This window comes from Ambystoma mexicanum, chromosome 3p, assembly GCF_040938575.1.
Source record: "Ambystoma mexicanum isolate Mex_15411 chromosome 3p, UKY_AmexF1_1, whole genome shotgun sequence".
NCBI lineage: Eukaryota > Metazoa > Chordata > Amphibia > Caudata > Ambystomatidae > Ambystoma > Ambystoma mexicanum.
The window spans coordinates 752,971,448-753,258,914 of record NC_090925.1 but is presented as its reverse complement, the minus strand read 5'-3'; positions in this window follow the sequence as shown (position 1 = coordinate 753,258,914).

The following is a 287,467-nucleotide window of genomic DNA, read 5'->3' as shown; positions in this document are numbered from 1 at the left end:
TTAGGTGGTCTAGGATGCCTGTAAACCCCTTTTTTGGGCCTCCAAAGTTTTCAACATTTTTGCAGGCCTAAGGTGTATTTTAAGTCCTTTTTTTGAGCTTCCAACATTTTCTGAACTTTCAGGGTTGTAGGATGGATTTTTCGTGCCAAAAATATTTTGGGTAATTTCAGTGTTCTAGGATGCGGGTTAATGCCCCTTTCACTCTGCAAATGCTTTTGGGACATTCAGAGCTCTCTGACCCTCTTTTTGGGCCACCAACATTTTCTGGACTTTAGGGGGTCTAGGATGGCTGTAAACCCCTTTTTTGGTCCTCCAAAGTTTTCAACATTTTTACAGGCCTAACATGCATTTTAAGGCATTTTTTGGGCTGCTAACATATTCTGAGCTTTCAGGGGTGTAGGATGAATTTTTCGTTCCAAAAATATTTTGGGGAATTTCAGTGGTCTAGGATGCGACTTAATGCCCCTTTCGGGCTACAAATCTTTTGGAGACATTCAGAGTTCTCTGACACTGTTTTTGGTCCACCAACATTTTCTGGACTTTAGGGTGTCTAGGATGCCTGTAAACCCCTTTTTTGGTCTTTCAAAGTTTTCAACATTTTTGCATGCCTAAAATGCATTTTAAGGCCATTTTTGGGCTGCTAACATATTCTGAGCTTCTGGGGTGTAGGATGCATTTTTTGTGCCAAAAATATTTTTGGGAATTTCAATGGTCTAGGATGTGGGTTAATGCCCCTTTGAGGCTTCAAATGTTTTTGGGACATTCAGAGCTCTCTGACACAGATTTTGGCCCACCAACATTTTCTGGACTTTAGGGGGTCTAGGATGCCTGTTAACCCCTTTTTACAGCCTCCAAAGTTTTCAACATTTGTGCAGGCCTAAGAAGCATTTTAAGTCCTTTTTTTGAGCTGCCAACATTTTCTGATCTTTCAGGGTTGTAGGATGCATTTTTTGTGGCAAAAATATTTTGGGGAATTTCAGTGGTCTAGGATGCGACGTAATGCCCCTTTCAGGCTGCAAATCGTTTTGGGACATTCAGAGCTCTCTGACACTGTTTTTGGGCCACCAACATTTTCTGGACTTTAGGGGGTCTAGGATGCCTGTAAACCCCTTTTTTTCGGCCTCCAAAGTTTTCAACATTTTCGCGGGCCTAAAATGCATTTTAAGGCCTTTTTTGGGCTGCTAACATATTCTGAGCTTCAGGGGTATAGGTTGCATTTTTCATGCCAAAAATATTTTGGAATATTTCAGTGATCTAGGATGCGGCTTAATGCCCCTTTCAGGCTGCACATGTTTTTGGGACATTCAGAGCTCTCTGACACCGATTGTGTCCCACCAACATTTTCTGAACTTTAGGGGGATGCCTGTAAACCCCTTTTTTGGGCCTCCAAAGTTTTCAACATTTTTGCAGGCCTAACATGCATTTTAAGGCCTTTTTTGGGCTGCTAACATATTCTGAGCTTTCAGGAGTGTAGGATGAATTTTTCATGCCAAAAATATTTTGGGGAATTTCAGTGGTCTAGGATGCAGGTGAATGCCCCTTTCACTCTGCAAATGTTTTTGGGGTATTCAGAGCTCTCTGACACAGATTTTGGGCCACCAACATTTTCTGGACTTTAGGGGGTCTAGAATGCCTGTAAACCCCTTTTTTGGGCCTCCAAAGTTTTCAACATTTTTGCAGGCCTAAAATGAATTTTAAGGCCTTTTTTGGGCTGCTAACATATTCTGAGCTTCAGGGGTATAGGTTGCATTTTTCGTGCCAAAAATATTTTGGGGAATTTCAGTGATCTAGGATGCGGCTTAATGCCCCTTTCGGGCTGCACATGTTTTTGGGATATTCAGAGCTCTCTGACACCGATTTTGGCACACCAACATTTTCTGAACTTTAGGGGGTCTAGGATGCCTGTAAACCCCTTTTTTGGGCCTCCAAAGTTTTCAACATTTTTGCAGGCTTAAGATGCATTTTAAGTCCTTTTTTTGAGCTGCCAACATTTTCTGAACTTTCAAGGTTTGTTGGATGCATTTTTTGTGGCAAAAATATTTTTGGGAATTTCAGTGGTGTGGGATGTGGTTAGTGCTCTTTTCAGGCTGCAAATGTTTTTGGGACATTCAGAGCTCTCTGACACTGTTTTTGGGCCACCAACATTTTCTGGACTTTAGGGGGTCTAGATTGCCTGTAAACCCCTTTTTTGGGCCTCCAAAGTTTTCAAAAACTTTGCAGGCCTAAAATGTATTTTAAGGCCGTTTTTGGGCTGCTAAAATATTCGAGCTTTCAGGGGTGTAGGATGCATTTTTCGTGCCAAAAATATTTTTGGGAATTTCACAGGCTGCAAATGTTTTTGGGACATTCAGAGCTCTCTGACACTGTTTTTGGGCCACCAACATTTTCTGGACTTTAGGGGGTCTAGATTGCATGTAAACCCCTTTTTTGGGCCTCCAAAGTTTTCAACATTTTTGCAGGCCTAAAATGTATTTTAAGGCTGTTTTTGGGCTGCTAAAATATTCGAGCTTTCAGGGGTGTAGGATGCATTTTTCGTGCCAAAAATAGTTTTGGGAATTTCAGTGGTCTAGGATGCAGGTTAATGCCCCTTTGAGGCTGCAAATGTTTTGGGACATTCAGAGCTCTCTGACACAGATTTTGGCCCACCAACATTTTCTGGACTTTAGGGGGTCTAGGATGCCAGTAAACCCCTTTTTTCGGCCTCTGAAGTTTTCAACATTTGTGCAGGCCTAGGAAGCATTTTAAGTCCTTTTTTTGAGCTGGCAACATTTTCTGATCTTTCAGGGTTGTAGGATGCATTTTTTGTACCAAAAAATATTTTGGGGAATTTCAGTGGTCCAGGATGCGACTTAATGCCCCTTTCAGGCTGCAAATCGTTTTGGGACATTCAGAGCTCTCTGACACTGTTTTTGGGCCACCAACATTTTCTGGACTTTAGGGGGTCTAGGATGCCTGTAAACCCCTTTATTGGGCCTCCAAAGTTTTCAACATTTTTGCAGGCCTAAAATGTATTTTAAGGCCATTTTTGGGCTGCTAAAATATTCGAGCTTTCAGGGGTGTAGGATGCATTTTTCGTGCCAAAAATATTTTTGGGAATTTCAGTGGTCTAGGATGCAGGTTAATGCCCCTTTGAGGCTGCAAATGTTTTTGGGACATTCAGAGCTCCCTGACACAGATTTTGGCCCACCAACATTTTCTGGACTTTAGGGGGGCTAAGGTGCCTGTAAACCCCTTTTTTCCACCTCCAAAGTTTTCTACATTTTTGCAGGCCTAAGATGCATTTTAAGGCATTTTTGGGCTGCTAACATTTTCAGAATTTTCAGGGGTGTAGTATGCATTTTTTATGCCAAAAATATTTTTGGGAATTTCAGTGGTCTAGGATGCAGGTGAATGCCCCTTTCACTCTGCAAATGTTTTTGGGGTATTCAGAGCTCTCTGACACAGATTTTTGCCCACCAACATTTTCTGGACTTTAGGGGGTCTAGGATGCCTGTAAACCCCTTTTTTTTGGTCCTCCAAACTTTTCAACATTTTTGCAGGCCTGAAATGCATTTTAAGGCCTTTTTTGGGCTGCTAACATATTCTGAGCTTCAGGGGTATAGGTTGCATTTTTCGTGCCAAAAATATTTTGGGGAATTTCAGTGATCTAGGATGCGGCTTAATGCCCTTTTCAGGCTGCACATGTTTTTGGGACATTCAGAGCTCTCTGACACCGATTTTGGCCCACCAACATTTTTTGGACTTTAGGGGGTCTAGGATGCCTGTAAACCCCTTTTTTGGGCCGCCAAAGTTTTCAACATTTTCGCAGGTTTAAGATGCATTTTAAGTCCTTTTTTTGATCTGCCAACATTTTCTGAACTTTCAGGGTTGTAGGATGCATTTTTTGTGCCAAAAATATTTTTGGGAATTTCAGTGGTCTGGGATGTGGGTTAGTGCCCTTTTCAGGCTGCAAATGTTTTTGGGACATTCAGAGCTCTCTGACACTGTTTTTGGGCCACCAACATTTTCTGGACTTTAGGGGGTCTAGGATGCCTGTAAACGCCTTTTTTGGTCCTCCAAAGTTTTCAACATTTTTACAGGCCTAACATGCATTTTAAGGCATTTTTTGGGCTGCTAACATATTCTGAGCTTCAGGGGTGTAGGTTGCATTTTTCGTGCCAAATATATTTTGGGGAAAATGTCAGTGGTCTAGGATGCGACTTAATGCCCCTTTCGGGCTACAAATCTTTTTGAGACAATCAGAGTTCTCTGACACTGTTTTTGGCCCACCGACATTTTCTGGACTTTAGGGTGTCTAGAATGCCTGAAAACCCCTTTTTTGGTCCTCCAAAGTTTTCAACATTTTTACAGGCCTAACATGCATTTTAAGGCATTTTCTGGGCTGCTAACATATTCTGAGCTTCAGGGGTGTAGGTTGCATTTTTTGTGCCAAAAATATTTTGGGGAATTTCAGTGATCTAGGATGCGGCTTAATGCCCCTTTCAGGCTGCACATGTTTTTGGGACATTCCGAGCTCTCTGACACAGATTTTGGCCCACCAATATTTTCTAAACTTTAGGTGGTCTAGGATGCCTAAACCCATTTTTGGGCCTCCAAAGTTTTCTACATTTTTGCATGCCTACGATGCATTTTAAGGTACTTTTTGGCTGCTAACATTTTCAGAACTTTCAGGGTGTAGTATGCATTTTTCTGGCCAAAAATATTTTTGGACATTTCTGTGGTCTAGGGTGTGGGTTAATGCCCCTTTCAGGCTGCAAATGTTTTTGGGACATTCAGAGCTCTCTGACACAGATTTTGGCCCACCAACATTTTCTGGACTTTAGGGGGTCTAGGATGCCTGTAAACCCCTTTTTTGGGCCTCCAAAGTTTTCAACATTTTTGCAGGCCTAAGATGCATTTTAAGTCCTTTTTTTGAGCTTCCAACATTTTCTGAACTTTCAGGGTTGTAGGATGGATTTTTTGTGCCAAAAATATTTTGGGGAATTTCAGTGTTCTAGGATGCGGGTTAATGCCCCTTTCACTCTGCAAATGTTTTTGGGACATTCAGAGCTCTCTGACCCTCTTTTTGGGCCACCAACATTTTCCGAACTTTAGGGGGTCTAGGATGCCTGTAAACCCCTTTTTTGGTCCTCCAAAGTTTTGAACATTTTTACAGGCCTAAAATGCATTTTAAGGCCGTTTTTGGGCTGCTAACATATTCTGAGCTTCAGGGGTGTAGGATGCATTTTTCGTGCCAAAAATATGTTTGGGAATTTCAATGGTCTAGGGTGCGGGTTAATGCCCCTTTGAGGCTTCAAATGTTTTTGGGACATTCAGAGCTCTCTGACACAGATTTTAGCCCACCAACATTTTCTGGACTTTAGGGGGACTAGGATGCCTGTTAACCCCTTTTTTCAGCCTCCAAAGTTTTCAACATTTGTGTAGGCCTAAGAAGCATTTTAAGTCCTTTTTTTGAGCTTCCAACATTTTCTGAACTTTCAGGGGTGTAGTATGCATTTTTTGTGCCAAAAATATTTTGGGGAATTTCAGTGTTCTAGGATGCAGGTTAATGCCCCTTTCACTCGCAAATGTTTTTGGGACATTCAGAGCTCTCTGACCCTCTTTTTGGGCCACCAACATTTTCCGAACTTTAGGGGGTCTAGGATGCCTGTAAACCCCTTTTTAGGTCCTCCAAAGTTTTCAACATTTTTACAGGCCTAACATGCATTTTAAGGCATTTTTTGGGCTGCCAACATATTCTGAGCTTTCAGGGGTGTAGGATGAATTTTTCGTGCCAAAAATATTTTGGGAAAAATGTCAGTGATCTAGGATGCGGCTTAATGCCCCTTTCAGGCTGCACATGTTTTTGGGACATTCAGAGCTCTCTGACACCGATTTTGCCCCACCAACATTTTCTGGACTTTAGGGGGTCTAGGATGCCTGTAAACCCCTTTTTTCGGCCTCTGAAGTTTTCAACATTTGTGCAGGCCTAGGAAGCCTTTTAAGTCCTTTTTATGACCTGCCAACATTTTCTGATCTTTCAGGGTTGTAGGATGCAATTTTTGTGCCAAAAAATATTTTGGGGAATTTCAGTGGTCCAGGATGCGACTTAATGCCCCTTTCAGGCTGCCAATCGTTTTGGGACATTCAGAGCTCTCTGACACTGTTTTTGGGCCACCAACATTTTCTGGACTTTAGGGGGTCTAGGATGCCTGTAAACCCCTTTTTTGGGCCTCCAAAGTTTTCAACATTTTTGCAGGCCTAAAATGTATTTTAAGGCCATTTTTTGGGCTGCTAAAATATTCGAGCTTTCAGGGGTGTAGGATGCATTTTTCGTGCCAAAAATATTTTTGGGAATTTCAGTGGTCTAGGATGCAGGTTAATGCCCCTTTGAGGCTGCCAATGTTTTTAGGACATTCAGAGCTCCCTGACACAGATTTTGGCCCACCAACATTTTCTGGACTTAAGGGGGTCTAGGATGCCTGTAAACCCCTTTTTTCGGCATCCGAAGTTTTCAACATTTGTGCAGGCCTAAGAAGCACTTTAAGTCCTTTTTTTGAGCTGCCAACATTTTCTGATCTTTCAGGGTTGTAGGATGCATTTTTTGTGCCAAAAATATTTTGGGGAATTTCAGTGGTCTAGGATGCGACTTAATGCCCCTTTCGGGCTACAAATCTTTTTGAGACATTCAGAGTTCTCTGACACTGTTTTTGGTCCACCAACATTTTCTGGACTTTAGGGTGTCTAGGATGCCTGTAAACCCCTTTTTTGGTCTTTCAAAGTTTTCAACATTTTTGCATGCCTAAAATGCATTTTAAGGCCATTTTTGGGCTGCTAACATATTCTGAGCTTCAGGGGTGTAGGATGCATTTTTTGTGCCAAAAATATTTTTGGGAATTTCAATGGTCTAGGATGTGGGTTAATGCCCCTTTGAGGCTTCAAATGTTTTTGGGACATTCAGAGCTCTCTGACACAGATTTTGGCCCACCAACATTTTCTGGACTTTAGGGGGTCTAGGATGCCTGTTAACCCCTTTTTACAGCCTCCAAAGTTTTCAACATTTGTGCAGGCCTAAGAAGCATTTTAAGTCCTTTTTTTGAGCTGCCAACATTGTCTGATCTTTCAGGGTTGTAGGATGCATTTTTTGTGCCAAAAATATTTTGGGGAATTTCAGTGGTCTAGGATGCGACGTAATGCCCCCTTCAGGCTGCAAATCGTTTTGGGACATTCAGAGCTCTCTGACACTGTTTTTGGGCCACCAACATTTTCTGAACTTTAGGGGGTCTAGGATGCCTGTAAACCCCTTTTTTGGGCCTCCAAAGTTTTCAACATTTTTGCAGGCCTAACATGCATTTTAAGGCCTTTTTTGGGCTGCTAACATATTCTGAGCTTTCAGGAGTGTAGGATGAATTTTTCATGCCAAAAATATTTTGGGGAATTTTAGTGGTCTAGGATGCAGGTGAATGCCCCTTTCACTCTGTAAATGTTTTTGGGGTATTCAGAGCTCTCTGACACAGATTTTGGCCCACCAACATTTTCTGGACTTTAGGGGGTCTAGGATGCCTTTAAACCCCTTTTTTGGGCCTCCAAACTTTTCAACATTTTTGCAGGCCTGAAATGCATTTTAAGGCCTTTTTTGGGCTGCTAACATATTCTGAGCTTCAGGGGTATAGGTTGCATTTTTCGTGCCAAAAATATTTTGGGGAATTTCAGTGATCTAGGATGCGGCTTAATGCCCTTTTCAGGCTGCACATGTTTTTGGGACATTCAGAGCTCTCTGACACCGATTTTGGCCCACCAACATTTTTTGGACTTTAGGGGGTCTAGGATGCCTGTAAACCCCTTTATTGGGCCGCCAAAGTTTTCAACATTTTTGCAGGTTTAAGATGCATTTTAAGTCCTTTTTTTGATCTGCCAACATTTTCTGAACTTTCAGGGTTGTAGGATGCATTTTTTGTGGCAAAAATATTTTTGGGAATTTCAGTGGTCTGGGATGTGGGTTAGTGCCCTTTTCAGGCTGCAAATGTTTTTGGGACATTCAGAGCTCTCTGACACTGTTTTTGGGCCACCAACATTTTCTGGACTTTAGGGGGTCTAGGATGCCTGTAAACCCCTTTTCTGGGCCTCCAAAGTTTTCAACATTTTTGCAGGCCTAACATGCATTTTAAGGCCTTTTTTGGGCTGCTAACATATTCTGAGCTTTCAGGGGTGTAGGATGAATTTTTCGTGCCAAAAATATTTTGGGAAAAATGTCAGTGGTCTAGGATGCGACTTAATGCCCCTTTCGGGCTACAAATCTTTTTGAGACAATCAGAGTTCTCTGACACTGTTTTGGCCCACCGACATTTTCTGGACTTTAGGGTGTCTAGGATGCCTGCAAACCCCTTTTTTGGTCCTCCAAACTTTTCAACATTTTTGCAGGCCTGAAATGCATTTTAAGGCCTTTTTTGGGCTGCTAACATATTCTGAGCTTCAGGGGTATAGGTTGCATTTTTCGTGCCAAAAATATTTTGGGGAATTTCAGTGATCTAGGATGCGGCTTAATGCCCCTTTGAGGCTGCACATGTTTTTGGGACATTCAGAGCTCTCTGACACCGATTTTGGCCCACCAACATTTTTTGGACTTTAGGGGGTCTAGGATGCCTGTAAACCCCTTTATTGGGCCGCCAAAGTTTTCAACATTTTTGCAGGTTTAAGATGCATTTTAAGTCCCTTTTTTGATCTGCCAACATTTTCTGAACTTTCAGGGTTGTAGGATGCATTTTTTGTGGCAAAAATATTTTTGGGAATTTCAGTGGTCTGGGATGTGGGTTAGTGCCCTTTTCAGGCTGCAAATGTTTTTGGGACATTCAGAGCTCTCTGACACTGTTTTTGGGCCACCAACATTTTCTGGACTTTAGGGGGTCTAGGATGCCTGTAAACCCCTTTTTTGGGCCTCCAAAGTTTTCAACATTTTTGCAGGCCTAACATGCATTTTAAGGCCTTTTTTGGGCTGCTAACATATTCTGAGCTTTCAGGGGTCTAGGATGAATTTTTCGTGCCAAAAATATTTTGGGAAAAATGTCAGTGGTCTAGGATGCGACTTAATGCCCCTTTCGGGCTACAAATCTTTTTGAGACAATCAGAGTTCTCTGACACTGTTTTTGGCCCACCGACATTTTCTGGACTTTAGGGTGTCTAGGATGCCTGCAAACCCCTTTTTTGGTCCTCCAAAGTTTTCAACATTTTTACAGGCCTAACATGCATTTTAAGGCATTTTCTGGGCTGCTAACATATTCTGAGCTTCAGGGGTGTAGGTTGCATTTTTTGTGCCAAAAATATTTTGGGGAATTTCAGTGATCTAGGATGCGGCTTAATGCCCCTTTCAGGCTGCACATGTTTTTGGGACATTCAGAGCTCTCTGACACCGATTTTGTCCCACCAACATTTTCTGAACTTTAGGGGGTCTAGGATGCCTGTAAATCCCTTTTTTGGGCCTCCAAAGTTTTCAACATTTTTGCAGGCCTAAGTTGCACATTAAGTCCTTTTTTGAGCTTCCAACATTTTCTGAACTTTCAGGGGTGTAGTATGCATTTTTTGTGCCAAAAATATTTTGGGGAATTTCAGTGGTCTAGGATGCGGGTTAATGCCCCTTTCAGGCTGCACATGTTTTTGGGACATTCAGAGCTCTCTGACACAGATTTTGGCCCACCAACATTTTCTAAACTTTAGGTGGTCTAGGATGCCTGTAAACCCCTTTTTGGGCCTCCAAAGTTTTCTACATTTTTGCATGCCTACGATGCATTTTAAGGCACTTTTGGGCTGCTAACATTTTCAGAACTTTCAGGGGTGTAGTATGCATTTTTCTGGCCAAAAATATTTTTGGACATTTCTGTGGTCTAGGGCGTGGGTTAATGCCCCTTTCAGGCTGCAAATGTTTTTGGGACATTCAGAGCTCTCTGACACAGATTCTGGCCCACCAACATTTTCTGGACTTTAGGGGGTCTAGGATGCCTGTAAACCCCTTTTTTGGGCCTCCAAAGTTTTCAACATTTTTGCAGGCCTAAGATGCATTTTAAGTCCTTTTATTGCGCTTCCAACATTTTCTGAACTTTCAGGGTTGTAGGATGGATTTTTAGTGCCAAAAATATTTTGGGGAATTTCAGTGTTCTAGGATGCGGGTTAATGCCCCTTTCACTCTGCAAATGTTTTTGGGACATTCAGAGCTCTCTGACCCTCTTTTTGGGCCACCAACATTTTCCGAACTTTAGGGGGTCTAGGATGCCTGTAAACCCCTTTTTTTGGTCCTTCAAAGTTTTCAACATTTTTGCAGGCCTAAAATGCATTTTAAGGCCGTTTTTGGGCTGCTAACATATTCTGAGCTTCAGGGGTGTAGGATGCATTTTTCGTGCCAAAAATATTTTTGGGAATTTCAATGGTCTAGGATGCGGGTTAATGCCCCTTTCAGGCTGCAAATCGTTTTGGGACATTCAGAGCTCTCTGACACAGATTTTGGCCCACCAACATTTTCTGGACTTTAGGGGGTCTAGGATGCCTGTAAACCCCTTTTTTGGGCCTCCAAAGTTTTCAACATTTTTGCAGGCTTAAGATGCATTTTAAGTCCTTTTTTTGAGCTGCCAACATTTTCTGAACTTTCAAGGTTTGTTGGATGCATTTTTTGTGGCAAAAATATTTTTGGGAATTTCAGTGGTCTGGGATGTGGTTAGTGCCCTTTTCTGGCTGCAAATGTTTTTGGGACATTCAGAGCTCTCTGTTACTGTTTTTGGGCCACCAACATTTTCTGGACTTTAGGGGGTCTAGGATGCCTGTAAACCCCTTTTTTGGGCCTCCAAAGTTTTCAACATTTTTGCAGGCCTAACATGCATTTTAAGGCCTTTTTTGGGCTGCTAACATATTCTGAGCTTTCAGGGGTGTAGGATGAATTTTTTGTGCCAAAAATATTTTGGGGAATTTCAGTGGTCCAGGGTGCGACTTAATGCCCCTTTCAGGCTGCAAATGTTTTGGGACATTCAGAGCTCTCTGACACTGTTTTTGGGCCACCAACATTTTCTGGACTTTAGGGGGTCTAGGATGCCTGTAAACCCCTTTTTTGGGCCTCCAAAGTTTTCAACATTTTTGCAGGCCTAAAATACATTTTAAGGCCTTTTTTGGGCTGCTAACATATTCAGAACTTTCAGGGGTGTAGTATGCATTTTTTATGCCAAAAATTTTTTGGGGAATTTCAGTGGTCTAGGATGCAGGTGAATGCCCCTTTCACTCTGCAAATCGTTTTGGGACATTCAGAGCTCTCTGACACTGTTTTTGGTCCACCAACATTTTCTGGACTTTAGGGGGTCTAGGATGCCTGTAAACCCCTTTTTTGGGGCTCCAAAGTTTTCAACATTTTTTCAGGCCTAAAATACATTTTAAGGCCTTTTTTGGGCTGCTAACATATTCTGAGCTTCAGGGGTATAGGTTGCATTTTTCGTGCCAAAAATATTTTGGGGAATTTCAGTGGTCTAGGATGCGGCTTAATGCCCCTTTCATTCTGCAAATGTTTTTCGGACATTCAGGGCTCTCTGACACCATTTTTTGGCCACCAACATTTTCTGGACTTTAGGGTGTCTAGGATGCCTGTAAACCCCTTTTTTTATGCATTTTAAGGCTGTTTTTGGGCTGCTAACTTATTCTGAGCTTCAGTGGTGTAGGATGCATTTTTCGTGCCAAAAATAGTCTGGGGAATTTCAGTGATCTAGGATGCGGCTTAATGCCCCTTTCAGGCTGCACATGTTTTTGGGACATTCAGAGCTCTCTGACACCGATTTTGTCCCACCAACATTTTCTGAACTTTAGGGGGTCTAGGATGCCTGTAAACCCCTTTTTTGGGCCTCCAAAGTTTTCAACATTTTTGCAGGCCTAAAATGCATTTTAAGGCCTTTTTTGGGCTGCTAACATATTCTGAGCTTTCAGGGGTGTAGGATGAATTTTTCGTCCCAAAAATATTTTGTGGAATTTCAGTGGTCTAGGATGCGGGTTAATGCCCCTTTGAGGCTGCAAATGTTGTTGGGACATTCAGAGCTCTCTGACACAGATTTTGGCTCACCAACATTTTCTGGACTTTAGGGGGTCTAGGATGCCTGTAAACCCCTTTTTTCGGCCTCTGAATTTTTCAACATTTGTGCAAGCCTAAGAAGCATTTTAAGTCCTTTTTTTGAGCTGCCAACATTTTCTGAACTTTCAGGGTTGTAGGATGCATTTTTTGTGCCAAAAATATTTTGGGGAATTTCAGTGGTCCAGGATGCGACTTAATGCCCCTTTCACTCTGCAAATGTTTTTGGGGTATTCAGAGCTCTCTGACACAGATTTTGGCCCACCAACATTTTCTGGACTTTAGGGGGTCTAGGATGCCTGTAAACCCCTTTTTTTGCCCTCCAAAGTTTTCAACATTTTTGCAGGCCTAAGTAGCACATTAAGTCCTTTTTTGAGCTTCCAACATTTTCTGAACTTTCAGGGGTGTAGTATGCATTTTTTGTGCCAAAAATATTTTGGGGAATTTCAGTGTTCTAGGATGCGGGTTAATGCCCCTTTCACTCGCAAATGTTTTTGGGACATTCAGAGCTCTCTGGCCCTCTTTTTGGGCCACCAACATTTTCTGGACTTTAGGGGGTCTAGGATGCCTGTAAACCCCTTTTTTCGGCCTCTGAATTTTTCAACATTTGTGCAAGCCTAAGAAGCATTTTAAGTCCTTTTTTTGAGCTGCCAACATTTTCTGAACTTTCAGGGTTGTAGGATGCATTTTTGTGCCAAAAATATTTTGGGGAATTTCAGTGGTCTAGGATGCAGATGAATGCCCCTTTCACTCTGCAAATGTTTTTGGGGTATTCAGAGCTCTCTGACACAGATTTTGGCCCACCAACATTTTCTGGACTTTAGGGGGTCCAGGATGCCTGTAAACCCCTTTTTTTGCCCTCCAAAGTTTTCAACATTTTTGCAGGCCTAAGTTGCACATTAAGTCCTTTTTTGAGCTTCCAACATTTTCTGAACTTTCAGGGGTGTAGTATGCATTTTTTGTGCCAAAAATAATTTGGGGAATTTCAGTGTTCTAGGATGCGGGTTAATGCCCCTTTCACTCGCAAATGTTTTTGGGACATTCAGAGCTCTCTGGCCCTCTTTTTGGGCCACCAACATTTTCTGGACTTTAGGGGGTCTAGGATGCCTGTAAACCCCTTTTTTGGTCCTCCAAAGTTTTCAACATTTTTACAGGCCTAACATGCATTTTAAGGCATTTTTTGGGCTGCCAACATATTCTGAGCTTTCAGGGGTGTAGGATGAATTTTTCGTGCCAAAAATATTTTGGGAAAAATGTCAGTGGTCTAGGATGCGACTTAATGCCCCTTTCGGGCTGCAAATCTTTTTGAGACAATCAGAGTTCTCTGACACTGTTTTTGGCCCACCGACATTTTCTGGACTTTAGGGTGTCTAGGATGCCTGAAAACCCCTTTTTTGGTCCTCCAAAGTTTTCAACATTTTTACAGGCCTAACATGCATTTTAAGGCATTTTCTGGGCTGCTAACATATTCTGAGCTTCAGGGGTGTAGGTTGCATTTTTTGTGCCAAAAATATTTTGGGGAATTTCAGTGATCTAGGATGCGGCTTAATGCCACTTTCAGGCTGCACATGTTTTTGGGACATTCAGAGCTCTCTGACACCGATTTTGTCCCACCAACATTTTCTGAACTTTAGGGGATCTAGGATGCCTGTAAACCCCTTTTTTGGGCCTCCAAAGTTTTCAACATTTTTGCAGGCCTAAAATGTATTTTAAGGCCGTTTTTGGGCTGCTAAAATATTCGAGCTTTCAGGGGTGTAGGATGAATTTTTCGTGCCAAAAACATTTTTGGGAATTTCAGTGGTCTGGGATGCGGGTTAATGCCCCTTTCAGGCTGCAAATGTTTTTGGGACATTCAGGACTCTATGACACCATTTTTGGGCCACAAACATTTTCTGGACTTTAGGGGGTCTAGATGCCTCTAAACCCCTTTTTTTCCACCTCCAAAGTTTTCTACATTTTTGCAGGCCTAAGATGCATTTTAAGGCATTTTTGGGCTGCTAACATTTTCAGAACTATCAGGGGTGTAGTATGCATTTTTTATGCCAAAAATATTTTTGGGAATTTCAGTGGTCTAGGATGCAGATGAATGCCCCTTTCACTCTGCAAATGTTTTTGGGGTATTCAGAGCTCTCTGACACAGATTTTGGCCCACCAACATTTTCTGGACTTTAGGGGGTCTAGGATGCCTGTAAACCCCTTTTTTGGGCCTCCAAAGTTTTCAACATTTTTGCAGGCCTAACATGCATTTTAAGGCCTTTTTTGGGCTGCTAACATATTCTGAGCTTTCAGGGGTGTAGGATGAATTTTTCGTGCCAAAAATATTTTGGGGAATTTCAGTGATCTAGGATGCGGCTTAATGCCCCTTTCAGGCTGCACATGTTTTTGGGACATTCAGAGCTCTCTGACACCGATTTTGTCCCACCAACATTTTCTGAACTTTAGGGGGTCTAGGATGCCTGTAAACCCCTTTTTTGGGCCTCCAAAGTTTTCAACATTTTTGCAGGCCTAAGTTGCACATTAAGTCCTTTTTTGAGCTTCCAACATTTTCTGAACTTTCAGGGGTGTAGTATGCATTTTTTGTGCCAAAAATATTTTGGGGAATTTCAGTGTTCTAGGATGCGGGTTAATGCCCCTTTCACTCGCAAATGTTTTTGGGACATTCAGAGATCTCTGGCCCTCTTTTTGGGCCACCAACATTTTCTGGACTTTAGGGGGTCTAGGATGCCTGTAAACCCCTTTTTTGGTCCTCCAAAGTTTTCAACATTTTTACAGGCCTAACATGCATTTTAAGGCATTTTTTGGGCTGCCAACATATTCTGAGCTTTCAGGGGTGTAGGATGAATTTTTCGTGCCAAAAATATTTTGGGAAAAATGTCAGTGGTCTAGGATGCGGGTTAATTCCCCTTTCACTCTGCAAATGTTTTTGGGACATTCAGAGCTCTCTGACACAGATTTTGGCCCACCAACATTTTCTAGACTTTAGGTGGTCTAGGATGCCTGTAAACCCCTTTTTGGGCCTCCAAAGTTTTCTACATTTTTGCATGCCTACGATGCATTTTAAGGCACTTTTGGGCTGCTAACATTTTCAGAACTTTCAGGGGTGTAGTATGCATTTTTCTGGCCAAAAATATTTTTGGACATTTCTGTGGTCTAGGGCGTGGGTTAATGCCCCTTTCAGGCTGCAAATGTTTTTGGGACATTCAGAGCTCTCTGACACAGATTCTGGCCCACCAACATTTTCTGGACTTTAGGGGGTCTAGGATGCCTGTAAACCCCTTTTTTGGGCCTCCAAAGTTTTCAACATTTTTGCAGGCCTAAGATGCATTTTAAGTCCTTTTTTTGAGCTTCCAACATTTTCTGAACTTTCAGGGTTGTAGGATGGATTTTTAGTGCCAAAAATATTTTGGGGAATTTCAGTGTTCTAGGATGCGGGTTAATGCCCCTTTCACTCTGCAAATGTTTTTGGGACATTCAGAGCTCTCTGACCCTCTTTTTGGGCCACCAACATTTTCCGAACTTTAGGGGGTCTAGGATGCCTGTAAACCCCTTTTTTTGGTCCTTCAAAGTTTTCAACATTTTTGCAGGCCTAAAATGCATTTTAAGGCCGTTTTTGGGCTGCTAACATATTCTGAGCTTCAGGGGTGTAGGATGCATTTTTCGTGCCAAAAATATTTTTGGGAATTTCAATGGTCTAGGATGCGGGTTAATGCCCCTTTCAGGCTGCAAATCGTTTTGGGACATTCAGAGCTCTCTGACACAGATTTTGGCCCACCAACATTTTCTGGACTTTAGGGGGTCTAGGATGCCTGTAAACCCCTTTTTGGGCCTCCAAAGTTTTCAACATTTTTGCAGGCTTAAGTTGCATTTTAAGTCCTTTTTTTGAGCTGCCAACATTTTCTGAACTTTCAAGGTTTGTTGGATGCATTTTTTGTGGCAAAAATATTTTTGGGAATTTCAGTGGTCTGGGATGTGGTTAGTGCCCTTTTCTGGCTGCAAATGTTTTTGGGACATTCAGAGCTCTCTGTTACTGTTTTTGGGCCACCAACATTTTCTGGACTTTAGGGGGTCTAGGATGCCTGTAAACCCCTTTTTTGGGCCTCCAAAGTTTTCAACATTTTTGCAGGCCTAACATGCATTTTAAGGCCTTTTTTGGGCTGCTAACATATTCTGAGCTTTCAGGGGTGTAGGATGAATTTTTTGTGCCAAAAATATTTTGGGGAATTTCAGTGGTCCAGGGTGCGACTTAATGCCCCTTTCAGGCTGCAAATGTTTTGGGACATTCAGAGCTCTCTGACACTATTTTTGGGCCACCAACATTTTCTGGACTTTAGGGGGTCTAGGATGCCTGTAAACCCCTTTTTTGGGCCTCCAAAGTTTTCAACATTTTTGCAGGCCTAAAATACATTTTAAGGCCTTTTTTGGGCTGCTAACATATTCAAAACTTTCAGGGGTGTAGTATGCATTTTTTATGCCAAAAATTTTTTGGGGAATTTCAGTGGTCTAGGATGCAGGTGAATGCCCCTTTCACTCTGCAAATCGTTTTGGGACATTCAGAGCTCTCTGACACTGTTTTTGGTCCACCAACATTTTCTGGACTTTAGGGGGTCTAGGATGCCTGTAAACCCCTTTTTTGGGGCTCCAAAGTTTTCAACATTTTTTCAGGCCTAAAATACATTTTAAGGCCTTTTTTGGGCTGCTAACATATTCTGAGCTTCAGGGGTATAGGTTGCATTTTTCGTGCCAAAAATATTTTGGGGAATTTCAGTGGTCTAGGATGCGGCTTAATGCCCCTTTCATTCTGCAAATGTTTTTCGGACATTCAGGGCTCTCTGACACCATTTTTTGGCCACCAACATTTTCTGGACTTTAGGGTGTCTAGGATGCCTGTAAACCCCTTTTTTGGTCCTTCAAAGTTTTCAACATTTTTGCAGGCCTAAAATGCATTTTAAGGCTGTTTTTGGGCTGCTAACTTATTCTGAGCTTCAGTGGTGTAGGATGCATTTTTCGTGCCAAAAATAGTCTGGGGAATTTCAGTGATCTAGGATGCGGCTTAATGCCCCTTTCAGGCTGCACATGTTTTTGGGACATTCAGAGCTCTCTGACACCGATTTTGTCCCACCAACATTTTCTGAACTTTAGGGGGTCTAGGATGCCTGTAAACCCCTTTTTTGGGCCTCCAAAGTTTTCAACATTTTTGCAGGCCTAAAATGCATTTTAAGGCCTTTTTTGGGCTGCTAACATATTCTGAGCTTTCAGGGGTGTAGGATGAATTTTTCGTCCCAAAAATATTTTGTGGAATTTCAGTGGTCTAGGATGCGGGTTAATGCCCCTTTGAGGCTGCAAATGTTGTTGGGACATTCAGAGCTCTCTGACACAGATTTTGGCCCACCAACATTTTCTGGACTTTAGGGGGTCTAGGATGCCTGTAAACCCCTTTTTTCGGCCTCTGAATTTTTCAACATTTGTGCAAGCCTAAGAAGCATTTTAAGTCCTTTTTTTGAGCTGCCAACATTTTCTGAACTTTCAGGGTTGTAGGATGCATTTTTTGTGCCAAAAATATTTTGGGGAATTTCAGTGGTCCAGGATGCGACTTAATGCCCCTTTCACTCTGCAAATGTTTTTGGGGTATTCAGAGCTCTCTGACACAGATTTTGGCCCACCAACATTTTCTGGACTTTAGGGGGTCTAGGATGCCTGTAAACCCCTTTTTTTGCCCTCCAAAGTTTTCAACATTTTTGCAGGCCTAAGTAGCACATTAAGTCCTTTTTTGAGCTTCCAACATTTTCTGAACTTTCAGGGGTGTAGTATGCATTTTTTGTGCCAAAAATATTTTGGGGAATTTCAGTGTTCTAGGATGCGGGTTAATGCCCCTTTCACTCGCAAATGTTTTTGGGACATTCAGAGCTCTCTGGCCCTCTTTTTGGGCCACCAACATTTTCTGGACTTTAGGGGGTCTAGGATGCCTGTAAACCCCTTTTTTCGGCCTCTGAATTTTTCAACATTTGTGCAAGCCTAAGAAGCATTTTAAGTCCTTTTTTTGAGCTGCCAACATTTTCTGAACTTTCAGGGTTGTAGGATGCATTTTTGTGCCAAAAATATTTTGGGGAATTTCAGTGGTCTAGGATGCAGATGAATGCCCCTTTCACTCTGCAAATGTTTTTGGGGTATTCAGAGCTCTCTGACACAGATTTTGGCCCACCAACATTTTCTGGACTTTAGGGGGTCTAGGATGCCTGTAAACCCCTTTTTTTGCCCTCCAAAGTTTTCAACATTTTTGCAGGCCTAAGTTGCACATTAAGTCCTTTTTTGAGCTTCCAACATTTTCTGAACTTTCAGGGGTGTAGTATGCATTTTTTGTGCCAAAAATAATTTGGGGAATTTCAGTGTTCTAGGATGCGGGTTAATGCCCCTTTCACTCGCAAATGTTTTTGGGACATTCAGAGCTCTCTGGCCCTCTTTTTGGGCCACCAACATTTTCTGGACTTTAGGGGGTCTAGGATGCCTGTAAACCCCTTTTTTGGTCCTCCAAAGTTTTCAACATTTTTACAGGCCTAACATGCATTTTAAGGCATTTTTTGGGCTGCCAACATATTCTGAGCTTTCAGGGGTGTAGGATGAATTTTTCGTGCCAAAAATATTTTGGGAAAAATGTCAGTGGTCTAGGATGCGACTTAATGCCCCTTTCGGGCTGCAAATCTTTTTGAGACAATCAGAGTTCTCTGACACTGTTTTTGGCCCACCGACATTTTCTGGACTTTAGGGTGTCTAGGATGCCTGAAAACCCCTTTTTTGGTCCTCCAAAGTTTTCAACATTTTTACAGGCCTAACATGCATTTTAAGGCATTTTCTGGGCTGCTAACATATTCTGAGCTTCAGGGGTGTAGGTTGCATTTTTTGTGCGAAAAATATTTTGGGGAATTTCAGTGATCTAGGATGCGGCTTAATGCCCCTTTCAGGCTGCACATGTTTTTGGGACATTCAGAGCTCTCTGACACCGATTTTGTCCCACCAACATTTTCTGAACTTTAGGGGATCTAGGATGCCTGTAAACCCCTTTTTTGGGCCTCCAAAGTTTTCAGCATTTTTGCAGGCCTAAAATGTATTTTAAGGCCGTTTTTGGGCTGCTAAAATATTCGAGCTTTCAGGGGTGTAGGATGAATTTTTCGTGCCAAAAATATTTTTGGGAATTTCAGTGGTCTGGGATGCGGGTTAATGCCCCTTTCAGGCTGCAAATGTTTTTGGGACATTCAGGACTCTATGACACCATTTTTGGGCCACAAACATTTTCTGGACTTTAGGGGGTCTAGATGCCTCTAAACCCCTTTTTTTCCACCTCCAAAGTTTTCTACATTTTTGCAGGCCTAAGATGCATTTTAAGGCATTTTTGGGCTGCTAACATTTTCAGAACTATCAGGGGTGTAGTATGCATTTTTTATGCCAAAAATATTTTTTGGAATTTCAGTGGTCTAGGATGCAGATGAATGCCCCTTTCACTCTGCAAATGTTTTTGGGGTATTCAGAGCTCTCTGACACAGATTTTGGCCCACCAACATTTTCTGGACTTTAGGGGGTCTAGGATGCCTGTAAACCCCTTTTTTGGGCCTCCAAAGTTTTCAACATTTTTGCAGGCCTAACATGCATTTTAAGGCCTTTTTTGGGCTGCTAACATATTCTGAGCTTTCAGGGGTGTAGGATGAATTTTTCGTGCCAAAAATATTTTGGGGAATTTCAGTGATCTAGGATGCGGCTTAATGCCCCTTTCAGGCTGCACATGTTTTTGGGACATTCAGAGCTCTCTGACACCGATTTTGTCCCACCAACATTTTCTGAACTTTAGGGGGTCTAGGATGCCTGTAAACCCCTTTTTTGGGCCTCAAAAGTTTTCAACATTTTTGCAGGCCTAAGTTGCACATTAAGTCCTTTTTTGAGCTTCCAACATTTTCTGAACTTTCAGGGGTGTAGTATGCATTTTTTGTGCCAAAAATATTTTGGGGAATTTCAGTGTTCTAGGATGCGGGTTAATGCCCCTTTCACTCGCAAATGTTTTTGGGACATTCAGAGCTCTCTGGCCCTCTTTTTGGGCCACCAACATTTTCTGGACTTTAGGGGGTCTAGGATGCCTGTAAACCCCTTTTTTGGTCCTCCAAAGTTTTCAACATTTTTACAGGCCTAACATGCATTTTAAGGCATTTTTTGGGCTGCCAACATATTCTGAGCTTTCAGGGGTGTAGGATGAATTTTTCGTGCCAAAAATATTTTGGGAAAAATGTCAGTGGTCTAGGATGCGGGTTAATTCCCCTTTCACTCTGCAAATGTTTTTGGGACATTCAGAGCTCTCTGACACAGATTTTGGCCCACCAACATTTTCTAGACTTTAGGTGGTCTAGGATGCCTGTAAACCCCTTTTTGGGCCTCCAAAGTTTTCTACATTTTTGCATGCCTACGATGCATTTTAAGGCACTTTTGGGCTGCTAACATTTTCAGAACTTTCAGGGGTGTAGTATGCATTTTTCCGGCCAAAAATATTTTTGGACATTTCTGTGGTCTAGGGTGTGGGTTAATGCCCCTTTCAGGCTGCAAATGTTTTTGGGACATTCAGAGCTCTTTGACACTGTTTTTGGCCCACCAACATTTTCTGGACTTTAGGGGGTCTAGATTGCCTGTAAACCCCTTTTTTGGGCCTCCAAAGTTTTCAACATTTTTGCAGGCCTAAAATGTATTTTAAGGCCGTTTTTGGGCTGCTAAAATATTCGAGCTTTCAGGGGTGTAGGATGCATTTTTCGTGCCAAAAATATTTTTGGGAATTTCAGTGGACTAGGATGCAGGTTAATGCCCCTTTGAGGCTGCAAATGTTTTGGGACATTCAGAGCTCTCTGACACAGATTTTGGCCCACCAACATTTTCTGGACTTTAGGGGGTCTAGGATGCCTGTAAACCCCTTTTTTCGGCCTCCGAAGTTTTCAACATTTGTGCAGGCCTAGGAAGCATTTTAAGTCCTTTTTTTGAGCTGCCAACATTTTCTGATCTTTCAGGGTTGTAGGATGCATTTTTTGTGCCAAAAAATATTTTGGGGAATTTCAGTGGTCCAGGATGCGACTTAATGCCCCTTTCAGGCTGCAAATCGTTTTGGGACATTCAGAGCTCTCTGACAGTTTTTGGGCCACCAACATTTTCTGGACTTTAGGGGGTCTAGGATGCCTGTAAACCCCTTTTTTGGGCCTCCAAAGTTTTCAACATTTTTGCAGGCCTAAAATGTATTTTAAGGCCGTTTTTGGGCTGCTAAAATATTCAAGCTTTCAGGGGTGTAGGATGCATTTTTCGTGCCAAAAATATTTTTGGGAATTTCAGTGGTCTAGGATGCAGGTTAATGCCCCTTTGAGGCTGCAAATGTTTTTGGGACATTCAGAGCTCTCTGACACAGATTTTGGCCCAACAATATTTTCTGGACTTTAGGGGGTCTAGATGCCTCTAAACCCCTTTTTTCCACCTCCAAAGTTTTCTACATTTTTGCAGGCCTAAGATGCATTTTAAGGCATTTTTGGGCTGCTAACATTTTCAGAACTTTCAGGGGTGTAGTATGCATTTTTTATGCCAAAAATATTTTTGGGAATTTCAGTGGTCTAGGATGCAGGTGAATGCCCCTTTCACTCTGCAAATGTTTTTGGGGTATTCAGAGCTCTCTGACACAGATTTTGGCCCACCAACATTTTCTGGACTTTAGGGGGTCTAGGATGCCTGTAAACCCCTTTTTTCGGCCTCTGAATTTTTCAACATTTGTGCAAGCCTAAGAAGCATTTTAAGTCCTTTTTTTGAGCTGCCAACATTTTCTGAACTTTCAGGGTTGTAGGATGCATTTTTCGTGCCAAAAATATTTTGGGGAATTTCAGTGATCTAGGATGCGGCTTAATGCCCTTTTCAGGCTGCACATGTTTTTGGGACATTCAGAGCTCTCTGACACCGATTTTGGCCCACCAACATTTTTTGGACTTTAGGGGGTCTAGGATGCCTGTAAACCCCTTTTTTGGGCCTCCAAAGTTTTCAACATTTTTGCAGGCCTAAAATACATTTTAAGGCCTTTTTTGGGCTGCTAACATATTCAGAACTTTCAGGGGTGTAGTATGCATTTTTTATGCCAAAAATTTTTTGGGGAATTTCAGTGGTCTAGGATGCAGGTGAATGCCCCTTTCACTCTGCAAATCGTTTTGGGACATTCAGAGCTCTCTGACACTGTTTTTGGTCCACCAACATTTTCTGGACTTTAGGGGGTCTAGGATGCCTGTAAACCCCTTTTTTGGGGCTCCAAAGTTTTCAACATTTTTTCAGGCCTAAAATACATTTTAAGGCCTTTTTTGGGCTGCTAACATATTCTGAGCTTCAGGGGTATAGGTTGCATTTTTCGTGCCAAAAATATTTTGGGGAATTTCAGTGGTCTAGGATGCGGCTTAATGCCCCTTTCATTCTGCAAATGTTTTTCGGACATTCAGGGCTCTCTGACACCATTTTTTGGCCACCAACATTTTCTGGACTTTAGGGTGTCTAGGATGCCTGTAAACCCCTTTTTTGGTCTTTCAAAGTTTTCAACATTTTTGCAGGCCTAAAATGCATTTTAAGGCTGTTTTTGGGCTGCTAACTTATTCTGAGCTTCAGTGGTGTAGGATGCATTTTTCGTGCCAAAAATAGTCTGGGGAATTTCAGTGATCTAGGATGCGGCTTAATGCCCCTTTCAGGCTGCACATGTTTTTGGGACATTCAGAGCTCTCTGACACCGATTTTGTCCCACCAACATTTTCTGAACTTTAGGGGTTCTAGGATGCCTGTAAACCCCTTTTTTGGGCCTCCAAAGTTTTCAACATTTTTGCAGGCCTAAAATGCATTTTAAGGCCTTTTTTGGGCTGCTAACATATTCTGAGCTTTCAGGGGTGTAGGATGAATTTTTCGTCCCAAAAATATTTTGTGGAATTTCAGTGGTCTAGGATGCGGGTTAATGCCCCTTTGAGGCTGCAAATGTTGTTGGGACATTCAGAGCTCTCTGACACAGATTTTGGCCCACCAACATTTTCTGGACTTTAGGGGGTCTAGGATGCCTGTAAACCCCTTTTTTCGGCCTCTGAATTTTTCAACATTTGTGCAAGCCTAAGAAGCATTTTAAGTCCTTTTTTTGAGCTGCCAACATTTTCTGAACTTTCAGGGTTGTAGGATGCATTTTTTGTGCCAAAAATATTTTGGGGAATTTCAGTGGTCCAGGATGCGACTTAATGCCCCTTTCACTCTGCAAATGTTTTTGGGGTATTCAGAGCTCTCTGACACAGATTTTGGCCCACCAACATTTTCTGGACTTTAGGGGGTCTAGGATGCCTGTAAACCCCTTTTTTTGCCCTCCAAAGTTTTCAACATTTTTGCAGGCCTAAGTAGCACATTAAGTCCTTTTTTGAGCTTCCAACATTTTCTGAACTTTCAGGGGTGTAGTATGCATTTTTTGTGCCAAAAATATTTTGGGGAATTTCAGTGTTCTAGGATGCGGGTTAATGCCCCTTTCACTCGCAAATGTTTTTGGGACATTCAGAGCTCTCTGGCCCTCTTTTTGGGCCACCAACATTTTCTGGACTTTAGGGGGTCTAGGATGCCTGTAAACCCCTTTTTTCGGCCTCTGAATTTTTCAACATTTGTGCAAGCCTAAGAAGCATTTTAAGTCCTTTTTTTGAGCTGCCAACATTTTCTGAACTTTCAGGGTTGTAGGATGCATTTTTGTGCCAAAAATATTTTGGGGAATTTCAGTGGTCTAGGATGCAGATGAATGCCCCTTTCACTCTGCAAATGTTTTTGGGGTATTCAGAGCTCTCTGACACAGATTTTGGCCCACCAACATTTTCTGGACTTTAGGGGGTCTAGGATGCCTGTAAACCCCTTTTTTTGCCCTCCAAAGTTTTCAACATTTTTGCAGGCCTAAGTTGCACATTAAGTCCTTTTTTGAGCTTCCAACATTTTCTGAACTTTCAGGGGTGTAGTATGCATTTTTTGTGCCAAAAATAATTTGGGGAATTTCAGTGTTCTAGGATGCGGGTTAATGCCCCTTTCACTCGCAAATGTTTTTGGGACATTCAGAGCTCTCTGGCCCTCTTTTTGGGCCACCAACATTTTCTGGACTTTAGGGGGTCTAGGATGCCTGTAAACCCCTTTTTTGGTCCTCCAAAGTTTTCAACATTTTTACAGGCCTAACATGCATTTTAAGGCATTTTTTGGGCTGCCAACATATTCTGAGCTTTCAGGGGTGTAGGATGAATTTTTCGTGCCAAAAATATTTTGGGAAAAATGTCAGTGGTCTACGATGCGACTTAATGCCCCTTTCGGGCTGCAAATCTTTTTGAGACAATCAGAGTTCTCTGACACTGTTTTTGGCCCACCGACATTTTCTGGACTTTAGGGTGTCTAGGATGCCTGAAAACCCCTTTTTTGGTCCTCCAAAGTTTTCAACATTTTTACAGGCCTAACATGCATTTTAAGGCATTTTCTGGGCTGCTAACATATTCTGAGCTTCAGGGGTGTAGGTTGCATTTTTTGTGCCAAAAATATTTTGGGGAATTTCAGTGATCTAGGATGCGGCTTAATGCCCCTTTCAGGCTGCACATGTTTTTGGGACATTCAGAGCTCTCTGACACCGATTTTGTCCCACCAACATTTTCTGAACTTTAGGGGATCTAGGATGCCTGTAAACCCCTTTTTTGGGCCTCCAAAGTTTTCAACATTTTTGCAGGCCTAAAATGTATTTTAAGGCCGTTTTTGGGCTGCTAAAATATTCGAGCTTTCAGGGGTGTAGGATGAATTTTTCGTGCCAAAAATATTTTTGGGAATTTCAGTGGTCTGGGATGCGGGTTAATGCCCCTTTCAGGCTGCAAATGTTTTTGGGACATTCAGGACTCTATGACACCATTTTTGGGCCACAAACATTTTCTGGACTTTAGGGGGTCTAGATGCCTCTAAACCCCTTTTTTTCCACCTCCAAAGTTTTCTACATTTTTGCAGGCCTAAGATGCATTTTAAGGCATTTTTGGGCTGCTAACATTTTCAGAACTATCAGGGGTGTAGTATGCATTTTTTATGCCAAAAATATTTTTGGGAATTTCAGTGGTCTAGGATGCAGATGAATGCCCCTTTCACTCTGCAAATGTTTTTGGGGTATTCAGAGCTCTCTGACACAGATTTTGGCCCACCAACATTTTCTGGACTTTAGGGGGTCTAGGATGCCTGTAAACCCCTTTTTTGGGCCTCCAAAGTTTTCAACATTTTTGCAGGCCTAACATGCATTTTAAGGCCTTTTTTGGGCTGCTAACATATTCTGAGCTTTCAGGGGTGTAGGATGAATTTTTCGTGCCAAAAATATTTTGGGGAATTTCAGTGATCTAGGATGCGGCTTAATGCCCCTTTCAGGCTGCACATGTTTTTGGGACATTCAGAGCTCTCTGACACCGATTTTGTCCCACCAACATTTTCTGAACTTTAGGGGGTCTAGGATGCCTGTAAACCCCTTTTTTGGGCCTCCAAAGTTTTCAACATTTTTGCAGGCCTAAGTTGCACATTAAGTCCTTTTTTGAGCTTCCAACATTTTCTGAACTTTCAGGGGTGTAGTATGCATTTTTTGTGCCAAAAATATTTTGGGGAATTTCAGTGTTCTAGGATGCGGGTTAATGCCCCTTTCACTCGCAAATGTTTTTGGGACATTCAGAGCTCTCTGGCCCTCTTTTTGGGCCACCAACATTTTCTGGACTTTAGGGGGTCTAGGATGCCTGTAAACCCCTTTTTTGGTCCTCCAAAGTTTTCAACATTTTTACAGGCCTAACATGCATTTTAAGGCATTTTTTGGGCTGCCAACATATTCTGAGCTTTCAGGGGTGTAGGATGAATTTTTCGTGCCAAAAATATTTTGGGAAAAATGTCAGTGGTCTAGGATGCGGGTTAATTCCCCTTTCACTCTGCAAATGTTTTTGGGACATTCAGAGCTCTCTGACACAGATTTTGGCCCACCAACATTTTCTAGACTTTAGGTGGTCTAGGATGCCTGTAAACCCCTTTTTGGGCCACCAAAGTTTTCTACATTTTTGCATGCCTACGATGCATTTTAAGGCACTTTTGGGCTGCTAACATTTTCAGAACTTTCATGGGTGTAGTATGCATTTTTCTGGCCAAAAATATTTTTGGACATTTCTGTGGTCTAGGGTGTGGGTTAATGCCCCTTTCAGGCTGCAAATGTTTTTGGGACATTCAGAGCTCTCTGACACAGATTTTGGCCCACCAACATTTTCTGGACTTTAGGGGGTCTAGGATGCCTGTAAACCCCTTTTTTCGGCCTCCGAAGTTTTCAACATTTGTGCAGGCCTAGGAAGCATTTTAAGTCCTTTTTTTGAGCTGCCAACATTTTCTGATCTTTCAGGGTTGTAGGATGCATTTTTTGTGCCAAAAAATATTTTGGGGAATTTCAGTGGTCCAGGATGCGACTTAATGCCCCTTTCAGGCTGCAAATCGTTTTGGGACATTCAGAGCTCTCTGACAGTTTTTGGGCCACCAACATTTTCTGGACTTTAGGGGGTCTAGGATGCCTGTAAACCCCTTTTTTGGGCCTCCAAAGTTTTCAACATTTTTGCAGGCCTAAAATGTATTTTAAGGCCGTTTTTGGGCTGTTAAACTATTCGAGCTTTCAGGGGTGTAGGATGCATTTTTCGTGCCAAAAATATTTTTGGGAATTTCAGTGGTCTAGGATGCAGGTTAATGCCCCTTTGAGGCTGCAAATGTTTTTGGGACATTCAGAGCTCTCTGACACAGATTTTGGCCCAACAATATTTTCTGGACTTTAGGGGGTCTAGATGCCTCTAAACCCCTTTTTTCCACCTCCAAAGTTTTCTACATTTTTGCAGGCCTAAGATGCATTTTAAGGCATTTTTGGGCTGCTAACATTTTCAGAACTTTCAGGGGTGTAGTATGCATTTTTTATGCCAAAAATATTTTTGGGAATTTCAGTGGTCTAGGATGCAGGTGAATGCCCCTTTCACTCTGCAAATGTTTTTGGGGTATTCAGAGCTCTCTGACACAGATTTTGGCCCACCAACATTTTCTGGACTTTAGGGGGTCTAGGATGCCTGTAAACCCCTTTTTTGGGCCTCCAAACTTTTCAACATTTTTGCAGGCCTGAAATGCATTTTAAGGCCTTTTTTGGGCTGCTAACATATTCTGAGCTTCAGGGGTATAGGTTGCATTTTTCGTGCCAAAAATATTTTGGGGAATTTCAGTGATCTAGGATGCGGCTTAATGCCCTTTTCAGGCTGCACATGTTTTTGGGACATTCAGAGCTCTCTGACACCGATTTTGGCCCACCAACATTTTTTGGACTTTAGGGGGTCTAGGATGCCTGTAAACCCCTTTATTGGGCCGCCAAAGTTTTCAACATTTTTGCAGGTTTAAGATGCATTTTAAGTCCTTTTTTTGATCTGCCAACATTTTCTGAACTTTCAGGATTGTAGGATGCATTTTTTGTGGCAAAAATATTTTTGGGAATTTCAGTGGTCTGGGTTGTGGGTTAGTGCCCTTTTCAGGCTGCAAATGTTTTTGGGACATTCAGAGCTCTCTGACACTGTTTTTGGGCCAACAACATTTTCTGGACTTTAGGGGGTCTAGGATGCCTGTAAACCCCTTTTTTGGGCCTCCAAAGTTTTCAACATTTTTGCAGGCCTAACATGCATTTTAAGGCCTTTTTTGGGCTGCTAACATATTCTGAGCTTTCAGGGGTGTAGGATGAATTTTTCGTGCCAAAAATATTTTGGGAAAAATGTCAGTGGTCTAGGATGCGACTTAATGCCCCTTTCGGGCTACAAATCTTTTTGAGACAATCAGAGTTCTCTGACACTGTTTTTGGCCCACCGACATTTTCTGGACTTTAGGGTGTCTAGGATGCCTGCAAACCCCTTTTTTGGTCCTCCAAAATTTTCAACATTTTTACAGGCCTAACATGCATTTTAAGGCATTTTCTGGGCTGCTAACATATTCTGAGCTTCAGGGGTGTAGGTTGCATTTTTTGAGCCAAAAATATTTTGGGGAATTTCAGTGATCTAGGATGCGGCTTAATGCCCCTTTCAGGCTGCACATGTTTTTGGGACATTCAGAGCTCTCTGACACCGATTTTGTCCCACCAACATTTTCTGAACTTTAGGGGGTCTAGGATGCCTGTAAATCCCTTTTTTGGGCCTCCAAAGTTTTCAACATTTTTGCAGGCCTAAGTTGCACATTAAGTCCTTTTTTGAGCTTCCAACATTTTCTGAACTTTCAGGGGTGTAGTATGCATTTTTTGTGCCAAAAATATTTTTGGGAATTTCAGTGGTCTAGGATGCGGGTTAATGCCCCTTTCAGGCTGCACATGTTTTTGGGACATTCAGAGCTCTCTGACACAGATTTTGGCCCACCAACATTTTCTAAACTTTAGGTGGTCTAGGATGCCTGTAAACCCCTTTTTGGGCCTCCAAAGTTTTCTACATTTTTGCATGCCTACGATGCATTTTAAGGCACTTTTGGGCTGCTAACATTTTCAGAACTTTCAGGGGTGTAGTATGCATTTTTCTGGCCAAAAATATTTTTGGACATTTCTGTGGTCTAGGGCGTGGGTTAATGCCCCTTTCAGGCTGCAAATGTTTTTGGGACATTCAGAGCTCTCTGACACAGATTCTGGCCCACCAACATTTTCTGGACTTTAGGGGGTCTAGGATGCCTGTAAACCCCTTTTTTGGGCCTCCAAAGTTTTCAACATTTTTGCAGGCCTAAGATGCATTTTAAGTCCTTTTTTTGAGCTTCCAACATTTTCTGAACTTTCAGGGTTGTAGGATGGATTTTTAGTGCCAAAAATATTTTGGGGAATTTCAGTGTTCTAGGATGCGGGTTAATGCCCCTTTCACTCTGCAAATGTTTTTGGGACATTCTGAGCTCTCTGACCCTCTTTTTGGGCCACCAACATTTTCCGAAATTTAGGGGGTCTAGGATGCCTGTAAAACCCTTTTTTGGTCCTCCAAAGTTTTCAACATTTTTACAGGCCTAAAATGCATTTTAAGGCCGTTTTTGGGCTGCTAACATATTCTGAGCTTCAGGGGTGTAGGATGCATTTTTCGTGCCAAAAATATGTTTGGGAATTTCAATGGTCTAGGGTGCGGGTTAATGCCCCTTTGAGGCTTCAAATGTTTTTGGGACATTCAGAGCTCTCTGACACAGATTTTAGCCCACCAACATTTTCTGGACTTTAGGGGGTCTAGGATGCCTGTAAACCCCTTTTTTGGGCCTCCAAAGTTTTCAACATTTTTGCAGGCTTAAGATGCATTTTAAGTCCTTTTATTGAGCTGCCAACATTTTCTGAACTTTCAGGGTTGTAGGATGCATTTTTTGTGGAAAAAATATTTTGGGGAATTTCTGTGGTCTGGGATGTGGGTTAGTGCCACTTTCAGGCTGCACATGTTTTTGGGACATTCAGAGCTCTCTGACACTGTTTTTGGGCCACCAACATTTTCTGGACTTTAGGGTGTCTAGGATGCCTGTAAACCCCTTTTTTTGCCCTCCAAGGTTTTCAACATTTTTGCAGGCCTAAAATGCATTTTAAGGCCGTTTTTGGGCTGCTAACATATTCTGAGCTTCAGGGGTGTAGGATGCATTTTTCGTGCCAAAAATATTTTGGGTAATTTCAATGGTATAGGATGCGGGTTAATGCCCCTTTGAGGCTTCAAATGTTTTTGGGACATTCAGAGCTCTCTGACACAGATTTTGGCCCACCAACATTTTCTGGACTTTAGGGGGTCTAGGATGCCTGTTAACCCCTTTTTTCAGCCTCCAAAGTTTTCAACATTTGTGCAGGCCTAAGAAGCATTTTAAGTCCTTTTTTTGAGCTGCCAACATTTTCTGATCTTTCAGGGTTGTAGGATGCATTTTTTGTGCCAAAAATATTTTGGGGAATTTCAGTGGTCTAGGATGCGACTTAATGCCCCTTTCAGGCTGCACATGTTTTTGGGACATTCAGAGCTCTCTGACACCGATTTTGGCCCACCAACATTTTTTGGACTTTAGGGGGTCTAGGATGCCTGTAAACCCCTTTTTTGGTCCTCCAAAGTTTTTAACATTTTTACAGGCCTAACATGCATTTTAAGGCATTTTTTGGGCTGCCAACATATTCTGAGCTTTCAGGGGTGTAGGATGAATTTTTCGTGCCAAAAATATTTTGGGAAAAATGTCAGTGGTCTAGGATGCGACTTAATGCCCCTTTCGGGCTACAAATCTTTTTGAGACAATCAGAGTTCTCTGACACTGTTTTTGGCCCACCGACATTTTCTGGACTTTAGGGTGTCTAGGATGCCTGAAAACCCCTTTTTTGGTCCTCCAAAGTTTTCAACATTTTTACAGGCCTAACATGCATTTTGAGGCATTTTCTGGGCTGCTAACATATTCTGATCTTTCAGGGTTGTAGGATGCATTTTTTGTGCCAAAAATATTTTGGGGAATTTCAGTGGTCTGGGATGCGGGTTAATGCCCCTTTCAGGCTGCAAATGTTTTTGGGACAGTCAGGACTCTATGACACCATTTTTGGGCCACAAACATTTTCTGGACTTTAGGGGGTCTAGATGCCTCTAAACCCCTTTTTTCCACCTCCAAAGTTTTCTACATTTTTGCAGGCCTAAGATGCATTTTAAGGCATTTTTGGGCTGCTAACATTTTCAGAACTTTCAGGGGTGTAGTATGCATTTTTTATGCCAAAAATATTTTTGGGAATTTCAGTGGTCTAGGATGCAGGTGAATGCCCCTTTCACTCTGAAAATGTTTTTGGGGTATTCAGAGCTCTCTGACACAGATTTTGGCCCACCAACATTTTCTGGAATTTAGGGGGTCTAGGATGCCTGTAAACCCCTTTTTTGGGCCTCCAAACTTTTCAACATTTTTGCAGGCCTGAAATGCGTTTTAAGGCCTTTTTTGGGCTTCTAACATATTCTGAGCTTCAGGGGTATAGGTTGCATTTTTCGTGCCAAAAATATTTTGGGGAATTTCAGTGATCTAGGATGCGGCTTAATGCCCTTTTCAGGCTGCACATGTTTTTGGGACATTCAGAGCTCTCTGACACCGATTTTGGCCCACCAACATTTTTTGGACTTTAGGGGGTCTAGGATGCCTGTAAACCCCTTTTTTGGGCCGCCAAAGTTTTCAACATTTTTGCAGGTTTAAGATGCATTTTAGGTCCTTTTTTTGATCTGCCAACATTTTCTGAACTTTCAGGGTTGTAGGATGCATTTTTTGTGGCAAAAATATTTTTGGGAATTTCAGTGGTCTGGGATGTGGGTTAGTGCCCTTTTCAGGCTGAAAATGTTTTTGGGACATTCAGAGCTCTCTGACACCGATTTTGTCCCACCAACATTTTCTGAACTTTAGGGGGTCTAGGATGCCTGTAAACCCCTTTTTTGGGCCTCCAAAGTTTTCAACATTTTTGCAGGCCTAAGTTGCACATTAAGTCCTTTTTTGAGCTTCCAACATTTTCTGAACTTTCAGGGGTGTAGTATGCATTTTTTGTGCCAAAAATATTTTGGGGAATTTCATTGTTCTAGGATGCGGGTTAATGCCCCTTTCACTCGCAAATGTTTTTGGGACATTCAGAGCTCTCTGGCCCTCTTTTTGGGCCACCAACATTTTCTGGACTTTAGGGGGTCTAGGATGCCTGTAAACCCCTTTTTTGGGCCTCCAAAGTTTTCAACATTTTTGCAGGCCTAACATGCATTTTAAGGCCTTTTTTGGGCTGCTAACATATTCTGAGCTTTCAGGGGTGTAGGATGAATTTTTCGTGCCAAAAATATTTTGGGGAATTTCAGTGATCTAGGATGCGGCTTAATGCTCCTTTCAGGCTGCACATGTTTTTGGGACATTCAGAGCTCTCTGACACCGATTTTGTCCCACCAACATTTTCTGAACTTTAGGAGGTCTAGGATGCCTGTAAACCCCTTTTTTGGGCCTCCAAAGTTTTCAACATTTTTGCATGCCTAAAATACATTTTAAGGCCTTTTTTGGGCTGCTAACATATTCTGAGCTTCAGGGGTATAGGTTGCATTTTTCGTGCCAAAAATATTTTGGGGAATTTCAGTGGTCTAGGATGCGGCTTAATGCCCCTTTCATTCTGCAAATGTTTTTCGGACATTCAGGGCTCTCTGACACCATTTTTTGGCCACCAACATTTTCTGGACGTTAGGGTGTCTAGGATGCCTGTAAACCCCTTTTTTGGTCCTTCAAAGTTTTCAACATTTTTGCAGGCCTAAAATGCATTTTAAGGCTGTTTTTGGGCTGCTAACTTATTCTGAGCTTCAGTGGTGTAGGATGCATTTTTCGTGCCAAAAATAGTCTGGGGAATTTCAGTGATCTAGGATCCGGCTTAATGCCCCTTTCAGGCTGCACATGTTTTTGGGACATTCAGAGCTCTCTGACACCGATTTTGTCCCACCAACATTTTCTGAACTTTAGGGGGTCTAGGATGCCTGTAAACCCCTTTTTTGGGCCTCCAAAGTTTTCAACATTTTTGCAGGCCTAAAATGCATTTTAAGGCCTTTTTTGGGCTGCTAACATATTCTGAGCTTTCAGGGGTGTAGGATGAATTTTTCGTCCCAAAAATATTTTGTGGAATTTCAGTGGTCTAGGATGCGGCTTAATGCCCCTTTCATTCTGCAAATGTTTTTCGGACATTCAGGGCTCTCTGACACAGATTTTGGCCCACTAACATTTTCTGGACTTTAGGGGGTCTAGGATGCCTGTAAACCCCTTTTTTCGGCCTCTGAATTTTTCAACATTTGTGCAAGCCTAAGAAGCATTTTAAGTCCTTTTTTTGAGCTGCCAACATTTTCTGAACTTTCAGGGTTGTAGGATGCATTTTTTGTGCCAAAAATATTTTGGGGAATTTCAGTGGTCCAGGATGCGACTTAATGCCCCTTTCAGGCTGCAAATCGTTTTGGGACATTCAGAGCTCTCTGACACTATTTTTGGGCCACCAACATTTTCTGGAATTAGGGGGTCTAGGATGCCTGTAAACCCCTTTTTTGGGCCTCCAAAGTTTTCAACATTTTTGCAGGCCTAAAATGCATTTTAAGGCCTTTTTTGGGCTGCTAACATATTCAGAACTTTCAGGGGTGTAGTATGCATTTTTTATGCCAAAAATATTTTGGGAATTTCAGTGGTCTAGGATGCAGGTGAATGCCCCTTTCACTCTGCAAATCGTTTTGGGACATTCAGAGCTCTCTGACACTGTTTTTGGGCCACCAACATTTTCTGGACTTTAGGGGGTCTAGGATGCCTGTAAACCCATTTTTTGTGCCTCCAAAGTTTTCAACATTTTTGAAGGCCTAAAATTCATTTTAAGGCCTTTTTTGGGCTGCTAACATATTCTGAGCTTTCAGGGGTGTAGGATGCATTTTTCATACCAAAAATATTTTTGGGAATTTCAGTGGTCTGGGATGTGGGTAGTGCCACTTTCAGGCTGCATGTGTTTTTGGGACATTCAGAGCTCTCTGACACCGATTTTGTCCCACCAACATTTTCTGAACTTTAGGGGGTCTAGGATGCCTGTAAACCCCTTTTTTGGGCCTCCAAAGTTTTCAACATTTTTGCAGGCTTAAGATGCATTTTAAGTCCTTTTATTGAGCTGCCAACATTTTCTGAACTTTCAGGGTTGTAGGATGCATTTTTTGTGGAAAAAATATTTTTGGGAATTTCAGTGGTCTGGGATGTGGGTTAGTGCCCTTTTTCAGGCTGCAAATCTTTTTGGGACATTCAGAGCTCTCTGACACTGTTTTTGGGCCACCAACATTTCCTGGACTTTAGGGGGTCTAGGATCCCTGTAAACCCCTTTTTTGGCCCTCCAAAGTTTTCAACATTTTCGCAGGCCTAAAATGCATTTTAAGGCCTTTTTTGGGCTGCTAACATATTCTGAGCTTCAGGGGTATAGGTTGCATTTTTCGTGCCAAAAATATTTTGGGGAATTTCAGTGATCTAGGATGCGGCTTAATGCCCCTTTCAGGCTGCATGTGTTTTTGGGACATTCAGAGCTCTCTGACACCGATTTTGTCCCACCAACATTTTCTGAACTTTAGGGGGTCTAGGATGCCTGTAAACCCCTTTTTTGGGCCTCCAAAGTTTTCAACATTTTTGCAGGCTTAAGATGCATTTTAAGTCCTTTTATTGAGCTGCCAACATTTTCTGAACTTTCAGGGTTGTAGGATGCATTTTTTGTGGAAAAAATATTTTTGGGAATTTCAGTGGTCTGGGATGTGGGTTAGTGCCACTTTCAGGCTGCACATGTTTTTGGGACATTCAGAGCTCTCTGACACTGTTTTTGGGCCACCAACATTTTCTGGACTTTAGGGGGTCTAGGATGCCTGTAAACCCCTTTTTTTGCCCTCCAAGGTTTTCAACATTTTTGCAGGCCTAAAATGCATTTTAAGGCCGTTTTTGGGCTGCTAACATAGTCTGAGCTTTCAGGGGTGTAGGATGCATTTTTCATACCAAAAATATTTTTGGGAATTTCAGTGGTCTGGGATGTGGGTAGTGCCACTTTCAGGCTGCATGTGTTTTTGGGACATTCAGAGCTCTCTGACACCGATTTTGTCCCACCAACATTTTCTGAACTTTAGGGGGTCTAGGATGCCTGTAAACCCCTTTTTTGGGCCTCCAAAGTTTTCAACATTTTTGCAGGCTTAAGATGCATTTTAAGTCCTTTTATTGAGCTGCCAACATTTTCTGAACTTTCAGGGTTGTAGGATGCATTTTTTGTGGAAAAAATATTTTTGGGAATTTCAGTGGTCTGGGATGTGGGTTAGTGCCCTTTTTCAGGCTGCAAATCTTTTTGGGACATTCAGAGCTCTCTGACACTGTTTTTGGGCCACCAACATTTCCTGGACTTTAGGGGGTCTAGGATCCCTGTAAACCCCTTTTTTGGCCCTCCAAAGTTTTCAACATTTTCGCAGGCCTAAAATGCATTTTAAGGCCTTTTTTGGGCTGCTAACATATTCTGAGCTTCAGGGGTATAGGTTGCATTTTTCGTGCCAAAAATATTTTGGGGAATTTCAGTGATCTAGGATGCGGCTTAATGCCCCTTTCAGGCTGCACATGTTTTTGGGACATTCAGAGCTCTCTGACACTGTTTTTGGGCCACCAACATTTTCTGGACTTTAGGGGGTCTAGGATGCCTGTAAACCCCTTTTTTTGCCCTCCAAGGTTTTCAACATTTTTGCAGGCCTAAAATGCATTTTAAGGCCGTTTTTGGGTTGCTAACATAGTCTGAGCTTCAGGGGTGTAGGATGCATTTTTCGTGCCAAAAATATTTTTGGTAATTTCAATGGTATAGGATGCGGGTTAATGCCCCTTTGAGGCTTCAAATGTTTTTGGGACATTCAGAACTCTCTGACACAGATTTTGGCCCACCAACATTTTCTGGACTTTAGGGGGTCTAGGATGCCTGTTAACCCCTTTTTTCAGCCTCCAAAGTTTTCAACATTTGTGCAGGCCTAAGAAGCATTTTAAGTCCTTTTTTTGAGCTGCCAACATTTTCTGATCTTTCAGGGTTGTAGGATGCATTTTTTGTGCCAAAAATATTTTTGGGAATTTCAGTGGTCTAGGATGCGACTTAATGTCCCTTTCGGCTACAAATCTTTTTGAGACATTCAGAGCTCTCTGACACTGTTTTTGGGCCACCAACATTTTCTGGAGTTTAGGGTGTCTAGGATGCCTGTAAACCCCTTTTTTGGTCCTTCAAAGTTTTCAACATTTTTGGAGGCCTAAAATGTATTTTAAGGCCATTTTTGGGCTGCTAACATATTCTGAGCTTCAGGGGTATAGGTTGCATTTTTCGTGCCAAAAATATTTTGGGGAATTTCAGTGATCTAGGATGCGGCTTAATGCCCCTTTCAGGCTGCATGTGTTTTTGGGACATTCAGAGCTCTCTGACACCGATTTTGTCCCACCAACATTTTCTGAACTTTAGGGGGTCTAGGATGCCTGTAAACCCCTTTTTTGGGCCTCCAAAGTTTTCAACATTTTTGCAGGCTTAAGATGCATTTTAAGTCCTTTTATTGAGCTGCCAACATTTTCTGAACTTTCAGGGTTGTAGGATGCATTTTTTGTGGAAAAAATATTTTTGGGAATTTCAGTGGTCTGGGATGTGGGTTAGTGCCACTTTCAGGCTGCACATGTTTTTGGGACATTCAGAGCTCTCTGACACTGTTTTTGGGCCACCAACATTTTCTGGACATTAGGGGGTCTAGGATGCCTGTAAACCCCTTTTTTTGCCCTCCAAGGTTTTCAACATTTTTGCAGGCCTAAAATGCATTTTAAGGCCGTTTTTGGGCTGCTAACATAGTCTGAGCTTCAGGGGTGTAGGATGCATTTTTCGTGCCAAAAATATTTTTGGTAATTTCAATGGTATAGGATGCGGGTTAATGCCCCTTTGAGGCTTCAAATGTTTTTGGGACATTCAGAGCTCTCTGACACAGATTTTGGCCCACCAACATTTTCTGGACTTTAGGGGGTCTAGGATGCCTGTTAACCCCTTTTTTCAGCCTCCAAAGTTTTCAACATTTGTGCAGGCCTAAGAAGCATTTTAAGTCCTTTTTTTGAGCTGCCAACATTTTCTGATCTTTCAGGGTTGTAGGATGCATTTTTTGTGCCAAAAATATTTTGGGGAATTTCAGTGGTCTAGGATGCGACTTAATGTCCCTTTCGGCTACAAATCTTTTTGAGACATTCAGAGCTCTCTGACACTGTTTTTGGGCCACCAACATTTTCTAGACTTTAGGGTGTCTAGGATGCCTGTAAACCCCTTTTTTGGTCCTTCAAAGTTTTCAACATTTTTGGAGGCCTAAAATGTATTTTAAGGCCATTTTTGTGCTGCTAACATATTCTGAGCTTCAGGGGTGTAGGATGCATTTTTCGTACCAAAAATATTTTTGGGAATTTCAGTGGTCTAGGATGCGAGTTAATGCCCCTTTGAGGTTGCAAATGTTTTTGGGACATTCAGAGCTCTCTGACACAGATTTTGGCCCACCAACATTTTCTGGACTTTAGGGGGTCTAGGATGCCTGTTAACCTCTTTTTTCAGCTTCCAAAGTTTTCAACATTTGTGCAGGCCTAAGAAGTATTTTAAGTCCTTTTTTTGAGCTGCCAACATTTTCTGACGTTTCAGGGTTGTAGGATGCATTTTTTGTGCCAAAAATATTTTGGGGAATTTCAGTGGTCTAAGATGCGACTTAATGCCCCTTTCAGGCTGCAAATCGTTTTGGGACATTCAGAGCTCTCTGACACTGTTTTTGGGCCACCAACATTTTCTGGACTTTAGGGGGTGTAGGATGCCTGTAAACCCCTTTTTTGGGCCTCCAAAGTTTTCAACATTTTTGCAGGCCTAACATGCATTTTAAGGCCTTTTTTGGGCTGCTAACATATTCTGAGCTTTCAGGGGTGTAGGATGAATTTTTTGTGCCAAAAATATTTTGGGGAATTTCAGTGGTCCAGGGTGCGACTTAATGCCCCTTTCAGGCTGCAAATGTTTTGGGACATTCAGAGCTCTATGACACTGTTTTTGGGCCACCAACATTTTCTAGACTTTAGGGTGTCTAGGATGCCTGTAAACCCCTTTTTTGGTCCTTCAAAGTTTAAAACATTTTTGCAGGCCTAAAATGTATTTTAAGGCCGTTTTTGGGCTGCTAACATATTCTGAGCTTCAGGGGTGTAGGATGCATTTTTCGTGCCAAAAATATTTTTGGGAATTTCAGTGGTCTAGGATACGAGTTAATGCCCCTTTGAGGCTGCAAATGTTTTTGGGACATTCAGAGCTCTCTGACACAGATTTTGGCCCACCAACATTTTCTGGACTTTAGGGGGTCTAGGATGCCTGTAAACCCCTTTTTTCGGCCTCCGAAGTTTTCAACATTTGTGCAGGCCTAAGAAGCATTTTAAGTCCTTTTTTTGAGCTGCCAACATTTTCTGAATTTTCAGGGTTGTAGGATGCATTTTTTGTGCCAAAAATATTTTGGGGAATTTCAGTGGTCCAGGATGCGACTTAATGCCCCTTTCAGGCTGCAAATCGTTTTGGGACATTCAGAGCTCTCTGACACTGTTTTTGGGCCACCAATATTTTCTGGACTTTAGGGGGTCTAGGATGCCTGTAAACCCCTTTTTTGGGCCTCCAAAGTTTTCAACATTTTTGCAGGCCTAAAATGAATTTTAAGGACTTTTTTGGCTGCTAACATATTCTGAGCTTCAGGGGTATAGGTTGCATTTTTCGTGCCAGAAATATTTTGGGGAATTTCAGTGATCTAGGATGCGGCTTAATGCCCCTTTCGGGCTGCACATGTTTTTGGGACATTCAGAGCTCTCTGACACTGTTTTTGGGCCACCAACATTTTCTGGACTTTAGGGGGTCTAGGATGCCTGTAAACCCCTTTTTTGGGCCTCCAAAGTTTTCAACATTTTTGCAGGCCTAACATGCATTTTAAGGCCTTTTTTGGGCTGCTAACATATTCTGAGCTTTCAGGGGTGTAGGATGAATTTTTTGTGCCAAAAATATTTTGGGGAATTTCAGTGGTCCAGGGTGCGACTTAATGCCCCTTTCAGGCTGCAAATGTTTTGGGACATTCAGAGCTCTCTGACACTGTTTTTGGGCCACCAAAATTTTCTGGACTTTAGGGGGTCTAGGATGCCTGTAAACCCCTTTTTTGGGCCTCCAAAGTTTTCAACATTTTTGCAGGCCTAAAATACATTTTAAGGCCTTTTTTGGGCTGCTAACATATTCAGAACTTTCAGGGGTGTAGTATGCATTTTTTATGCCAAAAATATTTTTGGGAATTTCAGTGGTCTAGGATGCAGGTGAATGCCCCTTTCACTCTGCAAATCGTTTTGGGACATTCAGAGCTCTCTGACTCTGTTTTTGGTCCACCAACATTTTCTGGACTTTAGGGGGTCTAGGATGCCTGTAAACCCCTTTTTTGGGGCTCCAAAGTTTTCAACATTTTTTCAGGCCTAAAATACATTTTAAGGCCTTTTTTGGGCTGCTAACATATTCTGAGCTTCAGGGGTATAGGTTACATTTTTCGTGCCAAAAATATTTTGGGGAATTTCAGTGGTCTAGGATGCGGCTTAATGCCCCTTTCATTCTGCAAATGTTTTTCGGACATTCAGGGCTCTCTGACACCATTTTTTGGCCACCAACATTTTCTGGACTTTAGGGTGTCTAGGATGCCTGTAAACCCCTTTTTTGGTCCTTCAAAGTTTTCAACATTTTTGCAGGCCTAAAATGCATTTTAAGGCTGTTTTTGGGCTGCTAACTTATTCTGAGCTTCAGTGGTGTAGGATGCATTTTTCGTGCCAAAAATAGTCTGGGGAATTTCAGTGGTCCAGGATGCGACTTAATGCCCCTTTCAGGCTGCAAATCGTTTTGGGACATTCAGAGCTCTCTGACACTATTTTTGGGCCACCAACATTTTCTGGACTTTAGGGGGTCTAGGATGCCTGTAAACCCCTTTTTTGGGCCTCCAAAGTTTTCAACATTTTTGCAGGCCTAAAATGCATTTTAAGGCCTTTTTTGGGCTGCTAACATATTCAGAACTTTCAGGGGTGTAGTATGCATTTTTTATGCCAAAAATATTTTTGGGAATTTCAGTGGTCTAGGATGCAGGTGAATGCCCCTTTCACTCTGCAAATCGTTTTGGGACATTCAAAGCTCTCTGACACTGTTTTTGGGCCACCAACATTTTCTGGACTTTAGGGGGTCTAGGATGCCTGTAAACCCCTTTTTTGTGCCTCCAAAGTTTTCAACATTTTTGAAGGCCTAAAATTCATTTTAAGGCCTTTTTTGGGCTGCTAACATATTCTGAGCTTTCAGGGGTGTAGGATGCATTTTTCATACCAAAAATATTTTTGGGAATTTCAGTGGTCTGGGATGTGGGTAGTGCCACTTTCAGGCTGCATGTGTTTTTGGGACATTCAGAGCTCTCTGACACCGATTTTGTCCCACCAACATTTTCTGAACTTTAGGGGGTCTAGGATGCCTGTAAACCCCTTTTTTGGGCCTCCAAAGTTTTCAACATTTTTGCAGGCTTAAGATGCATTTTAAGTCCTTTTATTGAGCTGCCAACATTTTCTGAACTTTCAGGGTTGTAGGATGCATTTTTTGTGGAAAAAATATTTTTGGGAATTTCAGTGGTCTGGGATGTGGGTTAGTGCCCTTTTTCAGGCTGCAAATCTTTTTGGGACATTCAGAGCTCTCTGACACTGTTTTTGGGCCACCAACATTTCCTGGACTTTAGGGGGTCTAGGATCCCTGTAAACCCCTTTTTTGGGCCTCCAAAGTTTTCAACATTTTCGCAGGCCTAAAATGCATTTTAAGGCCTTTTTTGGGCTGCTAACATATTCTGAGCTTCAGGGGTATAGGTTGCATTTTTCGTGCCAAAAATATTTTGGGGAATTTCAGTGATCTAGGATGCGGCTTAATGCCCCTTTCAGGCTGCATGTGTTTTTGGGACATTCAGAGCTCTCTGACACCGATTTTGTCCCACCAACATTTTCTGAACTTTAGGGGGTCTAGGATGCCTGTAAACCCCTTTTTTGGGCCTCCAAAGTTTTCAACATTTTTGCAGGCTTAAGATGCATTTTAAGTCCTTTTATTGAGCTGCCAACATTTTCTGAACTTTCAGGGTTGTAGGATGCATTTTTTGTGGAAAAAATATTTTTGGGAATTTCAGTGGTCTGGGATGTGGGTTAGTGCCACTTTCAGGCTGCACATGTTTTTGGGACATTCAGAGCTCTCTGACACTGTTTTTGGGCCACCAACATTTTCTGGACTTTAGGGGGTCTAGGATGCCTGTAAACCCCTTTTTTTGCCCTCCAAGGTTTTCAACATTTTTGCAGGCCTAAAATGCATTTTAAGGCCGTTTTTGGGCTGCTAACATAGTCTGAGCTTTCAGGGGTGTAGGATGCATTTTTCATACCAAAAATATTTTTGGGAATTTCAGTGGTCTGGGATGTGGGTAGTGCCACTTTCAGGCTGCATGTGTTTTTGGGACATTCAGAGCTCTCTGACACCGATTTTGTCCCACCAACATTTTCTGAACTTTAGGGGGTCTAGGATGCCTGTAAACCCCTTTTTTGGGCCTCCAAAGTTTTCAACATTTTTGCAGGCTTAAGATGCATTTTAAGTCCTTTTATTGAGCTGCCAACATTTTCTGAACTTTCAGGGTTGTAGGATGCATTTTTTGTGGAAAAAATATTTTTGGGAATTTCAGTGGTCTGGGATGTGGGTTAGTGCCCTTTTTCAGGCTGCAAATCTTTTTGGGACATTCAGAGCTCTCTGACACTGTTTTTGGGCCACCAACATTTCCTGGACTTTAGGGGGTCTAGGATCCCTGTAAACCCCTTTTTTGGCCCTCCAAAGTTTTCAACATTTTCGCAGGCCTAAAATGCATTTTAAGGCCTTTTTTGGGCTGCTAACATATTCTGAGCTTCAGGGGTATAGGTTGCATTTTTCGTGCCAAAAATATTTTGGGGAATTTCAGTGATCTAGGATGCGGCTTAATGCCCCTTTCAGGCTGCACATGTTTTTGGGACATTCAGAGCTCTCTGACACTGTTTTTGGGCCACCAACATTTTCTGGACTTTAGGGGGTCTAGGATGCCTGTAAACCCCTTTTTTTGCCCTCCAAGGTTTTCAACATTTTTGCAGGCCTAAAATGCATTTTAAGGCCGTTTTTGGGTTGCTAACATAGTCTGAGCTTCAGGGGTGTAGGATGCATTTTTCGTGCCAAAAATATTTTTGGTAATTTCAATGGTATAGGATGCGGGTTAATGCCCCTTTGAGGCTTCAAATGTTTTTGGGACATTCAGAACTCTCTGACACAGATTTTGGCCCACCAACATTTTCTGGACTTTAGGGGGTCTAGGATGCCTGTTAACCCCTTTTTTCAGCCTCCAAAGTTTTCAACATTTGTGCAGGCCTAAGAAGCATTTTAAGTCCTTTTTTTGAGCTGCCAACATTTTCTGATCTTTCAGGGTTGTAGGATGCATTTTTTGTGCCAAAAATATTTTTGGGAATTTCAGTGGTCTAGGATGCGACTTAATGTCCCTTTCGGCTACAAATCTTTTTGAGACATTCAGAGCTCTCTGACACTGTTTTTGGGCCACCAACATTTTCTGGAGTTTAGGGTGTCTAGGATGCCTGTAAACCCCTTTTTTGGTCCTTCAAAGTTTTCAACATTTTTGGAGGCCTAAAATGTATTTTAAGGCCATTTTTGGGCTGCTAACATATTCTGAGCTTCAGGGGTATAGGTTGCATTTTTCGTGCCAAAAATATTTTGGGGAATTTCAGTGATCTAGGATGCGGCTTAATGCCCCTTTCAGGCTGCATGTGTTTTTGGGACATTCAGAGCTCTCTGACACCGATTTTGTCCCACCAACATTTTCTGAACTTTAGGGGGTCTAGGATGCCTGTAAACCCCTTTTTTGGGCCTCCAAAGTTTTCAACATTTTTGCAGGCTTAAGATGCATTTTAAGTCCTTTTATTGAGCTGCCAACATTTTCTGAACTTTCAGGGTTGTAGGATGCATTTTTTGTGGAAAAAATATTTTTGGGAATTTCAGTGGTCTGGGATGTGGGTTAGTGCCACTTTCAGGCTGCACATGTTTTTGGGACATTCAGAGCTCTCTGACACTGTTTTTGGGCCACCAACATTTTCTGGACATTAGGGGGTCTAGGATGCCTGTAAACCCCTTTTTTTGCCCTCCAAGGTTTTCAACATTTTTGCAGGCCTAAAATGCATTTTAAGGCCGTTTTTGGGCTGCTAACATAGTCTGAGCTTCAGGGGTGTAGGATGCATTTTTCGTGCCAAAAATATTTTTGGTAATTTCAATGGTATAGGATGCGGGTTAATGCCCCTTTGAGGCTTCAAATGTTTTTGGGACATTCAGAGCTCTCTGACACAGATTTTGGCCCACCAACATTTTCTGGACTTTAGGGGGTCTAGGATGCCTGTTAACCCCTTTTTTCAGCCTCCAAAGTTTTCAACATTTGTGCAGGCCTAAGAAGCATTTTAAGTCCTTTTTTTGAGCTGCCAACATTTTCTGATCTTTCAGGGTTGTAGGATGCATTTTTTGTGCCAAAAATATTTTGGGGAATTTCAGTGGTCTAGGATGCGACTTAATGTCCCTTTCGGCTACAAATCTTTTTGAGACATTCAGAGCTCTCTGACACTGTTTTTGGGCCACCAACATTTTCTAGACTTTAGGGTGTCTAGGATGCCTGTAAACCCCTTTTTTGGTCCTTCAAAGTTTTCAACATTTTTGGAGGCCTAAAATGTATTTTAAGGCCATTTTTGTGCTGCTAACATATTCTGAGCTTCAGGGGTGTAGGATGCATTTTTCGTACCAAAAATATTTTTGGGAATTTCAGTGGTCTAGGATGCGAGTTAATGCCCCTTTGAGGTTGCAAATGTTTTTGGGACATTCAGAGCTCTCTGACACAGATTTTGGCCCACCAACATTTTCTGGACTTTAGGGGGTCTAGGATGCCTGTTAACCTCTTTTTTCAGCTTCCAAAGTTTTCAACATTTGTGCAGGCCTAAGAAGTATTTTAAGTCCTTTTTTTGAGCTGCCAACATTTTCTGACGTTTCAGGGTTGTAGGATGCATTTTTTGTGCCAAAAATATTTTGGGGAATTTCAGTGGTCTAAGATGCGACTTAATGCCCCTTTCAGGCTGCAAATCGTTTTGGGACATTCAGAGCTCTCTGACACTGTTTTTGGGCCACCAACATTTTCTGGACTTTAGGGGGTGTAGGATGCCTGTAAACCCCTTTTTTGGGCCTCCAAAGTTTTCAACATTTTTGCAGGCCTAACATGCATTTTAAGGCCTTTTTTGGGCTGCTAACATATTCTGAGCTTTCAGGGGTGTAGGATGAATTTTTTGTGCCAAAAATATTTTGGGGAATTTCAGTGGTCCAGGGTGCGACTTAATGCCCCTTTCAGGCTGCAAATGTTTTGGGACATTCAGAGCTCTATGACACTGTTTTTGGGCCACCAACATTTTCTAGACTTTAGGGTGTCTAGGATGCCTGTAAACCCCTTTTTTGGTCCTTCAAAGTTTAAAACATTTTTGCAGGCCTAAAATGTATTTTAAGGCCGTTTTTGGGCTGCTAACATATTCTGAGCTTCAGGGGTGTAGGATGCATTTTTCGTGCCAAAAATATTTTTGGGAATTTCAGTGGTCTAGGATACGAGTTAATGCCCCTTTGAGGCTGCAAATGTTTTTGGGACATTCAGAGCTCTCTGACACAGATTTTGGCCCACCAACATTTTCTGGACTTTAGGGGGTCTAGGATGCCTGTAAACCCCTTTTTTCGGCCTCCGAAGTTTTCAACATTTGTGCAGGCCTAAGAAGCATTTTAAGTCCTTTTTTTGAGCTGCCAACATTTTCTGAATTTTCAGGGTTGTAGGATGCATTTTTTGTGCCAAAAATATTTTGGGGAATTTCAGTGGTCCAGGATGCGACTTAATGCCCCTTTCAGGCTGCAAATCGTTTTGGGACATTCAGAGCTCTCTGACACTGTTTTTGGGCCACCAATATTTTCTGGACTTTAGGGGGTCTAGGATGCCTGTAAACCCCTTTTTTGGGCCTCCAAAGTTTTCAACATTTTTGCAGGCCTAAAATGAATTTTAAGGACTTTTTTGGCTGCTAACATATTCTGAGCTTCAGGGGTATAGGTTGCATTTTTCGTGCCAGAAATATTTTGGGGAATTTCAGTGATCTAGGATGCGGCTTAATGCCCCTTTCGGGCTGCACATGTTTTTGGGACATTCAGAGCTCTCTGACACTGTTTTTGGGCCACCAACATTTTCTGGACTTTAGGGGGTCTAGGATGCCTGTAAACCCCTTTTTTGGGCCTCCAAAGTTTTCAACATTTTTGCAGGCCTAACATGCATTTTAAGGCCTTTTTTGGGCTGCTAACATATTCTGAGCTTTCAGGGGTGTAGGATGAATTTTTTGTGCCAAAAATATTTTGGGGAATTTCAGTGGTCCAGGGTGCGACTTAATGCCCCTTTCAGGCTGCAAATGTTTTGGGACATTCAGAGCTCTCTGACACTGTTTTTGGGCCACCAAAATTTTCTGGACTTTAGGGGGTCTAGGATGCCTGTAAACCCCTTTTTTGGGCCTCCAAAGTTTTCAACATTTTTGCAGGCCTAAAATACATTTTAAGGCCTTTTTTGGGCTGCTAACATATTCAGAACTTTCAGGGGTGTAGTATGCATTTTTTATGCCAAAAATATTTTTGGGAATTTCAGTGGTCTAGGATGCAGGTGAATGCCCCTTTCACTCTGCAAATCGTTTTGGGACATTCAGAGCTCTCTGACTCTGTTTTTGGTCCACCAACATTTTCTGGACTTTAGGGGGTCTAGGATGCCTGTAAACCCCTTTTTTGGGGCTCCAAAGTTTTCAACATTTTTTCAGGCCTAAAATACATTTTAAGGCCTTTTTTGGGCTGCTAACATATTCTGAGCTTCAGGGGTATAGGTTACATTTTTCGTGCCAAAAATATTTTGGGGAATTTCAGTGGTCTAGGATGCGGCTTAATGCCCCTTTCATTCTGCAAATGTTTTTCGGACATTCAGGGCTCTCTGACACCATTTTTTGGCCACCAACATTTTCTGGACTTTAGGGTGTCTAGGATGCCTGTAAACCCCTTTTTTGGTCCTTCAAAGTTTTCAACATTTTTGCAGGCCTAAAATGCATTTTAAGGCTGTTTTTGGGCTGCTAACTTATTCTGAGCTTCAGTGGTGTAGGATGCATTTTTCGTGCCAAAAATAGTCTGGGGAATTTCAGTGGTCCAGGATGCGACTTAATGCCCCTTTCAGGCTGCAAATCGTTTTGGGACATTCAGAGCTCTCTGACACTATTTTTGGGCCACCAACATTTTCTGGACTTTAGGGGGTCTAGGATGCCTGTAAACCCCTTTTTTGGGCCTCCAAAGTTTTCAACATTTTTGCAGGCCTAAAATGCATTTTAAGGCCTTTTTTGGGCTGCTAACATATTCAGAACTTTCAGGGGTGTAGTATGCATTTTTTATGCCAAAAATATTTTTGGGAATTTCAGTGGTCTAGGATGCAGGTGAATGCCCCTTTCACTCTGCAAATCGTTTTGGGACATTCAAAGCTCTCTGACACTGTTTTTGGGCCACCAACATTTTCTGGACTTTAGGGGGTCTAGGATGCCTGTAAACCCCTTTTTTGTGCCTCCAAAGTTTTCAACATTTTTGAAGGCCTAAAATTCATTTTAAGGCCTTTTTTGGGCTGCTAACATATTCTGAGCTTTCAGGGGTGTAGGATGCATTTTTCATACCAAAAATATTTTTGGGAATTTCAGTGGTCTGGGATGTGGGTAGTGCCACTTTCAGGCTGCATGTGTTTTTGGGACATTCAGAGCTCTCTGACACCGATTTTGTCCCACCAACATTTTCTGAACTTTAGGGGGTCTAGGATGCCTGTAAACCCCTTTTTTGGGCCTCCAAAGTTTTCAACATTTTTGCAGGCTTAAGATGCATTTTAAGTCCTTTTATTGAGCTGCCAACATTTTCTGAACTTTCAGGGTTGTAGGATGCATTTTTTGTGGAAAAAATATTTTTGGGAATTTCAGTGGTCTGGGATGTGGGTTAGTGCCCTTTTTCAGGCTGCAAATCTTTTTGGGACATTCAGAGCTCTCTGACACTGTTTTTGGGCCACCAACATTTCCTGGACTTTAGGGGGTCTAGGATCCCTGTAAACCCCTTTTTTGGGCCTCCAAAGTTTTCAACATTTTCGCAGGCCTAAAATGCATTTTAAGGCCTTTTTTGGGCTGCTAACATATTCTGAGCTTCAGGGGTATAGGTTGCATTTTTCGTGCCAAAAATATTTTGGGGAATTTCAGTGATCTAGGATGCGGCTTAATGCCCCTTTCAGGCTGCATGTGTTTTTGGGACATTCAGAGCTCTCTGACACCGATTTTGTCCCACCAACATTTTCTGAACTTTAGGGGGTCTAGGATGCCTGTAAACCGCTTTTTTGGGCCTCCAAAGTTTTCAACATTTTTGCAGGCTTAAGATGCATTTTAAGTCCTTTTATTGAGCTGCCAACATTTTCTGAACTTTCAGGGTTGTAGGATGCATTTTTTGTGGAAAAAATATTTTTGGGAATTTCAGTGGTCTGGGATGTGGGTTAGTGCCACTTTCAGGCTGCACATGTTTTTGGGACATTCAGAGCTCTCTGACACTGTTTTTGGGCCACCAACATTTTCTGGACTTTAGGGTGTCTAGGATGCCTGTAAACCCCTTTTTTGGTCCTTCAAAGTTTTCAACATTTTTGGAGGCCTAAAATGTATTTTAAGGCCATTTTTGGGCTGCTAACATATTCTGAGCTTCAGGGGTGTAGGATGCATTTTTCGTACCAAAAATATTTTTGGGAATTTCAGTGGTCTAGGATGCGAGTTAATGCCCCTTTGAGGCTGCAAATGTTTTTGGGACATTCAGAGCTCTCTGACACAGATTTTGGCCCACCAACATTTTCTGGACTTTAGGGGGTCTAGGATGCCTGTTAACCTCTTTTTTCAGCTTCCAAAGTTTTCAACATTTGTGCAGGCCTAAGAAGTATTTTAAGTCCTTTTTTTGAGCTGCCAACATTTTCTGACGTTTCAGGGTTGTAGGATGCATTTTTTGTGCCAAAAATATTTTGGGGAATTTCAGTGGTCTAGGATGCGACTTAATGCCCCTTTCAGGCTGCAAATCGTTTTGGGACATTCAGAGCTCTCTGACACTGTTTTTGGGCCACCAACATTTTCTGGACTTTAGGGGGTCTAGGATGCCTGTAAACCCCTTTTTTGGGCCTCCAAAGTTTTCAACATTTTTGCAGGCCTAACATGCATTTTAAGGCCTTTTTTGGGCTGCTAACATATTCTGAGCTTTCAGGGGTGTAGGATGAATTTTTTGTGCCAAAAATACTTTGGGGAATTTCAGTGGTCCAGGGTGCGACTTAATGCCCCTTTCAGGCTGCAAATGTTTTGGGACATTCAGAGCTCTATGACACTCTTTTTGGGCCACCAACATTTTCTAGACTTTAGGGTGTCTAGCATGCCTGTAAACCCCTTTTTTGGTCCTTCAAAGTTTAAAACAATTTTGCAGGCCTAAAATGTATTTTAAGGCCGTTTTTGGGCTGCTAACATATTCTGAGCTTCAGGGGTGTAGGATGCATTTTTCGTCCCAAAAATATTTTTGGGAATTTCAGTGGTCTAGGACACGAGTTAATGCCCCTTTGAGGCTGCAAATGTTTTTGGGACATTCAGAGCTCTCTGACACAGATTTTGGCCCACCAACATTTTCTGGACTTTAGGGGGTCTAGGATGCCTGTAAACCCCTTTTTTCGGCCTCCGAAGTTTTCAACATTTGTGCAGGCCTAAGAAGCATTTTAAGTCCTTTTTTTGAGCTGCCAACATTTTCTGATCTTTCAGGGTTGTAGGATGCATTTTTTGTGCCAAAAATATTTTGGGGAATTTCAGTGGTCCAGGATGCGACTTAATGCCCCTTTCAGGCTGCAAATCGTTTTGGGACATTCAGAGCTCTCTGACACTGTTTTTGGGCCACCAACATTTTCTGGACTTTAGGGGGTCTAGGATGCCTGTAAACCCCTTTTTTGGGCCTCCAAAGTTTTCAACATTTTTGCAGGCCTAAAATGAATTTTAAGGACTTTTTTGGCTGCTAACATATTCTGAGCTTCAGGGGTATAGGTTGCATTTTTCGTGCCAGAAATATTTTGGGGAATTTCAGTGATCTAGGATGCGGCTTAATGCCCCTTTCGGGCTGCACATGTTTTTGGGACATTCAGAGCTCTCTGACACCGATTTTGTCCCACCAACATTTTCTGGACTTTAGGGGGTCTAGGATGCCTGTAATCCCCTTTTTTGGGCCTCCAAAGTTTTCAACATTTTTGCAGGCTTAAGATGCATTTTAAGTCCTTTTATTGAGCTGCCAACATTTTCTGAACTTTCAGGGTTGTAGGATGCATTTTTTGTGGAAAAAATATTTTTGGGAATTTCAGTGGTCTGGGATGTGGGTTAGTGCCACTTTCAGGCTGCACATGTTTTTGGGACATTCAGAGCTCTCTGACACTGTTTTTGGGCCACCAACATTTTCTGGACTTTAGGGGGTCTAGGATGCCTGTAAACCCCTTTTTTTGCCCTCCAAGGTCATTTTTGCAGGCCTAAAATGCATTTTAAGGCCGTTTTTGGGCTGCTAACATAGTCTGAGCTTCAGGGTTGTAGGATGCATTTTTTGTGCCAAAAATATTTTGGGGAATTTCAGTGGTCTAGGATGCGACTTAATGTCCCTTTCTGCTACAAATCTTTTTGAGACATTCAGAGCTCTCTGACACTGTTTTTGGGCCACCAATATTTTCTGGACTTTAGGGTGTCTAGGATGCCTGTAAACCCCTTTTTTGGTCCTTCAAAGTTTTCAACATTTTTGGAGGCCTAAAATGTATTTTAAGGCCATTTTTGGGCTGCTAACATATTCTGAGCTTCAGGGGTGTAGGATGCATTTTTCGTACCAAAAATATTTTTGGGAATTTCAGTGGTCTAGGATGCGAGTTAATGCCCCTTTGAGGCTGCAAATGTTTTTGAGACATTCAGAGCTCTCTGACACAGATTTTGGCCCACCAACATTTTCTGGACTTTAGGGGGTCTAGGATGCCTGTTAACCTCTTTTTTCAGCTTCCAAAGTTTTCAACATTTGTGCAGGCCTAAGAAGTATTTTAAGTCCTTTTTTTGAGCTGCCAACATTTTCTGACGTTTCAGGGTTGTAGGATGCATTTTTTGTGCCAAAAATATTTTGGGGAATTTCAGTGGTCTAGGATGCGACTTAATGCCCCTTTCAGGCTGCAAATCGTTTTGGGACATTCAGAGCTCTCTGACACTGTTTTTGGGCCACCAACATTTTCTGGACTTTAGGTGTCTAGGATGCCTGTAAACCCCTTTTTTGGGCCTCCAAAGTTTTCAACATTTTTGCAGGCCTAAAATGCATTTTAAGGCCTTTTTTGGGCTGCTAACATATTCTGAGCTTTCAGGGGTGTAGGATGAATTTTTCGTCCCAAAAATATTTTGTGGAATTTCAGTGGTCTAGGATGCGGGTTAATGCCCCTTTGAGGCTGCAAATGTTGTTGGGACATTCAGAGCTCTCTGACACAGATTTTGGCCCACCAACATTTTCTGGACTTTAGGGGGTCTAGGATGCCTGTAAACCCCTTTTTTTGGCCTCTGAATTTTTCAACATTTGTGCAAGCCTAAGAAGCATTTTAAGTCCTTTTTTTGAGCTGCCAACATTTTCTGAACTTTCAGGGTTGTAGGATGCATTTTTTGTGCCAAAAATATTTTGGGGAATTTCAGTGGTCCAGGATGCGACTTAATGCCCCTTTCAGGCTGCAAATCGTTTTGGGACATTCAGAGCTCTCTGACACTGTTTTTGGGCCACCAACATTTTCTGGACTTTAGGGGGTCTAGGATGCCTGTAAACCCCTTTTTTTGCCCTCCAAGGTTTTCAACATTTTTGCAGGCCTAAAATGCATTTTAAGGCCGTTTTTGGGCTGCTAACATATTCTGAGCTTCAGGGGTGTAGGATGCATTTTTCGTGCCAAAAATATTTTTGGTAATTTCAATGGTATAGGATGCGGGTTAATGCCCCTTTGAGGCTTCAAATGTTTTTGGGACATTCAGAGCTCTCTGACACAGATTTTGGCCCACCAACATTTTCTGGACTTTAGGGGGTCTAGGATGCCTGTTAACCCCTTTTTTCAGCCTCCAAAGTTTTCAACATTTGTGCAGGCCTAAGAAGCATTTTAAGTCCTTTTTTTGAGCTGCCAACATTTTCTGATCTTTCAGGGTTGTAGGATGCATTTTTTGTGCCAAAAATATTTTGGGGAATTTCAGTGGTCTAGGATGCGACTTAATGTCCCTTTCGGCTACAAATCTTTTTGAGACATTCAGAGCTCTCTGACACTGTTTTTGGGCCACCAACATTTTCTGGACTTTAGGGTGTCTAGGATGCCTGTAAACCCCTTTTTTGGTCCTTCAAAGTTTTCAACATTTTTGGAGGCCTAAAATGTATTTTAAGGCCATTTTTGGGCTGCTAACATATTCTGAGCTTCAGGGGTGTAGGATGCATTTTTCGTACCAAAAATATTTTTGGGAATTTCAGTGGTCTAGGATGCGAGTTAATGCCCCTTTGAGGCTGCAAATGTTTTTGGGACATTCAGAGCTCTCTGACACAGATTTTGGCCCACCAACATTTTCTGGACTTTAGGGGGTCTAGGATGCCTGTTAACCTCTTTTTTCAGCTTCCAAAGTTTTCAACATTTGTGCAGGCCTAAGAAGTATTTTAAGTCCTTTTTTTGAGCTGCCAACATTTTCTGACGTTTCAGGGTTGTAGGATGCATTTTTTGTGCCAAAAATATTTTGGGGAATTTCAGTGGTCTAGGATGCGACTTAATGCCCCTTTCAGGCTGCAAATCGTTTTGGGACATTCAGAGCTCTCTGACACTGTTTTTGGGCCACCAACATTTTCTGGACTTTAGGGGGTCTAGGATGCCTGTAAACCCCTTTTTTGGGCCTCCAAAGTTTTCAACATTTTTGCAGGCCTAACATGCATTTTAAGGCCTTTTTTGGGCTGCTAACATATTCTGAGCTTTCAGGGGTGTAGGATGAATTTTTTGTGCCAAAAATATTTTGGGGAATTTCAGTGGTCCAGGGTGCGACTTAATGCCCCTTTCAGGCTGCAAATGTTTTGGGACATTCAGAGCTCTATGACACTGTTTTTGGGCCACCAACATTTTCTAGACTTTAGGGTGTCTAGGATGCCTGTAAACCCCTTTTTTGGTCCTTCAAAGTTTAAAACATTTTTGCAGGCCTAAAATGTATTTTAAGGCCGTTTTTGGGCTGCTAACATATTCTGAGCTTCAGGGGTGTAGGATGCATTTTTCGTGCCAAAAATATTTTTGGGAATTTCAGTGGTCTAGGATACGAGTTAATGCCCCTTTGAGGCTGCAAATGTTTTTGGGACATTCAGAGCTCTCTGACACAGATTTTGGCCCACCAACATTTTCTGCACTTTAGGGGGTCTAGGATGCCTGTAAACCCCTTTTTTCGGCCTCCGAAGTTTTCAACATTTGTGCAGGCCTAAGAAGCATTTTAAGTCCTTTTTTTGAGCTGCCAACATTTTCTGATCTTTCAGGGTTGTAGGATGCATTTTTTGTGCCAAAAATATTTTGGGGAATTTCAGTGGTCCAGGATGCGACTTAATGCCCCTTTCAGGCTGCAAATCGTTTTGGGACATTCAGAGCTCTCTGACACTGTTTTTGGGCCACCAACATTTTCTGGACTTTAGGGGGTCTAGGATGCCTGTAAACCCCTTTTTTGGGCCTCCAAAGTTTTCAACATTTTTGCAGGCCTAAAATGAATTTTAAGGACTTTTTTGGCTGCTAACATATTCTGAGCTTCAGGGGTATAGGTTGCATTTTTCGTGCCAGAAATATTTTGGGGAATTTCAGTGATCTAGGATGCGGCTTAATGCCCCTTTCGGGCTGCACATGTTTTTGGGACATTCAGAGCTCTCTGACACAGATTTTGGCCCACCAACATTTTCTGGACTTTAGGGGGTCTAGGATGCCTGTAAACCCCTTTTTTGGGCCTCCAAAGTTTTCAACATTTTTGCAGGCCTAAAATGCATTTTAAAGCCTTTTTTGGGCTGCTAACATATTCTGAGCTTTCAGGGGTGTAGGATGAATTTTTCGTCCCAAAAATATTTTGTGGAATTTCAGTGGTCTAGGATGCGGGTTAATGCCCCTTTGAGGCTGCAAATGTTGTTGGGACATTCAGAGCTCTCTGACACAGATTTTGGCCCACCAACATTTTCTGGACTTTAGGGGGTCTAGGATGCCTGTAAACCCCTTTTTTCGGCCTCTGAATTTTTCAACATTTGTGCAAGCCTAAGAAGCATTTTAAGTCCTTTTTTTGAGCTGCCAACATTTTCTGAACTTTCTGGGTTGTAGGATGCATTTTTTGTGCCAAAAATATTTTGGGGAATTACAGTGGTCCAGGATGCGACTTAATGCCCCTTTCAGGCTGCAAATCGTTTTGGGACATTCAGAGCTCTCTGACACTGTTTTTGGGCCACCAACATTTTCTGGACTTTAGGGGGTCTAGGATGCCTGTAAACTCCTTTTTTGGGCCTCCAAAGTTTTCAACATTTTTGCAGGCCTAAAATGCATTTTAAGGCCTTTTTTGGGCTGCTAACATATTCAGAACTTTCCGGGGTGTAGTATGCATTTTTTATGCCAAAAATATTTTTGGGAATTTCAGTGGTCTAGGATGCGAGTTAATGCCCCTTTGAGGCTGCAAATGTTTTTGGGACATTCAGAGCTCTCTGACACAGATTTTGGCCCACCAACATTTTCTGGACTTTAGGGGGTCTAGGATGCCTGTTAACCTCTTTTTTCAGCTTCCAAAGTTTTCAACATTTGTGCAGGCCTAAGAAGTATTTTAAGTCCTTTTTTTGAGCTGCCAACATTTTCTGACGTTTCAGGGTTGTAGGATGCATTTTTTGTGCCAAAAATATTTTGGGGAATTTCAGTGGTCTAGGATGCGACTTAATGCCCCTTTCAGGCTGCAAATCGTTTTGGGACATTCAGAGCTCTCTGACACTGTTTTTGGGCCACCAACATTTTCTGGACTTTAGGGGGTCTAGGATGCCTGTAAACCCCTTTTTTGGGCCTCCAAAGTTTTCAACATTTTTGCAGGCCTAAAATGCATTTTAAGGCCTTTTTGGGCTGCTAACATATTCTGAGCTTTCAGGGGTGTAGGATGAATTTTTCGTCCCAAAAATATTTTGTGGAATTTCAGTGGTCTAGGATGCGGGTTAATGCCCCTTTGAGGCTGCAAATGTTGTTGGGACATTCAGAGCTCTCTGACACAGATTTTGGCCCACCAACATTTTCTGGACTTTAGGGGGTCTAGGATGCCTGTAAACCCCTTTTTTCGGCCTCTGAATTTTTCAACATTTGTGCAAGCCTAAGAAGCATTTTAAGTCCTTTTTTTGAGCTGCCAACATTTTCTGAACTTTCAGGGTTGTAGGATGCATTTTTTGTGCCAAAAATATTTTGGGGAATTTCAGTGGTCCAGGATGCGACTTAATGCCCCTTTCAGGCTGCAAATCGTTTTGGGACATTCAGAGCTCTCTGACACTGTTTTTGGGCCACCAACATTTTCTGGACTTTAGGGGGTCTAGGATGCCTGTAAACCCCTTTTTTTGCCCTCCAAGGTTTTCAACATTTTTGCAGGCCTAAAATGCATTTTAAGGCCGTTTTTGGGCTGCTAACATATTCTGAGCTTCAGGGGTGTAGGATGCATTTTTCGTGCCAAAAATATTTTTGGTAATTTCAATGGTATAGGATGCGGGTTAATGCCCCTTTGAGGCTTCAAATGTTTTTGGGACATTCAGAGCTCTCTGACACAGATTTTGGCCCACCAACATTTTCTGGACTTTAGGGGGTCTAGGATGCCTGTTAACCCCTTTTTTCAGCCTCCAAAGTTTTCAACATTTGTGCAGGCCTAAGAAGCATTTTAAGTCCTTTTTTTGAGCTGCCAACATTTTCTGATCTTTCAGGGTTGTAGGATGCATTTTTTGTGCCAAAAATATTTTGGGGAATTTCAGTGGTCTAGGATGCGACTTAATGTCCCTTTCGGCTACAAATCTTTTTGAGACATTCAGAGCTCTCTGACACTGTTTTTGGGCCACCAACATTTTCTGGACTTTAGGGTGTCTAGGATGCCTGTAAACCCCTTTTTTGGTCCTTCAAAGTTTTCAACATTTTTGGAGGCCTAAAATGTATTTTAAGGCCATTTTTGGGCTGCTAACATATTCTGAGCTTCAGGGGTGTAGGATGCATTTTTCGTACCAAAAATATTTTTGGGAATTTCAGTGGTCTAGGATGCGAGTTAATGCCCCTTTGAGGCTGCAAATGTTTTTGGGACATTCAGAGCTCTCTGACACAGATTTTGGCCCACCAACATTTTCTGGACTTTAGGGGGTCTAGGATGCCTGTTAACCTCTTTTTTCAGCTTCCAAAGTTTTCAACATTTGTGCAGGCCTAAGAAGTATTTTAAGTCCTTTTTTTGAGCTGCCAACATTTTCTGACGTTTCAGGGTTGTAGGATGCATTTTTTGTGCCAAAAATATTTTGGGGAATTTCAGTGGTCTAGGATGCGACTTAATGCCCCTTTCAGGCTGCAAATCGTTTTGGGACATTCAGAGCTCTCTGACACTGTTTTTGGGCCACCAACATTTTCTGGACTTTAGGGGGTCTAGGATGCCTGTAAACCCCTTTTTTGGGCCTCCAAAGTTTTCAACATTTTTGCAGGCCTAACATGCATTTTAAGGCCTTTTTTGGGCTGCTAACATATTCTGAGCTTTCAGGGGTGTAGGATGAATTTTTTGTGCCAAAAATATTTTGGGGAATTTCAGTGGTCCAGGGTGCGACTTAATGCCCCTTTCAGGCTGCAAATGTTTTGGGACATTCAGAGCTCTATGACACTGTTTTTGGGCCACCAACATTTTCTAGACTTTAGGGTGTCTAGGATGCCTGTAAACCCCTTTTTTGGTCCTTCAAAGTTTAAAACATTTTTGCAGGCCTAAAATGTATTTTAAGGCCGTTTTTGGGCTGCTAACATATTCTGAGCTTCAGGGGTGTAGGATGCATTTTTCGTGCCAAAAATATTTTTGGGAATTTCAGTGGTCTAGGATACGAGTTAATGCCCCTTTGAGGCTGCAAATGTTTTTGGGACATTCAGAGCTCTCTGACACAGATTTTGGCCCACCAACATTTTCTGGACTTTAGGGGGTCTAGGATGCCTGTAAACCCCTTTTTTCGGCCTCCGAAGTTTTCAACATTTGTGCAGGCCTAAGAAGCATTTTAAGTCCTTTTTTTGAGCTGCCAACATTTTCTGATCTTTCAGGGTTGTAGGATGCATTTTTTGTGCCAAAAATATTTTGGGGAATTTCAGTGGTCCAGGATGCGACTTAATGCCCCTTTCAGGCTGCAAATCGTTTTGGGACATTCAGAGCTCTCTGACACTGTTTTTGGGCCACCAACATTTTCTGGACTTTAGGGGGTCTAGGATGCCTGTAAACCCCTTTTTTGGGCCTCCAAAGTTTTCAACATTTTTGCAGGCCTAAAATGAATTTTAAGGACTTTTTTGGCTGCTAACATATTCTGAGCTTCAGGGGTATAGGTTGCATTTTTCGTGCCAGAAATATTTTGGGGAATTTCAGTGATCTAGGATGCGGCTTAATGCCCCTTTCGGGCTGCACATGTTTTTGGGACATTCAGAGCTCTCTGACACAGATTTTGGCCCACCAACATTTTCTGGACTTTAGGGGGTCTAGGATGCCTGTAAACCCCTTTTTTGGGCCTCCAAAGTTTTCAACATTTTTGCAGGCCTAAAATGCATTTTAAAGCCTTTTTTGGGCTGCTAACATATTCTGAGCTTTCAGGGGTGTAGGATGAATTTTTCGTCCCAAAAATATTTTGTGGAATTTCAGTGGTCTAGGATGCGGGTTAATGCCCCTTTGAGGCTGCAAATGTTGTTGGGACATTCAGAGCTCTCTGACACAGATTTTGGCCCACCAACATTTTCTGGACTTTAGGGGGTCTAGGATGCCTGTAAACCCCTTTTTTCGGCCTCTGAATTTTTCAACATTTGTGCAAGCCTAAGAAGCATTTTAAGTCCTTTTTTTGAGCTGCCAACATTTTCTGAACTTTCTGGGTTGTAGGATGCATTTTTTGTGCCAAAAATATTTTGGGGAATTACAGTGGTCCAGGATGCGACTTAATGCCCCTTTCAGGCTGCAAATCGTTTTGGGACATTCAGAGCTCTCTGACACTGTTTTTGGGCCACCAACATTTTCTGGACTTTAGGGGGTCTAGGATGCCTGTAAACTCCTTTTTTGGGCCTCCAAAGTTTTCAACATTTTTGCAGGCCTAAAATGCATTTTAAGGCCTTTTTTGGGCTGCTAACATATTCAGAACTTTCCGGGGTGTAGTATGCATTTTTTATGCCAAAAATATTTTTGGGAATTTCAGTGGTCTAGGATGCGAGTTAATGCCCCTTTGAGGCTGCAAATGTTTTTGGGACATTCAGAGCTCTCTGACACAGATTTTGGCCCACCAACATTTTCTGGACTTTAGGGGGTCTAGGATGCCTGTTAACCTCTTTTTTCAGCTTCCAAAGTTTTCAACATTTGTGCAGGCCTAAGAAGTATTTTAAGTCCTTTTTTTGAGCTGCCAACATTTTCTGACGTTTCAGGGTTGTAGGATGCATTTTTTGTGCCAAAAATATTTTGGGGAATTTCAGTGGTCTAGGATGCGACTTAATGCCCCTTTCAGGCTGCAAATCGTTTTGGGACATTCAGAGCTCTCTGACACTGTTTTTGGGCCACCAACATTTTCTGGACTTTAGGGGGTCTAGGATGCCTGTAAACCCCTTTTTTGGGCCTCCAAAGTTTTCAACATTTTTGCAGGCCTAAAATGCATTTTAAGGCCTTTTTGGGCTGCTAACATATTCTGAGCTTTCAGGGGTGTAGGATGAATTTTTCGTCCCAAAAATATTTTGTGGAATTTCAGTGGTCTAGGATGCGGGTTAATGCCCCTTTGAGGCTGCAAATGTTGTTGGGACATTCAGAGCTCTCTGACACAGATTTTGGCCCACCAACATTTTCTGGACTTTAGGGGGTCTAGGATGCCTGTAAACCCCTTTTTTCGGCCTCTGAATTTTTCAACATTTGTGCAAGCCTAAGAAGCATTTTAAGTCCTTTTTTTGAGCTGCCAACATTTTCTGAACTTTCAGGGTTGTAGGATGCATTTTTTGTGCCAAAAATATTTTGGGGAATTTCAGTGGTCCAGGATGCGACTTAATGCCCCTTTCAGGCTGCAAATCGTTTTGGGACATTCAGAGCTCTCTGACACTGTTTTTGGGCCACCAACATTTTCTGGACTTTAGGGGGTCTAGGATGCCTGTAAACCCCTTTTTTGGGCCTCCAAAGTTTTCAACATTTTTGCAGGCCTAAAATGCATTTTAAGGCCTTTTTTGGGCTGCTAACATATTCAGAACTTTCCGGGGTGTAGTATGCATTTTTTATGCCAAAAATATTTTTGGGAATTTCAGTGGTCTAGGATGCAGGTGAATGCCCCTTTCACTCTGCAAATCGTTTTGGGACATTCAGAGCTCTCTGACACTGTTTTTGGGCCACCAACATTTTCTGGACTTTAGGGGGTCTAGGATGCCTGTAAACCCCTTTTTTGTGCCTCCAAAGTTTTCAACATTTTTGAAGGCCTAAAATTCATTTTAAGGCCTTTTTTGGGCTGCTAACATATTCTGAGCTTTCAGGGGTGTAGGATGCATTTTTCATACCAAAAATATTTTTGGGAATTTCAGTGGTCTGGGATGTGGGTAGTGCCACTTTCAGGCTGCATGTGTTTTTGGGACATTCAGAGCTCTCTGACACCGATTTTGTCCCATCAACATTTTCTGAACTTTAGGGGGTCTAGGATGCCTGTAAACCCCTTTTTTGGGCCTCCAAAGTTTTCAACATTTTTGCAGGCTTAAGATGCATTTTAAGTCCTTTTATTGAGCTGCCAACATTTTCTGAACTTTCAGGGTTGTAGGATGCATTTTTTGTGGAAAAAATATTTTTGGGAATTTCAGTGGTCTGGGATGTGGGTTAGTGCCCTTTTTCAGGCTGCAAATCTTTTTGGGACATTCAGAGCTCTCTGACACTGTTTTTGGGCCACCAACATTTCCTGGACTTTAGGGGGTCTAGGATCCCTGTAAACCCCTTTTTTGGGCCTCCAAAGTTTTTAACATTTTCGCAGGCCTAAAATGCATTTTAAGGCCTTTTTTGGGCTGCTAACATATTCTGAGCTTCAGGGGTATAGGTTGCATTTTTCGTGCCAAAAATATTTTGGGGAATTTCAGTGATCTAGGATGCGGCTTAATGCCCCTTTCAGGCTGCATGTGTTTTTGGGACATTCAGAGCTCTCTGACACCGATTTTGTCCCACCAACATTTTCTGAACTTTAGGGGGTCTAGGATGCCTGTAAACCCCTTTTTTGGGCCTCCAAAGTTTTCAACATTTTTGCAGGCTTAAGATGCATTTTAAGTCCTTTTATTGAGCTGCCAACATTTTCTGAACTTTCAGGGTTGTAGGATGCATTTTTTGTGGAAAAAATATTTTTGGGAATTTCTGTGGTCTGGGATGTGGGTTAGTGCCACTTTCAGGCTGCACATGTTTTTGAGACATTCAGAGCTCTCTGACACTGTTTTTGGGCCACCAACATTTTCTGGACTTTAGGGGGTCTAGGATGCCTGTAAACCCCTTTTTTTGCCCTCCAAGGTTTTCAACATTTTTGCAGGCCTAAAATGCATTTTAAGGCCGTTTTTGGGCTGCTAACATATTCTGAGCTTCAGGGGTGTAGGATGCATTTTTCGTGCCAAAAATATTTTGGGTAATTTCAATGGTATAGGATGCGGGTTAATGCCCCTTTGAGGCTTCAAATGTTTTTGGGACATTCAGAGCTCTCTGACACTGTTTTTGGGCCACCAACATTTTCTGGACTTTAGGGGGTCTAGGATGCCTGTAAACCCCTTTTTTGGGCCTCCAAAGTTTTCAACATTTTTGCAGGCCTAAAATGCATTTTAAGGCCTTTTTTGGGCTGCTAACAACATCTGAGCTTTCAGGGGTGTAGGATGAATTTTTCGTCCCAAATATATTTTGTGGAATTTCAGTGGTCTAGGATGCGGGTTAATGCCCCTTTGAGGCTGCAAATGTTGTTGGGACATTCAGAGCTCTCTGACACAGATTTTGGCCCACCAACATTTTCTGGACTTTAGGGGGTCTAGGATGCCTGTAAACCCCTTTTTTCGGCCTCCAAAGTTTTCAACATTTTTGCAGGCTTAAGATGCATTTTAAGTCCTTTTATTGAGCTGCCAACATTTTCTGATTTCAGGGTTGTAGGATGCATTTTTTGTGGAAAAAATATTTTTGGGGGAATTTCAGTGGTCTGGGATGTGGGTTAGTGCCCTTTTTCAGGCTGCAAATCTTTTTGGGACATTCAGAGCTCTCTGACACTGTTTTTGGGCCACCAACATTTCCTGGACTTTAGGGGGTCTAGGATCCCTGTAAACCCCTTTTTTGGGCCTCCAAAGTTTTTAACATTTTCGCAGGCCTAAAATGCATTTTAAGGCCTTTTTTGGGCTGCTAACATATTCTGAGCTTCAGGGGTATAGGTTGCATTTTTCGTGCCAAAAATATTTTGGGGAATTTCAGTGATCTAGGATGCGGCTTAATGCCCCTTTCAGGCTGCATGTGTTTTTGGGACATTCAGAGCTCTCTGACACCGATTTTGTCCCACCAACATTTTCTGAACTTTAGGGGGTCTAGGATGCCTGTAAACCCCTTTTTTGGGCCTCCAAAGTTTTCAACATTTTTGCAGGCTTAAGATGCATTTTAAGTCCTTTTATTGAGCTGCCAACATTTTCTGATCTTTCAGGGTTGTAGGATGCATTTTTTGTGCCAAAAATATTTTGGGGAATTTCAGTGGTCTAGGATGCGACTTAATGTCCCTTTCGGCTACAAATCTTTTTGAGACATTCAGAGCTCTCTGACACTGTTTTTGGGCCACCAACATTTTCTGGACTTTAGGGTGTCTAGGATGCCTGTAAACCCCTTTTTTGGTCCTTCAAAGTTTTCAACATTTTTGGAGGCCTAAAATGTATTTTAAGGCCATTTTTGGGCTGCTAACATATTCTGAGCTTCAGGGGTCTAGGATGCATTTTTCGTGCCAAAAATATTTTGGGTAATTTCAATGGTATAGGATGCGGGTTAATGCCCCTTTGAGGCTTCAAATGTTTTTGGGACATTCAGAGCTCTCTGACACAGATTTTGGCCCACCAACATTTTCTGGACTTTAGGGGGTCTAGGATGCCTGTTAACCCCTTTTTTCAGCCTCCAAAGTTTTCAACATTTGTGCAGGCCTAAGAAGCATTTTAAGTCCTTTTTTTGAGCTGCCAACATTTTCTGATCTTTCAGCGTTGTAGGATGCATTTTTTGTGCCAAAAATATTTTTGGGAATTTCAGTGGTCTAGGATGCGAGTTAATGCCCCTTTGAGGCTGCAAATGTTTTTGGGACATTCAGAGCTCTCTGACACAGATTTTGGCCCACCAACATTTTCTGGACTTTAGGGGGTCTAGGATGCCTGTTAACCTCTTTTTTCAGCTTCCAAAGTTTTCAACATTTGTGCAGGCCTAAGAAGTATTTTAAGTCCTTTTTTTGAGCTGCCAACATTTTCTGACGTTTCAGGGTTGTAGGATGCATTTTTTGTGCCAAAAATATTTTGGGGAATTTCAGTGGTCTAGGATGCGACTCAATGCCCCTTTCAGGCTGCAAATCGTTTTGGGACATTCAGAGCTCTCTGACACTGTTTTTGGGCCACCAACATTTTCTGGACTTTAGGGGGTCTAGGATGCCTGTAAACCCCTTTTTTGGGCCTCCAAAGTTTTCAACATTTTTGCAGGCCTAAAATGCATTTTAAGGCCTTTTTTGGGCTGCTAACATATTCTGAGCTTTCAGGGGTGTAGGATGAATTTTTCGACCCAAAAATATTTTGTGGAATTTCAGTGGTCTAGGATGCGGGTTAATGCCCCTTTGAGGCTGCAAATGTTGTTGGGACATTCAGAGCTCTCTGACACAGATTTTGGCCCACCAACATTTTCTGGACTTTAGGGGGTCTAGGATGCCTGTAAACCCCTTTTTTCGGCCTCTGAATTTTTCAACATTTGTGCAAGCCTAAGAAGCATTTTAAGTCCTTTTTTTGAGCTGCCAACATTTTCTGAACTTTCAGGGTTGTAGGATGCATTTTTTGTGCCAAAAATATTTTGGGGAATTTCAGTGGTCCAGGATGCGACTTAATGCCCCTTTCAGGCTGCAAATCGTTTTGGGACATTCAGAGCTCTCTGACACTGTTTTTGGGCCACCAACATTTTCTGGACTTTAGGGGGTCTAGGATGACTGTAAACCCCTTTTTTGGGCCTCCAAAGTTTTCAACATTTTTGCAGGCCTAAAATGCATTTTAAGGCCTTTTTTGGGCTGCTAACATATTCAGAACTTTCCGGGGTGTAGTATGCATTTTTTATGCCAAAAATATTTTTGGGAATTTCAGTGGTCTAGGATGCAGGTGAATGCCCCTTTCACTCTGCAAATCGTTTTGGGACATTCAGAGCTCTCTGACACTGTTTTTGGGCCACCAACATTTTCTGGACTTTAGGGGGTCTAGGATGCCTGTAAACCCCTTTTTTGTGCCTCCAAAGTTTTCAACATTTTTGCAGGCTTAAGATGCATTTTAAGTCCTTTTATTGAGCTGCCAACATTTTCTGAACTTTCAGGGTTGTAGGATGCATTTTTTGTGGAAAAAATATTTTTGGGAATTTCAGTGGTCTGGGATGTGGGTAGTGCCACTTTCAGGCTGCATGTGTTTTTGGGACATTCAGAGCTCTCTGACACCGATTTTGTCCCACCAACATTTTCTGAACTTTAGGGGGTCTAGGATGCCTGTAAACCCCTTTTTTGGGCCTCCAAAGTTTTCAACATTTTTGCAGGCTTAAGATGCATTTTGAGTCCTTTTATTGAGCTGCCAACATTTTCTGAACTTTCAGGGTTGTAGGATGCATTTTTTGTGGAAAAAATATTTTTGGGAATTTCAGTGGTCTGGGATGTGGGTTAGTGCCCTTTTTCAGGCTGCAAATCTTTTTGGGACATTCAGAGCTCTCTGACACTGTTTTTGGGCCACCAACATTTCCTGGACTTTAGGGGGTCTAGGATCCCTGTAAACCCCTTTTTTGGGCCTCCAAAGTTTTTAACATTTTCGCAGGCCTAAAATGCATTTTAAGGCCTTTTTTGGGCTGCTAACATATTCTGAGCTTCAGGGGTATAGGTTGCATTTTTCGTGCCAAAAATATTTTGGGGAATTTCAGTGATCTAGGATGCGGCTTAATGCCCCTTTCAGGCTGCATGTGTTTTTGGGACATTCAGAGCTCTCTGACACCGATTTTGTCCCACCAACATTTTCTGAACTTTAGGGGGTCTAGGATGCCTGTAAACCCCTTTTTTGGGCCTCCAAAGTTTTCAACATTTTTGCAGGCTTAAGATGCATTTTAAGTCCTTTTATTGAGCTGCCAACATTTTCTGAACTTTCAGGGTTGTAGGATGCATTTTTTGTGGAAAAAATATTTTTGGGAATTTCTGTGGTCTGGGATGTGGGTTAGTGCCACTTTCAGGCTGCACATGTTTTTGGGACATTCAGAGCTCTCTGACACTGTTTTTGGGCCACCAACATTTTCTGGACTTTAGGGGGTCTAGGATGCCTGTAAACCCCTTTTTTTGCCCTCCAAGGTTTTCAACATTTTTGCAGGCCTAAAATGCATTTTAAGGCCGTTTTTGGGCTGCTAACATATTCTGAGCTTCAGGGGTGTAGGATGCATTTTTCGTGCCAAAAATATTTTGGGTAATTTCAATGGTATAGGATGCGGGTTAATGCCCCTTTGAGGCTTCAAATGTTTTTGGGACATTCAGAGCTCTCTGACACAGATTTTGGCCCACCAACATTTTCTGGACTTTAGGGGGTCTAGGATGCCTGTTAACCCCTTTTTTCAGCCTCCAAAGTTTTCAACTTTTGTGCAGGCCTAAGAAGCATTTTAAGTCCTTTTTTTGAGCTGCCAACATTTTCTGATCTTTCAGGGTTGTAGGATGCATTTTTTGTGCCAAAAATATTTTGGGGAATTTCAGTGGTCTAGGATGCGACTTAATGTCCCTTTCGGCTACAAATCTTTTTGAGACATTCAGAGCTCTCTGACACTGTTTTTGGGCCACCAACATTTTCTGGACTTTAGGGTGTCTAGGATGCCTGTAAACCCCTTTTTTGGTCCTTCAAAGTTTTCAACATTTTTGGAGGCCTAAAATGTATTTTAAGGCCATTTTTGGGCTGCTAACATATTCTGAGCTTCAGGGGTCTAGGATGCATTTTTCGTACCAAAAATATTTTTGGGAATTTCAGTGGTCTAGGATGCGAGTTAATGCCCCTTTGAGGCTGCAAATGTTTTTGGGACATTCAGAGCTCTCTGACACAGATTTTGGCCCACCAACATTTTCTGGACTTTAGGGGGTCTAGGATGCCTGTTAACCTCTTTTTTCAGCTTCCAAAGTTTTCAACATTTGTGCAGGCCTAAGAAGTATTTTAAGTCCTTTTTTTGAGCTGCCAACATTTTCTGACGTTTCAGGGTTGTAGGATGCATTTTTTGTGCCAAAAATATTTTGGGGAATTTCAGTGGTCTAGGATGCGACTTAATGCCCCTTTCAGGCTGCAAATCGTTTTGGGACATTCAGAGCTCTCTGACACTGTTTTTGGGCCACCAACATTTTGTGGACTTTAGGGGGTCTAGGATGCCTGTAAACCCCTTTTTTGGGCCTCCAAAGTTTTCAACATTTTTGCAGGCCTAAAATGCATTTTAAGGCCTTTTTTGGGCTGCTAACATATTCTGAGCTTTCAGGGGTGTAGGATGAATTTTTCGTCCCAAAAATATTTTGTGGAATTTCAGTGGTCTAGGATGCGGGTTAATGCCCCTTTGCGGCTGCAATTGTTGTTGGGACATTCAGAGCTCTCTGACACAGATTTTGGCCCACCAACATTTTCTGGACTTTAGGGGGTCTAGGATGCCTGTTAACCCCTTTTTTCAGCCTCCAAAGTTTTCAACTTTTGTGCAGGCCTAAGAAGCATTTTAAGTCCTTTTTTTGAGCTGCCAACATTTTCTGATCTTTCAGGGTTGTAGGATGCATTTTTTGTGCCAAAAATATTTTGGGGAATTTCAGTGGTCTAGGATGCGACTTAATGTCCCTTTCGGCTACAAATCTTTTTGAGACATTCAGAGCTCTCTGACACTGTTTTTGGGCCACCAACATTTTCTGGACTTTAGGGTGTCTAGGATGCCTGTAAACCCCTTTTTTGGTCCTTCAAAGTTTTCAACATTTTTGGAGGCCTAAAATGTATTTTAAGGCCATTTTTGGGCTGCTAACATATTCTGAGCTTCAGGGGTCTAGGATGCATTTTTCGTACCAAAAATATTTTTGGGAATTTCAGTGGTCTAGGATGCGAGTTAATGCCCCTTTGAGGCTGCAAATGTTTTTGGGACATTCAGAGCTCTCTGACACAGATTTTGGCCCACCAACATTTTCTGGACTTTAGGGGGTCTAGGATGCCTGTTAACCTCTTTTTTCAGCTTCCAAAGTTTTCAACATTTGTGCAGGCCTAAGAAGTATTTTAAGTCCTTTTTTTGAGCTGCCAACATTTTCTGACGTTTCAGGGTTGTAGGATGCATTTTTTGTGCCAAAAATATTTTGGGGAATTTCAGTGGTCTAGGATGCGACTTAATGCCCCTTTCAGGCTGCAAATCGTTTTGGGACATTCAGAGCTCTCTGACACTGTTTTTGGGCCACCAACATTTTCTGGACTTTAGGGGGTCTAGGATGCCTGTAAACCCCTTTTTTGGGCCTCCAAAGTTTTCAACATTTTTGCAGGCCTAAAATGCATTTTAAGGCCTTTTTTGGGCTGCTAACATATTCTGAGCTTTCAGGGGTGTAGGATGAATTTTTCGTCCCAAAAATATTTTGTGGAATTTCAGTGGTCTAGGATGCGGGTTAATGCCCCTTTGAGGCTGCAATTGTTGTTGGGACATTCAGAGCTCTCTGACACAGATTTTGGCCCACCAACATTTTCTGGACTTTAGGGGGTCTAGGATGCCTGTAAACCCCTTTTTTCGGCCTCTGAATTTTTCAACATTTGTGCAAGCCTAAGAAGCATTTTAAGTCCTTTTTTTGAGCTGCCAACATTTTCTGAACTTTCAGGGTTGTAGGATGCATTTTTTGTGCCAAAAATATTTGGGGAATTTCAGTGGTCCAGGATGCGACTTAATGCCCCTTTCAGGCTGCAAATCGTTTTGGGACATTCAGAGCTCTCTGACACTGTTTTTGGGCCACCAACATTTTCTGGACTTTAGGGGGTCTAGGATGCCTGTAAACCCCTTTTTTGGGCCTCCAAAGTTTTCAACATTTTTGCAGGCCTAAAATGCATTTTAAGGCCTTTTTTGGGCTGCTAACATATTCAGAACTTTCCGGGGTGTAGTATGCATTTTTATGCCAAAAATATTTTTGGGAATTTCAGTGGTCTAGGATGCAGGTGAATGCCCCTTTCACTCTGCAAATCGTTTTGGGACATTCAGAGCTCTCTGACACTGTTTTTGGGCCACCAACATTTTCTGGACTTTAGGGGGTCTAGGATGCCTGTAAACCCCTTTTTTGTGCCTCCAAAGTTTTCAACATTTTTGAAGGCCTAAAATTCATTTTAAGGCCTTTTTTGGGCTGCTAACATATTCTGAGCTTTCAGGGGTGTAGGATGCATTTTTCATACCAAAAATATTTTTGGGAATTTCAGTGGTCTGGGATGTGGGTAGTGCCACTTTCAGGCTGCATGTGTTTTTGGGACATTCAGAGCTCTCTGACACCGATTTTGTCCCACCAACATTTTCTGAACTTTAGGGGGTCTAGGATGCCTGTAAACCCCTTTTTTGGGCCTCCAAAGTTTTCAACATTTTTGCAGGCTTAAGATGCATTTTAAGTCCTTTTATTGAGCTGCCAACATTTTCTGAACTTTCAGGGTTGTAGGATGCATTTTTTGTGGAAAAAATATTTTTGGGAATTTCTGTGGTCTGGGATGTGGGTTAGTGCCACTTTCAGGCTGCACATGTTTTTGGGACATTCAGAGCTCTCTGACACTGTTTTTGGGCCACCAACATTTTCTGGACTTTAGGGGGTCTAGGATGCCTGTAAACCCCTTTTTTTGCCCTCCAAGGTTTTCAACATTTTTGCAGGCCTAAAATGCATTTTAAGGCCGTTTTTGGGCTGCTAACATATTCTGAGCTTCAGGGGTGTAGGATGCATTTTTCGTGCCAAAAATATTTTGGGTAATTTCAATGGTATAGGATGCGGGTTAATGCCCCTTTGAGGCTTCAAATGTTTTTGGGACATTCAGAGCTCTCTGACACTGTTTTTGGGCCACCAACATTTTCTGGACTTTAGGGTGTCTAGGATGCCTGTAAACCCCTTTTTTGGTCCTTCAAAGTTTTCAACATTTTTGGAGGCCTAAAATGTATTTTAAGGCCATTTTTGGGCTGCTAACATATTCTGAGCTTCAGGGGTCTAGGATGCATTTTTCGTACCAAAAATATTTTTGGGAATTTCAGTGGTCTAGGATGCGAGTTAATGCCCCTTTGAGGCTGCAAATGTTTTTGGGACATTCAGAGCTCTCTGACACAGATTTTGGCCCACCAACATTTTCTGGACTTTAGGGGGTCTAGGATGCCTGTTAACCTCTTTTTTCAGCTTCCAAAGTTTTCAACATTTGTGCAGGCCTAAGAAGTATTTTAAGTCCTTTTTTTGAGCTGCCAACATTTTCTGACGTTTCAGGGTTGTAGGATGCATTTTTTGTGCCAAAAATATTTTGGGGAATTTCAGTGGTCTAGGATGCGACTTAATGCCCCTTTCAGGCTGCAAATCGTTTTGGGACATTCAGAGCTCTCTGACACTGTTTTTGGGCCACCAACATTTTCTGGACTTTAGGGGGTCTAGGATGCCTGTAAACCCCTTTTTTGGGCCTCCAAAGTTTTCAACATTTTTGCAGGCCTAAAATGCATTTTAAGGCCTTTTTTGGGCTGCTAACATATTCTGAGCTTTCAGGGGTGTAGGATGAATTTTTCGTCCCAAAAATATTTTGTGGAATTTCAGTGGTCTAGGATGCGGGTTAATGCCCCTTTGAGGCTGCAAATGTTGTTGGGACATTCAGAGCTCTCTGACACAGATTTTGGCCCACCAACATTTTCTGGACTTTAGGGGGTCTAGGATGCCTGTAAACCCCTTTTTTCGGCCTCTGAATTTTTCAACATTTGTGCAAGCCTAAGAAGCATTTTAAGTCCTTTTTTTGAGCTGCCAACATTTTCTGAACTTTCAGGGTTGTAGGATGCATTTTTTGTGCCAAAAATATTTTGGGGAATTTCAGTGGTCCAGGATGCGACTTAATGCCCCTTTCAGGCTGCAAATCGTTTTGGGACATTCAGAGCTCTCTGACACTGTTTTTGGGCCACCAACATTTTCTGGACTTTAGGGGGTCTAGGATGCCTGTAAACACCTTTTTTGGGCCTCCAAAGTTTTCAACATTTTTGCAGGCCTAAAATGCATTTTAAGGCCTTTTTTGGGCTGCTAACATATTCAGAACTTTCCGGGGTGTAGTATGCATTTTTTATGGCAAAAATATTTTTGGGAATTTCAGTGGTCTAGGATGCAGGTGAATGCCCCTTTCACTCTGCAAATCGTTTTGGGACATTCAGAGCTCTCTGACACTGTTTTTGGGCCACCAACATTTTCTGGACTTTAGGGGGTCTAGGATGCATGTAAACCCCTTTTTTGTGCCTCCAAAGTTTTCAACATTTTTGAAGGCCTAAAATTCATTTTAAGGCCTTTTTTTGGGCTGCTAACATATTCTGAGCTTTCAGGGGTGTAGGATGCATTTTTCATACCAAAAATATTTTTGGGAATTTCAGTGGTCTGGGATGTGGGTAGTGCCACTTTCAGGCTGCATGTGTTTTTGGGACATTCAGAGCTCTCTGACACCGATTTTGTCCCACCAACATTTTCTGTGCTTTAGGGGGTCTAGGATGCCTGTAAACCCCTTTTTTGGGCCTCCAAAGTTTTCAACATTTTTGCAGGCCTAAAATGCATTTTAAGGCCTTTTTTGGGCTGCTAACATATTCTGAGCTTTCAGGGGTGTAGGATGAATTTTTCGACCCAAAAATATTTTGTGGAATTTCAGTGGTCTAGGATGCGGGTTAATGCCCCTTTGAGGCTGCAAATGTTGTTGGGACATTCAGAGCTCTCTGACACAGATTTTGGCCCACCAACATTTTCTGGACTTTAGGGGGTCTAGGATGCCTGTAAACCCCTTTTTTCGGCCTCTGAATTTTTCAATATTTGTGCAAGCCTAAGAAGCATTTTAAGTCCTTTTTTTGAGCTGCCAACATTTTCTGAACTTTCAGGGTTGTAGGATGCATTTTTTGTGCCAAAAATATTTTGGGGAATTTCAGTGGTCCAGGATGCGACTTAATGCCCCTTTCAGGCTGCAAATCGTTTTGGGACATTCAGAGCTCTCTGACACTGTTTTTGGGCCACCAACATTTTCTGGACTTTAGGGGGTCTAGGATGCCTGTAAACCCCTTTTTTGGGCCTCCAAAGTTTTCAACATTTTTGCAGGCCTAAAATGCATTTTAAGGCCTTTTTTGGGCTGCTAACATATTCAGAACTTTCCGGGGTGTAGTATGCATTTTTTATGCCAAAAATATTTTTGGGAATTTCAGTGGTCTAGGATGCAGGTGAATGCCCCTTTCACTCTGCAAATCGTTTTGGGACATTCAGAGCTCTCTGACACTGTTTTTGGGCCACCAACATTTTCTGGACTTTAGGGGGTCTAGGATGCCTGTAAACCCCTTTTTTGTGCCTCCAAAGTTTTCAACATTTTTGAAGGCCTAAAATGCATTTTAAGGCCGTTTTTGGGCTGCTAACATATTCTGAGCTTCAGGGGTGTAGGATGCATTTTTCGTGCCAAAAATATTTTGGGTAATTTCAATGGTATAGGATGCGGGTTAATGCCCCTTTGAGGCTTCAAATGTTTTTGGGACATTCAGAGCTCTCTGACACTGTTTTTGGGCCACCAACATTTTCTGGACTTTAGGGTGTCTAGGATGCCTGCAAACCCCTTTTTTGGTCCTTCAAAGTTTTCAACATTTTTGGAGGCCTAAAATGTATTTTAAGGCCATTTTTGGGCTGCTAACATATTCTGAGCTTCAGGGGTCTAGGATGCATTTTTCGTACCAAAAATATTTTTGGGAATTTCAGTGGTCTAGGATGCGAGTTAATGCCCCTTTGAGGCTGCAAATGTTTTTGGGACATTCAGAGCTCTCTGACACAGATTTTGGCCCACCAACATTTTCTGGACTTTAGGGGGTCTAGGATGCCTGTTAACCTCTTTTTTCAGCTTCCAAAGTTTTCAACATTTGTGCAGGCCTAAGAAGTATTTTAAGTCCTTTTTTTGAGCTGCCAACATTTTCTGACGTTTCAGGGTTGTAGGATGCATTTTTTGTGCCAAAAATATTTTGGGGAATTTCAGTGGTCTAGGATGCGACTTAATGCCCCTTTCAGGCTGCAAATCGTTTTGGGACATTCAGAGCTCTCTGACACTGTTTTTAGGCCACCAACATTTTCTGGACTTTAGGGGGTCTAGGATGCCTGTAAACCCCTTTTTTCGGCCTCTGAATTTTTCAACATTTGTGCAAGCCTAAGAAGCATTTTAAGTCCTTTTTTTGAGCTGCCAACATTTTCTGAACTTTCAGGGTTGTAGGATGCATTTTTTGTGCCAAAAATATTTTGGGGAATTTCAGTGGTCCAGGATGCGACTTAATGCCCCTTTCAGGCTGCAAATCGTTTTGGGACATTCAGAGCTCTCTGACACTGTTTTTAGGCCACCAACATTTTCTGGACTTTAGGGGGTCTAGGATGCCTGTAAACACCTTTTTTGGGCCTCCAAAGTTTTCAACATTTTTGCAGGCCTAAAATGCATTTTAAGGCCTTTTTTGGGCTGCTAACATATTCAGAACTTTCCGGGGTGTAGTATGCATTTTTTATGGCAAAAATATTTTTGGGAATTTCAGTGGTCTAGGATGCAGGTGAATGCCCCTTTCACTCTGCAAATCGTTTTGGGACATTCAGAGCTCTCTGACACTGTTTTTGGGCCACCAACATTTTCTGGACTTTAGGGGGTCTAGGATGCCTGTAAACCCCTTTTTTGTGCCTCCAAAGTTTTCAACATTTTTGAAGGCCTAAAATTCATTTTAAGGCCTTTTTTTGGGCTGCTAACATATTCTGAGCTTTCAGGGGTGTAGGATGCATTTTTCATACCAAAAATATTTTTGGGAATTTCAGTGGTCTGGGATGTGGGTAGTGCCACTTTCAGGCTGCATGTGTTTTTGGGACATTCAGAGCTCTCTGACACCGATTTTGTCCCACCAACATTTTCTGTGCTTTAGGGGGTCTAGGATGCCTGTAAACCCCTTTTTTGGGCCTCCAAAGTTTTCAACATTTTTGCAGGCCTAAAATGCATTTTAAGGCCTTTTTTGGGCTGCTAACATATTCTGAGCTTTCAGGGGTGTAGGATGAATTTTTCGACCCAAAAATATTTTGTGGAATTTCAGTGGTCTAGGATGCGGGTTAATGCCCCTTTGAGGCTGCAAATGTTGTTGGGACATTCAGAGCTCTCTGACACAGATTTTGGCCCACCAACATTTTCTGGACTTTAGGGGGTCTAGGATGCCTGTAAACCCCTTTTTTCGGCCTCTGAATTTTTCAACATTTGTGCAAGCCTAAGAAGCATTTTAAGTCCTTTTTTTGAGCTGCCAACATTTTCTGAACTTTCAGGGTTGTAGGATGCATTTTTTGTGCCAAAAATATTTTGGGGAATTTCAGTGGTCCAGGATGCGACTTAATGCCCCTTTCAGGCTGCAAATCGTTTTGGGACATTCAGAGCTCTCTGACACTGTTTTTGGGCCACCAACATTTTCTGGACTTTAGGGGGTCTAGGATGCCTGTAAACCCCTTTTTTGGGCCTCCAAAGTTTTCAACATTTTTGCAGGCCTAAAATGCATTTTAAGGCCTTTTTTGGGCTGCTAACATATTCAGAACTTTCCGGGGTGTAGTATGCATTTTTTATGCCAAAAATATTTTTGGGAATTTCAGTGGTCTAGGATGCAGGTGAATGCCCCTTTCACTCTGCAAATCGTTTTGGGACATTCAGAGCTCTCTGACACTGTTTTTGGGCCACCAACATTTTCTGGACTTTAGGGGGTCTAGGATGCCTGTAAACCCCTTTTTTGTGCCTCCAAAGTTTTCAACATTTTTGAAGGCCTAAAATTCATTTTAAGGCCTTTTTTGGGCTGCTAACATATTCTGAGCTTTCAGGGGTGTAGGATGCATTTTTCATACCAAAAATATTTTTGGGAATTTCAGTGGTCTGGGATGTGGGTAGTGCCACTTTCAGGCTGCATGTGTTTTTGGGACATTCAGAGCTCTCTGACACCGATTTTGTCCCACCAACATTTTCTGAACTTTAGGGGGTCTAGGATGCCTGTAAACCCCTTTTTTGGGCCTCCAAAGTTTTCAACATTTTTGCAGGCTTAAGATGCATTTTAAGTCCTTTTATTGAGCTGCCAACATTTTCTGAACTTTCAGGGTTGTAGGATGCATTTTTTGTGGAAAAAATATTTTTGGGAATTTCAGTGGTCTGGGATGTGGGTTAGTGCCCTTTTTCAGGCTGCAAATCTTTTTGGGACATTCAGAGCTCTCTGACACTGTTTTTGGGCCACCAACATTTCCTGGACTTTAGGGGGTCTAGGATCCCTGTAAACCCCTTTTTTGGGCCTCCAAAGTTTTTAACATTTTCGCAGGCCTAAAATGCATTTTAAGGCCTTTTTTGGGCTGCTAACATATTCTGAGCTTCAGGGGTATAGGTTGCATTTTTCGTGCCAAAAATATTTTGGGGAATTTCAGTGATCTAGGATGCGGCTTAATGCCCCTTTCAGGCTGCATGTGTTTTTGGGACATTCAGAGCTCTCTGACACCGATTTTGTCCCACCAACATTTTCTGAACTTTAGGGGGTCTAGGATGCCTGTAAACCCCTTTTTTGGGCCTCCAAAGTTTTCAACATTTTTGCAGGCTTAAGATGCATTTTAAGTCCTTTTATTGAGCTGCCAACATTTTCTGAACTTTCAGGGTTGTAGGATGCATTTTTTGTGGAAAAAATATTTTTGGGAATTTCTGTGGTCTGGGATGTGGGTTAGTGCCACTTTCAGGCTGCACATGTTTTTGGGACATTCAGAGCTCTCTGACACTGTTTTTGGGCCACCAACATTTTCTGGACTTTAGGGGGTCTAGGATGCCTGTAAACCCCTTTTTTTGCCCTCCAAGGTTTTCAACATTTTTGCAGGCCTAAAATGCATTTTAAGGCCGTTTTTGGGCTGCTAACATATTCTGAGCTTCAGGGGTGTAGGATGCATTTTTCGTGCCAAAAATATTTTGGGTAATTTCAATGGTATAGGATGCGGGTTAATGCCCCTTTGAGGCTTCAAATGTTTTTGGGACATTCAGAGCTCTCTGACACAGATTTTGGCCCACCAACACTTTCTGGACTTTAGGGGGTCTAGGATGCCTGTTAACCCCTTTTTTGGGCCTCCAAAGTTTTCAACATTTTTGCAGGCTTAAGATGCATTTTAAGTCCTTTTATTGAGCTGCCAACATTTTCTGAACTTTCAGGGTTGTAGGATGCATTTTTTGTGGAAAAAATATTTTTGGGAATTTCAGTGGTCTGGGATGTGGGTTAGTGCCCTTTTTCAGGCTGCAAATCTTTTTGGGACATTCAGAGCTCTCTGACACTGTTTTTGGGCCACCAACATTTCCTGGACTTTAGGGGGTCTAGGATCCCTGTAAACCCCTTTTTTTGCCCTCCAAAGTTTTCAACATTTTTGAAGGCCTAAAATTCATTTTAAGGCCTTTTTTGGGCTGCTAACATATTCTGAGCTTTCAGGGGTGTAGGATGCATTTTTCATACCAAAAATATTTTTGGGAATTTCAGTGGTCTGGGATGTGGGTAGTGCCACTTTCAGGCTGCATGTGTTTTTGGGACATTCAGAGCTCTCTGACACCGATTTTGTCCCACCAACATTTTCTGAACTTTAGGGGGTCTAGGATGCCTGTAAACCCCTTTTTTGGGCCTCCAAAGTTTTCAACATTTTTGCAGGCTTAAGATGCATTTTAAGTCCTTTTATTGAGCTGCCAACATTTTCTGAACTTTCAGGGTTGTAGGATGCATTTTTTGTGGAAAAAATATTTTTGGGAATTTCAGTGGTCTGGGATGTGGGTTAGTGCCCTTTTTCAGGCTGCAAATCTTTTTGGGACATTCAGAGCTCTCTGACACTGTTTTTGGGCCACCAACATTTCCTGGACTTTAGGGGGTCTAGGATCCCTGTAAACCCCTTTTTTGGGCCTCCAAAGTTTTTAACATTTTCGCAGGCCTAAAATGCATTTTAAGGCCTTTTTTGGGCTGCTAACATATTCTGAGCTTCAGGGGTATAGGTTGCATTTTTCGTGCCAAAAATATTTTGGGGAATTTCAGTGATCTAGGATGCGGCTTAATGCCCCTTTCAGGCTGCATGTGTTTTTGGGACATTCAGAGCTCTCTGACACCGATTTTGTCCCACCAACATTTTCTGAACTTTAGGGGGTCTAGGATGCCTGTAAACCCCTTTTTTGGGCCTCCAAAGTTTTCAACATTTTTGCAGGCTTAAGATGCATTTTAAGTCCTTTTATTGAGCTGCCAACATTTTCTGAACTTTCAGGGTTGTAGGATGCATTTTTTGTGGAAAAAATATTTTTGGGAATTTCTGTGGTCTGGGATGTGGGTTAGTGCCACTTTCAGGCTGCACATGTTTTTGGGACATTCAGAGCTCTCTGACACTGTTTTTGGGCCACCAACATTTTCTGGACTTTAGGGGGTCTAGGATGCCTGTAAACCCCTTTTTTTGCCCTCCAAGGTTTTCAACATTTTTGCAGGCCTAAAATGCATTTTAAGGCCGTTTTTGGGCTGCTAACATATTCTGAGCTTCAGGGGTGTAGGATGCATTTTTCGTGCCAAAAATATTTTGGGTAATTTCAATGGTATAGGATGCGGGTTAATGCCCCTTTGAGGCTTCAAATGTTTTTGGGACATTCAGAGCTCTCTGACACAGATTTTGGCCCACCAACACTTTCTGGACTTTAGGGGGTCTAGGATGCCTGTTAACCCCTTTTTTCAGCCTCCAAAGTTTTCAACATTTGTGCAGGCCTAAGAAGCATTTTAAGTCCTTTTTTTGAGCTGCCAACATTTTCTGATCTTTCAGGGTTGTAGGATGCATTTTTTGTGCCAAAAATATTTTGGGGAATTTCAGTGGTCTAGGATGCGACTTAATGTCCCTTTCGGCTACAAATCTTTTTGAGACATTCAGAGCTCTCTGACACTGTTTTTGGGCCACCAACATTTTCTGGACTTTAGGGGGTCTAGGATGCCTGTAAACCCCTTTTTTGGGCCTCCAAAGTTTTCAACATTTTTGCAGGCCTAAAATGCATTTTAAGGCCTTTTTTGGGCTGCTAACATATTCTGAGCTTTCAGGGGTCTAGGATGCATTTTTCGTACCAAAAATATTTTTGGGAATTTCAGTGGTCTAGGATGCGAGTTAATGCCCCTTTGAGGCTGCAAATGTTTTTGGGACATTCAGAGCTCTCTGACACAGATTTTGGCCCACCAACATTTTCTGGACTTTAGGGGGTCTAGGATGCCTGTTAACCTCTTTTTTCAGCTTCCAAAGTTTTCAACATTTGTGCAGGCCTAAGAAGTATTTTAAGTCCTTTTTGTTGAGCTGCCAACATTTTCTGACGTTTCAGGGTTGTAGGATGCATTTTTTGTGCCAAAAATATTTTGGGGAATTTCAGTGGTCTAGGATGCGACTTAATGCCCCTTTCAGGCTGCAAATCGTTTTGGGACATTCAGAGCTCTCTGACACTGTTTTTGGGCCACCAACATTTTCTGGACTTTAGGGGGTCTAGGATGCCTGTAAACCCCTTTTTTGGGCCTCCAAAGTTTTCAACATTTTTGCAGGCCTAAAATGCATTTTAAGGCCTTTTTTGGGCTGCTAACATATTCTGAGCTTTCAGGGGTGTAGGATGAATTTTTCGTCCCAAAAATATTTTGTGGAATTTCAGTGGTCTAGGATGCGGGTCAATGCCCCTTTGAGGCTGCAAATGTTGTTGGGACATTCAGAGCTCTCTGACACAGATTTTGGCCCACCAACATTTTCTGGACTTTAGGGGGTCTAGGATGCCTGTAAACCCCTTTTTTCGGCCTCTGAATTTTTCAACATTTGTGCAAGCCTAAGAAGCATTTTAAGTCCTTTTTTTGAGCTGCCAACATTTTCTGAACTTTCAGGGTTGTAGGATGCATTTTTTGTGCCAAAAATATTTTGGGGAATTTCAGTGGTCCAGGATGCGACTTAATGCCCCTTTCAGGCTGCAAATCGTTTTGGGACATTCAGAGCTCTCTGACACTGTTTTTGGGCCACCAACATTTTCTGGACTTTAGGGGGTCTAGGATGCCTGTAAACCCCTTTTTTGGGCCTCCAAAGTTTTCAACATTTTTGCAGGCCTAAAATGCATTTTAAGGCCTTTTTTGGGCTGCTAACATATTCAGAACTTTCCGGGGTGTAGTATGCATTTTTTATGCCAAAAATATTTTTGGGAATTTCAGTGGTCTAGGATGCAGGTGAATGCCCCTTTCACTCTGCAAATCGTTTTGGGACATTCAGAGCTCTCTGACACTGTTTTTGGGCCACCAACATTTTCTGGACTTTAGGGGGTCTAGGATGCCTGTAAACCCCTTTTTTGTGCCTCCAAAGTTTTCAACATTTTTGAAGGCCTAAAATTCATTTTAAGGCCTTTTTTGGGCTGCTAACATATTCTGAGCTTTCAGGGGTGTAGGATGCATTTTTCATACCAAAAATATTTTTGGGAATTTCAGTGGTCTGGGATGTGGGTAGTGCCACTTTCAGGCTGCATGTGTTTTTGGGACATTCAGAGCTCTCTGACACCGATTTTGTCCCACCAACATTTTCTGAACTTTAGGGGGTCTAGGATGCCTGTAAACCCCTTTTTTGGGCCTCCAAAGTTTTCAACATTTTTGCAGGCTTAAGATGCATTTTAAGTCCTTTTATTGAGCTGCCAACATTTTCTGAGCTTTCAGGGGTGTAGGATGCATTTTTCATACCAAAAATATTTTTGGGAATTTCAGTGGTCTGGGATGTGGGTAGTGCCACTTTCAGGCTGCATGTGTTTTTGGGACATTCAGAGCTCTCTGACACCGATTTTGTCCCACCAACATTTTCTGAACTTTAGGGGGTCTAGGATGCCTGTAAACCCCTTTTTTGGGCCTCCAAAGTTTTCAACATTTTTGCAGGCTTAAGATGCATTTTAAGTCCTTTTATTGAGCTGCCAACATTTTCTGAACTTTCAGGGTTGTAGGATGCATTTTTTGTGGAAAAAATATTTTTGGGAATTTCAGTGGTCTGGGATGTGGGTTAGTGCCCTTTTTCAGGCTGCAAATCTTTTTGGGACATTCAGAGCTCTCTGACACTGTTTTTGGGCCACCAACATTTCCTGGACTTTAGGGGGTCTAGGATCCCTGTAAACCCCTTTTTTGGGCCTCCAAAGTTTTTAACATTTTCGCAGGCCTAAAATGCATTTTAAGGCCTTTTTTGGGCTGCTAACATATTCTGAGCTTCAGGGGTATAGGTTGCATTTTTCGTGCCAAAAATATTTTGGGGAATTTCAGTGATCTAGGATGCGGCTTAATGCCCCTTTCAGGCTGCATGTGTTTTTGGGACATTCAGAGCTCTCTGACACCGATTTTGTCCCACCAACATTTTCTGAACTTTAGGGGGTCTAGGATGCCTGTAAACCCCTTTTTTGGGCCTCCAAAGTTTTCAACATTTTTGCAGGCTTAAGATGCATTTTAAGTCCTTTTATTGAGCTGCCAACATTTTCTGAACTTTCAGGGTTGTAGGATGCATTTTTTGTGGAAAAAATATTTTTGGGAATTTCTGTGGTCTGGGATGTGGGTTAGTGCCACTTTCAGGCTGCACATGTTTTTGGGACATTCAGAGCTCTCTGACACTGTTTTTGGGCCACCAACATTTTCTGGACTTTAGGGGGTCTAGGATGCCTGTAAACCCCTTTTTTTGCCCTCCAAGGTTTTCAACATTTTTGCAGGCCTAAAATGCATTTTAAGGCCGTTTTTGGGCTGCTAACATATTCTGAGCTTCAGGGGTGTAGGATGCATTTTTCGTGCCAAAAATATTTTGGGTAATTTCAATGGTATAGGATGCGGGTTAATGCCCCTTTGAGGCTTCAAATGTTTTTGGGACATTCAGAGCTCTCTGACACAGATTTTGGCCCACCAACATTTTCTGGACTTTAGGGGGTCTAGGATGCCTGTTAACCCCTTTTTTCAGCCTCCAAAGTTTTCAACATTTGTGCAGGCCTAAGAAGCATTTTAAGTCCTTTTTTTGAGCTGCCAACATTTTCTGATCTTTCAGGGTTGTAGGATGCATTTTTTGTGCCAAAAATATTTTGGGGAATTTCAGTGGTCTAGGATGCGACTTAATGTCCCTTTCGGCTACAAATCTTTTTGAGACATTCAGAGCTCTCTGACACTGTTTTTGGGCCACCAACATTTTCTGGACTTTAGGGGGTCTAGGATGCCTGTAAACCCCTTTTTTGGGCCTCCAAAGTTTTCAACATTTTTGCAGGCCTAAAATGCATTTTAAGGCCTTTTTTGGGCTGCTAACATATTCTGAGCTTTCAGGGGTCTAGGATGCATTTTTCGTACCAAAAATATTTTTGGGAATTTCAGTGGTCTAGGATGCGAGTTAATGCCCCTTTGAGGCTGCAAATGTTTTTGGGACATTCAGAGCTCTCTGACACAGATTTTGGCCCACCAACATTTTCTGGACTTTAGGGGGTCTAGGATGCCTGTTAACCTCTTTTTTCAGCTTCCAAAGTTTTCAACATTTGTGCAGGCCTAAGAAGTATTTTAAGTCCTTTTTGTTGAGCTGCCAACATTTTCTGACGTTTCAGGGTTGTAGGATGCATTTTTTGTGCCAAAAATATTTTGGGGAATTTCAGTGGTCTAGGATGCGACTTAATGCCCCTTTCAGGCTGCAAATCGTTTTGGGACATTCAGAGCTCTCTGACACTGTTTTTGGGCCACCAACATTTTCTGGACTTTAGGGGGTCTAGGATGCCTGTAAACCCCTTTTTTGGGCCTCCAAAGTTTTCAACATTTTTGCAGGCCTAAAATGCATTTTAAGGCCTTTTTTGGGCTGCTAACATATTCTGAGCTTTCAGGGGTGTAGGATGAATTTTTCGTCCCAAAAATATTTTGTGGAATTTCAGTGGTCTAGGATGCGGGTCAATGCCCCTTTGAGGCTGCAAATGTTGTTGGGACATTCAGAGCTCTCTGACACAGATTTTGGCCCACCAACATTTTCTGGACTTTAGGGGGTCTAGGATGCCTGTAAACCCCTTTTTTCGGCCTCTGAATTTTTCAACATTTGTGCAAGCCTAAGAAGCATTTTAAGTCCTTTTTTTGAGCTGCCAACATTTTCTGAACTTTCAGGGTTGTAGGATGCATTTTTTGTGCCAAAAATATTTTGGGGAATTTCAGTGGTCCAGGATGCGACTTAATGCCCCTTTCAGGCTGCAAATCGTTTTGGGACATTCAGAGCTCTCTGACACTGTTTTTGGGCCACCAACATTTTCTGGACTTTAGGGGGTCTAGGATGCCTGTAAACCCCTTTTTTGGGCCTCCAAAGTTTTCAACATTTTTGCAGGCCTAAAATGCATTTTAAGGCCTTTTTTGGGCTGCTAACATATTCAGAACTTTCCGGGGTGTAGTATGCATTTTTTATGCCAAAAATATTTTTGGGAATTTCAGTGGTCTAGGATGCAGGTGAATGCCCCTTTCACTCTGCAAATCGTTTTGGGACATTCAGAGCTCTCTGACACTGTTTTTGGGCCACCGACATTTTCTGGACTTTAGGGGGTCTAGGATGCCTGTAAACCCCTTTTTTGTGCCTCCAAAGTTTTCAACATTTTTGAAGGCCTAAAATTCATTTTAAGGCCTTTTTTGGGCTGCTAACATATTCTGAGCTTTCAGGGGTGTAGGATGCATTTTTCATACCAAAAATATTTTTGGGAATTTCAGTGGTCTGGGATGTGGGTAGTGCCACTTTCAGGCTGCATGTGTTTTTGGGACATTCAGAGCTCTCTGACACCGATTTTGTCCCACCAACATTTTCTGAACTTTAGGGGGTCTAGGATGCCTGTAAACCCCTTTTTTGGGCCTCCAAAGTTTTCAACATTTTTGCAGGCTTAAGATGCATTTTAAGTCCTTTTATTGAGCTGCCAACATTTTCTGAGCTTTCAGGGGTGTAGGATGCATTTTTCATACCAAAAATATTTTTGGGAATTTCAGTGGTCTGGGATGTGGGTAGTGCCACTTTCAGGCTGCATGTGTTTTTGGGACATTCAGAGCTCTCTGACACCGATTTTGTCCCACCAACATTTTCTGAACTTTAGGGGGTCTAGGATGCCTGTAAACCCCTTTTTTGGGCCTCCAAAGTTTTCAACATTTTTGCAGGCTTAAGATGCATTTTAAGTCCTTTTATTGAGCTGCCAACATTTTCTGAACTTTCAGGGTTGTAGGATGCATTTTTTGTGGAAAAAATATTTTTGGGAATTTCAGTGGTCTGGGATGTGGGTTAGTGCCCTTTTTCAGGCTGCAAATCTTTTTGGGACATTCAGAGCTCTCTGACACTGTTTTTGGGCCACCAACATTTCCTGGACTTTAGGGGGTCTAGGATCCCTGTAAACCCCTTTTTTGGGCCTCCAAAGTTTTTAACATTTTCGCAGGCCTAAAATGCATTTTAAGGCCTTTTTTGGGCTGCTAACATATTCTGAGCTTCAGGGGTATAGGTTGCATTTTTCGTGCCAAAAATATTTTGGGAAATTTCAGTGATCTAGGATGCGGCTTAATGCCCCTTTCAGGCTGCATGTGTTTTTGGGACATTCAGAGCTCTCTGACACCGATTTTGTCCCACCAACATTTTCTGAACTTTAGGGGGTCTAGGATGCCTGTAAACCCCTTTTTTGGGCCTCCAAAGTTTTCAACATTTTTGCAGGCTTAAGATGCATTTTAAGTCCTTTTATTGAGCTGCCAACATTTTCTGAACTTTCAGGGTTGTAGGTTGCATTTTTTGTGGAAAAAATATTTTTGGGAATTTCTGTGGTCTGGGATGTGGGTTAGTGCCACTTTCAGGCTGCACATGTTTTTGGGACATTCAGAGCTCTCTGACACTGTTTTTGGGCCACCAACATTTTCTGGACTTTAGGGGGTCTAGGATGCCTGTTAACCCCTTTTTTCAGCCTCCAAAGTTTTCAACATTTGTGCAGGCCTAAGAAGCATTTTAAGTCCTTTTTTTGAGCTGCCAACATTTTCTGATCTTTCAGGGTTGTAGGATGCATTTTTTGTGCCAAAAATATTTTGGGGAATTTCAGTGGTCTAGGATGCGACTTAATGTCCCTTTCGGCTACAAATCTTTTTGAGACATTCAGAGCTCTCTGACACTGTTTTTGGGCCACCAACATTTTCTGGACTTTAGGGTGTCTAGGATGCCTGTAAACCCCTTTTTTGGTCCTTCAAAGTTTTCAACATTTTTGGAGGCCTAAAATGTATTTTAAGGCCATTTTTGGGCTGCTAACATATTCTGAGCTTCAGGGGTCTAGGATGCATTTTTCGTACCAAAAATATTTTTGGGAATTTCAGTGGTCTAGGATGCGAGTTAATGCCCGTTTGAGGCTGCAAATGTTTTTGGGACATTCAGAGCTCTCTGACACAGATTTTGGCCCACCAACATTTTCTGGACTTTAGGGGGTCTAGGATGCCTGTTAACCTCTTTTTTCAGCTTCCAAAGTTTTCAACATTTGTGCAGGCCTAAGAAGTATTTTAAGTCCTTTTTTTGAGCTGCCAACATTTTCTGACGTTTCAGGGTTGTAGGATGCATTTTTTGTGCCAAAAATATTTTGGGGAATTTCAGTGGTCTAGGATGCGACTTAATGCCCCTTTCAGGCTGCAAATCGTTTTGGGACATTCAGAGCTCTCTGACACTGTTTTTGGGCCACCAACATTTTCTGGACTTTAGGGGGTCTAGGATGCCTGTAAACCCCTTTTTTGTGCCTCCAAAGTTTTCAACGTTTTTGAAGGCCTAAAATTCATTTTAAGGCCTTTTTTGGGCTGCTAACATATTCTGAGCTTTCAGGGGTGTAGGATGTATTTTTCATACCAAAAATATTTTTGGGAATTTCAGTGGTCTGGGATGTGGGTTAGTGCCCTTTTTCAGGCTGCAAATCTTTTTGGGACATTCAGAGCTCTCTGACACTGTTTTTGGGCCACCAACATTTCCTGGACTTTAGGGGGTCTAGGATCCCTGTAAACCCCTTTTTTGGGCCTCCAAAGTTTTTAACATTTTCGCAGGCCTAAAATGCATTTTAAGGCCTTTTTTGGGCTGCTAACATATTCTGAGCTTCAGGGGTATAGGTTGCATTTTTCGTGCCAAAAATATTTTGGGGAATTTCAGTGATCTAGGATGCGGCTTAATGCCCCTTTCAGGCTGCATGTGTTTTTGGGACATTCAGAGCTCTCTGACACCGATTTTGTCCCACCAACATTTTCTGAACTTTAGGGGGTCTAGGATGCCTGTAAACCCCTTTTTTGGGCCTCCAAAGTTTTCAACATTTTTGCAGGCTTAAGATGCATTTTAAGTCCTTTTATTGAGCTGCCAACATTTTCTGAACTTTCAGGGTTGTAGGATGCATTTTTTGTGGAAAAAATATTTTTGGGAATTTCTGTGGTCTGGGATGTGGGTTAGTGCCACTTTCAGGCTGCACATGTTTTTGGGACATTCAGAGCTCTCTGACACTGTTTTTGGGCCACCAACATTTTCTGGACTTTAGGGGGTCTAGGATGCCTGTAAACCCCTTTTTTTGCCCTCCAAGGTTTTCAACATTTTTGCAGGCCTAAAATGCATTTTAAGGCCGTTTTTGGGCTGCTAACATATTCTGAGCTTTAGGGGTGTAGGATGCATTTTTCGTGCCAAAAATATTTTGGGTAATTTCAATGGTATAGGATGCGGGTTAATGCCCCTTTGAGGCTTCAAATGTTTTTGGGACATTCAGAGCTCTCTGACACAGATTTTGGCCCACCAACATTTTCTGGACTTTAGGGGGTCTAGGATGCCTGTTAACCCCTTTTTTCAGCCTCCAAAGTTTTCAACATTTGTGCAGGCCTAAGAAGCATTTTAAGTCCTTTTTTTGAGCTGCCAACATTTTCTGATCTTTCAGGGTTGTAGGATGCATTTTTTGTGCCAAAAATATTTTGGGGAATTTCAGTGGTCTAGGATGCGACTTAATGTCCCTTTCGGCTACAAATCTTTTTGAGACATTCAGAGCTCTCTGACACTGTTTTTGGGCCACCAAAATTTTATGGACTTTAGGGGGTCTAGGATGCCTGTAAACCCCTTTTTTGGGCCTCCAAAGTTTTCAACATTTTTGCAGGCCTAAAATGCATTTTAAGGCCTTTTTTGGGCTGCTAACATATTCTGAGCTTTCAGGGGTGTAGGATGAATTTTTCGTCCCAAAAATATTTTGTGGAATTTCAGTGGTCTAGGATGCGGGTTAATGCCCCTTTGAGGCTGCAAATGTTGTTGGGACATTCAGAGCTCTCTGACACAGATTTTGGCCCACCAACATTTTCTGGACTTTAGGGGGTCTAGGATGCCTGTAAACCCCTTTTTTCGGCCTCTGAATTTTTCAACATTTGTGCAAGCCTAAGAAGCATTTTAAGTCCTTTTTTTGAGCTGCCAACATTTTCTGAACTTTCAGGGTTGTAGGATGCATTTTTTGTGCCATAAATATTTTGGGGAATTTCAGTGGTCCAGGATGCGACTTAATGCCCCTTTCAGGCTGCAAATCGTTTTGGGACATTCAGAGCTCTCTGACACTGTTTTTGGGCCACCAACATTTTCTGGACTTTAGGGGGTCTAGGATGCCTGTAAACCCCTTTTTTGGGCCTCCAAAGTTTTCAACATTTTTGCAGGCCTAAAATGCATTTTAAGGCCTTTTTTGGGCTGCTAACATATTCAGAACTTTCCGGGGTGTAGTATGCATTTTTCATGGCAAAAATATTTTTGGGAATTTCAGTGGTCTAGGATGCAGGTGAATGCCCCTTTCACTCTGCAAATCGTTTTGGGACATTCAGAGCTCTCTGACACTGTTTTTGGGCCACCAACATTTTCTGGACTTTAGGGGGTCTAGGATGCCTGTAAACCCCTTTTTCGTGCCTCCAAAGTTTTCAACATTTTTGAAGGCCTAAAATTCATTTTAAGGCCTTTTTTGGGCTGCTAACATATTCTGAGCTTTCAGGGGTGTAGGATGCATTTTTCATACCAAAAATATTTTTGGGAATTTCAGTGGTCTGGGATGTGGGTAGTGCCACTTTCAGGCTGCATGTGTTTTTGGGACATTCAGAGCTCTCTGACACCGATTTTGTCCCACCAACATTTTCTGAACTTTAGGGGGTCTAGGATGCCTGTAAACCCCTTTTTTGGGCCTCCAAAGTTTTCAACATTTTTGCAGGCTTAAGATGCATTTTAAGTCCTTTTATTGAGCTGCCAAAATTTTCTGAACTTTCAGGGTTGTAGGATGCATTTTTTGTGGAAAAAATATTTTTGGGAATTTCAGTGGTCTGGGATGTGGGTTAGTGCCCTTTTTCAGGCTGCAAATCTTTTTGGGACATTCAGAGCTCTCTGACACTGTTTTTGGGCCACCAACATTTCCTGGACTTTAGGGGGTCTAGGATCCCTGTAAACCCCTTTTTTGGGCCTCCAAAGTTTTTAACATTTTTGCAGGCCTAAAATGCATTTTAAGGCCTTTTTTGGGCTGCTAACATATTCTGAGCTTCAGGGGTATAGGTTGCATTTTTCGTGCCAAAAATATTTTGGGGAATTTCAGTGATCTAGGATGCGGCTTAATGCCCCTTTCAGGCTGCATGTGTTTTTGGGACATTCAGAGCTCTCTGACACCGATTTTGTCCCACCAACATTTTCTGAACTTTAGGGGGTCTAGGATGCCTGTAAACCCCTTTTTTGGGCCTCCAAAGTTTTCAACATTTTTGCAGGCTTAAGATGCATTTTAAGTCCTTTTATTGAGCTGCCAACATTTTCTGAACTTTCAGGGTTGTAGGATGCATTTTTTGTGGAAAAAATATTTTTGGGAATTTCTGTGGTCTGGGATGTGGGTTAGTGCCACTTTCAGGCTGCACATGTTTTTGGGACATTCAGAGCTCTCTGACACTGTTTTTGGGCCACCAACATTTTCTGGACTTTAGGGGGTCTAGGATGCCTGTAAACCCCTTTTTTTGCCCTCCAAGGTTTTCAACATTTTTGCAGGCCTAAAATGCATTTTAAGGCCGTTTTTGGGCTGCTAACATATTCTGAGCTTCAGGGGTGTAGGATGCATTTTTCGTGCCAAAAATATTTTGGGTAATTTCAATGGTATAGGATGCGGGTTAATGCCCCTTTGAGGCTTCAAATGTTTTTGGGACATTCAGAGCTCTCTGACACAGATTTTGGCCCACCAACATTTTCTGGACTTTAGGGGGTCTAGGATGCCTGTTAACCCCTTTTTTCAGCCTCCAAAGTTTTCAACATTTGTGCAGGCCTAAGAAGCATTTTAAGTCCTTTTTTTGAGCTGCCAACATTTTCTGATCTTTCAGGGTTGTAGGATGCATTTTTTGTGCCAAAAATATTTTGGGGAATTTCAGTGGTCTAGGATGCGACTTAATGTCCCTTTCGGCTACAAATCTTTTTGAGACATTCAGAGCTCTCTGACACTGTTTTTGGGCCACCAACATTTTCTGGACTTTAGGGTGTCTAGGATGCCTGTAAACCCCTTTTTTGGTCCTTCAAAGTTTTCAACATTTTTGGAGGCCTAAAATGTATTTTAAGGCCATTTTTGGGCTGCTAACATATTCTGAGCTTCAGGGGTCTAGGATGCATTTTTCGTACCAAAAATATTTTTGGGAATTTCAGTGGTCTAGGATGCGAGTTAATGCCCCTTTGAGGCTGCAAATGTTTTTGGGACATTCAGAGCTCTCTGACACAGATTTTGGCCCACCAACATTTTCTGGACTTTAGGCGGTCTAGGATGCCTGTTAACCTCTTTTTTCAGCTTCCAAAGTTTTCAACATTTGTGCAGGCCTAAGAAGTATTTTAAGTCCTTTTTTTGAGCTGCCAACATTTTCTGACGTTTCAGGGTTGTAGGATGCATTTTTTGTGCCAAAAATATTTTGGGGAATTTCAGTGGTCTAGGATGCGACTTAATGCCCCTTTCAGGCTGCAAATCGTTTTGGGACATTCAGAGCTCTCTGACACTGTTTTTGGGCCACCAACATTTTCTGGACTTTAGGGGGTCTAGGATGCCTGTAAACCCCTTTTTTGGGCCTCCAAAGTTTTCAACATTTTTGCAGGCCTAAAATGCATTTTAAGGCCTTTTTTGGGCTGCTAACATATTCTGAGCTTTCAGGGGTGTAGGATGAATTTTTCGTCCCAAAAATATTTTGTGGAATTTCAGTGGTCTAGGATGCGGGTTAATGCCCCTTTGAGGCTGCAAATGTTGTTGGGACATTCAGAGCTCTCTGACACAGATTTTGGCCCACCAACATTTTCTGGACTTTAGGGGGTCTAGGATGCCTGTAAACCCCTTTTTTCGGCCTCTGAATTTTTCAACATTTGTGCAAGCCTAAGAAGCATTTTAAGTCCTTTTTTTGAGCTGCCAACATTTTCTGAACTTTCAGGGTTGTAGGATGCATTTTTTGTGCCAAAAATATTTTGGGGAATTTCAGTGGTCCAGGATGCGACTTAATGCCCCTTTCAGGCTGCAAATCGTTTTGGGACATTCAGAGCTCTCTGACACTGTTTTTGGGCCACCAACATTTTCTGGACTTTAGGGGGTCTAGGATGCCTGTAAACCCCTTTTTTGGGCCTCCAAAGTTTTCAACATTTTTGCAGGCCTAAAATGCATTTTAAGGCCTTTTTTGGGCTGCTAACATATTCAGAACTTTCCGGGGTGTAGTATGCATTTTTTATGCCAAAAATATTTTTGGGAATTTCAGTGGTCTAGGATGCAGGTGAATGCCCCTTTCACTCTGCAAATCGTTTTGGGACATTCAGAGCTCTCTGACACTGTTTTTGGGCCACCAACATTTTCTGGACTTTAGGGGGTCTAGGATGCCTGTAAACCCCTTTTTTGTGCCTCCAAAGTTTTCAACATTTTTGAAGGCCTAAAATTCATTTTAAGGCCTTTTTTGGGCTGCTAACATATTCTGAGCTTTCAGGGGTGTAGGATGCATTTTTCATACCAAAAATATTATTGGGAATTTCAGTGGTCTGGGATGTGGGTAGTGCCACTTTCAGGCTGCATGTGTTTTTGGGACATTCAGAGCTCTCTGACACCGATTTTGTCCCACCAACATTTTCTGAACTTTAGGGGGTCTAGGATGCCTGTAAACCCCTTTTTTGGGCCTCCAAAGTTTTCAACATTTTTGCAGGCTTAAGATGCATTTTAAGTCCTTTTATTGAGCTGCCAACATTTTCTGAACTTTCAGGGTTGTAGGATGCATTTTTTGTGGAAAAAATATTTTTGGGAATTTCAGTGGTCTGGGATGTGGGTTAGTGCCCTTTTTCAGGCTGCAAATCTTTTTGGGACATTCAGAGCTCTCTGACACTGTTTTTGGGCCACGAACATTTCCTGGACTTTAGGGGGTCTAGGATCCCTGTAAACCCCTTTTTTGGGCCTCCAAAGTTTTTAACATTTTCGCAGGCCTAAAATGCATTTTAAGGCCTTTTTTGGGCTGCTAACATATTCTGAGCTTCAGGGGTATAGGTTGCATTTTTCGTGCCAAAAATATTTTGGGGAATTTCAGTGATCTAGGATGCGGCTTAATGCCCCTTTCAGGCTGCATGTGTTTTTGGGACATTCAGAGCTCTCTGACACCGATTTTGTCCCACCAACATTTTCTGAACTTTAGGGGGTCTAGGATGCCTGTAAACCCCTTTTTTGGGCCTCCAAAGTTTTCAACATTTTTGCAGGCTTAAGATGCATTTTAAGTCCTTTTATTGAGCTGCCAACATTTTCTGAACTTTCAGGGTTGTAGGATGCATTTTTTGTGGAAAAAATATTTTTGGGAATTTCAGTGGTCTGGGATGTGGGTTAGTGCCCTTTTTCAGGCTGCAAATCTTTTTGGGACATTCAGAGCTCTCTGACACTGTTTTTGGGCCACCAACATTTCCTGGACTTTAGGGGGTCTAGGATCCCTGTAAACCCCTTTTTTGGGCCTCCAAAGTTTTTAACATTTTCGCAGGCCTAAAATGCATTTTAAGGCCTTTTTTGGGCTGCTAACATATTCTGAGCTTCAGGGGTATAGGTTGCATTTTTCGTGCCAAAAATATTTTGGGGAATTTCAGTGATCTAGGATGCGGCTTAATGCCCCTTTCAGGCTGCATGTGTTTTTGGGACATTCAGAGCTCTCTGACACCGATTTTGTCCCACCAACATTTTCTGAACTTTAGGGGGTCTAGGATGCCTGTAAACCCCTTTTTTGGGCCTCCAAAGTTTTCAACATTTTTGCAGGCTTAAGATGCATTTTAAGTCCTTTTATTGAGCTGCCAACATTTTCTGAACTTTCAGGGTTGTAGGATGCATTTTTTGTGGAAAAAATATTTTTGGGAATTTCTGTGGTCTGGGATGTGGGTTAGTGCCACTTTCAGGCTGCACATGTTTTTGGGACATTCAGAGCTCTCTGACACTGTTTTTGGGCCACCAACATTTTCTGGACTTTAGGGGGTCTAGGATGCCTGTAAACCCCTTTTTTTGCCCTCCAAGGTTTTCAACATTTTTGCAGGCCTAAAATGCATTTTAAGGCCGTTTTTGGGCTGCTAACATATTCTGAGCTTCAGGGGTGTAGGATGCATTTTTCGTGCCAAAAATATTTTGGGTAATTTCAATGGTATAGGATGCGGGTTAATGCCCCTTTGAGGCTTCAAATGTTTTTGGGACATTCAGAGCTCTCTGACACAGATTTTGGCCCACCAACATTTTCTGGACTTTAGGGGGTCTAGGATGCCTGTTAACCCCTTTTTTCAGCCTCCAAAGTTTTCAACATTTGTGCAGGCCTAAGAAGCATTTTAAGTCCTTTTTTTGAGCTGCCAACATTTTCTGATCTTTCAGGGTTGTAGGATGCATTTTTTGTGCCAAAAATATTTTGGGGAATTTCAGTGGTCTAGGATGCGACTTAATGTCCCTTTCGGCTACAAATCTTTTTGAGACATTCAGAGCTCTCTGACACTGTTTTTGGGCCACCAACATTTTCTGGACTTTAGGGTGTCTAGGATGCCTGTAAACCCCTTTTTTGGTCCTTCAAAGTTTTCAACATTTTTGGAGGCCTAAAATGTATTTTAAGGCCATTTTTGGGCTGCTAACATATTCTGAGCTTCAGGGGTCTAGGATGCATTTTTCGTACCAAAAATATTTTTGGGAATTTCAGTGGTCTAGGATGCGAGTTAATGCCCCTTTGAGGCTGCAAATGTTTTTGGGACATTCAGAGCTCTCTGACACAGATTTTGGCCCACCAACATTTTCTGGACTTTAGGCGGTCTAGGATGCCTGTTAACCTCTTTTTTCAGCTTCCAAAGTTTTCAACATTTGTGCAGGCCTAAGAAGTATTTTAAGTCCTTTTTTGAGCTGCCAACATTTTCTGACGTTTCAGGGTTGTAGGATGCATTTTTTGTGCCAAAAATATTTTGGGGAATTTCAGTGGTCTAGGATGCGACTTAATGCCCCTTTCAGGCTGCAAATCGTTTTGGGACATTCAGAGCTCTCTGACACTGTTTTTGGGCCACCAACATTTTCTGGACTTTAGGGGGTCTAGGATGCCTGTAAACCCCTTTTTTGGGCCTCCAAAGTTTTCAACATTTTTGCAGGCCTAAAATGCATTTTAAGGCCTTTTTTGGGCTGCTAACATATTCTGAGCTTTCAGGGGTGTAGGATGAATTTTTCGTCCCAAAAATATTTTGTGGAATTTCAGTGGTCTAGGATGCGGGTTAATGCCCCTTTGAGGCTGCAAATGTTGTTGGGACATTCAGAGCTCTCTGACACAGATTTTGGCCCACCAACATTTTCTGGACTTTAGGGGGTCTAGGATGCCTGTAAACCCCTTTTTTCGGCCTCTGAATTTTTCAACATTTGTGCAAGCCTAAGAAGCATTTTAAGTCCTTTTTTTGAGCTGCCAACATTTTCTGAACTTTCAGGGTTGTAGGATGCATTTTTTGTGCCAAAAATATTTTGGGGAATTTCAGTGGTCCAGGATGCGACTTAATGCCCCTTTCAGGCTGCAAATCGTTTTGGGACATTCAGAGCTCTCTGACACTGTTTTTGGGCCACCAACATTTTCTGGACTTTAGGGGGTCTAGGATGCCTGTAAACCCCTTTTTTGGGCCTCCAAAGTTTTCAACATTTTTGCAGGCCTAAAATGCATTTTAAGGCCTTTTTTGGGCTGCTAACATATTCAGAACTTTCCGGGGTGTAGTATGCATTTTTTATGCCAAAAATATTTTTGGGAATTTCAGTGGTCTAGGATGCAGGTGAATGCCCCTTTCACTCTGCAAATCGTTTTGGGACATTCAGAGCTCTCTGACACTGTTTTTGGGCCACCAACATTTTCTGGACTTTAGGGGGTCTAGGATGCCTGTAAACCCCTTTTTTGTGCCTCCAAAGTTTTCAACATTTTTGAAGGCCTAAAATTCATTTTAAGGCCTTTTTTGGGCTGCTAACATATTCTGAGCTTTCAGGGGTGTAGGATGCATTTTTCATACCAAAAATATTATTGGGAATTTCAGTGGTCTGGGATGTGGGTAGTGCCACTTTCAGGCTGCATGTGTTTTTGGGACATTCAGAGCTCTCTGACACCGATTTTGTCCCACCAACATTTTCTGAACTTTAGGGGGTCTAGGATGCCTGTAAACCCCTTTTTTGGGCCTCCAAAGTTTTCAACATTTTTGCAGGCTTAAGATGCATTTTAAGTCCTTTTATTGAGCTGCCAACATTTTCTGAACTTTCAGGGTTGTAGGATGCATTTTTTGTGGAAAAAATATTTTTGGGAATTTCAGTGGTCTGGGATGTGGGTTAGTGCCCTTTTTCAGGCTGCAAATCTTTTTGGGACATTCAGAGCTCTCTGACACTGTTTTTGGGCCACGAACATTTCCTGGACTTTAGGGGGTCTAGGATCCCTGTAAACCCCTTTTTTGGGCCTCCAAAGTTTTTAACATTTTCGCAGGCCTAAAATGCATTTTAAGGCCTTTTTTGGGCTGCTAACATATTCTGAGCTTCAGGGGTATAGGTTGCATTTTTCGTGCCAAAAATATTTTGGGGAATTTCAGTGATCTAGGATGCGGCTTAATGCCCCTTTCAGGCTGCATGTGTTTTTGGGACATTCAGAGCTCTCTGACACCGATTTTGTCCCACCAACATTTTCTGAACTTTAGGGGGTCTAGGATGCCTGTAAACCCCTTTTTTGGGCCTCCAAAGTTTTCAACATTTTTGCAGGCTTAAGATGCATTTTAAGTCCTTTTATTGAGCTGCCAACATTTTCTGAACTTTCAGGGTTGTAGGATGCATTTTTTGTGGAAAAAATATTTTTGGGAATTTCTGTGGTCTGGGATGTGGGTTAGTGCCACTTTCAGGCTGCACATGTTTTTGGGACATTCAGAGCTCTCTGACACTGTTTTTGGGCCACCAACATTTTCTGGACTTTAGGGGGTCTAGGATGCCTGTAAACCCCTTTTTTTGCCCTCCAAGGTTTTCAACATTTTTGCAGGCCTAAAATGCATTTTAAGGCCGTTTTTGGGCTGCTAACATATTCTGAGCTTCAGGGGTGTAGGATGCATTTTTCGTGCCAAAAATATTTTGGGTAATTTCAATGGTATAGGATGCGGGTTAATGCCCCTTTGAGGCTTCAAATGTTTTTGGGACATTCAGAGCTCTCTGACACAGATTTTGGCCCACCAACATTTTCTGGACTTTAGGGGGTCTAGGATGCCTGTTAACCCCTTTTTTCAGCCTCCAAAGTTTTCAACATTTGTGCAGGCCTAAGAAGCATTTTAAGTCCTTTTTTTGAGCTGCCAACATTTTCTGATCTTTCAGGGTTGTAGGATGCATTTTTTGTGCCAAAAATATTTTGGGGAATTTCAGTGGTCTAGGATGCGACTTAATGTCCCTTTCGGCTACAAATCTTTTTGAGACATTCAGAGCTCTCTGACACTGTTTTTGGGCCACCAACATTTTCTGGACTTTAGGGGGTCTAGGATGCCTGTAAACCCCTTTTTTTGCCCTCCAAGGTTTTCAACATTTTTGCAGGCCTAAAATGCATTTTAAGGCCGTTTTTGGGCTGCTAACATATTCTGAGCTTCAGGGGTGTAGGATGCATTTTTCGTGCCAAAAATATTTTGGGTAATTTCAATGGTATAGGATGCGGGTTAATGCCCCTTTGAGGCTTCAAATGTTTTTGGGACATTCAGAGCTCTCTGACACAGATTTTGGCCCACCAACATTTTCTGGACTTTAGGGGGTCTAGGATGCCTGTTAACCCCTTTTTTCAGCCTCCAAAGTTTTCAACATTTGTGCAGGCCTAAGAAGCATTTTAAGTCCTTTTTTTGAGCTGCCAACATTTTCTGATCTTTCAGGGTTGTAGGATGCATTTTTTGTGCCAAAAATATTTTGGGGAATTTCAGTGGTCTAGGATGCGACTTAATGTCCCTTTCGGCTACAAATCTTTTTGAGACATTCAGAGCTCTCTGACACTGTTTTTGGGCCACCAACATTTTCTGGACTTTAGGGTGTCTAGGATGCCTGTAAACCCCTTTTTTGGTCCTTCAAAGTTTTCAACATTTTTGGAGGCCTAAAATGTATTTTAAGGCCATTTTTGGGCTGCTAACATATTCTGAGCTTCAGGGGTCTAGGATGCATTTTTCGTACCAAAAATATTTTTGCGAATTTCAGTGGTCTAGGATGCGAGTTAATGCCCCTTTGAGGCTGCAAATGTTTTTGGGACATTCAGAGCTCTCTGACACAGATTTTGGCCCACCAACATTTTCTGGACTTTAGGCGGTCTAGGATGCCTGTTAACCTCTTTTTTCAGCTTCCAAAGTTTTCAACATTTGTGCAGGCCTAAGAAGTATTTTAAGTCCTTTTTTTGAGCTGCCAACATTTTCTGACGTTTCAGGGTTGTAGGATGCATTTTTTGTGCCAAAAATATTTTGGGGAATTTCAGTGGTCTAGGATGCGACTTAATGCCCCTTTCAGGCTGCAAATCGTTTTGGGACATTCAGAGCTCTCTGACACTGTTTTTGGGCCACCAACATTTTCTGGACTTTAGGGGGTCTAGGATGCCTGTAAACCCCTTTTTTGGGCCTCCAAAGTTTTCAACATTTTTGCAGGCCTAAAATGCATTTTAAGGCCTTTTTTGGGCTGCTAACATATTCTGAGCTTTCAGGGGTGTAGGATGAATTTTTCGTCCCAAAAATATTTTGTGGAATTTCAGTGGTCTAGGATGCGGGTTAATGCCCCTTTGAGGCTGCAAATGTTGTTGGGACATTCAGAGCTCTCTGACACAGATTTTGGCCCACCAACATTTTCTGGACTTTAGGGGGTCTAGGATGCCTGTAAACCCCTTTTTTCGGCCTCTGAATTTTTCAACATTTGTGCAAGCCTAAGAAGCATTTTAAGTCCTTTTTTTGAGCTGCCAACATTTTCTGAACTTTCAGGGTTGTAGGATGCATTTTTTGTGCCAAAAATATTTTGGGGAATTTCAGTGGTCCAGGATGCGACTTAATGCCCCTTTCAGGCTGCAAATCGTTTTGGGACATTCAGAGCTCTCTGACACTGTTTTTGGGCCACCAACATTTTCTGGACTTTAGGGGGTCTAGGATGCCTGTAAACCCCTTTTTTGGGCCTCCAAAGTTTTCAACATTTTTGCAGGCCTAAAATGCATTTTAAGGCCTTTTTTGGGCTGCTAACATATTCAGAACTTTCCGGGGTGTAGTATGCATTTTTTATGCCAAAAATATTTTTGGGAATTTCAGTGGTCTAGGATGCAGGTGAATGCCCCTTTCACTCTGCAAATCGTTTTGGGACATTCAGAGCTCTCTGACACTGTTTTTGGGCCACCAACATTTTCTGGACTTTAGGGGGTCTAGGATGCCTGTAAACCCCTTTTTTGTGCCTCCAAAGTTTTCAACATTTTTGAAGGCCTAAAATTCATTTTAAGGCCTTTTTTGGGCTGCTAACATATTCTGAGCTTTCAGGGGTGTAGGATGCATTTTTCATACCAAAAATATTATTGGGAATTTCAGTGGTCTGGGATGTGGGTAGTGCCACTTTCAGGCTGCATGTGTTTTTGGGACATTCAGAGCTCTCTGACACCGATTTTGTCCCACCAACATTTTCTGAACTTTAGGGGGTCTAGGATGCCTGTAAACCCCTTTTTTGGGCCTCCAAAGTTTTCAACATTTTTGCAGGCTTAAGATGCATTTTAAGTCCTTTTATTGAGCTGCCAACATTTTCTGAACTTTCAGGGTTGTAGGATGCATTTTTTGTGGAAAAAATATTTTTGGGAATTTCAGTGGTCTGGGATGTGGGTTAGTGCCCTTTTTCAGGCTGCAAATCTTTTTGGGACATTCAGAGCTCTCTGACACTGTTTTTGGGCCACGAACATTTCCTGGACTTTAGGGGGTCTAGGATCCCTGTAAACCCCTTTTTTGGGCCTCCAAAGTTTTTAACATTTTCGCAGGCCTAAAATGCATTTTAAGGCCTTTTTTGGGCTGCTAACATATTCTGAGCTTCAGGGGTATAGGTTGCATTTTTCGTGCCAAAAATATTTTGGGGAATTTCAGTGATCTAGGATGCGGCTTAATGCCCCTTTCAGGCTGCATGTGTTTTTGGGACATTCAGAGCTCTCTGACACCGATTTTGTCCCACCAACATTTTCTGAACTTTAGGGGGTCTAGGATGCCTGTAAACCCCTTTTTTGGGCCTCCAAAGTTTTCAACATTTTTGCAGGCTTAAGATGCATTTTAAGTCCTTTTATTGAGCTGCCAACATTTTCTGAACTTTCAGGGTTGTAGGATGCATTTTTTGTGGAAAAAATATTTTTGGGAATTTCAGTGGTCTGGGATGTGGGTTAGTGCCCTTTTTCAGGCTGCAAATCTTTTTGGGACATTCAGAGCTCTCTGACACTGTTTTTGGGCCACCAACATTTCCTGGACTTTAGGGGGTCTAGGATCCCTGTAAACCCCTTTTTTGGGCCTCCAAAGTTTTTAACATTTTCGCAGGCCTAAAATGCATTTTAAGGCCTTTTTTGGGCTGCTAACATATTCTGAGCTTCAGGGGTATAGGTTGCATTTTTCGTGCCAAAAATATTTTGGGGAATTTCAGTGATCTAGGATGCGGCTTAATGCCCCTTTCAGGCTGCATGTGTTTTTGGGACATTCAGAGCTCTCTGACACCGATTTTGTCCCACCAACATTTTCTGAACTTTAGGGGGTCTAGGATGCCTGTAAACCCCTTTTTTGGGCCTCCAAAGTTTTCAACATTTTTGCAGGCTTAAGATGCATTTTAAGTCCTTTTATTGAGCTGCCAACATTTTCTGAACTTTCAGGGTTGTAGGATGCATTTTTTGTGGAAAAAATATTTTTGGGAATTTCTGTGGTCTGGGATGTGGGTTAGTGCCACTTTCAGGCTGCACATGTTTTTGGGACATTCAGAGCTCTCTGACACTGTTTTTGGGCCACCAACATTTTCTGGACTTTAGGGGGTCTAGGATGCCTGTAAACCCCTTTTTTTGCCCTCCAAGGTTTTCAACATTTTTGCAGGCCTAAAATGCATTTTAAGGCCGTTTTTGGGCTGCTAACATATTCTGAGCTTCAGGGGTGTAGGATGCATTTTTCGTGCCAAAAATATTTTGGGTAATTTCAATGGTATAGGATGCGGGTTAATGCCCCTTTGAGGCTTCAAATGTTTTTGGGACATTCAGAGCTCTCTGACACAGATTTTGGCCCACCAACATTTTCTGGACTTTAGGGGGTCTAGGATGCCTGTTAACCCCTTTTTTCAGCCTCCAAAGTTTTCAACATTTGTGCAGGCCTAAGAAGCATTTTAAGTCCTTTTTTTGAGCTGCCAACATTTTCTGATCTTTCAGGGTTGTAGGATGCATTTTTTGTGCCAAAAATATTTTGGGGAATTTCAGTGGTCTAGGATGCGACTTAATGTCCCTTTCGGCTACAAATCTTTTTGAGACATTCAGAGCTCTCTGACACTGTTTTTGGGCCACCAACATTTTCTGGACTTTAGGGTGTCTAGGATGCCTGTAAACCCCTTTTTTGGTCCTTCAAAGTTTTCAACATTTTTGGAGGCCTAAAATGTATTTTAAGGCCATTTTTGGGCTGCTAACATATTCTGAGCTTCAGGGGTCTAGGATGCATTTTTCGTACCAAAAATATTTTTGGGAATTTCAGTGGTCTAGGATGCGAGTTAATGCCCCTTTGAGGCTGCAAATGTTTTTGGGACATTCAGAGCTCTCTGACACAGATTTTGGCCCACCAACATTTTCTGGACTTTAGGCGGTCTAGGATGCCTGTTAACCTCTTTTTTCAGCTTCCAAAGTTTTCAACATTTGTGCAGGCCTAAGAAGTATTTTAAGTCCTTTTTTGAGCTGCCAACATTTTCTGACGTTTCAGGGTTGTAGGATGCATTTTTTGTGCCAAAAATATTTTGGGGAATTTCAGTGGTCTAGGATGCGACTTAATGCCCCTTTCAGGCTGCAAATCGTTTTGGGACATTCAGAGCTCTCTGACACTGTTTTTGGGCCACCAACATTTTCTGGACTTTAGGGGGTCTAGGATGCCTGTAAACCCCTTTTTTGGGCCTCCAAAGTTTTCAACATTTTTGCAGGCCTAAAATGCATTTTAAGGCCTTTTTTGGGCTGCTAACATATTCTGAGCTTTCAGGGGTGTAGGATGAATTTTTCGTCCCAAAAATATTTTGTGGAATTTCAGTGGTCTAGGATGCGGGTTAATGCCCCTTTGAGGCTGCAAATGTTGTTGGGACATTCAGAGCTCTCTGACACAGATTTTGGCCCACCAACATTTTCTGGACTTTAGGGGGTCTAGGATGCCTGTAAACCCCTTTTTTCGGCCTCTGAATTTTTCAACATTTGTGCAAGCCTAAGAAGCATTTTAAGTCCTTTTTTTGAGCTGCCAACATTTTCTGAACTTTCAGGGTTGTAGGATGCATTTTTTGTGCCAAAAATATTTTGGGGAATTTCAGTGGTCCAGGATGCGACTTAATGCCCCTTTCAGGCTGCAAATCGTTTTGGGACATTCAGAGCTCTCTGACACTGTTTTTGGGCCACCAACATTTTCTGGACTTTAGGGGGTCTAGGATGCCTGTAAACCCCTTTTTTGGGCCTCCAAAGTTTTCAACATTTTTGCAGGCCTAAAATGCATTTTAAGGCCTTTTTTGGGCTGCTAACATATTCAGAACTTTCCGGGGTGTAGTATGCATTTTTTATGCCAAAAATATTTTTGGGAATTTCAGTGGTCTAGGATGCAGGTGAATGCCCCTTTCACTCTGCAAATCGTTTTGGGACATTCAGAGCTCTCTGACACTGTTTTTGGGCCACCAACATTTTCTGGACTTTAGGGGGTCTAGGATGCCTGTAAACCCCTTTTTTGTGCCTCCAAAGTTTTCAACATTTTTGAAGGCCTAAAATTCATTTTAAGGCCTTTTTTGGGCTGCTAACATATTCTGAGCTTTCAGGGGTGTAGGATGCATTTTTCATACCAAAAATATTATTGGGAATTTCAGTGGTCTGGGATGTGGGTAGTGCCACTTTCAGGCTGCATGTGTTTTTGGGACATTCAGAGCTCTCTGACACCGATTTTGTCCCACCAACATTTTCTGAACTTTAGGGGGTCTAGGATGCCTGTAAACCCCTTTTTTGGGCCTCCAAAGTTTTCAACATTTTTGCAGGCTTAAGATGCATTTTAAGTCCTTTTATTGAGCTGCCAACATTTTCTGAACTTTCAGGGTTGTAGGATGCATTTTTTGTGGAAAAAATATTTTTGGGAATTTCAGTGGTCTGGGATGTGGGTTAGTGCCCTTTTTCAGGCTGCAAATCTTTTTGGGACATTCAGAGCTCTCTGACACTGTTTTTGGGCCACGAACATTTCCTGGACTTTAGGGGGTCTAGGATCCCTGTAAACCCCTTTTTTGGGCCTCCAAAGTTTTTAACATTTTCGCAGGCCTAAAATGCATTTTAAGGCCTTTTTTGGGCTGCTAACATATTCTGAGCTTCAGGGGTATAGGTTGCATTTTTCGTGCCAAAAATATTTTGGGGAATTTCAGTGATCTAGGATGCGGCTTAATGCCCCTTTCAGGCTGCATGTGTTTTTGGGACATTCAGAGCTCTCTGACACCGATTTTGTCCCACCAACATTTTCTGAACTTTAGGGGGTCTAGGATGCCTGTAAACCCCTTTTTTGGGCCTCCAAAGTTTTCAACATTTTTGCAGGCTTAAGATGCATTTTAAGTCCTTTTATTGAGCTGCCAACATTTTCTGAACTTTCAGGGTTGTAGGATGCATTTTTTGTGGAAAAAATATTTTTGGGAATTTCTGTGGTCTGGGATGTGGGTTAGTGCCACTTTCAGGCTGCACATGTTTTTGGGACATTCAGAGCTCTCTGACACTGTTTTTGGGCCACCAACATTTTCTGGACTTTAGGGGGTCTAGGATGCCTGTAAACCCCTTTTTTTGCCCTCCAAGGTTTTCAACATTTTTGCAGGCCTAAAATGCATTTTAAGGCCGTTTTTGGGCTGCTAACATATTCTGAGCTTCAGGGGTGTAGGATGCATTTTTCGTGCCAAAAATATTTTGGGTAATTTCAATGGTATAGGATGCGGGTTAATGCCCCTTTGAGGCTTCAAATGTTTTTGGGACATTCAGAGCTCTCTGACACAGATTTTGGCCCACCAACATTTTCTGGACTTTAGGGGGTCTAGGATGCCTGTTAACCCCTTTTTTCAGCCTCCAAAGTTTTCAACATTTGTGCAGGCCTAAGAAGCATTTTAAGTCCTTTTTTTGAGCTGCCAACATTTTCTGATCTTTCAGGGTTGTAGGATGCATTTTTTGTGCCAAAAATATTTTGGGGAATTTCAGTGGTCTAGGATGCGACTTAATGTCCCTTTCGGCTACAAATCTTTTTGAGACATTCAGAGCTCTCTGACACTGTTTTTGGGCCACCAACATTTTCTGGACTTTAGGGGGTCTAGGATGCCTGTAAACCCCTTTTTTTGCCCTCCAAGGTTTTCAACATTTTTGCAGGCCTAAAATGCATTTTAAGGCCGTTTTTGGGCTGCTAACATATTCTGAGCTTCAGGGGTGTAGGATGCATTTTTCGTGCCAAAAATATTTTGGGTAATTTCAATGGTATAGGATGCGGGTTAATGCCCCTTTGAGGCTTCAAATGTTTTTGGGACATTCAGAGCTCTCTGACACAGATTTTGGCCCACCAACATTTTCTGGACTTTAGGGGGTCTAGGATGCCTGTTAACCCCTTTTTTCAGCCTCCAAAGTTTTCAACATTTGTGCAGGCCTAAGAAGCATTTTAAGTCCTTTTTTTGAGCTGCCAACATTTTCTGATCTTTCAGGGTTGTAGGATGCATTTTTTGTGCCAAAAATATTTTGGGGAATTTCAGTGGTCTAGGATGCGACTTAATGTCCCTTTCGGCTACAAATCTTTTTGAGACATTCAGAGCTCTCTGACACTGTTTTTGGGCCACCAACATTTTCTGGACTTTAGGGTGTCTAGGATGCCTGTAAACCCCTTTTTTGGTCCTTCAAAGTTTTCAACATTTTTGGAGGCCTAAAATGTATTTTAAGGCCATTTTTGGGCTGCTAACATATTCTGAGCTTCAGGGGTCTAGGATGCATTTTTCGTACCAAAAATATTTTTGCGAATTTCAGTGGTCTAGGATGCGAGTTAATGCCCCTTTGAGGCTGCAAATGTTTTTGGGACATTCAGAGCTCTCTGACACAGATTTTGGCCCACCAACATTTTCTGGACTTTAGGCGGTCTAGGATGCCTGTTAACCTCTTTTTTCAGCTTCCAAAGTTTTCAACATTTGTGCAGGCCTAAGAAGTATTTTAAGTCCTTTTTTTGAGCTGCCAACATTTTCTGACGTTTCAGGGTTGTAGGATGCATTTTTTGTGCCAAAAATATTTTGGGGAATTTCAGTGGTCTAGGATGCGACTTAATGCCCCTTTCAGGCTGCAAATCGTTTTGGGACATTCAGAGCTCTCTGACACTGTTTTTGGGCCACCAACATTTTCTGGACTTTAGGGGGTCTAGGATGCCTGTAAACCCCTTTTTTGGGCCTCCAAAGTTTTCAACATTTTTGCAGGCCTAAAATGCATTTTAAGGCCTTTTTTGGGCTGCTAACATATTCTGAGCTTTCAGGGGTGTAGGATGAATTTTTCGTCCCAAAAATATTTTGTGGAATTTCAGTGGTCTAGGATGCGGGTTAATGCCCCTTTGAGGCTGCAAATGTTGTTGGGACATTCAGAGCTCTCTGACACAGATTTTGGCCCACCAACATTTTCTGGACTTTAGGGGGTCTAGGATGCCTGTAAACCCCTTTTTTCGGCCTCTGAATTTTTCAACATTTGTGCAAGCCTAAGAAGCATTTTAAGTCCTTTTTTTGAGCTGCCAACATTTTCTGAACTTTCAGGGTTGTAGGATGCATTTTTTGTGCCAAAAATATTTTGGGGAATTTCAGTGGTCCAGGATGCGACTTAATGCCCCTTTCAGGCTGCAAATCGTTTTGGGACATTCAGAGCTCTCTGACACTGTTTTTGGGCCACCAACATTTTCTGGACTTTAGGGGGTCTAGGATGCCTGTAAACCCCTTTTTTGGGCCTCCAAAGTTTTCAACATTTTTGCAGGCCTAAAATGCATTTTAAGGCCTTTTTTGGGCTGCTAACATATTCAGAACTTTCCGGGGTGTAGTATGCATTTTTTATGCCAAAAATATTTTTGGGAATTTCAGTGGTCTAGGATGCAGGTGAATGCCCCTTTCACTCTGCAAATCGTTTTGGGACATTCAGAGCTCTCTGACACTGTTTTTGGGCCACCAACATTTTCTGGACTTTAGGGGGTCTAGGATGCCTGTAAACCCCTTTTTTGTGCCTCCAAAGTTTTCAACATTTTTGAAGGCCTAAAATTCATTTTAAGGCCTTTTTTGGGCTGCTAACATATTCTGAGCTTTCAGGGGTGTAGGATGCATTTTTCATACCAAAAATATTATTGGGAATTTCAGTGGTCTGGGATGTGGGTAGTGCCACTTTCAGGCTGCATGTGTTTTTGGGACATTCAGAGCTCTCTGACACCGATTTTGTCCCACCAACATTTTCTGAACTTTAGGGGGTCTAGGATGCCTGTAAACCCCTTTTTTGGGCCTCCAAAGTTTTCAACATTTTTGCAGGCTTAAGATGCATTTTAAGTCCTTTTATTGAGCTGCCAACATTTTCTGAACTTTCAGGGTTGTAGGATGCATTTTTTGTGGAAAAAATATTTTTGGGAATTTCAGTGGTCTGGGATGTGGGTTAGTGCCCTTTTTCAGGCTGCAAATCTTTTTGGGACATTCAGAGCTCTCTGACACTGTTTTTGGGCCACGAACATTTCCTGGACTTTAGGGGGTCTAGGATCCCTGTAAACCCCTTTTTTGGGCCTCCAAAGTTTTTAACATTTTCGCAGGCCTAAAATGCATTTTAAGGCCTTTTTTGGGCTGCTAACATATTCTGAGCTTCAGGGGTATAGGTTGCATTTTTCGTGCCAAAAATATTTTGGGGAATTTCAGTGATCTAGGATGCGGCTTAATGCCCCTTTCAGGCTGCATGTGTTTTTGGGACATTCAGAGCTCTCTGACACCGATTTTGTCCCACCAACATTTTCTGAACTTTAGGGGGTCTAGGATGCCTGTAAACCCCTTTTTTGGGCCTCCAAAGTTTTCAACATTTTTGCAGGCTTAAGATGCATTTTAAGTCCTTTTATTGAGCTGCCAACATTTTCTGAACTTTCAGGGTTGTAGGATGCATTTTTTGTGGAAAAAATATTTTTGGGAATTTCAGTGGTCTGGGATGTGGGTTAGTGCCCTTTTTCAGGCTGCAAATCTTTTTGGGACATTCAGAGCTCTCTGACACTGTTTTTGGGCCACCAACATTTCCTGGACTTTAGGGGGTCTAGGATCCCTGTAAACCCCTTTTTTGGGCCTCCAAAGTTTTTAACATTTTCGCAGGCCTAAAATGCATTTTAAGGCCTTTTTTGGGCTGCTAACATATTCTGAGCTTCAGGGGTATAGGTTGCATTTTTCGTGCCAAAAATATTTTGGGGAATTTCAGTGATCTAGGATGCGGCTTAATGCCCCTTTCAGGCTGCATGTGTTTTTGGGACATTCAGAGCTCTCTGACACCGATTTTGTCCCACCAACATTTTCTGAACTTTAGGGGGTCTAGGATGCCTGTAAACCCCTTTTTTGGGCCTCCAAAGTTTTCAACATTTTTGCAGGCTTAAGATGCATTTTAAGTCCTTTTATTGAGCTGCCAACATTTTCTGAACTTTCAGGGTTGTAGGATGCATTTTTTGTGGAAAAAATATTTTTGGGAATTTCTGTGGTCTGGGATGTGGGTTAGTGCCACTTTCAGGCTGCACATGTTTTTGGGACATTCAGAGCTCTCTGACACTGTTTTTGGGCCACCAACATTTTCTGGACTTTAGGGGGTCTAGGATGCCTGTAAACCCCTTTTTTTGCCCTCCAAGGTTTTCAACATTTTTGCAGGCCTAAAATGCATTTTAAGGCCGTTTTTGGGCTGCTAACATATTCTGAGCTTCAGGGGTGTAGGATGCATTTTTCGTGCCAAAAATATTTTGGGTAATTTCAATGGTATAGGATGCGGGTTAATGCCCCTTTGAGGCTTCAAATGTTTTTGGGACATTCAGAGCTCTCTGACACAGATTTTGGCCCACCAACATTTTCTGGACTTTAGGGGGTCTAGGATGCCTGTTAACCCCTTTTTTCAGCCTCCAAAGTTTTCAACATTTGTGCAGGCCTAAGAAGCATTTTAAGTCCTTTTTTTGAGCTGCCAACATTTTCTGATCTTTCAGGGTTGTAGGATGCATTTTTTGTGCCAAAAATATTTTGGGGAATTTCAGTGGTCTAGGATGCGACTTAATGTCCCTTTCGGCTACAAATCTTTTTGAGACATTCAGAGCTCTCTGACACTGTTTTTGGGCCACCAACATTTTCTGGACTTTAGGGTGTCTAGGATGCCTGTAAACCCCTTTTTTGGTCCTTCAAAGTTTTCAACATTTTTGGAGGCCTAAAATGTATTTTAAGGCCATTTTTGGGCTGCTAACATATTCTGAGCTTCAGGGGTCTAGGATGCATTTTTCGTACCAAAAATATTTTTGGGAATTTCAGTGGTCTAGGATGCGAGTTAATGCCCCTTTGAGGCTGCAAATGTTTTTGGGACATTCAGAGCTCTCTGACACAGATTTTGGCCCACCAACATTTTCTGGACTTTAGGCGGTCTAGGATGCCTGTTAACCTCTTTTTTCAGCTTCCAAAGTTTTCAACATTTGTGCAGGCCTAAGAAGTATTTTAAGTCCTTTTTTGAGCTGCCAACATTTTCTGACGTTTCAGGGTTGTAGGATGCATTTTTTGTGCCAAAAATATTTTGGGGAATTTCAGTGGTCTAGGATGCGACTTAATGCCCCTTTCAGGCTGCAAATCGTTTTGGGACATTCAGAGCTCTCTGACACTGTTTTTGGGCCACCAACATTTTCTGGACTTTAGGGGGTCTAGGATGCCTGTAAACCCCTTTTTTGGGCCTCCAAAGTTTTCAACATTTTTGCAGGCCTAAAATGCATTTTAAGGCCTTTTTTGGGCTGCTAACATATTCTGAGCTTTCAGGGGTGTAGGATGAATTTTTCGTCCCAAAAATATTTTGTGGAATTTCAGTGGTCTAGGATGCGGGTTAATGCCCCTTTGAGGCTGCAAATGTTGTTGGGACATTCAGAGCTCTCTGACACAGATTTTGGCCCACCAACATTTTCTGGACTTTAGGGGGTCTAGGATGCCTGTAAACCCCTTTTTTCGGCCTCTGAATTTTTCAACATTTGTGCAAGCCTAAGAAGCATTTTAAGTCCTTTTTTTGAGCTGCCAACATTTTCTGAACTTTCAGGGTTGTAGGATGCATTTTTTGTGCCAAAAATATTTTGGGGAATTTCAGTGGTCCAGGATGCGACTTAATGCCCCTTTCAGGCTGCAAATCGTTTTGGGACATTCAGAGCTCTCTGACACTGTTTTTGGGCCACCAACATTTTCTGGACTTTAGGGGGTCTAGGATGCCTGTAAACCCCTTTTTTGGGCCTCCAAAGTTTTCAACATTTTTGCAGGCCTAAAATGCATTTTAAGGCCTTTTTTGGGCTGCTAACATATTCAGAACTTTCCGGGGTGTAGTATGCATTTTTTATGCCAAAAATATTTTTGGGAATTTCAGTGGTCTAGGATGCAGGTGAATGCCCCTTTCACTCTGCAAATCGTTTTGGGACATTCAGAGCTCTCTGACACTGTTTTTGGGCCACCAACATTTTCTGGACTTTAGGGGGTCTAGGATGCCTGTAAACCCCTTTTTTGTGCCTCCAAAGTTTTCAACATTTTTGAAGGCCTAAAATTCATTTTAAGGCCTTTTTTGGGCTGCTAACATATTCTGAGCTTTCAGGGGTGTAGGATGCATTTTTCATACCAAAAATATTATTGGGAATTTCAGTGGTCTGGGATGTGGGTAGTGCCACTTTCAGGCTGCATGTGTTTTTGGGACATTCAGAGCTCTCTGACACCGATTTTGTCCCACCAACATTTTCTGAACTTTAGGGGGTCTAGGATGCCTGTAAACCCCTTTTTTGGGCCTCCAAAGTTTTCAACATTTTTGCAGGCTTAAGATGCATTTTAAGTCCTTTTATTGAGCTGCCAACATTTTCTGAACTTTCAGGGTTGTAGGATGCATTTTTTGTGGAAAAAATATTTTTGGGAATTTCAGTGGTCTGGGATGTGGGTTAGTGCCCTTTTTCAGGCTGCAAATCTTTTTGGGACATTCAGAGCTCTCTGACACTGTTTTTGGGCCACGAACATTTCCTGGACTTTAGGGGGTCTAGGATCCCTGTAAACCCCTTTTTTGGGCCTCCAAAGTTTTTAACATTTTCGCAGGCCTAAAATGCATTTTAAGGCCTTTTTTGGGCTGCTAACATATTCTGAGCTTCAGGGGTATAGGTTGCATTTTTCGTGCCAAAAATATTTTGGGGAATTTCAGTGATCTAGGATGCGGCTTAATGCCCCTTTCAGGCTGCATGTGTTTTTGGGACATTCAGAGCTCTCTGACACCGATTTTGTCCCACCAACATTTTCTGAACTTTAGGGGGTCTAGGATGCCTGTAAACCCCTTTTTTGGGCCTCCAAAGTTTTCAACATTTTTGCAGGCTTAAGATGCATTTTAAGTCCTTTTATTGAGCTGCCAACATTTTCTGAACTTTCAGGGTTGTAGGATGCATTTTTTGTGGAAAAAATATTTTTGGGAATTTCTGTGGTCTGGGATGTGGGTTAGTGCCACTTTCAGGCTGCACATGTTTTTGGGACATTCAGAGCTCTCTGACACTGTTTTTGGGCCACCAACATTTTCTGGACTTTAGGGGGTCTAGGATGCCTGTAAACCCCTTTTTTTGCCCTCCAAGGTTTTCAACATTTTTGCAGGCCTAAAATGCATTTTAAGGCCGTTTTTGGGCTGCTAACATATTCTGAGCTTCAGGGGTGTAGGATGCATTTTTCGTGCCAAAAATATTTTGGGTAATTTCAATGGTATAGGATGCGGGTTAATGCCCCTTTGAGGCTTCAAATGTTTTTGGGACATTCAGAGCTCTCTGACACAGATTTTGGCCCACCAACATTTTCTGGACTTTAGGGGGTCTAGGATGCCTGTTAACCCCTTTTTTCAGCCTCCAAAGTTTTCAACATTTGTGCAGGCCTAAGAAGCATTTTAAGTCCTTTTTTTGAGCTGCCAACATTTTCTGATCTTTCAGGGTTGTAGGATGCATTTTTTGTGCCAAAAATATTTTGGGGAATTTCAGTGGTCTAGGATGCGACTTAATGTCCCTTTCGGCTACAAATCTTTTTGAGACATTCAGAGCTCTCTGACACTGTTTTTGGGCCACCAACATTTTCTGGACTTTAGGGTGTCTAGGATGCCTGTAAACCCCTTTTTTGGTCCTTCAAAGTTTTCAACATTTTTGGAGGCCTAAAATGTATTTTAAGGCCATTTTTGGGCTGCTAACATATTCTGAGCTTCAGGGGTCTAGGATGCATTTTTCGTACCAAAAATATTTTTGGGAATTTCAGTGGTCTAGGATGCGAGTTAATGCCCCTTTGAGGCTGCAAATGTTTTTGGGACATTCAGAGCTCTCTGACACAGATTTTGGCCCACCAACATTTTCTGGACTTTAGGCGGTCTAGGATGCCTGTTAACCTCTTTTTTCAGCTTCCAAAGTTTTCAACATTTGTGCAGGCCTAAGAAGTATTTTAAGTCCTTTTTTTGAGCTGCCAACATTTTCTGACGTTTCAGGGTTGTAGGATGCATTTTTTGTGCCAAAAATATTTTGGGGAATTTCAGTGGTCTAGGATGCGACTTAATGCCCCTTTCAGGCTGCAAATCGTTTTGGGACATTCAGAGCTCTCTGACACTGTTTTTGGGCCACCAACATTTTCTGGACTTTAGGGGGTCTAGGATGCCTGTAAACCCCTTTTTTGGGCCTCCAAAGTTTTCAACATTTTTGCAGGCCTAAAATGCATTTTAAGGCCTTTTTTGGGCTGCTAACATATTCTGAGCTTTCAGGGGTGTAGGATGAATTTTTCGTCCCAAAAATATTTTGTGGAATTTCAGTGGTCTAGGATGCGGGTTAATGCCCCTTTGAGGCTGCAAATGTTGTTGGGACATTCAGAGCTCTCTGACACAGATTTTGGCCCACCAACATTTTCTGGACTTTAGGGGGTCTAGGATGCCTGTAAACCCCTTTTTTCGGCCTCTGAATTTTTCAACATTTGTGCAAGCCTAAGAAGCATTTTAAGTCCTTTTTTTGAGCTGCCAACATTTTCTGAACTTTCAGGGTTGTAGGATGCATTTTTTGTGCCAAAAATATTTTGGGGAATTTCAGTGGTCCAGGATGCGACTTAATGCCCCTTTCAGGCTGCAAATCGTTTTGGGACATTCAGAGCTCTCTGACACTGTTTTTGGGCCACCAACATTTTCTGGACTTTAGGGGGTCTAGGATGCCTGTAAACCCCTTTTTTGGGCCTCCAAAGTTTTCAACATTTTTGCAGGCCTAAAATGCATTTTAAGGCCTTTTTTGGGCTGCTAACATATTCAGAACTTTCCGGGGTGTAGTATGCATTTTTTATGCCAAAAATATTTTTGGGAATTTCAGTGGTCTAGGATGCAGGTGAATGCCCCTTTCACTCTGCAAATCGTTTTGGGACATTCAGAGCTCTCTGACACTGTTTTTGGGCCACCAACATTTTCTGGACTTTAGGGGGTCTAGGATGCCTGTAAACCCCTTTTTTGTGCCTCCAAAGTTTTCAACATTTTTGAAGGCCTAAAATTCATTTTAAGGCCTTTTTTGGGCTGCTAACATATTCTGAGCTTTCAGGGATGTAGGATGCATTTTTCATACCAAAAATATTATTGGGAATTTCAGTGGTCTGGGATGTGGGTAGTGCCACTTTCAGGCTGCATGTGTTTTTGGGACATTCAGAGCTCTCTGACACCGATTTTGTCCCACCAACATTTTCTGAACTTTAGGGGGTCTAGGAGGCCTGTAAACCCCTTTTTTGGGCCTCCAAAGTTTTCAACATTTTTGCAGGCTTAAGATGCATTTTAAGTCCTTTTATTGAGCTGCCAACATTTTCTGAACTTTCAGGGTTGTAGGATGCATTTTTTGTGGAAAAAATATTTTTGGGAATTTCAGTGGTCTGGGATGTGGGTTAGTGCCCTTTTTCAGGCTGCAAATCTTTTTGGGACATTCAGAGCTCTCTGACACTGTTTTTGGGCCACGAACATTTCCTGGACTTTAGGGGGTCTAGGATCCCTGTAAACCCCTTTTTTGGGCCTCCAAAGTTTTTAACATTTTCGCAGGCCTAAAATGCATTTTAAGGCCTTTTTTGGGCTGCTAACATATTCTGAGCTTCAGGGGTATAGGTTGCATTTTTCGTGCCAAAAATATTTTGGGGAATTTCAGTGATCTAGGATGCGGCTTAATGCCCCTTTCAGGCTGCATGTGTTTTTGGGACATTCAGAGCTCTCTGACACCGATTTTGTCCCACCAACATTTTCTGAACTTTAGGGGGTCTAGGATGCCTGTAAACCCCTTTTTTGGGCCTCCAAAGTTTTCAACATTTTTGCAGGCTTAAGATGCATTTTAAGTCCTTTTATTGAGCTGCCAACATTTTCTGAACTTTCAGGGTTGTAGGATGCATTTTTTGTGGAAAAAATATTTTTGGGAATTTCAGTGGTCTGGGATGTGGGTTAGTGCCCTTTTTCAGGCTGCAAATCTTTTTGGGACATTCAGAGCTCTCTGACACTGTTTTTGGGCCACCAACATTTCCTGGACTTTAGGGGGTCTAGGATCCCTGTAAACCCCTTTTTTGGGCCTCCAAAGTTTTTAACATTTTCGCAGGCCTAAAATGCATTTTAAGGCCTTTTTTGGGCTGCTAACATATTCTGAGCTTCAGGGGTATAGGTTGCATTTTTCGTGCCAAAAATATTTTGGGGAATTTCAGTGATCTAGGATGCGGCTTAATGCCCCTTTCAGGCTGCATGTGTTTTTGGGACATTCAGAGCTCTCTGACACCGATTTTGTCCCACCAACATTTTCTGAACTTTAGGGGGTCTAGGATGCCTGTAAACCCCTTTTTTGGGCCTCCAAAGTTTTCAACATTTTTGCAGGCTTAAGATGCATTTTAAGTCCTTTTATTGAGCTGCCAACATTTTCTGAACTTTCAGGGTTGTAGGATGCATTTTTTGTGGAAAAAATATTTTTGGGAATTTCTGTGGTCTGGGATGTGGGTTAGTGCCACTTTCAGGCTGCACATGTTTTTGGGACATTCAGAGCTCTCTGACACTGTTTTTGGGCCACCAACATTTTCTGGACTTTAGGGGGTCTAGGATGCCTGTAAACCCCTTTTTTTGCCCTCCAAGGTTTTCAACATTTTTGCAGGCCTAAAATGCATTTTAAGGCCGTTTTTGGGCTGCTAACATATTCTGAGCTTCAGGGGTGTAGGATGCATTTTTCGTGCCAAAAATATTTTGGGTAATTTCAATGGTATAGGATGCGGGTTAATGCCCCTTTGAGGCTTCAAATGTTTTTGGGACATTCAGAGCTCTCTGACACAGATTTTGGCCCACCAACATTTTCTGGACTTTAGGGGGTCTAGGATGCCTGTTAACCCCTTTTTTCAGCCTCCAAAGTTTTCAACATTTGTGCAGGCCTAAGAAGCATTTTAAGTTCTTTTTTTGAGCTGCCAACATTTTCTGATCTTTCAGGGTTGTAGGATGCATTTTTTGTGCCAAAAATATTTTGGGGAATTTCAGTGGTCTAGGATGCGACTTAATGTCCCTTTCGGCTACAAATCTTTTTGAGACATTCAGAGCTCTCTGACACTGTTTTTGGGCCACCAACATTTTCTGGACTTTAGGGTGTCTAGGATGCCTGTAAACCCCTTTTTTGGTCCTTCAAAGTTTTCAACATTTTTGGAGGCCTAAAATGTATTTTAAGGCCATTTTTGGGCTGCTAACATATTCTGAGCTTCAGGGGTCTAGGATGCATTTTTCGTACCAAAAATATTTTTGGGAATTTCAGTGGTCTAGGATGCGAGTTAATGCCCCTTTGAGGCTGCAAATGTTTTTGGGACATTCAGAGCTCTCTGACACAGATTTTGGCCCACCAACATTTTCTGGACTTTAGGGGGTCTAGGATGCCTGTAAACCCCTTTTTTGGGCCTCCAAAGTTTTCAACATTTTTGCAGGCCTAAAATGCATTTTAAGGCCTTTTTTGGGCTGCTAACATATTCTGAGCTTTCAGGGGTGTAGGATGAATTTTTCGTCCCAAAAATATTTTGTGGAATTTCAGTGGTCTAGGATGCGGGTTAATGCCCCTTTGAGGCTGCAAATGTTGTTGGGACATTCAGAGCTCTCTGACACAGATTTTGGCCCACCAACATTTTCTGGACTTTAGGGGGTCTAGGATGCCTGTAAACCCCTTTTTTCGGCCTCTGAATTTTTCAACATTTGTGCAAGCCTAAGAAGCATTTTAAGTCCTTTTTTTGAGCTGCCAACATTTTCTGAACTTTCAGGGTTGTAGGATGCATTTTTTGTGCCAAAAATATTTTGGGGAATTTCAGTGGTCCAGGATGCGACTTAATGCCCCTTTCAGGCTGCAAATCGTTTTGGGACATTCAGAGCTCTCTGACACTGTTTTTGGGCCACCAACATTTTCTGGACTTTAGGGGGTCTAGGATGCCTGTAAACCCCTTTTTTGGGCCTCCAAAGTTTTCAACATTTTTGCAGGCCTAAAATGCATTTTAAGGCCTTTTTTGGGCTGCTAACATATTCAGAACTTTCCGGGGTGTAGTATGCATTTTTTATGCCAAAAATATTTTTGGGAATTTCAGTGGTCTAGGATGCAGGTGAATGCCCCTTTCACTCTGCAAATCGTTTTGGGACATTCAGAGCTCTCTGACACTGTTTTTGGGCCACCAACATTTTCTGGACTTTAGGGGGTCTAGGATGCCTGTAAACCCCTTTTTTGTGCCTCCAAAGTTTTCAACATTTTTGAAGGCCTAAAATTCATTTTAAGGCCTTTTTTGGGCTGCTAACATATTCTGAGCTTTCAGGGGTGTAGGATGCATTTTTCATACCAAAAATATTTTTGGGAATTTCAGTGGTCTGGGATGTGGGTAGTGCCACTTTCAGGCTGCATGTGTTTTTGGGACATTCAGAGCTCTCTGACACCGATTTTGTCCCACCAACATTTTCTGAACTTTAGGGGGTCTAGGATGCCTGTAAACCCCTTTTTTGGGCCTCCAAAGTTTTCAACATTTTTGCAGGCTTAAGATGCATTTTAAGTCCTTTTATTGAGCTGCCAACATTTTCTGAACTTTCAGGGTTGTAGGATGCATTTTTTGTGGAAAAAATATTTTTGGGAATTTCAGTGGTCTGGGATGTGGGTTAGTGCCCTTTTTCAGGCTGCAAATCTTTTTGGGACATTCAGAGCTCTCTGACACTGTTTTTGGGCCACCAACATTTCCTGGACTTTAGGGGGTCTAGGATCCCTGTAAACCCCTTTTTTGGGCCTCCAAAGTTTTTAACATTTTTCGCAGGCCTAAAATGCATTTTAAGGCCTTTTTTGGGCTGCTAACATATTCTGAGCTTCAGGGGTATAGGTTGCATTTTTCGTGCCAAAAATATTTTGGGGAATTTCAGTGATCTAGGATGCGGCTTAATGCCCCTTTCAGGCTGCATGTGTTTTTGGGACATTCAGAGCTCTCTGACACCGATTTTGTCCCACCAACATTTTCTGAACTTTAGGGGGTCTAGGATGCCTGTAAACCCCTTTTTTGGGCCTCCAAAGTTTTCAACATTTTTGCAGGCTTAAGATGCATTTTAAGTCCTTTTATTGAGCTGCCAACATTTTCTGAACTTTCAGGGTTGTAGGATGCATTTTTTGTGGAAAAAATATTTTGGGGAATTTCTGTGGTCTGGGATGTGGGTTAGTGCCACTTTCAGGCTGCACATGTTTTTGGGACATTCAGAGCTCTCTGACACTGTTTTTGGGCCACCAACATTTTCTGGACTTTAGGGGGTCTAGGATGCCTGTAACCCCTTTTTTTGCCCTCCAAGGTTTTCAACATTTTTGCAGGCCTAAAATGCATTTTAAGGCCGTTTTTGGGCTGCTAACATATTCTGAGCTTCAGGGGTGTAGGATGCATTTTTCGTGCCATAAATATTTTGGGTAATTTCAATGGTATAGGATGCGGGTTAATGCCCCTTTGAGGCTTCAAATGTTTTTGGGACATTCAGAGCTCTCTGACACAGATTTTGGCCCACCAACATTTTCTGGACTTTAGGGGGTCTAGGATGCCTGTTAACCCCTTTTTTCAGCCTCCAAAGTTTTCAACATTTGTGCAGGCCTAAGAAGCATTTTAAGTCCTTTTTTTGAGCTGCCAACATTTTCTGATCTTTCAGGGTTGTAGGATGCATTTTTTGTGCCAAAAATATTTTGGGGAATTTCAGTGGTCTAGGATGCGACTTAATGTCCCTTTCGGCTACAAATCCTTTTGAGACATTCAGAGCTCTCTGACACTGTTTTTGGGCCACCAACAATTTCTGGACTTTAGGGTGTCTAGGATGCCTGTAAACCCCTTTTTTGGTCCTTCAAAGTTTTCAACATTTTTGGAGGCCTAAAATGTATTTTAAGGCCATTTTTGGGCTGCTAACATATTCTGAGCTTCAGGGGTCTAGGATGCATTTTTCGTACCAAAAATATTTTTGGGAATTTCAGTGGTCTAGGATGCAAGTTAATGCCCCTTTGAGGCTGCAAATGTTTTTGGGACATTCAGAGCTCTCTGACACAGATTTTGGCCCACCAACATTTTCTGGACTTTAGGGGGTCTAGGATGCCTGTTAACCTCTTTTTTCAGCTTCCAAAGTTTTCAACATTTGTGCAGGCCTAAGAAGTATTTTAAGTCCTTTTTTTGAGCTGCCAACATTTTCTGACGTTTCAGGGTTGTAGGATGCATTTTTTGTGCCAAAAATATTTTGGGTAATTTCAGTGGTCTAGGATGCGACTTAATGCCCCTTTCAGGCTGCAAATCGTTTTGGGACATTCAGAGCTCTCTGACACTGTTTTTGGGCCACCAACATTTTCTGGACTTTAGGGGGTCTAGGATGCCTGTAAACCCCTTTTTTGGGCCTCCAAAGTTTTCAACATTTTTGCAGGCCTAAAATGCATTTTAAGGCCTTTTTTGGGCTGCTAACATATTCTGAGCTTTCAGGGGTGTAGGATGAATTTTTCGTCCCAAAAATATTTTGTGGAATTTCAGTGGTCTAGGATGCGGGTTAATGCCCCTTTGAGGCTGCAAATGTTGTTGGGACATTCAGAGCTCTCTGACACAGATTTTGGCCCACCAACATTTTCTGGACTTTAGGGGGTCTAGGATGCCTGTAAACCCCTTTTTTGTGCCTCCAAAGTTTTCAACATTTTTGAAGGCCTAAAATTCATTTTAAGGCCTTTTTTGGGCTGCTAACATATTCTGAGCTTTCAGGGGTGTAGGATGCATTTTTCATACCAAAAATATTTTTGGGAATTTCAGTGGTCTGGGATGTGGGTAGTGCCACTTTCAGGCTGCATGTGTTTTTGGGACATTCAGAGCTCTCTGACACCGATTTTGTCCCACCAACATTTTCTGAACTTTAGGGGGTCTAGGATGCCTGTAAACCCCTTTTTTGGGCCTCCAAAGTTTTCAACATTTTTGCAGGCTTAAGATGCATTTTAAGTCCTTTTATTGAGCTGCCAACATTTTCTGAACTTTCAGGGTTGTAGGATGCATTTTTTGTGGAAAAAATATTTTTGGGAATTTCAGTGGTCTGGGATGTGGGTTAGTGCCCTTTTTCAGGCTGCAAATCTTTTTGGGACATTCAGAGCTCTCTGACACTGTTTTTGGGCCACCAACATTTCCTGGACTTTAGGGGGTCTAGGATCCCTGTAAACCCCTTTTTTGGGCCTCCAAAGTTTTTAACATTTTCGCAGGCCTAAAATGCATTTTAAGGCCTTTTTTGGGCTGCTAACATATTCTGAGCTTCAGGGGTATAGGTTGCATTTTTCGTGCCAAAAATATTTTGGGGAATTTCAGTGATCTAGGATGCGGCTTAATGCCCCTTTCAGGCTGCATGTGTTTTTGGGACATTCAGAGCTCTCTGACACCGATTTTGTCCCACCAACATTTTCTGAACTTTAGGGGGTCTAGGATGCCTGTAAACCCCTTTTTTGGGCCTCCAAAGTTTTCAACATTTTTGCAGGCTTAAGATGCATTTTAAGTCCTTTTATTGAGCTGCCAACATTTTCTGAACTTTCAGGGTTGTAGGATGCATTTTTTGTGGAAAAAATATTTTTGGGAATTTCTGTGGTCTGGGATGTGGGTTAGTGCCACTTTCAGGCTGCACATGTTTTTGGGACATTCAGAGCTCTCTGACACTGTTTTTGGGCCACCAACATTTTCTGGACTTTAGGGGGTCTAGGATGCCTGTTAACCCCTTTTTTCAGCCTCCAAAGTTTTCAACATTTGTGCAGGCCTAAGAAGCATTTTAAGTCCTTTTTTTGAGCTGCCAACATTTTCTGATCTTTCAGGGTTGTAGGATGCATTTTTTGTGCCAAAAATATTTTGGGGGATTTCAGTGGTCTAGGATGCGACTTAATGTCCCTTTCGGCTACAAATCTTTTTGAGACATTCAGAGCTCTCTGACACTGTTTTTGGGCCACCAACATTTTCTGGACTTTAGGGTGTCTAGGATGCCTGTAAACCCCTTTTTTGGTCCTTCAAAGTTTTCAACATTTTTGGAGGCCTAAAATGTATTTTAAGGCCATTTTTGGGCTGCTAACATATTCTGAGCTTCAGGGGTCTAGGATGCATTTTTCGTACCAAAAATATTTTTGGGAATTTCAGTGGTCTAGGATGCAAGTTAATGCCCCTTTGAGGCTGCAAATGTTTTTGGGACATTCAGAGCTCTCTGACACAGATTTTGGCCCACCAACATTTTCTGGACTTTAGGGGGTCTAGGATGCCTGTTAACCTCTTTTTTCAGCTTCCAAAGTTTTCAACATTTGTGCAGGCCTAAGAAGTATTTTAAGTCCTTTTTTTGAGCTGCCAACATTTTCTGACGTTTCAGGGTTGTAGGATGCATTTTTTGTGCCAAAAATATTTTGGGTAATTTCAGTGGTCTAGGATGCGACTTAATGCCCCTTTCAGGCTGCAAATCGTTTTGGGACATTCAGAGCTCTCTGACACTGTTTTTGGGCCACCAACATTTTCTGGACTTTAGGGGGTCTAGGATGCCTGTAAACCCCTTTTTTGGGCCTCCAAAGTTTTCAACATTTTTGCAGGCCTAAAATGCATTTTAAGGCCTTTTTTGGGCTGCTAACATATTCTGAGCTTTCAGGGGTGTAGGATGAATTTTTCGTCCCAAAAATATTTTGTGGAATTTCAGTGGTCTAGGATGCGGGTTAATGCCCCTTTGAGGCTGCAAATGTTGTTGGGACATTCAGAGCTCTCTGACACAGATTTTGGCCCACCAACATTTTCTGGACTTTAGGGGGTCTAGGATGCCTGTAAACCCCTTTTTTGTGCCTCCAAAGTTTTCAACATTTTTGAAGGCCTAAAATTCATTTTAAGGCCTTTTTTGGGCTGCTAACATATTCTGAGCTTTCAGGGGTGTAGGATGCATTTTTCATACCAAAAATATTTTTGGGAATTTCAGTGGTCTGGGATGTGGGTAGTGCCACTTTCAGGCTGCATGTGTTTTTGGGACATTCAGAGCTCTCTGACACCGATTTTGTCCCACCAACATTTTCTGAACTTTAGGGGGTCTAGGATGCCTGTAAACCCCTTTTTTGGGCCTCCAAAGTTTTCAACATTTTTGCAGGCTTAAGATGCATTTTAAGTCCTTTTATTGAGCTGCCAACATTTTCTGAACTTTCAGGGTTGTAGGATGCATTTTTTGTGGAAAAAATATTTTTGGGAATTTCTGTGGTCTGGGATGTGGGTTAGTGCCACTTTCAGGCTGCACATGTTTTTGGGACATTCAGAGCTCTCTGACACTGTTTTTGGGCCACAAACATTTTCTGGACTTTAGGGGGTCTAGGATGCCTGTAAACCCCTTTTTTTGCCCTCCAAGGTTTTCAACATTTTTGCAGACCTAAAATGCATTTTAAGGCCGTTTTTGGGCTGCTAACATATTCTGAGCTTCAGGGGTGTAGGATGCATTTTTCGTGCCAAAAATATTTTGGGTAATTTCAATGGTATAGGATGCGGGTTAATGCCCCTTTGAGGCTTCAAATGTTTTTGGGACATTCAGAGCTCTCTGACACAGATTTTGGCCCACCAACATTTTCTGGACTTTAGGGGGTCTAGGATGCCTGTTAACCCCTTTTTTCAGCCTCCAAAGTTTTCAACATTTGTGCAGGCCTAAGAAGCATTTTAAGTACTTTTTTTGAGCTGCCAACATTTTCTGATCTTTCAGGGTTGTAGGATGCATTTTTTGTGCCAAAAATATTTTGGGGAATTTCAGTGGTCTAGGATGCGACTTAATGTCCCTTTCGGCTACAAATCTTTTTGAGACATTCAGAGCTCTCTGACACTGTTTTTGGGCCACCAACATTTTCTGGACTTTAGGGGGTCTAGGATGCCTGTAAACCCCTTTTTTGGGCCTCCAAAGTTTTCAACATTTTTGCAGGCCTAAAATGCATTTTAAGGCCTTTTTTGGGCTGCTAACATATTCTGAGCTTTCAGGGGTGTAGGATGAATTTTTCGTCCCAAAAATATTTTGTGGAATTTCAGTGGTCTAGGATGCGGGTTAATGCCCCTTTGAGGCTGCAAATGTTGTTGGGACATTCAGAGCTCTCTGACACAGATTTTGGCCCACCAACATTTTCTGGACTTTAGGGGGTCTAGGATGCCTGTAAACCCCTTTTTTGGGCCTCCAAAGTTTTCAACATTTTTGCAGGCCTAAAATGCATTTTAAGGCCTTTTTTGGGCTGCTAACATATTCAGAACTTTCCGGGGTGTAGTATGCATTTTTCATGGCAAAAATATTTTTGGGAATTTCAGTGGTCTAGGATGCAGGTGAATGCCCCTTTCACTCTGCAAATCGTTTTGGGACATTCAGAGCTCTCTGACACTGTTTTTGGGCCACCAACATTTTCTGGACTTTAGGGGGTCTAGGATGCCTGTAAACCCCTTTTTTGTGCCTCCAAAGTTTTCAACATTTTTGAAGGCCTAAAATTCATTTTAAGGCCTTTTTTGGGCTGCTAACATATTCTGAGCTTTCAGGGGTGTAGGATGCATTTTTCATACCAAAAATATTTTTGGGAATTTCAGTGGTCTGGGATGTGGGTAGTGCCACTTTCAGGCTGCATGTGTTTTTGGGACATTCAGAGCTCTCTGACACCGATTTTGTCCCACCAACATTTTCTGAACTTTAGGGGGTCTAGGATGCCGGTAAACCCCTTTTTTGGGCCTCCAAAGTTTTCAACATTTTTGCAGGCTTAAGATGCATTTTAAGACCTTTTATTGAGCTGCCAACATTTTCTGAACTTTCAGGGTTGTAGGATGCATTTTTTGTGGAAAAAATATTTTTGGGAATTTCAGTGGTCTGGGATGTGGGTTAGTGCCCTTTTTCAGGCTGCAAATCTTTTTGGGACATTCAGAGCTCTCTGACACTGTTTTTGGGCCACCAACATTTCCTGGACTTTAGGGGGTCTAGGATCCCTGTAAACCCCTTTTTTGGGCCTCCAAAGTTTTTAACATTTTCGCAGGCCTAAAATGCATTTTAAGGCCTTTTTTGGGCTGCTAACATATTCTGAGCTTCAGGGGTATAGGTTGCATTTTTCGTGCCAAAAATATTTTGGGGAATTTCAGTGATCTAGGATGCGGCTTAATGCCCCTTTCAGGCTGCATGTGTTTTTGGGACATTCAGAGCTCTCTGACACCGATTTTGTCCCACCAACATTTTCTGAACTTTAGGGGGTCTAGGATGCCTGTAAACCCCTTTTTTGGGCCTCCAAAGTTTTCAACATTTTTGCAGGCTTAAGATGCATTTTAAGTCCTTTTATTGAGCTGCCAACATTTTCTGAACTTTCAGGGTTGTAGGATGCATTTTTTGTGGAAAAAATATTTTTGGGAATTTCTGTGGTCTGGGATGTGGGTTAGTGCCACTTTCAGGCTGCACATGTTTTTGGGACATTCAGAGCTCTCTGACACTGTTTTTGGGCCACCAACATTTTCTGGACTTTAGGGGGTCTAGGATGCCTGTAAACCCCTTTTTTTGCCCTCCAAGGTTTTCAACATTTTTGCAGGCCTAAAATGCATTTTAAGGCCGTTTTTGGGCTGCTAACATATTCTGAGCTTCAGGGGTGTAGGATGCATTTTTCGTGCCAAAAATATTTTGGGTAATTTCAATGGTATAGGATGCGGGTTAATGCCCCTTTGAGGCTTCAAATGTTTTTGGGACATTCAGAGCTCTCTGACACAGATTTTGGCCCACCAACATTTTCTGGACTTTAGGGGGTCTAGGATGCCTGTTAACCCCTTTTTTCAGCCTCCAAAGTTTTCAACATTTGTGCAGGCCTAAGAAGCATTTTAAGTCCTTTTTTTGAGCTGCCAACATTTTCTGATCTTTCAGGGTTGTAGGATGCATTTTTTGTGCCAAAAATATTTTGGGGAATTTCAGTGGTCTAGGATGCGACTTAATGTCCCTTTCGGCTACAAATCTTTTTGAGACATTCAGAGCTCTCTGACACTGTTTTTGGGCCACCAACATTTTCTGGACTTTAGGGTGTCTAGGATGCCTGTAAACCCCTTTTTTGGTCCTTCAAAGTTTTCAACATTTTTGGAGGCCTAAAATGTATTTTAAGGCCATTTTTGGGCTGCTAACATATTCTGAGCTTCAGGGGTCTAGGATGCATTTTTCGTACCAAAAATATTTTTGGGAATTTCAGTGGTCTAGGATGCGAGTTAATGCCCCTTTGAGGCTGCAAATGTTTTTGGGACATTCAGAGCTCTCTGACACAGATTTTGGCCCACCAACATTTTCTGGACTTTAGGCGGTCTAGGATGCCTGTTAACCTCTTTTTTCAGCTTCCAAAGTTTTCAACATTTGTGCAGGCCTAAGAAGTATTTTAAGTCCTTTTTTTGAGCTGCCAACATTTTCTGACGTTTCAGGGTTGTAGGATGCATTTTTTGTGCCAAAAATATTTTGGGGAATTTCAGTGGTCTAGGATGCGACTTAATGCCCCTTTCAGGCTGCAAATCGTTTTGGGACATTCAGAGCTCTCTGACACTGTTTTTGGGCCACCAACATTTTCTGGACTTTAGGGGGTCTAGGATGCCTGTAAACCCCTTTTTTGGGCCTCCAAAGTTTTCAACATTTTTGCAGGCCTAAAATGCATTTTAAGGCCTTTTTTGGGCTGCTAACATATTCTGAGCTTTCAGGGGTGTAGGATGAATTTTTCGTCCCAAAAATATTTTGTGGAATTTCAGTGGTCTAGGATGCGGGTTAATGCCCCTTTGAGGCTGCAAATGTTGTTGGGACATTCAGAGCTCTCTGACACAGATTTTGGCCCACCAACATTTTCTGGACTTTAGGGGGTCTAGGATGCCTGTAAACCCCTTTTTTCGGCCTCTGAATTTTTCAACATTTGTGCAAGCCTAAGAAGCATTTTAAGTCCTTTTTTTGAGCTGCCAACATTTTCTGAACTTTCAGGGTTGTAGGATGCATTTTTTGTGCCAAAAATATTTTGGGGAATTTCAGTGGTCCAGGATGCGACTTAATGCCCCTTTCAGGCTGCAAATCGTTTTGGGACATTCAGAGCTCTCTGACACTGTTTTTGGGCCACCAACATTTTCTGGACTTTAGGGGGTCTAGGATGCCTGTAAACCCCTTTTTTGGGCCTCCAAAGTTTTCAACATTTTTGCAGGCCTAAAATGCATTTTAAGGCCTTTTTTGGGCTGCTAACATATTCAGAACTTTCCGGGGTGTAGTATGCATTTTTTATGCCAAAAATATTTTTGGGAATTTCAGTGGTCTAGGATGCAGGTGAATGCCCCTTTCACTCTGCAAATCGTTTTGGGACATTCAGAGCTCTCTGACACTGTTTTTGGGCCACCAACATTTTCTGGACTTTAGGGGGTCTAGGATGCCTGTAAACCCCTTTTTTGTGCCTCCAAAGTTTTCAACATTTTTGAAGGCCTAAAATTCATTTTAAGGCCTTTTTTGGGCTGCTAACATATTCTGAGCTTCAGGGGTGTAGGATGCATTTTTCATACCAAAAATATTTTTGGGAATTTCAGTGGTCTGGGATGTGGGTAGTGCCACTTTCAGGCTGCATGTGTTTTTGGGACATTCAGAGCTCTCTGACACCGATTTTGTCCCACCAACATTTTCTGAACTTTAGGGGGTCTAGGATGCCTGTAAACCCCTTTTTTGGGCCTCCAAAGTTTTCAACATTTTTGCAGGCTTAAGATGCATTTTAAGTCCTTTTATTGAGCTGCCAACATTTTCTGAACTTTCAGGGTTGTAGGATGCATTTTTTGTGGAAAAAATATTTTTGGGAATTTCAGTGGTCTGGGATGTGGGTTAGTGCCCTTTTTCAGGCTGCAAATCTTTTTGGGACATTCAGAGCTCTCTGACACTGTTTTTGGGCCACAAACATTTCCTGGACTTTAGGGGGTCTAGGATCCCTGTAAACCACTTTTTTGGGCCTCCAAAATTTTTAACATTTTCGCAGGCCTAAAATGCATTTTAAGGCCTTTTTTGGGCTGCTAACATATTCTGAGCTTCAGGGGTATAGGTTGCATTTTTCGTGCCAAAAATATTTTGGGGAATTTCAGTGATCTAGGATGCGGCTTAATGCCCCTTTCAGGCTGCATGTGTTTTTGGGACATTCAGAGCTCTCTGACACCGATTTTGTCCCACCAACATTTTCTGAACTTTAGGGGGTCTAGGATGCCTGTAAACCCCTTTTTTGGGCCTCCAAAGTTTTCAACATTTTTGCAGGCTTAAGATGCATTTTAAGTCCTTTTATTGAGCTGCCAACATTTTCTGAACTTTCAGGGTTGTAGGATGCATTTTTTGTGGAAAAATATTTTTGGGAATTTCTGTGGTCTGGGATGTGGGTTAGTGCCACTTTCAGGCTGCACATGTTTTTGGGACATTCAGAGCTCTCTGACACTGTTTTTGGGCCACCAACATTTTCTGGACTTTAGGGGGTCTAGGATGCCTGTAAACCCCTTTTTTTGCCCTCCAAGGTTTTCAACATTTTTGCAGGCCTAAAATGCATTTTAAGGCCGTTTTTGGGCTGCTAACATATTCTGAGCTTCAGGGGTGTAGGATGCATTTTTCGTGCCAAAAATATTTTGGGTAATTTCAATGGTATAGGATGCGGGTTTATGCCCCTTTGAGGCTTCAAATGTTTTTGGGACATTCAGAGCTCTCTGACACAGATTTTGGCACACCAACATTTTCTGGACTTTAGGGGGTCTAGGATGCCTGTTAACCCCTTTTTTCAGCCTCCAAAGTTTTCAACATTTGTGCAGGCCTAAGAAGCATTTTAAGTCCTTTTTTTGAGCTGCCAACATTTTCTGATCTTTCAGGGTTGTAGGATGCATTTTTTGTGCCAAAAATATTTTGGGGAATTTCAGTGGTCTAGGATGCGACTTAATGCCCCTTTCAGGCTGCAAATCGTTTTGGGACATTCAGAGCTCTCTGACACTGTTTTTGGGCCACCAACATTTTCTGGACTTTAGGGGGTCTAGGATGCCTGTAAACCCCTTTTTTGGGCCTCCAAAGTTTTCAACATTTTTGCAGGCCTAAAATGCATTTTAAGGCCTTTTTTGGGCTGCTAACATATTCTGAGCTTTCAGGGGTGTAGGATGAATTTTTCGTCCCAAAAATATTTTGTGGAATTTCAGTGGTCTAGGATGCGGGTTAATGCCCCTTTGAGGCTGCAAATGTTGTTGGGACATTCAGAGCTCTCTGACACAGATTTTGGCCCACCAACATTTTCTGGACTTTAGGGGGTCTAGGATGCCTGTAAACCCCTTTTTTCGGCCTCTGAATTTTTCAACATTTGTGCAAGCCTAAGAAGCATTTTAAGTCCTTTTTTTGAGCTGCCAACATTTTCTGAACTTTCAGGGTTGTAGGATGCATTTTTTGTGCCAAAAATATTTTGGGGAATTTCAGTGGTCCAGGATGCGACTTAATGCCCCTTTCAGGCTGCAAATCGTTTTGGGACATTCAGAGCTCTCTGACACTGTTTTTGGGCCACCAACATTTTCTGGACTTTAGGGGGTCTAGCATGCCTGTAAACCCCTTTTTTGGGCCTCCAAAGTTTTCAACATTTTTGCAGGCCTAAAATGCATTTTAAGGCCTTTTTTGGGCTGCTAACATATTCAGAACTTTCCGGGGTGTAGTATGCATTTTTTATGCCAAAAACATTTTTGGGAATTTCAGTGGTCTAGGATGCAGGTGAATGCCCCTTTCACTCTGCAAATCGTTTTGGGACATTCAGAGCTCTCTGACACTGTTTTTGGGCCACCAACATTTTCTGGACTTTAGGGGGTCTAGGATGCCTGTAAACCCCTTTTTTGTGCCTCCAAAGTTTTCAACATTTTTGAAGGCCTAAAATTCATTTTAAGGCCTTTTTTGGGCTGCTAACATATTCTGAGCTTTCAGGGGTGTAGGATGCATTTTTCATACCAAAAATATTTTTGGGAATTTCAGTGGTCTGGGATGTGGGTAGTGCCACTTTCAGGCTGCATGTGTTTTTGGGACATTCAGAGCTCTCTGACACCGATTTTGTCCCACCAACATTTTCTGTGCTTTAGGGGGTCTAGGATGCCTGTAAACCCCTTTTTTGGGCCTCCAAAGTTTTCAACATTTTTGCAGGCCTAAAATGCATTTTAAGGCCTTTTTTGGGCTGCTAACATATTCTGAGCTTTCAGGGGTGTAGGATGAATTTTTCGACCCAAAAATATTTTGTGGAATTTCAGTGGTCTAGGATGCGGGTTAATGCCCCTTTGAGGCTGCAAATGTTGTTGGGACATTCAGAGCTCTCTGACACAGATTTTGGCCCACCAACATTTTCTGGACTTTAGGGGGTCTAGGATGCCTGTAAACCCCTTTTTTCGGCCTCTGAATTTTTCAACATTTGTGCAAGCCTAAGAAGCATTTTAAGTCCTTTTTTTGAGCTGCCAACATTTTCTGAACTTTCAGGGTTGTAGGATGCATTTTTTGTGCCAAAAATATTTTGGGGAATTTCAGTGGTCCAGGATGCGACTTAATGCCCCTTTCAGGCTGCAAATCGTTTTGGGACATTCAGAGCTCTCTGACACTGTTTTTGGGCCACCAACATTTTCTGGACTTTAGGGGGTCTAGGATGCCTGTAAACCCCTTTTTTGGGCCTCCAAAGTTTTCAACATTTTTGCAGGCCTAAAATGCATTTTAAGGCCTTTTTTGGGCTGCTAACATATTCAGAACTTTCCGGGGTGTAGTATGCATTTTTTATGCCAAAAATATTTTTGGGAATTTCAGTGGTCTATGATGCAGGTGAATGCCCCTTTCACTCTGCAAATCGTTTTGGGACATTCAGAGCTCTCTGACACTGTTTTTGGGCCACCAACATTTTCAGGACTTTAGGGGGTCTAGGATGCCTGTAAACCCCTTTTTTGTGCCTCCAAAGTTTTCAACATTTTTGAAGGCCTAAAATTCATTTTAAGGCCTTTTTTGGGCTGCTAACATATTCTGAGCTTTCAGGGGTGTAGGATGCATTTTTCATACCAAAAATATTTTTGGGAATTTCAGTGGTCTGGGATGTGGGTAGTGCCACTTTCAGGCTGCATGTGTTTTTGGGACATTCAGAGCTCTCTGACACCGATTTTGTCCCACCAACATTTTCTGAACTTTAGGGGGTCTAGGATGCCTGTAAACCCCTTTTTTGGGCCTCCAAAGTTTTCAACATTTTTGCAGGCTTAAGATGCATTTTAAGTCCTTTTATTGAGCTGCCAACATTTTCTGAACTTTCAGGGTTGTAGGATGCATTTTTTGTGGAAAAAATATTTTTGGGAATTTCAGTGGTCTGGGATGTGGGATGGTGCCCTTTTTCAGGCTGCAAATCTTTTTGGGACATTCAGAGCTCTCTGACACTGTTTTTGGGCCACCAACATTTCCTGGACTTTAGGGGGTCTAGGATCCCTGTAAACCCCTTTTTTGGGCCTCCAAAGTTTTTAACATTTTCGCAGGCCTAAAATGCATTTTAAGGCCTTTTTTGGGCTGCTAACATATTCTGAGCTTCAGGGGTATAGGTTGCATTTTTCGTGCCAAAAATATTTTGGGGAATTTCAGTGATCTAGGATGCGGCTTAATGCCCCTTTCAGGCTGCATGTGTTTTTGGGACATTCAGAGCTCTCTGACACCGATTTTGTCCCACCAACATTTTCTGAACTTTAGGGGGTCTAGGATGCCTGTAAACCCCTTTTTTGGGCCTCCAAAGTTTTCAACATTTTTGCAGGCTTAAGATGCATTTTAAGTCCTTTTATTGAGCTGCCAACATTTTCTGAACTTTCAGGGTTGTAGGATGCATTTTTTGTGGAAAAAATATTTTTGGGAATTTCTGTGGTCTGGGATGTGGCTTAGTGCCACTTTCAGGCTGCACATGTTTTTGGGACATTCAGAGCTCTCTGACACTGTTTTTGGGCCACCAACATTTTCTGGACTTTAGGGGGTCTAGGATGCCTGTTAACCCCTTTTTTCAGCCTCCAAAGTTTTCAACATTTTTGCAGGCCTAAGAAGCATTTTAAGTCCTTTTTTTGAGCTGCCAACATTTTCTGATCTTTCAGGGTTGTAGGATGCATTTTTTGTGCCAAAAATATTTTGGGGAATTTCAGTGGTCTAGGATGCGACTTAATGTCCCTTTCGGCTACAAATCTTTTTGAGACATTCAGAGCTCTCTGACACTGTTTTTGGGCCACCAACATTTTCTGGACTTTAGGGTGTCTAGGATGCCTGTAAACCCCTTTTTTGGTCCTTCAAAGTTTTCAACATTTTTGGAGGCCTAAAATGTATTTTAAGGCCATTTTTGGGCTGCTAACATATTCTGAGCTTCAGGGGTCTAGGATGCATTTTTCGTACCAAAAATATTTTTGGGAATTTCAGTGGTCTAGGATGCGAGTTAATGCCCCTTTGAGGCTGCAAATGTTTTTGGGACATTCAGAGCTCTCTGACACTGTTTTTGGGCCACCAACATTTTCTGGACTTTAGGGGGTCTAGGATGCCTGTAAACCCCTTTTTTGTGCCTCCAAAGTTTTCAACATTTTTGAAGGCCTAAAATTCATTTTAAGGCCTTTTTTGGGCTGCTAACATATTCTGAGCTTTCAGGGGTGTAGGATGTATTTTTCATACCAAAAATATTTTTGGGAATTTCAGTGGTCTGGGATGTGGGTTAGTGCCCTTTTTCAGGCTGCAAATCTTTTTGGGACATTCAGAGCTCTCTGACACTGTTTTTGGGCCACCAACATTTCCTGGACTTTAGGGGGTCTAGGATCCCTGTAAACCCCTTTTTTGGGCCTCCAAAGTTTTAAACATTTTCGCAGACCTAAAATGCATTTTAAGGCCTTTTTTGGGCTGCTAACATATTCTGAGCTTCAGGGGTATAGGTTGCATTTTTCGTGCCAAAAATATTTTGGGGAATTTCAGTGATCTAGGATGCGGCTTAATGCCCCTTTCAGGCTGCATGTGTTTTTGGGACATTCAGAGCTCTCTGACACCGATTTTGTCCCACCAACATTTTCTGAACTTTAGGGGGTCTAGGATGCCTGTAAACCCCTTTTTTGGGCCTCCAAAGTTTTCAACATTTTTGCAGGCTTAAGATGCATTTTAAGTCCTTTTATTGAGCTGCCAACATTTTCTGAACTTTCAGGGTTGTAGGATGCATTTTTTGTGGAAAAAATATTTTTGGGAATTTCTGTGGTCTGGGATGTGGGTTAGTGCCACTTTCAGGCTGCACATGTTTTTGGGACATTCAGAGCTCTCTGACACTGTTTTTGGGCCACCAACATTTTCTGGACTTTAGGGGGTCTAGGATGCCTGTAAACCCCTTTTTTTGCCCTCCAAGGTTTTCAACATTTTTGCAGGCCTAAAATGCATTTTAAGGCCGTTTTTGGGCTGCTAACATATTCTGAGCTTCAGGGGTGTAGGATGCATTTTTCGTGCCAAAAATATTTTGGGTAATTTCAATGGTATAGGATGCGGGTTAATGCCCCTTTGAGGCTTCAAATGTTTTTGGGACATTCAGAGCTCTCTGACACAGATTTTGGCCCACCAACATTTTCTGGACTTTAGGGGGTCTAGGATGCCTGTTAACCCCTTTTTTCAGCCTCCAAAGTTTTCAACATTTGTGCAGGCCTAAGAAGCATTTTAAGTCCTTTTTTTGAGCTGCCAACATTTTCTGATCTTTCAGGGTTGTAGGATGCATTTTTTGTGCCAAAAATATTTTGGGGAATTTCAGTGGTCTAGGATGCGACTTAATGTCCCTTTCGGCTACAAATCTTTTTGAGACATTCAGAGCTCTCTGACACTGTTTTTGGGCCACCAACATTTTCTGGACTTTAGGGGGTCTAGGATGCCTGTAAACCCCTTTTTTGGTCCTTCAAAGTTTTCAACATTTTTGGAGGCCTAAAATGTATTTTAAGGCCATTTTTGGGCTGCTAACATATTCTGAGCTTCAGGGGTCTAGGATGCATTTTTCGTACCAAAAATATTTTTGGGAATTTCAGTGGTCTAGGATGCGAGTTAATGCCCCTTTGAGGCTGCAAATGTTTTTGGGACATTCAGAGCTCTCTGACACAGATTTTGGCCCACCAACATTTTCTGGACTTTAGGCGGTCTAGGATGCCTGTTAACCTCTTTTTTCAGCTTCCAAAGTTTTCAACATTTGTGCAGGCCTAAGAAGTATTTTAAGTCCTTTTTTTGAGCTGCCAACATTTTCTGACGTTTCAGGGTTGTAGGATGCATTTTTTGTGCCAAAAATATTTTGGGGAATTTCAGTGGTCTAGGATGCGACTTAATGCCCCTTTCAGGCTGCAAATCGTTTTGGGACATTCAGAGCTCTCTGACACTGTTTTTGGGCCACCAACATTTTCTGGACTTTAGGGGGTCTAGGATGCCTGTAAACCCCTTTTTTGGGCCTCCAAAGTTTTCAACATTTTTGCAGGCCTAAAATGCATTTTAAGGCCTTTTTTGGGCTGCTAACATATTCTGAGCTTTCAGGGGTGTAGGATGAATTTTTCGTCCCAAAAATATTTTGTGGAATTTCAGTGGTCTAGGATGCGGGTTAATGCCCCTTTGAGGCTGCAAATGTTGTTGGGACATTCAGAGCTCTCTGACACAGATTTTGGCCCACCAACATTTTCTGGACTTTAGGGGGTCTAGGATGCCTGTAAACCCCTTTTTTCGGCCTCTGAATTTTTCAACATTTGTGCAAGCCTAAGAAGCATTTTAAGTCCTTTTTTTGAGCTGCCAACATTTTCTGAACTTTCAGGGTTGTAGGATGCATTTTTTGTGCCAAAAATATTTTGGGGAATTTCAGTGGTCCAGGATGCGACTTAATGCCCCTTTCAGGCTGCAAATCGTTTTGGGACATTCAGAGCTCTCTGACACTGTTTTTGGGCCACCAACATTTTCTGGACTTTAGGGGGTCTAGGATGCCTGTAAACCCCTTTTTTGGGCCTCCAAAGTTTTCAACATTTTTGCAGGCCTAAAATGCATTTTAAGGCCTTTTTTGGGCTGCTAACATATTCAGAACTTTCCGGGGTGTAGTATGCATTTTTTATGCCAAAAATATTTTTGGGAATTTCAGTGGTCTAGGATGCAGGTGAATGCCCCTTTCACTCTGCAAATCGTTTTGGGAAATTCAACGCTCTCTGACACTGTTTTTGGGCCACCAACATTTTCTGGACTTTAGGGGGTCTAGGATGCCTGTAAACCCCTTTTTTGTGCCTCCAAAGTTTTCAACATTTTTGAAGGCCTAAAATTCATTTTAAGGCCTTTTTTGGGCTGCTAACATATTCTGAGCTTTCAGGGGTGTAGGATGCATTTTTCATACCAAAAATATTTTTGGGAATTTCAGTGGTCTGGGATGTGGGTAGTGCCACTTTCAGGCTGCATGTGTTTTTGGGACATTCAGAGCTCTCTGACACCGATTTTGTCCCACCAACATTTTCTGAACTTTAGGGGGTCTAGGATGCCTGTAAACCCCTTTTTTGGGCCTCCAAAGTTTTCAACATTTTTGCAGGCTTAAGATGCATTTTAAGTCCTTTTATTGAGCTGCCAACATTTTCTGAACTTTCAGGGTTGTAGGATGCATTTTTTGTGGAAAAAATATTTTTGGGAATTTCAGTGGTCTGGGATGTGGGTTAGTGCCCTTTTTCAGGCTGCAAATCTTTTTGGGACATTCAGAGCTCTCTGACACTGTTTTTGGGCCACCAACATTTCCTGGACTTTAGGGGGTCTAGGATCCCTGTAAACCCCTTTTTTGGGCCTCCAAAGTTTTTAACATTTTCGCAGGCCTAAAATGCATTTTAAGGCCTTTTTTGGGCTGCTAACATATTCTGAGCTTCAGGGGTATAGGTTGCATTTTTCGTGCCAAAAATATTTTGGGGAATTTCAGTGATCTAGGATGCGGCTTAATGCCCCTTTCAGGCTGCATGTGTTTTTGGGACATTCAGAGCTCTCTGACACCGATTTTGTCCCACCAACATTTTCTGAACTTTAGGGGGTCTAGGATGCCTGTAAACCCCTTTTTTGGGCCTCCAAAGTTTTCAACATTTTTGCAGGCTTAAGATGCATTTTAAGTCCTTTTATTGAGCTGCCAACATTTTCTGAACTTTCAGGGTTGTAGGATGCATTTTTTGTGGAAAAAATATTTTGGGGAATTTCTGTGGTCTGGGATGTGGGTTAGTGCCACTTTCAGGCTGCACATGTTTTTGGGACATTCAGAGCTCTCTGACACTGTTTTTGGGCCACCAACATTTTCTGGACTTTAGGGTGTCTAGGATGCCTGTAAACCCCTTTTTTTGCCCTCCAAGGTTTTCAACATTTTTGCAGGCCTAAAATGCATTTTAAGGCCGTTTTTGGGCTGCTAACATATTCTGAGCTTCAGGGGTGTAGGATGCATTTTTCGTGCCAAAAATATTTTGGGTAATTTCAATGGTATAGGATGCGGGTTAATGCCCCTTTGAGGCTTCAAATGTTTTTGGGACATTCAGAGCTCTCTGACACAGATTTTGGCCCACCAACATTTTCTGGACTTTAGGGGGTCTAGGATGCCTGTTAACCCCTTTTTTCAGCCTCCAAAGTTTTCAACATTTGGGCAGGCCTAAGAAGCATTTTAAGTCCTTTTTTTGAGCTGCCAACATTTTCTGATCTTTCAGGGTTGTAGGATGCATTTTTTGTGCCAAAAATATTTTGGGGAATTTCAGTGGTCTAGGATGCGACTTAATGTCCCTTTCGGCTACAAATCTTTTTGAGACATTCAGAGCTCTCTGACACTGTTTTTGGGCCACCAACATTTTCTGGACTTTAGGGGGTCTAGGATGCCTGTAAACCCCTTTTTTGGTCCTTCAAAGTTTTCAACATTTTTGGAGGCCTAAAATGTATTTTAAGGCCATTTTTGGGCTGCTAACATATTCTGAGCTTCAGGGGTCTAGGATGCATTTTTCGTACCAAAAATATTTTTGGGAATTTCAGTGGTCTAGGATGCGAGTTAATGCCCCTTTGAGGCTGCAAATGTTTTTTGGGACATTCAGAGCTCTCTGACACAGATTTTGGCCCACCAACATTTTCTGGACTTTAGGCGGTCTAGGATGCCTGTTAACCTCTTTTTTCAGCTTCCAAAGTTTTCAACATTTGTGCAGGCCTAAGAAGTATTTTAAGTCCTTTTTTTGAGCTGCCAACATTTTCTGACGTTTCAGGGTTGTAGGATGCATTTTTTGTGCCAAAAATATTTTGGGGAATTTCAGTGGTCTAGGATGCGACTTAATGCCCCTTTCAGGCTGCAAATCGTTTTGGGACATTCAGAGCTCTCTGACACTGTTTTTGGGCCACCAACATTTTCTGGACTTTAGGGGGTCTAGGATGCCTGTAAACCCCTTTTTTGGGCCTCCAAAGTTTTAAACATTTTTGCAGGCCTAAAATGCATTTTAAGGCCTTTTTTGGGCTGCTAACATATTCTGAGCTTTCAGGGGTGTAGGATGAATTTTTCGTCCCAAAAATATTTTGTGGAATTTCAGTGGTCTAGGATGCGGGTTAATGCCCCTTTGAGGCTCCAAATGTTGTTGGGACATTCAGAGCTCTCTGACACAGATTTTGGCCCACCAACATTTTCTGGACTTTAGGGGGTCTAGGATGCCTGTAAACCCCTTTTTTCGGCCTCTGAATTTTTCAACATTTGTGCAAGCCTAAGAAGCATTTTAAGTCCTTTTTTTGAGCTGCCAACATTTTCTGAACTTTCAGGGTTGTAGGATGCATTTTTTGTGCCAAAAATATTTTGGGGAATTTCAGTGGTCCAGGATGCGACTTAATGCCCCTTTCAGGCTGCAAATCGTTTTGGGACATTCAGAGCTCTCTGACACTGTTTTTGGGCCACCAACATTTTCTGGACTTTAGGGGGTCTAGGATGCCTGTAAACCCCTTTTTTGGGCCTCCAAAGTTTTCAACATTTTTGCAGGCCTAAAATGCATTTTAAGGCCTTTTTTGGGCTGCTAACATATTCAGAACTTTCCGGGGTGTAGTATGCATTTTTTATGCCAAAAATATTTTTGGGAATTTCAGTGGTCTAGGATGCAGGTGAATGCCCCTTTCACTCTGCAAATCGTTTTGGGACATTCAGAGCTCTCTGACACTGTTTTTGGGCCACCAACATTTTCTGGACTTTAGGGGGTCTAGGATGCCTGTAAACCCCTTTTTTGTGCCTCCAAAGTTTTCAACATTTTTGAAGGCCTAAAATTCATTTTAAGGCCTTTTTTGGGCTGCTAACATATTCTGAGCTTCAGGGGTGTAGGATGCATTTTTCATACCAAAAATATTTTTGGGAATTTCAGTGGTCTGGGATGTGGGTAGTGCCACTTTCAGGCTGCATGTGTTTTTGGGACATTCAGAGCTCTCTGACACCGATTTTGTCCCACCAACATTTTCTGAACTTTAGGGGGTCTAGGATGCCTGTAAACCCCTTTTTTGGGCCTCCAAAGTTTTCAACATTTTTGCAGGCTTAAGATGCATTTTAAGTCCTTTTATTGAGCTGCCAACATTTTCTGAACTTTCAGGGTTGTAGGATGCATTTTTTGTGGAAAAAATATTTTTGGGAATTTCAGTGGTCTGGGATGTGGGTTAGTGCCCTTTTTCAGGCTGCAAATCTTTTTGGGACATTCAGAGCTCTCTGACACTGTTTTTGGGCCACAAACATTTCCTGGACTTTAGGGGGTCTAGGATCCCTGTAAACCCCTTTTTTGGGCCTCCAAAGTTTTTAACATTTTCGCAGGCCTAAAATGCATTTTAAGGCCTTTTTTGGGCTGCTAACATATTCTGAGCTTCAGGGGTATAGGTTGCATTTTTCGTGCCAAAAATATTTTGGGGAATTTCAGTGATCTAGGATGCGGCTTAATGCCCCTTTCAGGCTGCATGTGTTTTTGGGACATTCAGAGCTCTCTGACACCGATTTTGTCCCACCAACATTTTCTGAACTTTAGGGGGTCTAGGATGCCTGTAAACCCCTTTTTTGGGCCTCCAAAGTTTTCAACATTTTTGCAGGCTTAAGATGCATTTTAAGTCCTTTTATTGAGCTGCCAACATTTTCTGAACTTTCAGGGTTGTAGGATGCATTTTTTGTGGAAAAATATTTTTGGGAATTTCTGTGGTCTGGGATGTGGGTTAGTGCCACTTTCAGGCTGCACATGTTTTTGGGACATTCAGAGCTCTCTGACACTGTTTTTGGGCCACCAACATTTTCTGGACTTTAGGGGGTCTAGGATGCCTGTAAACCCCTTTTTTTGCCCTCCAAGGTTTTCAACATTTTTGCAGGCCTAAAATGCATTTTAAGGCCGTTTTTGGGCTGCTAACATATTCTGAGCTTCAGGGGTGTAGGATGCATTTTTCGTGCCAAAAATATTTTGGGTAATTTCAATGGTATAGGATGCGGGTTTATGCCCCTTTGAGGCTTCAAATGTTTTTGGGACATTCAGAGCTCTCTGACACAGATTTTGGCACACCAACATTTTCTGGACTTTAGGGGGTCTAGGATGCCTGTTAACCCCTTTTTTCAGCCTCCAAAGTTTTCAACATTTGTGCAGGCCTAAGAAGCATTTTAAGTCCTTTTTTTGAGCTGCCAACATTTTCTGATCTTTCAGGGTTGTAGGATGCATTTTTTGTGCCAAAAATATTTTGGGGAATTTCAGTGGTCTAGGATGCGACTTAATGCCCCTTTCAGGCTGCAAATCGTTTTGGGACATTCAGAGCTCTCTGACACTGTTTTTGGGCCACCAACATTTTCTGGACTTTAGGGGGTCTAGGATGCCTGTAAACCCCTTTTTTGGGCCTCCAAAGTTTTCAACATTTTTGCAGGCCTAAAATGCATTTTAAGGCCTTTTTTGGGCTGCTAACATATTCTGAGCTTTCAGGGGTGTAGGATGAATTTTTCGTCCCAAAAATATTTTGTGGAATTTCAGTGGTCTAGGATGCGGGTTAATGCCCCTTTGAGGCTGCAAATGTTGTTGGGACATTCAGAGCTCTCTGACACAGATTTTGGCCCACCAACATTTTCTGGACTTTAGGGGGTCTAGGATGCCTGTAAACCCCTTTTTTCGGCCTCTGAATTTTTCAACATTTGTGCAAGCCTAAGAAGCATTTTAAGTCCTTTTTTTGAGCTGCCAACATTTTCTGAACTTTCAGGGTTGTAGGATGCATTTTTTGTGCCAAAAATATTTTGGGGAATTTCAGTGGTCCAGGATGCGACTTAATGCCCCTTTCAGGCTGCAAATCGTTTTGGGACATTCAGAGCTCTCTGACACTGTTTTTGGGCCACCAACATTTTCTGGACTTTAGGGGGTCTAGCATGCCTGTAAACCCCTTTTTTGGGCCTCCAAAGTTTTCAACATTTTTGCAGGCCTAAAATGCATTTTAAGGCCTTTTTTGGGCTGCTAACATATTCAGAACTTTCCGGGGTGTAGTATGCATTTTTTATGCCAAAAACATTTTTGGGAATTTCAGTGGTCTAGGATGCAGGTGAATGCCCCTTTCACTCTGCAAATCGTTTTGGGACATTCAGAGCTCTCTGACACTGTTTTTGGGCCACCAACATTTTCTGGACTTTAGGGGGTCTAGGATGCCTGTAAACCCCTTTTTTGTGCCTCCAAAGTTTTCAACATTTTTGAAGGCCTAAAATTCATTTTAAGGCCTTTTTTGGGCTGCTAACATATTCTGAGCTTTCAGGGGTGTAGGATGCATTTTTCATACCAAAAATATTTTTGGGAATTTCAGTGGTCTGGGATGTGGGTAGTGCCACTTTCAGGCTGCATGTGTTTTTGGGACATTCAGAGCTCTCTGACACCGATTTTGTCCCACCAACATTTTCTGTGCTTTAGGGGGTCTAGGATGCCTGTAAACCCCTTTTTTGGGCCTCCAAAGTTTTCAACATTTTTGCAGGCCTAAAATGCATTTTAAGGCCTTTTTTGGGCTGCTAACATATTCTGAGCTTTCAGGGGTGTAGGATGAATTTTTCGACCCAAAAATATTTTGTGGAATTTCAGTGGTCTAGGATGCGGGTTAATGCCCCTTTGAGGCTGCAAATGTTGTTGGGACATTCAGAGCTCTCTGACACAGATTTTGGCCCACCAACATTTTCTGGACTTTAGGGGGTCTAGGATGCCTGTAAACCCCTTTTTTCGGCCTCTGAATTTTTCAACATTTGTGCAAGCCTAAGAAGCATTTTAAGTCCTTTTTTTGAGCTGCCAACATTTTCTGAACTTTCAGGGTTGTAGGATGCATTTTTTGTGCCAAAAATATTTTGGGGAATTTCAGTGGTCCAGGATGCGACTTAATGCCCCTTTCAGGCTGCAAATCGTTTTGGGACATTCAGAGCTCTCTGACACTGTTTTTGGGCCACCAACATTTTCTGGACTTTAGGGGGTCTAGGATGCCTGTAAACCCCTTTTTTGGGCCTCCAAAGTTTTCAACATTTTTGCAGGCCTAAAATGCATTTTAAGGCCTTTTTTGGGCTGCTAACATATTCAGAACTTTCCGGGGTGTAGTATGCATTTTTTATGCCAAAAATATTTTTGGGAATTTCAGTGGTCTATGATGCAGGTGAATGCCCCTTTCACTCTGCAAATCGTTTTGGGACATTCAGAGCTCTCTGACACTGTTTTTGGGCCACCAACATTTTCAGGACTTTAGGGGGTCTAGGATGCCTGTAAACCCCTTTTTTGTGCCTCCAAAGTTTTCAACATTTTTGAAGGCCTAAAATTCATTTTAAGGCCTTTTTTGGGCTGCTAACATATTCTGAGCTTTCAGGGGTGTAGGATGCATTTTTCATACCAAAAATATTTTTGGGAATTTCAGTGGTCTGGGATGTGGGTAGTGCCACTTTCAGGCTGCATGTGTTTTTGGGACATTCAGAGCTCTCTGACACCGATTTTGTCCCACCAACATTTTCTGAACTTTAGGGGGTCTAGGATGCCTGTAAACCCCTTTTTTGGGCCTCCAAAGTTTTCAACATTTTTGCAGGCTTAAGATGCATTTTAAGTCCTTTTATTGAGCTGCCAACATTTTCTGAACTTTCAGGGTTGTAGGATGCATTTTTTGTGGAAAAAATATTTTTGGGAATTTCAGTGGTCTGGGATGTGGGATGGTGCCCTTTTTCAGGCTGCAAATCTTTTTGGGACATTCAGAGCTCTCTGACACTGTTTTTGGGCCACCAACATTTCCTGGACTTTAGGGGGTCTAGGATCCCTGTAAACCCCTTTTTTGGGCCTCCAAAGTTTTTAACATTTTCGCAGGCCTAAAATGCATTTTAAGGCCTTTTTTGGGCTGCTAACATATTCTGAGCTTCAGGGGTATAGGTTGCATTTTTCGTGCCAAAAATATTTTGGGGAATTTCAGTGATCTAGGATGCGGCTTAATGCCCCTTTCAGGCTGCATGTGTTTTTGGGACATTCAGAGCTCTCTGACACCGATTTTGTCCCACCAACATTTTCTGAACTTTAGGGGGTCTAGGATGCCTGTAAACCCCTTTTTTGGGCCTCCAAAGTTTTCAACATTTTTGCAGGCTTAAGATGCATTTTAAGTCCTTTTATTGAGCTGCCAACATTTTCTGAACTTTCAGGGTTGTAGGATGCATTTTTTGTGGAAAAAATATTTTTGGGAATTTCTGTGGTCTGGGATGTGGCTTAGTGCCACTTTCAGGCTGCACATGTTTTTGGGACATTCAGAGCTCTCTGACACTGTTTTTGGGCCACCAACATTTTCTGGACTTTAGGGGGTCTAGGATGCCTGTTAACCCCTTTTTTCAGCCTCCAAAGTTTTCAACATTTGTGCAGGCCTAAGAAGCATTTTAAGTCCTTTTTTTGAGCTGCCAACATTTTCTGATCTTTCAGGGTTGTAGGATGCATTTTTTGTGCCAAAAATATTTTGGGGAATTTCAGTGGTCTAGGATGCGACTTAATGTCCCTTTCGGCTACAAATCTTTTTGAGACATTCAGAGCTCTCTGACACTGTTTTTGGGCCACCAACATTTTCTGGACTTTAGGGTGTCTAGGATGCCTGTAAACCCCTTTTTTGGTCCTTCAAAGTTTTCAACATTTTTGGAGGCCTAAAATGTATTTTAAGGCCATTTTTGGGCTGCTAACATATTCTGAGCTTCAGGGGTCTAGGATGCATTTTTCGTACCAAAAATATTTTTGGGAATTTCAGTGGTCTAGGATGCGAGTTAATGCCCCTTTGAGGCTGCAAATGTTTTTGGGACATTCAGAGCTCTCTGACACTGTTTTTGGGCCACCAACATTTTCTGGACTTTAGGGGGTCTAGGATGCCTGTAAACCCCTTTTTTGTGCCTCCAAAGTTTTCAACATTTTTGAAGGCCTAAAATTCATTTTAAGGCCTTTTTTGGGCTGCTAACATATTCTGAGCTTTCAGGGGTGTAGGATGTATTTTTCATACCAAAAATATTTTTGGGAATTTCAGTGGTCTGGGATGTGGGTTAGTGCCCTTTTTCAGGCTGCAAATCTTTTTGGGACATTCAGAGCTCTCTGACACTGTTTTTGGGCCACCAACATTTCCTGGACTTTAGGGGGTCTAGGATCCCTGTAAACCCCTTTTTTGGGCCTCCAAAGTTTTAAACATTTTCGCAGACCTAAAATGCATTTTAAGGCCTTTTTTGGGCTGCTAACATATTCTGAGCTTCAGGGGTATAGGTTGCATTTTTCGTGCCAAAAATATTTTGGGGAATTTCAGTGATCTAGGATGCGGCTTAATGCCCCTTTCAGGCTGCATGTGTTTTTGGGACATTCAGAGCTCTCTGACACCGATTTTGTCCCACCAACATTTTCTGAACTTTAGGGGGTCTAGGATGCCTGTAAACCCCTTTTTTGGGCCTCCAAAGTTTTCAACATTTTTGCAGGCTTAAGATGCATTTTAAGTCCTTTTATTGAGCTGCCAACATTTTCTGAACTTTCAGGGTTGTAGGATGCATTTTTTGTGGAAAAAATATTTTTGGGAATTTCTGTGGTCTGGGATGTGGGTTAGTGCCACTTTCAGGCTGCACATGTTTTTGGGACATTCAGAGCTCTCTGACACTGTTTTTGGGCCACCAACATTTTCTGGACTTTAGGGGGTCTAGGATGCCTGTAAACCCCTTTTTTTGCCCTCCAAGGTTTTCAACATTTTTGCAGGCCTAAAATGCATTTTAAGGCCGTTTTTGGGCTGCTAACATATTCTGAGCTTCAGGGGTGTAGGATGCATTTTTCGTGCCAAAAATATTTTGGGTAATTTCAATGGTATAGGATGCGGGTTAATGCCCCTTTGAGGCTTCAAATGTTTTTGGGACATTCAGAGCTCTCTGACACAGATTTTGGCCCACCAACATTTTCTGGACTTTAGGGGGTCTAGGATGCCTGTTAACCCCTTTTTTCAGCCTCCAAAGTTTTCAACATTTGTGCAGGCCTAAGAAGCATTTTAAGTCCTTTTTTTGAGCTGCCAACATTTTCTGATCTTTCAGGGTTGTAGGATGCATTTTTTGTGCCAAAAATATTTTGGGGAATTTCAGTGGTCTAGGATGCGACTTAATGTCCCTTTCGGCTACAAATCTTTTTGAGACATTCAGAGCTCTCTGACACTGTTTTTGGGCCACCAACATTTTCTGGACTTTAGGGGGTCTAGGATGCCTGTAAACCCCTTTTTTGGTCCTTCAAAGTTTTCAACATTTTTGGAGGCCTAAAATGTATTTTAAGGCCATTTTTGGGCTGCTAACATATTCTGAGCTTCAGGGGTCTAGGATGCATTTTTCGTACCAAAAATATTTTTGGGAATTTCAGTGGTCTAGGATGCGAGTTAATGCCCCTTTGAGGCTGCAAATGTTTTTGGGACATTCAGAGCTCTCTGACACAGATTTTGGCCCACCAACATTTTCTGGACTTTAGGCGGTCTAGGATGCCTGTTAACCTCTTTTTTCAGCTTCCAAAGTTTTCAACATTTGTGCAGGCCTAAGAAGTATTTTAAGTCCTTTTTTTGAGCTGCCAACATTTTCTGACGTTTCAGGGTTGTAGGATGCATTTTTTGTGCCAAAAATATTTTGGGGAATTTCAGTGGTCTAGGATGCGACTTAATGCCCCTTTCAGGCTGCAAATCGTTTTGGGACATTCAGAGCTCTCTGACACTGTTTTTGGGCCACCAACATTTTCTGGACTTTAGGGGGTCTAGGATGCCTGTAAACCCCTTTTTTGGGCCTCCAAAGTTTTCAACATTTTTGCAGGCCTAAAATGCATTTTAAGGCCTTTTTTGGGCTGCTAACATATTCTGAGCTTTCAGGGGTGTAGGATGAATTTTTCGTCCCAAAAATATTTTGTGGAATTTCAGTGGTCTAGGATGCGGGTTAATGCCCCTTTGAGGCTGCAAATGTTGTTGGGACATTCAGAGCTCTCTGACACAGATTTTGGCCCACCAACATTTTCTGGACTTTAGGGGGTCTAGGATGCCTGTAAACCCCTTTTTTCGGCCTCTGAATTTTTCAACATTTGTGCAAGCCTAAGAAGCATTTTAAGTCCTTTTTTTGAGCTGCCAACATTTTCTGAACTTTCAGGGTTGTAGGATGCATTTTTTGTGCCAAAAATATTTTGGGGAATTTCAGTGGTCCAGGATGCGACTTAATGCCCCTTTCAGGCTGCAAATCGTTTTGGGACATTCAGAGCTCTCTGACACTGTTTTTGGGCCACCAACATTTTCTGGACTTTAGGGGGTCTAGGATGCCTGTAAACCCCTTTTTTGGGCCTCCAAAGTTTTCAACATTTTTGCAGGCCTAAAATGCATTTTAAGGCCTTTTTTGGGCTGCTAACATATTCAGAACTTTCCGGGGTGTAGTATGCATTTTTTATGCCAAAAATATTTTTGGGAATTTCAGTGGTCTAGGATGCAGGTGAATGCCCCTTTCACTCTGCAAATCGTTTTGGGAAATTCAACGCTCTCTGACACTGTTTTTGGGCCACCAACATTTTCTGGACTTTAGGGGGTCTAGGATGCCTGTAAACCCCTTTTTTGTGCCTCCAAAGTTTTCAACATTTTTGAAGGCCTAAAATTCATTTTAAGGCCTTTTTTGGGCTGCTAACATATTCTGAGCTTTCAGGGGTGTAGGATGCATTTTTCATACCAAAAATATTTTTGGGAATTTCAGTGGTCTGGGATGTGGGTAGTGCCACTTTCAGGCTGCATGTGTTTTTGGGACATTCAGAGCTCTCTGACACCGATTTTGTCCCACCAACATTTTCTGAACTTTAGGGGGTCTAGGATGCCTGTAAACCCCTTTTTTGGGCCTCCAAAGTTTTCAACATTTTTGCAGGCTTAAGATGCATTTTAAGTCCTTTTATTGAGCTGCCAACATTTTCTGAACTTTCAGGGTTGTAGGATGCATTTTTTGTGGAAAAAATATTTTTGGGAATTTCAGTGGTCTGGGATGTGGGTTAGTGCCCTTTTTCAGGCTGCAAATCTTTTTGGGACATTCAGAGCTCTCTGACACTGTTTTTGGGCCACCAACATTTCCTGGACTTTAGGGGGTCTAGGATCCCTGTAAACCCCTTTTTTGGGCCTCCAAAGTTTTTAACATTTTCGCAGGCCTAAAATGCATTTTAAGGCCTTTTTTGGGCTGCTAACATATTCTGAGCTTCAGGGGTATAGGTTGCATTTTTCGTGCCAAAAATATTTTGGGGAATTTCAGTGATCTAGGATGCGGCTTAATGCCCCTTTCAGGCTGCATGTGTTTTTGGGACATTCAGAGCTCTCTGACACCGATTTTGTCCCACCAACATTTTCTGAACTTTAGGGGGTCTAGGATGCCTGTAAACCCCTTTTTTGGGCCTCCAAAGTTTTCAACATTTTTGCAGGCTTAAGATGCATTTTAAGTCCTTTTATTGAGCTGCCAACATTTTCTGAACTTTCAGGGTTGTAGGATGCATTTTTTGTGGAAAAAATATTTTGGGGAATTTCTGTGGTCTGGGATGTGGGTTAGTGCCACTTTCAGGCTGCACATGTTTTTGGGACATTCAGAGCTCTCTGACACTGTTTTTGGGCCACCAACATTTTCTGGACTTTAGGGTGTCTAGGATGCCTGTAAACCCCTTTTTTTGCCCTCCAAGGTTTTCAACATTTTTGCAGGCCTAAAATGCATTTTAAGGCCGTTTTTGGGCTGCTAACATATTCTGAGCTTCAGGGGTGTAGGATGCATTTTTCGTGCCAAAAATATTTTGGGTAATTTCAATGGTATAGGATGCGGGTTAATGCCCCTTTGAGGCTTCAAATGTTTTTGGGACATTCAGAGCTCTCTGACACAGATTTTGGCCCACCAACATTTTCTGGACTTTAGGGGGTCTAGGATGCCTGTTAACCCCTTTTTTCAGCCTCCAAAGTTTTCAACATTTGGGCAGGCCTAAGAAGCATTTTAAGTCCTTTTTTTGAGCTGCCAACATTTTCTGATCTTTCAGGGTTGTAGGATGCATTTTTTGTGCCAAAAATATTTTGGGGAATTTCAGTGGTCTAGGATGCGACTTAATGTCCCTTTCGGCTACAAATCTTTTTGAGACATTCAGAGCTCTCTGACACTGTTTTTGGGCCACCAACATTTTCTGGACTTTAGGGGGTCTAGGATGCCTGTAAACCCCTTTTTTGGTCCTTCAAAGTTTTCAACATTTTTGGAGGCCTAAAATGTATTTTAAGGCCATTTTTGGGCTGCTAACATATTCTGAGCTTCAGGGGTCTAGGATGCATTTTTCGTACCAAAAATATTTTTGGGAATTTCAGTGGTCTAGGATGCGAGTTAATGCCCCTTTGAGGCTGCAAATGTTTTTTGGGACATTCAGAGCTCTCTGACACAGATTTTGGCCCACCAACATTTTCTGGACTTTAGGCGGTCTAGGATGCCTGTTAACCTCTTTTTTCAGCTTCCAAAGTTTTCAACATTTGTGCAGGCCTAAGAAGTATTTTAAGTCCTTTTTTTGAGCTGCCAACATTTTCTGACGTTTCAGGGTTGTAGGATGCATTTTTTGTGCCAAAAATATTTTGGGGAATTTCAGTGGTCTAGGATGCGACTTAATGCCCCTTTCAGGCTGCAAATCGTTTTGGGACATTCAGAGCTCTCTGACACTGTTTTTGGGCCACCAACATTTTCTGGACTTTAGGGGGTCTAGGATGCCTGTAAACCCCTTTTTTGGGCCTCCAAAGTTTTAAACATTTTTGCAGGCCTAAAATGCATTTTAAGGCCTTTTTTGGGCTGCTAACATATTCTGAGCTTTCAGGGGTGTAGGATGAATTTTTCGTCCCAAAAATATTTTGTGGAATTTCAGTGGTCTAGGATGCGGGTTAATGCCCCTTTGAGGCTGCAAATGTTGTTGGGACATTCAGAGCTCTCTGACACAGATTTTGGCCCACCAACATTTTCTGGACTTTAGGGGGTCTAGGATGCCTGTAAACCCATTTTTTCGGCCTCTGAATTTTTCAACATTTGTGCAAGCCTAAGAAGCATTTTAAGTCCTTTTTTTGAGCTGCCAACATTTTCTGAACTTTCAGGGTTGTAGGATGCATTTTTTGTGCCAAAAATATTTTGGGGAATTTCAGTGGTCCAGGATGCGACTTAATGCCCCTTTCAGGCTGCAAATCGTTTTGGGACATTCAGAGCTCTCTGACACTGTTTTTGGGCCACCAACATTTTCTGGACTTTAGGGGGTCTAGGATGCCTGTAAACCCCTTTTTTGGGCCTCCAAAGTTTTCAACATTTTTGCAGGCCTAAAATGCATTTTAAGGCCTTTTTTGGGCTGCTAACATATTCAGAACTTTCCGGGGTGTAGTATGCATTTTTTATGCCAAAAATATTTTTGGGAATTTCAGTGGTCTAGGATGCAGGTGAATGCCCCTTTCACTCTGCAAATCGTTTTGGGACATTCAGAGCTCTCTGACACTGTTTTTGGGCCACCAACATTTTCTGGACTTTAGGGGGTCTAGGATGCCTGTAAACCCCTTTTTTGTGCCTCCAAAGTTTTCAACATTTTTGAAGGCCTAAAATTCATTTTAAGGCCTTTTTTGGGCTGCTAACATATTCTGAGCTTTCAGGGGTGTAGGATGCATTTTTCATACCAAAAATATTTTTGGGAATTTCAGTGGTCTGGGATGTGGGTAGTGCCACTTTCAGGCTGCATGTGTTTTTGGGACATTCAGAGCTCTCTGACACCGATTTTGTCCCACCAACATTTTCTGAACTTTAGGGGGTCTAGGATGCCTGTAAACCCCTTTTTTGGGCCTCCAAAGTTTTCAACATTTTTGCAGGCTTAAGATGCATTTTAAGTCCTTTTATTGAGCTGCCAACATTTTCTGAACTTTCAGGGTTGTAGGATGCATTTTTTGTGGAAAAAATATTTTTGGGAATTTCAGTGGTCTGGGATGTGGGTTAGTGCCCTTTTTCAGGCTGCAAATCTTTTTGGGACATTCAGAGCTCTCTGACACTGTTTTTGGGCCACGAACATTTCCTGGACTTTAGGGGGTCTAGGATCCCTGTAAACCCCTTTTTTGGGCCTCCAAAGTTTTTAACATTTTCGCAGTCCTAAAATGCATTTTAAGGCCTTTTTTGGGCTGCTAACATATTCTGAGCTTCAGGGGTATAGGTTGCATTTTTCGTGCCAAAAATATTTTGGGGAATTTCAGTGATCTAGGATGCGGCTTAATGCCCCTTTCAGGCTGCATGTGTTTTTGGGACATTCAGAGCTCTCTGACACCGATTTTGTCCCACCAACATTTTCTGAACTTTAGGGGGTCTAGGATGCCTGTAAACCCCTTTTTTGGGCCTCCAAAGTTTTCAACATTTTTGCAGGCTTAAGATGCATTTTAAGTCCTTTTATTGAGCTGCCAACATTTTCTGAACTTTCAGGGTTGTAGGATGCATTTTTTGTGGAAAAATATTTTTGGGAATTTCTGTGGTCTGGGATGTGGGTTAGTGCCACTTTCAGGCTGCACATGTTTTTGGGACATTCAGAGCTCTCTGACACTGTTTTTGGGCCACCAACATTTTCTGGACTTTAGGGGGTCTAGGATGCCTGTAAACCCCTTTTTTTGCCCTCCAAGGTTTTCAACATTTTTGCAGGCCTAAAATGCATTTTAAGGCCGTTTTTGGGCTGCTAACATATTCTGAGCTTCAGGGGTGTAGGATGCATTTTTCGTGCCAAAAATATTTTGGGTAATTTCAATGGTATAGGATGCGGGTTTATGCCCCTTTGAGGCTTCAAATGTTTTTGGGACATTCAGAGCTCTCTGACACAGATTTTGGCCCACCAACATTTTCTGGACTTTAGGGGGTCTAGGATGCCTGTTAACCCCTTTTTTCAGCCTCCAAAGTTTTCAACATTTGTGCAGGCCTAAGAAGCATTTTAAGTCCTTTTTTTGAGCTGCCAACATTTTCTGATCTTTCAGGGTTGTAGGATGCATTTTTTGTGCCAAAAATATTTTGGGGAATTTCAGTGGTCTAGGATGCGACTTAATGCCCCTTTCAGGCTGCAAATCGTTTTGGGACATTCAGAGCTCTCTGACACTGTTTTTGGGCCACCAACATTTTCTGGACTTTAGGGGGTCTAGGATGCCTGTAAACCCCTTTTTTGGGCCTCCAAAGTTTTCAACATTTTTGCAGGCCTAAAATGCATTTTAAGGCCTTTTTTGGGCTGCTAACATATTCTGAGCTTTCAGGGGTGTAGGATGAATTTTTCGTCCCAAAAATATTTTGTGGAATTTCAGTGGTCTAGGATGCGGGTTAATGCCCCTTTGAGGCTGCAAATGTTGTTGGGACATTCAGAGCTCTCTGACACAGATTTTGGCCCACCAACATTTTCTGGACTTTAGGGGGTCTAGGATGCCTGTAAACCCCTTTTTTCGGCCTCTGAATTTTTCAACATTTGTGCAAGCCTAAGAAGCATTTTAAGTCCTTTTTTTGAGCTGCCAACATTTTCTGAACTTTCAGGGTTGTAGGATGCATTTTTTGTGCCAAAAATATTTTGGGGAATTTCAGTGGTCCAGGATGCGACTTAATGCCCCTTTCAGGCTGCAAATCGTTTTGGGACATTCAGAGCTCTCTGACACTGTTTTTGGGCCACCAACATTTTCTGGACTTTAGGGGGTCTAGCATGCCTGTAAACCCCTTTTTTGGGCCTCCAAAGTTTTCAACATTTTTGCAGGCCTAAAATGCATTTTAAGGCCTTTTTTGGGCTGCTAACATATTCAGAACTTTCCGGGGTGTAGTATGCATTTTTTATGCCAAAAACATTTTTGGGAATTTCAGTGGTCTAGGATGCAGGTGAATGCCCCTTTCACTCTGCAAATCGTTTTGGGACATTCAGAGCTCTCTGACACTGTTTTTGGGCCACCAACATTTTCTGGACTTTAGGGGGTCTAGGATGCCTGTAAACCCCTTTTTTGTGCCTCCAAAGTTTTCAACATTTTTGAAGGCCTAAAATTCATTTTAAGGCCTTTTTTGGGCTGCTAACATATTCTGAGCTTTCAGGGGTGTAGGATGCATTTTTCATACCAAAAATATTTTTGGGAATTTCAGTGGTCTGGGATGTGGGTAGTGCCACTTTCAGGCTGCATGTGTTTTTGGGACATTCAGAGCTCTCTGACACCGATTTTGTCCCACCAACATTTTCTGTGCTTTAGGGGGTCTAGGATGCCTGTAAACCCCTTTTTTGGGCCTCCAAAGTTTTCAACATTTTTGCAGGCCTAAAATGCATTTTAAGGGCTTTTTTGGGCTGCTAACATATTCTGAGCTTTCAGGGGTGTAGGATGAATTTTTCGACCCAAAAATATTTTGTGGAATTTCAGTGGTCTAGGATGCGGGTTAATGCCCCTTTGAGGCTGCAAATGTTGTTGGGACATTCAGAGCTCTCTGACACAGATTTTGGCCCACCAACATTTTCTGGACTTTAGGGGGTCTAGGATGCCTGTAAACCCCTTTTTTCGGCCTCTGAATTTTTCAACATTTGTGCAAGCCTAAGAAGCATTTTAAGTCCTTTTTTTGAGCTGCCAACATTTTCTGAACTTTCAGGGTTGTAGGATGCATTTTTTGTGCCAAAAATATTTTTTGGGAATTTCAGTGGTCCAGGATGCGACTTAATGCCCCTTTCAGGCTGCAAATCGTTTTGGGACATTCAGAGCTCTCTGACACTGTTTATGGGCCACCAACATTTTCTGGACTTTAGGGGGTCTAGGATGCCTGTAAACCCCTTTTTTGGGCCTCCAAAGTTTTCAACATTTTTGCAGGCCTAAAATGCATTTTAAGGCCTTTTTTGGGCTGCTAACATATTCAGAACTTTCCGGGGTGTAGTATGCATTTTTTATGCCAAAAATATTTTTGGGAATTTCAGTGGTCTATGATGCAGGTGAATGCCCCTTTCACTCTGCAAATCGTTTTGGGACATTCAGAGCTCTCTGACACTGTTTTTGGGCCACCAACATTTTCAGGACTTTAGGGGGTCTAGGATGCCTGTAAACCCCTTTTTTGTGCCTCCAAAGTTTTCAACATTTTTGAAGGCCTAAAATTCATTTTAAGGCCTTTTTTGGGCTGCTAACATATTCTGAGCTTTCAGGGGTGTAGGATGCATTTTTCATACCAAAAATATTTTTGGGAATTTCAGTGGTCTGGGATGTGGGTAGTGCCACTTTCAGGCTGCATGTGTTTTTGGGACATTCAGAGCTCTCTGACACCGATTTTGTCCCACCAACATTTTCTGAACTTTAGGGGGTCTAGGATGCCTGTAAACCCCTTTTTTGGGCCTCCAAAGTTTTCAACATTTTTGCAGGCTTAAGATGCATTTTAAGTCCTTTTATTGAGCTGCCAACATTTTCTGAACTTTCAGGGTTGTAGGATGCATTTTTTGTGGAAAAAATATTTTTGGGAATTTCAGTGGTCTGGGATGTGGGATGGTGCCCTTTTTCAGGCTGCAAATCTTTTTGGGACATTCAGAGCTCTCTGACACTGTTTTTGGGCCACCAACATTTCCTGGACTTTAGGGGGTCTAGGATCCCTGTAAACCCCTTTTTTGGGCCTCCAAAGTTTTTAACATTTTCGCAGGCCTAAAATGCATTTTAAGGCCTTTTTTGGGCTGCTAACATATTCTGAGCTTCAGGGGTATAGGTTGCATTTTTCGTGCCAAAAATATTTTGGGGAATTTCAGTGATCTAGGATGCGGCTTAATGCCCCTTTCAGGCTGCATGTGTTTTTGGGACATTCAGAGCTCTCTGACACCGATTTTGTCCCACCAACATTTTCTGAACTTTAGGGGGTCTAGGATGCCTGTAAACCCCTTTTTTGGGCCTCCAAAGTTTTCAACATTTTTGCAGGCTTAAGATGCATTTTAAGTCCTTTTATTGAGCTGCCAACATTTTCTGAACTTTCAGGGTTGTAGGATGCATTTTTTGTGGAAAAAATATTTTTGGGAATTTCTGTGGTCTGGGATGTGGGTTAGTGCCACTTTCAGGCTGCACATGTTTTTGGGACATTCAGAGCTCTCTGACACTGTTTTTGGGCCACCAACATTTTCTGGACTTTAGGGGGTCTAGGATGCCTGTTAACCCCTTTTTTCAGCCTCCAAAGTTTTCAACATTTGTGCAGGCCTAAGAAGCATTTTAAGTCCTTTTTTTGAGCTGCCAACATTTTCTGATCTTTCAGGGTTGTAGGATGCATTTTTTGTGCCAAAAATATTTTGGGGAATTTCAGTGGTCTAGGATGCGACTTAATGTCCCTTTCGGCTACAAATCTTTTTGAGACATTCAGAGCTCTCTGACACTGTTTTTGGGCCACCAACATTTTCTGGACTTTAGGGTGTCTAGGATGCCTGTAAACCCCTTTTTTGGTCCTTCAAAGTTTTCAACATTTTTGGAGGCCTAAAATGTATTTTAAGGCCATTTTTGGGCTGCTAACATATTCTGAGCTTCAGGGGTCTAGGATGCATTTTTCGTACCAAAAATATTTTTGGGAATTTCAGTGGTCTAGGATGCGAGTTAATGCCCCTTTGAGGCTGCAAATGTTTTTGGGACATTCAGAGCTCTCTGACACTGTTTTTGGGCCACCAACATTTTCTGGACTTTAGGGGGTCTAGGATGCCTGTAAACCCCTTTTTTGTGCCTCCAAAGTTTTCAACATTTTTGAAGGCCTAAAATTCATTTTAAGGCCTTTTTTGGGCTGCTAACATATTCTGAGCTTTCAGGGGTGTAGGATGTATTTTTCATACCAAAAATATTTTTGGGAATTTCAGTGGTCTGGGATGTGGGTTAGTGCCCTTTTTCAGGCTGCAAATCTTTTTGGGACATTCAGAGCTCTCTGACACTGTTTTTGGGCCACCAACATTTCCTGGACTTTAGGGGGTCTAGGATCCCTGTAAACCCCTTTTTTGGGCCTCCAAAGTTTTAAACATTTTCGCAGACCTAAAATGCATTTTAAGGCCTTTTTTGGGCTGCTAACATATTCTGAGCTTCAGGGGTATAGGTTGCATTTTTCGTGCCAAAAATATTTTGGGGAATTTCAGTGATCTAGGATGCGGCTTAATGCCCCTTTCAGGCTGCATGTGTTTTTGGGACATTCAGAGCTCTCTGACACCGATTTTGTCCCACCAACATTTTCTGAACTTTAGGGGGTCTAGGATGCCTGTAAACCCCTTTTTTGGGCCTCCAAAGTTTTCAACATTTTTGCAGGCTTAAGATGCATTTTAAGTCCTTTTATTGAGCTGCCAACATTTTCTGAACTTTCAGGGTTGTAGGATGCATTTTTTGTGGAAAAAATATTTTTGGGAATTTCTGTGGTCTGGGATGTGGGTTAGTGCCACTTTCAGGCTGCACATGTTTTTGGGACATTCAGAGCTCTCTGACACTGTTTTTGGGCCACCAACATTTTCTGGACTTTAGGGGGTCTAGGATGCCTGTAAACCCCTTTTTTTGCCCTCCAAGGTTTTCAACATTTTTGCAGGCCTAAAATGCATTTTAAGGCCGTTTTTGGGCTGCTAACATATTCTGAGCTTCAGGGGTGTAGGATGCATTTTTCGTGCCAAAAATATTTTGGGTAATTTCAATGGTATAGGATGCGGGTTAATGCCCCTTTGAGGCTTCAAATGTTTTTGGGACATTCAGAGCTCTCTGACACAGATTTTGGCCCACCAACATTTTCTGGACTTTAGGGGGTCTAGGATGCCTGTTAACCCCTTTTTTCAGCCTCCAAAGTTTTCAACATTTGTGCAGGCCTAAGAAGCATTTTAAGTCCTTTTTTTGAGCTGCCAACATTTTCTGATCTTTCAGGGTTGTAGGATGCATTTTTTGTGCCAAAAATATTTTGGGGAATTTCAGTGGTCTAGGATGCGACTTAATGTCCCTTTCGGCTACAAATCTTTTTGAGACATTCAGAGCTCTCTGACACTGTTTTTGGGCCACCAACATTTTCTGGACTTTAGGGGGTCTAGGATGCCTGTAAACCCCTTTTTTGGTCCTTCAAAGTTTTCAACATTTTTGGAGGCCTAAAATGTATTTTAAGGCCATTTTTGGGCTGCTAACATATTCTGAGCTTCAGGGGTCTAGGATGCATTTTTCGTACCAAAAATATTTTTGGGAATTTCAGTGGTCTAGGATGCGAGTTAATGCCCCTTTGAGGCTGCAAATGTTTTTGGGACATTCAGAGCTCTCTGACACAGATTTTGGCCCACCAACATTTTCTGGACTTTAGGCGGTCTAGGATGCCTGTTAACCTCTTTTTTCAGCTTCCAAAGTTTTCAACATTTGTGCAGGCCTAAGAAGTATTTTAAGTCCTTTTTTTGAGCTGCCAACATTTTCTGACGTTTCAGGGTTGTAGGATGCATTTTTTGTGCCAAAAATATTTTGGGGAATTTCAGTGGTCTAGGATGCGACTTAATGCCCCTTTCAGGCTGCAAATCGTTTTGGGACATTCAGAGCTCTCTGACACTGTTTTTGGGCCACCAACATTTTCTGGACTTTAGGGGGTCTAGGATGCCTGTAAACCCCTTTTTTGGGCCTCCAAAGTTTTCAACATTTTTGCAGGCCTAAAATGCATTTTAAGGCCTTTTTTGGGCTGCTAACATATTCTGAGCTTTCAGGGGTGTAGGATGAATTTTTCGTCCCAAAAATATTTTGTGGAATTTCAGTGGTCTAGGATGCGGGTTAATGCCCCTTTGAGGCTGCAAATGTTGTTGGGACATTCAGAGCTCTCTGACACAGATTTTGGCCCACCAACATTTTCTGGACTTTAGGGGGTCTAGGATGCCTGTAAACCCCTTTTTTCGGCCTCTGAATTTTTCAACATTTGTGCAAGCCTAAGAAGCATTTTAAGTCCTTTTTTTGAGCTGCCAACATTTTCTGAACTTTCAGGGTTGTAGGATGCATTTTTTGTGCCAAAAATATTTTGGGGAATTTCAGTGGTCCAGGATGCGACTTAATGCCCCTTTCAGGCTGCAAATCGTTTTGGGACATTCAGAGCTCTCTGACACTGTTTTTGGGCCACCAACATTTTCTGGACTTTAGGGGGTCTAGGATGCCTGTAAACCCCTTTTTTGGGCCTCCAAAGTTTTCAACATTTTTGCAGGCCTAAAATGCATTTTAAGGCCTTTTTTGGGCTGCTAACATATTCAGAACTTTCCGGGGTGTAGTATGCATTTTTTATGCCAAAAATATTTTTGGGAATTTCAGTGGTCTAGGATGCAGGTGAATGCCCCTTTCACTCTGCAAATCGTTTTGGGAAATTCAGAGCTCTCTGACACTGTTTTTGGGCCACCAACATTTTCTGGACTTTAGGGGGTCTAGGATGCCTGTAAACCCCTTTTTTGTGCCTCCAAAGTTTTCAACATTTTTGAAGGCCTAAAATTCATTTTAAGGCCTTTTTTGGGCTGCTAACATATTCTGAGCTTTCAGGGGTGTAGGATGCATTTTTCATACCAAAAATATTTTTGGGAATTTCAGTGGTCTGGGATGTGGGTAGTGCCACTTTCAGGCTGCATGTGTTTTTGGGACATTCAGAGCTCTCTGACACCGATTTTGTCCCACCAACATTTTCTGAACTTTAGGGGGTCTAGGATGCCTGTAAACCCCTTTTTTGGGCCTCCAAAGTTTTCAACATTTTTGCAGGCTTAAGATGCATTTTAAGTCCTTTTATTGAGCTGCCAACATTTTCTGAACTTTCAGGGTTGTAGGATGCATTTTTTGTGGAAAAAATATTTTTGGGAATTTCAGTGGTCTGGGATGTGGGTTAGTGCCCTTTTTCAGGCTGCAAATCTTTTTGGGACATTCAGAGCTCTCTGACACTGTTTTTGGGCCACCAACATTTCCTGGACTTTAGGGGGTCTAGGATCCCTGTAAACCCCTTTTTTGGGCCTCCAAAGTTTTTAACATTTTCGCAGGCCTAAAATGCATTTTAAGGCCTTTTTTGGGCTGCTAACATATTCTGAGCTTCAGGGGTATAGGTTGCATTTTTCGTGCCAAAAATATTTTGGGGAATTTCAGTGATCTAGGATGCGGCTTAATGCCCCTTTCAGGCTGCATGTGTTTTTGGGACATTCAGAGCTCTCTGACACCGATTTTGTCCCACCAACATTTTCTGAACTTTAGGGGGTCTAGGATGCCTGTAAACCCCTTTTTTGGGCCTCCAAAGTTTTCAACATTTTTGCAGGCTTAAGATGCATTTTAAGTCCTTTTATTGAGCTGCCAACATTTTCTGAACTTTCAGGGTTGTAGGATGCATTTTTTGTGGAAAAAATATTTTGGGGAATTTCTGTGGTCTGGGATGTGGGTTAGTGCCACTTTCAGGCTGCACATGTTTTTGGGACATTCAGAGCTCTCTGACACTGTTTTTGGGCCACCAACATTTTCTGGACTTTAGGGTGTCTAGGATGCCTGTAAACCCCTTTTTTTGCCCTCCAAGGTTTTCAACATTTTTGCAGGCCTAAAATGCATTTTAAGGCCGTTTTTGGGCTGCTAACATATTCTGAGCTTCAGGGGTGTAGGATGCATTTTTCGTGCCAAAAATATTTTGGGTAATTTCAATGGTATAGGATGCGGGTTAATGCCCCTTTGAGGCTTCAAATGTTTTTGGGACATTCAGAGCTCTCTGACACAGATTTTGGCCCACCAACATTTTCTGGACTTTAGGGGGTCTAGGATGCCTGTTAACCCCTTTTTTCAGCCTCCAAAGTTTTCAACATTTGGGCAGGCCTAAGAAGCATTTTAAGTCCTTTTTTTGAGCTGCCAACATTTTCTGATCTTTCAGGGTTGTAGGATGCATTTTTTGTGCCAAAAATATTTTGGGGAATTTCAGTGGTCTAGGATGCGACTTAATGTCCCTTTCGGCTACAAATCTTTTTGAGACATTCAGAGCTCTCTGACACTGTTTTTGGGCCACCAACATTTTCTGGACTTTAGGGGGTCTAGGATGCCTGTAAACCCCTTTTTTGGTCCTTCAAAGTTTTCAACATTTTTGGAGGCCTAAAATGTATTTTAAGGCCATTTTTGGGCTGCTAACATATTCTGAGCTTCAGGGGTCTAGGATGCATTTTTCGTACCAAAAATATTTTTGGGAATTTCAGTGGTCTAGGATGCGAGTTAATGCCCCTTTGAGGCTGCAAATGTTTTTTGGGACATTCAGAGCTCTCTGACACAGATTTTGGCCCACCAACATTTTCTGGACTTTAGGCGGTCTAGGATGCCTGTTAACCTCTTTTTTCAGCTTCCAAAGTTTTCAACATTTGTGCAGGCCTAAGAAGTATTTTAAGTCCTTTTTTTGAGCTGCCAACATTTTCTGACGTTTCAGGGTTGTAGGATGCATTTTTTGTGCCAAAAATATTTTGGGGAATTTCAGTGGTCTAGGATGCGACTTAATGCCCCTTTCAGGCTGCAAATCGTTTTGGGACATTCAGAGCTCTCTGACACTGTTTTTGGGCCACCAACATTTTCTGGACTTTAGGGGGTCTAGGATGCCTGTAAACCCCTTTTTTGGGCCTCCAAAGTTTTAAACATTTTTGCAGGCCTAAAATGCATTTTAAGGCCTTTTTTGGGCTGCTAACATATTCTGAGCTTTCAGGGGTGTAGGATGAATTTTTCGTCCCAAAAATATTTTGTGGAATTTCAGTGGTCTAGGATGCGGGTTAATGCCCCTTTGATGCTGCAAATGTTGTTGGGACATTCAGAGCTCTCTGACACAGATTTTGGCCCACCAACATTTTCTGGACTTTAGGGGGTCTAGGATGCCTGTAAACCCATTTTTTCGGCCTCTGAATTTTTCAACATTTGTGCAAGCCTAAGAAGCATTTTAAGTCCTTTTTTTGAGCTGCCAACATTTTCTGAACTTTCAGGGTTGTAGGATGCATTTTTTGTGCCAAAAATATTTTGGGGAATTTCAGTGGTCCAGGATGCGACTTAATGCCCCTTTCAGGCTGCAAATCGTTTTGGGACATTCAGAGCTCTCTGACACTGTTTTTGGGCCACCAACATTTTCTGGACTTTAGGGGGTCTAGGATGCCTGTAAACCCCTTTTTTGGGCCTCCAAAGTTTTCAACATTTTTGCAGGCCTAAAATGCATTTTAAGGCCTTTTTTGGGCTGCTAACATATTCAGAACTTTCCGGGGTGTAGTATGCATTTTTTATGCCAAAAATATTTTTGGGAATTTCAGTGGTCTAGGATGCAGGTGAATGCCCCTTTCACTCTGCAAATCGTTTTGGGACATTCAGAGCTCTCTGACACTGTTTTTGGGCCACCAACATTTTCTGGACTTTAGGGGTCTAGGATGCCTGTAAACCCCTTTTTTGTGCCTCCAAAGTTTTCAACATTTTTGAAGGCCTAAAATTCATTTTAAGGCCTTTTTTGGGCTGCTAACATATTCTGAGCTTTCAGGGGTGTAGGATGCATTTTTCATACCAAAAATATTTTTGGGAATTTCAGTGGTCTGGGATGTGGGTAGTGCCACTTTCAGGCTGCATGTGTTTTTGGGACATTCAGAGCTCTCTGACACCGATTTTGTCCCACCAACATTTTCTGAACTTTAGGGGGTCTAGGATGCCTGTAAACCCCTTTTTTGGGCCTCCAAAGTTTTCAACATTTTTGCAGGCTTAAGATGCATTTTAAGTCCTTTTATTGAGCTGCCAACATTTTCTGAACTTTCAGGGTTGTAGGATGCATTTTTTGTGGGAAAAATATTTTTGGGAATTTCAGTGGTCTGGGATGTGGGTTAGTGCCCTTTTTCAGGCTGCAAATCTTTTTGGGACATTCAGAACTCTCTGACACTGTTTTTGGGCCACGAACATTTCCTGGACTTTAGGGGGTCTAGGATCCCTGTAAACCCCTTTTTTGGGCCTCCAAAGTTTTTAACATTTTCGCAGGCCTAAAATGCATTTTAAGGCCTTTTTTGGGCTGCTAACATATTCTGAGCTTCAGGGGTATAGGTTGCATTTTTCGTGCCAAAAATATTTTGGGGAATTTCAGTGATCTAGGATGCGGCTTAATGCCCCTTTCAGGCTGCATGTGTTTTTGGGACATTCAGAGCTCTCTGACACCGATTTTGTCCCACCAACATTTTCTGAACTTTAGGGGGTCTAGGATGCCTGTAAACCCCTTTTTTGGGCCTCCAAAGTTTTCAACATTTTTGCAGGCTTAAGATGCATTTTAAGTCCTTTTATTGAGCTGCCAACATTTTCTGAACTTTCAGGGTTGTAGGATGCATTTTTTGTGGAAAAATATTTTTGGGAATTTCTGTGGTCTGGGATGTGGGTTAGTGCCACTTTCAGGCTGCACATGTTTTTGGGACATTCAGAGCTCTCTGACACTGTTTTTGGGCCACCAACATTTTCTGGACTTTAGGGGGTCTAGGATGCCTGTAAACCCCTTTTTTTGCCCTCCAAGGTTTTCAACATTTTTGCAGGCCTAAAATGCATTTTAAGGCCGTTTTTGGGCTGCTAACATATTCTGAGCTTCAGGGGTGTAGGATGCATTTTTCGTGCCAAAAATATTTTGGGTAATTTCAATGGTATAGGATGCGGGTTTATGCCCCTTTGAGGCTTCAAATGTTTTTGGGACATTCAGAGCTCTCTGACACAGATTTTGGCCCACCAACATTTTCTGGACTTTAGGGGGTCTAGGATGCCTGTTAACCCCTTTTTTCAGCCTCCAAAGTTTTCAACATTTGTGCAGGCCTAAGAAGCATTTTAAGTCCTTTTTTTGAGCTGCCAACATTTTCTGATCTTTCAGGGTTGTAGGATGCATTTTTTGTGCCAAAAATATTTTGGGGAATTTCAGTGGTCTAGGATGCGACTTAATGTCCCTTTCGGCTACAAATCTTTTTGAGACATTCAGAGCTCTCTGACACTGTTTTTGGGCCACCAACAATTTCTGGACTTTAGGGTGTCTAGGATGCCTGTAAACCCCTTTTTTGGTCCTTCAAAGTTTTCAACATTTTTGGAGGCCTAAAATGTATTTTAAGGCTATTTTTGGGCTGCTAACATATTCTGAGCTTCAGGGGTCTAGGATGCATTTTTCGTACCAAAAATATTTTTGGGAATTTCAGTGGTCCAGGATGCGACTTAATGCCCCTTTCAGGCTGCAAATGTTTTTGGGACATTCAGAGCTCTCTGACACAGATTTTGGCCCACCAACATTTTCTGAACTTTAGGGGGTCTAGGATGCCTGTAAACCCCTTTTTTGGGCCTCCAAAGTTTTCAACATTTTTGCAGGCTTAAGATGCATTTTAAGTCCTTTTATTGAGCTGCCAACATTTTCTGAACTTTCAGGGTTGTAGGATGCATTTTTTGTGGAAAAAATATTTTGGGGAATTTCTGTGGTCTGGGATGTGGGTTAGTGCCACTTTCAGGCTGCACATGTTTTTGGGACATTCAGAGCTCTCTGACACTGTTTTTGGGCCACCAACATTTTCTGGACTTTAGGGTGTCTAGGATGCCTGTAAACCCCTTTTTTTGCCCTCCAAGGTTTTCAACATTTTTGCAGGCCTAAAATGCATTTTAAGGCCGTTTTTGGGCTGCTAACATATTCTGAGCTTCAGGGGTGTAGGATGCATTTTTCGTGCCAAAAATATTTTGGGTAATTTCAATGGTATAGGATGCGGGTTAATGCCCCTTTGAGGCTTCAAATGTTTTTGGGACATTCAGAGCTCTCTGACACAGATTTTGGCCCACCAACATTTTCTGGACTTTAGGGGGTCTAGGATGCCTGTTAACCCCTTTTTTCAGCCTCCAAAGTTTTCAACATTTGGGCAGGCCTAAGAAGCATTTTAAGTCCTTTTTTTGAGCTGCCAACATTTTCTGATCTTTCAGGGTTGTAGGATGCATTTTTTGTGCCAAAAATATTTTGGGGAATTTCAGTGGTCTAGGATGCGACTTAATGTCCCTTTCGGCTACAAATCTTTTTGAGACATTCAGAGCTCTCTGACACTGTTTTTGGGCCACCAACATTTTCTGGACTTTAGGGGGTCTAGGATGCCTGTAAACCCCTTTTTTGGTCCTTCAAAGTTTTCAACATTTTTGGAGGCCTAAAATGTATTTTAAGGCCATTTTTGGGCTGCTAACATATTCTGAGCTTCAGGGGTCTAGGATGCATTTTTCGTACCAAAAATATTTTTGGGAATTTCAGTGGTCTAGGATGCGAGTTAATGCCCCTTTGAGGCTGCAAATGTTTTTTGGGACATTCAGAGCTCTCTGACACAGATTTTGGCCCACCAACATTTTCTGGACTTTAGGCGGTCTAGGATGCCTGTTAACCTCTTTTTTCAGCTTCCAAAGTTTTCAACATTTGTGCAGGCCTAAGAAGTATTTTAAGTCCTTTTTTTGAGCTGCCAACATTTTCTGACGTTTCAGGGTTGTAGGATGCATTTTTTGTGCCAAAAATATTTTGGGGAATTTCAGTGGTCTAGGATGCGACTTAATGCCCCTTTCAGGCTGCAAATCGTTTTGGGACATTCAGAGCTCTCTGACACTGTTTTTGGGCCACCAACATTTTCTGGACTTTAGGGGGTCTAGGATGCCTGTAAACCCCTTTTTTGGGCCTCCAAAGTTTTAAACATTTTTGCAGGCCTAAAATGCATTTTAAGGCCTTTTTTGGGCTGCTAACATATTCTGAGCTTTCAGGGGTGTAGGATGAATTTTTCGTCCCAAAAATATTTTGTGGAATTTCAGTGGTCTAGGATGCGGGTTAATGCCCCTTTGATGCTGCAAATGTTGTTGGGACATTCAGAGCTCTCTGACACAGATTTTGGCCCACCAACATTTTCTGGACTTTAGGGGGTCTAGGATGCCTGTAAACCCATTTTTTCGGCCTCTGAATTTTTCAACATTTGTGCAAGCCTAAGAAGCATTTTAAGTCCTTTTTTTGAGCTGCCAACATTTTCTGAACTTTCAGGGTTGTAGGATGCATTTTTTGTGCCAAAAATATTTTGGGGAATTTCAGTGGTCCAGGATGCGACTTAATGCCCCTTTCAGGCTGCAAATCGTTTTGGGACATTCAGAGCTCTCTGACACTGTTTTTGGGCCACCAACATTTTCTGGACTTTAGGGGGTCTAGGATGCCTGTAAACCCCTTTTTTGGGCCTCCAAAGTTTTCAACATTTTTGCAGGCCTAAAATGCATTTTAAGGCCTTTTTTGGGCTGCTAACATATTCAGAACTTTCCGGGGTGTAGTATGCATTTTTTATGCCAAAAATATTTTTGGGAATTTCAGTGGTCTAGGATGCAGGTGAATGCCCCTTTCACTCTGCAAATCGTTTTGGGACATTCAGAGCTCTCTGACACTGTTTTTGGGCCACCAACATTTTCTGGACTTTAGGGGTCTAGGATGCCTGTAAACCCCTTTTTTGTGCCTCCAAAGTTTTCAACATTTTTGAAGGCCTAAAATTCATTTTAAGGCCTTTTTTGGGCTGCTAACATATTCTGAGCTTTCAGGGGTGTAGGATGCATTTTTCATACCAAAAATATTTTTGGGAATTTCAGTGGTCTGGGATGTGGGTAGTGCCACTTTCAGGCTGCATGTGTTTTTGGGACATTCAGAGCTCTCTGACACCGATTTTGTCCCACCAACATTTTCTGAACTTTAGGGGGTCTAGGATGCCTGTAAACCCCTTTTTTGGGCCTCCAAAGTTTTCAACATTTTTGCAGGCTTAAGATGCATTTTAAGTCCTTTTATTGAGCTGCCAACATTTTCTGAACTTTCAGGGTTGTAGGATGCATTTTTTGTGGGAAAAATATTTTTGGGAATTTCAGTGGTCTGGGATGTGGGTTAGTGCCCTTTTTCAGGCTGCAAATCTTTTTGGGACATTCAGAACTCTCTGACACTGTTTTTGGGCCACGAACATTTCCTGGACTTTAGGGGGTCTAGGATCCCTGTAAACCCCTTTTTTGGGCCTCCAAAGTTTTTAACATTTTCGCAGGCCTAAAATGCATTTTAAGGCCTTTTTTGGGCTGCTAACATATTCTGAGCTTCAGGGGTATAGGTTGCATTTTTCGTGCCAAAAATATTTTGGGGAATTTCAGTGATCTAGGATGCGGCTTAATGCCCCTTTCAGGCTGCATGTGTTTTTGGGACATTCAGAGCTCTCTGACACCGATTTTGTCCCACCAACATTTTCTGAACTTTAGGGGGTCTAGGATGCCTGTAAACCCCTTTTTTGGGCCTCCAAAGTTTTCAACATTTTTGCAGGCTTAAGATGCATTTTAAGTCCTTTTATTGAGCTGCCAACATTTTCTGAACTTTCAGGGTTGTAGGATGCATTTTTTGTGGAAAAATATTTTTGGGAATTTCTGTGGTCTGGGATGTGGGTTAGTGCCACTTTCAGGCTGCACATGTTTTTGGGACATTCAGAGCTCTCTGACACTGTTTTTGGGCCACCAACATTTTCTGGACTTTAGGGGGTCTAGGATGCCTGTAAACCCCTTTTTTTGCCCTCCAAGGTTTTCAACATTTTTGCAGGCCTAAAATGCATTTTAAGGCCGTTTTTGGGCTGCTAACATATTCTGAGCTTCAGGGGTGTAGGATGCATTTTTCGTGCCAAAAATATTTTGGGTAATTTCAATGGTATAGGATGCGGGTTTATGCCCCTTTGAGGCTTCAAATGTTTTTGGGACATTCAGAGCTCTCTGACACAGATTTTGGCCCACCAACATTTTCTGGACTTTAGGGGGTCTAGGATGCCTGTTAACCCCTTTTTTCAGCCTCCAAAGTTTTCAACATTTGTGCAGGCCTAAGAAGCATTTTAAGTCCTTTTTTTGAGCTGCCAACATTTTCTGATCTTTCAGGGTTGTAGGATGCATTTTTTGTGCCAAAAATATTTTGGGGAATTTCAGTGGTCTAGGATGCGACTTAATGTCCCTTTCGGCTACAAATCTTTTTGAGACATTCAGAGCTCTCTGACACTGTTTTTGGGCCACCAACAATTTCTGGACTTTAGGGTGTCTAGGATGCCTGTAAACCCCTTTTTTGGTCCTTCAAAGTTTTCAACATTTTTGGAGGCCTAAAATGTATTTTAAGGCTATTTTTGGGCTGCTAACATATTCTGAGCTTCAGGGGTCTAGGATGCATTTTTCGTACCAAAAATATTTTTGGGAATTTCAGTGGTCCAGGATGCGACTTAATGCCCCTTTCAGGCTGCAAATGTTTTTGGGACATTCAGAGCTCTCTGACACAGATTTTGGCCCACCAACATTTTCTGGACTTTAGGGGGTCTAGGATGCCTGTTAACCTCTTTTTTCAGCTTCCAAAGTTTTCAACATTTGTGCAGGCCTAAGAAGTATTTTAAGTCCTTTTTTTGAGCTGCCAACATTTTCTGACGTTTCAGGGTTGTAGGATGCATTTTTTGTGCCAAAAATATTTTGGGGAATTTCAGTGGTCTAGGATGCGACTTAATGCCCCTTTCAGGCTGCAAATCGTTTTGGGACATTCAGAGCTCTCTGACACTGTTTTTGGGCCACCAACATTTTCTGGACTTTAGGGGGTCTAGGATGCCTGTAAACCCCTTTTTTGTGCCTCCAAAGTTTTCAACATTTTTGAAGGCCTAAAATTCATTTTAAGGCCTTTTTTGGGCTGCTAACATATTCTGAGCTTTCAGGGGTGTAGGATGCATTTTTCATACCAAAAATATTTTTGGGAATTTCAGTGGTCTGGGATGTGGGTAGTGCCACTTTCAGGCTGCATGTGTTTTTGGGACATTCAGAGCTCTCTGACACCGATTTTGTCCCACCAACATTTTCTGAACTTTAGGGGGTCTAGGATGCCTGTAAACCCCTTTTTTGGGCCTCCAAAGTTTTCAACATTTTTGCAGGCTTAAGATGCATTTTAAGTCCTTTTATTGAGCTGCCAACATTTTCTGAACTTTCAGGGTTGTAGGATGCATTTTTTGTGGAAAAAATATTTTTGGGAATTTCAGTGGTCTGGGATGTGGGTTAGTGCCCTTTTTCAGGCTGCACATCTTTTTGGGACATTCAGAGCTCTCTGACACTGTTTTTGGGCCACCAACATTTTCTGGACTTTAGGGGGTCTAGGATGCCTGTAAACCCCTTTTTTGGGCCTCCAAAGTTTTCAACATTTTTGCAGGCCTAAAATGCATTTTAAGGCCTTTTTTGGGCTGCTAACATATTCTGAGCTTTCAGGGGTGTAGGATGAATTTTTCGTCCCAAAAATATTTTGTGGAATTTCAGTGGTCTAGGATGCGGGTTAATGCCCCTTTGAGGCTGCAAATGTTGTTGGGACATTCAGAGCTCTCTGACACAGATTTTGGCCCACCAACATTTTCTGGACTTTAGGGGGTCTAGGATGCCTGTAAACCCCTTTTTTCGGCCTCTGAATTTTTCAACATTTGTGCAAGCCTAAGAAGCATTTTAAGTCCTTTTTTTGAGCTGCCAACATTTTCTGAACTTTCAGGGTTGTAGGATGCATTTTTTGTGCCAAAAATATTTTGGGGAATTTCAGTGGTCCAGGATGCGACTTAATGCCCCTTTCAGGCTGCAAATCGTTTTGGGACATTCAGAGCTCTCTGACACTGTTTTTGGGCCACCAACATTTTCTGGACTTTAGGGGGTCTAGGATGCCTGTAAACCCCTTTTTTGGGCCTCCAAAGTTTTCAACATTTTTGCAGGCCTAAAATGCATTTTAAGGCCTTTTTTGGGCTGCTAACATATTCAGAACTTTCCGGGGTGTAGTATGCATTTTTTATGCCAAAAATATTTTTGGGAATTTCAGTGGTCTAGGATGCAGGTGAATGCCCCTTTCACTCTGCAAATCGTTTTGGGAAATTCAGAGCTCTCTGACACTGTTTTTGGGCCACCAACATTTTCTGGACTTTAGGGGGTCTAGGATGCCTGTAAACCCCTTTTTTGTGCCTCCAAAGTTTTCAACATTTTTGAAGGCCTAAAATTCATTTTAAGGCCTTTTTTGGGCTGCTAACATATTCTGAGCTTTCAGGGGTGTAGGATGCATTTTTCATACCAAAAATATTTTTGGGAATTTCAGTGGTCTGGGATGTGGGTAGTGCCACTTTCAGGCTGCATGTGTTTTTGGGACATTCAGAGCTCTCTGACACCGATTTTGTCCCACCAACATTTTCTGAACTTTAGGGGGTCTAGGATGCCTGTAAACCCCTTTTTTGGGCCTCCAAAGTTTTCAACATTTTTGCAGGCTTAAGATGCATTTTAAGTCCTTTTATTGAGCTGCCAACATTTTCTGAACTTTCAGGGTTGTAGGATGCATTTTTTGTGGAAAAAATATTTTTGGGAATTTCAGTGGTCTGGGATGTGGGTTAGTGCCCTTTTTCAGGCTGCAAATCTTTTTGGGACATTCAGAGCTCTCTGACACTGTTTTTGGGCCACCAACATTTCCTGGACTTTAGGGGGTCTAGGATCCCTGTAAACCCCTTTTTTGGGCCTCCAAAGTTTTTAACATTTTCGCAGGCCTAAAATGCATTTTAAGGCCTTTTTTGGGCTGCTAACATATTCTGAGCTTCAGGGGTATAGGTTGCATTTTTCGTGCCAAAAATATTTTGGGGAATTTCAGTGATCTAGGATGCGGCTTAATGCCCCTTTCAGGCTGCATGTGTTTTTGGGACATTCAGAGCTCTCTGACACCGATTTTGTCCCACCAACATTTTCTGAACTTTAGGGGGTCTAGGATGCCTGTAAACCCCTTTTTTGGGCCTCCAAAGTTTTCAACATTTTTGCAGGCTTAAGATGCATTTTAAGTCCTTTTATTGAGCTGCCAACATTTTCTGAACTTTCAGGGTTGTAGGATGCATTTTTTGTGGAAAAAATATTTTGGGGAATTTCTGTGGTCTGGGATGTGGGTTAGTGCCACTTTCAGGCTGCACATGTTTTTGGGACATTCAGAGCTCTCTGACACTGTTTTTGGGCCACCAACATTTTCTGGACTTTAGGGTGTCTAGGATGCCTGTAAACCCCTTTTTTTGCCCTCCAAGGTTTTCAACATTTTTGCAGGCCTAAAATGCATTTTAAGGCCGTTTTTGGGCTGCTAACATATTCTGAGCTTCAGGGGTGTAGGATGCATTTTTCGTGCCAAAAATATTTTGGGTAATTTCAATGGTATAGGATGCGGGTTAATGCCCCTTTGAGGCTTCAAATGTTTTTGGGACATTCAGAGCTCTCTGACACAGATTTTGGCCCACCAACATTTTCTGGACTTTAGGGGGTCTAGGATGCCTGTTAACCCCTTTTTTCAGCCTCCAAAGTTTTCAACATTTGGGCAGGCCTAAGAAGCATTTTAAGTCCTTTTTTTGAGCTGCCAACATTTTCTGATCTTTCAGGGTTGTAGGATGCATTTTTTGTGCCAAAAATATTTTGGGGAATTTCAGTGGTCTAGGATGCGACTTAATGTCCCTTTCGGCTACAAATCTTTTTGAGACATTCAGAGCTCTCTGACACTGTTTTTGGGCCACCAACATTTTCTGGACTTTAGGGGGTCTAGGATGCCTGTAAACCCCTTTTTTGGTCCTTCAAAGTTTTCAACATTTTTGGAGGCCTAAAATGTATTTTAAGGCCATTTTTGGGCTGCTAACATATTCTGAGCTTCAGGGGTCTAGGATGCATTTTTCGTACCAAAAATATTTTTGGGAATTTCAGTGGTCTAGGATGCGAGTTAATGCCCCTTTGAGGCTGCAAATGTTTTTTGGGACATTCAGAGCTCTCTGACACAGATTTTGGCCCACCAACATTTTCTGGACTTTAGGCGGTCTAGGATGCCTGTTAACCTCTTTTTTCAGCTTCCAAAGTTTTCAACATTTGTGCAGGCCTAAGAAGTATTTTAAGTCCTTTTTTTGAGCTGCCAACATTTTCTGACGTTTCAGGGTTGTAGGATGCATTTTTTGTGCCAAAAATATTTTGGGGAATTTCAGTGGTCTAGGATGCGACTTAATGCCCCTTTCAGGCTGCAAATCGTTTTGGGACATTCAGAGCTCTCTGACACTGTTTTTGGGCCACCAACATTTTCTGGACTTTAGGGGGTCTAGGATGCCTGTAAACCCCTTTTTTGGGCCTCCAAAGTTTTAAACATTTTTGCAGGCCTAAAATGCATTTTAAGGCCTTTTTTGGGCTGCTAACATATTCTGAGCTTTCAGGGGTGTAGGATGAATTTTTCGTCCCAAAAATATTTTGTGGAATTTCAGTGGTCTAGGATGCGGGTTAATGCCCCTTTGATGCTGCAAATGTTGTTGGGACATTCAGAGCTCTCTGACACAGATTTTGGCCCACCAACATTTTCTGGACTTTAGGGGGTCTAGGATGCCTGTAAACCCATTTTTTCGGCCTCTGAATTTTTCAACATTTGTGCAAGCCTAAGAAGCATTTTAAGTCCTTTTTTTGAGCTGCCAACATTTTCTGAACTTTCAGGGTTGTAGGATGCATTTTTTGTGCCAAAAATATTTTGGGGAATTTCAGTGGTCCAGGATGCGACTTAATGCCCCTTTCAGGCTGCAAATCGTTTTGGGACATTCAGAGCTCTCTGACACTGTTTTTGGGCCACCAACATTTTCTGGACTTTAGGGGGTCTAGGATGCCTGTAAACCCCTTTTTTGGGCCTCCAAAGTTTTCAACATTTTTGCAGGCCTAAAATGCATTTTAAGGCCTTTTTTGGGCTGCTAACATATTCAGAACTTTCCGGGGTGTAGTATGCATTTTTTATGCCAAAAATATTTTTGGGAATTTCAGTGGTCTAGGATGCAGGTGAATGCCCCTTTCACTCTGCAAATCGTTTTGGGACATTCAGAGCTCTCTGACACTGTTTTTGGGCCACCAACATTTTCTGGACTTTAGGGGTCTAGGATGCCTGTAAACCCCTTTTTTGTGCCTCCAAAGTTTTCAACATTTTTGAAGGCCTAAAATTCATTTTAAGGCCTTTTTTGGGCTGCTAACATATTCTGAGCTTTCAGGGGTGTAGGATGCATTTTTCATACCAAAAATATTTTTGGGAATTTCAGTGGTCTGGGATGTGGGTAGTGCCACTTTCAGGCTGCATGTGTTTTTGGGACATTCAGAGCTCTCTGACACCGATTTTGTCCCACCAACATTTTCTGAACTTTAGGGGGTCTAGGATGCCTGTAAACCCCTTTTTTGGGCCTCCAAAGTTTTCAACATTTTTGCAGGCTTAAGATGCATTTTAAGTCCTTTTATTGAGCTGCCAACATTTTCTGAACTTTCAGGGTTGTAGGATGCATTTTTTGTGGGAAAAATATTTTTGGGAATTTCAGTGGTCTGGGATGTGGGTTAGTGCCCTTTTTCAGGCTGCAAATCTTTTTGGGACATTCAGAACTCTCTGACACTGTTTTTGGGCCACGAACATTTCCTGGACTTTAGGGGGTCTAGGATCCCTGTAAACCCCTTTTTTGGGCCTCCAAAGTTTTTAACATTTTCGCAGGCCTAAAATGCATTTTAAGGCCTTTTTTGGGCTGCTAACATATTCTGAGCTTCAGGGGTATAGGTTGCATTTTTCGTGCCAAAAATATTTTGGGGAATTTCAGTGATCTAGGATGCGGCTTAATGCCCCTTTCAGGCTGCATGTGTTTTTGGGACATTCAGAGCTCTCTGACACCGATTTTGTCCCACCAACATTTTCTGAACTTTAGGGGGTCTAGGATGCCTGTAAACCCCTTTTTTGGGCCTCCAAAGTTTTCAACATTTTTGCAGGCTTAAGATGCATTTTAAGTCCTTTTATTGAGCTGCCAACATTTTCTGAACTTTCAGGGTTGTAGGATGCATTTTTTGTGGAAAAATATTTTTGGGAATTTCTGTGGTCTGGGATGTGGGTTAGTGCCACTTTCAGGCTGCACATGTTTTTGGGACATTCAGAGCTCTCTGACACTGTTTTTGGGCCACCAACATTTTCTGGACTTTAGGGGGTCTAGGATGCCTGTAAACCCCTTTTTTTGCCCTCCAAGGTTTTCAACATTTTTGCAGGCCTAAAATGCATTTTAAGGCCGTTTTTGGGCTGCTAACATATTCTGAGCTTCAGGGGTGTAGGATGCATTTTTCGTGCCAAAAATATTTTGGGTAATTTCAATGGTATAGGATGCGGGTTTATGCCCCTTTGAGGCTTCAAATGTTTTTGGGACATTCAGAGCTCTCTGACACAGATTTTGGCCCACCAACATTTTCTGGACTTTAGGGGGTCTAGGATGCCTGTTAACCCCTTTTTTCAGCCTCCAAAGTTTTCAACATTTGTGCAGGCCTAAGAAGCATTTTAAGTCCTTTTTTTGAGCTGCCAACATTTTCTGATCTTTCAGGGTTGTAGGATGCATTTTTTGTGCCAAAAATATTTTGGGGAATTTCAGTGGTCTAGGATGCGACTTAATGTCCCTTTCGGCTACAAATCTTTTTGAGACATTCAGAGCTCTCTGACACTGTTTTTGGGCCACCAACAATTTCTGGACTTTAGGGTGTCTAGGATGTCTGTAAACCCCTTTTTTGGTCCTTCAAAGTTTTCAACATTTTTGGAGGCCTAAAATGTATTTTAAGGCTATTTTTGGGCTGCTAACATATTCTGAGCTTCAGGGGTCTAGGATGCATTTTTCGTACCAAAAATATTTTTGGGAATTTCAGTGGTCCAGGATGCGACTTAATGCCCCTTTCAGGCTGCAAATGTTTTTGGGACATTCAGAGCTCTCTGACACAGATTTTGGCCCACCAACATTTTCTGGACTTTAGGGGGTCTAGGATGCCTGTTAACCTCTTTTTTCAGCTTCCAAAGTTTTCAACATTTGTGCAGGCCTAAGAAGTATTTTAAGTCCTTTTTTTGAGCTGCCAACATTTTCTGACGTTTCAGGGTTGTAGGATGCATTTTTTGTGCCAAAAATATTTTGGGGAATTTCAGTGGTCTAGGATGCGACTTAATGCCCCTTTCAGGCTGCAAATCGTTTTGGGACATTCAGAGCTCTCTGACACTGTTTTTGGGCCACCAACATTTTCTGGACTTTAGGGGGTCTAGGATGCCTGTAAACCCCTTTTTTGTGCCTCCAAAGTTTTCAACATTTTTGAAGGCCTAAAATTCATTTTAAGGCCTTTTTTGGGCTGCTAACATATTCTGAGCTTTCAGGGGTGTAGGATGCATTTTTCATACCAAAAATATTTTTGGGAATTTCAGTGGTCTGGGATGTGGGTAGTGCCACTTTCAGGCTGCATGTGTTTTTGGGACATTCAGAGCTCTCTGACACCGATTTTGTCCCACCAACATTTTCTGAACTTTAGGGGGTCTAGGATGCCTGTAAACCCCTTTTTTGGGCCTCCAAAGTTTTCAACATTTTTGCAGGCTTAAGATGCATTTTAAGTCCTTTTATTGAGCTGCCAACATTTTCTGAACTTTCAGGGTTGTAGGATGCATTTTTTGTGGAAAAAATATTTTTGGGAATTTCAGTGGTCTGGGATGTGGGTTAGTGCCCTTTTTCAGGCTGCACATCTTTTTGGGACATTCAGAGCTCTCTGACACTGTTTTTGGGCCACCAACATTTCCTGGACTTTAGGGGGTCTAGGATCCCTGTAAACCCCTTTTTTGGGCCTCCAAAGTTTTTAACATTTTCGCAGGCCTAAAATGCATTTTAAGGCCTTTTTTGGGCTGCTAACATATTCTGAGCTTCAGGGGTATAGGTTGCATTTTTCGTGCCAAAAATATTTTGGGGAATTTCAGTGATCTAGGATGCGGCTTAGTGCCCCTTTCAGGCTGCATGTGTTTTTGGGACATTCAGAGCTCTCTGACACCGATTTTGTCCCACCAACATTTTCTGAACTTTAGGGGGTCTAGGATGCCTGTAAACCCCTTTTTTGGGCCTCCAAAGTTTTCAACATTTTTGCAGGCTTAAGATGCATTTTAAGTCCTTTTATTGAGCTGCCAACATTTTCTGAACTTTCAGGGTTGTAGGATGCATTTTTTGTGGAAAAAATATTTTTGGGAATTTCTGTGGTCTGGGATGTGGGTTAGTGCCACTTTCAGGCTGCACATGTTTTTGGGACATTCAGAGCTCTCTGACACTGTTTTTGGGCCACCAACATTTTCTGGACTTTAGGGGGTCTAGGATGCCTGTAAACCCTTTTTTTTGCCCTCCAAGGTTTTCAACATTTTTGCAGGCCTAAAATGCATTTTAAGGCCGTTTTTGGGCTGCTAACATATTCTGAGCTTCAGGGGTGTAGGATGCATTTTTCGTGCCAAAAATATTTTGGGGAATTTCAATGGTATAGGATGCGGGTTAATGCCCCTTTGAGGCTTCAAATGTTTTTGGGACATTCAGAGCTCTCTGACACAGATTTTGGCCCACCAACATTTTCTGGACTTTAGGGGGTCTAGGATGCCTGTTAACCCCTTTTTTCAGCCTCCAAAGTTTTCAACATTTGTGCAGGCCTAAGAAGCATTTTAAGTCCTTTTTTTGAGCTGCCAACATTTTCTGATCTTTCAGGGTTGTAGGATGCATTTTTTGTGCCAAAAATATTTTGGGGAATTTCAGTGGTCTAGGATGCGACTTAATGTCCCTTTCGGCTACAAATCTTTTTGAGACATTCAGAGCTCTCTGACACTGTTTTTGGACGACCAACATTTTCTGGACTTTAGGGGGTCTAGGATGCCTGTAAACCCCTTTTTTGGGCCTCCAAAGTTTTCAACATTTTTGCAGGCCTAAAATGCATTTTAAGGCCTTTTTTGGGCTGCTAACATATTCTGAGCTTTCAGGGGTGTAGGATGAATTTTTCGTCCCAAAAATATTTTGTGGAATTTCAGTGGTCTAGGATGCGGGTTAATGCCCCTTTGAGGCTGCAAATGTTGTTGGGACATTCAGAGCTCTCTGACACAGATTTTGGCCCACCAACATTTTCTGGACTTTAGGGGGTCTAGGATGCCTGTAAACCCCTTTTTTCGGCCTCTGAATTTTTCAACATTTGTGCAAGCCTAAGAAGCATTTTAAGTCCTTTTTTTGAGCTGCCAACATTTTCTGAACTTTCAGGGTTGTAGGATGCATTTTATGTGCCAAAAATATTTTGGGGAATTTCAGTGGTCCAGGATGCGACTTAATGCCCCTTTCAGGCTGCAAATCGTTTTGGGACATTCAGAGCTCTCTGACACTGTTTTTGGGCCACCAACATTTTCTGGACTTTAGGGGGTCTAGGATGCCTGTAAACCCCTTTTTTGGGCCTCCAAAGTTTTCAACATTTTTGCAGGCCTAAAATGCATTTTAAGGCCTTTTTTGGGCTGCTAACATATTCAGAACTTTCCGGGGTGTAGTATGCATTTTTTATGGCAAAAATATTTTTGGGAATTTCAGTGGTCTAGGATGCAGGTGAATGCCCCTTTCACTCTGCAAATCGTTTTGGGACATTCAGAGCTCTCTGACACTGTTTTTGTGCCACCAACATTTTCTGGACTTTAGGGGGTCTAGGATGCCTGTAAACCCCTTTTTTGTGCCTCCAAAGTTTTCAACATTTTTGAAGGCCTAAAATTCATTTTAAGGCCTTTTTTGGGCTGCTAACATATTCTGAGCTTTCAGGGGTGTAGGATGCATTTTTCATACCAAAAATATTTTTGGGAATTTCAGTGGTCTGGGATGTGGGTAGTGCCACTTTCAGGCTGCATGTGTTTTTGGGACATTCAGAGCTCTCTGACACCGATTTTGTCCCACCAACATTTTCTGAACTTTAGGGGGTCTAGGATGCCTGTAAACCCCTTTTTTGGGCCTCCAAAGTTTTCAACATTTTTGCAGGCTTAAGATGCATTTTAAGTCCTTTTATTGAGCTGCCAACATTTTCTGAACTTTCAGGGTTGTAGGATGCATTTTTTGTGGAAAAAATATTTTTGGGAATTTCAGTGGTCTGGGATGTGGGTTAGTGCCCTTTTTCAGGCTGCAAATCTTTTTGGGACATTCAGAGCTCTCTGACACTGTTTTTGGGCCACCAACATTTCCTGGACTTTAGGGGGTCTAGGATCCCTGTAAACCCCTTTTTTGGGCCTCCAAAGTTTTTAACATTTTCGCAGGCCTAAAATGCATTTTAAGGCCTTTTTTGGGCTGCTAACATATTCTGAGCTTCAGGGGTATAGGTTGCATTTTTCGTGCCAAAAATATTTTGGGGAATTTCAGTGATCTAGGATGCGGCTTAATGCCCCTTTCAGGCTGCATGTGTTTTTGGGACATTCAGAGCTCTCTGACACCGATTTTGTCCCACCAATATTTTCTGAACTTTAGGGGGTCTAGGATGCCTGTAAACCCCTTTTTTGGGCCTCCAAAGTTTTCAACATTTTTGCAGGCTTAAGATGCATTTTAAGTCCTTTTATTGAGCTGCCAACATTTTCTGAACTTTCAGGGTTGTAGGATGCATTTTTTGTGGAAAAAATATTTTTGGGAATTTCAGTGGTCTGGGATGTGGGTTAGTGCCCTTTTTCAGGCTGCAAATCTTTTTGGGACTTTCAGAGCTCTCTGACACTGTTTTTGGGCCACCAACATTTTCTGGACTTTAGGGGGTCTAGGATGCCTGTAAACCCCTTTTTTTGCCCTCCAAGGTTTTCAACATTTTTGCAGGCCTAAAATGCATTTTAAGGCCGTTTTTGGGCTGCTAACATATTCTGAGCTTCAGGGGTGTAGGATGCATTTTTCGTGCCAAAAATATTTTGGGTAATTTCAATGGTATAGGATGCGGGTTAATGCCCCTTTGAGGCTTCAAATGTTTTTGGGACATTCAGAGCTCTCTGACACAGATTTTGGCCCACCAACATTTTCTGGACTTTAGGGGGTCTAGGATGCCTGTTAACCCCTTTTTTCAGCCTCCAAAGTTTTCAACATTTGTGCAGGCCTAAGAAGCATTTTAAGTCCTTTTTTTGAGCTGCCAACATTTTCTGATCTTTCAGGGTTGTAGGATGCATTTTTTGTGCCAAAAATATTTTGGGGAATTTCAGTGGTCTAGGATGCGACTTAATGTCCCTTTCGGCTACAAATCTTTTTGAGACATTCAGAGCTCTCTGACACTGTTTTTGGGCCACCAACATTTTCTGGACTTTAGGGTGTCTAGGATGCCTGTAAACCCCTTTTTTGGTCCTTCAAAGTTTTCAACATTTTTGGAGGCCTAAAATGTATTTTAAGGCCATTTTTGGGCTGCTAACATATTCTGAGCTTCAGGGGTCTAGGATGCATTTTTCGTACCAAAAATATTTTTGGGAATTTCAGTGGTCTAGGATGCGAGTTAATGCCCCTTTGAGGCTGCAAATGTTTTTGGGACATTCAGAGCTCTCTGACACAGATTTTGGCCCACCAACATTTTCTGGACTTTAGTGGGTCTAGGATGCCTGTTAACCTCTTTTTTCAGCTTCCAAAGTTTTCAACATTTGTGCAGGCCTAAGAAGTATTTTAAGTCCTTTTTTTGAGCTGCCAACATTTTCTGACGTTTCAGGGTTGTAGGATGCATTTTTTGTGCCAAAAATATTTTGGGGAATTTCAGTGGTCTAGGATGCGACTTAATGCCCCTTTCAGGCTGCAAATCGTTTTGGGACATTCAGAGCTCTCTGACACTGTTTTTGGGCCACCAACATTTTCTGGACTTTAGGGGGTCTAGGATGCCTGTAAACCCCTTTTTTGTGCCTCCAAAGTTTTCAACATTTTTGAAGGCCTAAAATTCATTTTAAGGCCTTTTTTGGGCTGCTAACATATTCTGAGCTTTCAGGGGTGTAGGATGCATTTTTCATACCAAAAATATTTTTGGGAATTTCAGTGGTCTGGGATGTGGGTAGTGCCACTTTCAGGCTGCATGTGTTTTTGGGACATTCAGAGCTCTCTGACACCGATTTTGTCCCACCAACATTTTCTGAACTTTAGGGGGTCTAGGATGCCTGTAAACCCCTTTTTTGGGCCTCCAAAGTTTTCAACATTTTTGCAGGCTTAAGATGCATTTTAAGTCCTTTTATTGAGCTGCCAACATTTTCTGAACTTTCAGGGTTGTAGGATGCATTTTTTGTGGAAAAAATATTTTTGGGAATTTCAGTGGTCTGGGATGTGGGTTAGTGCCCTTTTTCAGGCTGCAAATCTTTTTGGGACATTCAGAGCTCTCTGACACTGTTTTTGGGCCACCAACATTTCCTGGACTTTAGGGGGTCTAGGATCCCTGTAAACCCCTTTTTTGGGCCTCCAAAGTTTTTAACATTTTCGCAGGCCTAAAATGCATTTTAAGGCCTTTTTTGGGCTGCTAACATATTCTGAGCTTCAGGGGTATAGGTTGCATTTTTCGTGCCAAAAATATTTTGGGGAATTTCAGTGATCTAGGATGCGGCTTAATGCCCCTTTCAGGCTGCATGTGTTTTTGGGACATTCAGAGCTCTCTGACACCGATTTTGTCCCACCAACATTTTCTGAACTTTAGGGGGGTCTAGGATGCCTGTAAACCCCTTTTTTGGGCCTCCAAAGTTTTCAACATTTTTGCAGGCTTAAGATGCATTTTAAGTCCTTTTATTGAGCTGCCAACATTTTCTGAACTTTCAGGGTTGTAGGATGCATTTTTTGTGGGAAAAATATTTTTGGGAATTTCTGTGGTCTGGGATGTGGGTTAGTGCCACTTTCAGGCTGCACATGTTTTTGGGACATTCAGAGCTCTCTGACACTGTTTTTGGGCCACCAACATTTTCTGGACTTTAGGGGGTCTAGGATGCCTGTAAACCCCTTTTTTTGCCCTCCAAGGTTTTCAACATTTTTGCAGGCCTAAAATGCATTTTAAGGCCGTTTTTGGGCTGCTAACATATTCTGAGCTTCAGGGGTGTAGGATGCATTTTTCGTGCCAAAAATATTTTGGGTAATTTCAATGGTATAGGATGCGGGTTAATGCCCCTTTGAGGCTTCAAATGTTTTTGGGACATTCAGAGCTCTCTGACACAGATTTTGGCCCACCAACATTTTCTGGACTTTAGGGGGTCTAGGATATCTGTTAACCCCTTTTTTCAGCCTCCAAAGTTTTCAACATTTGTGCAGGCCTAAGAAGCATTTTAAGTCCTTTTTTTGAGCTGCCAACATTTTCTGATCTTTCAGGGTTGTAGGATGCATTTTTTGTGCCAAAAATATTTTGGGGAATTTCAGTGGTCTAGGATGCGACTTAATGTCCCTTTCGGCTACAAATCTTTTTGAGACATTCAGAGCTCTCTGACACTGTTTTTGGGCCACCAACATTTTCTGGACTTTAGGGTGTCTAGGATGCCTGTAAACCCCTTTTTTGGTCCTTCAAAGTTTTCAACATTTTTGGAGGCCTAAAATGTATTTTAAGGCCATTTTTGGGCTGCTAACATATTCTGAGCTTCAGGGGTCTAGGATGCATTTTTCGTACCAAAAATATTTTTGGGAATTTCAGTGGTCTAGGATGCGAGTTAATGCCCCTTTGAGGCTGCAAATGTTTTTGGGACATTCAGAGCTCTCTGACACAGATTTTGGCCCACCAACATTTTCTGGACTTTAGGGGGTCTAGGATGCCTGTTAACCTCTTTTTTCAGCTTCCAAAGTTTTCAACATTTGTGCAGGCCTAAGAAGTATTTTAAGTCCTTTTTTTGAGCTGCCAACATTTTCTGACGTTTCAGGGTTGTAGGATGCATTTTTTGTGCCAAAAATATTTTGGGGAATTTCAGTGGTCTAGGATGCGACTTAATGCCACTTTCAGGCTGCAAATCGTTTTGGGACATTCAGAGCTCTCTGACACTGTTTTTGGGCCACCAACATTTTCTGGACTTTAGGGGGTCTAGGATGCCTGTAAACCCCTTTTTTGGGCCTCCAAAGTTTTCAACATTTTTGCAGGCCCAAAATGCATTTTAAGGCCTTTTTTGGGCTGCTAACATATTCTGAGCTTTCAGGGGTGTAGGATGAATTTTTCGTCCCAAAAATATTTTGTGGAATTTCAGTGGTCTAGGATGCGGGTTAATGCCCCTTTGAGGCTGCAAATGTTGTTGGGACATTCAGAGCTCTCTGACACAGATTTTGGCCCACCAACATTTTCTGGACTTTAGGGGGTCTAGGATGCCTGTAAACCCCTTTTTTCGGCCTCTGAATTTTTCAACATTTGTGCAAGCCTAAGAAGCATTTTAAGTCCTTTTTTTGAGCTGCCAACATTTTCTGAACTTTCAGGGTTGTAGGATGCATTTTTTGTGCCAAAAATATTTTGGGGAATTTCAGTGGTCCAGGATGCGACTTAATGCCCCTTTCAGGCTGCAAATCGTTTTGGGACATTCAGAGCTCTCTGACACTGTTTTTGGGCCACCAACATTTTCTGGACTTTAGGGGGTCTAGGATGCCTGTAAACCCCTTTTTTGGGCCTCCAAAGTTTTCAACATTTTTGCAGACCTAAAATGCATTTTAAGGCCTTTTTTGGGCTGCTAACATATTCAGAACTTTCCGGGGTGTAGTATGCATTTTTTATGCCAAAAATATTTTTGGGAATTTCAGTGGTCTAGGATGCAGGTGAATGCCCCTTTCACTCTGCAAATCGTTTTGGGACATTCAGAGCTCTCTGACACTGTTTTTGGGCCACCAACATTTTCTGGACTTTAGGGGGTCTAGGATGCCTGTAAACCCCTTTTTTGTGCCTCCAAAGTTTTCAACATTTTTGAAGGCCTAAAATTCATTTTAAGGCCTTTTTTGGGCTGCTAACATATTCTGAGCTTTCAGGGGTGTAGGATGCATTTTTCATACCAAAAATATTTTTGGGAATTTCAGTGGTCTGGGATGTGGGTAGTGCCACTTTCAGGCTGCATGTGTTTTTGGGACATTCAGAGCTCTCTGACACCGATTTTGTCCCACCAACATTTTCTGAACTTTAGGGGGTCTAGGATGCCTGTAAACCCCTTTTTTGGGCCTCCAAAGTTTTCAACATTTTTGCAGGCTTAAGATGCATTTTAAGTCCTTTTATTGAGCTGCCAACATTTTCTGAACTTTCAGGTTTGTAGGATGCATTTTTTGTGGAAAAAATATTTTTGGGAATTTCAGTGGTCTGGGATGTGGGTTAGTGCCCTTTTTCAGGCTGCAAATCTTTTTGGGACATTCAGAGCTCTCTGACACTGTTTTTGGGCCACCAACATTTCCTGGACTTTAGGGGGTCTAGGATCCCTGTAAACCCCTTTTTTGGGCCTCCAAAGTTTTTAACATTTTCGCAGGCCTAAAATGCATTTTAAGGCCTTTTTTGGGCTGCTAACATATTCTGAGCTTCAGGGGTATAGGTTGCATTTTTCGTGCCAAAAATATTTTGGGTAATTTCAATGGTATAGGATGCGGGTTAATGCCCCTTTGAGGCTTCAAATGTTTTTGGGACATTCAGAGCTCTCTGACACAGATTTTGGCCCACCAACATTTTCTGGACTTTAGGGGGTCTAGGATGCCTGTTAACCCCTTTTTTCAGCCTCCAAAGTTTTCAACATTTGTGCAGGCCTAAGAAGCATTTTAAGTCCTTTTTTTGAGCTGCCAACATTTTCTGATCTTTCAGGGTTGTAGGATGCATTTTTTGTGCCAAAAATATTTTGGGGAATTTCAGTGGTCTAGGATGCGACTTAATGTCCCTTTCGGCTACAAATCTTTTTGAGACATTCAGAGCTATCTGACACTGTTTTTGGGCCACCAACATTTTCTGGACTTTAGGGTGTCTAGGATGCCTGTAAACCCCTTTTTTGGTCCTTCAAAGTTTTCAACATTTTTGGAGGCCTAAAATGTATTTTAAGGCCATTTTTGGGCTGCTAACATATTCTGAGCTTCAGGGGTGTAGGATGCATTTTTCGTACCAAAAATATTTTTGGGAATTTCAGTGGTCTAGGATGCGAGTTAATGCCCCTTTGAGGCTGCAAATGTTTTTGGGACATTCAGAGCTCTCTGACACAGATTTTGGCCCACCAACATTTTCTGGACTTTAGGGGGTCTAGGATGCCTGTTAACCTCTTTTTTCAGCTTCCAAAGTTTTCAACATTTGTGCAGGCCTAAGAAGCATTTTAAGTCCTTTTTTTGAGCTGCCAACATTTTCTGATCTTTCAGGGTTGTAGGATGCATTTTTTGTGCCAAAAATATTTTGGGGAATTTCAGTGGTCTAGGATGCGACTTAATGTCCCTTTCGGCTACAAATCTTTTTGAGACATTCAGAGCTCTCTGACACTGTTTTTGGGCCACCAACATTTTCTGGACTTTAGGGTGTCTAGGATGCCTGTAAACCCCTTTTTTGGTCCTTCAAAGTTTTCAACATTTTTGGAGGCCTAAAATGTATTTTAAGGCCATTTTTGGGCTGCTAACATATTCTGAGCTTCAGGGGTCTAGGATGCATTTTTCGTACCAAAAATATTTTTGGGAATTTCAGTGGTCTAGGATGCGAGTTAATGCTCCTTTGAGGCTGCAAATGTTTTTGGGACATTCAGAGCTCTCTGACACAGATTTTGGCCCACCAACATTTTCTGGACTTTAGAGGGTCTAGGATGCCTGTTAACCTCTTTTTTCAGCTTCCAAAGTTTTCAACATTTGTGCAGGCCTAAGAAGTATTTTAAGTCCTTTTTTTGAGCTGCCAACATTTTCTGACGTTTCAGGGTTGTAGGATGCATTTTTTGTGCCAAAAATATTTTGGGGAATTTCAGTGGTCTAGGATGCGACTTAATGCCCCTTTTAGGCTGCAAATCGTTTTGGGACATTCAGAGCTCTCTGACACTGTTTTTGGGCCACCAACATTTTCTGGACTTTAGGGGGTCTAGGATGCCTGTAAACACCTTTTTTGGGCCTCCAAAGTTTTCAACATTTTTGCAGGCCTAAAATGCATTTTAAGGCCTTTTTTGGGCTGCTAACATATTCTGAGCTTTCAGGGGTGTAGGATGAATTTTTTGTCCCAAAAATATTTTGTGGAATTTCAGTGGTCTAGGATGCGGGTTAATGCCCCTTTGAGGCTGCAAATGTTGTTGGGACATTCAGAGCTCTCTGACACAGATTTTGGCCCACCAACATTTTCTGGACTTTAGGCGGTCTAGGATGCCTGTAAACCCCTTTTTTCGGCCTCTGAATTTTTCAACATTTGTGCAAGCCTAAGAAGCATTTTAAGTCCTTTTTTTGAGCTGCCAACATTTTCTGAACTTTCAGGGTTGTAGGATGCATTTTTTGTGCCAAAAATATTTTGGGGAATTTCAGTGGTCCAGGATGCGACTTAATGCCCCTTTCAGGCTGCAAATCGTTTTGGGACATTCAGAGCTCTCTGACACTGTTTTTGGGCCACCAACATTTTCTGGACTTTAGGGGGTCTAGGATGCCTGTAAACCCCTTTTTTGGGCCTCCAAAGTTTTCAACATTTTTGCAGGCCTAAAATGCATTTTAAGGCCTTTTTTGGGCTGCTAACATATTCAGAACTTTCCGGGGTGTAGTATGCATTTTTTATGCCAAAAATATTTTTGGGAATTTCAGTGGTCTAGGATGCAGGTGAATGCCCCTTTCACTCTGCAAATCGTTTTGGGACATTCAGAGCTCTCTGACACTGTTTTTGGGCCACCAACATTTTCTGGACTTTAGGGGGTCTAGGATGCCTGTAAACCCCTTTTTTGTGCCTCCAAAGTTTTCAACAATTTTGAAGGCCTAAAATTCATTTTAAGGCCTTTTTTGGGCTGCTAACATATTCTGAGCTTTCAGGGGTGTAGGATGCATTTTTCATACCAAAAATATTTTTGGGAATTTCAGTGGTCTGGGATGTGGGTAGTGCCACTTTCAGGCTGCATGTGTTTTTGGGACATTCAGAGCTCTCTGACACCGATTTTGTCCCACCAACATTTTCTGAACTTTAGGGGGTCTAGGATGCCTGTAAACCCCTTTTTTGGGCCTCCAAAGTTTTCAACATTTTTGCAGGCTTAAGATGCATTTTAAGTCCTTTTATTGAGCTGCCAACATTTTCTGAACTTTCAGGGTTGTAGGATGCATTTTTTGTGGAAAAAATATTTTTGGGAATTTCAGTGGTCTGGGATGTGGGTTAGTGCCCTTTTTCAGGCTGCAAATCTTTTTGGGACATTCAGAGCTCTCTGACACTGTTTTTGGGCCACCAACATTTCCTGGACTTTAGGGGGTCTAGGATCCCTGTAAACCCCTTTTTTGGGCCTCCAAAGTTTTTAACATTTTCGCAGGCCTAAAATGCATTTTAAGGCCTTTTTTGGGCTGCTAACATATTCTGAGCTTCAGGGGTATAGGTTGCATTTTTCGTGCCAAAAATATTTTGGGTAATTTCAATGGTATAGGATGCGGGTTAATGCCCCTTTGAGGCTTCAAATGTTTTTGGGACATTCAGAGCTCTCTGACACAGATTTTGGCCCACCAACATTTTCTGGACTTTAGGGGGTCTAGGATGCCTGTTAACCCCTTTTTTCAGCCTCCAAAGTTTTCAACATTTGTGCAGGCATAAGAAGCATTTTAAGTCCTTTTTTTGAGCTGCCAACATTTTCTGATCTTTCAGGGTTGTAGGATGCATTTTTTGTGCCAAAAATATTTTGGGGAATTTCAGTGGTCTAGGATGCGACTTAATGTCCCTTTCGGCTACAAATCTTTTTGAGACATTCAGAGCTATCTGACACTGTTTTTGGGCCACCAACATTTTCTGGACTTTAGGGTGTCTAGGATGCCTGTAAACCCCTTTTTTGGTCCTTCAAAGTTTTCAACATTTTTGGAGGCCTAAAATGTATTTTAAGGCCATTTTTGGGCTGCTAACATATTCTGAGCTTCAGGGGTGTAGGATGCATTTTTCGTACCAAAAATATTTTTGGGAATTTCAGTGGTCTAGGATGCGAGTTAATGCCCCTTTGAGGCTGCAAATGTTTTTGGGACATTCAGAGCTCTCTGACACAGATTTTGGCCCACCAACATTTTCTGGACTTTAGGGGGTCTAGGATGCCTGTTAACCTCTTTTTTCAGCTTCCAAAGTTTTCAACATTTGTGCAGGCCTAAGAAGCATTTTAAGTCCTTTTTTTGAGCTGCCAACATTTTCTGATCTTTCAGGGTTGTAGGATGCATTTTTTGTGCCAAAAATATTTTGGGGAATTTCAGTGGTCTAGGATGCGACTTAATGTCCCTTTCGGCTACAAATCTTTTTGAGACATTCAGAGCTCTCTGACACTGTTTTTGGGCCACCAACATTTTCTGGACTTTAGGGTGTCTAGGATGCCTGTAAACCCCTTTTTTGGTCCTTCAAAGTTTTCAACATTTTTGGAGGCCTAAAATGTATTTTAAGGCCATTTTTGGGCTGCTAACATATTCTGAGCTTCAGGGGTCTAGGATGCATTTTTCGTACCAAAAATATTTTTGGGAATTTCAGTGGTCTAGGATGCGAGTTAATGCCCCTTTGAGGCTGCAAATGTTTTTGGGACATTCAGAGCTCTCTGACACAGATTTTGGCCCACCAACATTTTCTGGACTTTAGAGGGTCTAGGATGCCTGTTAACCTCTTTTTTCAGCTTCCAAAGTTTTCAACATTTGTGCAGGCCTAAGAAGTATTTTAAGTCCTTTTTTTGAGCTGCCAACATTTTCTGACGTTTCAGGGTTGTAGGATGCATTTTTTGTGCCAAAAATATTTTGGGGAATTTCAGTGGTCTAGGATGCGACTTAATGCCCCTTTCAGGCTGCAAATCGTTTTGGGACATTCAGAGCTCTCTGACACTGTTTTTGGGCCACCAACATTTTCTGGACTTTAGGGGGTCTAGGATGCCTGTAAACCCCTTTTTTGGGCCTCCAAAGTTTTCAACATTTTTGCAGGCCTAAAATGCATTTTAAGGCCTTTTTTGGGCTGCTAACATATTCTGAGCTTTCAGGGGTGTAGGATGAATTTTTTGTCCCAAAAATATTTTGTGGAATTTCAGTGGTCTAGGATGCGGGTTAATGCCCCTTTGAGGCTGCAAATGTTGTTGGGACATTCAGAGCTCTCTGACACAGATTTTGGCCCACCAACATTTTCTGGACTTTAGGCGGTCTAGGATGCCTGTAAACCCCTTTTTTCGGCCTCTGAATTTTTCAACATTTGTGCAAGCCTAAGAAGCATTTTAAGTCCTTTTTTTGAGCTGCCAACATTTTCTGAACTTTCAGGGTTGTAGGATGCATTTTTTGTGCCAAAAATATTTTGGGGAATTTCAGTGGTCCAGGATGCGACTTAATGCCCCTTTCAGGCTGCAAATCGTTTTGGGACATTCAGAGCTCTCTGACACTGTTTTTGGGCCACCAACATTTTCTGGACTTTAGGGGGTCTAGGATGCCTGTAAACCCCTTTTTTGGGCCTCCAAAGTTTTCAACATTTTTGCAGGCCTAAAATGCATTTTAAGGCCTTTTTTGGGCTGCTAACATATTCAGAACTTTCCGGGGTGTAGTATGCATTTTTTATGCCAAAAATATTTTTGGGAATTTCAGTGGTCTAGGATGCAGGTGAATGCCCCTTTCACTCTGCAAATCGTTTTGGGACATTCAGAGCTCTCTGACACTGTTTTTGGGCCACCAACATTTTCTGGACTTTAGGGGGTCTAGGATGCCTGTAAACCCCTTTTTTGTGCCTCCAAAGTTTTCAACAATTTTGAAGGCCTAAAATTCATTTTAAGGCCTTTTTTGGGCTGCTAACATATTCTGAGCTTTCAGGGGTGTAGGATGCATTTTTCATACCAAAAATATTTTTGGGAATTTCAGTGGTCTGGGATGTGGGTAGTGCCACTTTCAGGCTGCATGTGTTTTTGGGACATTCAGAGCTCTCTGACACCGATTTTGTCCCACCAACATTTTCTGAACTTTAGGGGGTCTAGGATGCCTGTAAACCCCTTTTTTGGGCCTCCAAAGTTTTCAACATTTTTGCAGGCTTAAGATGCATTTTAAGTCCTTTTATTGAGCTGCCAACATTTTCTGAACTTTCAGGGTTGTAGGATGCATTTTTTGTGGAAAAAATATTTTTGGGAATTTCAGTGGTCTGGGATGTGGGTTAGTGCCCTTTTTCAGGCTGCAAATCTTTTTGGGACATTCAGAGCTCTCTGACACTGTTTTTGGGCCACCAACATTTCCTGGACTTTAGGGGGTCTAGGATCCCTGTAAACCCCTTTTTTGGGCCTCCAAAGTTTTTAACATTTTCGCAGGCCTAAAATGCATTTTAAGGCCTTTTTTGGGCTGCTAACATATTCTGAGCTTCAGGGGTATAGGTTGCATTTTTCGTGCCAAAAATATTTTGGGGAATTTCAGTGATCTCGGATGCGGCTTAATGCCCCTTTCAGGCTGCATGTGTTTTTGGGACATTCAGAGCTCTCTGACACCGATTTTGTCCCACCAACATTTTCTGAACTTTAGGGGGTCTAGGATGCCTGTAAACCCCTTTTTTGGGCCTCCAAAGTTTTCAACATTTTTGCAGGCTTAAGATGCATTTTAAGTCCTTTTATTGAGCTGCCAACATTTTCTGAACTTTCAGGGTTGTAGGATGCATTTTTTGTGGAAAAAATATTTTTGGGAATTTCTGTGGTCTGGGATGTGGGTTAGTGCCACTTTCAGGCTGCACATGTTTTTGGGACATTCAGAGCTCTCTGACGCTGTTTTTGGGCCACCAACATTTTCTGGACTTTAGGGGGTCTAGGATGCCTGTAAACCCCTTTTTTTGCCCTCCAAGGTTTTCAACATTTTTGCAGGCCTAAAATGCATTTTAAGGCCGTTTTTGGGCTGCTAACATATTCTGAGCTTCAGGGGTGTAGGATGCATTTTTCGTGCCAAAAATATTTTGGGTAATTTCAATGGTATAGGATGCGGGTTAATGCCCCTTTGAGGCTTCAAATGATTTTGGGACATTCAGAGCTCTCTGACACAGATTTTGGCCCACCAACATTTTCTGGACTTTAGGGGGTCTAGGATGCCTGTTAACCCCTTTTTTCAGCCTCCAAAGTTTTCAACATTTGTGCAGGCCTAAGAAGCATTTTAAGTCCTTTTTTTGAGCTGCCAACATTTTCTGATCTTTCAGGGTTGTAGGATGCATTTTTCGTGCCAAAAATATTTTGGGGAATTTCAGTGGTCTAGGATGCGACTTAATGTCCCTTTCGGCTACAAATCTTTTTGAGACATTCAGAGCTCTCTGACACTGTTTTTGGGCCACCAACATTTTCTGGACTTTAGGGTGTCTAGGATGCCTGTAAACCCCTTTTTTGGTCCTTCAAAGTTTTCAACATTTTTGGAGGCCTAAAATGTATTTTAAGGCCATTTTTGGGCTGCTAACATATTCTGAGCTTCAGGGGTCTAGGATGCATTTTTCGTACCAAAAATATTTTTGGGAATTTCAGTGGTCTAGGATGCGAGTTAATGCCCCTTTGAGGCTGCAAATGTTTTTGGGACATTCAGAGCTCTCTGACACAGATTTTGGCCCACCAACATTTTCTGGACTTTAGGGGGTCTAGGATGCCTGTTAACCTCTTTTTTCAGCTTCCAAAGTTTTCAACATTTGTGCAGGCCTAAGAAGTATGTTAAGTCCTTTTTTTGAGCTGCCAACATTTTCTGACGTTTCAGGGTTGTAGGATGCATTTTTTGTGCCAAAAATATTTTGGGGAATTTCAGTGGTCTAGGATGCGACTTAATGCCCCTTTCAGGCTGCAAATCGTTTTGGGACATTCAGAGCTCTCTGACACTGTTTTTGGGCCACCAACATTTTCTGGACTTTAGGGGGTCTAGGATGCCTGTAAACCCCTTTTTTGGGCCTCCAAAGTTTTCAACATTTTTGCAGGCCTAAAATGCATTTTAAGGCCTTTTTTGGGCTGCTAACATATTCTGAGCTTCAGGGGTCTAGGATGCATTTTTCGTACCAAAAATATTTTTGGGAATTTCAGTGGTCTAGGATGCGAGTTAATGCCCCTTTGAGGCTGCAAATGTTTTTGGGACATTCAGAGCTCTCTGACACAGATTTTGGCCCACCAACATTTTCTGGACTTTAGGGGGTCTAGGATGCCTGTTAACCTCTTTTTTCAGCTTCCAAAGTTTTCAACATTTGTGCAGGCCTAAGAAGTATTTTAAGTCCTTTTTTTGAGCTGCCAACATTTTCTGACGTTTCAGGGTTGTAGGATGCATTTTTTGTGCCAAAAATATTTTGGGGAATTTCAGTGGTCTAGGATGCGACTTAATGCCCCTTTCAGGCTGCAAATCGTTTTGGGACATTCAGAGCACTCTGACACTGTTTTTGGGCCACCAACATTTTCTGGACTTTAGGGGGTCTAGGATGCCTGTAAACACCTTTTTTGGGCCTCCAAAGTTTTCAACATTTTTGCAGGCCTAAAATGCATTTTAAGGCCTTTTTTGGGCTGCTAACATATTCTGAGCTTTCAGGGGTGTAGGATGAATTTTTCGTCCCAAAAATATTTTGTGGAATTTCAGTGGTCTAGGATGCGGGTTAATGCCCCTTTGAGGCTGCAAATGTTGTTGGGACATTCAGAGCTCTCTGACACAGATTTTGGCCCACCAACATTTTCTGGACTTTAGGCGGTCTAGGATGCCTGTAAACCCCTTTTTTCAGCCTCTGAATTTTTCAACATTTGTGCAAGCCTAAGAAACATTTTAAGTCCTTTTTTTGAGCTGCCAACATTTTCTGAACTTTCAGGGTTGTAGGATGCATTTTTTGTGCCAAAAATATTTTGGGGAATTTCAGTGGTCCAGGATGCGACTTAATGCCCCTTTCAGGCTGCAAATCGTTTTGGGACATTCAGAGCTCTCTGACACTGTTTTTGGGCCACCAACATTTTCTGGACTTTAGGGGGTCTAGGATGCCTGTAAACCCCTTTTTTGGGCCACCAAAGTTTTCAACATTTTTGCAGGCCTAAAATGCATTTTAAGGCCTTTTTTGGGCTGCTAACATATTCAGAACTTTCCGGGGTGTAGTATGCATTTTTTATGCCAAAAATATTTTTGGGAATTTCAGTGGTCTAGGATGCAGGTGAATGCCCCTTTCACTCTGCAAATCGTTTTGGGACATTCAGAGCTCTCTGACACTGTTTTTGGGCCACCAACATTTTCTGGACTTTAGGGGGTCTAGGATGCCTGTAAACCCCTTTTTTGTGCCTCCAAAGTTTTCAACATTTTTGAAGGCCTAAAATTCATTTTAAGGCCTTTTTTGGGCTGCTAACATATTCTGAGCTTCAGGGGTATAGGTTGCATTTTTCGTGCCAAAAATATTTTGGGGAATTTCAGTGATCTAGGATGCGGCTTAATGCCCCTTTCAGGCTGCATGTGTTTTTGGGACATTCAGAGCTCTCTGACACCGATTTTGTCCCACCAACATTTTCTGAACTTTAGGGGGTCTAGGATGCCTGTAAACCCCTTTTTTGGGCCTCCAAAGTTTTCAACATTTTTGCAGGCTTAAGATGCATTTTAAGTCCTTTTATTGAGCTGCCAACATTTTCTGAACTTTCAGGGTTGTAGGATGCATTTTTTGTGGAAAAAATATTTTTGGGAATTTCAGTGGTCTGGGATGTGGGTTAGTGCCCTTTTTCAGGCTGCAAATCTTTTTGGGACATTCAGAGCTCTCTGACACTGTTTTTGGGCCACCAACATTTCCTGGACTTTAGGGGGTCTAGGATCCCTGTAAACCCCTTTTTTGGGCCTCCAAAGTTTTTAAAATTTTCGCAGGCCTAAAATGCATTTTAAGGCCTTTTTTGGGCTGCTAACATATTCTGAGTTTCAGGGGTATAGGTTGCATTTTTCGTGCCAAAAATATTTTGGGGAATTTCAGTGATCTAGGATGCGGCTTAATGCCCCTTTCAGGCTGCATGTGTTTTTGGGACATTCAGAGCTCTCTGACACCGATTTTGTCCCACCAACATTTTCTGAACTTTAGGGGGTCTAGGATGCCTGTAAACCCCTTTTTTGGGCCTCCAAAGTTTTCAACATTTTTGCAGGCTTAAGATGCATTTTAAGTCCTTTTATTGAGCTGCCAACATTTTCTGAACTTTCAGGGTTGTAGGATGCATTTTTTGTGGAAAAAATATTTTTGGGAATTTCTGTGGTCTGGGATGTGGGTTAGTGCCACTTTCAGGCTGCACATGTTTTTGGGACATTCAGAGCTCTCTGACACTGTTTTTGGGCCACCAACATTTTCTGGACTTTAGGGGGTCTAGGATGCCTGTAAACCCCTTTTTTTGCCCTCCAAGGTTTTCAACATTTTTGCAGGCCTAAAATGCATTTTAAGGCCGTTTTTGGGCTGCTAACATATTCTGAGCTTCAGGGGTGTAGGATGCATTTTTCGTGCCAAAAATATTTTGGGTAATTTCAATGGTATAGGATGCGGGTTAATGCCCCTTTGAGGCTTCAAATGTTTTTGGGACATTCAGAGCTCTCTGACACAGATTTTGGCCCACCAACATTTTCTGGACTTTAGGGGGTCTAGGATGCCTGTTAACCCCTTTTTTCAGCCTCCAAAGTTTTCAACATTTGTGCAGGCCTAAGAAGCATTTTAAGTCCTTTTTTTGAGCTGCCAACATTTTCTGATCTTTCAGGGTTGTAGGATGCATTTTTTGTGCCAAAAATATTTTGGGGAATTTCAGTGGTCTAGGATGCGACTTAATGTCCCTTTCGGCTACAAATCTTTTTGAGACATTCAGAGCTCTCTGACACTGTTTTTGGGCCACCAACATTTTCTGGACTTTAGGGTGTCTAGGATGCCTGTAAACCCCTTTTTTGGTCCTTCAAAGTTTTCAACATTTTTGGAGGCCTAAAATGTATTTTAAGGCCATTTTTGGGCTGCTAACATATTCTGAGCTTCAGGGGTCTAGGATGCATTTTTCGTACCAAAAATATTTTTGGGAATTTCAGTGGTCTAGGATGCGAGTTAATGCCCCTTTGAGGCTGCAAATGTTTTTGGGACATTCAGAGCTCTCTGACACAGATTTTGGCCCACCAACATTTTCTGGACTTTAGGGGGTCTAGGATGCCTGTTAACCTCTTTTTTCAGCTTCCAAAGTTTTCAACATTTGTGCAGGCCTAAGAAGTATTTTAAGTCCTTTTTTTGAGCTGCCAACATTTTCTGACGTTTCAGGGTTGTAGGATGCATTTTTTGTGCCAAAAATATTTTGGGGAATTTCAGTGGTCTAGGATGCGACTTAATGCCACTTTCAGGCTGCAAATCGTTTTGGGACATTCAGAGCTCTCTGACACTGTTTTTGGGCCACCAACATTTTCTGGACTTTAGGGGGTCTAGGATGCCTGTAAACCCCTTTTTTGGGCCTCCAAAGTTTTCAACATTTTTGCAGGCCCAAAATGCATTTTAAGGCCTTTTTTGGGCTGCTAACATATTCTGAGCTTTCAGGGGTGTAGGATGAATTTTTCGTCCCAAAAATATTTTGTGGAATTTCAGTGGTCTAGGATGCGGGTTAATGCCCCTTTGAGGCTGCAAATGTTGTTGGGACATTCAGAGCTCTCTGACACCGATTTTGTCCCACCAACATTTTCTGGACTTTAGGGGGTCTAGGATGCCTGTAAACCCCTTTTTTGGGCCTCCAAAGTTTTCAACATTTTTGCAGGCTTAAGATGCATTTTAAGTCCTTTTATTGAGCTGCCAACATTTTCTGAACTTTCAGGTTTGTAGGATGCATTTTTTGTGGAAAAAATATTTTTGGGAATTTCAGTGGTCTGGGATGTGGGTTAGTGCCCTTTTTCAGGCTGCAAATCTTTTTGGGACATTCAGAGCTCTCTGACACTGTTTTTGGGCCACCAACATTTCCTGGACTTTAGGGGGTCTAGGATCCCTGTAAACCCCTTTTTTGGGCCTCCAAAGTTTTTAACATTTTCGCAGGCCTAAAATGCATTTTAAGGCCTTTTTTGGGCTGCTAACATATTCTGAGCTTCAGGGGTATAGGTTGCATTTTTCGTGCCAAAAATATTTTGGGTAATTTCAATGGTATAGGATGCGGGTTAATGCCCCTTTGAGGCTTCAAATGTTTTTGGGACATTCAGAGCTCTCTGACACAGATTTTGGCCCACCAACATTTTCTGGACTTTAGGGGGTCTAGGATGCCTGTTAACCCCTTTTTTCAGCCTCCAAAGTTTTCAACATTTGTGCAGGCCTAAGAAGCATTTTAAGTCCTTTTTTTGAGCTGCCAACATTTTCTGATCTTTCAGGGTTGTAGGATGCATTTTTTGTGCCAAAAATATTTTGGGGAATTTCAGTGGTCTAGGATGCGACTTAATGTCCCTTTCGGCTAGAAATCTTTTTGAGACATTCAGAGCTCTCTGACACTGTTTTTGGGCCACCAACATTTTCTGGACTTTAGGGTGTCTAGGATGCCTGTAAACCCCTTTTTTGGTCCTTCAAAGTTTTCAACATTTTTGGAGGCCTAAAATGTATTTTAAGGCCATTTTTGGGCTGCTAACATATTCTGAGCTTCAGGGGTCTAGGATGCATTTTTCGTACCAAAAATATTTTTGGGAATTTCAGTGGTCTAGGATGCGAGTTAATGCCCCTTTGAGGCTGCAAATGTTTTTGGGACATTCAGAGCTCTCTGACACAGATTTTGGCCCACCAACATTTTCTGGACTTTAGGGGGTTTAGGATGCCTGTTAACCTCTTTTTTCAGCTTCCAAAGTTTTCAACATTTGTGCAGGCCTAAGAAGTATTTTAAGTCCTTTTTTTGAGCTGCCAACATTTTCTGACGTTTCAGGGTTGTAGGATGCATTTTTTGTGCCAAAAATATTTTGGGGAATTTCAGTGGTCTAGGATGCGACTTAATGCCCCTTTCAGGCTGCAAATCGTTTTGGGACATTCAGAGCTCTCTGACACTGTTTTTGGGCCACCAACATTTTCTGGACTTTAGGGGGTCTAGGATGCCTGTAAACCCCTTTTTTGGGCCTCCAAAGTTTTCAACATTTTTGCAGGCCTAAAATGCATTTTAAGGCCTTTTTTGGGCTGCTAACATATTCTGAGCTTTCAGGGGTGTAGGATGAATTTTTTGTCCCAAAAATATTTTGTGGAATTTCAGTGGTCTAGGATGCGGGTTAATGCCCCTTTGAGGCTGCAAATGTTGTTGGGACATTCAGAGCTCTCTGACACAGATTTTGGCCCACCAACATTTTCTGGACTTTAGGCGGTCTAGGATGCCTGTAAACCCCTTTTTTCGGCCTCTGAATTTTTCAACATTTGTGCAAGCCTAAGAAGCATTTTAAGTCCTTTTTTTGAGCTGCCAACATTTTCTGAACTTTCAGGGTTGTAGGATGCATTTTTTGTGCCAAAAATATTTTGGGGAATTTCAGTGGTCCAGGATGTGACTTAATGCCCCTTTCAGGCTGCAAATCGTTTTGGGACATTCAGAGCTCTCTGACACTGTTTTTGGGCCACCAACATTTTCTGGACTTTAGGGGGTCTAGGATGCCTGTAAACCCCTTTTTTGGGCCTCCAAAGTTTTCAACATTTTTGCAGGCCTAAAATGCATTTTAAGGCCTTTTTTGGGCTGCTAACATATTCAGAACTTTCCGGGGTGTAGTATGCATTTTTTATGCCAAAAATATTTTTGGGAATTTCAGTGGTCTAGGATGCAGGTGAATGCCCCTTTCACTCTGCAAATCGTTTTGGGACATTCAGAGCTCTCTGACACTGTTTTTGGGCCACCAACATTTTCTGGACTTTAGGGGGTCTAGGATGCCTGTAAACCCCTTTTTTGTGCCTCCAAAGTTTTCAACATTTTTGAAGGCCTAAAATTCATTTTAAGGCCTTTTTTGGGCTGCTAACATATTCTGAGCTTTCAGGGGTGTAGGATGCATTTTTCATACCAAAAATATTTTTGGGAATTTCAGTGGTCTGGGATGTGGGTAGTGCCACTTTCAGGCTGCATGTGTTTTTGGGACATTCAGAGCTCTCTGACACCGATTTTGTCCCACCAACATTTTCTGAACTTTAGGGGGTCTAGGATGCCTGTAAACCCCTTTTTTGGGCCTCCAAAGTTTTCAACATTTTTGCAGGCTTAAGATGCATTTTAAGTCCTTTTATTGAGCTGCCAACATTTTCTGAACTTTCAGGGTTGTAGGATGCATTTTTTGTGGAAAAAATATTTTTGGGAATTTCAGTGGTCTGGGATGTGGGTTAGTGCCCTTTTTCAGGCTGCAAATCTTTTTGGGACATTCAGAGCTCTCTGACACTGTTTTTGGGCCACCAACATTTCCTGGACTTTAGGGGGTCTAGGATCCCTGTAAACCCCTTTTTTGGGCCTCCAAAGTTTTTAACATTTTCGCAGGCCTAAAATGCATTTTAAGGCCTTTTTTGGGCTGCTAACATATTCTGAGCTTCAGGGGTATAGGTTGCATTTTTCGTGCCAAAAATATTTTGGGGAATTTCAGTGATCTCGGATGCGGCTTAATGCCCCTTTCAGGCTGCATGTGTTTTTGGGACATTCAGAGCTCTCTGACACCGATTTTGTCCCACCAACATTTTCTGAACTTTAGGGGGTCTAGGATGCCTGTAAACCCCTTTTTTGGGCCTCCAAAGTTTTCAACATTTTTGCAGGCTTAAGATGCATTTTAAGTCCTTTTATTGAGCTGCCAACATTTTCTGAACTTTCAGGGTTGTAGGATGCATTTTTTGTGGAAAAAATATTTTTGGGAATTTCTGTGGTCTGGGATGTGGGTTAGTGCCACTTTCAGGCTGCACATGTTTTTGGGACATTCAGAGCTCTCTGACGCTGTTTTTGGGCCACCAACATTTTCTGGACTTTAGGGGGTCTAGGATGCCTGTAAACCCCTTTTTTTGCCCTCCAAGGTTTTCAACATTTTTGCAGGCCTAAAATGCATTTTAAGGCCGTTTTTGGGCTGCTAACATATTCTGAGCTTCAGGGGTGTAGGATGCATTTTTCGTGCCAAAAATATTTTGGGTAATTTCAATGGTATAGGATGCGGGTTAATGCCCCTTTGAGGCTTCAAATGATTTTGGGACATTCAGAGCTCTCTGACACAGATTTTGGCCCACCAACATTTTCTGGACTTTAGGGGGTCTAGGATGCCTGTTAACCCCTTTTTTCAGCCTCCAAAGTTTTCAACATTTGTGCAGGCCTAAGAAGCATTTTAAGTCCTTTTTTTGAGCTGCCAACATTTTCTGATCTTTCAGGGTTGTAGGATGCATTTTTCGTGCCAAAAATATTTTGGGGAATTTCAGTGGTCTAGGATGCGACTTAATGTCCCTTTCGGCTACAAATCTTTTTGAGACATTCAGAGCTCTCTGACACTGTTTTTGGGCCACCAACATTTTCTGGACTTTAGGGTGTCTAGGATGCCTGTAAACCCCTTTTTTGGTCCTTCAAAGTTTTCAACATTTTTGGAGGCCTAAAATGTATTTTAAGGCCATTTTTGGGCTGCTAACATATTCTGAGCTTCAGGGGTCTAGGATGCATTTTTCGTACCAAAAATATTTTTGGGAATTTCAGTGGTCTAGGATGCGAGTTAATGCCCCTTTGAGGCTGCAAATGTTTTTGGGAAATTCAGAGCTCTCTGACACAGATTTTGGCCCACCAACATTTTCTGGACTTTAGGGGGTCTAGGATGCCTGTTAACCTCTTTTTTCAGCTTCCAAAGTTTTCAACATTTGTGCAGGCCTAAGAAGTATGTTAAGTCCTTTTTTTGAGCTGCCAACATTTTCTGACGTTTCAGGGTTGTAGGATGCATTTTTTGTGCCAAAAATATTTTGGGGAATTTCAGTGGTCTAGGATGCGACTTAATGCCCCTTTCAGGCTGCAAATCGTTTTGGGACATTCAGAGCTCTCTGACACTGTTTTTGGGCCACCAACATTTTCTGGACTTTAGGGGGTCTAGGATGCCTGTAAACCCCTTTTTTGGGCCTCCAAAGTTTTCAACATTTTTGCAGGCCTAAAATGCATTTTAAGGCCTTTTTTGGGCTGCTAACATATTCTGAGCTTCAGGGGTCTAGGATGCATTTTTCGTACCAAAAATATTTTTGGGAATTTCAGTGGTCTAGGATGCGAGTTAATGCCCCTTTGAGGCTGCAAATGTTTTTGGGACATTCAGAGCTCTCTGACACAGATTTTGGCCCACCAACATTTTCTGGACTTTAGGGGGTCTAGGATGCCTGTTAACCTCTTTTTTCAGCTTCCAAAGTTTTCAACATTTGTGCAGGCCTAAGAAGTATTTTAAGTCCTTTTTTTGAGCTGCCAACATTTTCTGACGTTTCAGGGTTGTAGGATGCATTTTTTGTGCCAAAAATATTTTGGGGAATTTCAGTGGTCTAGGATGCGACTTAATGCCCCTTTCAGGCTGCAAATCGTTTTGGGACATTCAGAGCACTCTGACACTGTTTTTGGGCCACCAACATTTTCTGGACTTTAGGGGGTCTAGGATACCTGTAAACCCCTTTTTTGGGCCTCCAAAGTTTTCAACATTTTTGCAGGCCTAAAATGCATTTTAAGGCCTTTTTTGGGCTGCTAACATATTCTGAGCTTTCAGGGGTGTAGGATGAATTTTTCGTCCCAAAAATATTTTGTGGAATTTCAGTGGTCTAGGATGCGGGTTAATGCCCCTTTGAGGCTGCAAATGTTGTTGGGACATTCAGAGCTCTCTGACACAGATTTTGGCCCACCAACATTTTCTGGACTTTAGGCGGTCTAGGATGCCTGTAAACCCCTTTTTTCAGCCTCTGAATTTTTCAACATTTGTGCAAGCCTAAGAAACATTTTAAGTCCTTTTTTTGAGCTGCCAACATTTTCTGAACTTTCAGGGTTGTAGGATGCATTTTTTGTGCCAAAAATATTTTGGGGAATTTCAGTGGTCCAGGATGCGACTTAATGCCCCTTTCAGGCTGCAAATCGTTTTGGGACATTCAGAGCTCTCTGACACTGTTTTTGGGCCACCAACATTTTCTGGACTTTAGGGGGTCTAGGATGCCTGTAAACCCCTTTTTTGGGCCACCAAAGTTTTCAACATTTTTGCAGGCCTAAAATGCATTTTAAGGCCTTTTTTGGGCTGCTAACATATTCAGAACTTTCCGGGGTGTAGTATGCATTTTTTATGCCAAAAATATTTTTGGGAATTTCAGTGGTCTAGGATGCAGGTGAATGCCCCTTTCACTCTGCAAATCGTTTTGGGACATTCAGAGCTCTCTGACACTGTTTTTGGGCCACCAACATTTTCTGGACTTTAGGGGGTCTAGGATGCCTGTAAACCCCTTTTTTGTGCCTGCAAAGTTTTCAACATTTTTGAAGGCCTAAAATTCATTTTAAGGCCTTTTTTGGGCTGCTAACATATTCTGAGCTTCAGGGGTATAGGTTGCATTTTTCGTGCCAAAAATATTTTGGGGAATTTCAGTGATCTAGGATGCGGCTTAATGCCCCTTTCAGGCTGCATGTGTTTTTGGGACATTCAGAGCTCTCTGACACCGATTTTGTCCCACCAACATTTTCTGAACTTTAGGGGGTCTAGGATGCCTGTAAACCCCTTTTTTGGGCCTCCAAAGTTTTCAACATTTTTGCAGGCTTAAGATGCATTTTAAGTCCTTTTATTGAGCTGCCAACATTTTCTGAACTTTCAGGGTTGTAGGATGCATTTTTTGTGGAAAAAATATTTTTGGGAATTTCAGTGGTCTGGGATGTGGGTTAGTGCCCTTTTTCAGGCTGCAAATCTTTTTGGGACATTCAGAGCTCTCTGACACTGTTTTTGGGCCACCAACATTTCCTGGACTTTAGGGGGTCTAGGATCCCTGTAAACCCCTTTTTTGGGCCTCCAAAGTTTTTAAAATTTTCGCAGGCCTAAAATGCATTTTAAGGCCTTTTTTGGGCTGCTAACATATTCTGAGCTTCAGGGGTATAGGTTGCATTTTTCGTGCCAAAAATATTTTGGGGAATTTCAGTGATCTAGGATGCGGCTTAATGCCCCTTTCAGGCTGCATGTGTTTTTGGGACATTCAGAGCTCTCTGACACCGATTTTGTCCCACCAACATTTTCTGAACTTTAGGGGGTCTAAGATGCCTGTAAACCCCTTTTTTGGGCCTCCAAAGTTTTCAACATTTTTGCAGGCTTAAGATGCATTTTAAGTCCTTTTATTGAGCTGCCAACATTTTCTGAACTTTCAGGGTTGTAGGATGCATTTTTTGTGGAAAAAATATTTTTGGGAATTTCTGTGGTCTGGGATGTGGGTTAGTGCCACTTTCAGGCTGCACATGTTTTTGGGACATTCAGAGCTCTCTGACACTGTTTTTGGGCCACCAACATTTTCTGGACTTTAGGGGGTCTAGGATGCCTGTAAACCCCTTTTTTTGCCCTCCAAGGTTTTCAACATTTTTGCAGGCCTAAAATGCATTTTAAGGCCGTTTTTGGGCTGCTAACATATTCTGAGCTTCAGGGGTGTAGGATGCATTTTTCGTGCCAAAAATATTATGGGTAATTTCAATGGTATAGGATGCGGGTTAATGCCCCTTTGAGGCTTCAAATGTTTTTGGGACATTCAGAGCTCTCTGACACAGATTTTGGCCCACCAACATTTTCTGGACTTTAGGGGGTCTAGGATGCCTGTTAACCCCTTTTTTCAGCCTCCAAAGTTTTCAACATTTGTGCAGGCCTAAGAAGCATTTTAAGTCCTTTTTTTGAGCTGCCAACATTTTCTGATCTTTCAGGGTTGTAGGATGCATTTTTTGTGCCAAAAATATTTTGGGGAATTTCAGTGGTCTAGGATGCGACTTAATGTCCCTTTCGGCTACAAATCTTTTTGAGACATTCAGAGCTCTCTGACACTGTTTTTGGGCCACCAACATTTTCTGGACTTTAGGGTGTCTAGGATGCCTGTAAACCCCTTTTTTGGTCCTTCAAAGTTTTCAACATTTTTGGAGGCCTAAAATGTATTTTAAGGCCATTTTTGGGCTGCTAACATATTCTGAGCTTCAGGGGTCTAGGATGCATTTTTCGTACCAAAAATATTTTTGGGAATTTCAGTGGTCTAGGATGCGAGTTAATGCCCCTTTGAGGCTGCAAATGTTTTTGGGACATTCAGAGCTCTCTGACACAGATTTTGGCCCACCAACATTTTCTGGACTTTAGGGGGTCTAGGATGCCTGTTAACCTCTTTTTTCAGCTTCCAAAGTTTTCAACATTTGTGCAGGCCTAAGAAGTATTTTAAGTCCTTTTTTTGAGCTGCCAACATTTTCTGACGTTTCAGGGTTGTAGGATGCATTTTTTGTGCCAAAAATATTTTGGGGAATTTCAGTGGTCTAGGATGCGACTTAATGCCCCTTTCAGGCTGCAAATCGTTTTGGGACATTCAGAGCTCTCTGACACTGTTTTTGGGCCACAAACATTTTCTGGACTTTAGGGGGTCTAGGATGCCTGTAAACCCCTTTTTTGGGCCTCCAAAGTTTTCAACATTTTTGCAGGCCTAAAATGCATTTTAAGGCCTTTTTTGGGCTGCTAACATATTCTGAGCTTTCAGGGGTGTAGGATGAATTTTTTGTCCCAAAAATATTTTGTGGAATTTCAGTGGTCTAGGATGCGGGTTAATGCCCCTTTGAGGCTGCAAATGTTGTTGGGACATTCAGAGCTCTCTGACACAGATTTTGGCCCACCAACATTTTCTGGACTTTAGGCGGTCTAGGATGCCTGTAAACCCCTTTTTTCGGCCTCTGAATTTTTCAACATTTGTGCAAGCCTAAGAAGCATTTTAAGTCCTTTTTTTGAGCTGCCAACATTTTCTGAACTTTCAGGGTTGTAGGATGCATTTTTTGTGCCAAAAATTTTTTGGGGAATTTCAGTGGTCCAGGATGCGACTTAATGCCCCTTTCAGGCTGCAAATCGTTTTGGGACATTCAGAGCTCTCTGACACTGTTTTTGGGCCACCAACATTTTCTGGACTTTAGGGGGTCTAGGATGCCTGTAAACCCCTTTTTTGGGCCTCCAAAGTTTTCAACATTTTTGCAGGCCTAAAATGCATTTTAAGGCCTTTTTTGGGCTGCTAACATATTCAGAACTTTCCGGGGTGTAGTATGCATTTTTTATGCCAAAAATATTTTTGGGAATTTCAGTGGTCTAGGATGCAGGTGAATGCCCCTTTCACTCTGCAAATCGTTTTGGGACATTCAGAGCTCTCTGACACTGTTTTTGGGCCACCAACATTTTCTGGACTTTAGGGGGTCTAGGATGCCTGTAAACCCCTTTTTTGTGCCTCCAAAGTTTTCAACATTTTTGAAGGCCTAAAATTCATTTTAAGGCCTTTTTTGGGCTGCTAACATATTCTGAGCTTTCAGGGGTGTAGGATGCATTTTTCATACCAAAAATATTTTTGGGAATTTCAGTGGTCTGGGATGTGGGTAGTGCCACTTTCAGGCTGCATGTGTTTTTGGGACATTCAGAGCTCTCTGACACCGATTTTGTCCCACCAACATTTTCTGAACTTTAGGGGGTCTAGGATGCCTGTAAACCCCTTTTTTGGGCCTCCAAAGTTTTCAACATTTTTGCTGGCTTAAGATGCATTTTAAGTCCTTTTATTGAGCTGCCAACATTTTCTGAACTTTCAGGGTTGTAGGATGCATTTTTTGTGGAAAAAATATTTTTGGGAATTTCAGTGGTCTGGGATGTGGGTTAGTGCCCTTTTTCAGGCTGCAAATCTTTTTGGGACATTCAGAGCTCTCTGACACTGTTTTTGGGCCACCAACATTTCCTGGACTTTAGGGGGTCTAGGATCCCTGTAAACCCCTTTTTTGGGCCTCCAAAGTTTTTAACATTTTCGCAGGCCTAAAATGCATATTAAGGACTTTTTTGGGCTGCTAACATATTCTGAGCTTCAGGGGTATAGGTTGCATTTTTCGTGCCAAAAATATTTTGGGGAATTTCAGTGATCTCGGATGCGGCTTAATGCCCCTTTCAGGCTGCATGTGTTTTTGGGACATTCAGAGCTCTCTGACACCGATTTTGTCCCACCAACATTTTCTGAACTTTAGGGGGTCTAGGATGCCTGTAAACCAGTTTTTTGGGCCTCCAAAGTTTTCAACATTTTTGCAGGCTTAAGATGCATTTTAAGTCCTTTTATTGAGCTGCCAACATTTTCTGAACTTTCAGGGTTGTAGGATGCATTTTTTGTGGAAAAAATATTTTTGGGAATTTCTGTGGTCTGGGATGTGGGTTAGTGCCACTTTCAGGCTGCACATGTTTTTGGGACATTCAGAGCTCTCTGACACTGTTTTTGGGCCACCAACATTTTCTGGACTTTAGGGGGTCTAGGATGCCTGTAAACCCCTTTTTTTGCCCTCCAAGGTTTTCAACATTTTTGCAGGCCTAAAATGCATTTTAAGGCCGTTTTTGGGCTGCTAACATATTCTGAGCTTCAGGGGTGTAGGATGCATTTTTCGTGCCAAAAATATTTTGGGTAATTTCAATGGTATAGGATGCGGGTTAATGCCCCTTTAAGGCTTCAAATGTTTTTGGGACATTCAGAGCTCTCTGACACAGATTTTGGCCCACCAACATTTTCTGGACTTTAGGGGGTCTAGGATGCCTGTTAACCCCTTTTTTCAGCCTCCAAAGTTTTCAACATTTGTGCAGGCCTAAGAAGCATTTTAAGTCCTTTTTTTGAGCTGCCAACATTTTCTGATCTTTCAGGGTTGTAGGATGCATTTTTTGTGCCAAAAATATTTTGGGGAATTTCAGTGGTCTAGGATGCGACTTAATGTCCCTTTCGGCTACAAATCTTTTTGAGACATTCAGAGCTCTCTGACACTGTTTTTGGGCCACCAACATTTTCTGGACTTTAGGGGGTCTAGGATGCCTGTAAACCCCTTTTTTGGGCCTCCAAAGTTTTCAACATTTTTGCAGGCCTAAAATGCATTTTAAGGCCTTTTTTGGGCTGCTAACATATTCAGAACTTTCCGGGGTGTAGGATGCATTTTTTGTGTCAAAAATATTTTGGGGAATTTCAGTGGTCCAGGATGCGACTTAATGCCCCTTTCAGGCTGCAAATCGTTTTGGGACATTCAGAGCTCTCTGACACTGTTTTTGGGCCACCAACATTTTCTGGACTTTAGGGGGTCTAGGATGCCTGTAAACCCCTTTTTTGGGCCTCCAAAGTTTTCAACATTTTTGCAGGCCTAAAATGCATTTTAAGGCCTTTTTTGGGCTGCTAACATATTCAGAACTTTCCGGGGTGTAGTATGCATTTTTTATGCCAAAAATATTTTTGGGAATTTCAGTGGTCTAGGATGCAGGTGAATGCCCCTTTCACTCTGCAAATCGTTTTGGGACATTCAGAGCTCTCTGACACTGTTTTTGGGCCACCAACATTTTCTGGACTTTAGGGGGTCTAGGATGCCTGTAAACCCCTTTTTTGTGCCTCCAAAGTTTTCAACATTTTTGAAGGCCTAAAATTCATTTTAAGGCCTTTTTTGGGCTGCTAACATATTCTGAGCTTTCAGGGGTGTAGGATGCATTTTTCATACCAAAAATATTTTTGGGAATTTCAGTGGTCTGGGATGTGGGTAGTGCCACTTTCAGGCTGCATGTGTTTTTGGGACATTCAGAGCTCTCTGACACCGATTTTGTCCCACCAACATTTTCTGAACTTTAGGGGGTCTAGGATGCCTGTAAACCCCTTTTTTGGGCCTCCAAAGTTTTCAACATTTTTGCAGGCTTAAGATGCATTTTAAGTCCTTTTATTGAGCTGCCAACATTTTCTGAACTTTCAGGGTTGTAGGATGCATTTTTTGTGGAAAAAATATTTTTGGGAATTTCAGTGGTCTGGGATGTGGGTTAGTGCCCTTTTTCAGGCTGCAAATCTTTTTGGGACATTCAGAGCTCTCTGACACTGTTTTTGGGCCACCAACATTTCCTGGACTTTAGGGGGTCTAGGATCCCTGTAAACCCCTTTTTTGGGCCTCCAAAGTTTTTAACATTTTCGCAGGCCTAAAATGCATATTAAGGCCTTTTTTGGGCTGCTAACATATTCTGAGCTTCAGGGGTATAGGTTGCATTTTTCGTGCCAAAAATATTTTGGGGAATTTCAGTGATCTAGGATGCGGCTTAATGCCCCTTTCAGGCTGCATGTGTTTTTGGGACATTCAGAGCTCTCTGACACCGATTTTGTCCCACCAACATTTTCTGAACTTTAGGGGGTCTAGGATGCCTGTAAACCCCTTTTTTGGGCCTCCAAAGTTTTCAACATTTTTTGCAGGCTTAAGATGCATTTTAAGTCCTTTTATTGAGCTGCCAACATTTTCTGAACTTTCAGGGTTGTAGGATGCATTTTTTGTGGAAAAAATATTTTTGGGAATTTCAGTGGTCTGGGATGTGGGTTAGTGCCCTTTTTCAGGCTGCAAATCTTTTTGGGACATTCAGAGCTCTCTGACACTGTTTTTGGGCCACCAACATTTCCTGGACTTTAGGGGGTCTAGGATCCCTGTAAACCCCTTTTTGGGGCCTCCAAAGTTTTTAACATTTTCGCAGGCCTAAAATGCATTTTAAGGCCTTTTTTGGGCTGCTAACATATTCTGAGCTTCAGGGGTATAGGTTGCATTTTTCGTGCCAAAAATATTTTGGGGAATTTCAGTGATCTAGGATGCGGCTTAATGCCCCTTTCAGGCTGCATGTGTTTTTGGGACATTCAGAGCTCTCTGACACCGATTTTGTCCCACCAACATTTTCTGAACTTTAGGGGGTCTAGGATGCCTGTAAACCCCTTTTTTGGGCCTCCAAAGTTTTCAACATTTTTGCAGGCTTAAGATGCATTTTAAGTCCTTTTATTGAGCTGCCAACATTTTCTGAACTTTCAGGGTTGTAGGATGCATTTTTTGTGGAAAAAATATTTTTGGGAATTTCTGTGGTCTGGGATGTGGGTTAGTGCCACTTTCAGGCTGCACATGTTTTTGGGACATTCAGAGCTCTCTGACACTGTTTTTGGGCCACCAACATTTTCTGGACTTTAGGGGGTCTAGGATGCCTGTAAACCCCTTTTTTTGCCCTCCAAGGTTTTCAACATTTTTGCAGGCCTAAAATGCATTTTAAGGCCGTTTTTGGGCTGCTAACATATTCTGAGCTTCAGGGGTGTAGGATGCATTTTTCGTGACAAAAATATTTTGGGTAATTTCAATGGTATAGGATGCGGGTTAATGCCCCTTTGAGGCTTCAAATGTTTTTGGGACATTCAGAGCTCTCTGACACAGATACTGGCCCACCAACATTTTCTGGACTTTAGGGGGTCTAGGATGCCTGTTAACCCCTTTTTTCAGCCTCCAAAGTTTTCAACATTTGTGCAGGCCTAAGAAGCATTTTAAGTCCTTTTTTTGAGCTGCCAACATTTTCTGATCTTTCAGGGTTGTAGGATGCATTTTTTGTGCCAAAAATATTTTGGGGAATTTCAGTGGTCTAGGATGCGACTTAATGTCCCTTTCGGCTACAAATCTTTTTGAGACATTCAGAGCTCTCTGACACTGTTTTTGGGCCACCAACATTTTCTGGACTTTAGGGTGTCTAGGATGCCTGTAAACCCCTTTTTTGGTCCTTCAAAGTTTTCAACATTTTTGGAGGCCTAAAATGTATTTTAAGGCCATTTTTGGGCTGCTAACATATTCTGAGCTTCAGGGGTCTAGGATGCATTTTTCGTACCAAAAATATTTTTGGGAATTTCAGTGGTCTAGGATGCGAGTTAATGCCCCTTTGAGGCTGCAAATGTTTTTGGGACATTCAGAGCTCTCTGACACAGATTTTGGCCCACCAACATTTTCTGGACTTTAGGGGGTCTAGGATGCCTGTTAACCTCTTTTTTCAGCTTCCAAAGTTTTCAACATTTGTGCAGGCCTAAGAAGTATTTTAAGTCCTTTTTTTGAGCTGCCAACATTTTCTGACGTTTCAGGGTTGTAGGATGCATTTTTTGTGCCAAAAATATTTTGGGGAATTTCAGTGGTCTAGGATGCGACTTAATGCCCCTTTCAGGCTGCAAATCGTTTTGGGACATTCAGAGCTCTCTGACACTGTTTTTGGGCCACCAACATTTTCTGGACTTTAGGGGGTCTAGGATGCCTGTAAACCCCTTTTTTGGGCCTCCAAAGTTTTCAACATTTTTGCAGGCCTAAAATGCATTTTAAGGCCTTTTTTGGGCTGCTAACATATTCAGAACTTTCCGGGGTGTAGTATGCATTTTTCATACCAAAAATATTTTTGGGAATTTCAGTGGTCTGGGATGTGGGTAGTGCCATTTTCCGGCTGCATGTGTTTTTGGGACATTCAGAGCTCTCTGACACCGATTTTGTCCCACCAACATTTTCTGAACTTTAGGGGGTCTAGGATGCCTGTAAACCCCTTTTTTGGGCCTCCAAAGTTTTCAACATTTTTGCAGGCTTAAGATGCATTTTAAGTCCTTTTATTGAGCTGCCAACATTTTCTGAACTTTCAGGGTTGTAGGATGCATTTTTTGTGGAAAAAATATTTTTGGGAATTTCAGTGGTCTGGGATGTGGGTTAGTGCCCTTTTTCAGGCTGCAAATCTTTTTGGGACATTCAGAGCTCTCTGACACTGTTTTTGGGCCACCAACATTTCCTGGACTTTAGGGGGTCTAGGATCCCTGTAAACCCCTTTTTGGGGCCTCCAAAGTTTTTAACATTTTCGCAGGCCTAAAATGCATTTTAAGGCCTTTTTTGGGCTGCTAACATATTCTGAGCTTCAGGGGTATAGGTTGCATTTTTCGTGCCAAAAATATTTTGGGGAATTTCAGTGATCTAGGATGCGGCTTAATGCCCCTTTCAGGCTGCACATGTTTTTGGGACATTCAGAGCTCTCTGACACTGTTTTTGGGCCACCAACATTTTCTGGACTTTAGGGGGTCTAGGATGCCTGTAAACCCCTTTTTTTGCCCTACAAGGTATTCAACATTTTTGCAGGCCTAAAATGCATTTTAAGGCCGTTTTTGGGCTGCTAACATATTCTGAGCTTCAGGGGTGTAGGATGCATTTTTCGTGCCAAAAATATTTTGGGTAATTTCAATGGTATAGTATGCGGGTTAATGCCCCTTTGAGGCTTCAAATGTTTTTGGGACATTCAGAGCTCTCTGACACAGATTTTGGCCCACCAACATTTTCTGGACTTTAGGGGGTCTAGGATGCCTGTTAACCCCTTTTTTCAGCCTCCAAAGTTTTCAACATTTGTGCAGGCCTAAGAAGCATTTGAAGTCCTTTTTTTGAGCTGCCAACATTTTCTGATCTTTCAGGGTTGTAGGATGCATTTTTTGTGCCAAAAATATTTTGGGGAATTTCAGTGGTCTAGGATGCGACTTAATGTCCCTTTCGGCTACAAATCTTTTTGAGACATTCAGAGCTCTCTGACACTGTTTTTGGGCCACCAACATTTTCTGGACTTTAGGGTGTCTAGGATGCCTGTAAACCCCTTTTTTGGTCCTTCAAAGTTTTCAACATTTTTGGAGGCCTAAAATGTATTTTAAGGCCATTTTTGGGCTGCTAACATATTCTGAGCTTCAGGGGTCTAGGATGCATTTTTCGTACCAAAAATATTTTGGGGAATTTCAGTGGTCTAGGATGCGACTTAATGCCCCTTTCAGGCTGCAAATCGTTTTGGGACATTCAGAGCTCTCTGACACTGTTTTTGGGCCACCAACATTTTCTGGACTTTAGGGGGTCTAGGATGCCTGTAAACCCCTTTTTTGGGCCTCCAAAGTTTTCAACATTTTTGCAGGCCTAAAATGCATTTTAAGGCCTTTTTTGGGCTGCTAACATATTCTGAGCTTTCAGGGGTGTAGGATGAATTTTTCGTCCCAAAAATATTTTGTGGAAATTCAGTGGTCTAGGATGCGGGTTAATGCCCCTTTGAGGCTGCAAATGTTGTTGGGACATTCAGAGCTCTCTGACACAGATTTTGGCCCACCAACATTTTCTGGACTTTAGGGGGTCTAGGATGCCTGCAAACCCCTTTTTTCGGCCTCTGAATTTTTCAACATTTGTGCAAGCCTAAGAAGCATTTTAAGTCCTTTTTTTGAGCTGCCAACATTTTCTGAACTTTCAGGGTTGTAGGATGCATTTTTTGTGCCAAAAATATTTTGGGGAATTTCAGTGGTCCAGGATGCGACTTAATGCCCCTTTCAGGCTGCAAATCGTTTTGGGACATTCAGAGCTCTCTGACACTGTTTTTGGGCCACCAACATTTTCTGGACTTTAGGGGGTCTAGGATGCCTGTAAACCCCTTTTTTGGGCCTCCAAAGTTTTCAACATTTTTGCAGTCCTAAAATGCATTTTAAAGCCTTTTTTGGGCTGCTAACATATTCTGAGCTTTCAGGGGTGTAGGATGAATTTTTCGTCCCAAAAATATTTTGTGGAATTTCAGTGGTCTAGGATGCGGGTTAATGCCCCTTTGAGGCTGCAAATGTTGTTGGGACATTCAGAGCTCTCTGACACAGATTTTGGCCCACCAACATTTTCTGGACTTTAGGGGGTCTAGGATGCCTGTAAACCCCTTTTTTCGGCCTCTGAATTTTTCAACATTTGTGCAAGCCTAAGAAGCATTTTAAGTCCTTTTTTTGAGCTGCCAACATTTTCTGAACTTTCAGGGTTGTAGGATGCATTTTTTGTGCCAAAAATATTTTGGGGAATTTCAGTGGTCCAGGATGCGACTTAATGCCCCTTTCAGGCTGCAAATCGTTTTGGGACATTCAGAGCTCTCTGACACTGTTTTTGGGCCACCAACATTTTCTGGACTTTAGGGGGTCTAGGATGCCTGTAAACCCCTTTTTTGGGCCTCCAAAGTTTTCAACATTTTTGCAGGCCTAAAATGCATTTTAAGGCCTTTTTTGGGCTGCTAACATATTCAGAACTTTCCGGGGTGAAGTATGCATTTTTTATGCCAAAAATATTTTTGGGAATTTCAGTGGTCTAGGATGCAGGTGAATGCCCCTTTCACTCTGCAAATCGTTTTGGGACATTCAGAGCTCTCTGACACTGTTTTTGGGCCACCAACATTTTCTGGACTTTAGGGGGTCTAGGATGCCTGTAAACCCCTTTTTTGTGCCTCCAAAGTTTTCAACATTTTTGAAGGCCTAAAATTCATTTTAAGGCCTTTTTTGGGCTGCTAACATATTCTGAGCTTTCAGGGGTGTAGGATGCATTTTTCATACCAAAAATATTTTTGGGAATTTCAGTGGTCTGGGATGTGGGTAGTGCCACTTTCAGGCTGCATGTGTTTTTGGGACATTCAGAGCTCTCTGACACCGATTTTGTCCCACCAACATTTTCTGAACTTTAGGGGGTCTAGGATGCCTGTAAACCCCTTTTTTGGGCCTCCAAAGTTTTCAACATTTTTGCAGGCTTAAGATGCATTTTAAGTCCTTTTATTGAGCTGCCAACATTTTCTGAACTTTCAGGGTTGTAGGATGCATTTTATGTGGAAAAAATATTTTTGGGAATTTCAGTGGTCTGGGATGTGGGTTAGTGCCCTTTTTCAGGCTGCAAATCTTTTTGGGACATTCAGAGCTCTCTGACACTGTTTTTGGGCCACCAACATTTCCTGGACTTTAGGGGGTCTAGGATCCCTGTAAACCCCTTTTTTGGGCCTCCAAAGTTTTTAACATTTTCGCAGGCCTAAAATGCATTTTAAGGCCTTTTTTGGGCTGCTAACATATTCTGAGCTTCAGGGGTATAGGTTGCATTTTTCGTGCCAAAAATATTTTGGGGAATTTCAGTGATCTAGGATGCGGCTTAATGCCCCTTTCAGGCTGCATGTGTTTTTGGGACATTCAGAGCTCTCTGACACCGATTTTGTCCCACCAACATTTTCTGAACTTTAGGGGGTCTAGGATGCCTGTAAACCCCTTTTTTGGGCCTCCAAAGTTTTCAACATTTTTGCAGGCTTAAGATGCATTTTAAGTCCTTTTATTGAGCTGCCAACATTTTCTGAACTTTCAGGGTTGTAGGATGCATTTTTTGTGGAAAAAATATTTTTGGGAATTTCTGTGGTCTGGGATGTGGGTTAGTGCCACTTTCAGGCTGCACATGTTTTTGGGACATTCAGAGCTCTCTGACACTGTTTTTGGGCCACCAACATTTTCTGGACTTTAGGGGGTCTAGGATGCCTGTAAACCCCTTTTTTTGCCCTCCAAGGTTTTCAACATTTTTGCAGGCCTAAAATGCATTTTAAGGCCGTTTTTGGGCTGCTAACATATTCTGAGCTTCAGGGGTGTAGGATGCATTTTTTGTGCCAAAAATATTTTGGGTAATTTCAATGGTATAGGATGCGGGTTAATGCCCCTTTGAGGCTTCAAATGTTTTTGGGACATTCAGAGCTCTCTGACACAGATTTTGGCCCACCAACATTTTTTGGACTTTAGGGGGTCTAGGATGCCTGTTAACCCCTTTTTTCAGCCTCCAAAGTTTTCAACATTTGTGCAGGCCTAAGAAGCATTTTAAGTCCTTTTTTTGAGCTGCCAACATTTTCTGATCTTTCAGGGTTGTAGGATGCATTTTTTGTGCCAAAAATATTTTGGGGAATTTCAGTGGTCTAGGATGCGACTTAATGTCCCTTTCGGCTACAAATCTTTTTGAGACATTCAGAGCTCTCTGACACTGTTTTTGGGCCACCAACATTTTCTGGACTTTAGGGTGTCTAGGATGCCTGTAAACCCCTTTTTTGGTCCTTCAAAGTTTTCAACATTTTTGCAGGCCTAAAATGTATTTTAAGGCCATTTTTGGGCTGCTAACATATTCTGAGCTTCAGGGGTCTAGGATGCATTTTTCGTACCAAAAAATTTTTGGGAATTTCAGTGGTCTAGGATGCGAGTTAATGCCCCTTTGAGGCTGCAAATGTTTTTGGGACATTCAGAGCTCTCTGACACAGATTTTGGCCCACCAACATTTTCTGGACTTTAGGGGGTCTAGGATGCCTGTTAACCTCTTTTTTCAGCTTCCAAAGTTTTCAACATTTGTGCAGGCCTAAGAAGCATTTTAAGTCCTTTTTTTGTGCTGCCAACATTTTCTGAACTTTCAGGGTTGTAGGATGCATTTTTTGTGCCAAAAATATTTTGGGGAATTTCAGTGGTCTAGGATGCGGGTTAATGCCCCTTTCAGGCTGCAAATGTTGTTGGGACATTCAGAGCTCTCTGACACAGATTTTGGCCCACCAACATTTTCTGGACTTTACAGGGTCTAGGATGCCTGTAAACCCCTTTTTTCGGCCTCTGAATTTTTCAACATTTGTGCAAGCCTACGAAGCATTTTAAGTCCTTTTTTTGTGCTGCCAACATTTTCTGAACTTTCAGGGTTGTAGGATGCATTTTTTGTGCCAAAAATATTTTGGGGAATTTCAGTGGTCTAGGATGCGGGTTAATGCCCCTTTGAGGCTGCAAATGTTGTTGGGACATTCAGAGCTCTCTGACACAGATTTTGGCCCACCAACATTTTCTGGACTTTAGGGGGTCTAGGATGCCTGTAAACCCCTTTTTTGGGCCTCCAAAGTTTTCAACATTTTTGCAGGCCTAAAATGCATTTTAAGGCCTTTTTTGGGCTGCTAACATATTCAGAACTTTCCGGGGTGTAGTATGCATTTTTTATGCCAAAAATATTTTTGGGAATTTCAGTGGTCTAGGATGCAGGTGAATGCCCCTTTCACTCTGCAAATCATTTTGGGACATTCAGAGCTCTCTGACACTGTTTTTGGGCCACCAACATTTTCTGGACTTTAGGGGTCTAGGATGCCTGTAAACCCCTTTTTTGTGCCTCCAAAGTTTTCAACGTTTTTGAAGGCCTAAAATTCATTTTAAGGCCTTTTTTGGGCTGCTAACATATTCTGAGCTTTCAGGGGTGTAGGATGCATTTTTCATACCAAAAATATTTTTGGGAATTTCAGTGGTCTGGGATGTGGGTAGTGCCACTTTCAGGCTGCATGTGTTTTTGGGACATTCAGAGCTCTCTGACACCGATTTTGTCCCACCAACATTTTCTGAACTTTAGGGGGTCTAGGATGCCTGTAAACCCCTTTTTTGGGCCTCCAAAGTTTTCAACATTTTTGCAGGCTTAAGATGCATTTTAAGTCCTTTTATTGAGCTGCCAACATTTTCTGAACTTTCAGGGTTGTAGGATGCATTTTTTGTGGAAAAAATATTTTTGGGAATTTCAGTGGTCTGGGATGTGGGTTAGTGCCCTTTTTCAGGCTGCAAATCGTTTTGGGACATTCAGAGCTCTCTGACACTGTTTTTGGGCCACCAACATTTCCTGGACTTTAGGGGGTCTAGGATCCCTGTAAACCCCTTTTTTGGGCCTCCAAAGTTTTTAACATTTTCGCAGGCCTAAAATGCATTTTAAGGCCTTTTTTGGGCTGCTAACATATTCTGAGCTTCAGGGGTATAGGTTGCATTTTTCGTGCCAAAAATATTTTGGGGAATTTCAGTGATCTAGGATGCGGCTTAATGCCCCTTTCAGGCTGCATGTGTTTTTGGGACATTCAGAGCTCTCTGACACCGATTTTGTCCCACCAACATTTTCTGAACTTTAGGGGGTCTAGGATGCCTGTAAACCCCTTTTTTGGGCCTCCAAAGTTTTCAACATTTTTGCAGGCTTAAGATGCATTTTAAGTCCTTTTATTGAGCTGCCAACATTTTCTGAACTTTCAGGGTTGTAGGATGCATTTTTTGTGGAAAAAATATTTTTGGGAATTTCTGTGGTCTGGGATGTGGGTTAGTGCCACTTTCAGGCTGCACATGTTTTTGGGACATTCAGAGCTCTCTGACACTGTTTTTGGGCCACCAACATTTTCTGGACTTTAGGGGGTCTAGGATGCCTGTAAACCCCTTTTTTTGCCCTCCAAGGTTTTCAACATTTTTGCAGGCCTAAAATGCATTTTAAGGCCGTTTTTGGGCTGCTAACATATTCTGAGCTTCAGGGGTGTAGGATGCATTTTTCGTGCCAAAAATATTTTGGGTAATTTCAATGGTATAGGATGCGGGTTAATGCCCCTTTGAGGCTTCAAATGTTTTTGGGACATTCAGAGCTCTCTGACACAGATTTTGGCCCACCAACATTTTCTGGACTTTAGGGGGTCTAGGATGCCTGTTAACCCCTTTTTTCAGCCTCCAAAGTTTTCAACATTTGTGCAGGCCTAAGAAGCATTTTAAGTCCTTTTTTTGAGCTGCCAACATTTTCTGATCTTTCAGGGTTGTAGGATGCATTTTTTGTGCCAAAAATATTTTGGGGAATTTCAGTGGTCTAGGATGCGACTTAATGTCCCTTTCGGCTACAAATCTTTTTGAGACATTCAGAGTTCTCTGACACTGTTTTTGGGCCACCAACATTTTCTGGACTTTAGGGTGTCTAGGATGCCTGTAAACCCCTTTTTTGGTCCTTCAAAGTTTTCAACATTTTTGGAGGCCTAAAATGTATTTTAAGGCCATTTTTGGGCTGCTAACATATTCTGAGCTTCAGGGGTCTAGGATGCATTTTTCGTACCAAAAATATTTTTGGGAATTTCAGTGGTCTAGGATGCGAGTTAATGCCCCTTTGAGGCTGCAAATGTTTTTGGGACATTCAGAGCTCTCTGACACAGATTTTGGCCCACCAACATTTTCTGGACTTTAGGGGGTCTAGGATGCCTGTAAACCCCTTTTTTGGGCCTCCAAAGTTTTCAACATTTTTGCAGGCCTAAAATGCATTTTAAGGCCTTTTTTGGGCTGCTAACATATTCTGAGCTTTCAGGGGTGTAGGATGAATTTTTCGTCCCAAAAATATTTTGTGGAATTTCAGTGGTCTAGGATGCGGGTTAATGCCCCTTTGAGGCTGCAAATGTTGTTGGGACATTCAGAGCTCTCTGACACAGATTTTGGCCCACCAACATTTTCTGGACTTTAGGGGGTCTAGGATGCCTGTAAACCCCTTTTTTCGGCCTCTGAATTTTTCAACATTTGTGCAAGCCTAAGAAGCATTTTAAGTCCTTTTTTTGAGCTGCCAACATTTTCTGAACTTTCAGGGTTGTAGGATGCATTTTTTGTGCCAAAAATATTTTGGGGAATTTCAGTGGTCCAGGATACGACTTAATGCCCCTTTCAGGCTGCAAATCGTTTTGGGACATTCAGAGCTCTCTGACACTGTTTTTGGGCCACCAACATTTTCTGGACTTTAGGGGGTCTAGGATGCCTGTAAACCCCTTTTTTGGGCCTCCAAAGTTTTCAACATTTTTGCAGGCCTAAAATGCATTTTAAGGCCTTTTTTGGGCTGCTAACATATTCAGAACTTTCCGGGGTGTAGTATGCATTTTTTATGCCAAAAATATTTTTGGGAATTTCAGTGGTCTAGGATGCAGGTGAATGCCCCTTTCACTCTGCAAATCGTTTTGGGACATTCAGAGCTCTCTGACACTGTTTTTGGGCCACCAACATTTTCTGGACTTTAGGGGGTCTAGGATGCCTGTAAACCCCTTTTTTGTGCCTCCAAAGTTTTCAACATTTTTGAAGGCCTAAAATTCATTTTAAGGCCTTTTTTGGGCTGCTAACATATTCTGAGCTTTCAGGGGTGTAGGATGCATTTTTCATACCAAAAATATTTTTGGGAATTTCAGTGGTCTGGGATGTGGGTAGTGCCACTTTCAGGCTGCATGTGTTTTTGGGACATTCAGAGCTCTCTGACACCGATTTTGTCCCACCAACATTTTCTGAACTTTAGGGGGTCTAGGATGCCTGTAAACCCCTTTTTTGGGCCTCCAAAGTTTTCAACATTTTTGCAGGCTTAAGATGCATTTTAAGTCCTTTTATTGAGCTGCCAACATTTTCTGAACTTTCAGGGTTGTAGGATGCATTTTTTGTGGAAAAAATATTTTTGGGAATTTCAGTGGTCTGGGATGTGGGTTAGTGCCCTTTTTCAGGCTGCAAATCTTTTTGGGACATTCAGAGCTCTCTGACACTGTTTTTGGGCCACCAACATTTCCTGGACTTTAGGGGGTCTAGGATCCCTGTAAACCCCTTTTTTGGGCCTCCAAAGTTTTTAACATTTTCGCAGGCCTAAAATGCATTTTAAGGCCTTTTTTGGGCTGCTAACATATTCTGAGCTTCAGGGGTATAGGTTGCATTTTTCGTGCCAAAAATATTTTGGGGAATTTCAGTGATCTAGGATGCGGCTTAATGCCCCTTTCAGGCTGCATGTGTTTTTGGGACATTCAGAGCTCTCTGACACCGATTTTGTCCCACCAACATTTTCTGAACTTTAGGGGGTCTAGGATGCCTGTAAACCCCTTTTTTGGGCCTCCAAAGTTTTCAACATTTTTGCAGGCTTAAGATGCATTTTAAGTCCTTTTATTGAGCTGCCAACATTTTCTGAACTTTCAGGGTTGTAGGATGCATTTTTTGTGGAAAAAATATTTTTGGGAATTTCTGTGGTCTGGGATGTGGGTTAGTGCCACTTTCAGGCTGCACATGTTTTTGGGACATTCAGAGCTCTCTGACACTGTTTTTGGGCCACCAACATTTTCTGGACTTTAGGGGGTCTAGGATGCCTGTAAACCCCTTTTTTTGCCCTCCAAGGTTTTCAACATTTTTGCAGGCCTAAAATGCATTTTAAGGCCGTTTTTGGGCTGCTAACATATTCTGAGCTTCAGGGGTGTAGGATGCATTTTTCGTGCCAAAAATATTTTGGGTAATTTCAATGGTATAGGATGCGGGTTAATGCCCCTTTGAGGCTTCAAATGTTTTTGGGACATTCAGAGCTCTCTGACACAGATTTTGGCCCACCAACATTTTCTGGACTTTAGGGGGTCTAGGATGCCTGTTAACCCCTTTTTTCAGCCTCCAAAGTTTTCAACATTTGTGCAGGCCTAAGAAGCATTTTAAGTCCTTTTTTTGAGCTGCCAACATTTTCTGATCTTTCAGGGTTGTAGGATGCATTTTTTGTGCCAAAAATATTTTGGGGAATTTCAGTGGTCTAGGATGCGACTTAATGTCCCTTTCGGCTACAAATCTTTTTGAGACATTCAGAGCTCTCTGACACTGTTTTTGGGCCACCAACATTTTCTGGACTTTAGGGTGTCTAGGATGCCTGTAAACCCCTTTTTTGGTCCTTCAAAGTTTTCAACATTTTTGGAGGCCTAAAATGTATTTTAAGGCCATTTTTGGGCTGCTAACATATTCTGAGCTTCAGGGATGTAGGATGCATTTTTCGTACCAAAAATATTTTGGGGAATTTCAGTGGTCTAGGATGCGACTTAATGCCCCTTTCAGGCTGCAAATCGTTTTGGGACATTCAGAGCTCTGACACTGTTTTTGGGCCACCAACATTTTCTGGACTTTAGGGGGTCTAGAATGCCTGTAAACCCCTTTTTTGGGCCTCCAAAGTTTTCAACATTTTTGCAGGCCTAAAATGCATTTTAAGGCCTTTTTTGGGCTGCTAACATATTCTGAGCTTTCAGGGGTGTAGGATGAATTTTTCGTCCCAAAAATATTTTGTGGAATTTCAGTGGTCTAGGATGCGGGTTAATGCCCCTTTGAGGCTGCAAATGTTGTTGGGTCATTCAGAGCTCTCTGACACAGATTTTGGCCCACCAACATTTTCTGGACTTTAGGGGGTCTAGGATGCCTGTAAACCCCTTTTTTGGTCCTTCAAAGTTTAAAACATTTTTGCAGGCCTAAAATGTATTTTAAGGCCGTTTTTGGGCTGCTAACATATTCTGAGCTTCAGGGGTGTAGGATGCATTTTTCGTGCCAAAAATATTTTTGGGAATTTCAGTGGTCTAGGATACGAGTTAATGCCCCTTTCAGGCTGCAAATCGTTTTGGGACATTCAGAGCTCTCTGACACTGTTTTTGGGCCACCAACATTTTCTGGACTTTAGGGGGTCTAGGATGCCTGTAAACCCCTTTTTTGGGCCTCCAAAGTTTTCAACTTTTTTGCAGGCCTAAAATGAATTTTAAGGACTTTTTTGGCTGCTAACATATTCTGAGCTTCAGGGGTATAGGTTGCATTTTTCGTGCCAGAAATATTTTGGGGAATTTCAGTGATCTAGGATGCGGCTTAATGCCCCTTTCGGGCTGCACATGTTTTTGGGACATTCAGAGCTCTCTGACACAGATTTTGGCCCACCAACATTTTCTGGACTTTAGGGGGTCTAGGATGCCTGTTAACCTCTTTTTTCAGCTTCCAAAGTTTTCAACATTTGTGCAGGCCTAAGAAGTATTTTAAATCCTTTTTTTGAGCTGCCAACATTTTCTGACGTTTCAGGGTTGTAGGATGCATTTTTTGTGCCAAAAATATTTTGGGGAATTTCAGTGGTCTAGGATGCGACTTAATGCCCCTTTCAGGCTGCAAATCGTTTTGGGACATTCAGAGCTCTCTGACACTGTTTTTGGGCCACCAACATTTTCTGGACTTTAAGGGGTCTAGGATGCCTGTAAACCCCTTTTTTGGGCCTCCAAAGTTTTCAACATTTTTGCAGGCCTAAAATGCATTTTAAGGCCTTTTTTGGGCTGCTAACATATTCAGAACTTTCAGGGGTGTAGTATGCATTTTTTATGCCAAAAATATTTTTGGGAATTTCAGTGGTCTAGGATGCAGGTGAATGCCCCTTTCGCTCTGCAAATCGTTTTGGGACATTCAGAGCTCTCTGACACTGTTTTTGGGCCACCAACATTTTCTGGACTTTAGGGGGTCTAGGATGCCTGTAAACCCCTTTTTTGTGCCTCCAAAGTTTTCAACATTTTTGAAGGCCTAAAATTCATTTTAAGGCCTTTTTTGGGCTGCTAACATATTCTGAGCTTTCAGGGGTGTAGGATGCATTTTTCATACCAAAAATATTTTTGGGAATTTCAGTGGTCTGGGATGTGGGTAGTGCCACTTTCAGGCTGCATGTGTTTTTGGGACATTCAGAGCTCTCTGACACCGATTTTGTCCCACCAACATTTTCTGAACTTTAGGGGGTCTAGGATGCCTGTAAACCCCTTTTTTGGGCCTCCAAAGTTTTCAACATTTTTGCAGGCTTAAGATGCATTTTAAGTCCTTTTATTGAGCTGCCAACATTTTCTGAACTTTCAGGGTTGTAGGATGCATTTTTTGTGGAAAAAATATTTTTGGGAATTTCAGTGGTCTGGGATGTGGGTTAGTGCCCTTTTTCAGGCTGCAAATCTTTTTGGGACATTCAGAGCTCTCTGACACTGTTTTTGGGCCACCAACATTTCCTGGACTTTAGGGGGTCTAGGATCCCTGTAAACCCCTTTTTTGGGCCTCCAAAGTTTTTAACATTTTCGCAGGCCTAAAATGCATTTTAAGGCCTTTTTTGGGCTGCTAACATATTCTGAGCTTCAGGGGTATAGGTTGCATTTTTCGTGCCAAAAATATTTTGGGGAATTTCAGTGATCTAGGATGCGGCTTAATGCCCCTTTCAGGCTGCATGTGTTTTTGGGACATTCAGAGCTCTCTGACACCGATTTTGTCCCACCAACATTTTCTGAACTTTAGGGGGTCTAGGATGCCTGTAAACCCCTTTTTTGGGCCTCCAAAGTTTTCAACATTTTTGCAGGCTTAAGATGCATTTTAAGTCCTTTTATTGAGCTGCCAACATTTTCTGAACTTTCAGGGTTGTAGGATGCATTTTTTGTGGAAAAAATATTTTTGGGAATTTCTGTGGTCTGGGATGTGGGTTAGTGCCACTTTCAGGCTGCACATGTTTTTGGGACATTCAGAGCTCTCTGACACTGTTTTTGGGCCACCAACATTTTCTGGACTTTAGGGGGTCTAGGATGCCTGTAAACCCCTTTTTTTGCCCTCCAAGGTTTTCAACATTTTTGCAGGCCTAAAATGCATTTTAAGGCCGTTTTTGGGCTGCTAACATATTCTGAGCTTCAGGGGTGTAGGATGCATTTTTCGTGCCAAAAATATTTTGGGTAATTTCAATGGTATAGGATGCGGGTTAATGTCCCTTTCGGCTACAAATCTTTTTGAGACATTCAGAGCTCTCTGACACTGTTTTTGGGCCACCAACATTTTCTGGACTTTAGGGTGTCTAGGATGCCTGTAAACCCCTTTTTTGGTCCTTCAAAGTTTTCAACATTTTTGGAGGCCTAAAATGTATTTTAAGGCCATTTTTGGGCTGCTAACATATTCTGAGCTTCAGGGATGTAGGATGCATTTTTCGTACCAAAAATATTTTGGGGAATTTCAGTGGTCTAGGATGCGACTTAATGCCCCTTTCAGGCTGCAAATCGTTTTGGGACATTCAGAGCTCTGACACTGTTTTTGGGCCACCAACATTTTCTGGACTTTAGGGGGTCTAGAATGCCTGTAAACCCCTTTTTTGGGCCTCCAAAGTTTTCAACATTTTTGCAGGCCTAAAATGCATTTTAAGGCCTTTTTTGGGCTGCTAACATATTCTGAGCTTTCAGGGGTGTAGGATGAATTTTTCGTCCCAAAAATATTTTGTGGAATTTCAGTGGTCTAGGATGCGGGTTAATGCCCCTTTGAGGCTGCAAATGTTGTTGGGTCATTCAGAGCTCTCTGACACAGATTTTGGCCCACCAACATTTTCTGGACTTTAGGGGGTCTAGGATGCCTGTAAACCCCTTTTTTTGTCCTTCAAAGTTTAAAACATTTTTGCAGGCCTAAAATGTATTTTAAGGCCGTTTTTGGGCTGCTAACATATTCTGAGCTTCAGGGGTGTAGGATGCATTTTTCGTGCCAAAAATATTTTTGGGAATTTCAGTGGTCTAGGATACGAGTTAATGCCCCTTTGAGGCTGCAAATGTTTTTGGGACATTCAGAGCTCTCTGACACAGATTTTGGCCCACCAACATTTTCTGGACTTTAGGGGGTCTAGGATGCCTGTAAACCCCTTTTTTCGGCCTCCGAAGTTTTCAACATTTGTGCAGGCCTAAGAAGCATTTTAAGTCCTTTTTTTGAGCTGCCAACATTTTCTGATCTTTCAGGGTTGTAGGATGCATTTTTTGTGCCAAAAATATTTTGGGGAATTTCAGTGGTCCAGGATGCGACTTAATGCCCCTTTCAGGCTGCAAATCGTTTTGGGACATTCAGAGCTCTCTGACACTGTTTTTGGGCCACCAACATTTTCTGGACTTTAGGGGGTCTAGGATGCCTGTAAACCCCTTTTTTGGGCCTCCAAAGTTTTCAACTTTTTTGCAGGCCTAAAATGAATTTTAAGGACTTTTTTGGCTGCTAACATATTCTGAGCTTCAGGGGTATAGGTTGCATTTTTCGTGCCAGAAATATTTTGGGGAATTTCAGTGATCTAGGATGCGGCTTAATGCCCCTTTCGGGCTGCACATGTTTTTGGGACATTCAGAGCTCTCTGACACAGATTTTGGCCCACCAACATTTTCTGGACTTTAGGGGGTCTAGGATGCCTGTTAACCTCTTTTTTGGGCCTCCAAAGTTTTCAACATTTGTGCAGGCCTAAGAAGTATTTTAAGTCCTTTTTTTGAGCTGCCAACATTTTCTGACGTTTCAGGGTTGTAGGATGCATTTTTTGTGCCAAAAATATTTTGGGGAATTTCAGTGGTCTAGGATGCGACTTAATGCCCCTTTCAGGCTGCAAATCGTTTTGGGACATTCAGAGCTCTCTGACACTGTTTTTGGGCCACCAACATTTTCTGGACTTTAAGGGGTCAAGGATGCCTGTAAACCCCTTTTTTGGGCCTCCAAAGTTTTCAACATTTTTGCAGGCCTAAAATGCATTTTAAGGCCGTTTTTGGGCTGCTAACATATTCAGAACTTTCAGGGGTGTAGTATGCATTTTTTATGCCAAAAATATTTTTGGGAATTTCAGTGGTCTAGGATGCAGGTGAATGCCCCTTTCGCTCTGCAAATCGTTTTGGGACATTCAGAGCTCTCTGACACTGTTTTTGGGCCACCAACATTTTCTGGACTTTAGGGGGTCTAGGATGCCTGTAAACCCCTTTTTTGTGCCTCCAAAGTTTTCAACATTTTTGAAGGCCTAAAATTCATTTTAAGGCCTTTTTTGGGCTGCTAACATATTCTGAGCTTTCAGGGGTGTAGGATGGATTTTTCATACCAAAAATATTTTTGGGAATTTCAGTGGTCTGGGATGTGGGTAGTGCCACTTTCAGGCTGCATGTGTTTTTGGGACATTCAGAGCTCTCTGACACCGATTTTGTCCCACCAACATTTTCTGAACTTTAGGGGGTCTAGGATGCCTGTAAACCCCTTTTTTGGGCCTCCAAAGTTTTCAACATTTTTGCAGGCTTAAGATGCATTTTAAGTCCTTTTATTGAGCTGCCAACATTTTCTGAACTTTCAGGGTTGTAGGATGCATTTTTTGTGGAAAAAATATTTTTGGGAATTTCAGTGGTCTGGGATGTGGGTTAGTGCCCTTTTTCAGGCTGCAAATCTTTTTGGGACATTCAGAGCTCTCTGACACTGTTTTTGGGCCACCAACATTTCCTGGAATTTAGGGGGTCTAGGATCCCTGTAAACCCCTTTTTTGGGCCTCCAAAGTTTTCAACATTTTCGCAGGCCTAAAATGCATTTTAAGGCCTTTTTTGGGCTGCTAACATATTCTAAGCTTCAGGGGTATAGGTTGCATTTTTCGTGCCAAAAATATTTTGGGGAATTTCAGTGATCTAGGATGCGGCTTAATGCCCCTTTCAGGCTGCATGTGTTTTTGGGACATTCAGAGCTCTCTGACACCGATTTTGTCCCACCAACATTTTCTGAACTTTAGGGGGTCTAGGATGCCTGTAAACCCCTTTTTTGGGCCTCCAAAGTTTTCATCATTTTTGCAGGCTTAAGATGCATTTTAAGTCCTTTTATTGAGCTGCCAACATTTTCTGAACTTTCAGGGTTGTAGGATGCATTTTTTGTGGAAAAAATATTTTTGGGAATTTCAGTGGTCTGGGATGTGGGTTAGTGCCACTTTCAGGCTGCACATGTTTTTGGGACATTCAGAGCTCTCTGACACTGTTTTTGGGCCACCAACATTTTCTGGACTTTAGGGGGTCTAGGATGCCTGTAAACCCCTTTTTTTGCCCTCCAAGGTTTTCAACATTTTTGCAGGCCTAAAATGCATTTTAAGGCCGTTTTTGGGCTGCTAACATATTCTGAGCTTCAGGGGTGTAGGATGCATTTTTCGTGCCAAAAATATTTTTGGTAATTTCAATGGTATAGGATGCGGGTTAATGCCCCTTTGAGGCTTCAAATGTTTTTGGGACATTCAGAGCTCTCTGACACAGATTTTGGCCCACCAACATTTTCTGGACTTTAGGGGGTCTAGGATGCCTGTTAACCCCTTTTTTCAGCCTCCAAAGTTTTCAACATTTGTGCAGGCCTAAGAAGCATTTTAAGTCCTTTTTTTGAGCTGCCAACATTTTCTGATCTTTCAGGGTTGTAGGATGCATTTTTTGTGCCAAAAATATTTTGGGGAATTTCAGTGGTCTAGGATGCGACTTAATGTCCCTTTCGGCTACAAATCTTTTTGAGACATTCAGAGCTATCTGACACTGTTTTTGGGCCACCAACATTTTCTGGACTTTAGGGTGTCTAGGATGCCTGTAAACCCCTTTTTTTGGTCCTTCAAAGTTTTCAACATTTTTGGAGGCCTAAAATGTATTTTAAGGCCATTTTTGGGCTGCTAACATATTCTGAGCTTCAGGGGTGTAGGATGCATTTTTCGTACCAAAAATATTTTTGGGAATTTCAGTGGTCTAGGATGCGAGTTAATGCCCCTTTGAGGCTGCAAATGTTTTTGGGACATTCAGAGCTCTCTGACACAGATTTTGGCCCACCAACATTTTCTGGACTTTAGGGGGTCTAGGATGCCTGTTAACCTCTTTTTTCAGCTTCCAAAGTTTTCAACATTTGTGCAGGCCTAAGAAGCATTTTAAGTCCTTTTTTTGAGCTGCCAACATTTTCTGATCTTTCAGGGTTGTAGGATGCATTTTTTGTGCCAAAAATATTTTGTGGACTTTCAGTGGTCTAGGATGCGGGTTAATGCCCCTTTCGCTCTGCAAATCGTTTTGGGACATTCAGAGCTCTCTGACACTGTTTTTGGGCCACCAACATTTTCTGGACTTTAGGGGGTCTAGGATGCCTGTAAACCCCTTTTTTGTGCCTCCAAAGTTTTCAACATTTTTGAAGGCCTAAAATTCATTTTAAGGCCTTTTTTGGGCTGCTAACATATTCTGAGCTTTCAGGGGTGTAGGATGCATTTTTCATACCAAAAATATTTTTGGGAATTTCAGTGGTCTGGGATGTGGGTAGTGCCACTTTCAGGCTGCATGTGTTTTTGGGACATTCAGAGCTCTCTGACACCGATTTTGTCCCACCAACATTTTCTGAACTTTAGGGGGTCTAGGATGCCTGTAAACCCCTTTTTTGGGCCTCCAAAGTTTTCAACATTTTTGCAGGCTTAAGATGCATTTTAAGTCCTTTTATTGAGCTGCCAACATTTTCTGAACTTTCAGGGTTGTAGGATGCATTTTTTGTGGAAAAAATATTTTTGGGAATTTCAGTGGTCTGGGATGTGGGTTAGTGCCCTTTTTCAGGCTGCAAATCTTTTTGGGACATTCAGAGCTCTCTGACACTGTTTTTGGGCCACCAACATTTCCTGGAATTTAGGGGGTCTAGGATCCCTGTAAACCCCTTTTTTGGGCCTCCAAAGTTTTCAACATTTTCGCAGGCCTAAAATGCATTTTAAGGCCTTTTTTGGGCTGCTAACATATTCTAAGCTTCAGGGGTATAGGTTGCATTTTTCGTGCCAAAAATATTTTGGGGAATTTCAGTGATCTAGGATGCGGCTTAATGCCCCTTTCAGGCTGCATGTGTTTTTGGGACATTCAGAGCTCTCTGACACCGATTTTGTCCCACCAACATTTTCTGAACTTTAGGGGGTCTAGGATGCCTGTAAACCCCTTTTTTGGGCCTCCAAAGTTTTCATCATTTTTGCAGGCTTAAGATGCATTTTAAGTCCTTTTATTGAGCTGCCAACATTTTCTGAACTTTCAGGGTTGTAGGATGCATTTTTTGTGGAAAAAATATTTTTGGGAATTTCAGTGGTCTGGGATGTGGGTTAGTGCCACTTTCAGGCTGCACATGTTTTTGGGACATTCAGAGCTCTCTGACACTGTTTTTGGGCCACCAACATTTTCTGGACTTTAGGGGGTCTAGGATGCCTGTAAACCCCTTTTTTTGCCCTCCAAGGTTTTCAACATTTTTGCAGGCCTAAAATGCATTTTAAGGCCGTTTTTGGGCTGCTAACATATTCTGAGCTTCAGGGGTGTAGGATGCATTTTTCGTGCCAAAAATATTTTTGGTAATTTCAATGGTATAGGATGCGGGTTAATGCCCCTTTGAGGCTTCAAATGTTTTTGGGACATTCAGAGCTCTCTGACACAGATTTTGGCCCACCAACATTTTCTGGACTTTAGGGGGTCTAGGATGCCTGTTAACCCCTTTTTTCAGCCTCCAAAGTTTTCAACATTTGTGCCGGCCTAAGAAGCATTTTAAGTCCTTTTTTTGAGCTGCCAACATTTTCTGATCTTTCAGGGTTGTAGGATGCATTTTTTGTGCCAAAAATATTTTGGGGAATTTCAGTGGTCTAGGATGCGACTTAATGTCCCTTTCGGCTACAAATCTTTTTGAGACATTCAGAGCTATCTGACACTGTTTTTGGGCCACCAACATTTTCTGGACTTTAGGGTGTCTAGGATGCCTGTAAACCCCTTTTTTTGGTCCTTCAAAGTTTTCAACATTTTTGGAGGCCTAAAATGTATTTTAAGGCCATTTTTGGGCTGCTAACATATTCTGAGCTTCAGGGGTGTAGGATGCATTTTTCGTACCAAAAATATTTTTGGGAATTTCAGTGGTCTAGGATGCGAGTTAATGCCCCTTTGAGGCTGCAAATGTTTTTGGGACATTCAGAGCTCTCCCTGACAGATTTTGGCCCACCAACATTTTCTGGACTTTAGGGGGTCTAGGATGCCTGTTAACCTCTTTTTTCAGCTTCCAAAGTTTTCAACATTTGTGCAGGCCTAAGAAGCATTTTAAGTCCTTTTTTTGAGCTGCCAACATTTTCTGATCTTTCAGGGTTGTAGGATGCATTTTTTGTGCCAAAAATATTTTGTGGACTTTCAGTGGTCTAGGATGCGGGTTAATGCCCCTTTGAGGCTGCAAATGTTGTTGGGACATTCAGAGCTCTCTGACACAGATTTTGGCCCACCAACATTTTCTGGACTTTAGGGGGTCTAGGATGCCTGTAAACCCCTTTTTTGGGCCTCCAAAGTTTTCAACATTTTTGCAGGCCTAAAATGCATTTTAAGGCCTTTTTTGGGCTGCTAACATATTCAGAACTTTCCGGGGTGTAGTATGCATTTTTTATGCCAAAAATATTTTTGGGAATTTCAGTGGTCTAGGATGCAGGTGAATGCCCCTTTCACTCTGCAAATCGTTTTGGGACATTCAGAGCTCTCTGACACTGTTTTTGGGACACCAACATTTTCTGGACTTTAGGGGGTCTAGGATGCCTGTAAACCCCTTTTTTGTGCCTCCAAAGTTTTTAACATTTTTGAAGGCCTAAAATTCATTTTAAGGCCTTTTTTGGGCTGCTAACATATTCTGAGCTTTCAGGGGTGTAGGATGCATTTTTCATACCAAAAATATTTTTGGGAATTTCAGTGGTCTGGGATGTGGGTAGTGCCACTTTCAGGCTGCATGTGTTTTTGGGACATTCAGAGCTCTCTGACACCGATTTTGTCCCACCAACATTTTCTGAACTTTAGGGGGTCTAGGATGCCTGTAAACCCCTTTTTTGGGCCTCCAAAGTTTTCAACATTTTTGCAGGCTTAAGATGCATTTTAAGTCCTTTTATTAAGCTGCCAACATTTTCTGAACTTTCAGGGTTGTAGGATGCATTTTTTGTGGAAAAAATATTTTTGGGAATTTCAGTGGTCTGGGATGTGGGTTAGTGCCCTTTTTCAGGCTGCAAATCTTTTTGGGACATTCAGAGCTCTCTGACACTGTTTTTGGGCCACCAACATTTTCTGGACTTTAGGGGGTCTAGGATGCCTGTAAACCCCTTTTTTGGGCCTCCAAAGTTTTCAACATTTTTGCAGGCCTAAAATGCATTTTAAGGCCTTTTTTGGGCTGCTAACATATTCAGAACTTTCCGGGGTGTAGTATGCATTTTTTATGCCAAAAATATTTTTGGGAATTTCAGTGGTCTAGGATGCAGGTGAATGCCCCTTTCACTCTGCAAATCGTTTTGGGACATTCAGAGCTCTCTGACACTGTTTTTGGGCCACCAACATTTTCTGGACTTTAGGGGGTCTAGGATGCCTGTAAACCCCTTTTTTGTGCCTCCAAAGTTTGCAACATTTTTGAAGGCCTAAAATTCATTTTAAGGCCTTTTTTGGGCTGCTAACATATTCTGAGCTTTCAGGGGTGTAGGATGCATTTTTCATACCAAAAATATTTTTGGGAATTTCAGTGGTCTGGGATGTGGGTAGTGCCACTTTCAGGCTGCATGTGTTTTTGGGACATTCAGAGCTCTCTGACACCGATTTTGTCCCACCAACATTTTCTGAACTTTAGGGGGTCTAGGATGCCTGTAAACCCCTTTTTTGGGCCTCCAAAGTTTTCAACATTTTTGCAGGCTTAAGATGCATTTTAAGTCCTTTTATTGAGCTGCCAACATTTTCTGAACTTTCAGGGTTGTAGGATGCATTTTTTGTGGAAAAAATATTTTTGGGAATTTCAGTGGTCTGGGATGTGGGTTAGTGCCACTTTCAGGCTGCACATGTTTTTGGGACATTCAGAGCTCTCTGACACTGTTTTTGGGCCACCAACATTTTCTGGACTTTAGGGGGTCTAGGATGCCTGTAAACCCCTTTTTTTGCCCTCCAAGGTTTTCAACATTTTTGCAGGCCTAAAATGCATTTTAAGGCCGTTTTTGGGCTGCTAACATATTCTGAGCTTCAGGGGTGTAGGATGCATTTTTCGTGCCAAAAATATTTTTGGTAATTTCAATGGTATAGGATGCGGGTTAATGCCCCTTTGAGGCTTCAAATGTTTTTGGGACATTCAGAGCTCTCTGACACAGATTTTGGCCCACCAACATTTTCTGGACTTTAGGGGGTCTAGGATGCCTGTTAACCCCTTTTTTCAGCCTCCAAAGTTTTCAACATTTGTGCAGGCCTAAGAAGCATTTTAAGTCCTTTTTTTGAGCTGCCAACATTTTCTGATCTTTCAGGGTTGTAGGATGCATTTTTTGTGCCAAAAATATTTTGGGGAATTTCAGTGGTCTAGGATGCGACTTAATGTCCCTTTCGGCTACAAATCCTTTTGAGACATTCAGAGCTCTCTGACACTGTTTTTGGGCCACCAACATTTTCTGGACTTTAGGGTGTCTAGGATGCCTGTAAACCCCTTTTTTGGTCCTTCAAAGTTTTCAACATTTTTGGAGGCCTAAAATGAATTTTAAGGCCATTTTTGGGCTGCTAACATATTCTGAGCTTCAGGGGTGTAGGATGCATTTTTCGTACCAAAAATATTTTTGGGAATTTCAGTGGTCTAGGATGCGAGTTAATGCCCCTTTGAGGCTGCAAATGTTTTTGGGACATTCAGAGCTCTCTGACACAGATTTTGGCCCACCAACATTTTCTGGACTTTAGGGGGTCTAGGATGCCTGTTAACCTCTTTTTTCAGCTTCCAAAGTTTTCAACATTTGTGCAGGCCTAAGAAGTATTTTAAGTCCTTTTTTTGAGCTGCCAACATTTTCTGACGTTTCAGGGTTGTAGGATGCATTTTTTGTGCCAAAAATATTTTGGGGAATTTCAGTGGTCTAAGATGCGACTTAATGCCCCTTTCAGGCTGCAAATCGTTTTGGGACATTCAGAGCTCTCTGACACTGTTTTTGGGCCACCAACATTTTCTGGACTTTAGGGGGTCTAGGATGCCTGTAAACCCGTTTTTTGGGCCTCCAAAGTTTTCAACATTTTTGCAGGCCTAACATGCATTTTAAGGCCTTTTTTGGGCTGCTAACATATTCTGAGCTTTCAGGGGTGTAGGATGAATTTTTTGTGCCAAAATTATTTTGGGGAATTTCAGTGGTCCAGGGTGCGACTTAATGCCCCTTTCAGGCTGCAAATGTTTTGGGACATTCAGAGCTCTATGACACTGTTTTTGGGCCACCAACATTTTCTAGACTTTAGGGTGTCTAGGATGCCTGTAAACCCCTTTTTTGGTCCTTCAAAGTTTAAAACATTTTTGCAGGCCTAAAATGTATTTTAAGGCCGTTTTTGGGCTGCTAACATATTCTGAGCTTCAGGGGTGTAGGATGCATTTTTCGTGCCAAAAATATTTTTGGGAATTTCAGTGGTCTAGGATACGAGTTAATGCCCCTTTGAGGCTGCAAATGTTTTTGGGACATTCAGAGCTCTCTGACACAGATTTTGGCCCACCAACATTTTCTGGACTTTAGGGGGTCTAGGATGCCTGTAAACCCCTTTTTTCGGCCTCTGAAGTTTTCAACATTTGTGCAGGCCTAAGAAGCATTTTAAGTCCTTTTTTTGAGCTGCCAACATTTTCTGATCTTTCAGGGTTGTAGGATGCATTTTTTGTGCCAAAAATATTTTGGGGAATTTCAGTGGTCCAGGATGCGACTTAATGCCCCTTTCAGGCTGCAAATCGTTTTGGGACATTCAGAGCTCTCTGACACTGTTTTTGGGCCACCAACATTTTCTGGACTTTAGGGGGTCTAGGATGCCTGTAAACCCCTTTTTTGGGCCTCCAAAGTTTTCAACATTTTTGCAGGCCTAAAATGAATTTTAAGGACTTTTTTGGCTGCTAACATATTCTGAGCTTCAGGGGTATAGGTTGCATTTTTCGTGCCAGAAATATTTTGGGGAATTTCAGTGATCTAGGATGCGGCTTAATGCCCCTTTCGGGCTGCACATGTTTTTGGGACATTCAGAGCTCTCTGACACAGATTTTGGCCCACCAACATTTTCTGGACTTTAGGGGGTATAGGATGCCTGTTAACCTCTTTTTTCAGCTTCCAAAGTTTTCAACATTTGTGCAGGCCTAAGAAGTATTTTAAGTCCTTTTTTTGAGCTGCCAACATTTTCTGACGTTTCAGGGTTGTAGGATGCATTTTTTGTGCCAAAAATATTTTGGGGAATTTCAGTGGTCTAGGATGCGACTTAATGCCCCTTTCAGGCTGCAAATCGTTTTGGGACATTCAGAGCTCTCTGACACTGTTTTTGGGCAACCAACATTTTCTGGACTTTAGGGGGTCTAGGATGCCTGTAAACCCCTTTTTTGGGCCTCCAAAGTTTTCAACATTTTTGCAGGCCTAACATGCATTTTAAGGCCTTTTTTGGGCTGCTGACATATTCTGAGCTTTCAGGGGTGTAGGATGAATTTTTTGTGCCAAAAATATTTTGGGGAATTTCAGTGGTCCAGGGTGCGACTTAATGCCCCTTTCAGGCTGCAAATGTTTTGGGACATTCAGAGCTCTATGACACTGTTTTTGGGCCACCAACATTTTCTGGACTTTAGGGTGTCTAGGATGCCTGTAAACCCCTTTTTTGGTCCTTCAAAGTTTAAAACATTTTTGCAGGCCTAAAATGTATTTTAAGGCCCGGGAGGATAGCTCAGCGGCAGCGTGCGCGTCTTGGAAGCAAGACGACACGAAGCAGCAACAGGTTCGATCCCCGGGTCCGCGCTTAGAAACCTCCGGGTGTTTAAGCGCGTTATAAATACGTAACTAAGACAAAAAAACACAATTACGCAACTAAGAAAAACAAAAAACAATTCCTGTAACAGCGCCTCGATGCCTGCGTGCTGTGTGAGCGCTTTATAAATGTAAATAAATAAAATAAATAAAGGCCGTTTTTGGGCTGCTAACATATTCTGAGCTTCAGGGGTGTAGGATGCATTTTTCGTGCCAAAAATATTTTTGGGAATTTCAGTGGTCTAGGATACGAGTTAATGCCCCTTTGAGGCTGCAAATGTTTTTGGGACATTCAGAGCTCTCTGACACAGATTTTGGCCCACCAACATTTTCTGGACTTTAGGGGGTCTAGGATGCCTGTAAACCCCTTTTTTCGGCCTCCGAAGTTTTCAACATTTGTGCAGGCCTAAGAAGCATTTTAAGTCCTTTTTTTGAGCTGCCAACATTTTCTGATCTTTCAGGGTTGTAGGATGCATTTTTTGTGCCAAAAATATTTTGGGGAATTTCAGTGGTCCAGGATGCGACTTAAAGCCCCTTTCAGGCTGCAAATCGTTTTGGGACATTCAGAGCTCTCTGACACTGTTTTTGGGCCACCAACATTTTCTGGACTTCAGGGGGTCTAGGATGCCTGTAAACCCCTTTTTTGGGCCTCCAAAGTTTTCAACATTTTTGCAGGCCTAACATGCATTTTAAGGCCTTTTTTGGGCTGCTAACATATTCTGAGCTTTCAGGGGTGTAGGATGAATTTTTTGTGCCAAAAATATTTTTGGGAATTTCAGTGGTCCAGGGTGCGACTTAATGCCCCTTTCAGGCTGCAAATCGTTTTGGGACATTCAGAGCTCTCTGACACTGTTTTTGGGCCACCAACATTTTCTGGACTTTAGGGGGTCTAGGATGCCTGTAAACCCCTTTTTTGGGCCTCCAAAGTTTTCAACATTTTTGCAGGCCTAAAATGAATTTTAAGGACTTTTTTGGGCTGCTAACATATTCTGAGCTTCAGGGGTATAGGTTGCATTTTTCGTGCCAGAAATATTTTGGGGAATTTCAGTGATCTAGGATGCGGCTTAATGCCCCTTTCGGGCTGCACATGTTTTTGGGACATTCAGAGCTCTCTGACACCGATTTTGGCACACCAACATTTTCTGAACTTTAGGGGGTCTAGGATGCCTGTAAACCCCTTTTTTGGGCCTCCAAAGTTTTCAACATTTTTGCAGGCTTAAGATGCATTTTAAGTCCTTTTATTGAGCAGCCAACATTTTCTGAACTTTCAAGGTTTGTTGGATGCATTTTTTGTGGCAAAAATATTTTTGGGAATTTCAGTGGTGTGGGATGTGGTTAATGCCCCTTTCAGGCTGCAAATGTTTTTGGGACATTCAGAGCTCTCTGACACTGTTTTTGGGCCACCAACATTTTCTGGACTTTAGGGGGTCTAGGATGCCTGTAAACCCCTTTTTTGGGCCTCCAAAGTTTTCAACATTTTTGCAGGCCTAACATGCATTTTAAGGCCTTTTTTGGGCTGCTAACATATTATGAGCTTCAGGGGTATAGGTTGCATTTTTCGTGCCAAAAATATTTTGGGGAATTTCAGTGGTCTAGCATGCGGCTTAATGCCCCTTTCATTCTGCAAATGTTTTTTGGACATTCAGGGCTCTCTGACACCATTTTGTGGCCACCAACATTTTCTGGACTTTAGGGTGTCTAGGATGCCTGTAAACCCCTTTTTTGGTCCTTCAAAGTTTTCAACATTTTTGCAGGCCTAAAATGCATTTTAAGGCCGTTTTTGGGCTGCTAACATATTCTGAGCTTCAGTGGTGTAGTATGCATTTTTCGTGCCAAAAATATTTTGGGGAATTCCAGTGATCTAGGATGTGGCTTAATGCCCCTTTCAGGCTGCACATGTTTTTGGGTCATTCAGAGCTCTCTGACACAGTTTTTGGGCCACCAACATTTTCTGGACTTTAGGGGGTCTAGGATGCCTGTAAACTCCTTTTTTGGGCCTCCAAAGTTTTCAACATTTTTGCAGGCCTAAAATGCATTTTAAGGCCTTTTTTGGGCTGCTAACATATTCTGAGCTTTCAGGGGTGTAGGATGCATTTTTCATGCCAAAAATATTTTTGGGAATTTCAGTGGTCTGGGATGTGGGTTAGTGCCACTTTCAGGCTGCAAATGTTTTTGGGACATTCAGAGCTCTCTGACACTGTTTTTGGGCCACCAACATTTTCTGGACTTTAGGGTGTCTAGGATGCCTGTAAACCCCTTTTTTGGTCCTTCAAAGTTTTCAACATTTTTGCAGGCCTAAAATGCATTTTAAGGCCGTTTTTGGGCTGCTAACATATTCTGAGCTTCAGTGGTGTAGTATGCATTTTTCGTGCCAAAAATATTTTGGGGAATTCCAGTGATCTAGGATGTGGCTTAATGCCCCTTTCAGGCTGCACATGTTTTTGGGTCATTCAGAGCTCTCTGACACAGTTTTTGGGCCACCAACATTTTCTGGACTTTAGGGGGTCTAGGATGCCTGTAAACTCCTTTTTTGGGCCTCCAAAGTTTTCAACATTTTTGCAGGCCTAAAATGCATTTTAAGGCCTTTTTTGGGCTGCTAACATATTCTGAGCTTTCAGGGGTGTAGGATGCATTTTTCATGCCAAAAATATTTTTGGGAATTTCAGTGGTCTGGGATGTGGGTTAGTGCCACTTTCAGGCTGCAAATGTTTTTGGGACATTCAGAGCTCTCTGACACTGTTTTTGGGCCACCAACATTTTCTGGACTTTAGGGGGTCTAGAATGCCTGTAAACCCCTTTTGTGGGCCTCCAAAGTTTTCAACATTTTTTCAGGCCTAAAATACATTTTAAGGCCTTTTTTGGGCTGCTAACATATTCTGAGCTTCAGGAGTATAGGTTGCATTTTTCGTGCCAAAAATATTTTGGGGAATTTCAGTGGTCTAGGATGCGGCATAATGCCCCTTTCATTCTGCAAATGTTTTTTGGACATTCAGGGCTCTCTGACACCATTTTTTGGCCACCAACATTTTCTGGACTTTAGGGCCTCTAGGATGCCTGTAAACTCCTTTTTTTGGTCCTTCAAAGTTTTCAACATTTTTGCAGGCCTAAAATGCATTTTAAGGCCGTTTTTTGGGCTGCTAACATATTCTGATCTTTCAGGGGTGTAGGATGCATTTTTCGTGCCAAAAATATTTTTGGGAATTTCAATGGTCTAGGATGCGGGTTAATGCCCCTTTGAGGCTGCAAATGTTTTTGGGACATTCAGAGCTCTCTGACACAGATTTTGGCCCACCAACATTTTCTGGACTTTAGGGGGTCTAGGATGCCTGTTAACCCCTTTTTTCAGCCTCCAAAGTTTTCAACATTTGTGCAGGCCTAAGAAGCATTTTAAGTCCTTTTTTTGAGCTGCCAACATTTTCTGATCTTTCAGGGTTGTAGGATGCATTTTTGTGCCAAAAATAATTTGGGGAATTTCAGTGGTCTAGGATGCGACTTAAAGCCCCTTTCAGGCTGCAAATCGTTTTGGGACATTCAGAGCTCTCTGACACTGTTTTTGGGCCACCAACATTTTCTGGACTTCAGGGGGTCTAGGATGCCTGTAAACCCCTTTTTTGGGCCTCCAAAGTTTTCAACATTTTTGCAGGCCTAACATGCATTTTAAGGCCTTTTTTGGGCTGCTAACATATTCTGAGCTTTCAGGGGTGTAGGATGAATTTTTTGTGCCAAAAATATTTTGGGGAATTTCAGTGGTCCAGGGTGCGACTTAATGCCCCTTTCAGGCTGCAAATCGTTTTGGGACATTCAGAGCTCTCTGACACTGTTTTTGGGCCACCAACATTTTCTGGACTTTAGGGGGTCTAGGATGCCTGTAAACCCCTTTTTTGGGCCTCCAAAGTTTTCAACATTTTTGCAGGCCTAAAATGAATTTTAAGGACTTTTTTGGGCTGCTAACATATTCTGAGCTTCAGGGGTATAGGTTGCATTTTTCGTGCCAGAAATATTTTGGGGAATTTCAGTGATCTAGGATGCGGCTTAATGCCCCTTTCGGGCTGCACATGTTTTTGGGACATTCAGAGCTCTCTGACACCGATTTTGGCACACCAACATTTTCTGAACTTTAGGGGGTCTAGGATGCCTGTAAACCCCTTTTTTGGGCCTCCAAAGTTTTCAACATTTTTGCAGGCTTAAGATGCATTTTAAGTCCTTTTATTGAGCAGCCAACATTTTCTGAACTTTCAAGGTTTGTTGGATGCATTTTTTGTGGCAAAAATATTTTTGGGAATTTCAGTGGTGTGGGATGTGGTTAATGCCCCTTTCAGGCTGCAAATGTTTTTGGGACATTCAGAGCTCTCTGACACTGTTTTTGGGCCACCAACATTTTCTGGACTTTAGGGGGTCTAGGATGCCTGTAAACCCCTTTTTTGGGCCTCCAAAGTTTTCAACATTTTTGCAGGCCTAACATGCATTTTAAGGCCTTTTTTGGGCTGCTAACATATTATGAGCTTCAGGGGTATAGGTTGCATTTTTCGTGCCAAAAATATTTTGGGGAATTTCAGTGGTCTAGCATGCGGCTTAATGCCCCTTTCATTCTGCAAATGTTTTTTGGACATTCAGGGCTCTCTGACACCATTTTGTGGCCACCAACATTTTCTGGACTTTAGGGTGTCTAGGATGCCTGTAAACCCCTTTTTTGGTCCTTCAAAGTTTTCAACATTTTTGCAGGCCTAAAATGCATTTTAAGGCTGTTTTTGGGCTGCTAACATATTCTGAGCTTCAGTGGTGTAGTATGCATTTTTCGTGCCAAAAATATTTTGGGGAATTCCAGTGATCTAGGATGTGGCTTAATGCCCCTTTCAGGCTGCACATGTTTTTGGGTCATTCAGAGCTCTCTGACACAGTTTTTGGGCCACCAACATTTTCTGGACTTTAGGGGGTCTAGGATGCCTGTAAACTCCTTTTTTGGGCCTCCAAAGTTTTCAACATTTTTGCAGGCCTAAAATGCATTTTAAGGCCTTTTTTGGGCTGCTAACATATTCTGAGCTTTCAGGGGTGTAGGATGCATTTTTCATGCCAAAAATATTTTTGGGAATTTCAGTGGTCTGGGATGTGGGTTAGTGCCACTTTCAGGCTGCAAATGTTTTTGGGACATTCAGAGCTCTCTGACACTGTTTTTGGGCCACCAACATTTTCTGGACTTTAGGGGTCTAGAATGCCTGTAAACCCCTTTTGTGGGCCTCCAAAGTTTTCAACATTTTTTCAGGCCTAAAATACATTTTAAGGCCTTTTTTGGGCTGCTAACATATTCTGAGCTTCAGGAGTATAGGTTGCATTTTTCGTGCCAAAAATATTTTGGGGAATTTCAGTGGTCTAGGATGCGGCATAATGCCCCTTTCATTCTGCAAATGTTTTTCGGACATTCAGGGCTCTCTGACACCATTTTTTGGCCACCAACATTTTCTGGACTTTAGGGCGTCTAGGATGCCTGTAAACTCCTTTTTTTGGTCCTTCAAAGTTTTCAACATTTTTGCAGGCCTAAAATGCATTTTAAGGCCGTTTTTTGGGCTGCTAACATATTCTGATCTTTCAGGGGTGTAGGATGCATTTTTCGTGCCAAAAATATTTTTGGGAATTTCAATGGTCTAGGATGCGGGTTAATGCCCCTTTGAGGCTGCAAATGTTTTTGGGACATTCAGAGCTCTCTGACACAGATTTTGGCCCACCAACATTTTCTGGACTTTAGGGGGTCTAGGATGCCTGTTAACCCCTTTTTTCAGCCTCCAAAGTTTTCAACATTTGTGCAGGCCTAAGAAGCATTTTAAGTCCTTTTTTTGAGCTGCCAACATTTTCTGATCTTTCAGGGTTGTAGGATGCATTTTTGTGCCAAAAATATTTTTGGGAATTTCAATGGTCTAGGATGCGACTTAATGCCCCTTTCAGGCTGCAAATCGTTTTGGGACATTCAGAGCTCTCTGACACTGTTTTTGGGCCACCAACATTTTCTGGACTTTAGGGGGTCTAGGATGCCTGTAAACCCCTTTTTTGGGCCTCCAAAGTTTTCAACATTTTTGCAGGCCTAAAATGCATTTTAAGGCCTTTTTTGGGCTGCTAACATATTCTGAGCTTTCAGGGGTGTAGGATGCATTTTTCATGCCAAAAATATTTTTGGGAATTTCAGTGGTCTGGGATGTGGGTTAGTGCCACTTTCAGGCTGCAAATGTTTTTGGGACATTCAGAGCTCTCTGACACTGTTTTTGGGCCACCAACATTTTCTGGACTTTAGGGGGTCTAGAATGCCTGTAAACCCCTTTTGTGGGCCTCCAAAGTTTTCAACATTTTTTCAGGCCTAAAATACATTTTAAGGCCTTTTTTGGGCTGCCAACATATTCTGAGCTTCAGGAGTATAGGTTGCATTTTTCGTGCCAAAAATATTTTGGGGAATTTCAGTGGTCTAGGATGCGGCATAATGCCCCTTTCATTCTGCAAATGTTTTTCGGACATTCAGGGCTCTCTGACACCATTTTTTGGCCACCAACATTTTCTGGACTTTAGGGCGTCTAGGATGCCTGTAAACTCCTTTTTTTGGTCCTTCAAAGTTTTCAACATTTTTGCAGGCCTAAAATGCATTTTAAGGCCGTTTTTTGGGCTGCTAACATATTCTGATCTTTCAGGGGTGTAGGATGCATTTTTCGTGCCAAAAATATTTTTGGGAATTTCAATGGTCTAGGATGCGGGTTAATGCCCCTTTGAGGCTGCAAATGTTTTTGGGACATTCAGAGCTCTCTGACACAGATTTTGGCCCACCAACATTTTCTGGACTTTAGGGGGTCTAGGATGCCTGTTAACCCCTTTTTTCAGCCTCCAAAGTTTTCAACATTTGTGCAGGCCTAAGAAGCATTTTAAGTCCTTTTTTTGAGCTGCCAACATTTTCTGATCTTTCAGGGTTGTAGGATGCATTTTTGTGCCAAAAATATTTTTGGGAATTTCAATGGTCTAGGATGCGACTTAATGCCCCTTTCAGGCTGCAAATCGTTTTGGGACATTCAGAGCTCTCTGACACTGTTTTTGGGCCACCAACATTTTCTGGACTTTAGGGGGTCTAGGATGCCTGTAAACCCCTTTTTTGGGCCTCCAAAGTTTTCAACATTTTTGCAGGCTTAAGATGCATTTTAAGTCCTTTTTTTGAGCTGCCAACATTTTCTAAACTTTCAAGGTTTGTTGGATGCATTTTTTGTGGCAAAAATATTTTTGGGAATTTCAGTGGTCTGGGATGTGGTTAGTGCCCTTTTCAGGCTGCAAATGTTTTTGGGACATTCAGAGCTCTCTGACACTGTTTTTGGGCCACCAACATTTTCTGGACTTTAGGGGGTCTAGGATGCCTGTAAACCCCTTTTTTGGGCCTCCAAAGTTTTCAACATTTTTGCAGGCTTAACATGCATTTTAAGGCCTTTTTTGGGCTGCTAACATATTCTGAGCTTTCAGGGGTGTAGGATGAATTTTTTGTGCCAAAAATATTTTGGGGAATTTCAGTGGTCCAGGGTGCGACTTAATGCCCCTTTCAGGCTGCAAATGTTTTGGGACATTCAGAGCTCTCTGACACTGTTTTTGGGCCACCAACATTTTCTGGACTTTAGGGGGTCTAGGATGCCTGTAAACCCCTTTTTTGGGCCTCCAAAGTTTTCAACATTTTTGCAGGCCTAAAATACATTTTAAGGCCTTTTTTGGGCTGCTAACATATTCAGAACTTTCAGGGGTGTAGTATGCATTTTTTATGCCAAAAATATTTTTGGGAATTTCAGTGGTCTAGGATGCAGGTGAATGCCCCTTTCACTCTGCAAAACGTTTTGGGACATTCAGAGCTCTCTGACACTGTTTTTGGTCCACCAACATTTTCTGGACTTTAGGGGGTCTAGGATGCCTGTTAACCCCTTTTTTCAGCCTCCAAAGTTTTCAACATTTGTGCAGGCCTAAGAAGCATTTTAAGTCCTTTTTTTGAGCTGCCAACATTTTCAGAACTTTCAGGGGTGTAGTATGCATTTTTTATGCCAAAAATATTTTTGGGAATTTCAATGGTCTAGGATGCGGGTTAATGCCCCTTTGAGGCTGCAAATGTTTTTGGGACATTCAGAGCTCTCTGACACAGATTTTGGCCCACCAACATTTTCTGGACTTTAGGGGGTCTAGGATGCCTGTTAACCCCTTTTTTCAGCCTCCAAAGTTTTCAACATTTGTGCAGGCCTAAGAAGCATTTTAAGTCCTTTTTTTGAGCTGCCAACATTTTCTGATCTTTCAGGGTTGTAGGATGCATTTTTGTGCCAAAAATATTTTTGGGAATTTCAATGGTCTAGGATGCGACTTAATGCCCCTTTCAGGCTGCAAATCGTTTTGGGACATTCAGAGCTCTCTGACACTGTTTTTGGGCCACCAACATTTTCTGGACTTTAGGGGGTCTAGGATGCCTGTAAACCCCTTTTTTGGGCCTCCAAAGTTTTCAACATTTTTGCAGGCTTAAGATGCATTTTAAGTCCTTTTTTTGAGCTGCCAACATTTTCTGAACTTTCAAGGTTTGTTGGATGCATTTTTTGTGGCAAAAATATTTTTGGGAATTTCAGTGGTCTGGGATGTGGTTAGTGCCCTTTTCAGGCTGCAAATGTTTTTGGGACATTCAGAGCTCTCTGACACTGTTTTTGGGCCACCAACATTTTCTGGACTTTAGGGGGTCTAGGATGCCTGTAAACCCCTTTTTTGGGCCTCCAAAGTTTTCAACATTTTTGCAGGCCTAACATGCATTTTAAGGCCTTTTTTGGGCTGCTAACATATTCTGAGCTTTCAGGGGTGTAGGATGAATTTTTTGTGCCAAAAATATTTTGGGGAATTTCAGTGGTCCAGGGTGCGACTTAATGCCCCTTTCAGGCTGCAAATGTTTTGGGACATTCAGAGCTCTCTGACACTGTTTTTGGGCCACCAACATTTTCTGGACTTTAGGGGGTCTAGGATGCCTGTAAACCCCTTTTTTGGGCCTCCAAAGTTGTCAACATTTTTGCAGGCCTAAAATACATTTTAAGGCCTTTTTTGGGCTGCTAACATATTCAGAACTTTCAGGGGTGTAGTATGCATTTTTTATGCCAAAAATATTTTTGGGAATTTCAGTGGTCTAGGATGCAGGTGAATGCCCCTTTCACTCTGCAAATCGTTTTGGGACATTCAGAGCTCTCTGACACTGTTTTTGGTCCACCAACATTTTCTGGACTTTAGGGGGTCTAGGATGCCTGTAAACCCCTTTTTTGTGCCTCCAAAGTTTTTAACATTTTTGAAGGCCTAAAATTCATTTTAAGGCCTTTTTTGGGCTGCTAACATATTCTGAGCTTTCAGGGGTGTAGGATGCATTTTTCATACCAAAAATATTTTTGGGAATTTCAGTGGTCTGGGATGTGGGTAGTGCCACTTTCAGGCTGCATGTGTTTTTGGGACATTCAGAGCTCTCTGACACCGATTTTGTCCCACCAACATTTTCTGAACTTTAGGGGGTCTAGGATGCCTGTAAACCCCTTTTTTGGGCCTCCAAAGTTTTCAACATTTTTGCAGGCTTAAGATGCATTTTAAGTCCTTTTATTAAGCTGCCAACATTTTCTGAACTTTCAGGGTTGTAGGATGCATTTTTTGTGGAAAAAATATTTTTGGGAATTTCAGTGGTCTGGGATGTGGGTTAGTGCCCTTTTTCAGGCTGCAAATCTTTTTGGGACATTCAGAGCTCTCTGACACTGTTTTTGGGCCACCAACATTTTCTGGACTTTAGGGGGTCTAGGATGCCTGTAAACCCCTTTTTTGGGCCTCCAAAGTTTTCAACATTTTTGCAGGCCTAAAATGCATTTTAAGGCCTTTTTTGGGCTGCTAACATATTCAGAACTTTCCGGGGTGTAGTATGCATTTTTTATGCCAAAAATATTTTTGGGAATTTCAGTGGTCTAGGATGCAGGTGAATGCCCCTTTCACTCTGCAAATCGTTTTGGGACATTCAGAGCTCTCTGACACTGTTTTTGGGCCACCAACATTTTCTGGACTTTAGGGGGTCTAGGATGCCTGTAAACCCCTTTTTTGTGCCTCCAAAGTTTGCAACATTTTTGAAGGCCTAAAATTCATTTTAAGGCCTTTTTTGGGCTGCTAACATATTCTGAGCTTTCAGGGGTGTAGGATGCATTTTTCATACCAAAAATATTTTTGGGAATTTCAGTGGTCTGGGATGTGGGTAGTGCCACTTTCAGGCTGCATGTGTTTTTGGGACATTCAGAGCTCTCTGACACCGATTTTGTCCCACCAACATTTTCTGAACTTTAGGGGGTCTAGGATGCCTGTAAACCCCTTTTTTGGGCCTCCAAAGTTTTCAACATTTTTGCAGGCTTAAGATGCATTTTAAGTCCTTTTATTGAGCTGCCAACATTTTCTGAACTTTCAGGGTTGTAGGATGCATTTTTTGTGGGAAAAATATTTTTGGGAATTTCAGTGGTCTGGGATGTGGGTTAGTGCCACTTTCAGGCTGCACATGTTTTTGGGACATTCAGAGCTCTCTGACACTGTTTTTGGGCCACCAACATTTTCTGGACTTTAGGGGGTCTAGGATGCCTGTAAACCCCTTTTTTTGCCCTCCAAGGTTTTCAACATTTTTGCAGGCCTAAAATGCATTTTAAGGCCGTTTTTGGGCTGCTAACATATTCTGAGCTTCAGGGGTGTAGGATGCATTTTTCGTGCCAAAAATATTTTTGGTAATTTCAATGGTATAGGATGCGGGTTAATGCCCCTTTGAGGCTTCAAATGTTTTTGGGACATTCAGAGCTCTCTGACACAGATTTTGGCCCACCAACATTTTCTGGACTTTAGGGGGTCTAGGATGCCTGTTAACCCCTTTTTTCAGCCTCCAAAGTTTTCAACATTTGTGCAGGCCTAAGAAGCATTTTAAGTCCTTTTTTTGAGCTGCCAACATTTTCTGATCTTTCAGGGTTGTAGGATGCATTTTTTGTGCCAAAAATATTTTGGGGAATTTCAGTGGTCTAGGATGCGACTTAATGTCCCTTTCGGCTACAAATCCTTTTGAGACATTCAGAGCTCTCTGACACTGTTTTTGGGCCACCAACATTTTCTGGACTTTAGGGTGTCTAGGATGCCTGTAAACCCCTTTTTTGGTCCTTCAAAGTTTTCAACATTTTTGGAGGCCTAAAATGAATTTTAAGGCCATTTTTGGGCTGCTAACATATTCTGAGCTTCAGGGGTGTAGGATGCATTTTTCGTACCAAAAATATTTTTGGGAATTTCAGTGGTCTAGGATGCGAGTTAATGCCCCTTTGAGGCTGCAAATGTTTTTGGGACATTCAGAGCTCTCTGACACAGATTTTGGCCCACCAACATTTTCTGGACTTTAGGGGGTCTAGGATGCCTGTTAACCTCTTTTTTCAGCTTCCAAAGTTTTCAACATTTGTGCAGGCCTAAGAAGTATTTTAAGTCCTTTTTTTGAGCTGCCAACATTTTCTGACGTTTCAGGGTTGTAGGATGCATTTTTTGTGCCAAAAATATTTTGGGGAATTTCAGTGGTCTAAGATGCGACTTAATGCCCCTTTCAGGCTGCAAATCGTTTTGGGACATTCAGAGCTCTCTGACACTGTTTTTGGGCCACCAACATTTTCTGGACTTTAGGGGGTCTAGGATGCCTGTAAACCCGTTTTTTGGGCCTCCAAAGTTTTCAACATTTTTGCAGGCCTAACATGCATTTTAAGGCCTTTTTTGGGCTGCTAACATATTCTGAGCTTTCAGGGGTGTAGGATGAATTTTTTGTGCCAAAATTATTTTGGGGAATTTCAGTGGTCCAGGGTGCGACTTAATGCCCCTTTCAGGCTGCAAATGTTTTGGGACATTCAGAGCTCTATGACACTGTTTTTGGGCCACCAACATTTTCTAGACTTTAGGGTGTCTAGGATGCCTGTAAACCCCTTTTTTGGTCCTTCAAAGTTTAAAACATTTTTGCAGGCCTAAAATGTATTTTAAGGCCGTTTTTGGGCTGCTAACATATTCTGAGCTTCAGGGGTGTAGGATGCATTTTTCGTGCCAAAAATATTTTTGGGAATTTCAGTGGTCTAGGATACGAGTTAATGCCCCTTTGAGGCTGCAAATGTTTTTGGGACATTCAGAGCTCTCTGACACAGATTTTGGCCCACCAACATTTTCTGGACTTTAGGGGGTCTAGGATGCCTGTAAACCCCTTTTTTCGGCCTCTGAAGTTTTCAACATTTGTGCAGGCCTAAGAAGCATTTTAAGTCCTTTTTTTGAGCTGCCAACATTTTCTGATCTTTCAGGGTTGTAGGATGCATTTTTTGTGCCAAAAATATTTTGGGGAATTTCAGTGGTCCAGGATGCGACTTAATGCCCCTTTCAGGCTGCAAATCGTTTTGGGACATTCAGAGCTCTCTGACACTGTTTTTGGGCCACCAACATTTTCTGGACTTTAGGGGGTCTAGGATGCCTGTAAACCCCTTTTTTGGGCCTCCAAAGTTTTCAACATTTTTGCAGGCCTAAAATGAATTTTAAGGACTTTTTTGGCTGCTAACATATTCTGAGCTTCAGGGGTATAGGTTGCATTTTTCGTGCCAGAAATATTTTGGGGAATTTCAGTGATCTAGGATGCGGCTTAATGCCCCTTTCGGGCTGCACATGTTTTTGGGACATTCAGAGCTCTCTGACACAGATTTTGGCCCACCAACATTTTCTGGACTTTAGGGGGTATAGGATGCCTGTTAACCTCTTTTTTCAGCTTCCAAAGTTTTCAACATTTGTGCAGGCCTAAGAAGTATTTTAAGTCCTTTTTTTGAGCTGCCAACATTTTCTGACGTTTCAGGGTTGTAGGATGCATTTTTTGTGCCAAAAATATTTTGGGGAATTTCAGTGGTCTAGGATGCGACTTAATGCCCCTTTCAGGCTGCAAATCGTTTTGGGACATTCAGAGCTCTCTGACACTGTTTTTGGGCAACCAACATTTTCTGGACTTTAGGGGGTCTAGGATGCCTGTAAACCCCTTTTTTGGGCCTCCAAAGTTTTCAACATTTTTGCAGGCCTAACATGCATTTTAAGGCCTTTTTTGGGCTGCTGACATATTCTGAGCTTTCAGGGGTGTAGGATGAATTTTTTGTGCCAAAAATATTTTGGGGAATTTCAGTGGTCCAGGGTGCGACTTAATGCCCCTTTCAGGCTGCAAATGTTTTGGGACATTCAGAGCTCTATGACACTGTTTTTGGGCCACCAACATTTTCTGGACTTTAGGGTGTCTAGGATGCCTGTAAACCCCTTTTTTGGTCCTTCAAAGTTTAAAACATTTTTGCAGGCCTAAAATGTATTTTAAGGCCCGGGAGGATAGCTCAGCGGCAGCGTGCGCGTCTTGGAAGCAAGACGACACGAAGCAGCAACAGGTTCGATCCCCGGGTCCGCGCTTAGAAACCTCCGGGTGTTTAAGCGCGTTATAAATACGTAACTAAGACAAAAAAACACAATTACGCAACTAAGAAAAACAAAAAACAATTCCTGTAACAGCGCCTCGATGCCTGCGTGCTGTGTGAGCGCTTTATAAATGTAAATAAATAAAATAAATAAAGGCCGTTTTTGGGCTGCTAACATATTCTGAGCTTCAGGGGTGTAGGATGCATTTTTCGTGCCAAAAATATTTTTGGGAATTTCAGTGGTCTAGGATACGAGTTAATGCCCCTTTGAGGCTGCAAATGTTTTTGGGACATTCAGAGCTCTCTGACACAGATTTTGGCCCACCAACATTTTCTGGACTTTAGGGGGTCTAGGATGCCTGTAAACCCCTTTTTTCGGCCTCCGAAGTTTTCAACATTTGTGCAGGCCTAAGAAGCATTTTAAGTCCTTTTTTTGAGCTGCCAACATTTTCTGATCTTTCAGGGTTGTAGGATGCATTTTTTGTGCCAAAAATATTTTGGGGAATTTCAGTGGTCCAGGATGCGACTTAATGCCCCTTTCAGGCTGCAAATCATTTTGGGACATTCAGAGCTCTCTCACACTGTTTTTGGGCCACCAACATTTTCTGGACTTTAGGGGGTCTAGGATGCCTGTAAACCCCTTTTTTGGGCCTCCAAAGTTTTCAACATTTTTGCAGGCCTAAAATGAATTTTAAGGACTTTTTTGGGCTGCTAACATATTCTGAGCTTCAGGGGTATAGGTTGCATTTTTTGTGCCAGAAATATTTTGGGGAATTTCAGTGATCTAGGATGCGGCTTAATGCCCCTTTCGGGCTGCACATGTTTTTGGGACATTCAGAGCTCTCTGACACAGATTTTGGCCCACCAACATTTTCTGGACTTTAGGGGGTCTAGGATGCCTGTTAACCTCTTTTTTCAGCTTCCAAAGTTTTCAACATTTGTGCAGGCCTAAGAAGTATTTTAAGTCCTTTTTTTGAGCTGCCAACATTTTCTGACGTTTCAGGGTTGTAGGATGCATTTTTTGTGCCAAAAATAATTTGGAGAATTTCAGTGGTCTAGGATGCGACTTAAAGCCCCTTTCAGGCTGCAAATCGTTTTGGGACATTCAGAGCTCTCTGACACTGTTTTTGGGCCACCAACATTTTCTGGACTTCAGGGGGTCTAGGATGCCTGTAAACCCCTTTTTTGGGCCTCCAAAGTTTTCAACATTTTTGCAGGCCTAACATGCATTTTAAGGCCTTTTTTGGGCTGCTAACATATTCTGAGCTTTCAGGGGTGTAGGATGAATTTTTTGTGCCAAAAATATTTTTGGGAATTTCAGTGGTCCAGGGTGCGACTTAATGCCCCTTTCAGGCTGCAAATCGTTTTGGGACATTCAGAGCTCTCTGACACTGTTTTTGGGCCACCAACATTTTCTGGACTTTAGGGGGTCTAGGATGCCTGTAAACCCCTTTTTTGGGCCTCCAAAGTTTTCAACATTTTTGCAGGCCTAAAATGAATTTTAAGGACTTTTTTGGGCTGCTAACATATTCTGAGCTTCAGGGGTATAGGTTGCATTTTTCGTGCCAGAAATATTTTGGGGAATTTCAGTGATCTAGGATGCGGCTTAATGCCCCTTTCGGGCTGCACATGTTTTTGGGACATTCAGAGCTCTCTGACACCGATTTTGGCACACCAACATTTTCTGAACTTTAGGGGGTCTAGGATGCCTGTAAACCCCTTTTTTGGGCCTCCAAAGTTTTCAACATTTTTGCAGGCTTAAGATGCATTTTAAGTCCTTTTATTGAGCAGCCAACATTTTCTGAACTTTCAAGGTTTGTTGGATGCATTTTTTGTGGCAAAAATATTTTTGGGAATTTCAGTGGTGTGGGATGTGGTTAATGCCCCTTTCAGGCTGCAAATGTTTTTGGGACATTCAGAGCTCTCTGACACTGTTTTTGGGCCACCAACATTTTCTGGACTTTAGGGGGTCTAGGATGCCTGTAAACCCCTTTTTTGGGCCTCCAAAGTTTTCAACATTTTTGCAGGCCTAACATGCATTTTAAGGCCTTTTTTGGGCTGCTAACATATTATGAGCTTCAGGGGTATAGGTTGCATTTTTCGTGCCAAAAATATTTTGGGGAATTTCAGTGGTCTAGCATGCGGCTTAATGCCCCTTTCATTCTGCAAATGTTTTTTGGACATTCAGGGCTCTCTGACACCATTTTGTGGCCACCAACATTTTCTGGACTTTAGGGTGTCTAGGATGCCTGTAAACCCCTTTTTTGGTCCTTCAAAGTTTTCAACATTTTTGCAGGCCTAAAATGCATTTTAAGGCCGTTTTTGGGCTGCTAACATATTCTGAGCTTCAGTGGTGTAGTATGCATTTTTCGTGCCAAAAATATTTTGGGGAATTCCAGTGATCTAGGATGTGGCTTAATGCCCCTTTCAGGCTGCACATGTTTTTGGGTCATTCAGAGCTCTCTGACACAGTTTTTGGGCCACCAACATTTTCTGGACTTTAGGGGGTCTAGGATGCCTGTAAACTCCTTTTTTGGGCCTCCAAAGTTTTCAACATTTTTGCAGGCCTAAAATGCATTTTAAGGCCTTTTTTGGGCTGCTAACATATTCTGAGCTTTCAGGGGTGTAGGATGTATTTTTCATGCCAAAAATATTTTTGGGAATTTCAGTGGTCTGGGATGTGGGTTAGTGCCACTTTCAGGCTGCAAATGTTTTTGGGACATTCAGAGCTCTCTGACACTGTTTTTGGGCCACCAACATTTTCTGGACTTTAGGGGGTCTAGAATGCCTGTAAACCCCTTTTGTGGGCCTCCAAAGTTTTCAACATTTTTTCAGGCCTAAAATACATTTTAAGGCCTTTTTTGGGCTGCTAACATATTCTGAGCTTCAGGAGTATAGGTTGCATTTTTCGTGCCAAAAATATTTTGGGGAATTTCAGTGGTCTAGGATGCGGCATAATGCCCCTTTCATTCTGCAAATGTTTTTTGGACATTCAGGGCTCTCTGACACCATTTTTTGGCCACCAACATTTTCTGGACTTTAGGGCCTCTAGGATGCCTGTAAACCCCTTTTTTTGGTCCTTCAAAGTTTTCAACATTTTTGCAGGCCTAAAATGCATTTTAAGGCCGTTTTTTGGGCTGCTAACATATTCTGATCTTTCAGGGGTGTAGGATGCATTTTTCGTGCCAAAAATATTTTTGGGAATTTCAATGGTCTAGGATGCGGGTTAATGCCCCTTTGAGGCTGCAAATGTTTTTGGGACATTCAGAGCTCTCTGACACAGATTTTGGCCCACCAACATTTTCTGGACTTTAGGGGGTCTAGGATGCCTGTTAACCCCTTTTTTCAGCCTCCAAAGTTTTCAACATTTGTGCAGGCCTAAGAAGCATTTTAAGTCCTTTTTTTGAGCTGCCAACATTTTCTGATCTTTCAGGGTTGTAGGATGCATTTTTGTGCCAAAAATAATTTGGGGAATTTCAGTGGTCTAGGATGCGACTTAAAGCCCCTTTCAGGCTGCAAATCGTTTTGGGACATTCAGAGCTCTCTGACACTGTTTTTGGGCCACCAACATTTTCTGGACTTCAGGGGGTCTAGGATGCCTGTAAACCCCTTTTTTGGGCCTCCAAAGTTTTCAACATTTTTGCAGGCCTAACATGCATTTTAAGGCCTTTTTTGGGCTGCTAACATATTCTGAGCTTTCAGGGGTGTAGGATGAATTTTTTGTGCCAAAAATATTTTGGGGAATTTCAGTGGTCCAGGGTGCGACTTAATGCCCCTTTCAGGCTGCAAATCGTTTTGGGACATTCAGAGCTCTCTGACACTGTTTTTGGGCCACCAACATTTTCTGGACTTTAGGGGGTCTAGGATGCCTGTAAACCCCTTTTTTGGGCCTCCAAAGTTTTCAACATTTTTGCAGGCCTAAAATGAATTTTAAGGACTTTTTTGGGCTGCTAACATATTCTGAGCTTCAGGGGTATAGGTTGCATTTTTCGTGCCAGAAATATTTTGGGGAATTTCAGTGATCTAGGATGCGGCTTAATGCCCCTTTCGGGCTGCACATGTTTTTGGGACATTCAGAGCTCTCTGACACCGATTTTGGCACACCAACATTTTCTGAACTTTAGGGGGTCTAGGATGCCTGTAAACCCCTTTTTTGGGCCTCCAAAGTTTTCAACATTTTTGCAGGCTTAAGATGCATTTTAAGTCCTTTTATTGAGCAGCCAACATTTTCTGAACTTTCAAGGTTTGTTGGATGCATTTTTTGTGGCAAAAATATTTTTGGGAATTTCAGTGGTGTGGGATGTGGTTAATGCCCCTTTCAGGCTGCAAATGTTTTTGGGACATTCAGAGCTCTCTGACACTGTTTTTGGGCCACCAACATTTTCTGGACTTTAGGGGGTCTAGGATGCCTGTAAACCCCTTTTTTGGGCCTCCAAAGTTTTCAACATTTTTGCAGGCCTAACATGCATTTTAAGGCCTTTTTTGGGCTGCTAACATATTATGAGCTTCAGGGGTATAGGTTGCATTTTTCGTGCCAAAAATATTTTGGGGAATTTCAGTGGTCTAGCATGCGGCTTAATGCCCCTTTCATTCTGCAAATGTTTTTTGGACATTCAGGGCTCTCTGACACCATTTTGTGGCCACCAACATTTTCTGGACTTTAGGGTGTCTAGGATGCCTGTAAACCCCTTTTTTGGTCCTTCAAAGTTTTCAACATTTTTGCAGGCCTAAAATGCATTTTAAGGCCGTTTTTGGGCTGCTAACATATTCTGAGCTTCAGTGGTGTAGTATGCATTTTTCGTGCCAAAAATATTTTGGGGAATTCCAGTGATCTAGGATGTGGCTTAATGCCCCTTTCAGGCTGCACATGTTTTTGGGTCATTCAGAGCTCTCTGACACAGTTTTTGGGCCACCAACATTTTCTGGACTTTAGGGGGTCTAGGATGCCTGTAAACTCCTTTTTTGGGCCTCCAAAGTTTTCAACATTTTTGCAGGCCTAAAATGCATTTTAAGGCCTTTTTTGGGCTGCTAACATATTCTGAGCTTTCAGGGGTGTAGGATGCATTTTTCATGCCAAAAATATTTTTGGGAATTTCAGTGGTCTGGGATGTGGGTTAGTGCCACTTTCAGGCTGCAAATGTTTTTGGGACATTCAGAGCTCTCTGACACTGTTTTTGGGCCACCAACATTTTCTGGACTTTAGGGGTCTAGAATGCCTGTAAACCCCTTTTGTGGGCCTCCAAAGTTTTCAACATTTTTTCAGGCCTAAAATACATTTTAAGGCCTTTTTTGGGCTGCTAACATATTCTGAGCTTCAGGAGTATAGGTTGCATTTTTCGTGCCAAAAATATTTTGGGGAATTTCAGTGGTCTAGGATGCGGCATAATGCCCCTTTCATTCTGCAAATGTTTTTCGGACATTCAGGGCTCTCTGACACCATTTTTTGGCCACCAACATTTTCTGGACTTTAGGGCGTCTAGGATGCCTGTAAACTCCTTTTTTTGGTCCTTCAAAGTTTTCAACATTTTTGCAGGCCTAAAATGCATTTTAAGGCCGTTTTTTGGGCTGCTAACATATTCTGATCTTTCAGGGGTGTAGGATGCATTTTTCGTGCCAAAAATATTTTTGGGAATTTCAATGGTCTAGGATGCGGGTTAATGCCCCTTTGAGGCTGCAAATGTTTTTGGGACATTCAGAGCTCTCTGACACAGATTTTGGCCCACCAACATTTTCTGGACTTTAGGGGGTCTAGGATGCCTGTTAACCCCTTTTTTCAGCCTCCAAAGTTTTCAACATTTGTGCAGGCCTAAGAAGCATTTTAAGTCCTTTTTTTGAGCTGCCAACATTTTCTGATCTTTCAGGGTTGTAGGATGCATTTTTGTGCCAAAAATATTTTTGGGAATTTCAATGGTCTAGGATGCGACTTAATGCCCCTTTCAGGCTGCAAATCGTTTTGGGACATTCAGAGCTCTCTGACACTGTTTTTGGGCCACCAACATTTTCTGGACTTTAGGGGGTCTAGGATGCCTGTAAACCCCTTTTTTGGGCCTCCAAAGTTTTCAACATTTTTGCAGGCCTAAAATGCATTTTAAGGCCTTTTTTGGGCTGCTAACATATTCTGAGCTTTCAGGGGTGTAGGATGCATTTTTCATGCCAAAAATATTTTTGGGAATTTCAGTGGTCTAGGATGCGGCATAATGCCCCTTTCATTCTGCAAATGTTTTTCGGACATTCAGGGCTCTCTGACACCATTTTTTGGCCACCAACATTTTCTGGACTTTAGGGCGTCTAGGATGCCTGTAAACTCCTTTTTTTGGTCCTTCAAAGTTTTCAACATTTTTGCAGGCCTAAAATGCATTTTAAGGCCGTTTTTTGGGCTGCTAACATATTCTGATCTTTCAGGGGTGTAGGATGCATTTTTCGTGCCAAAAATATTTTTGGGAATTTCAATGGTCTAGGATGCGGGTTAATGCCCCTTTGAGGCTGCAAATGTTTTTGGGACATTCAGAGCTCTCTGACACAGATTTTGGCCCACCAACATTTTCTGGACTTTAGGGGGTCTAGGATGCCTGTTAACCCCTTTTTTCAGCCTCCAAAGTTTTCAACATTTGTGCAGGCCTAAGAAGCATTTTAAGTCCTTTTTTTGAGCTGCCAACATTTTCTGATCTTTCAGGGTTGTAGGATGCATTTTTGTGCCAAAAATATTTTTGGGAATTTCAATGGTCTAGGATGCGACTTAATGCCCCTTTCAGGCTGCAAATCGTTTTGGGACATTCAGAGCTCTCTGACACTGTTTTTGGGCCACCAACATTTTCTGGACTTTAGGGGGTCTAGGATGCCTGTAAACCCCTTTTTTGGGCCTTCCAAAGTTTTCAACATTTTTGCAGGCTTAAGATGCATTTTAAGTCCTTTTTTTGAGCTGCCAACATTTTCTGAACTTTCAAGGTTTGTTGGATGCATTTTTTGTGGCAAAAATATTTTTGGGAATTTCAGTGGTCTGGGATGTGGTTAGTGCCCTTTTCAGGCTGCAAATGTTTTTGGGACATTCAGAGCTCTCTGACACTGTTTTTGGGCCACCAACATTTTCTGGACTTTAGGGGGTCTAGGATGCCTGTAAACCCCTTTTTTGGGCCTCCAAAGTTTTCAACATTTTTGCAGGCCTAACATGCATTTTAAGGCCTTTTTTGGGCTGCTAACATATTCTGAGCTTTCAGGGGTGTAGGATGAATTTTTTGTGCCAAAAATATTTTGGGGAATTTCAGTGGTCCAGGGTGCGACTTAATGCCCCTTTCAGGCTGCAAATGTTTTGGGACATTCAGAGCTCTCTGACACTGTTTTTGGGCCACCAACATTTTCTGGACTTTAGGGGGTCTAGGATGCCTGTAAACCCCTTTTTTGGGCCTCCAAAGTTTTCAACATTTTTGCAGGCCTAAAATACATTTTAAGGCCTTTTTTGGGCTGCTAACATATTCTGAGCTTCAGGGGTATAGGTTGCATTTTTCGTGCCAAATATATTTTGGGGAATTTCAGTGGTCTAGGATGCGGCATAATGCCCCTTTCATTCTGCAAATGTTTTTCGGACATTCAGGGCTCTCTGACACCATTTTTTGGCCACCAACATTTTCTGGACTTTAGGGCGTCTAGGATGCCTGTAAACTCCTTTTTTTGGTCCTTCAAAGTTTTCAACATTTTTGCAGGCCTAAAATGCATTTTAAGGCCGTTTTTTGGGCTGCTAACATATTCTGATCTTTCAGGGGTGTAGGATGCATTTTTCGTGCCAAAAATATTTTTGGGAATTTCAATGGTCTAGGATGCGGGTTAATGCCCCTTTGAGGCTGCAAATGTTTTTGGGACATTCAGAGCTCTCTGACACAGATTTTGGCCCACCAACATTTTCTGGACTTTAGGGGGTCTAGGATGCCTGTTAACCCCTTTTTTCAGCCTCCAAAGTTTTCAACATTTGTGCAGGCCTAAGAAGCATTTTAAGTCCTTTTTTTGAGCTGCCAACATTTTCTGATCTTTCAGGGTTGTAGGATGCATTTTTGTGCCAAAAATATTTTTGGGAATTTCAATGGTCTAGGATGCGACTTAATGCCCCTTTCAGGCTGCAAATCGTTTTGGGACATTCAGAGCTCTCTGACACTGTTTTTGGGCCACCAACATTTTCTGGACTTTAGGGGGTCTAGGATGCCTGTAAACCCCTTTTTTGGGCCTCCAAAGTTTTCAACATTTTTGCAGGCCTAAAATGCATTTTAAGGCCTTTTTTGGGCTGCTAACATATTCTGAGCTTTCAGGGGTGTAGGATGCATTTTTCATGCCAAAAATATTTTTGGGAATTTCAGTGGTCTGGGATGTGGGTTAGTGCCACTTTCAGGCTGCAAATGTTTTTGGGACATTCAGAGCTCTCTGACACTGTTTTTGGGCCACCAACATTTTCTGGACTTTAGGGGGTCTAGAATGCCTGTAAACCCCTTTTGTGGGCCTCCAAAGTTTTCAACATTTTTTCAGGCCTAAAATACATTTTAAGGCCTTTTTTGGGCTGCTAACATATTCTGAGCTTCAGGAGTATAGGTTGCATTTTTCGTGCCAAAAATATTTTGGGGAATTTCAGTGGTCTAGGATGCGGCATAATGCCCCTTTCATTCTGCAAATGTTTTTCGGACATTCAGGGCTCTCTGACACCATTTTTTGGCCACCAACATTTTCTGGACTTTAGGGCCTCTAGGATGCCTGTAAACTCCTTTTTTTGGTCCTTCAAAGTTTTCAACATTTTTGCAGGCCTAAAATGCATTTTAAGGCCGTTTTTTGGGCTGCTAACATATTCTGATCTTTCAGGGGTGTAGGATGCATTTTTCGTGCCAAAAATATTTTTGGGAATTTCAATGGTCTAGGATGCGGGTTAATGCCCCTTTGAGGCTGCAAATGTTTTTGGGACATTCAGAGCTCTCTGACACAGATTTTGGCCCACCAACATTTTCTGGACTTTAGGGGGTCTAGGATGCCTGTTAACCCCTTTTTTCAGCCTCCAAAGTTTTCAACATTTGTGCAGGCCTAAGAAGCATTTTAAGTCCTTTTTTTGAGCTGCCAACATTTTCTGATCTTTCAGGGTTGTAGGATGCATTTTTGTGCCAAAAATATTTTTGGGAATTTCAATGGTCTAGGATGCGACTTAATGCCCCTTTCAGGCTGCAAATCGTTTTGGGACATTCAGAGCTCTCTGACACTGTTTTTGGGCCACCAACATTTTCTGGACTTTAGGGGGTCTAGGATGCCTGTAAACCCCTTTTTTGGGCCTCCAAAGTTTTCAACATTTTTGCAGGCTTAAGATGCATTTTAAGTCCTTTTTTTGAGCTGCCAACATTTTCTGAACTTTCAAGGTTTGTTGGATGCATTTTTTGTGGCAAAAATATTTTTGGGAATTTCAGTGGTCTGGGATGTGGTTAGTGCCCTTTTCAGGCTGCAAATGTTTTTGGGACATTCAGAGCTCTCTGACACTGTTTTTGGGCCACCAACATTTTCTGGACTTTAGGGGGTCTAGGATGCCTGTAAACCCCTTTTTTGGGCCTCCAAAGTTTTCAACATTTTTGCAGGCCTAACATGCATTTTAAGGCCTTTTTTGGGCTGCTAACATATTCTGAGCTTTCAGGGGTGTAGGATGAATTTTTTGTGCCAAAAATATTTTGGGGAATTTCAGTGGTCCAGGGTGCGACTTAATGCCCCTTTCAGGCTGCAAATGTTTTGGGACATTCAGAGCTCTCTGACACTGTTTTTGGGCCACCAACATTTTCTGGACTTTAGGGGGTCTAGGATGCCTGTAAACCCCTTTTTTGGGCCTCCAAAGTTTTCAACATTTTTGCAGGCCTAAAATACATTTTAAGGCCTTTTTTGGGCTGCTAACATATTCAGAACTTTCAGGGGTGTAGTATGCATTTTTTATGCCAAAAATATTTTTGGGAATTTCAGTGGTCTAGGATGCAGGTGAATGCCCCTTTCACTCTGCAAATCGTTTTGGGACATTCAGAGCTCTCTGACACTGTTTTTGGTCCACCAACATTTTCTGGACTTTAGGGGGTCTAGGATGCCTGTAAACCCCTTTTTTGGGGCTCCAAAGTTTTCAACATTTTTTCAGGCCTAAAATACATTTTAAGGCCTTTTTTGGGCTGCTAACATATTCTGAGCTTCAGGGGTATAGGTTGCATTTTTCGTGCCAAATATATTTTGGGGAATTTCAGTGGTCTAGGATGCGGCTTAATGCCCCTTTCATTCTGCAAATGTTTTTCGGACATTCAGGGCTCTCTGACACCATTTTTTGGCCACCAACATTTTCTGGACTTTAGGGTGTCTAGGATGCCTGTAAACCCCTTTTTTGGTCCTTCAAAGTTTTCAACATTTTTGCAGGCCTAAAAAGCATTTTAAGGCTGTTTTTGGGCTGCTAACTTATTCTGAGCTTCAGTGGTGTAGGATGCATTTTTCGTGCCAAAAATAGTCTGGGGAATTTCAGTGATCTAGGATGCGGCTTAATGCCCCTTTCAGGCTGCACATGTTTTTGGGACATTCAGAGCTCTCTGACACCGATTTTGTCCCACCAACATTTTCTGAACTTTAGGGGGTCTAGGATGCCTGTAAACCCCTTTTTTGGGCCTCCAAAGTTTTCAACATTTTTGCAGGCCAAAAATGCATTTTAAGGCCTTTTTTGGGCTGCTAACATATTCTGAGCTTTCAGGGGTGTAGGATGAATTTTTCGTCCCAAAAATATTTTGTGGAATTTCAGTGGTCTAGGATGCGGGTTAATGCCCCTTTGAGGCTGCAAATGTTGTTGGGACATTCAGAGCTCTCTGACACAGATTTTGGCCCACCAACATTTTCTGGACTTTAGGGGGTCTAGGATGCCTGTAAACTCCTTTTTTCGGCCTCTGAATTTTTCAACATTTGTGCAAGCCTAAGAAGCATTTTAAGTCCTTTTTTTGAGCTGCCAACATTTTCTGAACTTTCAGGGTTGTAGGATGCATTTTTTGTGCCAAAAATATTTTGGGGAATTTCAGTGGTCCAGGATGCGACTTAATGCCCCTTTCAGGCTGCAAATCGTTTTGGGACATTCAGAGCTCTCTGACACTGTTTTTGGGCCACCAACATTTTCTGGACTTTAGGGGGTCTAGGATGCCTGTAAACCCCTTTTTTGGGCCTCCAAAGTTTTCAACATTTTTGCAGGCCTAAAATGCATTTTAAGGCCTTTTTTGGGCTGCTAACATATTCTGAGCTTTCAGGGGTGTAGGATGCATTTTTCATACCAAAAATATTTTTGGGAATTTCAGTGGTCTGGGATGTGGGTAGTGCCACTTTCAGGCTGCATGTGTTTTTGGGACATTCAGAGCTCTCTGACACCGATTTTGTCCCACCAACATTTTCTGAACTTTAGGGGGTCTAGGATGCCTGTAAACCCCTTTTTTGGGCCTCCAAAGTTTTCAACATTTTTGCAGGCTTAAGATGCATTTTAAGTCCTTTTATTGAGCTGCCAAGATTTTCTGAACTTTCAGGGTTGTAGGATGCATTTTTTGTGGAAAAAATATTTTTGGGAATTTCAGTGGTCTGGGATGTGGGTTAGTGCCCTTTTTCAGGCTGCAAATCTTTTTGGGACATTCAGAGCTCTCTGACACTGTTTTTGGGCCACCAACATTTCCTGGACTTTAGGGGGTCTAGGATCCCTGTAAACCCCTTTTTTGGGCCTCCAAAGTTTTCAACATTTTCGCAGGCCTAAAATGCATTTTAAGGCCTTTTTTGGGCTGCTAACATATTCTGAGCTTCAGGGGTATAGGTTGCATTTTTCGTGCCAAAAATATTTTGGGGAATTTCAGTGATCTAGGATGCGGCTTAATGCCCCTTTCAGGCTGCATGTGTTTTTGGGACATTCAGAGCTCTCTGACACCGATTTTGTCCCACCAACATTTTCTGAACTTTAGGGGGTCTAGGATGCCTGTAAACCCCTTTTTTGGGCCTCCAAAGTTTTCAACATTTTTGCAGGCTTAAGATGCATTTTAAGTCCTTTTATTGAGCTGCCAACATTTTCTGAACTTTCAGGGTTGTAGGATGCATTTTTTGTGGAAAAAATATTTTTGGGAATTTCAGTGGTCTGGGATGTGGGTTAGTGCCACTTTCAGGCTGCACATGTTTTTGGGACATTCAGAGCTCTCTGACACTGTTTTTGGGCCACCAACATTTTCTGGACTTTAGGGGGTCTAGGATGCCTGTAAACCCCTTTTTTTGCCCTCCAAGGTTTTCAACATTTTTGCAGGCCTAAAATGCATTTTAAGGCCGTTTTTGGGCTGCTAACATATTCTGAGCTTCAGGGGTGTAGGATGCATTTTTCGTGCCAAAAATATTTTTGGTAATTTCAATGGTATAGGATGCGGGTTAATGCCCCTTTGAGGCTTCAAATGTTTTTGGGACATTCAGAGCTCTCTAACACAGATTTTGGCCCACCAACATTTTCTGGACTTTAGGGGGTCTAGGATGCCTGTTAACCCCTTTTTTCAGCCTCCAAAGTTTTCAACATTTTTGCAGGCCTAAAATGAATTTTAAGGACTTTTTTGGGCTGCTAACATTTTCTGATCTTTCAGGGGTATAGGTTGCATTTTTCGTGCCAGAAATATTTTGGGGAATTTCAGTGATCTAGGATGCGGCTTAATGCCCCTTTCGGGCTGCACATGTTTTTGGGACATTCAGAGCTCTCTGACACAGATTTTGGCCCACCAACATTTTCTGGACTTTAGGGGGTCTAGGATGCCTGTTAACCTCTTTTTTCAGCTTCCAAAGTTTTCAACATTTGTGCAGGCCTAAGAAGTATTTTAAGTCCTTTTTTTGAGCTGCCAACATTTTCTGACGTTTCAGGGTTGTAGGATGCATTTTTTGTGCCAAAAATATTTTGGGGAATTTCAGTGGTCTAGGATGCGACTTAATGCCCCTTTCAGGCTGCAAATCGTTTTGGGACATTCAGAGCTCTCTGACACTGTTTTTGGGCCACCAACATTTTCTGGACTTTAGGGGGTCTAGGATGCCTGTAAACCCCTTTTTTGGGCCTCCAAAGTTTTCAACATTTTTGCAGGCCTAACATGCATTTTAAGGCCTTTTTTGGGCTGCTAACATATTCTGAGCTTTCAGGGGTGTAGGATGAATTTTTTGTGCCAAAAATATTTTGGGGAATTTCAGTTGTCCAGGGTGCGACTTAATGCCCCTTTCAGGCTGCAAATCGTTTTGGGACATTCAGAGCTCTCTGACACTGTTTTTGGGCCACCAACATTTTCTGGACTTTAGGGGGTCTAGGATGCCTGTAAACCCCTTTTTTGGGCCTCCAAAGTTTTCAACATTTTTGCAGGCCTAAAATGAATTTTAAGGACTTTTTTGGGCTGCTAACATATTCTGAGCTTCAGGGGTATAGGTTGCATTTTTCGTGCCAGAAATATTTTGGGGAATTTCAGTGATCTAGGATGCGGCTTAATGCCCCTTTCGGGCTGCACATGTTTTTGGGACATTCAGAGCTCTCTGACACCGATTTTGGCACACCAACATTTTCTGAACTTTAGGGGGTCTAGGATGCCTGTAAACCCCTTTTTTGGGCCTCCAAAGTTTTCAACATTTTTGCAGGCCTAACATGCATTTTAAGGCCTTTTTTGGGCTGCTAACATATTCTGAGCTTCAGGGGTATAGGTTGCATTTTTCGTGCCAAAAATATTTTGGGGAATTTCAGTGGTCTAGCATGCGGCTTAATGCCCCTTTCATTCTGCAAATGTTTTTTGGACATTCAGGGCTCTCTGACACCATTTTGTGGCCACCAACATTTTCTGGACTTTAGGGTGTCTAGGATGCCTGTAAACCCCTTTTTTGGTCCTTCAAAGTTTTCAACATTTTTGCAGGCCTAAAATGCATTTTAAGGCCGTTTTTGGGCTGCTAACATATTCTGAGCTTCAGTGGTGTAGGATGCATTTTTCGTGCCAAAAATATTTTGGGGAATTCCAGTGATCTAGGATGTGGCTTAATGCCCCTTTCAGGCTGCACATGTTTTTGGGTCATTCAGAGCTCTCTGACACAGTTTTTGGGCCACCAACATTTTCTGGACTTTAGGGGGTCTAGGATGCCTGTAAACTCCTTTTTTGGGCCTCCAAAGTTTTCAACATTTTTGCAGGCCTAAAATGCATTTTAAGGCCTTTTTTGGGCTGCTAACATATTCTGAGCTTTCAGGGGTGTAGGATGCATTTTTCATGCCAAAAATATTTTTGGGAATTTCAGTGGTCTGGGATGTGGGTTAGTGCCACTTTCAGGCTGCAAATGTTTTTGGGACATTCAGAGCTCTCTGACACTGTTTTTGGGCCACCAACATTTTCTGGACTTTAGGGGGTCTAGAATGCCTGTAAACCCCTTTTGTGGGCCTCCAAAGTTTTCAACATTTTTTCAGGCCTAAAATACATTTTAAGTCCTTTTTTGGGCTGCTAACATATTCTGAGCTTCAGGAGTATAGGTTGCATTTTTCGTGCCAAAAATATTTTTGGGAATTTCAATGGTCTAGGATGCGACTTAATGCCCCTTTCAGGCTGCAAATCGTTTTGGGACATTCAGAGCTCTCTGACACTGTTTTTGGCCCACCAACATTTTCTGGACTTTAGGGGGTCTAGGATGCCTGTAAACCCCTTTTTTGGGCCTCCAAAGTTTTCAACATTTTTGCAGGTTTAAGATGCATTTTAAGTCCTTTTTTTGAGCTGCCAACATTTTCTGAACTTTCAAGGTTTGTTGGATGCATTTTTTGTGGCAAAAATATTTTTGGGAATTTCAGTGGTCTGGGATGTGGTTAGTGCCCTTTTCAGGCTGCAAATGTTTTTGGGACATTCAGAGCTCTCTGACACTGTTTTTGGGCCACCAACATTTTCTGGACTTTAGGGGGTCTAGGATGCCTGTAAACCCCTTTTTTGGGCCTCCAAAGTTTTCAACATTTTTGCAGGCCTAACATGCATTTTAAGGCCTTTTTTGGGCTGCTAACATATTCTGAGCTTTCAGGGGTGTAGGATGAATGTTTTGTGCCAAAAATATTTTGGGGAATTTCAGTGGTCCAGGGTGCGACTTAATGCCCCTTTCAGGCTGCAAATGTTTTGGGACATTCAGAGCTCTCTGACACTGTTTTTGGGCCACCAACATTTTCTGGACTTTAGGGGGTCTAGGATGCCTGTAAACCCCTTTTTTGGGCCTCCAAAGTTTTCAACATTTTTGCAGGCCTAAAATGTATTTTAAGGCCGTTTTTGGGCTGCTAACATATTCTGAGCTTCAGGGGTGTAGGATGCATTTTTCGTGCCAAAAATATTTTTGGGAATTTCAGTGGTCTAGGATACGAGTTAATGCCCCTTTGAGGCTGCAAATGTTTTTGGGACATTCAGAGCTCTCTGACACAGATTTTGGCCCACCAACATTTTCTGGACTTTAGGGGGTCTAGGATGCCTGTAAACCCCTTTTTTCGGCCCCCGAAGTTTTCAACATTTGTGCAGGCCTAAGAAGCATTTTAAGTCCTTTTTTTGAGCTGCCAACATTTTCTGAACTTTCAGGGTTGTAGGATGCATTTATTGTGCCAAAAATATTTTGGGGAATTTCAGTGGTCCAGGATGCGACTTAATGCCCCTTTCAGGCTGCAAATCGTTTTGGGACATTCAGAGCTCTCTGACACTGTTTTTGGGCCACCAACATTTTCTGGACTTTAGGGGGTCTAGGATGCCTGTAAACCCCTTTTTTGGGCCTCCAAAGTTTTCAACATTTTTGCAGGCCTAAAATGAATTTTAAGGACTTTTTTGGGCTGCTAACATATTCTGAGCTTCAGGGGTATAGGTTGCATTTTTCGTGCCAGAAATATTTTGGGGAATTTCAGTGATCTAGGATGCGGCTTAATGCCCCTTTCGGGCTGCACATGTTTTTGGGACATTCAGAGCTCTCTGACACAGATTTTGGCCCACCAACATTTTCTGGACTTTAGGGGGTCTAGGATGCCTGTTAACCTCTTTTTTCAGCTTCCAAAGTTTTCAACATTTGTGCAGGCCTAAGAAGTATTTTAAGTCCTTTTTTTGAGCTGCCAACATTTTCTGACGTTTCAGGGTTGTAGGATGCATTTTTTGTGCCAAAAATATTTTGGGGAATTTCAGTGGTCTAGGATGCGACTTAATGCCCCTTTCAGGCTGCAAATCGTTTTGGGACATTCAGAGCTCTCTGACACTGTTTTTGGGCCACCAACATTTTCTGGACTTTAGGGGGTCTAGGATGCCTGTAAACCCCTTTTTTGGGCCTCCAAAGTTTTCAACATTTTTGCAGGCCTAACATGCATTTTAAGGCCTTTTTTGGGCTGCTAACATATTCTGAGCTTTCAGGGGTGTAGGATGAATTTTTTGTGCCAAAAATATTTGGGGAATTTCAGTGGTCCAGGGTGCGACTTAATGCCCCTTTCAGGCTGCAAATGTTTTGGGACATTCAGAGCTCTATGACACTGTTTTTGGGCCACCAACATTTTCTGGACTTTAGGGTGTCTAGGATGCCTGTAAACCCCTTTTTTGGTCCTTCAAAGTTTAAAACATTTGTGCAGGCCTAAGAAGCATTTTAAGGCCGTTTTTGGGCTGCTAACATATTCTGAGCTTCAGGGGTGTAGGATGCATTTATTGTGCCAAAAATATTTTGGGGAATTTCAGTGGTCCAGGATGCGACTTAATGCCCCTTTCAGGCTGCAAATCGTTTTGGGACATTCAGAGCTCTCTGACACTGTTTTTGGGCCACCAACATTTTCTGGACTTTAGGGGGTCTAGGATGCCTGTAAACCCCTTTTTTGGGCCTCCAAAGTTTTCAACATTTTTGCAGGCCTAAAATGAATTTTAAGGACTTTTTTGGGCTGCTAACATATTCTGAGCTTCAGGGGTATAGGTTGCATTTTTCGTGCCAGAAATATTTTGGGGAATTTCAGTGATCTAGGATGCGGCTTAATGCCCCTTTCGGGCTGCACATGTTTTTGGGACATTCAGAGCTCTCTGACACAGATTTTGGCCCACCAACATTTTCTGGACTTTAGGGGGTCTAGGATGCCTGTTAACCTCTTTTTTCAGCTTCCAAAGTTTTCAACATTTGTGCAGGCCTAAGAAGTATTTTAAGTCCTTTTTTTGAGCTGGCAACATTTTCTGACGTTTCAGGGTTGTAGGATGCATTTTTTGTGCCAAAAATATTTTGGGGAATTTCAGTGGTCTAGGATGCGACTTAATGCCCCTTTCAGGCTGCAAATCATTTTGGGACATTCAGAGCTCTCTGACACTGTTTTTGGGCCACCAACATTTTCTGGACTTTAGGGGGTCTAGGATGCCTGTAAACCCCTTTTTTGGGCCTCCAAAGTTTTCAACATTTTTGCAGGCCTAACATGCATTTTAAGGCCTTTTTTGTGCTGCTAACATATTCTGAGCTTTCAGGGGTGTAGGATGAATTTTTTGTGCCAAAAATATTTTGGGGAATTTCAGTGGTCCAGGGTGCGACTTAATGCCCCTTTCAGGCTGCAAATGTTTTGGGACATTCAGAGCTCTATGACACTGTTTTTGGGCCACCAACATTTTCTGGACTTTAGGGTGTCTAGGATGCCTGTAAACCCCTTTTTTGGTCCTTCAAAGTTTAAAACATTTTTGCAGGCCTAAAATGTATTTTAAGGCCGTTTTTGGGCTGCTAACATACTCTGAGCTTCAGGGGTGTAGGATGCATTTTTCGTGCCAAAAATATTTTTGGGAATTTCAGTGGTCCAGGATACGAGTTAATGCCCCTTTGAGGCTGCAAATGTTTTTGGGACATTCAGAGCTCTCTGACACAGATTTTGGCCCACCAACATTTTCTGGACTTTAGGGGGTCTAGGATGCCTGTAAACCCCTTTTTTCGGCCTCTGAAGTTTTCAACATTTGTGCAGGCCTAAGAAGCATTTTAAGTCCTTTTTTTGAGCTGCCAACATTTTCTGATCTTTCAGGGTTGTAGGATGCATTTTTTGTGCCAAAAATATTTTGGGGAATTTCAGTGGTCCAGGATGCGACTTAATGCCCCTTTCAGGCTGCAAATCGTTTTGGGACATTCAGAGCTCTCTGACACTGTTTTTGGGCCACCAACATTTTCTGGACTTTAGGGCGTCTAGGATGCCTGTAAACCCCTTTTTTTGGTCCTTCAAAGTTTTCAACATTTTTGCAGGCCTAAAATGAATTTTAAGGACTTTTTTGGGCTGCTAACATATTCTGAGCTTCAGGAGTATAGGTTGCATTTTTCGTGCCAAAAATATTTTGGGGAATTTCAGTGGTCTAGGATGCGGCATAATGCCCCTTTCATTCTGCAAATGTTTTTCGGACATTCAGGGCTCTCTGACACCATTTTTTGGCCACCAACATTTTCTGGACTTTAGGGCATCTAGGATGCCTGTAAACCCCTTTTTTTGGTCCTTCAAAGTTTTCAACATTTTTGCAGGCCTAAAATGCATTTTAAGGCCGTTTTTGGGCTGCTAACATATTCTGAGCTTCAGGGGTGTAGGATGCATTTTTCGTGCCAAAAATATTTTTGGGAATTTCAATGGTCTAGGATGCGGGTTAATGCCCCTTTGAGGCTGCAAATGTTTTTGGGACATTCAGAGCTCTCCGACACAGATTTTGGCCCACCAACATTTTCTGGACTTTAGGGGGTTTTTTAATGCCTGTTAACCCCTTTTTTCAGCCTCCAAAGTTTTCAACATTTGTGCAGGCCTAAGAAGCATTTTAAGTCCTTTTTTTGAGCTGCCAACATTTTCTGATCTTTCAGGGTTGTAGGATGCATTTTTGTGCCAAAAATATTTTTGGGAATTTCAATGGTCTAGGATGCGACTTAATGCCCCTTTCAGGCTGCAAATCGTTTTGGGACATTCAGAGCTCTCTGACACTGTTTTTGGCCCACCAACATTTTCTGGACTTTAGGGGGTCTAGGATGCCTGTAAACCCCTTTTTTGGGCCTCCAAAGTTTTCAACATTTTTGCAGGTTTAAGATGCATTTTAAGTCCTTTTTTTGAGCTGCCAACATTTTCTGAACTTTCAAGGTTTGTTGGATGCATTTTTTGTGGCAAAAATATTTTTGGGAATTTCAGTGGTCTGGGATTTGGTTAGTGCCCTTTTCAGGCTGCAAATGTTTTTGGGACATTCAGAGCTCTCTGACACTGTTTTTGGGCCACCAACATTTTCTGGACTTTAGGGGGTCTAGGATGCCTGTAAACCCCTTTTTTGGGCCTCCAAAGTTTTCAACATTTTTGCAGGCCTAACATGCATTTTAAGGCCTTTTTTGGGCTGCTAACATATTCTGAGCTTTCAGGGGTGTAGGATGAATGTTTTGTGCCAAAAATATTTTGGGGAATTTCAGTGGTCCAGGGTGCGACTTAATGCCCCTTTCAGGCTGCAAATGTTTTGGGACATTCAGAGCTCTCTGACACTGTTTTTGGGCCACCAACATTTTCTGGACTTTAGGGGGTCTAGGATGCCTGTAAACCCCTTTTTTGGGCCTCCAAAGTTTTCAACATTTTTGCAGGCCTAAAATACATTTTAAGGCCTTTTTTGGGCTGCTAACATATTCAGAACTTTCAGGGGTGTAGTATGCATTTTTTATGCCAAAAATATTTTTGGGAATTTCAGTGGTCTAGGATGCAGGTGAATGCCCCTTTCACTCTGCAAATGTTTTGGGACATTCAGAGCTCTATGATACTGTTTTTGGGCCACCAACATTTTCTAGACTTTAGGGTGTCTAGGATGCCTGTAAACCCCTTTTTTGGTCCTTCAAAGTTTAAAACATTTTTGCAGGCCTAAAATGTATTTTAAGGCCGTTTTTGGGCTGCTAACATATTCTGAGCTTCAGGGGTGTAGGATGCATTTTTCGTGCCAAAAATATTTTTGGGAATTTCAGTGGTCTAGGATACGAGTTAATGCCCCTTTGAGGCTGCAAATGTTTTTGGGACATTCAGAGCTCTCTGACACAGATTTTGGCCCACCAACATTTTCTGGACTTTAGGGGGTCTAGGATGCCTGTAAACCCCTTTTTTCGGCCCCCGAAGTTTTCAACATTTGTGCAGGCCTAAGAAGCATTTTAAGTCCTTTTTTTGAGCTGCCAACATTTTCTGATTTTTCAGGGTTGTAGGATGCATTTATTGTGCCAAAAATATTTTGGGGAATTTCAGTGGTCCAGGATGCGACTTAATGCCCCTTTCAGGCTGCAAATCGTTTTGGGACATTCAGAGCTCTCTGACACTGTTTTTGGGCCACCAACATTTTCTGGACTTTAGGGGGTCTAGGATGCCTGTAAACCCCTTTTTTGGGCCTCCAAAGTTTTCAACATTTTTGCAGGCCTAAAATGAATTTTAAGGACTTTTTTGGGCTGCTAACATATTCTGAGCTTCAGGGGTATAGGTTGCATTTTTCGTGCCAGAAATATTTTGGGGAATTTCAGTGATCTAGGATGCGGCTTAATGCCCCTTTCGGGCTGCACATGTTTTTGGGACATTCAGAGCTCTCTGACACAGATTTTGGCCCACCAACATTTTCTGGACTTTAGGGGGTCTAGGATGCCTGTTAACCTCTTTTTTCAGCTTCCAAAGTTTTCAACATTTGTGCAGGCCTAAGAAGTATTTTAAGTCCTTTTTTTGAGCTGCCAACATTTTCTGACGTTTCAGGGTTGTAGGATGCATTTTTTGTGCCAAAAATATTTTGGGGAATTTCAGTGGTCTAGGATGCGACTTAATGCCCCTTTCAGGCTGCAAATCGTTTTGGGACATTCAGAGCTCTCTGACACTGTTTTTGGGCCACCAACATTTTCTGGACTTTAGGGGGTCTAGGATGCCTGTAAACCCCTTTTTTGGGCCTCCAAAGTTTTCAACATTTTTGCAGGCCTAACATGCATTTTAAGGCCTTTTTTGGGCTGCTAACATATTCTGAGCTTTCAGGGGTGTAGGATGAATTTTTTGTGCCAAAAATATTTTGGGGAATTTCAGTGGTCCAGGGTGCGACTTAATGCCCCTTTCAGGCTGCAAATGTTTTGGGACATTCAGAGCTCTATGACACTGTTTTTGGGCCACCAACATTTTCTGGACTTTAGGGTGTCTAGGATGCCTGTAAACCCCTTTTTTGGTCCTTCAAAGTTTAAAACATTTTTGCAGGCTTAAAATGTATTTTAAGGCCGTTTTTGGGCTGCTAACATATTCTGAGCTTCAGGGGTGTAGGATGCATTTTTCGTGCCAAAAATATTTTTGGGAATTTCAGTGGTCTAGGATATGAGTTAATGCCCCTTTGAGGCTGCAAATGTTTTTGGGACATTCAGAGCTCTCTGACACAGATTTTGGCCCACCAACATTTTCTGGACTTTAGGGGGTCTAGGATGCCTGTAAACCCCTTTTTTCGGCCTCTGAAGTTTTCAACATTTGTGCAGGCCTAAGAAGCATTTTAAGTCCTTTTTTTGAGCTGACAACATTTTCTGATCTTTCAGGGTTGTAGGATGCATTTTTTGTGCCAAAAATATTTTGGGGAATTTCAGTGGTCCAGGATGCGACTTAATGCCCCTTTCAGGCTGCAAATCGTTTTGGGACATTCAGAGCTCTCTGACACTGTTTTTGGGCCACCAACATTTTCTGGACTTTAGGGGGTCTAGGATGCCTGTAAACCCCTTTTTTGGGCCTCCAAAGTTTTCAACATTTTTGCAGGCCTAAAATGAATTTTGAGGACTTTTTTGGGATGCTAACATATTCTGAGCTTCAGGAGTATAGGTTGCATTTTTCGTGCCAAAAATATTTTGGGGAATTTCAGTGGTCTAGGATGCGGCATAATGCCCCTTTCATTCTGCAAATGTTTTTCGGACATTCAGGGCTCTCTGACACCATTTTTTGGCCACCAACATTTTCTGGACTTTAGGGCGTCTAGGATGCCTGTAAACCCCTTTTTTTGGTCCTTCAAAGTTTTCAACATTTTTGCAGGCCTAAAATGCATTTTAAGGCCGTTTTTGGGCTGCTAACATATTCTGAGCTTCAGGGGTGTAGGATGCATTTTTCGTGCCAAAAATATTTTTGGGAATTTCAATGGTCTAGGATGCGGGTTAATGCCCCTTTGAGGCTGCAAATGTTTTTGGGACATTCAGAGCTCTCCGACACAGATTTTGGCCCACCAACATTTTCTGGACTTTAGGGTTTTTTTTAATGCCTGTTAACCCCTTTTTTCAGCCTCCAAAGTTTTCAACATTTGTGCAGGCCTAAGAAGCATTTTAAGTCCTTTTTTTGAGCTGCCAACATTTTCTGATCTTTCAGGGTTGTAGGATGCATTTTTGTGCCAAAAATATTTTTGGGAATTTCAATGGTCTAGGATGCGACTTAATGCCCCTTTCAGGCTGCAAATCGTTTTGGGACATTCAGAGCTCTCTGACACTGTTTTTGGCCCACCAACATTTTCTGGACTTTAGGGGGTCTAGGATGCCTGTAAACCCCTTTTTTGGGCCTCCAAAGTTTTCAACATTTTTGCAGGTTTAAGATGCATTTTAAGTCCTTTTTTTGAGCTGCCAACATTTTCTGAACTTTCAAGGTTTGTTGGATGCATTTTTTGTGGCAAAAATATTTTTGGGAATTTCAGTGGTCTGGGATGTGGTTAGTGCCCTTTTCAGGCTGCAAATGTTTTTGGGACATTCAGAGCTCTCTGACACTATTTTTGGGCCACCAACATTTTCTGGACTTTAGGGGGTCTAGGATGCCTGTAAACCCCTTTTTTGGGCCTCCAAAGTTTTCAACATTTTTGCAGGCCTAACATGCATTTTAAGGCCTTTTTTGGGCTGCTAACATATTCTGAGCTTTCAGGGGTGTAGGATGAATGTTTTGTGCCAAAAATATTTTGGGGAATTTCAGTGGTCCAGGGTGCGACTTAATGCCCCTTTCAGGCTGCAAATGTTTTGGGACATTCAGAGCTCTCTGACACTGTTTTTGGGCCACCAACATTTTCTGGACTTTAGGGGGTCTAGGATGCCTGTAAACCCCTTTTTTGGGCCTCCAAAGTTTTCAACATTTTTGCAGGCCTAAAATACATTTTAAGGCCTTTTTTGGGCTGCTAACATATTCAGAACTTTCAGGGGTGTAGTATGCATTTTTTATGCCAAAAATATTTTTGGGAATTTCAGTGGTCTAGGATGCAGGTGAATGCCCCTTTCACTCTGCAAATGTTCTGGGACATTCAGAGCTCTATGATACTGTTTTTGGGCCACCAACATTTTCTAGACTTTAGGGTGTCTAGGATGCCTGTAAACCCCTTTTTTGGTCCTTCAAAGTTTAAAACATTTTTGCAGGCCTAAAATGTATTTTAAGGCCGTTTTTGGGCTGCTAACATATTCTGAGCTTCAGGGGTGTAGGATGCATTTTTCGTGCCAAAAATATTTTTGGGAATTTCAGTGGTCTAGGATACGAGTTAATGCCCCTTTGAGGCTGCAAATGTTTTTGGGACATTCAGAGCTCTCTGACACAGATTTTGGCCCACCAACATTTTCTGGACTTTAGGGGGTCTAGGATGCCTGTAAACCCCTTTTTTCGGCCCCCGAAGTTTTCAACATTTGTGCAGGCCTAAGAAGCATTTTAAGTCCTTTTTTTGAGCTGCCAACATTTTCTGATCTTTCAGGGTTGTAGGATGCATTTATTGTGCCAAAAATATTTTGGGGAATTTCAGTGGTCCAGGATGCGACTTAATGCCCCTTTCAGGCTGCAAATCGTTTTGGGACATTCAGAGCTCTCTGACACTGTTTTTGGGCCACCAACATTTTCTGGACTTTAGGGGGTCTAGGATACCTGTAAACCCCTTTTTTGGGCCTCCAAAGTTTTCAACATTTTTGCAGGCCTAAAATGAATTTTAAGGACTTTTTTGGGCTGCTAACATATTCTGAGCTTCAGGGGTATAGGTTGCATTTTTCGTGCCAGAAATATTTTGGGGAATTTCAGTGATCTAGGATGCGGCTTAATGCCCCTTTCGGGCTGCACATGTTTTTGGGACATTCAGAGCTCTCTGACACAGATTTTGGCCCACCAACATTTTCTGGACTTTAGGGGGTCTAGGATGCCTGTTAACCTCTTTTTTCAGCTTCCAAAGTTTTCAACATTTGTGCAGGCCTAAGAAGTATTTTAAGTCCTTTTTTTGAGCTGCCAACATTTTCTGACGTTTCAGGGTTGTAGGATGCATTTTTTGTGCCAAAAATATTTTGGGGAATTTCAGTGGTCTAGGATGCGACTTAATGCCCCTTTCAGGCTGCAAATCGTTTTGGGACATTCAGAGCTCTCTGACACTGTTTTTGGGCCACCAACATTTTCTGGACTTTAGGGGGTCTAGGATGCCTGTAAACCCCTTTTTTGGGCCTCCAAAGTTTTCAACATTTTTGCAGGCCTAACATGCATTTTAAGGCCTTTTTTGGGCTGCTAACATATTCTGAGCTTTCAGGGGTGTAGGATGAATTTTTTGTGCCAAAAATATTTTGGGGAATTTCAGTGGTCCAGGGTGCGACTTAATGCCCCTTTCAGGCTGCAAATGTTTTGGGACATTCAGAGCTCTATGACACTGTTTTTGGGCCACCAACATTTTCTGGACTTTAGGGTGTCTAGGATGCCTGTAAACCCCTTTTTTGGTCCTTCAAAGTTTAAAACATTTTTGCAGGCCTAAAATGTATTTTAAGGCCGTTTCTGGGCTGCTAACATATTCTGAGCTTCAGGGGTGTAGGATGCATTTTTCGTGCCAAAAATATTTTTGGGAATTTCAGTGGTCTAGGATACGAGTTAATGCCCCTTTGAGGCTGCAAATGTTTTTGGGACATTCAGAGCTCTCTGACACAGATTTTGGCCCACCAACATTTTCTGGACTTTAGGGGGTCTAGGATGCCTGTAAACCCCTTTTTTCCGCCTCTGAAGTTTTCAACATTTGTGCAGGCCTAAGAAGCATTTTAAGTCCTTTTTTTGAGCTGCCAACATTTTCTGATCTTTCAGGGTTGTAGGATGCATTTTTTGTGCCAAAAATATTTTGGGGAATTTCAGTGGTCCAGGATGCGACTTAATGCCCCTTTCAGGCTGCAAATCGTTTTGGGACATTCAGAGCTCTCTGACACTGTTTTTGGGCCACCAACATTTTCTGGACTTTAGGGGGTCTAGGATGCCTGTAAACCACTTTTTTGGGCCTCCAAAGTTTTCAACATTTTTGCAGGCCTAAAATGAATTTTAAGGACTTTTTTGGGCTGCTAACATATTCTGAGCTTCAGGAGTATAGGTTGCATTTTTCGTGCCAAAAATATTTTGGGGAATTTCAGTGGTCTAGGATGCGGCATAATGCCCCTTTCATTCTGCAAATGTTTTTCGGACATTCAGGGCTCTCTGACACCATTTTTTGGCCACCAACATTTTCTGGACTTTAGGGCGTCTAGGATGCCTGTAAACCCCTTTTTTTGGTCCTTCAAAGTTTTCAACATTTTTGCAGGCCTAAAATGCATTTTAAGGCCGTTTTTGGGCTGCTAACATATTCTGAGCTTCAGGGGTGTAGGATGCATTTTTCGTGCCAAAAATATTTTTGGGAATTTCAATGGTCTAGGATGCGGGTTAATGCCCCTTTGAGGCTGCAAATGTTTTTGGGACATTCAGAGCTCTCCGACACAGATTTTGGCCCACCAACATTTTCTGGACTTTAGGGGGTTTTTTAATGCCTGTTAACCCCTTTTTTCAGCCTCCAAAGTTTTCAACATTTGTGCAGGCCTAAGAAGCATTTTAAGTCCTTTTTTTGAGCTGCCAACATTTTCTGATCTTTCAGGGTTGTAGGATGCATTTTTGTGCCAAAAATATTTTTGGGAATTTCAATGGTCTAGGATGCGACTTAATGCCCCTTTCAGGCTGCAAATGTTTTTGGGACATTCAGAGCTCTCTGACACTGTTTTTGGGCCACCAACATTTTCTGGACTTTAGGGGGTCTAGGATGCCTGTAAACCCCTTTTTTGGGCCTCCAAAGTTTTCAACATTTTTGCAGGCCTAACATGCATTTTAAGGCCTTTTTTGGGCTGCTAACATATTCTGAGCTTTCAGGGGTGTAGGATGAATGTTTTGTGCCAAAAATATTTTGGGGAATTTCAGTGGTCCAGGGTGCGACTTAATGCCCCTTTCAGGCTGCAAATGTTTTGGGACATTCAGAGCTCTCTGACACTGTTTTTGGGCCACCAACATTTTCTGGACTTTAGGGGGTCTAGGATGCCTGTAAACCCCTTTTTTGGGCCTCCAAAGTTTTCAACATTTTTGCAGGCCTAAAATACATTTTAAGGCCTTTTTTGGGCTGCTAACATATTCAGAACTTTCAGGGGTGTAGTATGCATTTTTTATGCCAAAAATATTTTTGGGAATTTCAGTGGTCTAGGATGCAGGTGAATGCCCCTTTCACTCTGCAAATGTTTTGGGACATTCAGAGCTCTATGATACTGTTTTTGGGCCACCAACATTTTCTAGACTTTAGGGTGTCTAGGATGCCTGTAAACCCCTTTTTTGGTCCTTCAAAGTTTAAAACATTTTTGCAGGCCTAAAATGTATTTTAAGGCCGTTTTTGGGCTGCTAACATATTCTGAGCTTCAGGGGTGTAGGATGCATTTTTCGTGCCAAAAATATTTTTGGGAATTTCAGTGGTCTAGGATACGAGTTAATGCCCCTTTGAGGCTGCAAATGTTTTTGGGACATTCAGAGCTCTCTGACACAGATTTTGGCCCACCAACATTTTCTGGACTTTAGGGGGTCTAGGATGCCTGTAAACCCCTTTTTTCGGCCCCCGAAGTTTTCAACATTTGTGCAGGCCTAAGAAGCATTTTAAGTCCTTTTTTTGAGCTGCCAACATTTTCTGATCTTTCAGGGTTGTAGGATGCATTTATTGTGCCAAAAATATTTTGGGGAATTTCAGTGGTCCAGGATGCGACTTAATGCCCCTTTCAGGCTGCAAATCGTTTTGGGACATTCAGAGCTCTCTGACACTGTTTTTGGGCCACCAACATTTTCTGGACTTTAGGGGGTCTAGGATGCCTGTAAACCCCTTTTTTGGGCCTCCAAAGTTTTCAACATTTTTGCAGGCCTAAAATGAATTTTAAGGACTTTTTTGGGCTGCTAACATATTCTGAGCTTCAGGGGTATAGGTTGCATTTTTCGTGCCAGAAATATTTTGGGGAATTTCAGTGATCTAGGATGCGGCTTAATGCCCCTTTCGGGCTGCACATGTTTTTGGGACATTCAGAGCTCTCTGACACAGATTTTGGCCCACCAACATTTTCTGGACTTTAGGGGGTCTAGGATGCCTGTTAACCTCTTTTTTCAGCTTCCAAAGTTTTCAACATTTGTGCAGGCCTAAGAAGTATTTTAAGTCCTTTTTTTGAGCTGCCAACATTTTCTGACGTTTCAGGGTTGTAGGATGCATTTTTTGTGCCAAAAATATTTTGGGGAATTTCAGTGGTCTAGGATGCGACTTAATGCCCCTTTCAGGCTGCAAATCGTTTTGGGACATTCAGAGCTCTCTGACACTGTTTTTGGGCCACCAACATTTTCTGGACTTTAGGGGGTCTAGGATGCCTGTAAACCCCTTTTTTGGGCCTCCAAAGTTTTCAACATTTTTGCAGGCCTAACATGCATTTTAAGGCCTTTTTTGGGCTGCTAACATATTCTGAGCTTTCAGGGGTGTAGGATGAATTTTTTGTGCCAAAAATATTTTGGGGAATTTCAGTGGTCCAGGGTGCGACTTAATGCCCCTTTCAGGCTGCAAATCGTTTTGGGACATTCAGAGCTCTCTGACACTGTTTTTGGGCCACCAACATTTTCTGGACTTTAGGGGGTCTAGGATGCCTGTAAACCCCTTTTTTGGGCCTCCAAAGTTTTCAACATTTTTGCTGGCCTAAAATGAATTTTAAGGACTTTTTTGGGCTGCTAACATATTCTGAGCTTCAGGGGTATAGGTTGCATTTTTTGTGCCAGAAATATTTTGGGGAATTTCAGTGATCTAGGATGCGGTTTAATGCCCCTTTCGGGCTGCACATGTTTTTGGGACATTCAGAGCTCTCTGACACCGATTTTGGCACACCAACATTTTATGAACTTTAGGGGGTCTAGGATGCCTGTAAACCCCTTTTTTGGGCCTCCAAAGTTTTCAACATTTTTGCAGGCCTAACATGCATTTTAAGGCCTTTTTTGGGCTGCTAACATATTCTGAGCTTCAGGGGTATAGGTTGCATTTTTCGTGCCAAAAATATTTTGGGGAATTTCAGTGGTCTAGCATGCGGCTTAATGCCCCTTTCATTCTGCAAATGTTTTTTGGACATTCAGGGCTCTCTGACGCCATTTTGTGGCCACCAACATTTTCTGGACTTTAGGGTGTCTAGGATGCCTGTAAACCCCTTTTTTGGTCCTTCAAAGTTTTCAACATTTTTGCAGGCCTAAAATGCATTTTAAGGCCGTTTTTGGGCTGCTAACATATTCTGAGCTTCAGTGGTGTAGTATGCATTTTTCGTGCCAAAAATATTTTGGGGAATTCCAGTGATCTAGGATGTGGCTTAATGCCCCTTTCAGGCTGCACATGTTTTTGGGTCATTCAGAGCTCTCTGACACAGTTTTTGGGCCACCAACATTTTCTGGACTTTAGGGGGTCTAGGATGCCTGTAAACTCCTTTTTTGGGCCTCCAAAGTTTTCAACATTTTTGCAGGCCTAAAATGCATTTTAAGGCCTTTTTTGGGCTGCTAACATATTCTGAGCTTTCAGGGGTGTAGGATGCATTTTTCATGCCAAAAATATTTTTGGGAATTTCAGTGGTCTGGGATGTGGGTTAGTGCCACTTTCAGGCTGCAAATGTTTTTGGGACATTCAGAGCTCTCTGACACTGTTTTTGGGCCACCAACATTTTCTGGACTTTAGGGGGTCTAGGATGCCTGTAAACCCCTTTTGTGGGCCTCCAAAGTTTTCAACATTTTTTCAGGCCTAAAATACATTTTAAGGCCTTTTTTGGGCTGCTAACATATTCTGAGCTTCAGGAGTATAGGTTGCATTTTTCGTGCCAAAAATATTTTGGGGAATTTCAGTGGTCTAGGATGCGGCATAATGCCCCTTTCATTCTGCAAATGTTTTTCGGACATTCAGGGCTCTCTGACACCATTTTTTGGCCACCAACATTTTCTGGACTTTAGGGCGTCTAGGATGCCTGTAAACCCCTTTTTTTGGTCCTTCAAAGTTTTCAACATTTTTGCAGGCCTAAAATGCATTTTAAGGCCGTTTTTGGGCTGCTAACATATTCTGAGCTTCAGGGTTGTAGGATGCATTTTTCGTGCCAAAAATATTTTGGGGAGTTTCAGTGATCTAGGATGCGGCTTAATGCCCCTTTCAGGCTGCACATGTTTTTGGGACATTCAGAGCTCTCTGACACCGATTTTGGCCCACCAACATTTTCTGGACTTTAGGGGGTCTAGGATGCCTGTAAACCCCTTTTTTGGGCCTCCAAAGTTTTCAACATTTTTGCAGGCTTAAGATGCATTTTAAGTCCTTTTTTTGAGCTGCCAACGTTTTCTGATCTTTCAGGGTTGTAGGATGTATTTTTTGTGCCAAAAATATTTTGGGGAATTTCAGTGGTCTGGGATGCGGGTTAATGCCCCTTTCAGGCTGCAAATGTTTTTGAGACAATCAGAGTTCTCTGACACTGTTTTTGGCCCACCGACATTTTCTGGACTTTAGGGTGTCTGGGATGCCTGAAAACCCCTTTTTTGGTCCTCCAAAGTTTTCAACATTTTTACAGGCCTAACATGCATTTTAAGGCATTTTCTGGGCTGCTAAAATATTCTGAGCTTCAGGGGTGTAGGTTGCATTTTTTGTGCCAAAAATATTTTGGGGAATTTCAGTGATCTAGGATGCGGCTTAATGCCCCTTTCAGGCTGCACATGTTTTTGGGACATTCAGAGCTCTCTGACACCGATTTTGTCCCACCAACATTTTCTGAACTTTAGGGGATCTAGGATGCCTGTAAATCCCTTTTTTGGGCCTCCAAAGTTTTCAACATTTTTGCAGGCCTAAGTTGCACATTAAGTCCTTTTTTGAGCTTCCAACATTTTCTGAACTTTCAGGGGTGTAGTATGCATTTTTTGTGCCAAAAATATTTTGGGGAATTTCAGTGTTCTAGGATGCGGGTTAATGCCCCTTTCACTCGCAAATGTTTTTGGGACATTCAGAGCTCTCTGGCCCTCTTTTTGGGCCACCAACATTTTCTGGACTTTAGGGGGTCTAGGATGCCTGTAAACCCCTTTTTTGGTCCTCCAAAGTTTTCAACATTTTTACAGACCTAACATGCATTTTAAGGCATTTTTTGGGCTGCTAACATATTCTGAGCTTTCGGGGGTGTAGGATGAATTTTTCGTGCCAAAAATATTTTGGGGAAAATGTCAGTGGTCTAGGATGCGACTTAATGCCCCTTTCGGGCTACAAATCTTTTTGAGACAATCAGAGTTCTCTGACACTGTTTTTGGCACACCGACATTTTCTGGACTTTAGGGTGTCTAGGATGCCTGAAAACCCCCTTTTTGGTCCTCCAAAGTTTTCAACATTTTTACAGTCCTAACATGCATTTTAAGGCATTTCCTGGGCTGCTAACATATTCTGAGCTTCAGGGGTGTAGGTTGCATTTTTTGTGCCAAAAATATTTTGGGGAATTTCAGTGATCTAGGATGCGGCTTAATGCCCCTTTCAGGCTGCACATGTTTTTGGGACATTCAGAGCTCTCTGACACCGATTTTGTCCCACCAACATTTTCTGAACTTTAGGGGATCTAGGATGCCTGTAAATCCCTTTTTTGGGCCTCCAAAGTTTTCAACATTTTTGCAGGCCTAAGTTGCACATTAAGTCCTTTTTTGAGCTTCCAACATTTTCTGAACTTTCAGGGGTGTAGTATGCATTTTTTGTGCCAAAAATATTTTGGGGAATTTCAGTGTTCTAGGATGCGGGTTAATGCCCCTTTCACTCGCAAATGTTTTTGGGACATTCAGAGCTCTCTGGCCCTCTTTTTGGGCCACCAACATTTTCTGGACTTTAGGGGGTCTAGGATGCCTGTAAACCCCTTTTTTGGTCCTCCAAAGTTTTCAACATTTTTACAGACCTAACATGCATTTTAAGGCATTTTTTGGGCTGCTAACATATTCTGAGCTTTCGGGGGTGTAGGATTAATTTTTCGTGCCAAAAATATTTTGGGGAAAATGTCAGTGGTCTAGGATGCGACTTAATGCCCCTTTCACTCGCAAATGTTTTTGGGACATTCAGAGCTCTCTGGCCCTCTTTTTGGGCCACCAACATTTTCTGGACTTTAGGGGGTCTAGGATGCCTGTAAACCCCTTTTTTGGTCCTCCAAAGTTTTCAACATTTTTACAGACCTAACATGCATTTTAAGGCATTTTTTGGGCTGCTAACATATTCTGAGCTTTCGGGGGTGTAGGATGAATTTTTCGTGCCAAAAATATTTTGGGGAAAATGTCAGTGGTCTAGGATGCGACTTAATGCCCCTTTCGGGCTACAAATCTTTTTGAGACAATCAGAGTTCTCTGACACTGTTTTTGGCCCACCGACATTTTCTGGACTTTAGGGTGTCTAGGATGCCTGAAAACCCCTTTTTTGGTCCTCCAAAGTTTTCAACATTTTTACAGTCCTAACATGCATTTTAAGGCATTTCCTGGGCTGCTAACATATTCTGAGCTTCAGGGGTGTAGGTTGCATTTTTTGTGGCAAAAATATTTTGGGGAATTTCAGTGATCTAGGATGCGGCTTAATGCCCCTTTCAGGCTGCACATGTTTTTGGGACATTCAGAGCTCTCTGACACCGATTTTGTCCCACCAACATTTTCTGAACTTTAGGGGGTCTAGGATGCCTGTAAACCCCTTTTTTGGGCCTCCAAAGTTTTCAACATTTTTGCAGGCCTAAATTGCACATTAAGTCCTTTTTTGAGCTTCCAACATTTTCTGAACTTTCAGGGGTGTAGTATGCATTTTTTGTGCCAAAAATATTTTTGGGAATTTCAGTGGTCTAGGATGCGGGTTAATGCCCCTTTCACTCTGCAAATGTTTTTGGGACATTCAGAGCTCTCTGACACAGATTTTGGCCCACCAACATTTTCTAGACTTTAGGTGGTCTAGGATGCCTGTAAACCCCTTTTTGGGCCTCCAAAGTTTTCTACATTTTTGCATGCCTACGATGCATTTTAAGGCACTTTTGGGCTGCTAACATTTTCAGAACTTTCAGGGGTGTAGTATGCATTTTTCTGGCCAAAAATATTTTTGGACATTTCTGTGGTCTAGGGTGTGGGTTAATGCCCCTTTCAGGCTGCAAATGTTTTTGGGACATTCAGAGCTCTCTGACACAGATTTTGGCCCACCAACATTTTCTGGACTTTAGGGGGTCTAGGATGCCTGTAAACCCCTTTTTTGGGCCTCCAAAGTTTTCAACATTTTTGCAGGCCTATGATGCATTTTAAGTCCTTTTTTTGAGCTTCCAACATTTTCTGAACTTTCAGGGTTGTAGGATGGATTTTTTGTGCCAAAAATATTTTGGGGAATTTCAGTGTTCTAGGATGCGGGTTAATGCCCCTTTCACTCTGCAAATGTTTTTGGGCCATTCAGAGCTCTCTGACCCTCTTTTTGGGCCACCAACATTTTCCGAACTTTAGGGGGTCTAGGATGCCTGTAAACCCCTTTTTTGGTCCTCCAAAGTTTTCAACATTTTTACAGGCCTAAAATGCATTTTAAGGCCGTTTCTGGGCTGCTAACATATTCTGAGCTTCAGGGGTGTAGGATGCATTTTTCGTGCCAAAAATATTTTTGGGAATTTCAATGGTCTAGGATGCGGGTTAATGCCCCTTTGAGGCTTCAAATGTTTTTGGGACATTCAGAGCTCTCTGACACAGATTTTGGCCCACCAACATTTTCTGGACTTTAGGGGGACTAGGATGCCTGTTAACCCCTTTTTTCAGCCTCCAAAGTTTTCAACATTTGTGCAGGCCTAAGAAGCATTTTAAGTCCTTTTTTTGAGCTGCCAACATTTTCTGATCTTTCAGGGTTGTAGGATGCATTTTTTGTGCCAAAAATATTTTGGGGAATTTCAGTGGTCTAGGATGCGACTTAATGCCCCTTTCAGGCTGCAAATCGTTTTGGGACATTCAGAGCTCTCTGACACTGTTTTTGGGCCACCAACATTTTCTGGATTTTAAGGGGTCTAGGATGCCTGTAAACCCCTTTTTTTGCCCTCCAAAGTGTTCAACATTTTTGCAGGCCTAAGTTGCACATTAAGTCCTTTTTTGAGCTTCCAACATTTTCTGAACTTTCAGGGGTGTAGTATGCATTTTTTGTGCCAAAAATATTTTGGGGAATTTCAGTGTTCTAGGATGCGGGTTAATGCCCCTTTAACTCGCAAATGTTTTTGGGACATTCAGAGCTCTCTGGCCCTCTTTTTGGGCCACCAACATTTTCTGGACTTTAGGGGGTCTAGGATGCCTGTAAACCCCTTTTTTGGTCCTCCAAAGTTTTCAACATTTTTACAAACCTAACATGCGTTTTAAGGCATTTTTTGGGCTGCTAACATATTCTGAGCTTTCAGGGGTGTAGGATGAATTTTTCGTGCCAAAAATATTTTGGGAAAAATGTCAGTGGTCTAGGATGCGACTTAATGCCCCTTTCGGGCTACAAATCTTTTTGAGACAATCAGAGTTCTCTGACACTGTTTTTAGCCCACCGACATTTTCTGGACTTTAGGGTGTCTGGGATGCCTGCAAACCCCTTTTTTGGTCCTCCAAAGTTTTCAACATTTTTACAGGCCTAACATGCATTTTAAGGCATTTTCTGGGCTGCTAACATATTCTGAGCTTCAGGGGTGTAGGTTGCATTTTTTGTGCCAAAAATATTTTGGGGAATTTCAGTGGTCTGGGATGCGGTTTAATGCCCCTTTCAGGCTGCAAATGTTTTTGGGACATTCAGGACTCTATGACACCATTTTTGGGTCACAAACATTTTCTGGACTTTAGGGGGTCTAGATGCCTCTAAACCCCTTTTTTCCATCTCCAAAGTTTTCTACATTTTTGCAGGCCTAAGATGCATTTTAAGGCATTTTTGGGCTGCTAACATTTTCAGAACTTTCAGGGGTGTAGTATGCATTTTTTATGCCAAAAATATTTTTGGGAATTTCAGTGGTCTAGGAAGCAGGTGAATGCCCCTTTCACTCTGCAAATGTTTTTGGGGTATTCAGAGCTCTCTGACACAGATTTTGGCCCACCAACATTTTCTGGACTTTAGGGGGTCTAGGATGCCTGTAAACCCCTTTTTTGGGCCTCCAAAGTTTTCAACATTTTTGCAGGCCTAACATGCATTTTAAGGCATTTTCTGGGCTGCTAACATATTCTGAGCTTCAGGGGTGTAGGTTGCATTTTTTGTGCCAAAAATATTTTGGGGTATTTCAGTGATCTAGGATGCGGCTTAATGCCCCTTTCAGGCTGCACATGTTTTTGGGACATTCAGAGCTCTCTGACACCGATTTTGTCCCACCAACATTTTCTGAACTTTAGGGGGTCTAGGATGCCTGTAAACCCCTGTTTTGGGCCTCCAAAGTTTTCAACATTTTTGCAGGCCTAAGTTGCACATTAAGTCCTTTTTTGAGCTTCCAACATTTTCTGAGCTTTCAGGGGTGTAGTATGCATTTTTTGTGCCAAAAATATTTTTGGGAATTTCAGTGGTCTAGGATGCGGGTTAATGCCCCTTTCACTCTGCAAATGTTTTTGGGACATTCAGAGCTCTCTGACACAGATTTTGGCCCACCAACATTTTCTAGACTTTAGGTGGTCTAGGATGCCTGTAAACCCCTTTTTGGGCCTCCAAAGTTTTCTACATTTTTGCATGCCTACGATGCATTTTAAGGCACTTTTGGGCTGCTAACATTTTCAGAACTTTCAGGGGTGTAGTATGCATTTTTCTGGCCAAAAATATTTTTGGACATTTCTGTGGTCTAGGGTGTGGGTTAATGCCCCTTTCAGGCTGCAAATGTTTTTGGGACATTCAGAGTTCTCTGACACAGATTTTGGCCCACCAACATTTTCTGGACTTTAGGGGGTCTAGTATGCCTGTAAACCCCTTTTTTGGGCCTCCAAAGTTTTTAACATTTTTGCAGGCCTAAGATGCATTTTAAGTCCTTTTTTTGAGCTTCCAACATTTTCTGAACTTTCAGGGTTGTAGGATGGATTTTTTGTGCCAAAAATATTTTGGGGAATTTCAGTGTTCTAGGATGCGGGTTAATGCCCCGTTCACTCTGCAAATGTTTTTGGGACATTCAGAGCTCTCTGACCCTCTTTTTGGGCCACCAACAACATTTTCCGAACTTTAGGGGGTCTAGGATGCCTGTAAACCCCTTTTTTGGTCCTCCAAAGTTTTCAACATTTTTACAGGCCTAAAATGCATTTTAAGGCCGTTTTTGGGCTGCTAACATATTCTGAGCTTCAGGGGTGTAGGATGCATTTTTCATGCCAAAAATATTTTTGGGAATTTCAATGGTCTAGGATGCGGGTTAATGCCCCTTTGAGGCTTCAAATGTTTTTGGGACATTCAGAGCTCTCTGACACAGATTTTGGCCCACCAACATTTTCTGGACTTTAGGGGGACTAGGATGCCTGTTAACCCCTTTTTTCAGCCTCCAAAGTTTTCAACATTTGTGCAGGCCTAAGAAGCATTTTAAGTCCTTTTTTTGAGCTGCCAACATTTTCTGATCTTTCAGGGTTGTAGGATGCATTTTTTGTGCCAAAAATATTTTGGGGAATTTCAGTGGTCTAGGATGCGACTTAATGCCCTTTTTGGGCTACAAATCTTTTTGGGACATTCAGAGCTCTCTGACACCGATTTTGTCCCACCAACATTTTCTGAACTTTAGGGGGTCTAGGATGCCTGTAAATCCCTTTTTTGGGCCTCCAAAGTTTTCAACATTTTTGCAGGCCTAAGTTGCACATTAAGTCCTTTTTTGAGCTTCCAACATTTTCTGAACTTTCAGGGGTGTAGTATGCATTTTTTGTGCCAAAAATATTTTGGGGAATTTCAGTGTTCTAGGATGCGGGTGAATGCCCCTTTCACTCGCAAATGTTTTTGGGACATTCAGAGCTCTCTGGCCCTCTTTTTGGGCCACCAACATTTTCTGGACTTTAGGGGGTCTAGGATGCCTGTAAACCCCTTTTTTGGTCCTCCAAAGTTTTCAACATTTTTACAGGCCTAACATGCATTTTAAGGCATTTTTTGGGCTGCTAACATATTCTGAGCTTTCAGGGGTGTAGGATGAATTTTTCGTGCCAAAAATATTTTGGGGAAAATGTCAGTGGTCTAGGATGTGACTTAATGCCCCTTTCGGGCTACAAATCTTTTTGAGACAATCAGAGTTCTCTGACACTGTTTTTGGCCCGCCGACATTTTCTGGACTTTAGGGTGTCTAGGATGCCTGAAAACCCCTTTTTTGGTCCTCCAAAGTTTTCAACATTTTTACAGGCCTAACATGCATTTTAAGGCATTTTCTGGGCTGCTAACATATTCTGAGCTTCAGGGGTGTAGGTTGCATTTTTTGTGCCAAAAATATTTTGGGGAATTTCGGTGATCTAGGATGCGGCTTAATGCCCCTTTCAGGCTGCACATGTTTTTGGGACATTCAGAGCTCTCTGACACCGATTTTGTCCCACCAACATTTTCTGAACTTTAGGGGGTCTAGGATGCCTGAAACCCCTTTTTTGGGCCTCCAAAGTTTTCAACATTTTTGCAGGCCTAAGTTGCACATTAAGTCCTTTTTTGAGCTTCCAACATTTTCTGAACTTTCAGGGGTGTAGTATGCATTTTTTGTGCCAAAAATATTTTTGGGAATTTCAGTGGTCTAGGATGCGGGTTAATGCCCCTTTCACTCTGCAAATGTTTTTGGGACATTCAGAGCTCTCTGACACAGATTTTGGCCCACCAACATTTTCTAGACTTTAGGTGGTCTAGGATGCCTGTAAACCCCTTTTTGGGCCTCCAAAGTTTTCTACATTTTTGCATGCCTACGATGCATTTTAAGGCACTTTTGGGCTGCTAACATTTTCAGAACTTTCAGGGGTGTAGTATGCATTTTTCTGGCCAAAAATATTTTTGGACATTTCTGTGGTCTAGGGTGTGGGTTAATGCCCCTTTCAGGCTGCAAATGTTTTTGGGACATTCAGAGCTCTCTGACACCGATTTTGTCCCACCAACATTTTCTGAACTTTAGGGGGTCTAGGATGCCTGTAAATCCCTTTTATCGGCCTCCAAAGTTTTCAACATTTTTGCAGGCTTAAGTTGCACATTAAGTCCTTTTTTGAGCTTCCAACATTTTCTGAACTTTCAGGGGTGTAGTATGCATTTTTTGTGCCAAAAATATTTTGGGGAATTTCAGTGTTCTAGGATGCGGGTTAATGCCCCTTTCACTCTGCAAATGTTTTTGGGACATTCAGAGCTCTCTGACCCTCTTTTTGGGCCACCAACATTTTCCGAACTTTAGGGGGTCTAGGATGCCTGTAAACCCCTTTTTTGGTCCTCCAAAGTTTTCAACATTTTTACAGGCCTAAAATGCATTTTAAGGCCGTTTTTGGGCTGCTAACATATTCTGAGCTTCAGGGGTGTAGGATGCATTTTTCGTGCCAAAAATATTTTTGGGAATTTCAATGGTCTAGGATGCGGGTTAATGCCCCTTTGAGGCTTCAAATGTTTTTGGGACATTCAGAGCTCTCTGACACAGATTTTGGCCCACCAACATTTTCTGGACTTTAGGGGGACTAGGATGCCTGTTAACCCCTTTTTTCAGCCTCCAAAGTTTTCAACATTTGTGCAGGCCTAAGAAGCATTTTAAGTCCTTTTTTTGAGCTGCCAACATTTTCTGATCTTTCAGGGTTGCAGGATGCATTTTTTGTGCCAAAAATATTTTGGGGAATTTCAGTGGTCTAGGATGCGACTTAATGCCCCTTTTGGGCTACAAATCTTTTTGAGACAATCAGAGTTCTCTGACACTGTTTTTGGCCCACCGACATTTTCTGGACTTTGGGGTGTCTAGGATGCCTGCAAACCCCTTTTCTGGTCCTCCAAAGTTTTCAACATTTTTACAGGCCTAACATGCATTTTAAGGCATTTTCTGGGCTGCTAACATATTCTGAGCTTCAGGGGTGTAGGTTGCATTTTTTGTGCCAAAAATATTTTGGGGAATTTCAGTGATCTAGGATGCGGCTTAATGCCCCTTTCAGGCTGCACATGTTTTTGGGACATTCAGAGCTCTCTGACACCGATTTTGTCCCACCAACATTTTCTGAACTTTAGGGGGTCTAGGATGCCTGTAAACCCTTTTTTTGGGCCTCCAAAGTTTTCAACATTTTTGCAGGCTTAAGATGCATTGTAAGTCCTTTTTTTGAGCTTCCAACATTTTCTGATCTTTCAGGGTTGTAGGATGCATTTTTTGTGCCAAAAATATTTTGGGGAATTTCAGTGGTCTGGGATGCGGGTTAATGCCCCTTTCAGGCTGCAAATGTTTTTGGGACATTCAGAGCTCTCTGACACTGTTTTTGGGCCACCAACATTTTCTGGACTTTAGGGGGTCTAGGATGCCTGTAAACCCCTTTTTTGGGCCTCCAAAGTTTTCAACATTTTTGCAGGCCTAACATGCATTTTAAGGCCTTTTCTGGGCTGCTAACATATTCTGAGCTTTCAGGGGTGTAGGATGAATTTTTCGTGCCAAAAATATTTTGGGAAAAATGTCAGTGGTCTAGGATGCGACTTAATGCCCCTTTCGGCCTACAAATCTTTTTGAGACAATCAGAGTTCTCTGACACTGTTTTTGGCCCACCGACATTTTCTGGACTTTAGGGTGTCTAGGATGCCTGAAAACCCCTTTTTTGGTCCTCCAAAGTTTTCAACATTTTTACAGGCCTAACATGCATTTTAAGGCATTTTCTGGGCTGCTAACATATTCTGAGCTTCAGGGGTGTAGGTTGCATTTTTTGTGCCAAAAATATTTTGGGGAATTTCAGTGATCTAGGATGCGGCTTAATGCCCCTTTCAGGCTGCACATGTTTTTGGGACATTCAGAGCTCTCTGACACCGATTTTGTCCCACCAACATTTTCTGAACTTTAGGGGGTCTAGGATGCCTGTAAATCCCTTTTTTGGGCCTCCAAAGTTTTCAATATTTTTGCAGGCCTACGATGCATTTTAAGGCACTTTTGGGCTGCTAACATTTTCAGAACTTTCAGGGGTGTAGTATGCATTTTTCTGGCCAAAAATATTTTTGGACATTTGTGTGGTCTAGGGTGTGGGTTAATGCCCCTTTCAGGCTGCACATGTTTTTGGGACATTCAGAGCTCTCTGACACCGATTTTGGCCCACCAACATTTTTTGGACTTTAGGGGGTCTAGGATGCCTGTAAACCCCTTTTTTGGGCCGCCAAAGTTTTCAACATTTTTGCAGGCTTAAGATGCATTTTAAGTCCTTTTTTTGATCTGCCAACATTTTCTGAACTTTCAGGGTTGTAGGATGCATTTTTTGTGGCAAAAATATTTTTGGGAATTTCAGTGGTCTGGGATGTGAGTTAGTGCCCTTTTCAGGCTGCAAATGTTTTTGGGACATTCAGAGCTCTCTGACACTGTTTTTGGGCCACCAACATTTTCTGGACTTTAGGGGGTCTAGGATGCCTGTAAACCCCTTTTTTGGGCCTCCAAAGTTTTCAACATTTTTGCAGGCCTAACATGCATTTTAAGGCCTTTTCTGGGCTGCTAACATATTCTGAGCTTTCAGGGGTGTAGGATGAATTTTTCGTGCCAAAAATATTTTGGGAAAAATGTCAGTGGTCTAGGATGCGACTTAATGCCCCTTTCGGCCTACAAATCTTTTTGAGACAATCAGAGTTCTCTGACACTGTTTTTCGCCCACCGACATTTTCTGGACTTTAGGGTGTCTAGGATGCCTGAAAACCCCTTTTTTGGTCCTCCAAAGTTTTCAACATTTTTACAGGCCTAACATGCATTTTAAGGCATTTTCTGGGCTGCTAACATATTCTGAGCTTCAGGGGTGTAGGTTGCATTTTTTGTGCCAAAAATATTTTGGGGAATTTCAGTGATCTAGGATGCGGCTTAATGCCCCTTTCAGGCTGCACATGTTTTTGGGACATTCAGAGCTCTCTGACACCGATTTTGTCCCACCAACATTTTCTGAACTTTAGGGGGTCTAGGATGCCTGTAAATCCCTTTTTTGGGCCTCCAAAGTTTTCAATATTTTTGCAGGCCTACGATGCATTTTAAGGCACTTTTGGGCTGCTAACATTTTCAGAACTTTCAGGGGTGTAGTATGCATTTTTCTGGCCAAAAATATTTTTGGACATTTGTGTGGTCTAGGGTGTGGGTTAATGCCCCTTTCAGGCTGCACATGTTTTTGGGACATTCAGAGCTCTCTGACACCGATTTTGTCCCACCAACATTTTCTGAACTTTAGGGGGTCTAGGATGCCTGTAAACCCCTTTTTTGGGCCTCCAAAGTTTTCAACATTTTTGCAGGCCTAAGTTGCACATTAAGTCCTTTTTTGAGCTTCCAACATTTTCTGAGCTTTCAGGGGTGTAGTATGCATTTTTTGTGCCAAAAATATTTTTGGGAATTTCAGTGGTCTAGGATGCGGGTTAATGCCCCTTTCAGGCTGCAAATGTTTTTGGGACATTCAGAGCTCTCTGACACAGATTTTGGCCCACCAACATTTTCTGGACTTTAGGGGGTCTAGGATGCCTGTAAACCCCTTTTTTGGGCCTCCAAAGTTTTCAACATTTTTGCAGGCCTATGATGCATTTTAAGTCCTTTTTTTGAGCTTCCAACATTTTCTGAACTTTCAGGGTTGTAGGATGGATTTTTTGTGCCAAAAATATTTTGGGGAATTTCAGTGTTCTAGGATGCGGGTTAATGCCCCTTTCACTCTGCAAATGTTTTTGGGCCATTCAGAGCTCTCTGACCCTCTTTTTGGGCCACCAACATTTTCCGAACTTTAGGGGGTCTAGGATGCCTGTAAACCCCTTTTTTGGTCCTCCAAAGTTTTCAACATTTTTACAGGCCTAAAATGCATTTTAAGGCCGTTTTTGGGCTGCTAACATATTCTGAGCTTCAGGGGTGTAGGATGCATTTTTCGTGCCAAAAATATTTTTGGGAATTTCAATGGTCTAGGATGCGGGTTAATGCCCCTTTGAGGCTTCAAATGTTTTTGGGACATTCAGAGCTCTCTGACACAGATTTTGGCCCACCAACATTTTCTGGACTTTAGGGGGACTAGGATGCCTGTTAACCCCTTTTTTCAGCCTCCAAAGTTTTCAACATTTGTGCAGGCCTAAGAAGCATTTTAAGTCCTTTTTTTGAGCTGCCAACATTTTCTGATCTTTCAGGGTTGTAGGATGCATTTTTTGTGCCAAAAATATTTTGGGGAATTTCAGTGGTCTAGGATGCGACTTAATGCCCCTTTCAGGCTGCAAATCGTTTTGGGACATTCAGAGCTCTCTGACACTGTTTTTGGGCCACCAACATTTTCTGGATTTTAAGGGGTCTAGGATGCCTGTAAACCCCTTTTTTTGCCCTCCAAAGTGTTCAACATTTTTGCAGGCCTAAGTTGCACATTAAGTCCTTTTTTGAGCTTCCAACATTTTCTGAACTTTCAGGGGTGTAGTATGCATTTTTTGTGCCAAAAATATTTTGGGGAATTTCAGTGTTCTAGGATGCGGGTTAATGCCCCTTTAACTCGCAAATGTTTTTGGGACATTCAGAGCTCTCTGGCCCTCTTTTTGGGCCACCAACATTTTCTGGACTTTAGGGGGTCTAGGATGCCTGTAAACCCCTTTTTTGGTCCTCCAAAGTTTTCAACATTTTTACAGGCCTAACATGCGTTTTAAGGCATTTTTTGGGCTGCTAACATATTCTGAGCTTTCAGGGGTGTAGGATGAATTTTTCGTGCCAAAAATATTTTGGGAAAAATGTCAGTGGTCTAGGATGCGTCTTAATGCCCCTTTCGGGCTACAAATCTTTTTGAGACAATCAGAGTTCTCTGACACTGTTTTTAGCCCACCGACATTTTCTGGACTTTAGGGTGTCTGGGATGCCTGCAAACCCCTTTTTTGGTCCTCCAAAGTTTTCAACATTTTTACAGGCCTAACATGCATTTTAAGGCATTTTCTGGGCTGCTAACATATTCTGAGCTTCAGGGGTGTAGGTTGCATTTTTTGTGCCAAAAATATTTTGGGGAATTTCAGTGATCTAGGATGCGGCTTAATGCCCCTTTCAGGCTGCACATGTTTTTGGGACACTCAGAGCTCTCTGACACCGATTTTGTCCCACCAACATTTTCTGAACTTTAGGGGGTCTAGGATGCCTGTAAACCCCTTTTTTGGGCCTCCAAAGTTTTCAACATTTTTGCAGGCCTAAGTTGCACATTAAGTCCTTTTTTGAGCTTCCAACATTTTCTGAACTTTCAGGGGTGTAGTATGCATTTTTTGTGCCAAAAATATTTTGGGGCATTTCAGTGATCTAGGATGCGGCTTAATGCCCCTTTCAGGCTGCACATGTTTTTGGGACATTCAGAGCTCTCTGACACCGATTTTGGCCCACCAACATTTTCTGGACTTTAGGGGGTCTAGGATGCCTGTAAACCCCTTTTTTGGGCCTCCAAAGTTTTCAACATTTTTGCAGGCTTAAGATGCATTTTAAGTCCTTTTTTTGAGCTGCCAACATTTTCTGATCTTTCAGGGTTGTAGGATGCATTTTTTGTGCCAAAAATATTTTGGGGAATTTCAGTGGTCTGGGATGCGGTTTAATGCCCCTTTCAGGCTGCAAATGTTTTTGGGACATTCAGGACTCTATGACACCATTTTTGGGTCACAAACATTTTCTGGACTTTAGGGGGTCTAGATGCCTCTAAACCCCTTTTTTCCATCTCCAAAGTTTTCTACATTTTTGCAGGCCTAAGATGCATTTTAAGGCATTTTTGGGCTGCTAACATTTTCAGAACTTTCAGGGGTGTAGTATGCATTTTTTATGCCAAAAATATTTTTGGGAATTTCAGTGGTCTAGGATGCAGGTGAATGCCCCTTTCACTCTGCAAATGTTTTTGGGGTATTCAGAGCTCTCTGACACAGATTTTGGCCCACCAACATTTTCTGGACTTTAGGGGGTCTAGGATGCCTGTAAACCCCTTTTTTGGGCCTCCAAAGTTTTCAACATTTTTGCAGGCCTAACATGCATTTTAAGGCCTTTTCTGGGCTGCTAACATATTCTGAGCTTTCAGGGGTGTAGGATGAATTTTTCGTGCCAAAAATATTTTGGGAAAAATGTCAGTGGTCTAGGATGCGACTTAATGCCCCTTTCGGGCTACAAATCTTTTTGAGACAATCAGAGTTCTCTGACACTGTTTTTGGCCCACCGACATTTTCTGGACTTTAGGGTGTCTAGGATGCCTGAAAACCCCTTTTTTGGTCCTCCAAAGTTTTCAACATTTTTACAGGCCTAACATGCATTTTAAGGCATTTTCTGGGCTGCTAACATATTCTGAGCTTCAGGGGTGTAGGTTGCATTTTTTGTGCCAAAAATATTTTGGGGTATTTCAGTGATCTAGGATGCGGCTTAATGCCCCTTTCAGGCTGCACATGTTTTTGGGACATTCAGAGCTCTCTGACACCGATTTTGTCCCACCAACATTTTCTGAACTTTAGGGGGTCTAGGATGCCTGTAAACCCCTTTTTTGGGCCTCCAAAGTTTTCAACATTTTTGCAGGCCTAAGTTGCACATTAAGTCCTTTTTTGAGCTTCCAACATTTTCTGAGCTTTCAGGGGTGTAGTATGCATTTTTTGTGCCAAAAATATTTTTGGGAATTTCAGTGGTCTAGGATGCGGGTGAATGCCCCTTTCACTCTGCAAATGTTTTTGGGACATTCAGAGCTCTCTGACACAGATTTTGGCCCACCAACATTTTCTAGACTTTAGGTGGTCTAGTATGCCTGTAAACCCCTTTTTTGGGCCTCCAAAGTTTTCTACATTTTTGCATGCCTACGATGCATTTTAAGGCACTTTTGGGCTGCTAACATTTTCAGAACTTTCAGGGGTGTAGTATGCATTTTTCTGGCCAAAAATATTTTTGGACATTTCTGTGGTCTAGGGTGTGGGTTAATGCCCCTTTCAGGCTGCAAATGTTTTTGGGACATTCAGAGTTCTCTGACACAAATTTTGGCCCACCAACATTTTCTGGACTTTAGGGGGTCTAGTATGCCTGTAAACCCCTTTTTTGGGCCTCCAAAGTTTTTAACATTTTTGCAGGCCTAAGATGCATTTTAAGTCCTTTTTTTGAGCTTCCAACATTTTCTGAACTTTCAGGGTTGTAGGATGGATTTTTTGTGCCAAAAATATTTTGGGGAATTTCAGTGTTCTAGGATGCGGGTTAATGCCCCTTTCACTCTGCAAATGTTTTTGGGACATTCAGAGCTCTCTGACCCTCTTTTTGGGCCACCAACAACATTTTCCGAACTTTAGGGGGTCTAGGATGCCTGTAAACCCCTTTTTTGGTCCTCCAAAGTTTTCAACATTTTTACAGGCCTAAAATGCATTTTAAGGCCGTTTTTGGGCTGCTAACATATTCTGAGCTTCAGGGGTGTAGGATGCATTTTTCATGCCAAAAATATTTTTGGGAATTTCAATGGTCTAGGATGCGGGTTAATGCCCCTTTGAGGCTTCAAATGTTTTTGGGACATTCAGAGCTCTCTGACACAGATTTTGGCCCACCAACATTTTCTGGACTTTAGGGGGACTAGGATGCCTGTTAACCCCTTTTTTCAGCCTCCAAAGTTTTCAACATTTGTGCAGGCCTAAGAAGCATTTTAAGTCCTTTTTTTGAGCTGCCAACATTTTCTGATCTTTCAGGGTTGTAGGATGCATTTTTTGTGCCAAAAATATTTTGGGGAATTTCAGTGGTCTAGGATGCGGGTGAATGCCCCTTTCACTCGCAAATGTTTTTGGGACATTCAGAGCTCTCTGGCCCTCTTTTTGGGCCACCAACATTTTCTGGACTTTAGGGGGTCTAGGATGCCTGTAAACCCCTTTTTTGGTCCTCCAAAGTTTTCAACATTTTTACAGGCCTAACATGCATTTTAAGGCATTTTTTGGGCTGCTAACATATTCTGAGCTTTCAGGGGTGTAGGATGAATTTTTCGTGCCAAAAATATTTTGGGGAAAATGTCAGTGGTCTAGGATGCGACTTAATGCCCCTTTCGGGCTACAAATCTTTTTGAGACAATCAGAGTTCTCTGACACTGTTTTTGGCCCGCCGACATTTTCTGGACTTTAGGGTGTCTAGGATGCCTGAAAACCCCTTTTTGGGCCTCCAAAGTTTTCTACATTTTTGCATGCCTACGATGCATTTTAAGGCACTTTTGGGCTGCTAACATTTTCAGAACTTTCAGGGGTGTAGTATGCATTTTTCTGGCCAAAAATATTTTTGTACATTTCTGTGGTCTAGGGTGTGGGTTAATGCCCCTTTCAGGCTGCAAATGTTTTTGGGACATTCAGAGTTCTCTGACACAGATTTTGGCCCACCAACATGTTCTGGACTTTAGGGGGTCTAGGATGCCTGTAAACCCCTTTTGTGGGCCTCCAAAGTTTTCAACATTTGCAGGCCTAAGATGCATTTTAAGTCCTTTTTTTGAGCTTCCAACATTTTCTGAACTTTCAGGGTTGTAGGATGGATTTTTTGTGCCAAAAATATTTTGGGGAATTTCAGTGTTCTAGGATGCGGGTTAATGCCCCTTTCACTCTGCAAATGTTTTTGGGACATTCAGAGCTCTCTGACCCTCTTTTTGGGCCACCAACATTTTCCGAACTTTAGGGGGTCTAGGATGCCTGTAAACCCCTTTTTTGGTCCTCCAAAGTTTTCAACATTTTTACAGGCCTAAAATGCATTTTAAGGCTGTTTTTGGGCTGCTAACATATTCTGAGCTTCAGGGGTGTAGGATGCATTTTTCGTGCCAAAAATATTTTTGGGAATTTCAATGGTCTAGGATGCGGGTTAATGCCCCTTTGAGGCTTCAAATGTTTTTGGGACATTCAGAGCTCTCTGACACAGATTTTGGCCCACCAACATTTTCTGGACTTTAGGGGGACTAGGATGCCTGTTAACCCCTTTTTTCAGCCTCCAAAGTTTTCAACATTTGTGCAGGCCTAAGAAGCATTTTAAGTCCTTTTTTTGAGCTGCCAACATTTTCTGAACTTTCAGGGTTGTAGGATGCATTTTTTGTGGCAAAAATATTTTTGGGAATTTCAGTGGTCTGGGATGTGGGTTAGTGCCCTTTTCAGGCTGCAAATGTTTTTGGGACATTCAGAGCTCTCTGACACTGTTTTTGGGCCACCAACATTTTCTGGACTTTAGGGGGTCTAGGATGCCTGTAAACCCCTTTTTTGGGCCTCCAAAGTTTTCAACATTTTTGCAGGCCTAACATGCATTTTAAGGCCTTTTCTGGGCTGCTAACATATTCTGAGCTTTCAGGGGTGTAGGATGAATTTTTCGTGCCAAAAATATTTTGGGAAAAATGTCAGTGGTCTAGGATGCGACTTAATGCCCCTTTCGGCCTACAAATCTTTTTGAGACAATCAGAGTTCTCTGACACTGTTTTTGGCCCACCGACATTTTCTGGACTTTAGGGTGTCTAGGATGCCTGAAAACCCCTTTTTTGGTCCTCCAAAGTTTTCAACATTTTTACAGGCCTAACATGCATTTTAAGGCATTTTCTGGGCTGCTAACATATTCTGAGCTTCAGGGGTGTAGGTTGCATTTTTTGTGCCAAAAATATTTTGGGGAATTTCAGTGATCTAGGATGCGGCTTAATGCCCCTTTCAGGCTGCACATGTTTTTGGGACATTCAGAGCTCTCTGACACCGATTTTGTCCCACCAACATTTTCTGAACTTTAGGGGGTCTAGGATGCCTGTAAATCCCTTTTTTGGGCCTCCAAAGTTTTCAATATTTTTGCAGGCCTACGATGCATTTTAAGGCACTTTTGGGCTGCTAACATTTTCAGAACTTTCAGGGGTGTAGTATGCATTTTTCTGGCCAAAAATATTTTTGGACATTTGTGTGGTCTAGGGTGTGGGTTAATGCCCCTTTCAGGCTGCACATGTTTTTGGGACATTCAGAGCTCTCTGACACCGATTTTGGCCCACCAACATTTTTTGGACTTTAGGGGGTCTAGGATGCCTGTAAACCCCTTTTTTGGGCCGCCAAAGTTTTCAACATTTTTGCAGGCTTAAGATGCATTTTAAGTCCTTTTTTTGATCTGCCAACATTTTCTGAACTTTCAGGGTTGTAGGATGCATTTTTTGTGGCAAAAATATTTTTGGGAATTTCAGTGGTCTGGGATGTGGGTTAGTGCCCTTTTCAGGCTGCAAATGTTTTTGGGACATTCAGAGCTCTCTGACACTGTTTTTGGGCCACCAACATTTTCTGGACTTTAGGGGGTCTAGGATGCCTGTAAACCCCTTTTTTGGGCCTCCAAAGTTTTCAACATTTTTGCAGGCCTAACATGCATTTTAAGGCCTTTTCTGGGCTGCTAACATATTCTGAGCTTTCAGGGGTGTAGGATGAATTTTTCGTGCCAAAAATATTTTGGGAAAAATGTCAGTGGTCTAGGATGCGACTTAATGCCCCTTTCGGCCTACAAATCTTTTTGAGACAATCAGAGTTCTCTGACACTGTTTTTGGCCCACCGACATTTTCTGGACTTTAGGGTGTCTAGGATGCCTGAAAACCCCTTTTTTGGTCCTCCAAAGTTTTCAACATTTTTACAGGCCTAACATGCATTTTAAGGCATTTTCTGGGCTGCTAACATATTCTGAGCTTCAGGGGTGTAGGTTGCATTTTTTGTGCCAAAAATATTTTGGGGAATTTCAGTGATCTAGGATGCGGCTTAATGCCCCTTTCAGGCTGCACATGTTTTTGGGACATTCAGAGCTCTCTGACACCGATTTTGTCCCACCAACATTTTCTGAACTTTAGGGGGTCTAGGATGCCTGTAAATCCCTTTTTTGGGCCTCCAAAGTTTTCAATATTTTTGCAGGCCTACGATGCATTTTAAGGCACTTTTGGGCTGCTAACATTTTCAGAACTTTCAGGGGTGTAGTATGCATTTTTCTGGCCAAAAATATTTTTGGACATTTGTGTGGTCTAGGGTGTGGGTTAATGCCCCTTTCAGGCTGCACATGTTTTTGGGACATTCAGAGCTCTCTGACACCGATTTTGTCCCACCAACATTTTCTGAACTTTAGGGGGTCTAGGATGCCTGTAAACCCCTTTTTTGGGCCTCCAAAGTTTTCAACATTTTTGCAGGCCTAAGTTGCACATTAAGTCCTTTTTTGAGCTTCCAACATTTTCTGAACTTTCAGGGGTGTAGTATGCATTTTTTGTGCCAAAAATATTTTTGGGAATTTCAGTGGTCTAGGATGCGGGTTAATGCCCCTTTCAGGCTGCAAATGTTTTTGGGACATTCAGAGCTCTCTGACACAGATTTTGGCCCACCAACATTTTCTGGACTTTAGGGGGTCTAGGATGCCTGTAAACCCCTTTTTTGGGCCTCCAAAGTTTTCAACATTTTTGCAGGCCTATGATGCATTTTAAGTCCTTTTTTTGAGCTTCCAACATTTTCTGAACTTTCAGGGTTGTAGGATGGATTTTTTGTGCCAAAAATATTTTGGGGAATTTCAGTGTTCTAGGATGCGGGTTAATGCCCCTTTCACTCTGCAAATGTTTTTGGGCCATTCAGAGCTCTCTGACCCTCTTTTTGGGCCACCAACATTTTCCGAACTTTAGGGGGTCTAGGATGCCTGTAAACCCCTTTTTTGGTCCTCCAAAGTTTTCAACATTTTTACAGGCCTAAAATGCATTTTAAGGCCGTTTTTGGGCTGCTAACATATTCTGAGCTTCAGGGGTGTAGGATGCATTTTTCGTGCCAAAAATATTTTTGGGAATTTCAATGGTCTAGGATGCGGGTTAATGCCCCTTTGAGGCTTCAAATGTTTTTGGGACATTCAGAGCTCTCTGACACAGATTTTGGCCCACCAACATTTTCTGGACTTTAGGGGGACTAGGATGCCTGTTAACCCCTTTTTTCAGCCTCCAAAGTTTTCAACATTTGTGCAGGCCTAAGAAGCATTTTAAGTCCTTTTTTTGAGCTGCCAACATTTTCTGATCTTTCAGGGTTGTAGGATGCATTTTTTGTGCCAAAAATATTTTGGGGAATTTCAGTGGTCTAGGATGCGACTTAATGCCCCTTTCAGGCTGCAAATCGTTTTGGGACATTCAGAGCTCTCTGACACTGTTTTTGGGCCACCAACATTTTCTGGATTTTAAGGGGTCTAGGATGCCTGTAAACCCCTTTTTTTGCCCTCCAAAGTGTTCAACATTTTTGCAGGCCTAAGTTGCACATTAAGTCCTTTTTTGAGCTTCCAACATTTTCTGAACTTTCAGGGGTGTAGTATGCATTTTTTGTGCCAAAAATATTTTGGGGAATTTCAGTGTTCTAGGATGCGGGTTAATGCCCCTTTAACTCGCAAATGTTTTTGGGACATTCAGAGCTCTCTGGCCCTCTTTTTGGGCCACCAACATTTTCTGGACTTTAGGGGGTCTAGGATGCCTGTAAACCCCTTTTTTGGTCCTCCAAAGTTTTCAACATTTTTACAGGCCTAACATGCGTTTTAAGGCATTTTTTGGGCTGCTAACATATTCTGAGCTTTCAGGGGTGTAGGATGAATTTTTCGTGCCAAAAATATTTTGGGAAAAATGTCAGTGGTCTAGGATGCGTCTTAATGCCCCTTTCGGGCTACAAATCTTTTTGAGACAATCAGAGTTCTCTGACACTGTTTTTAGCCCACCGACATTTTCTGGACTTTAGGGTGTCTGGGATGCCTGCAAACCCCTTTTTTGGTCCTCCAAAGTTTTCAACATTTTTACAGGCCTAACATGCATTTTAAGGCATTTTCTGGGCTGCTAACATATTCTGAGCTTCAGGGGTGTAGGTTGCATTTTTTGTGCCAAAAATATTTTGGGGAATTTCAGTGATCTAGGATGCGGCTTAATGCCCCTTTCAGGCTGCACATGTTTTTGGGACATTCAGAGCTCTCTGACACCGATTTTGTCCCACCAACATTTTCTGAACTTTAGGGGGTCTAGGATGCCTGTAAACCCCTTTTTTGGGCCTCCAAAGTTTTCAACATTTTTGCAGGCCTAAGTTGCACATTAAGTCCTTTTTTGAGCTTCCAACATTTTCTGAACTTTCAGGGGTGTAGTATGCATTTTTTGTGCCAAAAATATTTTGGGGCATTTCAGTGATCTAGGATGCGGCTTAATGCCCCTTTCAGGCTGCACATGTTTTTGGGACATTCAGAGCTCTCTGACACCGATTTTGGCCCACCAACATTTTCTGGACTTTAGGGGGTCTAGGATGCCTGTAAACCCCTTTTTTGGGCCTCCAAAGTTTTCAACATTTTTGCAGGCTTAAGATGCATTTTAAGTCCTTTTTTTGAGCTGCCAACATTTTCTGATCTTTCAGGGTTGTAGGATGCATTTTTTGTGCCAAAAATATTTTGGGGAATTTCAGTGGTCTGGGATGCGGTTTAATGCCCCTTTCAGGCTGCAAATGTTTTTGGGACATTCAGGACTCTATGACACCATTTTTGGGTCACAAACATTTTCTGGACTTTAGGGGGTCTAGATGCCTCTAAACCCCTTTTTTCCATCTCCAAAGTTTTCTACATTTTTGCAGGCCTAAGATGCATTTTAAGGCATTTTTGGGCTGCTAACATTTTCAGAACTTTCAGGGGTGTAGTATGCATTTTTTATGCCAAAAATATTTTTGGGAATTTCAGTGGTCTAGGATGCAGGTGAATGCCCCTTTCACTCTGCAAATGTTTTTGGGGTATTCAGAGCTCTCTGACACAGATTTTGGCCCACCAACATTTTCTGGACTTTAGGGGGTCTAGGATGCCTGTAAACCCCTTTTTTGGGCCTCCAAAGTTTTCAACATTTTTGCAGGCCTAACATGCATTTTAAGGCCTTTTCTGGGCTGCTAACATATTCTGAGCTTTCAGGGGTGTAGGATGAATTTTTCGTGCCAAAAATATTTTGGGAAAAATGTCAGTGGTCTAGGATGCGACTTAATGCCCCTTTCGGGCTACAAATCTTTTTGAGACAATCAGAGTTCTCTGACACTGTTTTTGGCCCACCGACATTTTCTGGACTTTAGGGTGTCTAGGATGCCTGAAAACCCCTTTTTTGGTCCTCCAAAGTTTTCAACATTTTTACAGGCCTAACATGCATTTTAAGGCATTTTCTGGGCTGCTAACATATTCTGAGCTTCAGGGGTGTAGGTTGCATTTTTTGTGCCAAAAATATTTTGGGGTATTTCAGTGATCTAGGATGCGGCTTAATGCCCCTTTCAGGCTGCACATGTTTTTGGGACATTCAGAGCTCTCTGACACCGATTTTGTCCCACCAACATTTTCTGAACTTTAGGGGGTCTAGGATGCCTGTAAACCCCTTTTTTGGGCCTCCAAAGTTTTCAACATTTTTGCAGGCCTAAGTTGCACATTAAGTCCTTTTTTGAGCTTCCAACATTTTCTGAGCTTTCAGGGGTGTAGTATGCATTTTTTGTGCCAAAAATATTTTTGGGAATTTCAGTGGTCTAGGATGCGGGTGAATGCCCCTTTCACTCTGCAAATGTTTTTGGGACATTCAGAGCTCTCTGACACAGATTTTGGCCCACCAACATTTTCTAGACTTTAGGTGGTCTAGTATGCCTGTAAACCCCTTTTTTGGGCCTCCAAAGTTTTCTACATTTTTGCATGCCTAC